At 40.7% G+C, this 288,358-nt stretch overlaps 7 protein-coding genes and 1 long non-coding RNA gene across 9 annotated transcripts in view; 7 read left to right on the top strand and 1 right to left on the bottom strand.

The window, feature by feature from the left end:
- The first annotated feature begins 40,389 nt into the window (after positions 1-40,389).
- Positions 40,390-42,502, top strand: foxd3 (forkhead box D3). Its single transcript, XM_018696569.2, has one exon. The coding sequence runs from the start codon at positions 40,849-40,851 to the stop codon at positions 42,043-42,045; it is 1,197 nt and encodes a 398-aa protein (XP_018552085.1). The 5' UTR covers positions 40,390-40,848; the 3' UTR covers positions 42,046-42,502.
- A 6,082-nt stretch (positions 42,503-48,584) lies between these two features.
- Positions 48,585-64,893, top strand: alg6 (ALG6 alpha-1,3-glucosyltransferase). Its single transcript, XM_018696558.2, is given in 15 exon segments — positions 48,585-48,781; positions 49,048-49,132; positions 49,557-49,646; positions 49,918-50,006; positions 50,098-50,180; positions 50,709-50,773; positions 51,385-51,570; positions 52,378-52,459; positions 52,461-52,514; positions 56,121-56,206; positions 57,810-57,894; positions 58,194-58,264; positions 59,522-59,590; positions 61,159-61,351; positions 63,626-64,893. Coding segments are annotated over 15 exon segments (1,518 nt in total). The 5' UTR covers positions 48,585-48,699; the 3' UTR covers positions 63,824-64,893.
- Positions 64,894-65,117: 224 nt separating this feature from the next.
- Positions 65,118-75,003, bottom strand: itgb3bp (integrin subunit beta 3 binding protein). The gene is made up of 9 exons (XM_051077503.1): positions 74,929-75,003; positions 74,515-74,551; positions 74,225-74,297; positions 73,333-73,393; positions 72,199-72,277; positions 71,827-71,914; positions 71,531-71,587; positions 67,545-67,598; positions 65,118-67,299 (listed from the first exon to the last, which is right to left on the bottom strand). Exons 1-8 carry the CDS (start codon positions 74,931-74,933, stop codon positions 67,546-67,548), a joined length of 453 nt encoding a protein of 150 aa, XP_050933460.1. The 5' UTR covers positions 74,934-75,003; the 3' UTR covers positions 65,118-67,299; position 67,545.
- A 248-nt stretch (positions 75,004-75,251) lies between these two features.
- Positions 75,252-86,230, top strand: efcab7 (EF-hand calcium binding domain 7). The gene is made up of 13 exons (XM_018696546.2): positions 75,252-75,615; positions 76,144-76,355; positions 76,625-76,711; positions 77,009-77,219; positions 79,177-79,298; positions 81,751-81,892; positions 82,629-82,738; positions 82,904-83,067; positions 83,407-83,540; positions 83,665-83,813; positions 83,943-84,152; positions 84,976-85,083; positions 85,277-86,230. The coding sequence occupies exons 1-13, from the start codon at positions 75,486-75,488 to the stop codon at positions 85,352-85,354; spliced, it is 1,857 nt and encodes a 618-aa protein (XP_018552062.1). The 5' UTR covers positions 75,252-75,485; the 3' UTR covers positions 85,355-86,230.
- A 2,453-nt stretch (positions 86,231-88,683) lies between these two features.
- Positions 88,684-97,052, top strand: pgm1 (phosphoglucomutase 1). The gene is made up of 11 exons (XM_018696533.2): positions 88,684-89,033; positions 91,000-91,162; positions 91,348-91,491; positions 91,765-91,890; positions 92,037-92,227; positions 92,820-92,974; positions 93,101-93,216; positions 93,326-93,461; positions 94,100-94,283; positions 94,677-94,811; positions 96,314-97,052. The coding sequence occupies exons 1-11, from the start codon at positions 88,788-88,790 to the stop codon at positions 96,401-96,403; spliced, it is 1,686 nt and encodes a 561-aa protein (XP_018552049.1). The 5' UTR covers positions 88,684-88,787; the 3' UTR covers positions 96,404-97,052.
- Positions 97,053-105,356: 8,304 nt separating this feature from the next.
- On the top strand, positions 105,357-228,988 carry ror1 (receptor tyrosine kinase-like orphan receptor 1). Of its 2 annotated transcripts, XM_018696510.1 has the most exons (12): positions 105,357-105,766; positions 186,819-186,881; positions 193,850-194,140; positions 194,442-194,475; positions 216,153-216,280; positions 217,490-217,807; positions 218,657-218,902; positions 219,040-219,254; positions 222,808-222,987; positions 223,550-223,777; positions 223,890-224,254; positions 225,389-228,988. In XM_018696510.1, the coding sequence occupies exons 1-12, from the start codon at positions 105,661-105,663 to the stop codon at positions 226,095-226,097; spliced, it is 2,883 nt and encodes a 960-aa protein (XP_018552026.1). In that variant the 5' UTR covers positions 105,357-105,660; the 3' UTR covers positions 226,098-228,988. The 2 variants fall into 2 exon arrangements, with proteins under 2 accessions (XP_018552026.1, XP_018552033.1); XM_018696517.1 differs by lacking the exon at positions 186,819-186,881.
- A 1,468-nt stretch (positions 228,989-230,456) lies between these two features.
- On the top strand, positions 230,457-243,506 carry LOC108897083 (uncharacterized). Its single transcript, XR_001963236.2, has 4 exons — positions 230,457-230,828; positions 234,357-234,482; positions 234,559-234,606; positions 235,916-243,506. It is a non-coding gene; the product is annotated as an uncharacterized LOC108897083 (long non-coding RNA).
- Positions 243,507-247,828: 4,322 nt separating this feature from the next.
- cachd1 (cache domain containing 1) overlaps positions 247,829-288,358 on the top strand; it is a 79,822-nt gene continuing 39,292 nt past the window's right edge. The window contains exons 1-3 of the mRNA XM_018696467.2: positions 247,829-248,394; positions 277,370-277,432; positions 282,878-283,026. Of these exons, the coding sequence (XP_018551983.1) occupies positions 248,146-248,394; positions 277,370-277,432; positions 282,878-283,026 (461 nt within the window). The 5' untranslated portion in view covers positions 247,829-248,145. The remainder of the gene's footprint in view (positions 248,395-277,369; positions 277,433-282,877; positions 283,027-288,358) is intronic.

The following is a 288,358-nucleotide window of genomic DNA, read 5'->3' as shown; positions in this document are numbered from 1 at the left end:
TCAATCAGAAAACACCTTAGGGTCTTTTTCTGAACTTTGGCCACACAGCTGGATGGGTAGGGGCTGACACAGAGGGGGCCAAAAAGAGATGGCTGTCAAGAAAACAGTTGAGCTGCATTTTGTGCAAATCTTACTCTCTCTGTTATCTTTTTTCTTGTTGTTCTCTCTGACTTGGTATGGCACACTTTAGTTGTGTTGCCGGTGTGCCAAGCTGGTTTACATTCCCTCTCTGACTTGAGGGAGTTCAGCAGATTGAAACCACAATCTTCAAGGATTTGTGTCAACTATTCTGTGTCTTAGCAGAATTATTAAAACATAAAGTGAATCAACGTTATGTCATCGAAAAGCAACTATTTGATGGTGAAAGATGGATTTCCATTCAATATTCAGCTTTGACAAAACATTTACTGTGACCCAAACAGATGAAGACAACATTTTTCCATCTCATTACCAAAGAAATCATCTGGATAATCTCACCCAGGGAAACACAGTCAGTTTGCCTGGTTCTTGTCACTGTATCTACATATAAAGTGTAAAAACATGCTCTCTCAACATTTATATACACTACTAATGGAAAAAAATATGATTGGTTTCCTCTTGTTGCATCTGTTGTGTAACAATACTAGTGCTGCACTTCATCACTTTGAGTAAATATTAAATTACAGATAAAGTTACCTGATTGGTCCATGACATTTTCTGCTTCATACCAACAACTTGTGACACCAGATGCTCTGTCAAAAAGTTGTGTATTGTGGCTTAAAGCTCTTAAGATATACAAACATGAAAGGCAAATTTGTCTTTGTGGTTCTATTACTGCTCTGAGCACATCAGCGCTGAAATTTTGCGACACAATTGAGGCTTTTCTCTCTCGGATTTCTAAGCACTAATTTAATCTTGGAGTTATTAGATTATTTAAGTTGATTCATATACTTTGCGGGACATGTGACAAGCCCACAAGGGATACCAGACTCAGCTTAAATCAGCCCTATGTTTCTTTCAGCACCGTAGACAAGGCGAGCACTAATCCAATTGACTATCATTATGAAACTGTTCAGCCCCATGTGGTTGAATTTAACACAAGTTCAAATCCAATATATGTGGTATTTTCTCAAGAAATAAGTCTGTTCAAAGCGAAATCACATCTTTAAGAGCCACCACGCTGCAGCCCTATGTAGGGCCAATTCCAGCTGAGGAGGAGCCATTGTGCTCCTTGCAGGTTTTTGTCTGCTGCCTGTCACTGAAGGAAGAAAAAAAGCAGAATATCCTGTCACTGGAATTTTAATATGAAACATCCTGATTTCGAAATAAGTTAATTTGCTCCAAGCACCACAACATGTAAAAAGGTTGCATTCATAATTATCATCAAAAGCAACTGTTGTTGTAGCCCAATCTGTAGCATCCTTTCAGCGGACATTCAAACACACAATTCCAACACAGAAATAAACTATTTTAATCTAATGAGAGACCCGAGGGGTGAACAAACATTACTGCAGGGGTGTCACTAGATTGCGTAAACAGACAGACTGGGGATTTCTGGCATTTGTATTGCACATTTTAGCACAACAAACAGGAGAAAACAAGAGATTGATTGTGTAGTTTCCCGTGTGGACCAGAATGACCAGGTTTTTTTTGGCTTTGGATGATCCGATTATAATGCCGTGGGTGTGCAGTTATATTTATCTTTGTATTCTCAACATCATAACAATGTTCAGATGACTAAAATTTCAGAAAACTCAGATGAGTTCTGGATGAATGCTGGGTTCACCTGGACTGACCTGGGTGACTGAATGTCCTCAAATGATCTATGTAATCCAAATAAATTCCTTGACAGTACGAACCTCTGCAATTTTTTTTTTCTGTCATTAAAGTAATCAAGTCCAGAGTCAATAATCATCAGTCGATACATCACTGCCTTCATTCACAAAAAGAGAGCCTGCTTCAAAGAGAGCCAGCAGCAACAACAGCAGAATACTCTGTCAACATAAATATAAGTCACAAGAATAGTAATGCATTGCACTTCATCCAAAACATTATGCCAAAGTACAGAAAATCATATAGTCTAACGTAATAATAAGTCAGCTGAAATGGAAGACGAAATATTTGAGGGCATCTGATAAAAGCCATGTGCTTCTCATCTGCAAGTATTCTGATAGTTGGGAAGTGATTCTAAAATGAAGTCAGTGTATATATTTTGTGGGTTATTCAGATACACACACTGCTATGGTATGTTATCACCCTGAAGAGGAATAGTATAAACTCATCCTCTTCTGGAGGCACAAGTCACCAGACCACACACAACCTTATTTCACACTTAAGGCAGAATTCAGTTATAATCTGAGTGTCTTAGTTCAAACCTACACTCACATTAAGTCTCATGTCTTTCGAATTATCACACTGCGAGAGCCAAAGTACCAAAGCCAAACTCAGTGAGGTTTTTTTGCCAAGTGTGTGTGTGTGTGTGTGTGTGTGTGTGCATATGTGGGACTGATGCGACTCAGCTGTGCATGAACAGACGCACTTCCAGCCAAGGCTCTTGACAGTCATTCTATCTGCTAAAAACAGCTGAGCCTTTGTTGGTAGATTAACACCACTGCCTAAATGCCTTATTTAAACAGTCCTTTGGATAACGAATCACCAAGGTGCATAGGAGCTATACATTAATTTGTGACTTGGGCCCGTGCCAGAGAGGTTTGACAGAGTAACTAAACATTTCACTGTGGTTGAGAGCTACTAAATGCATTGTGACAGCCAGTAGTGTGTTTTGTTTCTTACAAGACACAGCGCGCACACAGAGGACGACTGAGAAACACACGCTCAAGATGCATGCTGTATACAGTGACACGTGCATAGACACCTGTGGTCCACCGACAGACACACACACCTGCCCCACACTCCTCTTTCTCTTTGTCTGTGGAGAAATTAGAGAGAAGACAATGAAAAATGTTAGGTGTTCAGAGTAATATTAGATTAAGCTAATCGAATTTGAGGAAAAATTGTTGCAGAACATCATGGGAAAACATATCTATTATGGAGACATATTAGCAGTTCCATTTGTCTGAGGTTTTAGTCATTGCTTTTCTTTCTTTCTTTCTTTCTTCTTGAACGAGCCTGTTTGAAACTATTAAAAGTGCTTTCCTCTGTACCACAGTAACTAGACTCACTGCACATTTAATATCCAAAACTTGACGGTCAAAATATCTCAAAGGTCACAGACTCGGCAAGGTTTCAAATGTTACATATCTCTGCATTCTTTGTGCAAAATAGATTTTTTATAACTCAATAAACTTGTTTTGAGGTAACAGGCCTTTATGGTAATTGAATAACTAAACAGGATGCTTCAGTGCTACTGCAACAATCTCCACCCAGCCGAGGGCAAAAGGCTCATTTTGATTGGCAGCAAGGATACTCCCTATCTATTAGTACATTCAAGACAACCAGAAAATGGAAAGTTTTTGACCTGCAAGCAATAACTATCAACACAGAGGGGACAGTGTTGTAAAGAGTAGTTGTACAGGAAGTGGGAAATTTGCACTGAGCTGCACTTCTGCCTCCCATGACCTTGACCTTTTTTCAGGTCAGAAACTTCTCACGTCCCAGCTGCAAGGAGGAAATCTGAAAGTGTATGACATGGGAACACATGTTGGGGTTTTCAGAGGTAGAGACTAGGTCTCAGGAACAGATGAGGTACAAATGTGCTGTCTGTTATGGAACTAGAAAGGGCCAGACCTAAATTTCCACAGCAACAGTCTGGGGAAGGCCCTTTTCTGTTTCAGTATGACAACATTCCTGTACACAAAGCCAGGCCCATTTAAAAAAAAAAAAAGATTTTTGGAGTGGAAGAAACTGACTGGCCTGCACAAAGCCTGAAACCAGAAGAGGATGAGATCAAAAATCACATATGTATTCATGTAGTGGAAATCAAATGCTGAAGGTTTGAACTGATCTCACAGCAGGAGTGATGTTGCTTCTTTTCACTTTTTCTCATTACTAAACATTATCCTAACTCATTCAGGAGAAATACTAACAAGGGGGAAATGTGAATTACATTTTTTGCTTTTTGTTTTTTTTTTTCCTGCTCACTTACAGTGACACTGAACAGTTCATACAGGCGTCACAGGCGTCTGATCCCTCTCTTAACACATGACTAAGAGAATCAAAACTGCAATGTTCTTTTAACTACCTTGAAGGCAACGTGGTAATACTGATTTATCTTCACTCTATTGCTAACAGGCCTCATTCATTCACAGTTTGCCTGTGTGCAGTTTACTAAGATAAACAGCCTTGGTGTCAGAAGACTGTTTCAAGAAAAAAAAATTCCCACACAGACAAGGCCTGCATTTCAAGAAAAGGCTTGATTAACACATAAGTGGGCTTAACATTTGCAATAACACTGCTAATCTATGCAAACTTTCTTTAGCCTTGTTGCAACGTTGAATGCCTGACCGGCCGTGCAAAGGCGTATGGTAAAATATACTCTGTAAAAATCTGACAAAGACTGACTTCTCTTCCGGCCTACAAAGGATTCCAAGTTTCGCCATCCTGCCCAGCTGCCTAGAATAGACAACACAGCCTCTTTTGTCAGGGTGAGTCAATCTGTGTGGGTGTGAATGCATTAGCCCTTCACAACAGAATTATGCCCCTAGACTCCCCCGCCTTGCTTTCAAATATTCGGTGATAGGTTCCCGCGGTCATGTTTAGATCACTTCCGGGCGATGATTTGCCATAGGAGAAGATGAATGGTGGCCTTTGAGATGCTGAATAATTATACTTTGGACCTGCGAGTTGGGGAACACATAACCCTCAGAGGGCAACATGACAAACATGTTTTTCGGGGCCTGGTGACAAAGAGCATGTTTTGATGTGACTGGGCATATTCCCTGAATTGAGTCATTCGGCAGGGTTATCACTGTGGTGCGTGGGCCTTCAGACGCTCTGTTTGTCCATCGCTGCACTTTGCTTTTCACTGTCTGACTAATGGATTTATGTGTGTGCGCCTCTGTGCAAGCGTGTATATGTATGTGGGGGTATTAATACTTGGCATGCATATGCTCATGTGTGGCGGTATAGAGCGTGCATGTGTTTGTGTGTGTCACCGCAGCTCTAGGAAAGGAATGGACCACAGCGGCTGCAGAAGACTCACACAGTGACAGACCTCTCTGAAGTCATCGTTTCCAACTGCAAGCAGACCACTGGTCATTATCACGCACATGCAGCATCTGTGCAAATGTGAGTTCTCATGAGGGTCCATTGAGTACCAAACACAATTAATTCGTTCAGACTGGCCAGAACAGCAGGACCTAATGATCTGTTCTTTTGTCCAACACAGCCCAGAGTCCCTTGGAATTACACTCATATCAAATGAATGTGGGCAGCACGATTTATGTTGATTTACACAGTTTAAAGGGAGATTCTGGTATTGGTCAACCTGAGTATTATTATCATGTTTTAGTCCAACAGCACAACCTCTGTGTAGATTTGGGACATGTGGACTCCTGCAAAGATTACTGTACAGTTTTCCAAAAAGCTTCAGTGCAACAGAGATTATCTCAAACTCTTGTCTTTGCGTCTCACCAAAAGTAAACATAAAAAGAGATGCCATTATCCATATAGCTGCACTCCTGTACCAAACTGCATATCATAGCTGTAGTGGTGCACAAGCCCATAGCATCTAACTTTGATGCCATGCCATCTCTGTTCATATTTACTCTCTTAAAGTATACGAATAAAATTCATAGGCAGCCCTTGGAAATTGAATACATTTCCAAACCACCCACACTCCACCTCTCTCACACACACACATATAAACATGCAGGCCCTGGCCCTCTATATTAATATACACACACACACACACACACACACATTTCACATGCATACATAGCACACTCACAGCTTGGCCCATTAGCGGTGACATGTGATGTTTCGACGGGGCAAATGAAGCTCAACAATTGATGTCAGAGCCTTACAAATTAAACAAATGGGGGACCGCCATGGTGTATTAGGCACCCCAAACCCCCTGATGAACACAGCCGAGGCACACGCCAACACGACAACATTGTCTCGCTCTCCTTTCCTTTCCTCTAAACAAGGCTTTGAGAATGAGGGGGTCAGTCAATGAGCAAAATGAAACTAACCGTGCATTGATTGCCAATTGAGCCCTTTGACAAGCAGATAAACAGCTGCGTTTCTGGGATCAATATGATTGATATGTCATTCTGTCGTTGATGCTGCATCTTGCTATAGTGCATGTATACAGACTGTAAAAGCACAGTAGGTCAAAGAATGGATGTCAATGAGTGAGTATTGCCAGCAGGTGAAGTGTTCAGCCGTGTATGTCATGAGGCTCTTCTGAAAGCCACTTGTATTTATATTTTTAAACAAACCCCAAGTAATTCTACGAAACTTGGAGACACTTCAGTAGCATGATTTCAGTTTTAATTAAGATTATAAATAGGATTCATAAGACCCATGATATGTGTGTTTAAAAAGTGATTTAGAAAGTTATGTTGCTTGGAAAAATAACAGAGGCATGACTGCAGTAGTTGAGTTTTGGGTGTCGATAAAATTAAATTAGCTAATTTGCATGACTGGGCAATACTCATTTTTGGCCAATGGATAAAAACCACAGAGAGGCTATTTTGGATGAAATATGTAGGCTCTCAAAACTGGAGGAAAATAAAGTTTTTCATACCTATTTTTAAAAAACATGTTATATATCAATAATTAAGCAATATCACGCTGCAATTGCTGATGAAGATCATGTGATACAAAAAAAGCTATAGAACAGCTACTAAATGGACCTGGTGGTGAGATTATTCTCTCACCTTCTGTTTCCAAGGTTAATATTGCACTTTTAATCTTGACTTTTATGTAAATATGGACAAGAACCTTCAAAATGTGTAGAAAAAAACCCAGAAATTTTAACATCTATAATTCTGTGACAACTTAGAAAACTCCTTTTTGTGAGGAAGATCACATAATATCAGCAAAAGCTCCTACTTGTACCTTGGTGAGACTCAGTATTTCAAAATTGCAGGTATCTCTATTCTCAAAAACGGTTTTGTACATAGAGATTTTAATCTTTATTTCACTGATGTTGTTGAATCTCTGTGTCTTGAACTTCATACACTGGCTCAGACGTGCACACTAACACACTTACATAGTCACGTAAGTGTATAGGCAGCATCATATGTGCTTATACACACACACCGTGGAGCTCTTTGTTTGTACCTCACGTGTATGTGTATGTGTGATTGTGTCTGAGCATTTGTTAATCCATATGCAAACACATTGTCTATCGACAGACCTTCTGAGGGGTGAAACGTCCTGGGAACAGAGAGGAGGAGCGGGGATGAGTCACGATTAGGATCTCTACGATTCACAGCACCTGCACACACTACATGCCAGACACAATCACATCAAATCAAACTCAATGCACGCATGCACATACACACACACACACACTTAACAAAATATAAAGAGGGCAGTGAATGTGCACAGAAAAGTACAATAAGACCCTCCAGACACAATAAGTCTCATAAAACACACCTGCAAAGAACACAACACATTAACTGAGCCACACGCGCACACAGTGAGTGAACATCCTCAGCTGGCACATACAGTCACACATGTGCACAGGTGTGGCAGGTCCATTTTGTTTTCACTAACCCCCACAGCCCTTTGCACAATCCCCAGCAAATAGGACTGATGTTAAAGGGCAGATATAGGTGTACAATTTCTTGTTTGGCTTTGTGAAAACATGGTGTGATGGCATTGAGAAATTGTATTGGGAATAAATGCATCACCCCTGTTTGGGAGGGATGCCTCATCATAAGCCATCAACCTGTATATGTGTTTGTGTGTGTGTGTGTGTGTGTGTGTGTGTGTGTGTGTGTGTGAGTGTGTGTGTGGAGAGAGGAGGAGATGAGAGAGATGGAATATCTAAAAGGGGTTAAGTGCCAGGGTTACCCATCCAAGGAGCATTAAATGAAGGCTCTCACTTTGATGGACACCGGCACCGGGATCCCTGATGTCCCAAAATATTAGGTTTCTCTTCTAATAATGTTGGAAATATTGCCTACTGTCATGATTAATCTGGCTGGCTGCTGGGCCTGATTGCAGGTGACGCGGTCACAGCACAGTGCCTGTGTTAGTTTCCACACACCGTCAGCTTCGCTCCACACAGAGCCGCAGCCAGGAGCAGGGCTGATAGCAGCCATCGCAGCTGCCACTAATGTAATGTGACAGCAGAGAAGGAAACCTTTATTTTAATTCAAACAACAAAAGCCAAACAGCCAAACTTATCTGCGTGCCCAACATTTTCCCTCCAACATGATGAGTTCTTTTCTTCTTCCCTCCACCAAAGTCCTTTTGCTCTTTTCCATTTCCTCCCCTCCTGTCTTCATTGGGCAAGGTAAATCTTGTGTAAACCAGTTCATACTGGAACGGTATCTGGCAAGGCAGGAGAGAAAAAGAGAGATGAAGAGCGGGTGCAGTAAAGTGGAGGTATTTGCAGATGTGGAGGAAGGCACAAAAACATTTGTCAAATCAAAGGCTTGAATTATTGCACATAGTCGGGTCAGTTTCACATGCCACTTAGAGGTCCCATTGTCCTGACGTTGAACAAGACCCTCTTTATGTGATAGGCTTGAAAAACAACGTTGGCCCTCCTCATAATCAAATCTGTAGATCCCAACAGGCCAGCAGGCCCTGCCACTAGGAATTCTTTGCATTGGCCATGGTCAGGACGTGCTGTTTGGCCTCAACAATGGCAACATTGATTTTAGCGCCATGAGAATTTTGGTTGAGCTGTAAAAACTGGGACCGGGGGGGAAACACCGATCTTTGCCTTTCCCAGGAGGGTGTGTGTGTGTGTGTGTGTGCGTGGAGCCGCGGGGGGAAGGTGAGTCACTCGTAGGCTCCGAGGCTCTGACCCACTGGACCTCTAGCCTAATTCAATCAGACCAAGCACCATTAGCCTACCATTATCAGACATTATCTCCCAGGCTACGCAGGACAGTTGCACCGTGCCAGCGCTGAGGGGGAAAAAAAGAACGATACACACACACACACACACACACACACACACACACACACACACTTCCTGTCCTCACTTTGCTTCCTTTTGCACGCCTATGCACCACAATTGGAGGCTAATTGCCTCGCCACAATCAGGCCTTGTTTACACGCATCATTTTGAGAGAGTACAAGCCGGTGTTTTGGGAGAACTGATGTTACATTGATGTCTTGTTGCTATGGGGCTGGGGCTAAGGCCACGGCATAAAGGCATGACCTTCCTGTTTGGCTGCATAGTAACTTACTGAGTTGATACAAATTACCCTGCTTTTCGATCTACCAATTTAGCCGCTACTTACTGGGCAGGGGTCAAACCGAGCTCTTTCATGTGGGGCGTCTTTTGAAGTGGCTGCAGACTACTGTGAGACTTTAGCACCAAGCTTCTTGATGCAGGGGGTGGGGGGTAGAAAAGGGAGGAGAGCGCTGAACAATAGGCCCCCCTTAGAAAAGCCTCTAAATCTTAGTGGCGAACTTCAAAAGAGCCCCCGGTGTCAAAGCCTGTGTTGTGGCTGGAGCTGGACACGCTGTTTTGCTGGATATAAATGTTTTATTAGAGGGCACACCTCCTCAGGCTCACCCTGTCACTGTCAGAGGTAGGAGGAACAAGGGGACACTGTGTGCCCCTGAGAGCGACATCAAACATAATGGGCTTTGCATGCATGTACACAGCCAACAAAAAGTTATTCATCAAACACTATAATATGTTGACTTTTTTTTTTTTACAACGTTTCTCCTGAACTGCTTCTACCCTACAAAGGGGAACCTTATACTAAATACTAAATCAGTATTTTTCCAAATATCAAAAACTGCAGCTAACAAATAAAATGCCTTAAAATGGTCATTTGCCACATGCTCACGCTGATGATTTGGGTATGTCATATACAGCATCACGTTGCCAGACAAATATCACAATTTGCTAAAAGTATACATAATTCATCACCAATCAGTCTTGCCTCCCCATGCTGACTCCCATGTTATCCCACAGAAGATAGATGTGGGAGCAGAGCCCTTTGAGATCCAGATGGTACATTCCCAACAATAAGGTTTAGGCTTCCATTGGAAAATGATCCTTTTCCTGCGTGCAACACCAATGTATCATCGTCAGCCATTAATGAGACGACGCCACAGAATGAAAATCTCAAAAAATACATCTTCTCTCTGTCTCTAGTGTTTCTTTATCTTGGTTCAAATTAAAAGCAAATGCCTCACCTTTGCTGGCCTGTGAATCATGTAACAATGCACATTAATGCATATCTTTAAAGAATATGACAGGAAATCAAGTTATAGCACAAACTTATGGGATATTTGTGTGCCATGTGACGTTTACAATAACATTATTTTTCACCGTACAAATATAATAAGCGGGGAAAGAATGTGAAGCATTTGATTATGATTTTTATCAGCTTATGTCCCATTAAAAACTGTGTTGTCCTTTCTGTTTGCTGCATTATTGGCTGGTTGACCCTGTTTTCCTTTTCCCCAAGCTTTGATACTGTTGATCAGAAACTAACTTGGCTTCTTTTCTGTGTCTAATTTTTCCTTTTATCGAATTATATCACATGATGATATAGCCATTCCAAAAATCTCTCTACATACTGCATCTACAGCCAGTAAATTTCAGCAGCTCTTTAAGTCAGCAGAAGTGTTTGGAAATTTCAAATCTTGCTCTCTTTTCAGAGGGCCTCCTTTGACCCCTATTATGCATTCTGGACTTAACGTCAAAGAGCGGGGAAGAGATTTAATTTGTTGACGATTGCCACCGATCTGCTTTAAACGGCTTTTAATTGATAATGGCAAGGGAGAGCGGTGAACTTTAAATAGACATTCTAATTATCGGCTTTAAGAAGCAGGGGCTTTTTGGGAAATGTTATGGCATTTGGAATGGGATTAATGGGCGAGTGAGGCGCTGGCCACCCCGCAGCTAAATGACATTAAAGAGGGAGATGAGTGGTGCTGCTGAAGGGAGCAAACCCACTAGTCACAGGAGCCAGGGCGCCCACTGCCTTGGGCACACACACCGTGGGGTAATGTGAGGGGGAGGGGGAGGAGGAAGAGGAGGAGGAGGGGATATTACATTATCTAGCCCTCCTAGACTTCACCCCTCATGGATACAGACTCTGATACAGTTAGGGCCATTCTTCACATATGCAGATGAACAAAACCCATTTATGACTACTCTCTGACTTGAAACTGGCTAGATACTTGTAGATATTGTTGCATAAAGAGTCATCCAACCTAAAATAGGCAAAATATGTTGTTTGCCTCCCAAAACAACCCATTTAAGTGTTTTCTGATCAGATGCCCTGATCAGCAGGACAACACTGTCAATGCCAAAATTGTAACAAATCACCATGACCAAAACAGTTCATATGACCATATTTTCATCCAGTATCATGAGGTTGGTTGGTTTGGTGAGCGTCAGGAAAAGATTATGGAGTGGGGTTAAATAACGTCTTTATGACGAAGGTTAGGGAGCCGTCCATTATACAGCGTAGTTTACGGTTCAGGTTAAGGTTCAGGGTTCAGTATATAGGTAGTCAGACTGACAAAGCCTGGACAAACACACAGAGCGACGTGAGGAAACAATGGCTGGAACGCAAGAGAAACAATGGTACTAAGACGAACAGGCTCAGAATTGAAAGAGCACAGAGACTAGAGGAGAGGAAACAGTTAGACACAGGTGAAACACATTAAAGAAGAGCAGGTGATCACACTGATGTTGAACATATGAGGGCAGGAAGTGAAGTATCTGAAACAAGACAAGAGGGGAGTATAACAAAATAATACAGGAAACGATGAAGGAAACACAAGGAGCAGACACGGCAGAACGGCATGTGGCACCTTCATAATTGTGGTTAAAAGAAACCACGTCAGAGTCTGCCTTCTGATCATTTGTTAAAGCTGCCATAAAATAATTTTAAATTTAAACAAATGTATTTTTTTGGTAAAATGACATGAGAAAGGGAATGACAGGGAATAACCAGGGGCCCTTCAAAGTCAGTTAGACACAACTCATGTTGTCATATGCTCACTCCTTGTTATGCTCCTTTATATGTGCCTCTTTTGGGGTTATGTATGTATGCATGTTTGAACTGCATGTTTACTATGTATTTCACAGTAAATCTACAGTACTCCCTCTCTAGTTTTCAGTTAAGTTAACTCTATCAACTTGAAATTATTTTTGACATTTCTTAATTGTATTTGATATTTTGATATAATACACAGACAGCACAGGCTTTATTATCAGTAGTCCAACCGGCTAAGAGCAGAAGCTAAAAAATGTGTTACTTAACAAGTCTGACTCAATAAGGTCTTAATACACATCTCAAGCACCATAATAGCCCTAACTAATTCAGCCTGGCTGGCCCTCAGTGGGTCTCAGCGGTCTTGCTGGGTGTTCCAGACAGAGATCCCAGTCCCCTGTGGTCTCAGACTAGAGGCCCTGGGTCTGCAGAGGCTGGAGGCCGACTGACAGCGCTGATGGATCAGCTGCAGGCCAACTATAGGGGATTGAGTCTGGGCCTCAGGGTTAAGAATGAGGCATTCTGGTGGGATTGACAGTAGACCATGCTGAAAGACTCAGGTGAGATGGAATCATATGTATATATGAATATATGCAGCTCCAGAGACAGTACAACACATACATTTCACAAGTAAAGACAGAAAAAGAAACACATATGGGCAGTAGGGAGTGTGAGTGTCACGTGATCTCAGCCAATATGATCAGGATTCATAAGGATAGATTAGTGTCTCTGAACTTGACGCCCTCTTGTTATTCCAGTCAGTTCCTCTTGAGTGCCTAAAGATTTTGACTTTTTTAATGTCAGGAAACATAAATTACATTTCTTTTGATTCAAAATGATTCGATAGAAAGGTTAACAAAAAAGGTAGAAAAAAGGGAGGATGTGCACATCCACAGTTCTTTTCAGGATGATAGACTGAGGGCACAAAATGTACCAAGAAAAAAGTAAAGAATAGGTGAGATTGAAAATTCATTTTTTCATCTTTTTTTGAAGATATGTAATGTTTATTTTTGTAGGGACAAGTATAGCTATGGCAAGAACCAATGTGCATACCATAACATTTATAGCCTAAGCTAGTTTGTCGATACATGGACCATTAAAATAAACAAAACTCTTTGATTGTGAAAACCACACCTTTTAACCAGAGGTAATCCTATCATACCACATACTGAAATAGAACCAACAGGGGTCATTTGAAGAAGGCCCAAACTGTGTTAAGAACCTGATTTGGCCTGTGGACTTCACTTTGGTTGGCCCTAGGCTAGAGGATGAGACCTGGGGAGAGTTGAGATGAGGCTGTCACACTTCCCATAGATCAGTCATTATCACTAATCCAGTCACAGCACTGGGATCACCAACAGGCCCATTCATCTAGAACCGTCATTAAAGAGCTAAATGAGAGCTGCCTCTGCTAATGAGGTAATGAGAATTTCTGTGCAAGTGTGTGTGTGTGTGTGTATGTGTGTATGTGTGTGAAAGAGAGAGAGAGAGAGAGAGAGAGTGCAGACAGAGGGGGAAAGACGGGAGGGAAGAAGCTGAAAGGACAGAGACACATTTAAAATCAGCTAAGAAACTATAAGCTGGTGCATTAGAACAGAGACAGATGGACATAGACTGGCAGGTAAAGAGACAGACAACAAGACAGACAGATGACAGACACACACACACACACACACACACACACCCATCTGAACCATCTTGGCATGTGTGCGAATCAATTTGCAGCTCTCCCATCAGAGGAGCCATATCACTCACCCGTCTCACCCAGTTCTGTTTACTGCTCTCCCTCGCCACACGTAAACAAAAGCCAGAGTTGTACTTGTTCACAATCGCTCTTTAATTTGATGCAGCCTCGGATGCATGTATGCAGCTGTTTTCTTCTGTTAATTGCAATACCACCAGGGTAAACATTATTGTCCTCTCAGTTATACTCCAGCCCAAAACAAAGCACGGCTGAGGCTGTGTGAAGTGGGGATGTCGTGCTTCGCTGTGTGACATAAATCAATTATTTATCCCTATGAAGCTTCAAAATATTTATCTTGCCTCATGGTATACAAGGCCAAGGCCTCAGAAAACAAATAGACATTTGTATCAAAGGCGCACGGGTCTAAACAGCAAAGAGGAAAGGCAATGTATGACCACCCGTTCAGTGAGAGAAGTTTGGGAAAAGCCTGTCATTGATTGGCAAATGCACATCAGACATATTACAGGCCCATATACAGTCTGTGGCACTGACATCACACAGAGGCAAGATAAAGCAAAACAGAGACCCTGCATGATCGACTTCTCATGTTACATCAGGGGTCCTTATTTTTATGATCCAGTTCTAATTAGATTCTTCTTCTGCTTCTTAAAGCCAATTAGCACAATAACACATCAGTTCAAAGTGTACTGGAAGATATGATCAGCCGAAACACGACCAGGGGTGGTCGGAGACACATGTGGTCACATTAAGACCAAAAGACAGATGAGATGCCATATGGATCAACTATGTAAACAGTAATAACGTATTGTAAATATCCAGTTAGGAGACACATACACACAAATCAAACTGTTTGCAAGCTGCTCAAACTGTAACACTCATGTCAAAATTGATTCAAAACACATCATGGAGGGAAAATGAGTGTGTCTCTCATCCTTTATGTTGATTATTGTTTGCAAAAAAGTTGCACTCATTAGTTTTTGTTTTTTTTGTTTTTTTTTTTTTTTTGGAAACAGTTCAGCTCCACTTTCCTGGTCACGAACATATGATTAAGGTGTGGTTGAGGTTAGGCAGCTGGGCTATTTGGTTGATTTACAGTTAGGGAAAGGCTGTTTACTGTGTAAGGAATATGAAAGTCACACGTCTTCTTAACATTAAACTGCAGATTAACATATCTGGTTGAAGACAGAGCTGCAGGTGAGCAGATTTAGTTTTCAGTTAATCCTGTACTAACTCACTGTTCCTCTCCATGGCAGCACAATGCAGAACTTTCACTATAAAAGGCTGCGTGAATATGAACATAGCATGCATTTGCAAACAGATTAGACTCTCATCATTTTGCTCATTGGGCTCTTGTCATAAAAATAATTCAGATATGATGAGTGGTGAGAAGTCACTATGTACATTTACTCAAGTATAATATTTTAGTAGATATTTGATGTACTTGAACCTTACTCGAATAATACTGTCGACATGAACACACAGAAACACACACTGTGGCTCTCTTTGGGCTGAAGGACTTCTCAGTATGTCACACATGATGCTCTGGGGAATACAAACACGGGCTGCAGCTGGACTGCTGTAGCTATCCTGCCGTGTTGAAGAGAGTTGTTTAAGACAAGGGGAGAGTAAACAGCCTGTTGAGAGTGTAATGACAATGAACTTCTCTCAGTCTGTCCCACTAATCCAGGGATCAAACCCACACAGCATAATGAACTCATCTCTCCCTCTCTCTCTCTCTCTGTGAAGCATTGATAACTAATTTGTTTGCAGAGACACACATATGCAAACATACACTGTATAGCCGACCAAGCACTTTCATTTCCCAGAGAACAAACTTGGAATCACTGCCTGAGCTACCAGTTCCACCTACTAAACAAATTCTCCAAGTGGATAAATTGATTTCTGCAGGAGAGTTGCTGCACAATTGACATTAAAACAATGGAAACAAAGGGTCTAAGGACAGATTGTGCCATATGCATATTTGTTCCCTGCACCTCCCGACCTTGCTTATTGTACTGCTTACTATATTTGTACACTGAAGAATTCTAGGGTTACTGCAGCTTATACTAACTTGGTTGCTGAGGAATATATAAACACACTGAGCATCAGTGACCATGCACCTCCATCCCTTCATCTGCCTCCTGTCATCTCACATATAAGTCTTAGCCCATACGAGGGGTGGAGGGGTGTGACCTGGTGCCTCATTACAATGCTAAGTGTTTACAAATTGTTTTGGTCCTCTGCTTGTGGGGGTTGTAGCACGCGGTCCGGACGGGCTGCCATGTCAAGGCTGTTGATCTCCGCATGACACGCCGCCCTTATGGTGTTGCACATGGCCGTCCATTAATAAACAAATGAAGGGCTCACCCTGGAGGTCAGGGGAGCTCAGCTGGCCCATTTGCCACGGCGATCTCTCGACTCACGGGGATCCAAAATGGCCACCCGCCGCGTCTGCCTGTCAGACGGCTTCTAACCTTGTCTTTGGTGATGGGCAGGAGGGCAAGAGAGGGGAAAGATAGAGAGGGAGAGTGGGGGGTGTTAGGGTGGGGACACACAAAGCAAGTTGCCCTCCCTCCCTCCCCGTCGCTGATTAGTGTGAGTGACAAAGTGGAGCAGAGAGTCCACTCAGGCCTTCATAATAAATCTATCAGGGAGTAATAGAATTCCATCAATCCTCACTCCTCAGTCTCCCTGCCCTCCCTCCTGCTCCCCACCCCTCGGGGGGTCACCGTGTCGGGGTGTGTGTCTGTGTGGTGCTGGTGGTGGGAATGTGGGGAGGTAGTGCAAGGGGGGGGGGGGTTCCAATCCTTTGGGATTGTACAACTGTTATTATTCAATTACGCTCCCTTTTCTTCTCAGTTAAAAGACCATGATATCATTATCACTTAATGAATATATATAATTGGATCTTGGCTGCCGCTTCCCCCTGGTCTGATGAATACCACTCACTATTCATTCGGCCCCTGCTCATCCTCCTCTACATCGCATCCATTACAGCAGACTGTGGAGCTGGAGATGATGATGATGATGATGATAATGATGATGATGATGTTGTCAATAGAAGGAATTTGAAATGATCTCTGTATTCGCTCAATGTTTAGTTAAATGAAAAGCACGTTAAACATGAAAGTTGGGAGTTTTCTTTTTTTAACCAAGTTGCGCAGTAATTTTTTTAAACAACCTAAGAGAGAGGACAATCAAAAAAAGAAGAAAAGAAACATAAAGAGCGAGAACCGGAGAGAGATCAGATGCTAAAATGACTTTTCAAGTGGATCAATAAAAATGAGAAAGAGACTGGATTCAGGTTTCTTTGCTCTCCATGCATCACCAAACTAATTTTATCTTAATGAACAAAGATTTTATTGCTCAAACAACACCTGCATTCTACATGCAAGTATTGCAATTTCCATGTTTTGTTTAATAACCCCATGATAATTTACTGTGCAATCGTTTGCAGAAACTCATTAAATCCACAGATAGGATCTAGATTTCATCTCCCTCTCCATGATGGTTGCGCATGAAGAAATTGTTTGGGAAAATCCTGCAGCATTAATGCAGAATAGATGGAGGATGGAGAGATTTCTACAACATCATGGATTGGTCCCATTTAAATGTGTCTCCTGGTTGGCGTGAGTGTGGACAAACTCCCAGAGGACATTAAGAGAAGGAGGGGGGGGCTTGATAGCCACACTCGTGACAGTCATGGCCATCAATACCCTTTCAATCTGCCAGGAAACAATGAGAGAGGGGAATAAAGACGGTGATGAGCAACACTAAAAACATTGATTCAGCATTTGTCCACTTCATTTGAAGTGAGACAAGGGGGCAACAGGGAAGGGAGGGTTGGGGGTCTTTGAAGAGGCAAAATCGGGGAGTGTTTAGCCTCCTCCCATTCAGATGTCGCCCTCTTGTTGGAAACCAAAAGCAACCGTCCCTCCCCTCCGCATTGTTGGGGGTAAATGTGGCATGGCAGGGGCCGAGCATGTCTATGTAAATCAGACACGGAGAGAGTGTGCAAGGCGGGTGGGAGTGTGTGCATGTGTGTGGGGCCACGTTCGTCTGTAGGAGAGATCCACACGTACGTGGAGGGGTACGGGGCGTACATCGTCATTAATCCTGCTTAAAGAAGACAGTGTTGGCAGAGTGGCAGCGCCCCAATCCAGCTGCTCCCCCCACAGAGACACTTCAGACACCCTATCTGACTCTCCCGTCACCCCCCCAACACACACACACACACACACCACCTTCTCACCCTTTCATCCCCATCGACTCAACCATCTCTACCTTCGCCCCCCCCACCAGTTTCCCATCACTTTCCCCCCTCTTCACCGCCCAAAACCCAGAACCCCACTCTCACTCACTCACCCATCCCTGCCATACATCACTCCAAATTAAATTTACATTAGGCCCTCCTCTATCAAAGAAGCCAAAAGAGGGGCAGAGAGGGAATGAGATCGAGGGGCTGACATCATTACCCGGCAGCAGAGCACATGACCGTCATCTATTAAACCCTTTTATACACATGTCTCAGGATTTTACCAAAGTTCATGCATACCTAAGTGCAAGTTTGTGTTAAAAATTAAAAGCTCTTTTAGGAGGACAAAGGAGTTTCTGAACTGTTGACTTTGAGAGGGGCTTTATTACCCCCAACCATGGATGTCTGGCATCGCTGTGGACAGCCCCCCGTCCCTTCCTCTCTCCTCTCAGTTTTTTTTCTCTTCCTCCTACCTCCGGCTCCTGCTGCCTCTTCTCCCATTATTTGGCAGTGTTGGGTCGACTGTCTGAATATTAGTAAGAACATCCCTGCTACAGTAAAATACTGGATCTGAGCTAAAGCACAACAGTAGCTCTGTAGGCTTGTGTCTGTTTATGATGGGACATTGTGGGTTTGAATCAGGCCCCTGTCAACCACTGCGTGTAATCCTCCTTGCATGCATGTTTTACAAAACCCCTCAATCCATGTGACTGAGACAAGGGTATTTACATAAGATGTAAATATATAAAAATCGAAGCTACAAAATATTGAACAAAGTTGTATTTTTATATTTGCAGAAATCTGTGTTTCATGTTATTCCAGTCTTAAAAGTGATGTGTTTAGCTGTGCTGTGCCCAACAGAATTACTATTGACTCCTGTTTGAGAAACAGCTACTGTGCTCAGCTGTGTCAGGAAATTACTTTTCCTTTTCTAAAAATTAAACTCAGCACTTGGGACCCTTTTCTAAGCTTGTACCATGCATCTTCAAGCAGGAACCGACAGGCTTGGGACTAAGGGCCTCAAGCTTGAGATGTTGTAAAGTATTCATAGGGTGGACTAACATGTTTTGGTCTTTCATGGGATTTATTGATTGTAAGAAAAATAGAGTGTCACCAGCCTTATCCTTTAACAAGCCTAAACCTTCAAAAGCTACGTGAGGTTTAAATAAAAGCAGTCCCTCGAGAACTATAAACAATCAGATACATATGTTGAGATTTGATACCCAGAGTATTCTGTCATTTCATCATGTTTTTATGTTGCTGCATTTTAGTGTTGTGTTGCCATTATGACAATTGTTGCATTGTGTTGTGTTATTGATGTAACATATGGTGCCTGTGCAGTACCCTCATGTATTGTGTTGTGTTGTTTTATCCTGTGCCATATTGTATTCTGCTACGTCACATTGTCTTGTCGTGTCCTGTTGTGTCAGATTGGGTTGTACAATGTCATGTTGCATTATACTGCAGCGTGTCGTGTTGTGCTCTCTCCTCTCAGCCTGTATCAGTGATGTATTAGGACAGAGTGTTACCTCCCCTCACCGTTGGGGATATATTTGCATTGGAGCGTCTGAAAGCAGCTGGAGTGAACCAGCTCAGTAAAGGCACCTGAGTGCTCAGCGCTTACTCTTTAATTGCTTCATTATCGTCTGTGCTAATCCCTCTCCAATTTCGACACTCTCATTTTCCACACTAATTTGTCCTGGTCCCTCTCCGGCTCTCTCCTCTCACAGTCCGCAGCGCTATGGCACCTATTTGCTTTCCAAGGCAATGATAACAATTAATGCAGCAGTCGGCGGCGCTTGTTTCATATAAACCTGTTTTAGCCGACTAAACAAGGGGCTGCTGATAAACAGACTCCGGAGCCAAGGCGCAGAGCTTCACAGCACCATTTGTCTCTCTAATTATGCTTTAATTACAACTGTGTATGCTAATACACTAAACATTTGCATAGAACATTCCCACAACTTTCTGCTTTCTCTTTAGGAGTGCTGCAGAAGGAGGGGAGAACAATAGCACTGGTGCTTATTGAAAGAGGCCTTCACTGTGTTAAATTACATATGGGAATTGTTTAGAATTAAAAACAATGCCACAGTGCTCTCTGACAAACTGTTTATTTTATATTGTTAGGTAACAGCAAACAAAGTCGGAGTGATTATAGAATTAGGTGGAAATTCATTTCTTAAATGCAAAACACTGAATTACTTTTTTACAATAACTTCAATGATTAAAAATGATCTTGACAAAGGTGCATGGGGATGTTTACTCAAAATATCCTCTTGAATATCCTCTGTGTTTTATTCACTGTAGGTGTCATGAGAGTATGCTATCTGGACATCTAACACGTATGTAGGAAGATGTACTTTCTGAAAAAGGCAATAAGGTGGACGATGTGGCCAGGTGTGAAAATAACTCACTGTTGAATAATAATACAATAATTCACACAATAATAATGACCTTGGTCACTTTTTGTCTGTATAACCAAGGACAACACCATGGAGTTGCCTTTAAAAAGTGACTGTCAAGATATCAAGCTTTTATCCTAATTCAAGCCTACAAAGACAAGCGAAAGATGCACCATGAAGTTGTTGGAGAAAGATCAGGGAGGTAGCTCACCATATATACAGACATGTTTGCCTCATGAGATAGCAACCAGTGAGCTAATGTTGCTCTTGACATTTCATTTACCAGGCAATTTGCACCTGAAAGACTTAAACCATCAATAGAATCCATCTGCTGAGGAAGATCATGTGATATGATCAGAAGCTTCAGAGCAGCTACTAAATGGACCTTGGGTTGAGACTGTTTTTTATTTGTGGTTTGTACACTTTGTGGTCTTAGTTTTATAGTATGTAGTCTTCCCTCTTTCATTCTGTTCTGTTCCTTTGACTTCATTGTTCTCCACACTTTGCTCTGGTGAGGCGTTCAGCCACACACCTAACTTAACTACATGTCATTGAGTCATTAACATACAAATGACCTGCAGTTATCCTGTGATCGGGGGCCCCAAATGCCACCAAATGCTAAGGAACCACCATTTACAGAAAAACCCAGCTAGCTCTGGTAAGTAATTCCTCACCAAGTCATTTTGGCTAAAATTAAAACCTTTAATTGGCCATTAGGAGATTTCCCTAGGACAGTTAAGGTTAGTGGTAGAGGTGATGATAATGATAGTGGTGGCAGAGGGGGCATCTGAGAGAGGAAACAGACACATATTCACTTTCAGTGGTGGTAAATATAACACATAGCTCACTCTATTGTAAATGAGATGGTGAACTTTCTCTATAGGATGATCTCATAGCCACCGACTGACTCAGTCCACCCTCAACGACACTGTCACATGACTGTTTCTGTCACTGTTTCTGGGAAGACTGTACTATATGTACATGACAGTCATGTAGCTCACAACTTACAGGAAATGAAGTGATGATTTAATTCAAAATAATTCTCCTTTTTTAATTCAGAAGATTTAAAAAATAGCATTCATGACAGAAATTATTAGCTGCTTTTATGGATTGACAAAACAAACTCATCCCAGGGTCCATTTAGTAGCTATTCCAGGGCTTTCAATCAGTTAACATAACCTTCTTCAGAAAATGAAATTTTCCCATTTACCAATATCACAATGAAATGATTGTCAGTTATTTGAATATTTAGAAACTCAGTACATTTTCACTGTTGCACACAATGCAGACCTGTCCAAGCTGTGTGGTTCATTAGCACCGAAATTCATGCAGTTTTAATAAATATAAATGTGTGAGTCTGAGTCAGCCCCGCCTGCTATTGACACCAAAATCGATTGCTATCAGAAAAATCAAAAACAAATCTTTCCTTCACATTCTGCCTCATGCACTGTCTTTTATTACATTTTTGGCAACCGTTCCTCACACACACAACACTCAATGGGACATTGTGTGTGACAGCTGGATCAATATATATTTGGTGACCTAACCCCTCTGTCTGTCCAAGCAGGAAATCTAACAGCGATGAAGTATTTCATCTGGACCGAGCCATAACCTCTGACCCCGACTGCAGAAAAGGCCTCTTCTCTCTACAGGGCACAAAGCTCTACAGCAGTAAACACTGACTGGAAGTTGTTGCACATTTTTCACAATGTTGACGGCAACTGACGCCTACTTCTTGCTCTCTTGGTCTTTGGCTTTTGTACTGTCAGAAACCTACTGCGCATATCATTCATTGCCCTAATACAGAGATTCAGGTTCAAATTTATGTTTGTCAGAGGTTTTCAGCAGGATTAAATGTAATACAACTGCAGCAGACTGACAGTTTGATAATCGTCATTTTAAAAAACACTACCTTGGTTTTTGGTCCATTATACAGTTTGGATGTGTCAGTATTGTAGCCTGAAGTCTATCAGATTTGTAGTTATGGATCTGTAAAGTTATGGAAAGAAGCAGAGCACACAATATTGAGAAATGGAGAGGTGTGAAAGTTGTGCAGCTAGCTGTTCAAACTCAAGGAGGAATGGTATAATCATTGATAATAAGTGGAACTGTAAATAATTGCTGTTAGGTGTGGAGTTGCAGCTAGCAAAAGTTAAAGTAGGTCTTCTACTTTGGCTTCATCTCTCGATTCTGTCATCCAAATTGAGACAGCAGGACCGAGGAGGACAAGACAAAATCAACAGTGAAAACAGAACAAATAATATTTCCCTCGCACATCATCTATCTGACAGAAGGCAGCAAAAGGAAAGGAGAAAAGGGAGAGAAAACAGGAAAAATCTTGTCCTGCCCGCCAATCTTTCATTTGCTCTGTGCTCATCCATCCTGGGTGCACCTCTTAATTTGGTCCTGCCACAGACTGGGCAACAGAGACCTTCAGCCATTGGAAACAAATGATCTGGCCAGGGAGGGGCAACAACTCATGGCCAGCGTTGCAACACTACTCAGCTGCTGGCGTTTACTTTGTATTGTAGGAGTGGGTTTGAAACCTCTGGGTTTCCTTGTTTTCAAGAGAATTTCTCCTATGTTTCAAGATGGGTTTTCTATGACATGTTCTTGTTTTGTTGTCTAACGTTACTTACGACATAGTATCATGGAGGACTGTTTGTTTGTTTGTTTGCTTGTTTGTTTGTTTCGAATACAATCTGTAACCCCACAAATTGTAGTTACATAATAAAATTATATTGGACTTGGAGAAACGCCTGAAGCTAGTTAGCCGAGCATGCTAACGTTAGTGGATTAAGAAAGACTCTTCTGTTCACTCATGGACTCGCCTCTTTGGTCAAGATGTTTTGCCACTTTTGCATCATATTGTTTGAAATGTAACTACGAGCAGCAGACTTGTGTCGACGTCAGAATTTCAGGCAATAAGAATATTTCTAACTTCATTAGTGGTTACCTTGGCGAAAACCACCAAGTCACAACATCAGGTGTTTTTCCTGTTCTTCCAACATTGTCTGACAACAGAATTTGTCTGAACTTCTAGGGTTTATGGGAAAGCTTATATGAAGCAAAATATATAACATACTGTTTAGGAAGACTATATCTATATCCATGAAAAAAAAGTTATGTAATTGTGCAATCAAGTACTGAGAGTTGACAGTACTGTGTGACAGATTAGGCGTCCTAGATTCAGGTGAGATTTTTTACAAAGGTGCATGGGCACAGCATCAGAAATATTTGACTGACAGCCAGAGCTATCAATGACACTTAACCTAAATCATTCAAATTTATGATGAAAAATGACTGATTTAATTGTGGTAAATCCCATGTGTTTTGGCTGATATCACAGTCTGACAGAAACAAAGAAGAGAAGAGAAAGGCCCTACTCAAGACATTTACAGTAAGTTCTGTGTATTGTAGTGAAGTGCAGGGTGGCCACATGGTGACATTTGTGACTCTATCGATGTCAACCTAATTTTACAGTGAAACCAGAAGCCTTGTGTCATCCTCATGTGAGAGTTGAGTAAGAGGCCTAGAATACACTGGGGAGATGATACCACACTCATATGTGCACACACACACAGAAACACACACTAACACAGGCACACACACTGAAAAAAAGGAAAATCAAAACACAGATGCTTGCATGGTGTTAAGGTACAAATCTGACAGTTTTACACAAGGTGCAGAAGAACTACATGGTGCACACAAACACATACGGATATTTGGTGGCGGATATTTCTCCTGGGATTACAGTGGTGCAGATCATGACACACACCAGACGGACACGACTGATCTGTGAACTTTGTGACACTGAGGGATCATGGGACAGATGCCAACTGAATGGACCACGTCAGTGCAACCACTGTGAGGACATATGAGTCCCCAGTGGACTTCTTCTTTAAGTGAACAGGACATTAGTGATGTTACAAGGAGGCAGATAGCTCCTCGGCCTTACATCTATTCTATAGTAGTGCTGCTCAGCTAATTCCTGTTTTGAATGACACAGCAGTGTGGCAAAGGGACAGCAAAAAACTGGTTGTTCGCCGGTCCACCGCTTGGTCCAGGCTGAAACAACAACTACTTAAAGTCATGATCACCAGAACATAAACCCCAGTAAATATGATTATCATCTCACTTTTCCTGTTGACGTGAATACCTCAATAACTACTTGAGGGATTATCATAAACTTTCATACACACACACACAAACCTAGGTGATCCTTAAGCATTATCATCAGACTCTGCTGCACTTTGTTTGGTGCTAATTAGCTAATGTTAGCATGCTAACATTAGTTAATGTTAGCAGGATGATGATGAACACATTAAACATTATACCTCCTGAAAATCAGCACGTTAGCATTGCCATTGTGCTGATGTTAGCGTTTAGCTCAAAGGACTGTTGTGCCTAAGTAAGGCCTCGTGAAGTTTTAATTTCAACTTGAAATTACATTTAGTGTTATGTGAATTGAGTTACATAACTGTTTTTGTCAAAAAAGGCTGTAAACACAGAATAGAGAAATAAAACTGTCCTCTGAAACTTTGGTGTTTTTGTAGCCTTTAGCAGCTGGTATTTGATTCCTCTAAACTTAGCCTCAGTCAGTATAATGACATTTACTTTACTGCTTGGCCAGTGATAAATAAGTTGGGTCCTAAATTTAATACATTATTGTAAAATGCCACTGATCTGCAAACACAACTGGCTGCCCATCATGTGAGATGATAATGGTCAGCCACAGCCGCTCACCTCTCAGATGCTACGTTGCCACTGCAAAGATAATTAGATTGTATTAGAGTTGTGTTTGGACTGCTGCAGCAGCAGCAGTGGCAGCATATAGAGGAATTCCTGTCAGATGACTTCTGTTTCAGACAAATACAATTTAAGGTAACTGGAGGCATCTTTCAAATAAATCAAATGTTTACAGAGTGATTAATGAGCTAAATTGAGGGGAATCTCGGGACAATAACCAGGGGTCATGGACGTTTACGCACAATGGGTCCACTGTACACAACGCTGTGAAGGTTTGGGAAGTAGCCTGTGGATGTTTGATGTAGGTCAACAACAATTTACAGAAGTGAAGGACATTTTTTTCTGGCTAAATACAGTAAATGAACAGAATTAAACTCTTGCTTTGACTCTGAAATACTTAGTGCTCTTATATAGGCTGAGTACAGCATGGTCATTTTTTTTTGTGATGGACTCAACACTGTGTGATTTTGTGTAATTGATTATCTGAGCACTGATTTTACTGCGAACACATTTTCAAGATGGAGTGACCCCAAAAGCTCAGCACACTGTGACTGAAAAAAAAGACAAACTCAATAGCTCACTTAGTGAAGAGCAGTAAAGTGAGATTTTGGAAGCTTAGTTATCATCATCATTTTGCATCATCACTGTGTTATGGTAATTTGCAATGACAATTATTTACTCTGTGACTTCACATAATACGGGCTATGTTGGCCTGTGCATGATCTTCACAATGCAATAACATCTGAATCAAGCAATTGAGAATTTTTTATTAAAATACACTTAAATCATTAGCTTAGTAGTCAACTTCAGCACATTTCTGAATTTGGTTGTGTTGTTTGGATTTGCAGTGTGTTTCTTATGCCGCACTTGTGTTATTAAATTGACAGTTGTGTTTCTCAGTTTGCCTGTGTTTTATGTCTTTATCTTGTGTTAAAAACTGCTAGAGCTGTAGGCCCACAAAACCATACAATATCAATTCATTACATATCAAGTGACAACAGATCTTATGCTGTATCTTGATGGTATCACGGGTTTGTTTGTTGGCAGCGTTTCCCCCCCACAGTTCCCCTACTTTTATGTTTGGTAAAATCCTTTTTGCATGACTAATAAATCTATACTCTTGTGATTAAAGTAAAGGCAAGCAGAATATCATAAATCATTAACATGGTTATAATGTGATAAGCTAAACCATGGTGTGCTGGTGCAGAGATGAAGTTGTAGATATGGAATAAAAAACGTATTCATTGAGCAAACAAGAGATAAACTCATGTACGATTCCAATACAGCACTGATGAATTATCCACAGGACCACTGGTTGGCTTGAATCAGATTTTTTCTCTTTATTATTCATTGTTAATTGTTTGCTGTGGATAGAGAGCTCTCTTAGCTTCCCTCTCTTTCTATTCAGTTGACATTCCTGATGGGGAAAATCCAGAATTCCTAATGAAGTGCAAAACATTACATGTGCAGGGAGAAATTTTGGATCGCTCGCAGCTAAAGTCTCGCAGTGTTCCCGCTGCATGAATCTGCACCGATAACTCTAATGCCAAAAGAGCATGAAACAGAAATGACATTTGCTGCGAAACTTGAAATGTATGTAACTTCCTCAATATTATCCTTGACAGGCTTGCTTTGTTTCAAATGTGTGTCCAAACCATGTACACAGATGAATGACCCAGCAAAGGAATTCCTGCTGCAGCTCAATGAAATGGCTTATGCAGGGCAAATTTAATATGTAGTTTTGCCGAGACAATACGGGGGTTTGAGCAGATCTGCTGTGCCCTGGGGCTGGATGATGAAGAAGAGCAACACAGAGGAGAATGGGGCCTTTGTGAGCTCCTAGAAAGTTTGAAGGCCCCTCGCAGGATGCAGCAAAACCTGACCCAGGAGGGCCAGTCCCTGTAGAGGAAACAAGCTGGCTAATCATTATACCATTGCAACAAATACCAAAAAACTGAGCAACAGAAGTGCATGTTGAAAAATCAGCATCACTGATCTCACACAGTGATTCTACAAGCAATCAGAAAATTAGTTGAAAATCCTTTGGCTGCATTCAATTCTGTTTCAATTCTCAGCTAGAGAAATGAATGAGACTGGGCCAGAGTTGGGCACAAGAAAAGATTACATGAAGGATTTTATACACCCCCGTTTTACTGTTCATCAGAATAAAACACTAACTTGAAAATGAACATATTCAACAGTTAACTGAGCAAAGAAATGCAGCTCTCTTAGCTTCCTATAAACGGACATCCCAGTCAGAACTGTAGATAGTTTCCCTGTTAATCCACATTAGGTTACTCTAAACAGAATACATGTTGAATAACACACACTAATTTATAGGAAGGTTTTGGGCTCCCCCACGAATCCTGACATGTAAGTTGTATGTAACCAGTTGCCTCCATCTCTGGTCTGGGGAAGAATAACTTGACACGTGCACCAGAGAGTCATGTGACTGTGCCTTTGGCAGAGACAAGGTGCCGTACATGTGTTTTCAAAACTGCATGCTCATGCACATCATGATTATTATTTCATGCCCATGATAATAAAGGTCATTTATCATTTCTGCTGGCTGCAGAATAAAGTCAAAGACACTGCTGCAGAGACTCCACTTTAGTGAAATGAAATTAAAAAAGATGCTCCAAAGTCTTCAAATAAATCCAACATCTGTGTTCTTCAGTCAGTTTCACAAATCATTTGAATTCAAATGGTCACTACAGAATCACATCAGTTCATCCTGCACAGTAAAACAGGAATTTAGTGGAATCAACTAATTTTTTCTTATGAACTTAATATAAATATGTGAATGTTAATGTGAATTAACTCTTCAAACTGAGTTGCAAAGGAAGTTTGAAATTTAAATCCAATAAACAAGACAATGATTTACATAACATTCAATTTCAGTTAAGCAGAACTAGACTAGAGGAGCAACTTGCACTTTTTGACTTGACCTAAAAATGTAAGGCAGCCCCTTTGAGTCATATTTTCAGTTGGAACAACAAGTTCTACTTTACAGTGTGATGGCCGAGGGGTTTAATTGGTTGACCATGTAATTGCAATGTCCCCATTTCAAGTCTGGCTGGGGAATTTCTCTGCATCTCCGTTCCTGTCCTTTTTTCCCTTAATTTCAGGCCACATTTCTACTGTCAAATGAAAACTGTAAGAAAATTGAATCATCTCACATATTCAGTTGTTACAGACCCATAAAAATTAAGAATAGGATTAATATTCTAATGTTTGCATCTCTTATACTGGATTTGGTCAAACACCCCTTGAGTCTACGCTTGTTACCCATAATGCATCACCAAACCACCCCTAGGGAATGCTGCTCAGTGCTCATGCTGGCGCAGAATAACCAGTAGATTCTCTGATTGCATTTTAGCACATTAAGCTCTTTTGTAAACATTTGATAACATTCAAAGAAGGCGTAAGGTTGTTCCAAACGACATTAGCTCCACTAACAGGAGTCATCTGACAGGAATACGTCTAATTTCTAGTATAGATTGTTTTCATGCAGAATTCTAACATGATAATTGAATTTGCTGTTCTGAGCTGCTTTCTCAAGTCCAGTCACATGGCCCCATTAGCTGTTTAGCTTCCCCTTTGATTCTTGAGTTGTGACATTACAGGCCAAGTAGGAGCCGGCCAAATAACTATTAACTGCAGCACTTTGATGATTTTGTAACATGTTTAAATGATACAGTTGGCTCTAGTCTCCCTGAGTTCCTCCGGGGGAACAAGAAGCTTCTGGCTGGCTATTTTTGTTCACAACCAAAAGTAAAATTCAAAACTTTTTCTTCAGCTTATTTGACTGTGATAATTTACATAAACATGTGTTGCAGGGTGACATGAGTCTGCAGCTTCTGCAGCTTTGTTTCTCATCTTGAAGCTTTTGAAGGACAAGCTGTGTGGAGTTAACCTACAACTAATCCCAGCAGTGTTTGACAATATGGGATGTTATTGAAGCATACGTCCTGTGTATGTGCACACAATTGTTTTCATTACTTGTTCTAGTCAATAGATGGCACAAAACTTGGCCCTCAGCAGGACTGGAGCAGATTTCAGGACAGTGATACATACGACCCTTAAGAAAGAGAAACGATATTCCAGAGGCACAACAAGCATGGTGTTTAAAAACTAAACTGCCAATCATGATCAGAGATGAATATGTTTGAAGACACACATTTCAAGTGGGATGTTTTTGAATTTTTTTTTTTTTTTTTGCAGTTTTTTACAAAACTGGTGTATCACATTGTTTAGTTCTACAGTGAATGGTTTTGAATGGGATATCACACTTCCCTGTAATGAGGTGTATCTGTCCACAACAGAGAAGCCTCTAGAACAGTAACATTACTAATTAATAGATATAGTAGTACTCTCGGACGTGATGTTTATTTTGAGGGTAATATGTAAAAAGAACATTGACATTCCTACTATCGTAAAATTCATATAAGCTTTTTGAAATGCATCATTTGGATCATGAAAATGTACTGCACCACACACACATTTGAATCTGCCAGTTACATTACATGTAGACATGACTGACTGTGTGCAGTGCATTCAGCCAAAATCAGCTTTTCATAGAAAAATTGTCCACGCAGTAACAAAAAAAAGAGGAGACAGAAGTTCCAAAAAGAATCAATTCATTCCACATGCAAATCACAGCTTCCAGACCATGTCATTCTGTGGACAAACAGGCTAATGGCGGCAATGACGATGACGCAGGCAGTTTCTCTATGAGAATTTTGCCTGCTGTCGCTAATTTATGTTCATATTCTAGCTCACTGGTATTAGCAACGGAGGACCGGTGCTCGTCCAGTTCATCAAAACAAAACTTCATCCATATGCAAGTGAAAAACCCAGCTCTTCCTCCATCTTTCTCTTTGGCTTCCATTTACAGCATCAGGGGTGTCAGAGATGTTATGAAAGAGATAAGCGATACACACATGCACGTGTTGAACCTGCACTGCGGGGGGAAATCAGTCTAAGGTTACCAGTTAGCACATGTTAACACCTTTTTAAAGGGGATATCCACTCTAAATTAACTACCGCCTGCAGCACTGGATGTCTCTGGATGTGCATGCAGTGTGCCAATGTTGAGTTGACCAAGTGACCAGCAGAATGATATTCAATGTGAACCCGGTGCCAGGTGTCATTACATTTCCCCCCTCCAGCAGAGAAAAGCAGTTGCATATGCCACCATCTGTTTCCAGGATGCACCTCAGCCAGCTCAGCGCAGTGTCCTTTTTACTTTAGTTTGTCATCATAAATGAAGCTCTACAGTATTAGTGGCAAAAATCTGGTCTTCTTTACCATCCTTTAAACAAATATCTGTGTGCTAATCTTAGCAACAGTGCAACACAGTGTGAGTGGGCTGAGATATGAGAGGTTTATTTCTACAGAAGCTTGTCATTTTCAGAACAAAAATGGGGAAGAATGACAAAACTGAGAAGCTTACAAAAAGGCCAAATAACAGATGCAGATGCTCACATTTAGTCTAATGCATTCAGAAGTATAAAAAGGCTTCAGTTGAATTTATCAGGGCACAATAGCACACAGTTGTGCATGCAGAGGGCTGACGGTACATTTTGACACCAATTCATATGCAAAGAACGGATGGATTTTATTTTAACATCCCATAACACTCTGGGCATTGTGGTCACTGCGAAACATATTCCAAACAACCGCCTCCGTCACTTTTCATGCCAGCTCTGAGTCATCCTGACTTAGACATCCAAGCAACAAGAATCCCCCCTCCTCCTCCACACCTCCCCACACACACCACCGCCACCCCCGTTTCCTCTGACAACAGTATCTGCTTATGATCTGTCCAGTGGACAAGCACACAGTCCTCAAACAGTCACAGAGCGGGGATGGTGAAACCCCACCATTGTGCAGAACTGAGTTGGACCGGGTGTCCTCTCAGTCAAATCAAAGGCGCCTCCTCCTCCGACAGTGTGGCAGAGCACGCTGCCTCTGGAGATACTCATTATTACATGCGAGGGGGGACTTGTGATCTTTTTAATTATTCTGCACTTCATTTCTATCCCACCATTCAAAACGCAACATGAGAATTGATTGCTTCAAAGATCCATCTTTATAATCTTCCCCAGGCCCATAAATTACCCAACTTTGGGGCAGGGGTGGACGAGCTGTGCAGGCACAAGCAGATCCCTTTCACAGCAGAGCAGAGCCACATCACTGCAGTGTGCTGAGGGAGGGGGGGAGCAAAGCTGAATGGGGCTGCTCTTTTGCTCGCTGGAAACGGGAGGGGGAAAAAAAAGTACACTTGTTATCTTGTGAACCCTCAAACATGTAAGATAGGAATCTCTTGAATGTCAGCGACAGAAATGGAATTAACAAGAGATCTTTTTATTGTCACAGAAGGTCATTAGGCTGCCAATCGGGGTAATTATGGAAATGATCTCCCCAGCTCTTTGGAATGTTTTCCTGCTTCCATAAGGACTTGAAAGTGTTCAATCAGCCTCTCTCGTGGGAAAGTTCAGCCATAACTGCAAGTGTACCAGCAAAATCAAATTAAGCAAAGAGATTTCATTAGTATTTATAGCCCCGAGGCATTTGTAAAAGTATGGAGCAGCGGAGTAATGTGGGACTGTGGAGGGGAGAATTATTGCTTAATGACAAAGGCCATACCTAGAAGACATACACATGGATAATGAATAGAAGGCATTGATTGCATCTTTAAAGAGGATTCTTGAGGGAATGTAAAATATTGATGCTTGTGTGTGGCTGGCTGTGGACCTCCAGCGTGGGTGTGAGGGTGGTAACTTTGTTTGGGTGTTAACACTGTTTTGACTGTTAAGTTTATTATTCAGACACGTTTAATCCTGTAGTTAAAAGCATAAGTAAACACTGTGATGTGAGCAAAATTAACAAAATAATACACACTAAAAATAAATCAGCAGATTAATCCATAATGAAAATTGCCATTAGTTGTAGGACTATTATATTTATAATGTTTATAAAGATTAGCTGTGCCTCACTTACAACAGTGAAATGCTGCTTACACATTAATCCATGAAGATCCAATGACATTACATTTAGAAGGACCTTTTTTTCTGCACTGAGTACTTATGCTTTACATTTTCCTGACTACAGTGGCTTCAGAAAGTATTCAGACCCTGTCAATTTTGCACAATTTGTTTTGTTGTAGATTTAATATTAAATTAATAAAAATTTGGTGTGGTACTCTGAACTGTGGTCAGGTGCATCCTGTTTGCTTTGATTAGGACATGTCTAGAACTTTAGTCCACCTTTGGCAAAATAAATTGATTAGGTATACACTGAGGCGCACACCTGTGTATATGAGGTCCCACAATTCACACTGCATGTCAGAAAAAAAACAATAGATCGATCAGTGCAAGGGTATGAAACCATTTCTAAAGCTTTGAGTTTCCCCAGGAGCACAGTGGCTTAAATATAGGAGAAATTTGGAACCCCTAGGACTCTCCTTAGAGTAAAACTGAATAACCAGGTAAGAAGGTTCTTGGTCAGGGAGGTGACCATGAACCCAACAGTCACTCTAAGAGAGCTTCAGAGGTCTTCTGCAGGGATGCAAGAACCTGTCAGAAGGACAACCATCACAAAAGAACTCCATCAATCAGGCCTTTACGGTACAGTGGCTAAATTAAAACCAGTTTGAGTAAAATGCCTATGACAGCCTGCTTGGAGTTTGCCAAATGACATTTAAAGGACTGGTGTAGGAGGAAAAATATTCTCTGGTCTGATGAGATGAAATTTAAAAACCCAAACTGAACCCTTCAGGCAGGACTTCAAACACTGTGTGTGGTGAAAACCAGGCAGGGGCCACATGGGCAAAAGTGAAGGGGTCTGAATACTTTCTGAAGCCACTGCCATTTTCCACAGTAATGATGTGTCTTCACTGGTAATGGAGTAAAAACACTATGCTGTACAACAGACAAACTGCACTTAGACATTATTATAACAGCCAGTAACAAATAGTTTAACAGTTTAAATGTAAAACTTTTTTCTAACAGTGGGTCAAAATAATCTTTTTTTGTTTAGGTAAATGTGTCAATAGTAACATTTAAAACTCACACTAAGGCTGGATTGAAACACCCTCTTGTTTAAGTTGACCCATTATTGTGTTGACTTAATCTGAGGCCATTCTGACACAGCAAGTTTTAGTGTTTAACAGAACTGAAAATAACAAAGACCACAGAAGTCAATCAAGATATTATGTTTATGTGTAGTGTAAATATTTAAAATAATATTTTTAAAAAATCTGGTTATTTAGTAAAGAACCATGGATTTGGTGTGACCCAATACAAAGCCATATTTGCTTTGTGTCATAAAAATGTACTTCATTGTCTGCCCAAGCCAAAATGAAATGAAGTCAGAAAGCTATGCTCAGTAAATTGTAACACCTGATTTGAATCACTGGGTCTATTCAGTCCACTTAACCTCAGAGTAATTGACAATTTAAAGGTGCAGTCCTTAATTTCAAGAGACAGCACAACGACTTTGATTAGGATGTGGGATATGCGCTTCCCGGCTGGAATAACAAGCCAAGGACACTTTTTATAAAACAAATAAGGGACGGAGTGGAAGGTATAGGCCTACATTAGGGGAGAAATATTATGGTTTTTAGATGAACTGAATGATTTCCCTTAAGGTAATAACACAGGCCAACAGTACTGCCACTGAAATATTGACTCTTCTTATTTTTTAACCAATCATAAAGCTTTTTCTCACATCATCATCTTCTTCTACTACTACTACAATTCCTATAATTGGGTTCGAGAAGAGGTAAAGTGTCTCTGTGAAGAACTTGACAGATTATGTGAAGGAATATTATTATGGGCAGGGCAGGCGGGATGTAGGAGGTAATTTACTGTGATGTTACATATATGTATGCATCAATAGGCAGGAGGATATTGAGTTCAGGGGTCGCGCTGGATGAGAGTTCCCATTTTGATGTGAATTAGAAGAAAGAAACAGGCGCGCGGGGACACACAACATGATTTTTTTATTTTATTTATTTAATTTTTTTTTTACATCGGATATGTCGTTTTGTGTGTGAGGATTTCTTTATTGTTTCACCGCCTGTGTTTGTTTTTGTGCATAAATGATCATTTTTCTGTTGGATGAAGCGTCAGTTCACTGTTAAATATGTGTCATCAGTTCCTAATTTGCCACCGAATAATCCAAAAATCAATTACACTTCTGAAGACAAGTGATAATAACTTATAACCAGCAATTTATTATTAATGTTTCAGTTATACTGGCTCGAAAATGGCCTATTTAAGCGCACAGTTTTTGCTGACATGCAATATTTCATGGATTTTTAATGGATTTCTGGCGACTTTTGTTTCCTCTATTTATTATACTCGAATCACAACAACTGCTCGACACCCTCGAGTGTATTAGCACATTGTTTACCGTCGTTTTATGCGGACAATTATTTGGCGCAAAGCCAGGCCGCATGTGTTTTGACACGGTGTTAAATGCCCGCTATAGGCCCCCAATTTGCACCGTTTACAGCCTGAATCGCCGCGGTGATACAGTGATGTGCAACTTTTCAGCCTTTAATCTGAATGACAAAAAAAGCCTACAAACTGGGTGACATTGCACGTACTTAACAAGTACACATTGGCATGGTAATCCAGCTGCATTTAGCGGAAGGTGTCACTTTCCCACCAGCAGCCCGCGAGTTTCACGCAGCCTCCTCCCCCCGGGGGTTTCCCACTGACTGACAGCCGGGGGAATGGAGGGGATTGACGGGTGGAGGAGGCTGCGTAGAGACGCTGGCTGCAGTGAGGTCTCACAAGTTTGCAGAATGACACATAAAACATTATGATTTATCAACACAAATCCAGATAAATAAATGACCAGGCAGGAGGAACAGTTTTCCTGTTGTCCTGCACATTATTTAACTGCACCGCAGATGAGATAAAAACGAATTATGTGCAACTTAACTGGAAAACAGCAGCTTTATAATCAAAGATGGGAATGAAAGACGTTTTGAGACGTTAACAACCATGTTGGAGCAGCAACTGTGGTCACAAGACAGAGATTCGTTAAGGTTATTGGACTAATATTTTACACTGACAGAAAAAACGACTTTTAAATTGTTTACATAGGCTTCGAATTATATTTTTAGTTATTTTTAGCTTAAAAATAACCATACCGAAATAGACGGGATAATTCATAGTACTTCCTGTGTTTGTTTTTTTTAATGTTTCTCCTTACACCTAAAAAATAAGATGTTGTGTTTATACACATAGCCTACATCTTATTCACCCCATACCGAGGAAACTATATGAATTTCTTGAAAAAAAAACAAAAAACAAAAAACGTGGTGATGTCTAAAAACCAGAGAGAGGGTACAGACTGATATTTACATACAGGAAATGTACCACCAACGTAAATACCCTGATTTATTCTGCAGGGTCAAAAACCTCAGTTTCTGAATGTTAATTTATACTTTTTGCTCTAACTTCAACAACGCCACCTGCCTATACTTATTTGAGGAAACAATAAATAAGAAGAAGAATACAGGTAAAGTGGTAAATCAACCGGGAACGCTGGGATTTTATCATGTACTAATGTTAATGTGAACCATCATAATCATAATATGATTTATCTCAGCCCTCAAAAATGTGGACGAAATATAGGAGAGAAGCTGCAGTGAGTAAAGATGTGAGTTGAGTCCTTCTGCTGTAACTGTGCAGCCTGATCTACAGGACTGTGTCTTCATACAGACGTGTCAAATAGGTGAGACAAACATAAACACGCACAGACACAGACACAGCACACACACACACACACACACACACACACACAACACACGTGCATCCATGTCTCCTGTTTTGGGCCCTTTGTGCTTTGTTGTGACGGAGAGATCTGGCTCGGGCTGATCCTGCAGGAGGGAGGGTTAAAAAATGAGCTCCATCATATTGTTTGACAGAAACTCGCAGGTTGATAGAGTGGATTCTTTGAGAAGGGCTGAAAATGGTGATTTCCAAAAAGAAGAGGGAAGATGGGGGGAAAAAAACAGCTGAGAGCTCACACGCCTGCCTTTCAGGGCTCTGTAGCCTTCACAGTGTCGACAGTGAAGAATCCAAAAATATATTTCAATAATTTATTCTTCAACTATGTTGTGTGGCACACACAGCTTTGTGGTTGTGGTGAGTCTTTCCCCTCTTATTATTATTATTATTATTGATTTTTTATTTTTTTTTATTTTTTTTATTATTATATCTTGTTTTTATTAAATATGACATGCAGAAGATTTGGCTACTGGTGTAAAATAATTAACATAATGGTCGTAATTACAGGCACGCTAACAATGCCATTAATTTATCATACCGCTGTAGTAGCTGCTGCCCCCCAACTGCTCCTTCACCTAATTAATTAAATGAGTTGCCTTTCAAAAATCTGCTTTTACAAACAGCTGATTTGGAGGCAAGAATGTGAGTCAGGTATTAGTTGCAGGTTGTTTTTCGATCCGTCCACAGTATAGTGTGTTTGTATTTTGACTTTTTATCACATGGACAGATATGAACGACGCAGCAAAAACGAATATTTTCACCTCAATTAAGATTTGAATAATTAATTAAAATCGACGTGAATTTTAAGTTTTTATTTGGAGCGTGTTTGACACACTGAACCAAATTAGTACTTGAATGATCTTTGCCACATATTTTCAAACAGGTTTCTAAGAAATCAGAGAAGGAGGAATCAGTATTGATTAAGTGGTCAAACACGTCAAAAAAATCAGCATCCACCTCTGCGCCTAAAATAGCTTACATTTTCGCTCCAAACAATAAACCCTGTCTCTAACTGCCCCCAAATATTAAGTTTTTGCGTGTACATATGTGAACATCATTAGGTGTGCGCCTTGCTCGGAAAGCTCCACATATTTTCCTACTGAAAGTCTTTGACCTTTACCTCTTACACCAATACAAACTACAATCAAAAATGACTTCAGATGTTCACAAGTAAATATTCGTATTTTTTCCAAATTTAGTCTCCTGACCTTTAAAAACACTTACAAATTCACAATTTTTACATTTTATTAAAAATAAATTATATGGTAATAATTTAGGTTAAATAATTATCACTATATTCTAATTATGAATCACAAAAATCACTCATTTGCATCAACTAATGTCAAAGGGAGGGAATTTTCGAAATTGTCTGACAGTCTATTGATGATTTGTCCCATCATGTAATGAATTAAGAATATTTTTGCATCTCTCTGTCACCTCTGACAGTAGAAATCATTCAAATCCCGAGCACCCACCCTGCTTAAAGGGCCCTGAGAAAGCACCTACATCCTGTCATCTTCTGCAGGTGACCCTGACCTCTGACCCCGGTGTGTGTGTGTGTGTGTGTGTGGGGGGGGGGGAGTAGTACACAGGGGATGTGAGAGAATAAATAAATAAATAAATCTCCCTCTCAGGAATCACTAGAGCGTCACATTATTATGATCACAATTATTTGTTCGGTGACCTTGCTGGTAGTTTGCAGTGATCACATGTGGTGACTGTTTCCTCTCCATCACCTGTGCTGCTGCTGCTGCTGCTGCTCTGTCTTTTCCTGTCTGCCCCAACCACCACCACCACCACCACCACCACCCTCCTCCTCCTCCTCCCACTAATGGTTTCATGCCGGAGCGAGTTGGCTTATTATACTAAAAGGTTTTGTCGCGCTAAGCCGTGCATGTGTGCTTAAAACGTACATTTCATTAACAAACTGCGGAGGTATAAAAGCGGATTTATGAGGCTTCAAAAGATCACAGGAAGGACGGGTTTGAAACCCCCTCTCGGTGCTGTTGCAGTCAGGTTATATCAGCAGTTACGCCGCCTTTCACACAACACTGCAACTCGGGGAATTTTTTTAAAGGAGGCTGGCTGCACCTGTCTCTCCTGCACACAAAACCACACACACACAACACTGACACACGCTCAAAGGGAGAGAGAGGTTGGTTAAGACAGTGGCTCCTGATTCCTTCAAAAAATCCTTAAAAATTTTTTTTTAAAAAAGATGGCGAATACAAACCGAACATGTGTCATCAAGCTCTTTTATTTATCTGGTGTAAAAAACATTTCAGGTTGTATTTTTAAAATGCACTAAAATAGATCTGGTTTAGGTCATGACTGAAGTAACAAAGAGAAAGAATGACCTCTTTAATGTCAAAAAGATGCCACTTGACTTTTTGTTGCCATGAAGAAATGAACGAATGTCAAATCAGCAGAGCAAAGGAGCAAAAGAAAAAGTTCAATGATCAGTTTTCGATTAAAAAACATCCCTAACAAGAAACCTTTTTTTTAAAAAAAAAGGTTAATTTCTAATTTATGGCCCGAGAAAAGCAGAAACTAAACACACTTAAACACACACGCCGTGCGGATAAGTGAGATAAAAGTTGATGCAGACTCCGGTTTCATCTGCTAAGTAAGTCCGTATCGACGGGCCTCCAGATCACACAGGTCACCGAGAGATTAACACCAGGCGAGTCTAATCGGAAGCCACGTTTCCCTCCTTTGACCCCGCACCGCGCATTATTAATGATAGCGTTTGATTAATCCCACTTTTATCCCGAGAGCATGAGACGTCGGAGGTGGCGCAGGAGCAGCACCTCTGTGCACCGCCCAAGACAAATTAACGGATCAAACTGACTGTGTGATACAGAAATAACAGTGATGGGCTTTTAAAGCGAGGTTAAGTTTAAAATGGTTGCATGGAAATGTGCTTTTTGTTCAGATGCATTCTGTTTTATCATGTAATTAATGGTAATTATGTAATTAATGTGATAACATTTGTCATTTTTGTAATAATATTAATAATAGAGATAATATTACATTCTAAATGAAAATGTTTTCTGGTTCGTACTGTGTTTTTAATTGAGACAAAATAGGTGCATGTTGAGAAATAATCATTAATTGCGTAATATCTCCATTTGCAATGTATGTTTTCATTTGTTTAAATTAAGTTTTTGTCCCATAAAAACCCACTGGTATTGGTGTGATTATAGATATTTTCATTAACCTCCTAAAAAGATTTTTTTTTTAAAATAAAAATAAAAAATCAATTGTGCGTTTAAATCGCTTGTGGCTCATCGAAAAATCTTTCTCTCATCATTAACCTCTCATTTTCCTCTAAAAGATACAAACAGCAGATGTTCTCTTTGAACGTTATCTGAAATACAAAGCCCGTTCTTTCACCGGTCTCCTTAAATTTTCTCACAGGGCGCAGGAAACCCTCTGTATTGGATGTGACATCCTCTCCCTGAGCCCAGCCTACACCGCTCACCTTCATGCTTGTGAATAAACCCTCTCTTTGCATTCACCCGCTGCCCGCATTTCCTACTTTTTTCAAATGTAAAATCATGCAATGATCGGGGGTCGTTAGCACCTCTTCCAAACTCTTAAGGAAATTCTTTATTCTCCCTCTCCCTCCATTCATTGTGGCTAGCGCTGCTGCTGCTGCCGCCGCCGCCGCTGCTGCCGCTGCTGCTGTGGCTGCTGCTGCTCAATATTCTTCCCACCTTCGGCTAATCCTGCGGGAATAAATAGACTTGAATTCATGCTTTGCATTCGCAGCTTGGATTTACACGACGGGCTGTAAAGCTGGAAATATCGAGGCATGCGTTCCAGCTCCAAATAAACAAAGTAACAATGTTTAATCCTCAAGCACTGACAATGAAGTCTCCATGCAGAGTCACATTCACGGAAACTGGTTTATATTAAACTGTAGAAAAATCCATGCATGCACAATCTCACAGATATGAAATAAAGTAAACACAGAGGCTGAAACAACTCAAAGGAAGATTCCGATAACTTAGCTGTCGTCGTTTTCATTCTGCAGCTTTCAGCAGAGTTTGTGTTTGCAAAGTTAAAGCTCTGGGCTTGTTTTTTACGCAGCCACGTTAATGCGCATCAGATCTTTCAATCACGCAGGCCAATTTTCTCCCCCCACCCCCCCTCCTCCTCCCTCTGCCACCGTTAAATGGTCTATGACGGACGAACACAGAAATCAGCGGAAAGCAGCATTGCTGATGTCCCATTGTTGACAAATCCATGAAACAACTCCAGTTTGCATGGTTTAACAGAGGAGGAGAAGGAGGGAGGGGAGGGAGAGGCAGAGGGGGCGTCTGTCGTCACCAAACCACGTGTCCTGCGCTGATAGTATATCTTATACTGGGAAAAGTAATCTATCAGACAGCCCTTTTAAAAGCTCCGGCCTTTAAAAGCAGCATGTGTCATCTCGACTCGGTTCTCCAAATATCACTCCTATAGGAAATATACGCGCCGAGAAAAAAAAGGGACGCCGGAGCGCAAAAGTCGCCACATACTCCAAACAACTTCGAGAGCAAGACGCGCCGCTTTACACAGGCCTGCTCACTTACCGAGTGGAGAAATATTTGTAGAAGTTGAAGTTTCTCTTTGGCTTGACTGGCTGGCTGCCGGATCAACCGCATTTAGATTTTGGGAGACATCCGATCTCTTTGACAGGGGGGCGAGCAGAGAGTCCAGCAGACCCCGCTGTGTGTGCGCACTGACCGCGCTTGGTCTCACCTACCCATCACACCCGGCTGCTCGGTTGTTTTGGGCTCCGGAAGACTTTGTTTGAAAAAAAAAAGTGTAAGTCAGCCGTGAGATGACCCTGTCTGGAGGCAGCGAAAGAGCCAGCGACATGTCCGGCCAAACTGTGCTCACAGCGGAGGACGTGGATATCGACGTGGTGGGCGAGGGAGACGAGGAGGGCATGGAGAGGGTGGACAGCGACTGCGACAGCCCGGGGGGAGGCATCCTGCACGACCTCCGCGGGGAAGCGGGAGACGACGAGGTGGAGGATGAGATCGAGGTGGAGAAGGAGGAGATGAGGTCCGGCGGAGGGAGTCCGTGCTGCGAGAGCTCCGGAGAGGGAGAGGCGGGCACCGGTAAGGGAGAGGGTCACGACGGGAGCGCGGCATCGGGAGGTGCGATCCAGAAGCCCAAGAGCAGCCTGGTGAAGCCGCCTTACTCCTACATCGCTCTCATCACCATGGCCATCCTCCAGAGCCCACAGAAAAAGCTCACCCTCAGCGGGATCTGCGAGTTCATCAGCAACCGGTTCCCCTATTACCGGGAGAAGTTCCCGGCGTGGCAAAACTCCATCCGCCACAACTTGTCCCTGAACGACTGCTTCGTGAAAATCCCGCGGGAACCCGGCAACCCCGGCAAGGGCAACTACTGGACCCTGGACCCCGCTTCAGAGGACATGTTCGACAACGGCAGCTTCCTCAGGAGGAGGAAAAGATTCAAGAGAGTTCAGCCGGACATGCTCAGGGACCAGACTGCGCTCATGATGCAAAGTTTCGGTGCGTACAGCCTCGGGGGGCCCTACGGGAGGCACTACGGGATCCACCCGGCCGCGTATTCCCATCCGGCGGCTTTGCAATACCCCTACATCCCCCCCGTAGGTCCCATGCTGCCCCCGGGCGTCCCTCTCCTGCCCTCGGCGGAGCTGAACAGAAAGGCGTTCAACTCCCAGCTCAGCCCGAGCCTTCAACTTCAGCTCAACAGCCTGAGCACTGCGTCCATGATCAAATCGGAGCCGTCCAACAGACCGTCCTTCAGTATAGAGAACATCATCGGGGTCTCCAGCGCCTCCTCGTCCTCGCCGGGCGCCGCTCAGGCTTTCCTGCGGCCTCCGGTGACCGTTCAGTCGGCCCTGCTGAGCGCGCAGTCCCTCTCTCTGACCCGGACCTCAGCCGCTATCGCTCCCATCCTCAGCGTACCGTCAAATATCATCTCTGGACATGTTTTACCCTCAGCGACGGCGGCGGCAGTGTCCAAATGGCCTTCACAGTGACTTCAAAACGAGAAACAAAACTAACTCTTATTTTTATATAGAGACATTATAACTGGGGGAAGTGTGAAGAGCACAAATCAATAGGCAGCACTGGACTCTGTAGCCATGTAAAGACTGTTGAAACACAGAGAAAAAAAAGAAAAAGGAGATATTTCTGTACAGGTAATATTTGTAAATATTTGTAAAAAAGAATGATTTTACCTGTTTGACTTTTACCTGTTTTTTTTCTTTTGTTCCTGTTTAAGATCTGTGATAATTAATTTTACATTTTCTTTTTTGTATTGGAAGCTCAAGTGGACCCATTTTTTGGCTTCCTTTTCATACAAGACACAAAAAAGCTCTGAAAAAACAGACTGTTTATAATAAAAAAAATCAAATATATGTAATTCTATGTAGCTATATTGTGTTGTAAACTGAATTTATTTGTAAATAAATCTAAGAAAGAATTCAAATCAAATTTTCATTATTAACATTTTTACTTTTATTGTTTGATCTCAGATTTAATGAGAATCATGTTATATCAGATTTCTCACGATATGTGGGTATTTAAAAAAAACATAGATGAAGAATCAGGATTTTGACAACCAAACATACAAGTGGTAACTATCAAAGAAAAATCAAAGTTGTCTTATCGTGTGAATATTATCTGCTTACATTTCATGCTTCATGATTATTTATGTCATCCAATTTTCACCATGTTAAAAATCTATATTTTTAAATGTTCCTTCTTATCTTTCATTTTAATTTGGAATAATACTATTCTAATTATATTTGTGGAGTTACAAGAGGAAATTCAATTATATTATTACAGCTAAAGTCAACCATATTAACCCTTTTCAGTTAAAGAGTTTTAAAAACCTGATTTGTAACTTTATTGTGAGACCCCAAAGGGATATTTTTGAAGGTACTTTTTAAAATAAATGAGACGTGTTGGTATAGGTATAAATACAATAATTAGAAATTATGAAAAATAGCAAAGCTATATTTACACAATTTAAAGAATAGGTGAAAAAGGTTATTATGTAAAATGTTTTATCTTGAGATTTAGTGCAGACAAACCTAAAAATGTAGTTTTCCAAACTGGTTATTTGCGGAATGCTTTGCAGTTTTTTAGTGACATAAATCTGAACGACATCTTAAAACAAGCCGGTGTAAAATACACGAACATAGAGTGGGAAATAATAAACTAGTCTAATTGTTTTTTAAACTATATTTATGGTTGTTCTCCTGACAATGATCTCTGACTACAGAGGTCACAGTTAAGACACCTTTTAATTCACCATTACATCACTGCTCGTATCGTTTTACAGGATATTCTGCGGCTTGGCTACTATAAAGGTAACAGTTTCGCAGTTGTGTCTGGCTAATCACTTTTACACAAACAGCAAATGGTGTGTGTGAGTGTGTGTAAGCGTGTGTGAGAGAGAGAGAGCGAGAGAAAGGGGGGGCTATAGGCGCTATATTTATCTGATCCCCATGGGAAAGAGAAAGGAGCCTCTCTCTCTGCCTCAATTCACTTTCAGACACCGAAGAAGGTGCTGATGATGCAAAAGGCTTCTCCAATGTCACCCTGGCATTTCTACTCCACACATTCATTATTATTATTATTGGGCTAGCATTGTTATTATTATTATTATTATTATTAGCCTATGATAATCTGTATTAATAGTAGCCTAGTATTAAGGTTATATGTGATATTATTGTATAATTTTATTGCCAAAATAACAATGTTTGTCACATCAGCGCCGTGGATAATTCCTATAATCGAAACACATAGGCGAAGAACAAAAAATAAAAACGAAACAGAAATATAGAAATTTGGGGTTCTTGATAATTAATGTCATTGCATTTTTTTCTCTCCTATTTTAACTCTCAGCTTATGATTTAAAGAGGTATTTAATGTTTACGCACTCACTCTAAAAAGACAGTTTTAAAGTGGTTGTGACAGAAACATCCGGGCACCTCCACAGGTCAGTTTTAGTATAATTTTAATCAAATGTATACAGTTACACGGAATAATTTTGATTAAAGGTGTGGGTTGAGAAGCAAAATAGGATGCTGTCAGATGCAGCTGTATGAGTGTCTGTTTGAGGTAAAGAAAAATTCCCATAGTCAAATCACATGTCTGGAAAAAGCAGACCTGCACGTAGTTAGCTGTGATATCAGTTATTTTCATTTCCGTTACAGCATGTGTGAGTTCACCCTCTACAGAGCAGGGTCCGTCAGCCACACGCATGTCTCACAGGATAACAGTGCTTCCAGTATAAATGCACAGGCAGTCAGTGATGTGTGTGTGTGTGTGTGTGTGTGTGTGGTGTCGCACCGGGTGATGCTGCAGGCTGGCAACACTTTGGACTAGACTCAGGCCGCTAGGGGGCGTTAACTGACACCTCTGGCTCTGCATTAAGAGATATCAAAAATAAAAAAGAAAAATGTATGAAGACATCACAACCTGGACTGATGGAGGATAAACTATCTCACACCAGCTTAATCATTTTTTCTACATTTTAGGGATAAATAAATCTTTAGAATTAACAGCTGTAAGTGAATATACAGAATTTACTTTAAGGAGGGGACAGTGGAGTGAACGATTATCCAGTCTAATCGTTAATTTTCATTGGCAGTAGTTTGCTTTATAATGATGTGGGACAGGGAAGGTAAATATGTTGATCCACATATGATCATAATATGTCAACAGACTCATAACATACAGGGGTATATAAAGCCTGCTGTTTTAAAGGGAGGTAGGCCTAATATTTATCTTGGAGTCAAATTACTGATATGAATTAGTTTCTAATTTCAGGTTTCAGTGGCAGATGATGGAAAAATACAACGCTGAAATAAAGCAGATCCCCCCTGACTTTCACTGGAAAACAATGTAAAGTTTGAAGCTGAAACTGTGTCGAAAATATTATAAAATCAAAGAGAGAGGTTAAAATAAATATTTTACGGTGTGATAGAGATTTACAGTGACATTTCCATCTCTGCAGACCGTTTAAATGTGTTAAAGCAACCAACTGTATATTCTGTTAACCCGTTATATTGTTGAATCAAAGCACAAGCACAATTTTTGGCTTTTCCTGTTATCTCCTAAACAATAGGCTGCATTTGGCTGATTAGACACATCTACTAAAAGAGCTAACAGTCCAACTCGCACGCACCCACTCAGCAATGACCCTATGCAGCTGCACGTGCCTGTGCACAGGTGGAGGAAAGCTGTGGTTCCCACAGACAGTCTGTATTAGTCTCACAAGACAGTCAATAAAATTATAAATAAAGTCCACACTGTGTGTTTGATTGTTGAATTGTTTCACCGGCAAGTGAACTCAGGAGCAGACAGAGCTTGTGTGTGTAAATTAGCCAAAAAGAATTAATATTACAGTCAGTTCAAGCTATTCTCTTTATACTCTCATGGAGCTGCTTGAGCTTTTTGACAAGATACAACAACAAATACAGTTTTTGTTGATAATCTGTGAGTTTCGATTGTTTTGCACACCTATTAATATCTATGTGTGGGGGAAGAAGGTTATCAATCTTCTAAAAGCCTCCTACATTACCAAGATATGATTGTTAATGTGCATCATATCAGTGCAATTAGCATTTATGATGGAGAGGTCATATTTTATGTATCTGCCTTCAAACAGGCCTATACACAAGGGCTCTACATTTCAGGTCAATAAGACCCAAAAGTTGTTGCAGAACACATACTCCACTTTTCAAACAAGTACCACTGTTTGTGGCATCATTGGGTTTCTCAGGAAAATATACCTGGTGATAGGAAACTAGGGGGGAAAATGTTTGACATCAGTAATTCTAAGAGCCACAGAAACTAGGATACAGTAGTTTGCTGTAAACTGATTTGGTTAGGTACTCCAAAGCACAGAAGACTAGGATGAACAGAGATTATCATTTTGTGGTGAAGACCAACATTTTCTCAGTTGTAATTTTGAGATTTTCAAGGTTTGACTGAAAAAAATGTTCACAAAAAACTAAGCAACCATATATTATTAAAGATACTGTATGTGATGGACATGCTGTGATGTTTTCTTGACCCTGAAGCCCTCAGTTTCCTAGGTAGGTGTATATCCGAGTAGGAAAACACATGTGTGTCTCACCTGAAGGCTCTCATTAGATTATTTGCTCAACATAGATCAATATCAAAGTATTAGGAGCTTATGTGCTTTAGTGTGATGTATGCATAGCATTAGATTGATAGTGCTCCTGTATCTGGCCTTTTACAGTATGATTATCAGACCACAAGTCTGTGAATCATACCCATGCAATAAATAGGAAGTGTCACATTATCACTCTGAACATTGCTGGTTTGGGAAAGACAAATAACGATGTTTGAGACACATCTTGTCTTAGTCCATATTCCAAATCATAATCAAACACGTTTATTCAAAGCCCACAGCCTCCTGCAGTGTAATTTGTCAGAGTGAGTGCAGTCCAGTAATATCCAGGTGTTAAATATCTGTATTTTCTTGATCCCTGAGAGAAAAAATGCTTCATGATGTTACATCACATAAGGATGGATGCACCAGCTTTTATGTAGCAGAGAAGTTCCAGTTGACCTTGGTCCATGCAGGATTTTAAACATGTGGTTGATGACATTTTTTGATGAGAAGAAGTCAATGTGTTACCTATGACCTTTGAATCAGAGAGGGCATGTTGAGTGCCACTGAAAAAGACTGAACCAGAATCAAACAAATCTGGATTTTCAAAGCCTCAAACAGATGAATATTTCACCATTCACAACCTCAAAGTACAAATGAATACTGCAGTATTTTCGAAATGATTCACTAACAATGCACTTAAAAGCATATCTGCAGTGAAAAACTTCACTCTAAAGAGTAAATGCACACTGTAGTTTTAAATAATTACAAGATAATATACTTTATAGGTCTTTATTTGTCTTCATGATGACTGTCAAACACGTGACAAAAAAAGCAGGAAAGATCAACTATGACATGCCGTAGCAAACTTGACTTTAGCTGTGATAGACAACAATGGCATTGGCAAGCAAGGCCCATGCCTCCATAATAACTAGGTCATCCTCCACCACAAGCTATAGCCTTCTCCTAGGCGGGGATCACAGACAGTAAATGTAGGTACAGCAGTTACTGAATATTTAAAAAGGCATAGAGATGAAGCAATAAATGACAAAGTAAAGCTGGCGTGGCCAGGCATTAATAACTAATGGGTACCAGTGAGTTATAGGCTGCTGCCGTTGTAATGAAAGTGTCATTGCAAATCAGCAGTTGTCCGAGGTTATTATTATTTATGCATAATTGATGCCGGAACCACAAGGAACACGTCTCACCCAACAAATCCCAACACCTTGGGAACAAAGACGATGGTGTCAACAGAAGAAAAGGTCACAGAGGAGAAAATACCCCTAGGCTGAGATTTACATTGTGAGGGGGAGGGCGAGGGGAGGCTGTTATAACCACACATGTATCTGTATACAGAGGGTTACAACAAACTAGTTACACACGAGACAACTGATCCTGTACTGCTCCATACATGTGGTGGATGTTTGCTGCAGCATGGTTAGCTGCTGCAAAACAGATGAATATGTGACACACATGTAGCTACACTGGGAACTGTGTGTTCCTGACATGTTTCTGGAACTTAAAAATAAATTTATATTAGATTATAGCTTAGGTTTCAGAACTCATTAGTACATTTCATGTAAGGAACTTTACTTCTTTCATTCAATCACCCAATTATTAGTTTCACTATAAGTGCCAGACATTACACTATACCTCTATTAGCTGCCTCTAATTGCCAAAAAAGTTAAAAGTTTTGGAACCCACAAAATTTTATTGTTATTATGTTGATAGTTAATATTAAGTAAACATATTTTTAATAATGCTAGATAACATCTTTGAGTTTTGAATAAATTGTTATAAATGTAGCATTTGCATTAGAGTCAAAGCAGTTAGTTTTACTGACAGATATGGGCTAGTTTTATGGTATTGATGTAATAATTGAGGGAACACGAAACTGGAAAAAAATGACTAGTAATAATGAAAGTTCGGAATTTTTATGCCATTGGATCCATTAATCCATTTTGTTCCACGTTCTGTTTTTAGAATAATATTATTAAGCTTTTTCTACAATAGTAATTTGTTACCAAGCGAAGACAATTTCGTAACCTCTTATATGAACACGAAAATGCGATAATACTGAGGAAAATGATCTTTAATGATGCATGATATCCATCAATTTGTCATAAATCGAATCTCAACGGATGATGCATTGCCAGTACCTGGGGAATTTAGCATTTCCCGATTCGAGGTGTAACCATAAACAAAAACTTACGATATAACCACACCTTTGATTAAAGGCTGGTGGTACTTCTAATTCTATCGCTATATCAGTGTTAAAGCTGGTTTGACAGCATTATTCTCGCCCCGTCGACAGAGCGATTGTTTGATGAAGGAGAAATTTCATTTTCTTCCAAATGTTCTCAAACGCCTCTCAACGCTCGCGCTTACGTCAGCGTGCAGTGTCGAATGAGAAGGTGAGACGAAGCCTTGATGGGTGACGTATACAGGAAATGTAAACAGTCCAAAACTGACTGGATGAGCAGATTTTTTTTTATCGTTTATTTCTCATCCAGGAGCTAATTTTTTAACGTTCATAGTTATGCAAACGTGGAGTCTCGTATCCATTTGTGTGTTGCTGGGCGTTGTTGTGAGATGGGGAGTTTCGTTAAATTCTTATTCAGGTAGGAAGTTTGTGGAGCTTAACGTTCACATGCTACAACACTACGGTTTATTTCAAAGTAACTTTGTTCATTTTATATAAACTACTGACTGAAAGTGGTTTTCCTCTTATCAGAGTGTTACTGTTAGCGGTTAGCACGCAGTCACAGGCTTAAATAGCTGTCTTTGGCGGTCTGCTGTGTGTGTATGCGGCTTTGCTTTCTCTGTCATTCACTGATGCAGTTTCTCATTCATGAGACTAACAGCTGAATGATTTTTTTTTGTCCAGGGGCGGGGAAGCCTCCCATGTTTGGCGACTATGAAGCCCAAAGGCACTGGCAAGAAGTGACCTACAACCTCCCTGTCCAGGAATGGTCAGTCTCAAGCTTCATTTGTTAACTCAGAGGAGCAGGTTTAAGAAATCCTCAGGGTTCTGACAATGACTGGATGTTTCCAAAGGCATGTGATAAAATAGAGAAGTATTATAATGACTGGTCTAAAACATGCTAATATACACCCAGATGGCAGTTTATTAGGTACAGCTCAAGCTCACAGTAATGCAGTCTAATACAGCAACCCTGCAATAATTCCCCCTTCGTGACAGTTATAATGTTCAGTTTGTGTTGAAGCTGTTTCAGAGAAGTGATGATGTGGAGGATCTAGTCTCTGATGATGTTGAATTGCATTTGTATATGTCATATCTACCCTTATAGAACTAGCAAACAGCCCCTCTTTAATGAGGACATGTCTGACACCACAGTTTGAGAATAAATATGTGTAACATTTGTTCTCTTCCAGGTACTTCAACACCACTGACAATGACTTGAACTACTGGGGTCTCGACTACCCTCCTCTCACTGCCTACCACAGCTGGATCTGTGCCTATATGTAAGTCATTTTTACTGCACTGGATAAATGTTCACTGAAGACGAATACAGACCTACGTATGTCCCAAGTTAATATGAGTATTACATACTTTTGTATTGTATGTACAATGTATTTACTATGTAATCTATTCTGTCTACCCTGTGTGTGTGTTAGTATTTCAGGAGGAGCATACCACACCTGCATTTTAATGTTCTTCATTAGTATAAATACAAACAACAGTTAAAAACAGAAAAGACAAATCAAAATTTAACTCATTAGTGTTTTCCTGCAGAGCCAAGATGATAAACCCTGAATGGATGGAGCTCCACAAATCCAGAGGTTATGAAAGCCCAGCACACAAGTTATTCATGAGAGCTACAGGTACAGTAATCATAGAGAAACTTCCATGATTCATGTCTATGCAAGCCGATAGAATAGCTATGGTATCATATGTTTCCTTTTTCTGTTTCAGTTCTGGTGGCAGATTTATTGATATACATCCCTGCTGTGGTTTTATACTGTTTATACCTGACTGATGGATCCTCCAAGAAAAAGGTAAAACACTTGCCTCTTATGACATCTAATAGTTTTTTCAACTAACGACCCAAATGAGCCACATTTTCCCCTTAGTCTGGGAACCCACCCTGATTAAAACAGATTACAGCACTGGCCCACCAAATTGGAGAATTATGAAGTCATTATTGCAATATAATATGATAATATGAAGTTATTACATTTCCAAGAAGTTACTGAATTTCAGTGGGTCTTTGTACATTTACAGTGCAGTCCGTTTAGAGGGATGATTCCTAATGTTTTGACAGTGTCTTACATTATCTAACAGTTATTACAAGATCAGTAGTTAAAAGAGACTATTACCAACTTTGTCTGAAAAAACAGCAGATTTTGAACAGGTTGTCCCAGCATGCATTGCCTTTTGTTCAGTGCATGGGCAGAACAGACTCCTGGTAAGTCTCTTTCAGCCATGAACCTTTGATGCATTTATTGATCACTGACCAGCAGTTATAGTAATAATAGTTATGTTTGCCTTCCATCAGCTTATAAATGCTCTTTCTTTTCCTCCAGGTTTCCACTCTGTTCTGCTTCCTGCTCTACCCAGGACTGATTCTCATTGACTATGGCCATTTCCAGTATCCTTTATGTACAGGTGCATTTCTACTATTTATTAAGTGTGATATCATTATTGTAATATACATTGGTGACATTCTGTGAAATACTGATGTTCAAAGCTGAAGCCATCTAAATTAAAGGATAGGATCTTAATAGACATTATACAAAATATATATATTATACTCATCACTCTAATCTTAAACAACTTTTCTCATAATTTGTGAAAAGCTAATATTTGGACATTTGGCCTAGCAGTAGCATTATATAGGATTGTTTACATTTGTCATGGAAATGCTCTTTTATTAGAGTTTAAATAGAAGGAAACAGTAACTGACTTGAGACATAGTTACTTATTTCATTCACGTAGCATCTTGTCACTTTGTCATAACAACTAGATGCAATTTATGAAAGTGATGGGAATATAAACCAGAAAAATTATGGTTCTTTGTGCTCGTGTTTCAGGCTGTCGCTGTTCAGACATGAAATAAATAAAATAATGAAAGAGTTCAGCATGTCTAAGCAGAACTGACCCTGGACCAGCTAATGTTTTTTAAGGTGCTTGTCCCCTAACAGCACACAACTTGCTCACAGGTTTTTACATTGAGTCCAGTACTGACCTTAATGATATCAGGTATAATGGAGTGAGCCTGGGCTTTGCTCTGTGGGGGGTTCTGGCTCTGGGTCTGGGCTGGGATGTGTCGGGCTCCATGGCCTTCTCCCTGGCTCTCAACTACAAACAGATGGAGCTGTACCACGCTCTGCCCTTCTTCTTCTACCTGCTGGGAAAGTGTGTCAAACTGGGTCTGATGGGGAGAGGGTGAGTCTATTTATTGTTATTCACTTCTTTTGTTTATACTTTCTTTCTTTTTCTATTTTCAATCTTTCTGGTAAATACTTCTGGCAAACTCTGTCACTCCAGGTTGTGATTTAAAAAAGTCTCAGTCTAGGATCCCACTAGGAAACTGTAAAAAGAAACAAGTTTGTACTCATTGCTTATATTGTTTTGTCACACTGGATAGAAGTGTCAACTGAGCGCTCAAAGCAGAAATGTAATGTCAGCCTATAAGAGAGCAGTGTCCTCAGGAGAGCCACAGAATGACTGAGGTAATCAGATTGGATGTTGTTACTAGTGTGTCCAGTGTCTGTTTATCTAGTAACAATGTACCAAGGGCATTTAGTAGCAAATGGAGAGCTGGATTAGAAGGGCCGGGGGGAAGATATGTCCAGATGACACTCTCGCCATGCCCAAACTCCTCAGCTATGCCCGTGTGTGCAACTTAACCAGCAGCTTCACAGTTACAGCTGACAAGATATCCTGACCTACACTGAAGACTTTCAGCTGATGCATGGCTTTCACGGCATTCCTCCACACAAGGGTCAAACCCCAAATTTAGGACTTGCAGACAGTGTGCACTAATTGTTTGAGGAATCCCAGCAGACACAGACATACTTAAACAACATGCTACTGTCAACATATGTATTTTTGGGAATTACAGTGACAGAAAAATCAAAATATTGTTTTTAAAGTGTAAAAATACAACTTATGTTTTCATCATCTATGTTACATCTGAACCTTCTTCTCTTGGATGTAATGCATGTGTCTGTGTGACCCCTTTTCACGTAGGCTTTTCCTGTTGGCGAGAATTGCTGTAACAGTGTTGGTGACTTTTGCCCTGTGCTGGCTACCCTTCCTGTCTGACCCCAGGCCAGACCTTGCAGGTGGTCAGGAGGATCTTTCCCGTGGCTCGTGGTCTGTTTGAGGTACAGCAGAGTTTCTTGAATCCAAACTCAACACATCAAAATATTTATACTCTTCCTGTGCAGGCATCTAAGAAAAGTAGCTCTCTACTCAAAATCCCAATATGTCATTTAAAGAAACATGTGGAAGAAGATATAAAGACTAATGCCAATGTTAGACTAGTATGGCCTGTAGATTAGAGGAGTCATACTGGTCATATGTACATTTCCTATCTCCACTGAAGCCTTCTGGTTGAACTTTTAAGAACAAAAAGGAAAAAAATATGAATAAATGTGACCTTAATTATAGAAATCAAATATAATGAAAATCCTAATACTATCAGCAGCATTTTGACCTAATAAGTCTGAGGAATTTTTGTATGGCTTCCAAGATAAAATATCTATAATGCCATCTTTTGTTTTGTCATGAGCAAAGAGAAATGTGGCTCTCTCTCTAGTGCTGTTGGGGTATCAGTAACTTCAGATCTTCCAGTTGGTGGTTTGTGGCTGCATACGGGACATTTTCTAAGAAAATTTAATAAACAACTGGAACCTAGAAGTAAGCATTTTACTCATCCATCAAAGTTAGGCACAATATGGGACTAATAACATTATTAGAGGTGAGGGAGGTCAGAAAAGAGGAAGGGATTTTTTTCTTTGCTGAAGAGGGGGGTAGATTGACTTTTTTGGGAGAGCAGGGGGGGATCCTGTGTTTTCCTGCATTGAAAATTTTACGTAAGTAAAGGTACAGAAGTATTAGCATAAAAATATACTTAAAGTAACAAAAGTAAGAGTACTCATTATATACGGTTTACTGTATTATTGGATTATAATAATTGATGCATTAAATGTACAGCTTGAATTAAATGCCCATTAAATTGTATCTTTATTATCCTTAATTTGATGCAATTTCTGTTGAAAAGGGATGTTGTTCAGAGACACAATGCACTGAGGAATCAATAATTTTAATCCAGTTAAAGAAGAAAAAGGCTGTTTGATATTATGGGATTTCTTGGTGATGGTTTTATTGGTACTGTAGGGATTTTTCTTTAGCCCTGTTTGTGCAGGATCAATCAAAATGCACCGTTTACAAGGAAGTGACATATTTCCAAGAAGCTAAACCCTAATTTCATGGGTTCCAGCACGAGGCTGTGACTACTTCATTTTTGAAAGTCAGGCACAACCTGTGTAGCACTCCCCTGTGCCTGACACGTTGTTCCAGACTCTAAGCATGGTGAACACCCTCCAGTGCTTAGCCGGTCGGAAATGGATACCCTGCAGGATCAAAGAAAACAGTGGAATAAAATGGTGAAAGGTCAGGAGATCAGTTTCGCTCTATCTTTGGGAGGTGTTGGGGTTCGGGATGTACAGTAGGATGATATAGATAAATCTAACTAATTTATGGCCTGGGTGTTTTCAGCACTTCATAGCACAGCCATGTTCTGGCCGTATGGACTGATGAGTTTGGCTAACTCTACACTTAGAGGCGTTATCAGAGCAGATCTGACAACTGTTTCCTGCCACTGACTACTTCTTTGGAAAGCATGTAAATGTTAGGCTGCTTTATAGCAAGCACACAGGATTCGTATGCTGTGGTCACTCAGTCATAGACTCTGGGAGAAAAGGAGGGACAGGAATATGATATTCATTAAAAGAAAGGCATTAGTGAACAGTGAGGAAGAGACCTGACACACGTCCCACAGTCGGCAGTGTTAAAAGCTGTCATGGAAGAAGCAGAGGTAAAGTAATCTTGTGTGTTTCTGTGCTTGAATGTGTGACTGACAGCTCAGAGGCCAAGGTCTGCAGTTCTCATCTCTGAAACCCTCTAACCCCCCTCCTCTTGTCCCGGTCCCCGAGGTGGTACCCTCCACAAGGTGTCATGGATGTGAGAAGTAATTGAAAATTCTACCAGGGGAACGGATGGCAGCGTGCACCACGGCAGTATTTGTTCAACGAAATGATGCAAACATAATACACAGGGTGTGAGAGACTCTATACTCCCCCTGTGACGACAGCATGAGAGGCGGCTGGGGCGAGTCGTCCTGAACTAATTGTGAAATTGTGCACGTAAGCAGAAGCTTTGGACAAGGGGACAGGGGTGAGAAGGGGTGGTGGGGAAGAAGAGGGCTTGTGACTGGTGGTCCCGGCGGCTTCTGGGAGGGAGCAGTTGTAAGTTTACCCACTGAGCTGCATTCTGGCGTCTCACGTTGCGGCCTGCTCACAAAAATGGCACCAAATGCTTCTCCCTGTGAAATTCCATGCTAGCTTATAGGTGAAGGAGCCGCACTGCTCTTGCATTTGCCAACGGGACCCCCCTCCCTTTCGTTCATGTGTTGCCTTCAGGCGGCGTCCAGGAAAAAATTCCCGTAGCGGTTATTTGGAGAGAGGAGGCAAAGAGGAAAGAGAGAGGGAAGGGGCTGAGACAACACAAACACTGGACAACCCAGTGCTGCTGACTAGGCTGCCATTAAGATCCACACAGCTGTGCTGTGAGCAGCTGTAGCACGGAGGAGAGAGAGGAGGCCAGAAATAGGCTTTCTAGACAGGGCCACACTGAGAAACCATCTACAGTGGAATCATAAAGCTGATCTAGGCAGGCTGTCTCTATGTTGTGTGATATAATGGTGCACGGTGGCGGCTTGGGCCTCAATATCATCTGATCCCTGCACAACTGCTTAAGCACTTAAATCAACTGAGTCGCACAGCAACGCACTCATCTGATCTCACCACTTATAAACTGCAAGTACTTTTGGGCTGACGTTAACATTGTAACATACCTTCTATGTAATTCACAAACCCTAAAGATCAGATTTTCCAGATTATTCATAAAAACAATACGAACGGAGACAGTTTTACACCACAGAGAAAGTTATGATGTTTTCATTAGAGCTGAAATGATTACAGAAAGTTGATCTGGGACTATTTTGATAACAGACTGATGTTTTAGTCAACTACACAAAATGCCAAACATTCTGATTTTTATCTCCCAAAAAGGAGAAATTGCTGCTTTTCTTTGTTTTATATCTGACTCTTCATCAGACAGAACCAACCAAGTAATTTGAAAGACATCAATTTGTGCTCTGGGGAAATTATTATTCACTATTTTTTAGCATTTTACATACAAAGCAATTCAGTTTTTAATCAAGTAAATATTTGGCAGATTATTCAATACTGAAAATGATTGTTAGTTGTGGCCTTAGCTCTCATTAAATATAATTTAAATAATTCATTTTTTTTTTTTTTTTGGGCTTAAAAACTTTAATTATTATAATTATATACAGAATTATTCAACATATTGGCATTGTGTATTTTTTTTTTTAAGCAGTGCTCTGTGGTTGGTCTTTATATGCTGGTTGTGCAGAAACTACTCTGGTTTGACACTTGACCTTGTGTCCCCAAGTTTACAAATAAGTCCCATGCTTTTTCTGACAAGGTAGTAAATTTATGATGGAGGGTTACGTACAAATGTCCCCCTGGAATGCCCAGAGGAATTTTTATTGCACTTTCAGTGGGGAAATAATTACTCAAAGCAATGCCAATTATTTGCTCTCTTCAAAATGGATTTTTGATTTGATAGTCACTGTGACATACTTTCTCATTTAACCAAGTGGTTTTTGTGTGTGTGTACAGGATAAAGTGGCTAACATATGGTGCAGCTTGAACACCCTGATAAAGATCAGATCCATTCTGTCCAGTGAATCTCAGCTCTACCTCAGGTAATCCCTCTGTCTATCCAGTAAGCTCTCACTTCTTTCTACCCTATCTTTCACTGATTTGTTCTTTATTTTGCTGCGTCATCTGTCATTTTTATCTCGACTCCATCCCTCCCGTCTCCTGTTTTCACTCCTTTCATTTCCTGGGAAAGCAGAGCTTGCCCAAGGGAAAAAAAGACTGTGATCCAGCGGAGTGGAAATAAGATCATCCCTTGAGGAAACATCTTGTGAGGAACTTCTGAACATGAAGTCACAGCTGTTTTTGGAAATGTGGTGACAAGAGGTTGAATTGCCCAAGGAACTACTAAAGCATGAGTCACATACAGAGATAGAAGCAGAGTAAATTAAACCGATGACAGGATTTTCTTTTCAAAAATGTTATGATGGATTATGTGTTTTATTATGTTATATTATAAAGCAAGTGAGAGAAGGAGGGAGACAAGTTAATGTTGCTATCAGGGGAGCAAGCAAGAAGCATTCAGCTCTGAGTATCTCTACCTGCTACCCCACAGTACATCCCAGGAACTCTTTGGATGTGATATTTTGACCAAAAGCTGAAGACCTGCGCAATCACAACGAGGGAAATAGTCAATGCAGCAGTTGTGTCATGGAGGAGCCTGCTTAAATAACGCAGCTGGCTAAATTTAGGACTTCTATGTTCACAGCATGGACACGTTTCTGCCAGACTGCTAAGTCCAGGGATCAAGTTGGACTTCTTTGACTGTTGTGCATTTCAAACAAATGAAAAACACTCTTGTCTTTTTGGCGCAGACACCAGATTGCTAAATGCTCTGGTGTGGGTGTACTGTGTACATAGAATGAATCAGCTGTGAAAAGTGATCCATGTCCTTCCGGACCGCAAAACCCTGCCCTACACATAACGCACGCATAACACACCTGCTTTCATACGCACTAAATACCCGCTGACTGGGCTTTACTCACTACTATCTATCTTTCTGTCTCTTTATCTGGCTATTTCTATCTGTTACTGTTCACATAATGCTCTCTAGCACTTCTACAAATGGTGGCACAAACACATTGTTGCCCTCACACCTTGAACAATCTCACCACCCGACCTCTCGGCACATTTGTACACGTTCACACCGACACATAGTCAGTCTCTTCCGGTGCCTCTGCCCCCAGCAGGTGACAATTGAAGGGTTAAACTAATGCCTGGTAACCCTAAGACAGGGCCAGTATTTGGTCATTTCCTACATAGCTGGGGTCTTAGTTGCACAGCAGGCGTTATCTAGAAAAGAATAAGATGGTTGAACGATTGATCCTGGTCCAAGACATTTACTGTTTGCATCTGACATCAAAATTAGATCAACAAGTGCTAATGACTGAAAATGAATTTGTTACTAAAATAGTAGACTACTTTTCTTATGGGAGCATGATCAGCTATGTCAACACAACAGAAAGATGTACACGTGAGACTGGAAATATGGGCAAATATAATTAATTATATTACTCCAAATGTTTTTTAAGTTTTTTTTTCTACCATATTACCACTTCCTCTCCCACTGGAAGCTTACAGAATTGTTATGCACTTGACAGTTCTTGCGGAAGTCAGATAATCTCAATGTCCATTTGTTTTCTTTTACAGTTTTGCCTGCACTGTCCTGGCAATCCTACCTTCCTGTATCAGACTTCTGACAAAGCCAACCTTCTGGCAGTTTAAACTGGCCTTGGTGAGTGTTTTGTTTTTTGTTTTTTTTTTGCATGGATTACCCTAACCTTTTAAAACAATAGCAGCTAAAAGCACTGAACCTCCCCTCCCTATTTGTTTTATCAACTAATAACTTTTTGCATTTTACTATCTTTTCTAATACAGTATCTGATATACAAGTTATTATTATAACGTGATGATTATTGATGCCTGTGCTCATACACAAGTTTTTTCCTTTTTGCTTTTATTATGATGTATTCTATCAAGTATTATTGTTCAATAAATATTGTTCAGTATTGATTATCTTTTTGCCACTTTTAGGCCAATTCATCTCTGGCATTTTTCCTATTCTCGTATCAAGTCCATGAGAAGTCCATCCTCTTGGCTGCCTTGTAAGTACAGAGAAAATAACTCTAATTTGTTGAGGTTTCATCACACTGGATGACATGTAACAGCAGGGATGGTTAACGAATGTAAATGGTACTTTCTCCGTCTCGCAGTGATATCTCAAATATTCATGAGTATAGATTTAATTTCTACTCACAAAGGAGCCATTCGCCTCATCCCTGCTCACAAATCTCAAGTTATGTCTCGCAGATTGATAATGAGTTGAGTACATGTGCGCTTTATTAAAGTGACGTCATTCTCCCGCTTTACTCCCAGAGTAGCAGAGGGACGATCTATTTAAGTTCAGACTTGCTAACTGAGAGGTTATTCAGCTCCGTCATCACACTCTGTGCCGCACACACACAAAAGCAGCCGTCCCGGCTTCCATTGTCTTATGTGCTTCTGTTGTGTGTGTGCGTCAAAGTTGGATCATATTTAACAGACTAAATACATTACTTGTGCATGTCAGTGTAAGATGTGCATGTGTGTGGTTCATTACCATTTACCTCCATATGTATAAAGCTGTGGTGGCTGTAGGTGGAGAACGAAGGATGGGGATAGATTTGACAGCGAGGGATTTGGTTCCTAGATCTGGGCTCATCTATTAATCTAGATTAGGGTAGATTGTTGCTTTATTAACTATTGAGTTATATCTCCCACCTGTCCCTCGGAATCAATCAGTAATGCATGTCCAGGGATTAGGAAAGAATGGCAGGCGGCAGCTCGGGGCGTTGTTTGCGCAGGATCAATTATTGGGCTGTAACAGGATCGCCAAAGAGCACTGGCTGTAATTATGGGATCAGGGACCGGTGGAAAGTGCCCCCCTCGGAGCAGAGTGTACAGCTAGCAGTGAAAGAGACAACCAGGTTCAGTTAACCACACGCCATTCAATAATGCATTTATTGCAGTTAACATTTGGAGATCTTAATTTTGAAACTGAATACTTAGGTGGAATAAAAGTTGGATTTTTAGCCACAGTTTCTAGAGGTTTTACGCCACCAAACATGCCAGTGCAGTTAAGGTAAAAAGGCATACACTGATGTAAAATAATGTGCCACAACAAATGCTGACTGCCTTGTGAGCAACCGTCAATAATCGATTCATGTGGATGTAACATTAATATTATGCACAGATGATATCGCTTCACATCCAGCTTCGACCTAACATGGCCTCACTTCCCGTGTTACTGTAAAATCATATTTGATGATATTTACTGTAGAGCGTTTTCAATAATGAGTGTATATAATTGTGATCTATTCTAGGCCTGTCTGCCTCCTGCTGAACGACCTGCCCCTGATGGCTGTTTGGTTCCTGCAGGCCTCAACATTCAGGTGAGTCCGTGCGGAGGAAAGACCACTGTCAGATTCAAACTGTAGACCAAAAAGTAAAGATCGATGGTAGATGAATAGAGGCTGGATACATGTTTTGATTGTTGTTTATATCAGAGGTACAATAGCTTTTTGGTGAAGAAACTAAACTAAACTTATGTTTGGGATCCATGCTCATTAAAACATTTTGTGCTGTTGCCACCCCATCCTCAACCCCAACCTTTAGTTTTTTATATAATTTATATGTTTTCTTCTAAAGCAATAAATGGGTCTTAATGCAAGAGTATTGTAAAACAAAAAGGTGGCACATTAATACTGGCTGGAGATTATTTCTGTGCTCTGCTATTGAAAAATTTTGATTGGTTTGTTATGTCACACCTTCCTTGGTTGATAGTGCCAATAATGTCTTTTTAAAACTTAACTAGGACTTTTAGTTTTGTGATGGTTGTTTCAATTAAACAGCAGCACCAGGATTTCAGCACCTTGTCTTTATAGATGGTCAAACTGTGCAAAAAGCCTGATGGAAGATATGCCTTGTAGTATCATTCAGACAAGATCAAGACAAGCAGAACTTGACTCAAAATTTGAAGTTAAGATAGAAATGGAGGGGTTAAGTTGCCACATAACGCCACAGAAATAATCCTAAAAACTAAATGGATCTGCGATGTGGGGTTGAGCTGAGGACCACGAATGGAAAAGACAAGTAGTGCTGCAAATGCTCCATCTAACTTTCACCAGCTGTTGTTAAATTCTTCCGGCAGCACTAATTGTTGTGCGTGTGGTTTAGTATAAGGATATCTGGGGATTACATGGCATAGTCTGCATGCCTGCCGTCTAAGTGTGCGTTGTGTAGGGACAGGAGGTCATTCTGTAGCAGTTTCCCAGTACAGTCTGACTTGGACACATTATCTGCGTCTTCTACAGACTCTGCCACTTAAAAAAAAAATACATCTTTTGTTAGCATAATTTGCTGAATGGGTGCTCAATTTTAAGAGGACATAATGCAGGCAGTCTGTTTAAATTGAAGAAGTATGTATTTCTAAAATGTTAAACATTTATCTACTGAATGGACCGTTATTGTTGGAGTAAAAATCAGAATGAGTGGTTTGTTGAGAACGGATAGGTTTTTATAAAGGTGGGGTGATGTGCGATTTACTATGAGTCAACTGTTGTTCTTGTCCATGCCGCCTCTGCTAAACTAAGATAAGCTTGGCATGAATGTCAGAGCCATCTCTCCCCAGGGGACATAAAGCTTGTGCAGGCCTGTTGGATAAAAGCGATGTGGTTTACTGTTGCCCTTCTCTCTCTCTCATTACACTGGACTTAATGACGTACTGTTAGATTTATATGAAAATATCTGTCAATCAAATATGGAATATAATTGTGCTATGAATAATGCTGTTGTACAAGTGTGTATCAAAGCTCCAGCTACAATTTGCATTCAAAATGTGGTAAAGATTTCTGCAGTGGCTTCAGCTTTTGGGCAGTTTTACAGACAAAGATATCAGCCAACACACCCAAAATCTGAACTGTAAATGCACCATTGTTCTCATCCTTGTCCCTCTGTGCAGCATGTTGCCTCTGTTTCTGAAGGACGGTCTGCTGGTGCCCTATGCTGTGACCTCTCTGGCCTTCCTCTTCCTCAGTATCTATCTACTGTCTGCACTGGACCGCAGTTCAGAGGAAGAGCTGAGACTAGGAGCCTACCATAAGATGTTTTTCTTCCTACCCAAAATGGACCTGGCCCGTATAGTGAGATGGAAGGTCAGTATTTAAGCCCTGGTACAGTGACTAACAATACAATACTCAGCACATGGTCTCGGTGTCAGAATCTTTACACCCCTAATAACCATTATTACCCTTCAAAAGGGGCAAAGAGTACATTAAATAATGTGGTATTGTGGTTTATGTCAGCTACATCTTGTAGTTCAAAAGGTAGAGGCTGCAATTGCAGTTGTAATAAGCTGCTAATAAAAGTTGGTAAAGGTCATGCAAATTATTCAATACCTTTAAAACAGGTAGGGATTGCAGTACTGCATGTTTTCATTATCAAACAGATGGAACAGATATAAATACTTTAAAGTAAGCTATGTGTAGATTTTTTCAGCATTTTTCAAATAATTGTAACGACTGTAGAAAGTGAGACAATCCCAGTGTAAATAGGTGTGATCTATGTGTTCCTTTTAGCCCATTAATCTCAGTGTTCCTGGCATGCATCGTTGTCTGTTTGATACAACCGCTAAGAGTCACCAGAATTACAGATTTTCAAATTCTGCACACTTGAGTGTGTTTTCCTATATGTTGTAGACTTGCTTCAGCTAAGACACTTGCTCAGTGACAGTGAACAAAGCAGTCATTTGCTTCTTGATAAGTTAATAGTTCACGTCTGCTCTTGTACACTGGAGGACGACAATGTACAGCTGATGCACTTGTAATAAGAAGGGTGGTGATTTCAGGATCCCAGGTGGCCTGTACTTTGAAAGTGGCACTGGACCTAAATTGCAACTGTGTGAGAAGATATACCCAACTGTATAAATAAAGATCATGTGCCGCTGTAAGCTGTGTAAGCTGTCCGGGGATGAAAGCTGCTGCCAGCCAAAGAATTATTTATCACTTATTTAAGTTTCCACAGCGTCTGAAGTGGCTGCACCGCCAGCCCCTTAGCGACAGGGGCACCGGTAGGGTGTCAGAGATTAAGAGAAGGTGTCTTTTTATAGCGCGTGTCATTAACACAGGTTTGCCTAGATATATTTATTTACACAAGCAGCATAAATAGCGAGCCCCGATGATGGCGATAAGGTTTCATGGGTTTGGGGTGGCGATGGCGAGTGTGGGCATGAGGTGGTTCCTCCATCTTACTCATCTCGACTTATCTCCGGGTCATAAAGCCCAGACAGACACAAGAATGATCTAACTTTCACTATCACCTCTGTTTGCAACTCTGTGACAAGATAAAAAGTGGGTTTATAGGCCAAAAAATTCTAATCACCTGTTCTGTAATATGATATTTCAAGCCCCAGTCTTTCTTTTATAGCACCTCTCAAATGACCAATTTGATGTCCGTCATTCAGTGATAAATATTCAGTGTGATTGGAGAGCTCTTTTAAATGAAATCATTCATTGGTTTGATATTATGGTTTGCAATTAAAATTAAGGGAAAAGCCAACAGTTTGTTCATAGCTGCAGGTGCCCAGTCTTTTCATTGTTTCACCAGGAGAAGTTCCTGATACAGAATATAAATTCAGTCATCATTTAAATCAATTTTGTAAAGAGTTATCTATGTTAATAACTCTCATTGGCCTCTTTTGTTGTGTCCTTTGGGATTGCAGCAGCTTATCAGTCATGCTCTATCAGGTTGTTTAAAGTAGAATAACGTGATGGCACCCAGCTGTGATTTATGTCAGTAATTACCAAAAACACAAAAACTACAGAATGTACCATTACAGAGGACACACTCACTGTTTTGATCAAACACCAATATGTTACGGACCAAAACAGGTCAAAGGTCAAAATAATAGTTTGACAAAACAGTCATAACTCAAGGTCCAGTTACCAGATTTTGACAAAGCTTTCCACCACTTCTAATTGTATTTATCAGTGAATAGAGTTCTCAATTGTCATGGAGATGGCATGCTTGAGATCTGCCACCATCAGACAGTTGTACAATATTGTACACAAAAGTTTGGGCGTCCCTAGACAATACATATTTAATGTCAAATGTTAATGCACTGTCACTTCTTTTTTCTTCTTTTGCACATGCCACAATTACAGGGTTTTTCTATTTTTTAAGTTCATGAAATAAGTGTTAACTTTTGCATTAACTTTTGAAGAAAGGGTTATTTTGAATGTCTGTTCAATGCGGGGGTTGTATTTATTTCTTATCAATAAAAAACAAACAAATTGTAATTTGCCCATGAGTGCCCAGACTACATTACCTCAGCCTGAGCTTTTATGCATTTTATTGTGAACCCAGTATTTTACATGATCTTGTGGCCTTGTCCTTATTTGAATGAGATATTCTCTCTCCCTCCCCTACAGTTCTACATCAGCGTTGCAGCTATGGCTGGTTTGAGCATTGTGAGTGTAACTCTTGTTCCACCACCACGTCTACCTGACTTGTTTCCTGTGTTGGTATCCACCACTGCTTTCCTGCACTTCCTGGGGACATTTCTATATTTCAACATTGTTCAGTTCAGTGGGCCTCCCAGCAGAAAGAACCAGAAAAAGAATAACTGAATGATGCCAAATCTCAAGGGTTTGAACTAATTTTGCTTCAGAAAAGCCAGTGTTGCACTCTGGGGTATACACATCCCCTCTTAATGTGCTCGAGGCCTTTCACTAATGCCGTCATGTACCAAATACAAATAGGACAAGTGCTTATTGGAGGTGCTATATGTATGTTTTTGCTGTTGCTACATACCCACATTAGCATTAACAGCTGTTTACTTACCAGTCTAGAAGAAATGTTGCAGTTTCATTTCTTTATTCGCCAAGACCTTTCTCCTGCAGTGGAGAGCAACAGCAGTGTTAACTCTTGCAGTGCTTCTATTTTTATAATTTTTTAGCACGCTAACCAGCTAGCCCTGTAGTGTCTAGTCTGCCTTCAGTCTACCATGAGAGGGTGAAGCAGTAGCATTGCCCAGAGGGTGTAACCTCTAGTCTTGTAAACACAATGATGGCCGAAGCTCTTCGTAAGTAAACAGCTGTTAATGCTAACGTTGGCTATGTGGTGATAGCAAAAACTTACATATAGCACCTTTAAGGCATCTTGTTGGCTAGATTTGCTGTGCTGCAAAATGCCAATACAGAGGATTTTGTAAAATTATAAAATATCTACAAAGTCACTTAGTTTAGCTTTTACTCAAAGTATTTCTCCATTAATCACAAGACACTGGGTCATGTGAAATATACCTCATTTTCCCACTTGGACCATTGCTATTTCATGCTAACTAGACTATAGCTGGGATATTTAAATAATTTGGGAACATCAGAAGTAAACATACAGTAGACTTTCTAGGTACAGCCCACACATTTGATCTCAGATAGCTCAGTGCCTGTAAGCTCAAGCTGCGGGAGGTGGCCACAATAATAGGAACACCTGCTGTAATGTTTGGTTATTATTAAGACTGTGTTGGAGAGGTGTTGATTTAATTTTGTGGTAATGTACTGTGAGGTGTTTGTGTTATTTTGGCCACCCTCATTACCTCCTGGGGATTGTGATTAAACACACATCTGATGGGACTGTTCTCAGGTCTGCAAGTAACGGTTGTTGTTTTTTTTTTTTTGTTTTTTTTTTAACAGTTTTCTACTGTTTATTTTTATCCATCACAGAAGTTATTTTGTATAAAGTTAGTTTTTGTGAAAATAAATGAAATTTCTCAATGATCTAAAGTGAACATCAGTTTTATTGCCACATTGTTAAATGATTTGATTTGAAGCAGCTTCATATAAACTGTCTACATTAACCAAGTAGTCTGCTAAATCACCCCCTAACTGTCTGGCAGAGACAGAGCCAATAATTGGACAGAAATTATATCTTTCAAAGCTTTTACTCAACATCATTAAATATTAATTACAAGTCCCGGATACTACAAGGGTCCTGCACAAAAGACCTGTACATTTAAAACAAAACCAGTGACAGGAGAGGCCTTAAAAAGAGATGATGGAAGGTGACATATCTGAACATAATGCTATAAAGTTGAAATACCACAGAAAAAGGTACAAGCTATTTCTTTCTCCAATCTCTGAGCAAGTTAATGACAGGCATAAAAAAATCCATTACAACTATAAATGTTATCAGGTCAGTGAGGGTTGCCTGTGCATCTGAGGCTCTGGGCCGGCAGCCACTAATGGGCCATAGGGACAAATAGGAGCCCAAGGTCTGAGTTAACTGGTGCTACAATGGGACATGAAACACAAGGGGCCAATTAGAGGTGGCGTGAAAGGCACTGGTTTGTTCTTTTATTACACATGTTTATATAACATAATGCCAATTCATTTACAAAGATGTGAGGGAAAATGAGAATTTAACACTTCCCACCTCTGAAATGGGTAATGAAATGCAGGTAAACAACAAATAAAGCTGAAGTAAAATATTAAAAATGTACATATTAAAAAATATAATTTATTATCTTTTATTAATATCAAATAGTGCTTAAAAGATTAGTTGAATAATCTATTAAAAGAACATTTTATCACCCAACAAACAGCAACTCATCTGCTGTGATAGTGAGTATAGAGTGAGAGCTGCAGAAAAGTCACTGGATGGAACCTGTGCTGTTTTATTAATGGAAAGTTCATCGGCAACAATTTTGATAGTCGATTTATCAGCAAGTTAAATGTCCGAAGGGAGCTTGTCCCAGCTTCTCAAATGTGAGGATTTGCTGCTTTTGTGTTTCTCTCTTTTATGTCATTTTGAGAGAATATCTTTAGATTTTTGATTGTTGGTCGGACAAAACAAGCTATTAAAAGACATCAGTCTGAGCAACTGGTTAACTGAAAAAAATAATTAAATTGCTATTGCTAATAGACAGATAAACAAGGTTAATACACTGCTGTATGTGCCATCATATTCCCAGTCATTAACCGTAATAATAAAGCAACAAAACAGAATACTCATTGATGCGAACAAACGGTTTTGTCTGGCTGTGTTTACACTGTTACACTAAAACTAATTTGAGACAGACTTGGCTTGCAAATGTACATATATATATGTGTAAATATAAAAGCTACATCACACGGCTGTGATGCTCCTGGTGTTTACAAAAACTAAATAGCTAAATAATGATACACCAAAGAGTGAGTCTTTTCCATTTTCAAGCTACAGTAAAAATAAGGCCTGTCACCATTTCACTTTGGACTAGTAATCCAGGATACATATCTGCACTTCCTGTAGCTCTCTAAACCTAAAGGAGCCACAGATTCTGAATGCACATCATTACTCTTGTCAGAAGAGGAGATAACGGTTTTAGATCCCAACCTATAGCTTTGGAAGCCATTGCTATAGGTAAGATGCAGATGTGCTGTAACAGGAGTGGGAAGGGGGTATTTAAAAACACTGTGGATCCTTCTATCAACCTCCTAAGGGGCTTGTATCAAAACATTAGTTTTGTTTATGGGCGTACTGGCTTTGTCCTTCATGTGGCCTCTAAGGGTGATAAAGTGAGAGTTACACGATCCACCTTAGGCAGAAATAGGAAATGTTGCTGTGAACACCAGCTGTTGCTTAGGTCGACTCGGGCAGTGAGAGGCCTCGGCCTTCTCAGGCGCTGCCAAATAAAGAGACTACTGTGTTGTGTAAGACAGTTTGCACCCCCCCCACCACCTCCCACCTTTACTTTTCAAAGGTGTTAAGCTGCACAGGTGGGGAGGATTGCATAGTTTTAGCCATAAAGGGGATGAGGGTTGCTGTATGAAAGAACATTATTTGCACAGCGTTGCAGCATTGTGGTTAATGTAGAATCAACATTTGTCAGCTGCCAGGCAGGAGGCTCCGGAGGGTAGACGGGGTCTAACATGTCAGAGAATTTGCTCCTACCGTTTCAGACACTTCTCCCGCAAATGAATGACGGCTTCCAAGACATCTCAGCCTCACAACTGACAGCACAGATTCCACATTCATCTCCTGCCTTATCTCCATGGGATCATACGCACAAGAAGTGAAGAGCAATTCCATTAGCTGTCAACAGCCGAGATGCCTCGCCAACAAAAACCTGGGGAATATGGGAGAGGAAAACATGATTGTAACCCCACTGGCACCCGGTGATATTACACACACCGCAGTCACTGTCAAGATTGAATATTCACAAAGAAGAATTTAACAGGAGGCATATTTTCTATAAACCATGGGTATCTGTTAATAAACCAAGATGTACGGCAATGGATTTCTGTCAGTCTTCAAGCTTCATTTGCAATTTATTCAAATTTGAAAAATTTGAGTTGAAATAGATTATTTTACCTCAGCCCATAATGGACTTGAGAAACTCGCAGGAGCTGCCCATCTTCACAGGACCTAAAAAGAGAAACAAAACCTAAAGTCAAGGATGTATACATACATTAAAGTGTTATGAATTTAAAAAGACATGCATACTGCTGAGGTGGCAGGAAAATAATAAAAGGAGACATATAACCGGAGACATATAATCTTAAGAATCATGTAATTGCAAAATAAGTCACTAACTGTGAAATAAATTATGAAAAAATACTTATTTGTTGCTATGTTAATATTTCAAAAAAATCTGGAAGTATATTTTTTTGCACCCCGAGATGAAATGCAATGACATTCAGTAAATCAGAAATCATGCCTGAAAAGACTGCATACTCTGCAACCCATGGTGTCGATCGAAGGCCACCTGCTTCAGTTGGACCAGAACAGCCTAATATACAACTCCCCCCTTTAATTGTGACTGTGTGGTCAATCAGAAAGCATAAAACTCCCGGTGGGTAGGTGGCATCTGTCTGTGAGGCCCCCTGTAGGATTGATGTGCCAGAGTCTGGGAGCTGCCTGGGCCGGCAGCCTGCGACCTGCGACACAAGCCCCATCACTTTTATGACATCTTAAGGAATCTTCTTTTTAATACAGCCCATTACTGCTGACATACAAATCTTCCCCAACGTGGTCCTATCTATGGTCTGATCAATTTTTACACTGCTGAGCCGTCCCCTTTCCCCTCATTTTGTCATTTCAAAATTCATATTATATAGGATTTTCTTATGGGAAAAACTGCAATAAAAATATGTTACCATCCCGAAGATGTGCACAAGTCAGTACTTGGCTATTACTAAAAAGCTTCAGAGAAAATAAAATTTGTTTCTGTAGTAAGCAGAACTGTTTAAATGTTATTTATTTTTATGTTCCTAAGAAAATATATTGTGAAGTGCAGCATTGATTTAGAACATAACCATGTCTCGATACGGGTTGGAGGGGCTGAATTTATGAATCCTTTGCACAACTCCTTTAATTGAATTTTCCAAATCTCTCACCACACACAAATAATCAATACCTACAGCGGAGGGAAACTTGCCTCAGAATTATTAGGGCCTTTCTTTTTCAATTTTGTAGTCATCAGCACATACAGGCACTGTGGGTATTTGTAATGCCGCGACTATGCCCAGAGGATTTATGCTCGCCCCAAGCCTGATTGCTCACCAAAAGTGACTTCTTTAGACTGCTTACTGAAACTTTTGTTAACCTTAAAAGGACAGTCGTAAGCGCTTCTTAATACCGCACTCTCACTCTGAGAAAGAAGCACGTCTAACTAACACGGCATAAGACAGAAAAAGGAGATGACAAGGCAGGAAAAGGGAGAGAGAGGGAAAGAAAGCATTAGGAGGAAGAGTGGGGCTGGAAGATTGGCCTTTAAGGTTTAAATGTCCTCATGGATTTACTCAGCTGCCCTGGCAGGGTGGAGGTACTGGAGGCTTTGCTTAGCACCTAACAGAGGGGTACCCAGGGTCTGAACATACAGAAAGTGCTCTTCTTAGTGTGTAATGGCTGCCATCATACTTATACATGCAAAGTATTCAAAAAAATGCAGTATTTAAAGTCAGAATATGTAACTTTTGAAAGCCAAATAAGTTTTCCTCTTACAAAAGTTCAGTTTAGAAGTATTAAAACACATCTAAACTCAATGCAATTTACAGCACTACTTGGTCTGGTATGACCAGTAGCGTATGGTAGCTAACACCAGCTAGTTTTAGTAGACTTTAGACAGATATTGCTGTGTATAGTAACTGACCTTGTTGAATCAGTTTGCCAACTTCGTGACTCTCTTCTATTGTGCTACTGTTACACTATGTTTTACCATTATCCCATAATCGTCACTTGTGGTTACAGTGGTTGCCTCTTCAAAGACTATGCCACAGTCATGTGCTATTGTTGTCTGTTGTACTGCACGCTTGCCTCCCTAGTCCACGTGTCCCAGAGGAAATCATGCAATCATGCAAATAGCATACAGGTTCACATTTTTTTAGGGAGACAAACAGATGCCACAAATCAGTGCATGAGATATTATCTAAATTGTACTATATGTTGTGATGTGTGTCTTATCAGCGTGGCTCTGTGTTTTTGTCCAGTCACTCTGAATCATGCTGCAGCCCCAAAACATCCTTTAAAGCCTCAACTCTGTCCAGACGTCAGGGAACTAGACAGATTTGAGCCCAAACATATACAACATGACCACTCATTTTAAGTCTGAGGTCCTGCATCAAAGGGGTTTACTGTACAGTGAGGGCAGAGCAACCAATTCAAAAATTTGACTCAGGAGCCACTGCTTATTGAGTCTATGTGTGGAAAACAGTTAATTACAGTTAATTTGTATATCTATAAATCAATTGCTACTGTGTACCTCTGGTGTGGTGAGGATATTAGTCAAATCTATAGTCAGTATGTATATTAGTGCTTGAATGTAGTACATCAACATGACCCCAACTTCAGTATAATACAGTTTATAGTAGATATGCAACAACATACACATGACCTTCTTCATTATATCTCTCCTCCTTATCATTTTCATAGCGTACATATTGATATATAATATTGTATTCCCACTGACAAGCTATGAGAACGGCACATCAGCCCTATCAAAAGACTTTCTTACACTCCCGTCCCTTGTATTCAGCACATGGACCCAAAGCCTAAAGGCCATAGCAGCGAATCTAAACAAACATTTAACACTAGAGCCGAATCATGCTTCAAGATACCATCAACATCATCTGTCTGGATTTCACGCTCCCAGCAGATATAGGCCAGAACTCTTCAGCAGCTTTGAATAACAGTTTGTTTACTTAAAATGTGTGTCTCAATGCACACAGAGGGCCAATTCTCTCCCACAGCTATCTGCCTTGACATTGTGAAGTCTGTTGTTGTAAGGAGGTTTATGCAAAACTGATAAATTTCACGGATCCACCATGTGACAAAAATGTGACATTCCTGGGGTGTGGATCTACAATGCATCATGTATGTTCTGCTTCCTTACTGGAACTAATTAAAATAATTTCTAACAACCTTATCGGAAAACAAGCTAGCTTCCTGACAGTACCCTCTATTCATTTTCCACAAGTCACCATTGTATGATTGGATCACAAGAATTGCTCTGCTGCAGGCATAATATGTGCCTAAAATAATCAAATTAATTCTTTCCCTAGGAAATCTACTCATCGACTTGTTTGTGTAACCATAACAAAATGTTGTTTTTCTCCAAAGGTCGCAGAGCACACGATTGTCTCAGCAACTCAAACAAGCATCCATTGATGCTGTTAATGCTAAATAGCAAAGAAGATGCAGGAAGAAGCAAATCAAATAGTGAAGTAGTAGCACATGGGGATCTCCTTGGGAATCAAACACCCTCATGACTGCATTTGTTTTCCTTCTTATCTTGAATTGAAGCAAACAATTGGGGCAAATTTTCTTCTTCTCTCTAGTTTTCTTCTAGTCCTTTACTGACCCACAAATAAGGTCACAATCACCACAATCGCAACAGTCTACATGGAGCAATTTGGTGAAGGCTGTCACTGAAAAATAGTGCCACCAAAAACAGTCAGGTACAATGCGGGGGACAACGGCCCTCAGTCTCGAGTGGAGTAGTTTGGTCAAAAAGTATAGAGCAGGAACATTACTTAGAAAACTATAAAATTCCCAAAGCACATACAACATACAAGTCGTCAAAAAGGCCAAAAATGAATGTAGCCTATGAGAAAAATAGCTGCTGAACTTCTGCACTTATCTTCAAACATGTGTGGCAGCTGTAAATCTTGTGATATTGTTCAACCCTCAGATCCACTTAGCACGTGGCCATAAAGCCTCTGTGATCAGTGTGATAAAATCCAGTAAAATGAATAGGTGAGTTTATCTAGATGGTATAAAAGCATAATAGCACATGAATGTTAAACAATAAAGACTGTTTACTCTTACACTGTGTTTGGTTTTATTATTAGATAAATTACCTTGATGGTGATTGTTGGGGTCTTTATTTCCTTTTAAAGATGACTCTACTCTGGATGCTGAAAAAGACAGAAACATCAACATACAATGAAAAGAGAGAACAAATATGGAGCCTGACACAAAATTAGTGTCTTTTTGATGCCAAAAATAACTGCAAACAGAATATAAATCTGTGGTTTAATCTATTTTCTCTCCAGTTGTGTCAGTAGAAAATGCATCAAATTCCATGCAACCTCAGTTTTAACCTGACTTTCTGACACATTCATATTTACCAATGGAAGTCACTTTGCGTACTTACTCAGCTCTCTGTGTCTCTGTAGCTCAGTCTTCAGGTCAGCTGAAGATCCAGTGAGGGAATGTCCTTGTTCGCTGCTGCCCTCTGCTGACTAATTAAAATACAGGAGAAAGAAGATAATAAGGAAAACTCAAAAACCACAGCAATATACAGGAAATAAAGAAAAAAGGATAAAGGTAGCATAGTGTCTTGGAAATGAGTGAACAAAGAAAAAACACACGGCCCTGCAAGCAGCTATTCTGAAAGGAAAAGTCATGTCAGAAGTGAATATTCAGTACGTGATAAAGCCTATCATCTCTCAGTCTGAAGATATGATGGAGACAAAGACATTTCCGCCTGTTCTAAAGATTTAAGACCAAAGGAAAAGCCTCTTACGAATATCTCCTCCAGCTCTTTCCTGGCCCTGATGAATGCATCTGCTGATTGTTCCAGTTTCGATCGCAAGGCGTCCAATCTGGTCAAAGCAAAAGAGAGAGGGGTGACAATGATACCATCACATGTTCAGAGGTCTACAGACAGTGAACTGAGTAAATGTCTGGCTATAACATTAAAATCTAAAAAGACCATTCATAACTACTAATACTGACTAATTACGTATTGGCTATTTTTATATTGATCGGTAGCATTAAGTGTGGCAAATAAATGAATATTCTAAAGAGACTTAAACTACAAAGAAAGGCAAGTACAGTAATTAAAATACACACAAGACAAGTATACAATTACAAATATTTTCAAGTATAAACCATATTTGTGCTACCTTTATTTCAAAACAACAACTTTATCTGGTCTAAAATGCTGTGTATAACAAAAAGATTATCTGAACTACCTGTGCTGTAAACCGTATTTTATGTATTTATCTATTCAGTTATGTATGTATTTGTTTATTTGTTTATGTGTTTTTCTTCTGCCTTATAGTACTTTTTGTATTTTATTGGTTTTGCTATGTGTGTGTATTTACTCTGATCATTTGAGGTTCCTTTTCCCCCAAAATACAATTAAATCTATGGTAAAATCTACAATAAATCAAAACACTGCTGTGCCCCAAGTGACCCTAATATGACATAACCAAGTGAGTGTTATGAATGTACTGTAAACCGAGCTAATGTAACGTATTAGTGACAGCACTATAAAATTAAAAACTAATGCTTGTCTCGATGAATGGGCCAGACACCAAATGTCTGCCTGGGCTAAGGAAATGGTTCTTGTGTTAAGTGACTCTTATACAACTATTTTTAGTGCTATCTAAATCACTGATAATTTGGCCAGTGATGGATCCCCGTCATTCCGTGTCTCCTGTCATTAAATTCTGATATGTCATTATGACCATCAGGAAAGTGTGGCAATTGAAATACAGCAACTCATAAAAGGGAGTTCACTGTAACCCTCTAACTCTGTGTTCTACACAGAGTTTGGCTCTTTTTTGATAGTTTAAAACCCCCATCAACAAATAACTGGTTGATTTAAATAAACAGTATGAAATAAAATAAATGCAAAAACTTAACTACTCACCTTTCCAGTTCTGTCTGTGGGACCTCTTCTTCATGTGCAGTGACTTTGGTCTTGCCTGTTGCTGAAGCACCAAATCCTTAATAACACAATCTAGAGTATACTAGATTGCAATTATTCTTCTTTATATTCATTAGGTATTAGTTACCTCAGAAGGATTACATTATACACTATAACTTAAATTAAATAGTCATAGCTCAAATAATCCTAAAGAACGTCCTTTTTATGAAGGACAACATCCTTAGCTCTGTACTCTGAAATGCAGCTGCAGAATTTGCACAGATGTGTCATTTCCGAGGATAGATAGAGAATGGAGCTGGTGGATTTAGGTTATTCATCTGGCAGATGGCAGTACATTATTGCAGTCATCTTTATAGTTCTTCAGGAAGTTCTTGGAAGGAAGTATAGGAAGTTCTTGAGAGAAACTATAGGAGATGATCACATATTTAAATATTAAGTCTATGGGTTTTTAAATCATCATTCACTGTATGCAGAATGAAGTCTTTGAGGTACAAATGTACTTTTTCAGTAATGCTCTGCCTCACAGTCACACATTAACTGTTCCAAGGCTGTGGGTCCTCAAGAGTTCAGTCATCCCCCCCCCAGGTTATAAACTCCAAGTTCAAGGAAATGAACAGTTGCCTTTCTAGCAAAATGCCCATTTCTTTAACTTTTAGGCCTCAGCTGCCTCGTAGTTGTTGAGACAGTTCTTAAGGAAGTTGTTTTGGAGAGGACCAAGCACATTTACAGTCTGACATGTGTAGCATGCTTTAGGGTTTTAGGTTGTCCTACGTGTTGCCCATGTTTCTGTGGGTTTGAGGTTTTATGTTTGTTTGTTTTGCATGGTACACACTGACATCTCTTCAGAGATCGGTAAGGACATTTGTAAACACACCTGCTTGAGAAGCTGCAGTCCGAGTCAGAGTTGCATGGTTTCTTGCAGGAACTGGTATTTTGGAAGCTGGACGCTATGCAGGATAACGAAAAGACAAAATCAACTAAAACATGTGATGACAAAATAAACACATTATTTAAGCATTTTAAACAGAGACAGCTAAAAGCTTGCATTTAAACCATTCTTTTACACAGAGACGAGAAAGCCAGAAAGCAGTATGCTGCCTCTGGGTGATCAGTAAATTGATTACACTCTACTATACCTGATACAAGGACTGCTTATGTACTTACATGATGGGCATTGTCCATGTGCAGGGATCTTCTCACACTGTAAAAAAATAGGTTACGCGTAAATGAATTTCTGCATTCAATTAGAATTATCTAAGACAGCTATGTTGTTGGTTATCTGAATTAACGCCATGCAGCAAAAGGCCCTTTCACCAGCTTCAGTCTGTGTACTTCATGTATTATCATGTATCTCCCTTCAATTTTAAGGGGCTAATCATGGGATATTATCACGAGAGATTAAAAACCACCAAATTTAGTCCATATGAGAGTAGAACAGCGTCAGTGAGGTCGGACACAAATTACACAACAGTCTACTGTCATTGTAAAACGTTAGCAGTCAGTGCAGTTAATGAACTAGTCTGTTAGTCTCTGTTGCAAATGAGAACAGATTAAAAAGATATAGCGATCGATACTCACGGCATTTTCGAGTTTCAGACTCTCAGCAAAAGTTTGTTCCAAATTTATGAAACTGGCGCCTTTGCTACACTCAAACCATTCGTGTAAAACATGACCTCCCGTATATATAGTTCTGTAGCCCCTTATTTAGAAAATACCCGGGAAACCCACGAATTATGCTAAATCCCAAAAGTTAAATCTAAATAAATAATTTAAAACAAATAATTTGATTTCTGCGCATTGTGTTTATATTTATGAGCCGCAAAATGACGAAAGGTATTATATTACGTTTTTAACACCAACGGGAACACTTAATGTTTGTTTCGTCAGTGCCGACTTTTGGTGAACACCGATGAGTTTTGTTTACGTAGCAACAGGCAGCGCATAGCAACGGTGTTATAAAAATGGCACTGTTACTGCGGATTTGGTTTAATCAGATGTATATTGAATGCTTCCAGATGGTTATTACAGTGTGATAACGGATTAAAAGTAATAGCGTGTAGCCTAAGTCAGCTGCCATATCTGGAAACCCGGAGAGAGCTAGCTAACGGTGACCAGGGCGATCTCTTCTCTTAAAGATGTCTTTTCGAGAGTCACCGCGTCCTTCTGATGAAGAGGAGGCTTTCTACCTGCAGTGCAGAGCTGCGTACCTCGCTGTGTTCAGATCTAGTTTGACAAATATCGCTTCCAAGCAGCAGTTATGTCGTGGTAAGCTATCATAAATACGTAGCTTGCTCATTAAAGAACTGTTAGCGTGATATATATGCCAGTGCTAAGGAAAAATACATATTTGATAGATGTGATTGTCGTGCTAATTCAGTGTTTATGAACCACTCTATGAAATGTATCAGCTGATAACATCAAGCGTTGAAATTCCTTTTTAAACTCTTAAACCCGCACTGACCTGCTGGTGGATCATTCATTACAAACCCATGCTGTGCAGCAAAACATTAATCAATTCCACAGAGCATTTAGTGGTGATCCCACTTACCAAAATACCACAAATTAATGAACTTTGGGGAAATGTGCACAAGTGGATTCTCAGTAGTTACTTTTTTGTTGTGATTAGTGGTTCAGATGTTACACTGTGCAAAAAATCATCTCATCTTTTTGATTTTTGAATAATGTACATTTAAAAAGTCTGTCAGAAAACAGGTCAAGAAGAAACTATTGTTGTTTGCTATCTGCTTGCTACTTCTATAGTCAGTGTTTTGTTACCACATTTATTCCCTTCAGTTCTCCAGCAAGCAGGAAGAAATCCATCCCATGCCACTCTCAATAAATACTGGACCCCGAGAACGTCTAAACTGAACTTTGACGACTTCTGTGAGATTCTCAAGTGTGAGAAAAAAACTGAAGAAACAGAACTGATGAGAGCTTTCAAAAAGATGGATGTGAACGGTGATGGCTACATCACACACAGTGAACTGGAGAAGGCCCTCACCACTGTGAGTTATTTGAAACATTTTGTATTTGACAGATATTATTGTTATTGTTCTGGATTAATGTTTTGGTTTTGGCTACAGTTGTTAATTTTGAGTGAACTGAGTGAGTTACGCAACCAGGCCAACTGAGTTACACAGCAACTGGGAACCCAGTATTACAGATGTAGACTGCATAAACATAAAATGATTAAAATCACTGATTGGCTCATGCTTAAACAAAATAGAATAGATAGGTGTTTTTACTCTTAAAGAAGATATGTTGAATCTTCCAGAGAGGAGAGAAAATGACGGCTGAAGAGGTGAATGCCATTTTCTTATTAGCTGACATCAACAAGGACGGCAAACTGGACTACGCAGAGGTAAGTTTGGACAAGTATCAAGTGACTTCTATTCTGCTAGTACTTCAGGTTATTCCTTAAAGTTCAACTGAATTTGCATGAAATACAGAAGAATAAATGACTCAAAGCAGCACAGAAAATTCAAAAGTGCAAAAGAATCAAACAGTTTTAGCCCTCCCATGATTTCCTCCAAACTTGTCTTTACTTAGTGTGATATTCTCACCTCCACCCAAGACAAAAGTGTTTCTGACCCTCTCCATTACCTCAAAACTGCGCTCATGTATCATCTTCTGACTTACGGTTTCTTGTTGCTGTCAGTTCTGCAGATTGCTTGTGTCTACAGTAGAACAGTGTCAGATGGCTGCTATGGAGAGGCTCGAGGCAGACGCCAAGCTGAAGAGACAGAACTTTGGCAGTCAGTCGTACAGCCCTCCGAAGAGCTCCGTGTCGTCAGCGTCAGCAGCAGCAGCGCAAGTGGCAGCGACTCAGCCTCAGCCTCCAGAAGCATCAGACGTGACACTCAAGAAAGGTACAACATGTGGCTTCCCAGAACATTCTCTAACATAAAGTATACTGCCTCTGAATTTGTGTTTGTTTTTATGTTTTAAAAAATGATCAGTTTGTGTCAACAAGCATTTACTGCTGTGCTCAGTGACAGGAGATCAATACATTGGTGTATGACTCCAGAGCTACATGTCCAAAGCAGCAGCCTATCATAGATACACAGCAGGTATACTCAACTCTTTCCAAAGATGCACACCGATTGCCCCAATACGCCTCACCGATTAGTTTTGATGAATAAATAATAGCTCTGTTATTGATCGATTTTTCACTCCCCCTATGACAAATCACCTCATTAAGACAGTCCATACATCATAATAGCAACACAATTACAACGGCTTGTTTGGAGGGAGGAGACTCTCAAACGTTGTGATTTGGGTAATCACTTCTGTCATTAAGAGATTGACAAAAGCTCTATCTACACTGATGAAAAATGTTGCCTTTCAGCTGTGGCTGTGGAGTAGGGACTTGCCAAAAATATATGTTTTTGTAGCCTAAACAAGCAAGCAAGGACTGGGTTCAAGTCCAGCTGCAGCATTCTGCTACCAGAGATAATGAACCAGCGTTTTTTCTGTAAAAGACAGTTGAAGATGGGTGTAAAAATCTACTTTTTGCACTTAAAAACCAGTATTTTCAGGAAAGACGAGAACAGAGATCCTGGATGAGCGAGCCAGGGACAGGCCCACAGTGGGAAGATAGATGGGGTTGATTTAAGTGGTCAGTCCATGTTCATGCTATTGATCTGGAGGATTCCACCACTTCTCACTGGGGAGATGATGAGGGATTAGACGGCGGTAGAGAGGAGGGCCCAGTCGACCAACACTGCAAAAACAAATGAGCTCCCACATAGTAGTCAGGATTATCACATTATTGTGCCTCTCCCAGGTATTGATTTATACCCGTTACATTTTAACAAGGCTCTGACACGAGAAGCTACGTGATCACACATGTTGAATGGGTTATTCTTGGAGCTCAAAAACAGTTTTGACTGCTCATTTGGTCTTACATTTGTCAGTATAAACCACTTCCCTGAGAAATACAGAATAACTGTATGTGACATGGTTAATTCTGGCTGATTTTTCACAAATAATTGATGATATTAAATTATGTATCAGGTGTTTTGTGTCTAGCAGTTAGACCAATTGATGAGCTGTCATGGTGCCTCTCTGATAATTGGTCTATTTAGTTCAATTCCTGCAGTTTTCTAGCACCAAGGAACCACCAGTGCTGAAACAATGCTCCAACATTCAATATAAACTCACACTGAAGCTTTTGTTGGGCCACGTTTCAGTGCATCTTTGTCCACATTCATGAAACAGCCACAATTTGGTCCTCTAGATTAAAATACTCTCATCAATACAAAATGGATCCATGACAAATACCATGACAGTGGGTCTATTTATTTCTCTGCTACGGTAATTTGCTTGTAAGCCCATCACATTACTTCGCATCTTGATTCCCCGGGCTTGGAAACAATCAGACCCCTCATTAGTGAATTGATATTTTCTGGCTTCAATTAGTGTTCAAGGAAAAAAAGTTGTGCAAGATAATGGATTTGAGAGGCTGCTGTTATGCCATTTGTGATTTAAAATGCCTCCATAATTAATTAAAATGGGGTTGAACTTGAGATCACACTTTCTCAGAACCCAAATGCATAGCAGCCATCTTCACTTGAACTTGGGAATGGACTCCCGGGAAGACGGATTACAGTGTCAATTATGTTGTGCACCTCATCTCTCTTTTGAAAAGTGTGTTTACTGTTTGGAGAGGGGGAGGGCTACTCTTAATCTGTCAGTCAGTCAGCTGAGCTCTGTGCTTTGTTTTAGCAGCATTATGTATTGATAATAATTTTGTACGTGTATTTTGAGCATGTGTAGCTGTCTTTATAATTTCTCATCTTGGCGTCTGACGTGTGTTTATTTCAGACAGCAGATCGTCCTCTCGTCCTTCCTCTGCTCGCAGCAGGCGGTCGTCTCTGTCGAACTCAATCATTATGACTTCCAGCAGCACTAAGGCCAGCAAAATACCAGAGCCTTCAGGCTTACAGGTAAACCATAGGAGTAATGTTGATGTTTCATAATGCATCAGTATAGATATTAGCCACTTTGAAATCCTTGAAGACCTAATTTTAAAACCACTGTCCTATTTATTTAATGTTTATTTCATATTTGTTTTGTTATGCACAATTTTATAATTCGGTTCACTGCCTCATACACAGTGTTTATAGCCTAGATTGCAGTGCCTGTCCCTGGATGGGCCTTAATACAAATATGAAACTCAAACAGCTCAAAACAAAAACAATAATACAATAAAATTACCATAAAACTCAATGACAAGCATCAGATCATTTATGACTACATGACTGATCGCTCTTTAAAAGCTGTTTCAGCTAGAGTGTAAAATGATCCCATTCATGACCCATTAGACAAATCACAATTAATAAGAAAAAAAACACAGTTATAAACTCATGAGTCACTTAAATGGCATTTGATGACAGAAAATCAAATTTAATACAGTAATTTATAGTAATATAATTTACATTATTTACAGTGTATTTTTATTGTCTTCTAGCGGCAAAATGCTATATTATGAAGCTTAAAGATTCAAAGGAAATCTTTGCACATGAGCCCCTGTGAAAGACCCCATGATAACAAGGACCCTGCAGCCCCACAGCTCTCTCAGTATCACTGTCACCCAGTGTTTCTGATGGGCGAATTTAGCCCTGGGTGGATAGATATACACTGTATTGATCCCTTGCCTTTGTTTTCACTCTTTTTGGCTTAACCTCGCCTGGTTTGCTTTACAGCAAGGGGGGTGAAGAAAAAAGTAAATAAATAAATAAATAAAAATAACTGCCCCCCATTCCATCTCTCAGGTCCAAGCATCGTGTTGAGATTGGAAAGGGCCAGACATCATCGAGGTAAAAGAATGTGTGTCCAGAGATTACCTCTGAGGGAAGTTCTGCTCGCTATATTGGCTGCTATATTGCCACAGGCTGATAATTGGGAGGCGGTGGGTGGAGGGTGGGCAGTGTTTTTGTAGTGGTGTGAGTGTGTGTTTGTGTATCTATGTGTGTGCCATGTGGGATGCAAATGTGTGTGAATAAATAGAAAGCTGGACAGTAAGGATTATTCTTGCTTATTCTCAGTATTTATGCATAGGTTAGAATATAATTCAAGGCAAAATGTGTGTGTGTGTGTGTGTGTGTGTGTGTGTGTGTGTGTGTGTGTGTGTTTGTGTGTGTGTGTGTGTGTTTGTGGCTGGTTTGGTGTCCTGCGACCCTTTGCGTTGCAGTAAATCAGACCTGTGGCCAGAGCAGGTGACAGCGTCTGTATTAGTCTGCAGGCTGACCCTCTCTCTATGGGGGCATTAATTCTGATGTCTTTAAGCAGTAGACGGGTGCCCATGGCAATTTCCCTCATTTAATATTGTCTGGACAAACCACTGAAGTGTTATGGTTTGATCTTTTATGCCTCTCACAGCCCAAGATAAATACTTTGAGAAAATGGCTTTTCTCTAAAGGAGTGACATGCTCCGTCTTTATGGTACTTTCTTTGTTTAACTTGGTGATTTATTTGTCCACTAAAAGAATTTATAGCCTATTCCAGACTTGCTTGGCCCTCAATGTCCTCTTACTGTGTGTCCACACCAACTGTGTTTTCATTTAATGTGTCTCCAATGAGTGGAAGGAAAACTTCCTTGTTTTGATGTTCCTGTTCAATTTCAAATTAATATCTCATTTCGGTTGTGCTGCCAGACAAAGGAACAACAGGATTTCACAATGAGAGAAATATTAGGATTCATAAATATTGCCAAAGTAGCCTCTTGATAGTTTTGAATGACCGCTGGCCCAAGATTGAAAAGGCTGTATTTATCAAAGTTAAATGGACTCCAATTTGCCATATCAGGTACTAGAGGGAGATTTACTTCGGCCTGCAGCAGGAGCACAGTGTAACACGTCTGCCCTCCTCTGGATCAGCAGGAGAATAACAAGTGTTTACACGCTGCTGAGCCGACATAAACTGTGAAATAATGAATATGGCCCCTGAAGGTTGGAGTGGTAATTATCACAACGCCAGTTTCTGTTAATCAAATGAGCAACCTCTACTGTTATGATTGACTGCTTAATTCACTTTTTCATGCCAAAATATACTTCCCCCTGTCGCAAGATCAATCCCTCTTTTAATAGGAACTGCAAATTAGTTTTGGTTTCCGTTGAATGAATAAATGCATTTTGTTGTCACGCAGCAAAACAGTTTGTTGGAATTGTGTCAGGATCTAAACAGAGACCACACATCATCAAATATATTAGGATACACATAACATGAAATACCAAATTAGATATTTCAAAGAGCTTAAAACTGTAAACAACTGGGTCTATGACTAATAAAGTTTAGGAATCATTATTTTTCTGCTTTATTAGTCGTAACTTATAAATGAAAGTTTATATGAATGTGGTGGGTCTGTCAGTTAAGTAGAAATATTATCCTTTGTTCCAGGAGTGGCATCACAGTTCTGTGAAAGGATGTTTCTTCCTGGAGGATGATGGGAGTATCAGCTCTCTGCAGTACCAGCTCCACGTCCCCCAGACAACCAACGTCTACCTGACTATCCAACCGCTCAGCCTCAGCCACAGACCTGGTACTTAGACTGTTTTATATCCACACCACAGTTTTAGTGGGATACAGTGTAGTGGCACAGTTTTAAAGAGGCTTTTTGTGACATTGTAACATAAATGTAGTATCGCCCCAGTAATTTTCAGATTATGAATCATAAACAAAAAGACCACACAGAACGACTTTGTTTATTGGCCTCTGCATTGTATTTCACATCTTGTGGCAGCGGGTCAGATTTTGTAGGAAGTGTGCTAGATTGTGTTCCGGCTCAGTGGACGATAATTTATGACAAACAATAAGAAGAGGATGTAGTTTGGTTTATAAAAATTGGAGGAAAGGTAATCCTCCTGTTTATGCCTGTTTATGTGCTGGTATAGCCAAAGTGAAAATTTGTTATCAAAGACTCAGCATACTCTTAGTGACAGGAGATCACATGCATCAATTCTGCTAAGCTTCTCAGTTAATATATTATATCATATGTTTTGGATATGGTAGTTTTATGAAAAATAATAGAAGTATGTGGTACACGTAAACAATCACTTAAACAAATTGTGCTGTAATGTTGGAAGTATAAAATACACAAGTACTTGTTTGTTCCTTTAACTCAACCACTCCTTTTTTGCTCCTTGCACATATTTATATTTTGATAATCAAATGAAGTAAAATAATTATATCGTAACCCACAAAAAGCCCTTGAACAGCAGTTGTTAGGTCAAAATCTGATTTACTTTATATACCCGTTGTCCTGTGTTACTTTTCAGACAAGTGTTCATCATGGATGACAGTGGATACAGCTCTTTTTATTATGTCTGCTGGTGAAACCAAAGAAGACTCAACTCTACTGCATTTCACTGAGTCGAAAGACAAAGAAGTATGTTTGTGTTTGTTGAGAGATGTGCATTCATTGCCATTTCTAATCCTTCCCAATGATACTTATTTTAGGAGCTTGCGTTTTATTTACTCCTAAATGCCAGATGAAAATTACAGGATATGCTGAGTGTTTTTAACCTCCTTTACCATTCTTATATTCCTACAGAAGTATGTTTGGAAAGGAGAACTGAATGCTGGGACCTACTACCTGCTCCCCTTCACCAGCGGCTGCAGACTAAAGAAAAGGAGCAAAAAGAACCTTTCTAATAAACCTGTGGAGCTTGTCTACAGGACTGACACTGGAGAACTAGACCTCACCAGAGAGCTCAGGTTTGTGTGTGTCTGCTCTTGATTTACACATTCGATCTTTTTTCACTTTCACCTGTTGTCACCAGTTTTGAATAATGAAAACTAAAATTGTACTGATTTTTTTTAAAGGCACTAATGAGCAGATATAAAATACATACCTACAACATAGACAACATCAAAAAAATAACAGTGCTTTAGCATGAAAAAGAAACACTGTAGTGTAATCTGGGCTTTGATGCAAAGTTATTGACTGCTTTGCTTACTGTGTTGCTACTGTAACAGTAACAGAGGAATTCATTGAAGCAGTCTAAATTTAAGTCCTGCATGCAATTTCTCTGTGTTGCTTCCTTTGTGCCACAGGGAGGCGCTGTCTGACATCTTTGAGGTTATAGACCTGGATGGAAATGGTTTGCTCAGTCTGGAGGAATACAATTTCTTTGAGCTGAGGACCAGCGGAGAGAAATGTGACAAGGATGCCTGGGCTGTCTGTAAAGGTAAGAATTTTCATTATGGCACTAATATGTAGGAATGCCAGTTATACACATTTAAACAGCGCAAGGGGCCAACCAATGATTAGTATTAATCATATTTCTTATTACTGTTTTTTGTGGGGGCCAGAAAACTTTGATATGAGAAAGAACCAGCTGACACGGCAGGGCTTCATGGAGTTGAACCTGATGGAGGCCACAGAGAAAGATGGAGACCCTGCAGACCTGTGGGTCACCCTGGAAGCCATGGGCTACAACCGCATGCTGGAGCTAGTAGAGGTAAGTTTCACTCCTACACCTCAATGAGTTACTCTACACTACATTACATATTGTATTGAATCTACATTCTTGTCTCTCCCACTTGGTTTCCATTAATTGAATGAACACCTCTTCCTCCCACTCCGCTAGGCCTGTCCATTCCAGATAGATATACACAGTGAAGGCACTCAGCTGTCCATTCAGCCACTCAGCATGGACTCAGGACCAAAGCTTCTGAACCAGGCTCTCCAAAAATCCATCACATCCAGAACAGGGGCCAAAGCGCTGAGGGGACAAGACAATGTTTTCATCTACACCTACAGAGGAGAGCACAGGATCTCCTCCCTCATAGCCAACAAGGTAGGATACAAAGTTTGTGTAGGAGTGATTATCTGACTCTGTAGGCAGAGTTTTACACTGAAATTAAGACATCCAAAAGGGGAAACAAGGGCATACATGACCATTGATGTGATGGTGTTCACAGTTAAGCAGTATTGTAAATAGATTAATCAAAGTCTCTGGTTCACTGTGATCATTCAGTTGCCATGCACCTTGATGGCCACTAGGGGGACAATAGTCCAACTTTGAATGAGAGAATTAATGAACACTACATTATCATTCACGGAACGTGGTATTGATCAGAGCACAGAGCATCAGAGTGTTTGATTATTGTATAATGACTATTCATAGGCTTGAATTAGACGCTCTGTCTTAGTAGAGTCTACTGCTACAGTCTGTGGTTGCAACAGACTATTCACCCCATTTGTAATTGATATGCAGCAGTGTTATCCATTCTCATAGCAACAGGAGCTACTCTAAAAGAATGACCCGGTGATACAAAAGAACTACTGAGCAATGGAAACAATTAACCTGGTTATCATGAGACTGTTTCTTTATTTTGTTTCATATCTACCCATTGCCTTAAAATTAAACAACAGTAATTGGTCTTGGATGTAGTGCTGTCTTATGAACAGTATGTATCCAAATTACTACATCCAAATGGTAACTGGTACATAAAGATGTAGCTTTCCTGAGATTAGCACAACACAGATTACCTTGTTTTTATGAGTAAAGAGAAAAGAGGCCATTGTTTTATGTCTTTTTTCTTATTTATTTACCGCTCAGATTTCTTGATGTTAATTAATTTCAAGAAGGAAGCTGACCAATACCCTTTGTGTTGCAGGCCAACCAGAAAGTGACTGTGCACGTAAACAATGAGCAGAGCAGGAACTGCAGCAGCAGTAGAGGCATGAGTGTGTTTGCTGTAGAGGTGCCAGCCCGAACTAAGATGGTATGAAGTTTTTCCTGGTGATCTTTGACAATCTGAGAAATGTCTTGGATATGATTATGACATTAGATGCTCATCCTGGAAACATAATGGTTTCCACTCTACTACATTCAAATTTCCAACATTATTTATTCTGAATAAGAAAAATACTTTTATGATTTTATGTTTTAGATGCTAATGCAAACATGTCTTCTAGGTGTGCCAACATGTGCTGCCCATCAATGACAAACAGGACTGGACCTACAACTGTGTGGAGACCATACTACCCTTCTAATAATGGTGTGCTCCTATGAAAGATTCAAAGCTCTTTACTTTTCCTTTTCCTGTATCTTTACTAAAGATCTTTCTGATCTCTCCTGTATCTTTACTAAAGAACTTTTAGAAACCCTGTGTTCAAAATATAGCTATGCTTTTTGTAAAGCCTTCTCTGTCAGACCATAACACCAGGAGCTGAGCCTCTGTGCTTTGTGCAGTTGAGGTGTTCAGATTGATGGCAGAGGTGGTCACAGCACTCATAAGATACCGATGCTGATGGTTATTACTGCTTTTGTTGTGCCTTTGTATGTGTGACACATTTGGTTAATGTACAGTTTTGTGTTAAAACTCCCTTAGCATTAATAAACATTTTATCTACACAGGTAGAGATCAAAGGTTAAAGGTTTTATTTAATTTTAAATGATAAATTCATATACTTTATCATTTAAAATAAAGACTTATTGTCATGATGAACTTAATCAATTTCAAGAAAAAACTTCTCTTAAGTCTTCTCATGTGTCTGGTGCTGTGTTGTTACTTTATTATGTACTGCTCTGATTATTTATCATGATTATATTTTAAATTTAAATTGGCCATGTCAGAGATTTTCCAGGCAGTTTTAGATTTGTTTTGACATCACAACTTTGTTAAAGGCTCTTTAACAATTCTTTAACAACAACCTAAAATCACAATTAAATGAAACATTATGAATTTAATTTTTTTTATCAACTTTTTCATGTCACAGTTGTCATGTAATCATAAAGGCCAAAACAAATGTGCTAACTTTTTTTCTTGTGTTTTCCTATATTTTACTTTGAAAGACATTTCATTGTTTTATCACTTTTATGTAAACAAAACTAGATGTAAATAAAAAATCCAACCAATATTCCTGTCACAGGTTTCTTTGACTGATATCTCTTTGTTTTGCACTTTTGAAAGGCATTACTCCATTATCTTCTACATCAGTGTCTTGTCTTTACAGGAAATGCGTAAAATAATAGTGGATGCTCTCCAAAATGCAGTGTTACTATGACCTTAAGCCCTTGTAATCAGGCATGTTCTCACTGTTTAATTTACAGCTTGAGTCACAACAGCAGGTTTGCATCCACTGGATCATGGGAAATTTTGAATCTGGATTTCTTTCAGCTCTCTTGAAAATGCAGCAAAATTTTCTGATAACATTAAAAAAAGAGGTGAATTTATGCAGCAGATAATATTTTAGTGCTGTCCTGGACATTTGAGGAAGAGCCCAAAGCTGCTCCTAACACCATAGCATTGATCACTGTGTATTCTATTCATTTATTAAATGAATGGTTGTACTTTAGTTCTCCTACTTAAAGTGTGTTTCAGCCATGCATGAAATCTGTATTTACTCTGTTGCTGTTAGTCACCACTGTCCATACTCTTAATAAAGTATGGGGCTGTGAGGATTTGGCGTTGGCACTGAAATGCATTCCTGCATTGCGCTCAGGTCTAAACTTTATTTGCCCTTGGCCTTTTGAGCTGAAAACAGTCTTGACCTCCTATTTATATCCCTCTGGTCATTATTTGCCCTTTGACTTTCTCTACTGAAACAGTAGAGCCAGCTAACTAAATGTCACATGGCATGTGAGATGTATTTAATGTCCCAAGCCCCTGTCTGCTCTTCCTTTCCCAAGACAGAGGTTTAGTAACACTCGACTGCTCAGGGTAGCTGGGGCTCAGGAGTTGTGAGCCAAGTTGAACATCTGCTTTGTGGGGACTGTTGTTCTGCTTTGTAATTTAAAATACATATGCTTGTTTTAAGAAAAGAAAAAAAAACAAGTCCTTCACTTGCAAATAAGATGTAAGTTTAACTAATGTTATAGATGAGATTAGTTAAACCTACTATAACTGAATTAGTAGAACAGAGTGTGAGTTTACTCTGCTCTTGGCATGTATTAGGTATTTTCCTTCCCTTAAAAGCTACTGAGAGGTAAAATGATATACATATACATACTGGTTGAACAACAGCCTCATACTCATGTCCCATTGTTGTGATGGCAGGTCTGACGTTAAACTTTGTTCTGCTTATGATGATCAAACACACTGTGGCGCAACAGGCAAACAGCAGTGGCCTGAAGTTGACTATTTCATAACATTCTCCCTGTGAAACGTACCCTTTCAATCAAATAGTCACACTGCAATAACTTTCTCTCTCAGTAGCTGTCAGAGTAATTGATACTGAGTGAATTGCATTGATTTATTGGGGATAAAATTATTAAATTCATCTAATGTCCTGATTTTTGTATGTGACATAAAGGTTTGAGCCACAGACCTTGCAGTCAATGACCCCTCTGTGCATGTTACTTGACCTTTAAGGTACAAAGTTCTGCTGAGGCATGAATTAAAAGTCAGGCTTCACAAAGCTTGAAGCTGTGTCCATTTGGGGGATGTTATTTTGCACCATCAGAGCCAGAGCTATCACTAAGGAAACTTTCCTATCCTATGTATTTTTATTTCTCTGTATGAATTTGGAGTTAAGCAAAATGAGAGGACTTTACGTTCAACAGTTTAAAACAAACACTTTGCAGTTACTTTTGAGAGCTTATGCAGTACTGTCAGATTCAGTGCATTGAATTTCACAGCTTCAGGCCTGCAAAACTATAAATGCATAAAGTAAGGTCAGCATTTCTCCCTTGAATTCTATATCTTTTTCTTATTGTAAATCCAAAAAATAATGATAAAAAGATTAAGATGAAGGTGGTCATTGCTTCTCATACAATGGGATGGGTGGCAGAGGTGGGAAAGATTCCCATCTTTTGTCAGTGTGCAGCACATCGTACATCTCAAAACAATTAAATGATTACAGAGCCAGTCTTGTGAAGCTTACAACATAACATACTGTCCTTTACCTTTGGGTTTAATAACACTGAATGACAGACTTGGGCCAACATGGGCGTCCCTATAAATGATTTTTATATTCTCCTATATTATGAAATGTCACGTAAGATATACATGCTTTAAGAAAAGTCAGAGTTCCCCCCTACTATTTACATCACAATAAAGTGTGTTTAATGCCTTTGTTACATGTTCACTTTGTACTTTTTAAATTCATGTGAAGGTTGTGGTGGGCTGTTGAGGGGATTTGAAACCCTCTCTAAAATCTAGGTTATGACCCTGAGGAGCACTTGGTCACCAGTGAGCCATATTGTGATTTATTTATCCATTTTTGGTTGTTTATATCATTTCAAAGAAGAGAGTAAAAGTTATGAGAATTTATAATGATCTATCCAACACCCATGTTGTTGATGGGTGTGAGGAAATCCTACATGGTCCCTACTTGCCCTTTAAACCGAGAAGGCGGATCCACGAGGGGGGAGTTGTCCGGTGTGTACGTGTGGCTCCTCTGCCACTGCAGTCGCCTCCTCGGTCGGACCTGGACTGCGGATCACACGGGGTGACTGATAATAGGTGCTCACTGGGGGTCAAAAATGGTGAAAATAACGACAGTGAAGACCAAGCCGTACACGGACCAGAAGCCCGGCACGAGCGGTCTGAGGAAGAGGGTGACCGTGTTTCAGCAGAACCAGCACTATGCGGAAAACTTCATCCAGAGCATTATCTCTGTCATCGAGCCCGCTGAGCGCCAGGCGGCCACTCTGGTGGTGGGAGGAGATGGGAGGTTTTTCATGAAAGACGCGATTCAGCTGATCGTTCAGATCGCAGCCGCCAACGGGGTCAGTAGGAGAAAGAAAACACTGTTCACCTCTGCTGTTCCCCGTTTGTGTGTAGCTAGCTAAGTTAGCTAAAACAACCCCTGTCCAACAGACTCCTGTTGAGTAACTGTCAGTTAGCAAGTCAAGCTAGCTGTCAAATTGTACTCGTGCTGAACTCAATATCATATTTTATTGTTTATTTAGCTTATCAGGTTGTATTAAATACCCGGAGATGTCGAGTAGCAGTGACTAGTTAATGCTAACTAATAACAGTTCAATTTGTGGGGAAAAGCATTGCTAATAAGTCTCTAATAGCGTAGCTAACATTATCGTAACATCACTGATACTGAAGTGTGGTTCACGTTAGCCTCGTTCAGAGTTTTTCTGGGCTTTCAAACGTATTCAGCCCAATATTTCACAATGTCACACTATGTGATGCAACACTCTCAAATGAATGACTTTCAGTTAGCTTACTAATATTAATAAACGCTGCATGCTCCTACAAGCTTCCCTCATTCCTGCAGTAAAACAAAGAAATACTGTTAGAGCAAGCATGTCACTCCTGCCTCTACTTGTGCTTTGATATGATTTCATTAAGATTGTGTTTGTGCAACTGTTCTCAAGAGCATTTGAACCGCTTATGTTATGTTTAAGGCTGGTCTGAGTTTTCCTGTATGGTCTCCGGTGGCAGGTTGACCGCGGTGATCTTTTAGATAAAGTGCACTCGGAGGTCACTTGCATATCAAACCGTTACCTTTGACATTTATACACACTGACAGGACGACATCTTTGCTGCAGCGTAAAAGACCGAACACTTTTTTTCTGGATGTCAAAACAGTCTCAGATCTTGATCTTGATCTTGCACAATTGTGCAAATGGGCAAAAACAGATTTTAGTGTTGTTATAGGAAGCATGATGAGCAGTCGTCGTGTTGTTTCATAATATCTGCGGTGGGATGCCACTGGCTGCCTTCACTCTGATGTTACTGAAACGGTTTTAGGCGAGCAGGGGAAGGGGCGTGACGAGCAACGTGCAGCCAGTCACGTTGCTCTGCATATGTCTGTAGCATAGATGGGGAACTGCACGGTCAAGTGCAGAGATGAATGAATGAATAGTACATAGAGTACGTTTGCGTTTCATTTGACACATTTTTAGCGTTTAATCATCCAATGTTCTTATCCCAAATGCAGCACTCACTACTGCAAGCAAAAAGGAGCCTCATCACTTTGGGACAGGACAGTATGGCTGCTGCCTAGACTGAATCTGTGACCTTCTCTCTCATGAGGTGGCCATTCTGTCTCTGGTGTAGTTACTGCAAAGCAACCTGTGGTAAATGCAGGTTTTGTGGTTCAGGTTGCAAAAAGCTGTCTCATATTTTATTTGCAGTTTCTCCACAAGTGGCTGTTGTTAGGAAATGAAGCAGTGAGGAAACTGTATGGTTGCCAAAGGTACTCAGACAGAGGCACTGCTGTTCATATGTTTACACAAAGCGGACCATTCAGTGTTTAAATAGACTATTACATAAACAGAGTTGTTGGGCTGAGATAGAGATGTGAAGATACATATTATGTAACCTGTTCTGCACCTCAGAAAGGTATAAGTAAGATATAGTCATACAAAGTGCAATTAATCAAAAAGTCCAAATCAGATCAATATTTGGTGTGATTGATACTTCTTGTTGCTGCTGAAAATGCTCCTTGAAAATGACTCTGACTGTATGTTTAGAGTCATTATCATGCTGCAGATTTAATTTTGGACCAATCAGGTGCCTGCCTGATGGTATTGTGTGATGGATAAGAATCTAAACATTTAAACTCCTAAAGCATTTGTACAGTGCTATATGTGTTGAGAATAATTACAGTCCATGTACATTTAGCTTTAGTTAGTGTTTTTGGATTAACCTTTTCTAATAAGTAGTTCTATTTCTCCTTTTATCTGTGAGTCTGTGCACTAATCCATGCATCTACATATGTGTTCCTGCCTGCAGATTAATCACCTGGTGATTGGTCAGAATGGCATCATGTCCACCCCTGCAGTCTCCTGTGTGATCCGCAAGATAAAGGCAGTTGGTGGCATCATCCTCACAGCCAGCCACAACCCAGGGGGCCCCAACGGAGATTTTGGCATCAAGTACAACATCTCCAGTGGAGGTGAGTGGAGGCTAATGCTCACAGACCTTCCTGTATCCACTATGGTGCACTGCAAGCAGTGAAGAGAAATGTGCATGGTTTCGTTTTAAGAATGTTATTTGACTTGACTTGACTGCACACTATCTGTGTTTGCTACAGTGTAAGGATATAATGACTAACCATCCTCTCCGCTTTTTTGTCCCCAGGACCTGCTCCAGAAGGCATCACAAACAAAATATTTGAGATCAGCAAAGGCTTGCAGGAGTATCACATCTGCCCAGAGCTGAAAGTGGATCTGTCCAAGATTGGCAAGCAGACCTTTGAAGTGGACACTTTCAAGCCTTTCACAGGTACATGGGCATCAAGAGCAGAATCCTACCTTCAAATGAAAGATAAACAGCTCATTAATTCTTTTGTTCAGGGTCGGAAATTAATACCAGTGACTATAGTAGCAAATTTTGTTTTTAATCATCTGAAATAATGAGTGAATGCTACTGAGGACCTGTGAAACCCATTAGCTAGTGTGACCAGTGTGTGATGAAAGTTAGTTTGCTAAAGAAAGTTCTGATCTTATGAGCTTCTGCTGTCTTAACTGGGTTCTGTTTCCTCTTTGTTTATCTCAGTGGAGATTGTGGACTCTGTGGAGGCCTATGCTGAGATGCTCAGGGGCATATTTGACTTTGTTGCACTGAAAGAGCTGCTCTCCGGAGCCAGTCACATTAATGTTCGACTGGATGCTATGCATGGAGGTATGAAACTGCAAAGCACAGGCATTTCTGACTTTCAGAGCATCACAGTGTAAACATGAGTTTTATAGTCTATAAAAGTGTGCACTTCATTTACATCTCTAGCAAGGTGTGATGTCTGCTTTTAACAACACACTCTCGCCCTCTAGTGGTTGGTCCTTACGTGAAGAAGATAGTCTGTGAAGAGCTGGGTTCTCCTGCCAACTCAGCCGTCAACTGTGTCCCCCAGGAGGACTTTGGGGGCCACCACCCTGACCCCAACCTGACGTACGCTGCTGACCTGGTCAACACCATGAAAGGAGGAGAGTATGACTTTGGAGCCGCCTTTGATGGTGATGGTGTAAGTCAACTTTTCTTCCAGGGCTGATTTTTATAGCTGTTATAGCTGTCAATCTATGATGTCAGCTCACATAAAGGGAATTTAATAAACTCTGGTCTATTAAGTTTTTAATTTTAATAGACCAGAGTCCGTAAGCAAAATAATGGGCCTAGGTCCAGGGGTGAGGCTGAATTGAACTCATTTTAACGTTGGAACAGCCTGTAATGAGGACAGTGAATGTTTTTAGTTAGCATTTTTTTCTCGAGCTTTCCTCCCAACCCTTTTCTCATATTTTGTGGAAGGTGCAGACCCAATTTCAATATATAACAGTATTGCTAATATGATAAGAAATATGCTCAATTCGTCATCCTCATGCTACCTTTAGAATTCATGCGATGTTTTTATTTACATAAACAATTCACATGTAGTTCAACATCTGTCAGGAATCTTTTGCAAGAAAACTCCAGAAGGACCGACATCAATTAACCTACTGAACATTTAACACAGCTCTGGAAACTAATTCCTGTAAATTAAACAAAACTACATCATGTCTTTGATTTGTGATTTTTGATCTTGATCTGTCTGTGCCTCTTGTTTTGCCCCCCCACTTCAGGACCGTAACATGGTGCTGGGTAAACACGGCTTCTTTGTGAACCCCTCAGACTCAGTGGCTGTCATCGCTGCCAACATTACCAGCATCCCTTACTTCCAGAAGACTGGTGTCAAAGGACTGGCCCGCAGTATGCCCACCAGTGGAGCCCTGGACAAGTAAATACCATGTGACATAACAGTAATGTTTTCCCTCCTGGGTAAACTGAAAAAAACACTGATCTCCCATTATTTACAGATTAATTTTGTCTTACGTGGTTTATCGTGTGTGTAAATCTGTTCCAGTGTGGCTAAGACTCTTCAGATGCAGCTGTATGAGACTCCTACTGGCTGGAAGTTCTTTGGGAACCTGATGGACGCTGGCAAACTCTCATTGTGTGGAGAGGAGAGCTTCGGCACTGGTGAGAAAAATTCATCAGATTTGTGTAGCTTCAAGTAAGAGAAAGTAGTGCCCCCCACCTGCTCACTCACTCACTCACCCCCTCTCCTGTCCCTCTGCTAACCAACCAGGCTCAGATCATATCCGTGAGAAGGACGGCCTGTGGGCGGTGCTTGCATGGTTGTCAATCTTAGCAACCAGGAAACAGAGCGTGGAAGAGATCATGAAGGATCACTGGCAGAAGTTTGGCAGAAACTTCTTCACCAGGTCAGCACTGATCCATGTAGAGTAGTTTATGAAATGTGGGCTTGAACCCCAAAATAGAAGTATTCCAGGCTGCCAGCCTTAAGAATATTTTTAATATTTGCTTGTTCAAGGATTTGGGATGATACAGGGATGTAGGCTGGTCATATGGTACTCTGCCACCATCTAGTGGCAAATGAGAGAACTGCAGCCAGTTGCCAGTTTTTTCAGTATGTACTAGGTATGTGGTGTTGAATTGTATTGTGTTATACAGACAGATATTTCTCTTACTGTGCTCACACCATTTCTAAATAACAGAAACCTCTCTGTGTAATGCAATACATTTCAAGTGCACCACAAACAACACCTTCCCAAATGATCATGAAGTTTCAATAAAAAATGAACATCAGCACCTTCATTGAGGCAGGATTTACTGCATTGCTGTTGCATTAGACTACATTAGTTTTTAGCTAGGTGTACCTAATAAGCTGACAACTGAATGTAGCTGTTTAAGACCTAAGACTTTGAAGTTTTTTCATCATTACCTACTATGGAAAATTATCACTTTTATGATTTTGTTCTGACCAAAAATCTGTAATTTTCTGATGCCAGTTTGTTACCAGACCATATTTTTTCAACCTAAATGTAACATTTTACCGCAGGTACGACTATGAAGAGGTCGACTCAGATGCTGCCAACAAGATGATCAAGGATCTGGAGACAGCGATGTTCGACCCATCCTTCGTGGGGAAGAAGTTCTCATCAGGTGATAAGACTTACGAGGTGGCTGTCGCTGACAACTTCGCCTACACAGACCCTGTGGACGGAAGCGTGTCCAAAAACCAGGTAAGGGGCCGAGAAAGCAGATCTCATTAAAATTTTATGCCGTGCTCCCACAGTTTTCCATCCATCATTAGATGTACTCTGTTTCTTGAAAATCTATCAATGTTTTATACTGTCCACTCTCAGTTCAGCTAATGAATGCATTCATACTGTAGTCAGCCCTTGATATTCTGAACTGATCTTATCTTAAACACTGTAAATGGTTGACTTAATGTTAGAATTGACTGATTACATAAAGAAGTCATATCCCTGTTATAGATAATGACCAATGAATAACTATCAGCATTGAACTGCGTAACTTATTGCACCTCATATGTTCTACCTCCACATGTTTTCCTGTTACTGGACATTTTCATTTATCATCATCTCTCCTCTGTCCTTCTCTCACTCTCTCAGGGCCTCAGGATCATCTTCTCTGATGGATCTAGGATTATTTTCCGTCTCAGCGGTACAGGCAGTGCGGGAGCAACCATCAGGCTCTACATAGACAGTTATGAGAAGGACCCCCAGAAGATTTACCAGGACCCACAGGTCAGGACAATGAGGTGTAATTCCAGCCAGCTAGATCCAGTGAGAGAAAGACTAGAGAATGAAGTCATCAGATGGGAAAATAAACATCCATGGGAGCAGCAACAGTCTCTTGAATATTTTCATATGTAAAAAAAATTACAGAAAAAGAAAAGACAGGATAGCCACCTAGGCAACAGCTTCTACAGAACTGGTCAAAGGTCATCTTACTATATTATTGCCTTTATCACATCCTAACTGGAGGCCCATGCCTCAAAGCCCTCAAAGCTCAAACCCTTCATACTCTGTGGAATAATCTGTAACATGCGAGACAGCCAGCTCACATCGGGTGGAGCTCTCCAAAAACGAGTTCCAGAGCTTGTATTCAACATGGGAGATGATGGAGATGTTTGGCCAAGTCTTGACTTATGGCAGCTTATCAGGGCCAGCATGAAAAGAGGGAAACCTAGCACAAGGGAAAAATAAAGAGTGCAAGTTCCAACTAGACACTTCATAAAGTCATTTTGACTGGTGTAGACAGGGAGGTGATGTAGAACAAGAAAGTGAGACAAGCCCCCCAAAAAAGTGAATAAAAGTTCTGATCAAGGCCTTTCATCCTCTTCGGTGCTTACACATCATGAATGAACAGATAAGCAGAAACATACTGCTTCAGAATCTTAACTTGACAGATAAATAGCCAGGGGGTTAATGGTTCAGTTGGCTGACTTTGGGTTAGTTTGATTTACACACCCAGAGGGTTGCATTTTGATAAGCATAGGCTTGGAGAAAAAAAGGAAAACCTTCATAGTTCAGCCAAAAGAAGTTATTTTCAGAATTCATTGTTTTGCTCATCTCTGGCTTACATAGTGGTTGAAAATCACTACCAGAAAATGATTTAATTCTGGCAGATCTCTCTCTCAAGGATAGTTTATGTTACTGCTCATAGCTTTGAAACTCAGATTAGCTTTCATCTCAAGGGAAATGCATCACCAGTTCCTTCACAAGATCAGTAAAAAAAGTGAAAAATGCAGACTGCAGTTTCCCTGAACCCAAGGTGATGTCTTCATCAGATGTCTTGTTATTTCTGACAAACAGTCTTAAAATCCCAAAATATTACAGTGATGTAAAAAAACAGAAAGGCAGTAAATACTCACGTTGGAAAGACTGGAACCAGAGAATGATTTAAGTTTTTGCTTTTAAAAATGACTCAGTGATGAAATGATTATCAAAAGAGCTGCAGAATTTTCTGTTCATCAACAAATCAAATAATTATTACAGCTAGAATAGTGATGAAAGCTGTATTCCCAAGTCTAGTATAGAGTCCTAAAATCATTTTTCAATCATTTTTTGAATCAGTTGACACCTCCATATTGTGTGTTTGGCAAAACTTTGTCATTTGTTGAGGTAATGACAAACAGACTTCTCAAATCAAGTTAAAAAGATGTTTTTATACTTGGTGTGTGAGAAAGGCATGACCTGAACAGGAAGTCATATGTTCTGTGTGTTTGTGTCATCTCATTGGCCAGGTCATGCTAGCTCCACTGGTTGACATCGCCCTGAAGGTCTCTCAGCTTCATGAGAGGACTGGACGCACCGGCCCTACTGTGATCACATGATTCCTCTGCCACACTGCCTCCACTCACCCTCAGCAACAGGATACCTCCGCTCTCTCGGGGGTGAAGCTGCCCCTTGAATGCTGTCTTGGCTTCGGTTCCCTGGCCCTCTTAAAAAACAGAGCTGGATGAAAAACTGAAACTTGACATCCAGGTTGAATACCAGAAAATACATGAGGAGGTCTCCATTTACCTTAGAGTGAAAGTTAACCAATGCCATCTTCTAGTGTTAGACTAGACCTAGTGCTTAAAACACTGGAGAAAATCTGCCTTAGGGGTCAGATCATGTATATTGATACTTTTATGTCTGAAAAAAACATTTGGCATTAGTAACAAGTAAACGTTTGTCACATGTTAATGAGATTTAAGGAAAGCAAAATTTAAAATCTCTAAAGACAGCTGAAACACTTAAATTGAGTGTGCCTCATGTAATTTCTGTTCAAAGTTGCCAAACTGACCATAAATCAGCAATTTGGGGCAACCTCACTCCTCTCCCACCACTTTTCCCCTTACTGACCTGGTGCCTTCCCTCTCCCTCTGTTCTCCAGAACCACCAAAACAGCCTCTTAACGTGAACCATGAACCACAGCTAAAGCCTTGAGAACTAACACATCCACCATCAATAAAAAAAAAAGCTTACACAAAAGAAGAACCATGGTCATGTTTTAAATCTGTTTTTGTCCTGTTGCACAGTATTTAAAGCAACAAAATATAACTTTGCTAAGTAAGAGTGCCCTTTGCTAGTCCAAGTCCGAGCAGTTAAGCTTTATTTATGTACTGAAGACAAATCCTATCAATTGCTTGACTGCAGCTCTCACTGCCTAGTCCCACTCACTGAAGTGAAACACAGCTGAATGGTGTATATTCCCAGTGTATGATCCCTGGCTTCTGGAAACACGTCAAACTCCATTTATAATTCTTGATATTGAGTTATTGAGTTTCTTCACTGGATATCAGAGATGAACACTTTTAAGTCCTTTTAAATGAGTACATGAGTACAGTTCAGCATTACTGTTGAACTTGCTGGTCCTGATCTGGATTCAGCCACTGAGAGGCGTTCAGGGCACCGAGTGGGAATGACAGAGGCACCATTCTCCCTTTTACAGTCAATGCATTGTCAAAATGCTTCTGAAGCTGTTATTTATGGTAAAATAGTTACATAATGTAGCTGTAATACATTTAATAAATATGCAGGCATCTGTCATAAACACACAAATGCACAATACTCTCAAGTATTTATAGATACTGTACCTTTCCTTCAAGAAACCAGCTGGTTCCTGACTAAGTGTTGGGGCTGGCTGTAATTGCTTTAGCAGACCTGGGTTTAGAAAACTGAGCATTCACAAGAGAGACTGAAACAAGAGTGTGTGGGGTGGTATTAATAATAGCTTCTTTTCAGTTGGGGAAATTATTCTAGATAAATGCAAAGATCCTGTCCTGCAGTGAGTGAGCCAAGTCGTGGGACAAGCCTCCAAGAGAATAAAGTGCTTCGAAAAAGTCAAAGCCTCTCCAAAGACATTCCTCAGGGAAGCAGAGAGGCATAAACTGATGACTTCTCTCACTCCCTCACATGTTGTCTCATGTAATGAGATAGTCAATGTAATCTTGATTAACGATTAGCGTTATAAAGTGTCAAGAGGTCAGGGGATCCCACAGGCTACATTTGAAGACAAACAGGCTTTGAGATGTAGTTTTCCACAAGGGGAATGAGTGAGCAATGTTAGAGGCAGCTTGGACTATTTCACACTCTACAGGTACTGGATCGGTGTCAATTTTTCCCTCACACAATTCTCATATCTGGAATTAAATTGGCTACAATTTAGTTAATAGGAGCGAGGGTGGGAAATCAGGTGCACGCTTCTTTTTTCTCCCTGAACTTAAAGGGAAAATTGGCCTCAATCACAGATGGCACATTTTCCACCAATTTCTGTCAGGTACGTCAATGTCATTCATTCTGACCTGTGCGATCGCTTCTACCTGTTTGCAGTAACACCCCCCCCCCCCCCCAAAAAAAAAAAAAAAAAAAAAAAAAAAACACATGGTAAATAGTTAAAGTTCCTGAGCTGGAACTAATTGGCCAATCAAGTTGTATTTTCTCGTGGATATCTAATGAGTTTGACGTATGACGACATTATGTTGCAGCTGACTATTACTGCTATTTTACATTTCCTGTGATTTACTGACACAAGCTTTGAGACACACATTTCAAATGGCATCGTCGACCATTAACAGCTAGATCTGAATAAATGTTTCCAAACCTTTTGTCTGTGTTTATGTTAAGATTGTGGATAGGGCTTTTAAGGCCTGCTGCCGGCCTTCAAAGGTACAGTCGGCAGTATTTGGGATGTATAACTGCCCTAAACAGTTCCTCTCTATTCCCTTAGGGGTCACACTTAACAGGGTGGAAACTTTTTCATGCTGCATTGTTCAGACCCTGTCAGGTTAACATAGTGCAATGCATAATGTGTTCCTCTTGTTCGGCTCGTAATGGCTCACAGGCTGTATTTGGATTGGCTGTCATTACATCAGGTAATCACAATAAGGCTTACATTAAGCTGGCCTGGTCCACAGCTATTAGATGTCCAAATGGCTTTCTCTGGAGCTGGCATGGAGCCGCCGTGTGTTTTTTAGAGCAGCCTGTTCATTGCTCGCTCGCAAGATGAGGGCAACGTGGCAGACAAAGACATCATTCTCTAAGTGCTCAAAAAAAGGACTTAGGAAAAGCACAGGCTGTGACTCTGCACCATGCAAGTGGGTTTCAATCCTCTGGTTCTCTCTGTGAGCTTTTCCCTTTTGCTTAGGCACAATTTTCTGCGTCAAGTCATACAGTGTTCGAAGAAATGAAAAGTGAAGCTTCCATAACACCTGACTACATTAAATAATTTTATCCCACTCTCCTCCACAGTTATAAATTAAGTTCCCTTTTAATGTCATCACTCAGAAACTTAAATGGCCATCATATTTGATACTGTTTCATCGCCAGGGCTAAGCCATGAGGATAGTGCACTATGTTAGCAGGTAAGCAACTTCGTTCTCATGCTGAGCACCCCCATTCCTCCCTCAGAGTATTAAATGACTTCAAGTTTCCTGTGTGGAAATCTGATTAACCACAAATTTATTTAGGTATATGTACAATATATCTACTGAAATAATGAAGGTCATAATGAACTGACATAGGAGCTGTCTTCAAGACTCTTCAAGCAGGACCTACCTGAGAGTCATGTCAAGTGGATCTTTTGTTTCAGGTAGCCATCAATAAATTGCTAGTGAACCTGGGGTGACAGGCTCACAGTCACTTCCTCCTATTTACAGCAAGTGTTAAAGTAACTTTTAAGTTCAATTCTCAGATGATGTGATCACCTGAGAATTGATTGATCACGTTTGCTCAAAGAAAGAATCTCTTTGAATCTGTTGTAGGCCGACTGTAATGTATAAATATATATTTAGCTTAGTTATGCTTAGACAGTGATTGCAAATTAAATTGATATAAATTGATATTTGTTTAACCAATGTTCAAAATCAAATGATAGACTAAAACTACTCTATTCTTAATTATATCTCAGCTAATGTATTATTGTCATTTCTATTATTATTATATGGCAGAGGTGTGCTGTCTCTAGTTTCTGTATTGTAACCATTAAAGTCTACTCTTACCCAACTTAGGAGACCTTTGAAGTCCCTTAAATTCAAAAGTAGCAGTCAAAATAAGTTTGATAAATTGTTTTCATTATTAGGTTTGTGAGTAGGAGTGAAAGTGGAGATTTTTTACTGATATTTTTCCACCTCAGTCCAAAATCTTTCTTTACGCAGTTCAATAAATAGAGCTACCTACTGACCATCAGGTTGCCATTGCCCTGGCAACCACACTAAAGTGAGTGAGGTTGCCGAAGTGTCTGCACAAAACCAAGGTGATTCCTGAATTTACCCAAGCCCAGCCAGCTAAGAAGATATGACCTGTAAACAAGACAAACTTTGATTTACCAGAAGGCATGTTCCTCCTTTTTAGGCAGAAGCTAGCCTAGCAGCCTCCCCGGTTCCAACTCCAGCCCTTGTACCAAGCTAACACATCCTGGACCATGCTAACTCTTGCTAGCCCAGCTCCTGGTAAGACAACAAACAAGCTAATCATTGGTATTAGTCAGTGGAAGTAGTAGAGTTTGTTAACATTAAATGAATGGTTGCTAACAGACTACCGCCTTCCCATTAAAAGTTCAATTTTCTGCACAATAATTTGTTTTACATGCTGTTTGTTTTGTTTTGTTTTGTGTTTCTGCATGCCCATGTCTCCTTTGTTTTTTGTTGATTTGTTTAGTGTTATGTAGGTTGTTTGATGACAGAATAAAACCAAACTAAATCATTCTCAGTCTTCCCACTGGGCATATTACACAAAAAATCTGAAATCACTCAATTTGAAATTACACAATCTGCTGGTTTTTGGACTTTCCGTGTGCTATTTGTGAACTTGAATGATGTCACTGTAAAGCTAAAAAGCAGGGAACCTAACCTAGTCTGTCTTGTTAAAACAAGGTATCACCTCTAGCTCATCCGCTAGATGTGAACAAGCTTTGACAGGTTGTGTGAGGTTAACAAAGTCTCAGACAATCCCGAGGACCCTGGCATTAATAGATGTAGAGGCTCCACATGAGTCATCGCCATCTTTACACTCTCAATTTTCTTGGTCTCGGGCCGAAGTGTATAAGATGATGTGTGAGGCCATAAAAAACTGTTCAGTTATGGGACAAGATGAGTTGGAACATTTCTGACCACACAGTTGAACCGAGCAGAGTGGAATAGAGGCTGGATAGCATCCAGAGGCTCACAGTGAATGAGAACACAAATACACCAGGAGACTCCACACTTACAGTACATTACCCATTGTCCTCTTTAAGTGTATGTTTGATAGAGAGACCAGGATTTCAGATGAAAGAAGAATGAATGTTGAAGCTTTATACTGTACCAGAAATTCTCCACGTTAAAATCTACTGTATACTGCAAGCAGGCAACAGTGCAGTATGATTTTGTCCTTTTTTAGCCTGACAACAAAAAAGCCATTCTGTCGACGCCCCAATTATCTTCACTCCATATGTGCTGGACTAAAAATAGTAAACAAAAGAAGGAAAGCATTGTACACAATCAAACTCAGTGATTTATTGTGTGGTGCATGTGTTCAACTGCAAGCGATTACTGTTCTGTTGCCTGAAACAGCACATATTGGGAGGCCTTTTAGAGACAAATGGGAGAATATAAAGCTGGCTTGGCATCTGTGTATAAATTTACCTCTTTTCTTGAAACCGTTTCTGGAATTTCAGGAAATTAGATGCTTTTGCAGTGCCCTAATGTTTGCTCTGTAATATCTGTATCACATGGCTGTTGCCTGCTCACAGTATTTCCCTTTCTTTTAATGCAGGGAGACTACAATATTGGTGTGGAAAGGTTCCCTCTGTCTTGCATTTGTTTTATATTACTGCTGACTGCAGTTTGTTCTAAAAGACACCTCGCAGGAACCATGGCATTTGAAAGGTAAGCCCATGCAAATGCAATATGTGGTAAATCTGATTTTCACAGAGTTGGACAGGAGTGAGTGGGGGGATGCATGGATGCAGTGAGGCCAGCATTGTCTGTCAGTCATTTAATGATGTCTGAACTGGGACGGAAACTGTCTTGAGTTATCCACTGATTGAAGAATGCGTAAAGTGCTAGCACATTTTCAGAGGGATGCAAAGAAAATCAGTTTGAGGCACAAACTTAGAGTCATCTGAGGATGTGATGGAAAAAAGACAGAAAAAGTGAAACATGAAAAATACTGAGAAGACGTGGCAGATATTTTTTGAAAGGCAATCGTCGCCCTCATCCTTTCATTCTCTTTTACTGACTGAGACATCATTGCCAACTGTGTTACAAAGAAACCCCCTGTCCATGTGCTGTGGCCAGTGCAGAAAGCCTCTGGGATCTTCAAAGAGACCTTCAGAACCCTAATCCACTCCACCATGAAAGTTAGATGACTTTCACCATGCATGGTTGCAATTTTAATAATCATATCCTACTTTAGGCAAAATGAAGTCGATAGACATCAAGGAGGAAAAAATGAGCCAATGTCAGAAGTAATCTTGCTACTTGATCGGCCCAGTTCTGAGGTCTTCCCCCTCCGAAACCTCCTTGGCTCCTCCTCGGTTCCATATTACAGAGAAAACCACGTAAACACAGCTTAGGTTAAATTCATTTGGCTGCTTAAACAGAAAATTTAAAAGGGCGCCTCAGAAGGGAGCTGTTGTAGAGAGATGTACATCACCTCACACGTTTCTCCAAAGTGTAATCAGTCACGCCCAATTTCTCCTGGTTTGACAGTTATTTAGAGTTATTTTGTTTGAATTTGCTCTCCATGTGATATCGCTGGAGCATAAAAGCCCTTTGTTGTGTTAATTGAAATGTTATGTGAAATCATACACATGCTCACATCTGCACAGTATACAAACACACACTTTTGGTGTGCCACTTTCTCTCTGCAGTCCAAAAAGGAGCTCAGATCCACCAGAAGACGGCACTAAAACCACCTGAAGTTCTTGAACTTGCAGAATGCAGTTTGAAAGACATTACAGCTAAGAGTGTACATATTTCAAAGTTCGGCCCATTTCACTTACAATTCAATTAAGTCAAAAAGAATTACATTCTTAAAAATTCCACTTTTTCAAAATCACAGCCTCTGGCATGAAAGAATTATGTCCAACCTATTAAAGTGAGACTGAACGCTCAATCATCATTAGCGAATGAACTGCAGTCTCTATTTACATGTTGAATTGCTTGAATTGACCGCAGCCCTGGTTTTGATCAGAGTTCCTGGCAGCTATTGCAGCCTGCTGCTTTGTATCCCTCAACCGTCATAATCACCGTATTCTTAATTTCCTCAACCACTCAAGTAACAGTGGACTGGGGACACTGCAAGGATGTGTTGACGTACAGTATATAGTAGTGCAGGAATTCAGCACAAAAGACCATTGAATGAAAATTTAAACATTTATTTTCCCAACACGCACTTGGACACACCCTTATGCTATCTTGAGGTTCACAGGAAGCTTGGGCAGCGTTATCTCTTGACTGTGGTTAGCAGCATCTCTCCAGGGGATGATTCTGAGTGTGTTCAGAGGAAAGGAAGGGAAGGAAGGTTTTGATTAGGAGCTCTCAGGAGGTAGCCACAGACCAGGTCTAGGATCCCTGGGCCTGATGAGATATCAGAAGTGAAGCCCTGACACTTGTGAGCAACCCAGTGCACCGTCTCTCAGATCTTTAATCAAAAATAATCCGGTCTGAAGCATTATTCATTCATACTATTCCTTTACTCTGTGACAGTTAAATCAAAACATACTTCAGAGAGGATGATATTTCCCTCTAATGAGCAGGGGTAGGTCACAATATGGGAGAACCGGAGATGCAAAATTGCTACCATTCTTTTCCTCCCCCCCAAAATGCCGGTATTAGTCTTTCAAAGCCCTCTGTGTGTGCAGACGCACATGCAGAGACAAAGTATGTGTCAAAAGCCAGAAGTGAGGAGAGTAAAATGAAACAAGGTGTGGAGTTATAGAGGAGAAGGTGAGGTGGGTTAATAATACTGTAAGGCTCTGGAATTAATACTTGTGTATGGTTGTGTGTGTGTGTAGTTGTGTTTAACATGTTATACTTACCTCTTACCACTTATACTTTCCTCCATTCATCTGTCTTTGTCTTTATACGTAATGCATGGATGGAAATCAAATGAAATTCGCTGAGTTAAACATTTGGATGTTGTTTTAAGGCAGTGGGTAATTCATCTAGTTATTATAATGAGTTGGATCTACTTGCTTAAGTCACCACCACCACATGTGATCATTTTATTAACTCCAGATGGATCATTATCAGATAATCCAGATAGATAAATCCAGCTCCATTAACAAATGCTCACATCACTTTGGACTGTAATTTAGTCAAATGGAGAATGCATGTAGTTGAAGGCAGCCCTGTTTTCATAATATTGAGTCATAATGCCATAGTTAGCAGTAAAATGGCACAACCCACTGACATGACACTACAATTAATTATGTGGTCAGTCCCACACAGTTATAGCAGAAATGTAAGCCTGCATAGTAATATTATCAGAAATGCTAAAAGAGCAATCAAGAAAAATGCCATGCTGAATTTACTATTCACATTCCCTGATTCCCTTATTTTTATATTTTAGTGATTTTTTTCCTCATTCCCCCATTGTAAATATTGTATGTTGTAACTTGTGTACCAGATATAGACGGAGGCATAAATGAACAGTGACTGCTCACTCTGCAGGGGCCTGAGGAGCTTTCTTTAGGTTCCTATAGTCACGTTTTTATAGCTTAATTATTTAAGTATACACTCCCTGATTTTTGTTCAGCATCCCCAAATCCCACATTACAAATTTCAGAATTCGAACCAGTAAAGTTTTTGAGTGGAATGGGAGCTATATAACAAAACATTATTGAGCTAAAGGTTTGTTATTTTTTTCTTTTTTTTTGTCTTAATGCCATTGCTCTGCAATTTGTAGTTAACAAGTTTAAGTTAACAGATTTTTTAAAATTTTCATAATTTGCATATATTTTCTACTGTGCACTGTTTGCTGCGTGGAGCACCCACTATTTCGTTGTACCCTACTGTACAATAACAATAAAGCCTCTTCTGTTCTCTCTTCTCTATGTTGGCTCTGAAGAAATAGTGCAGTAGATGTCAAAATAATGTAACACTAAGATCTATTTACTAGCTGTTCTGGAGCTTTTGAAAAAATCTTTCCTGTTGCTCCCAGAAGGCTCTTGAGAGATTTGTGGGTCCTGGACATTTTCAGTTCATGCATTTCTTAAGGAATGCCCCCCCCCCCCCGAACAGTTCCTGTAATGAACACGTGGTGGCGACACATGGTTAATCAGAGCCATGTGGCTCCTGTGGGCACAAGTCTCCTTAGTGAATTTGTAGGAAGGATTGCGCTCAGTTGGAGCGAGAGACAGAGGGGGAAAGTGAGCTGGGTTTCCAGAGAGGAGGGAAGAGACAGAAACCAGGACAGACGGAGACAACTTTCTTCTAGACTCTCACATTTTTTTTTCACGAAGAGAGATTTTGTGCGCTTTGAGAGAGCGGCGGAAACAGCGCACAAGTTATCAAGTCACTGTGATCTGAGTCGCAGGATTTTTTTTGGAGGTGCTCGAAATTAAATTGTGAGTGCAGTGGATGTGAAAAACGGGCGAAGGTTTTAACACAGAGCCGGAGGAATGTATCCAACTCGGGCAGCGGCGTGCCAGCGTCTCTGGAGATGTCCAGCCTGCGCTCTCTGGATCGCCCTGCTCCTACAAAGTGTCCTGGACCTGAGCGCGTCTGGTGAGTCTCAAAAGTTTTTTTTTTTCCTACCTCGGAAACCATTCCCGTCTTTCCCCGTGCTTCTCTGCTGGTTTCACCCACTTTGCGGTTCATCTCAGCACGCGTGAATTCAACGATGTAATCTGTCAGCCTTGTCAAAAAGTCACCGTGTAGACGTCTAGCATGTACCTGAAGTGCTCAGCAGTGGCTTTATAGTGACTTTATCCCACCTTAAAGACATTTTAAGTCATCAATCAACATGTTCTTACAGGGTTGTATATTTTTAAGACCACTCTTATTTGTTTTTCGTTCCTGAAAGCATCTCATATATGTCCTCAAACTGTTGTCCCATCGACATAAAGCAGAACTGTTTGCCATCATTCAGACTCCTCTCTCATGTAAATGATCTTTGGTTTTTAGATTATCGTCCTATTGTCATTGTGAAACCTCTGCACGGGAAAATACTTGACTCCATTGACAGACAATAGGGGGGCTCTTAACTAGTCAGCTGGATGGCTATTGTGCTCCTATCCACAACCTCCAATGTTATAGGTCAATTTAAAGATAAGGGATACATACCGTTGTCTTGAAAAGGTAAGCAGCTGTTGCATTTAACATTTAGGTTTGGTTGATGTGAATAGGGCAGTGCCTGTTCTTTAGGCAATAAGATGAGGATTAAAGAAGAAATACTGGACTGTGGCCTCTAAGAAATAATACTACAGTGTGTCTTAATTGCCTTTTTGAAAATTCTGTACATCCTCACTTTATTTGTCTGTGCACCATGCAGAGTTTTAGTCTCTCTCTCTCTCTCTCTTCTTTTTTTTTTGCTCATTCAACAGTCTTATTAACTATATTTCGTTGGCCTCTTACATATCTGAGTGTGTGGTATTCACATCTTAAGGAAAGAGTGGCCCTATGTTATATGTAACTGGCTGTTGGTTGACTAATATAAGTATGATTGAATTCAGTTTGAATTCAATTTGAATTGTTTATGAAGTCGCTCGTTAGAAGTTTTCATTTTTGGTCCTCTGGCTTTTGAGTGTATAGTAAGTAAAAAACAATCCTCCCGTCCCAGATGGGTAGTGATGAATTATCTGCGGAAGGTTTTTTGGGGGTTTGTTTGGATTATCTCTGTCCTCCCCACATGCTTTCGGCTGTTATTTACAATGGAGGTGTACACTATATGCTGCACTGAATGTGAAGTACAATTTGCTATGGCCCTTTCTTTGTCATCTCTTTCCTCTTACTCTCTTTTGGCCTCTATTTCTTGCTCTGGAGCAGGGAGGAATGTTAATCCACATTACTTAACTGGATGAGTCGGCTATAACCTCTTCAAATGGAGTTTCATGATCGAATATGGAGCGGAGGAGAGCAAAGCCCACAGCCTCTGCAGTTACAGTAGTTCATATCTGGAAATAGACATATGGAAATGACTGCATCCTTTTCCATGTTAAGCATGGCTTATAGGCAAAATCTACCCTGAAAATTACATTTAATATGCTAATACTGTTTATGAAGCAAAACTGATTTGCTTTGCACTCCCTTCCCCTGCTGAAACGATAAAATTACTGAAAACCCTTGGTCTCTGTCTCTCAGAGATAATTTGCAGAGGTTTCTTACGATGATTTCGATATTGACTTTTTCTCTGCAAATAATTGTAGCTTCACTGTAGTCGTAACAGTTATGAACAAGAAGATGACACACATTAAGATGCTTTGTTCTTTAATTGCATCCACAAACTTGACCTCCGATTCACTGCAAATGATGCAGCTCCAAGACCAGTTTGTAGAAGATAACACTGGGAGTCTTGTCTCTCTTCTGGCTCGCTGTAGTGGAAATGGTCACAGAGGAACAACAGTGTGGTTCAACTGTAATCAAATGTGAGGAGAAGAGTGCAACACCCTGTGATCAGTGGCCAGTGGGTATAATATGGCTGTATAGTGGAGGCAACTGAGCAAACGTGACAGGGAAGAAACTGAAAGGCGCGGCTGTCTGTCTTTATATACTGCTGTCTGGTTTACTGGTCAGTTTGTGAGCTATCAGTTAGAGGTCAGAGGTCACTGGACTGTCGCTGTGGTTCAAATGCCAGCATTTCTAGGAACACTCAGGGCTTCCCCTGGCCACAGCGAGGGAATTTTGTTAACGTGGCAGATTTGAGGTGTAGACCTACAATAAAAGCATATATGCTTGCATTGTTTATGTCTTTTAAGGAACTGAATGTACCCATAGCTACTTAACCCCTGCAACTGTTTGATCGTCTCACTAAATGCAGTCCAAATCACCTATGCTGCTTAAAACTTTTTAAGCCTGATACATATTTATACAAACTTATGAATAAAGTAAATGACCAGGCTTTGGCAAAAAAAAAAAAAAATGGGTTTGTACTTGTGTTCCCCTGCCAAAAACAGTTCAGACATCACTATCAGCCTTCTAGGTGCTGAGCTGAACAGGGATGGAATCGTGTAAAACAGATCATGTGATTTTGTTCTCATAAATCACAACTGTCCTTTTCCAGAGGTCTTTTCCAGGCATTTATGCACGATTTTAAAAAATGGCATGGCATAGTATTATTTCCCTCCAGGAATCTAACTATGTCAGTTTGATTTATTCGTAATCAGTTAAGGTTTTGCCACATGGAAATCAGATTTTTGCTGAAAGTGGGGACACTTTTTATTTAAACATAATGTACTATATGTGCAGCATATTTTCAAAACAGTTATTGTCATTCCATCTATCAACCTCTGCTCTTGAGCTCCCAAGTAATAGTCTGTGACATGTCCATAAAAATAATTTGACAGCAATGTTTTCCAACTATATAAACTGCATAAATGTTTCTGAATGTGGGACATTCACCCCTGAACATAAAAGGTCCTCTGCAGGGCAGTGACTATGTGAAATCTGTTTAGAGTTGCATTTAGCCTTTTAATAACACTCAGGAAGGCTATAAATCATGCTGGGGTGGAACTGCCTCAGTACAGTTTTCAGCAGGACACAGTGTTGACACTAAAGGCACTTCACCCCTGGAAAAAAATTCCTCCGACCTACAGGCTGAGTGTGTAGGAGCTTGTCCTTCTCTCCCTGCTACTGAGATGTCTATCTGTACTGTTACATGTCTTCTGGCATTTTCTTAGACTCATATTAAGGGAGCAATTTACAAGGAGGTGAAGGAGATGTCAAAGTTTATGGTAGCATAACACCCTTTCTGTATGCATCCTTGTTAAGTTTATACATATCAGCCACTCCCTGTAGTGATTTTGTTTGCTCAGTACATTTCATCATTGCAATATTGCTGTAATTTCTCCTTTATGTATGACTATATTCAGTTTATTGATATTTTATCCAGATGGTCTGGGAAATGTTGGGCCTCATCATGGTCTGAGTGGTACATCTCTTTCAGATAGATGAGTCTGCTGTGTTTAAAACTCAACTCCCACTCTGCACGGTCCACACTACACCAACTCAGGCGTCAAGTGGTGTGCATCCCTAAAAGCTTTTGGCAGACACAGAAGAATGTGGCAGGAACTGTATGTGTGAAACAGATGTATGGTCTTTTTGTAGGAGGAGGGGGTTGATTTTTTTTTTTTTTTTTTTTTTTTTTTTTTGAGACAGTTCGACTCCATTTTGAGCATGTGAAATGGGAAGAAAGTCATAGACATTAATTTAATCAGCACATAGCCATAAATCATGTGCCTCGACTCTGTTTTATGTCACTGATTTAAAACATTGGTGTGTAAACCATGTTGTGCTCTGGCAATTACCTACTTCCCACTCGTTATTAAGCACATGTGTTTGCCAAGGCTCAGTGTACCTCAGCGTTGCCATAGGGCAAACTGTTTGGCAAATATTGTGTGCTAATTGTTTAACTGATGTAGAGCCAGCAGGCAATTTGCTTTACAATATAACTAAAAGTATCAAAATATCAAATAACTGTCTTTTCCTTCTTGACTTCTGTAGAATTTTTTTGTTCTCTTGTGGTTGCTGTTTCACAACCGGGGCTACTTCATTGATGACTGCAGAATTCACAGAATATGAAGTTTCCTTATGATGTGAGATGCCAGTGAATGGTACAGTTGTTTTCCATTGAGTTGCTGGCTGGAATGTCCTGATAATATGTTGTCAATGCTTGGTCAACAGAGGAATTTTGGAAGGAGCCTGATTTAGGTTTTCCTTCTTTGTAGATCTACTCTGCCAAGTCAGGCAAAAAGCTTTTCTGTGAATGGTAAGAAGTGTAAATTTCCTGCATTTGCGTAATATTGGCAGAAAAATGCTCTTATTTCCACAAATCAGACTCTCAGGAGCACGCTTGTTTTCTAGTGGTCAGAGTTCCACAGAGAGGCGGCGTTTAATCAAAAGCTAAACACAGTTCACTCAGATCCTCGTTGGAGACGTTTGATAAAGTTTCTGCCACTACAAACTGTAGCCAAGCGTGAAAACCTTTTCCTGCAATTTACTGTCTGGACAGGAGGCCAGTCTGTGTGAGAGAGAAAACCCTCTATAGGGTTCAGGGAAATGTGGCCCTGGATTATAGGAAGGAACAAAAGACAGTGATGCAGGTTTTAGGGATGTGGTAGGGAAGACTGTGTGTAGGTGACAATGTGGCACTTCAGTGATTAACGGAGAGAGTCTGGACTGTGTGAGGAAATAAGCTGCGGCAAGGTAGCATACATATTTTGTTAACAAGTGTATGGTACGTTAATAGACTAAAATTACACTTGCCCTTTTCCATTGATTGACCTGTACTGTATATGTCCATCTACAAATTAAACAGCTTTCTATACCCTCTCTTCAATAGTTTCTGTGTCGATGTCTTTCGACTGCTGTCTGGAAGACAAATTACGCCTGCCACATAAAAAATGTTCTCTGCTGTACTTTATACACAAAATACAATGAGTCCTTTGCTGCAGTTGTAAGGCAAGCTGTAAGTGCAAGAGTGTGCTGATGACAAAGTGACACTTTAATGAGTCTAATGGAATAAGCCACACATACTGCATATCAATTTCCCATATGGACTTGGCACAGTTTAATGTTGAGGACTGCAGGGAATAGCACTGGCTTAAAGAGCTCTAAATTTCATTGAGACCGCTCTTCATTACAGTTTTATCAAATTACTGCTTTGCTAGCGTCCTCCGCGGCTAGCTTTGCTTCGACTTAATATGTGGAGATCATGCTACATTTCATTTAATAGAGGGTAGGATGAAACATGACTTTTTCAATTCCTGCATATGTGTCAGAGTAAATCTTTTTAAGCCCTGTTTGCATAGCATTAAGGACTTCAGAAACCCCCACTGCAAGCAGACGTGCAGATCTCCGTCCACCCACAATTAGGTCTTTGTACAACACCACACTCCCTCCGAGGTATTAAATACCTCAAACTTTATGGGCCTTTCTGCCAAAAATATTAGTATTTATTTTCCAAAAAATATGTGTAGTGTATCAGTCAGTGTAGGAATTTTTTATCACTTTATCAGCTTTGTTGTTCAAAGATGTACCACTGTTAAAATTCTGCTTGTATGAAATCAGTGTTTCGAATTTTTTATGTTTGCAGCATGTTCATCGTTTTCACAGCATTCCTTTAGTAGTTAGTTGAACTTCTGAGTCTGAGGAGGTAAAGTGTAATTCATGTGTATTATTGTTAAAAGTGTCACTCAACTTTGAAAAGTCAAAAGTTAATGAAAGGTCAAAAGCATTTGTAAAGTTCATGTTGTTTGTGGATACAAATTATCTGCACTTTTAAGAAAAGTTGTGCATATTCGTCCCCTAGAGGATGTTTTCAGTAGTATGCACAGACCTACTTTCTTCTTGCTAGAGATCGGAAAAAAAAGTCAACCCCTCCGTCACCCCACCGCCATCAGCATGACATCAAAACTCCTTGGCACTCCTCTTATCTGGCTGGCACAAGACGAATGCTGGCACTCTCTGTTTTCTTCTTCTTTTTTTTGCTCTCTTTCTCACTTTCTTGGCCATGCTCTCTCTCTCTCTCTCACACACTCACACTCACACACACATTGTGCCTTTCGCTCTCTGTCTCTACAGTTCTTTTTGGCCGTTGAGTGGCTCCTCCACTTTGCCCTTCTTGCCTGGCTGACTGACATGCTGCTCTTGGCTACACTGTGTGTGTTTACTCAACAATAACTGAGAGCGGGGTGGCTCCACACCAGCTCCTGCCCTCTTAAGAGACACAATCATAATGACTTACACTGGTCTTTGATTTTTTGTATTTAGCATCTTCAGTTTGAGCAAGATGCATTTTTTGTGCATGTAGAAACACTTACTTCATACTTTTAGTTCATTCATTACACTCGTGATGATTATGAGATGTATGTTAGGGGAAGTTTAATCAAAGTTTGGCTTTCTCAGTATCAGCTCTGATACGTCTTTGCGGCTCCACGTCTGCTTTTCACCCACACGATACTGTGGTTACGCTGTGAAACCATTGGACCATCAGCTCCACTGAGACATTTATATAAACTTATCACTCTGTTGTTATTAATAGAACATCACCACATGTATTTTTTTCACAGTTGTGTGTGTCCAAAATGATTCTTGGCAACTTCATCATTCAGATCTTTATTTTTCTTTTTCTCTGTCTTTCTGTTTTCATGCTTTCAACACACACAAATGATGTAAATAGCACATTTCCCCTGTTGTACTGTGTGATGTGGAAAGTGCGGAGAGTACAAACTTCACTCTTCTTGTGGAATTATTAACCAGAGATGTGCGAACTGCAGGAAATTTAATTTTACGGGGTATCTAATGATTTGTGTTCACTGCGAATTGACTCAGTACTTTCCATTAAGTGCGTGTATGTCATTCATTCAGTCAAGTTTTTACGCTTGTGTAACGTACAGAGGGAAGTGTGTTTGGCTGTTTTTGGTCTTTTATTGCTTTGCAATTACAATCAGTAGTTATAGAAATTATGATCCTGTTGTAGCCTGAAGTTGAGGAATTCTGTCTTTTGAAGATTAGTTCCTCTAAATGGGTTTTATTTTTAAGCTGCCAGTTTAACAAGTCTGCTTTGGCCACCAAACAGATTTGTGGATCAGCTGAAGTAATAACAACAAGATTGGGAATGTCTAAGCCTTTTTCCGTTTCGTTGTTTTCAGTGGGGGGACTTGAAGTCGAGATGTTTCACGAGCTATTTTTGAACCTACAGACTGAACTATTTTGACTGAAGGCAGATTTGATAATCACCTCAGCAAAAATATTTTTTCAATAAACTCTATATAGATAATTCATTTATGAATAAAACAAAAAGGTTGTTTGATTCCTAAGTGATCCAGCTCTTGAATGTCTGCTCTCAGTGCTGCAACAGATCTTGAATTTATTGTTGCCTGCGCATTTATTTTTGTCCTCCATCAGAGGAACTGGTTTGCTGTGGGCACTGATTGCATGTTGTGCAATGTGTTTTCTTACTCCATTGAAAAAGTTTGGCAGACTTGTGTGTTATGTGTGTTAAGTGCTGTTTTACTGTTAAATAGGATTTATAGTAATGGTCTTCGTTTGCCCTTGACTTTCTCTTTCTCCTCTGTCTTCTTTTACTTCCCATTTTCTCTTTAATTTCTCCATATGTTTTTTTGAATTACTTCTAAATCCAAAGAAAAAGTCCCAGGGTATCAGAACTTTAAACTGAAATTTATCATTGTAATGTTTGCATTGGGTGGTACTAGAATGAAAAGATATAACCATCAAATGACTATGTTTTGCATTTAGAGATAAACATGGATATAGATAGATTAAGTATACTGAAGGAAAGTTGCCAGAAATGGAGGGAAAATTGTGCCCTTTTTTTGTATAGACATGGTCTTTAACTGTTTTTAAATTTATTGGTGTGAGAGTGTACATGGACTTAACATGTTTGTTTAACCAAAGGCTTTGTTGCATTGTTCTCTAAGCAACCCACCCCATTAACCAGTAGCTAGCCTTTAACCAGCCACTTGATTCACACACAAAAGACTCTAGAGAGGCTGCTTGAACTGGTGGCTCAGTCCTGTTGTCCAGGGGATCTCAAACTTTCACATTAAACAGCGCTGCCTTTTATCCCACAGATGGCCAACATAGGAGCTGTGTTGGTGCAATTTGCCAGGAAAACAAGGTCTATTTGAACGTCCACCGTGCCAGCCAATTGTGATGATAATGTTCAGAGACAAACAATATGACAGGAAACAGAAACCTTAAATAAAACAGTGACTTTGCATGAATAGAAAACAGCAACAAAGACCATAAGACATTTTACTTAAATGGAAATTCCCTTTCTATCCATTCTAATCCTGTGTTGACCACACTGACCGAGGAATCTGGAGCTAAAGGTCTCGCTGGCTGTAATTCTGAAGTACCGTTAGTTAAATGCCCATCTTGAAAACCACTGCTGGCCAGCCATCTGTCTAATTCAGCACCAACCGGGAAATCATTGGCCATGTGGCATTAGAAGTGGTCGGGTATTGTCTCATGAATCAGAGTTGGTGATAGGACATAAGGAAAAATCTCCAATGATCAGGTTAGTGCTTTGGTCAAAGTTGGCACAACATGCTTCTTCCATTTGTATTTTTTTAAATTCTAGATGAACTTTTGCAGCTTTGTTCCAGAAACTATAGCTGGAAGTATAAGAGTGTGCAGATTATGGCATCCTCAACTCTAAGAGTTTTGGCAAACCCTCAAAGCTTTCTTCACAGTCTTGCGGAAAAGCTGTTACTATACCCACACAGTCTTAAGTAGCCTCTTAAATCCATTTTGGCTTGATGGCGTTGCCATACGGCAGCTTCTTTCAAGGCAAAGTTATTGACTTCTTTGTAGCCCGACTATCCAGATTGTGGGTCTGTTTTAAACGGAAACAAGTGAGTGAAAAGAATAGCAGGATGGAAGGACACAGTCAGTTGCTTTGCACCACTGATTTGTCCAGATGCTTTAACCAGAGGCTTGTAGAATCACTGAGGGAGTCCTATATTTGATGTCTGACCGGCTGTGGGGTTTTGTGGTGAAATCTGCAGGAATGGTATGGAATATTCATAGCGCAGGAATCTGTTTTTGTGTTACTGTGACAGAGGTTGTGCTATCTTCTCTACCCCACTGTCTCCTTCTCATTCAGTCAGAGAGTTTAGCTCATGTATTGGGAACTTTGTGTTTAACCCAGGGCGGGCAGGAAGGAATCTCATCAACTTGGATGCTCTCAACCAGGAATTCATACATTTATCCTGTGGGATGCCGAGCACTGCTCTTGCCCTCTGCAAAATCTCTCTGTCTGAGGCGTATTTTTAAAAAAAAAAAGCAATGGGGAGTGTTGAGGGGAAAATTGATTTCACCTGTTTAAGCAGCCCCCCTGTTTTTTTCTTCATATTTCCACTTTAAACAGCCATTTAATTTCCAGGTAGATGTTTATCAAGGCTGACACTAACTTGGAACAACCCAAGTTTAGGTTTACTCACTGGTGTGGTTGTGTTCTGCATGCCAGCAGTCTCCTCACACCTCACTCTTGTTTTCCTGTCTCTCTGTATGTCTGTCTCTGTCTTTCCCTGACACACTCCTTCTCTCAGAGAGCATTGATTTCAGCAGGGCAGGAAATGAAACTGCATTGCCCTGCGACTCCCAGCAGGAGAGGGGGACCTGGGGAGGGAAAGAGGAAGAGGTTTCACAGAGTAAAAGAAGTCCAATACTATTTTTTGTTAAAGAAAGGGATGAAAAGATTGATAGTGTGAGGATGTGAGTGAGGATTGGGATGGGCCTGGCTCAGCACTGAGAAAGCTGAGAGGTTTAGGAACGATATTGAGACGAGAAAATATTTTCATAATGGCGCTTGACTGACAGCAGGCTTAAATGAGCTAGTCGTATCAATCAAAAAGCTGAAACATCTGACTCATTAAAAAAACACATGATAGAGATGTAGACAGAAATAAACAGCCACAGAGTGAGAGTGAAGAAAGGGGGCTCTCACTAGTCGAGGACTGGTGGCCCCTTTATCTTTGACAGCTCCTGACCTTCATCCCTCTATCAGAAGTCAATGATCTTCTCCTCAGAGGGGCCAGAATAAGAGGCTTAGACCCGCGTGATCCCACTGCCTGTTTGTTTAACCTCTGCGTGGCTGCTTTAGCAGTGCTAAGCTTCGCCCACAAGAGCTCATTACCTCTTAGCCCCTCCATCTCTCTTACGGTTTCATCCAGCCATCGTATGTGGGTTTAAGAGCCTCGGAGTCAGTACACTGTTAAAATATAAGTTAAACTCACATCAACACTTGTGCTTGCAAATAGCAACATTTTCAGGATTAAATTTGGAAATGTTGAGCAATGCTCACAGGCAACATTATTTCCTAACAGAAGAAAACAGATTCCCAGCATTTCTCTGTCCCGCAGTAATCTTTAATGGAACATAAAACCTGTCATGTCATTGCAACCATAATTGAAGCAAAGGAGAGATGGCACAGCTTCAGCATCTTTCCAGACGTTTAACCACGGTTTCACTGCACTTAAATAGAATATTTATTGAGCTTTTCATTGAGATGTACAACTGTTTATACTGTTGCATGCATTGTGTAATCATGTTTTGCAACAAGGCTGGGGCCCTTTCCTGTAGATGTATGTAGCCTGAAGGGTCCTGCTGCAGTGAAACTAAGGAAAAAAAATCCCGGCTATGGGCATCGTGGCTTATTATTCCTGACATGCTCTGTTGAAGCGCTGATTCGAAATAGGCCGGTGCTGATAATTCGGAGCGAGACAGATCGCTGTGGCTGCGATTCATGACTGTTTGAGAGGGAGTTCAAACAATAGTGGAGTCGGTCCGAAGTTTCCCCTCCTGGTACTGTTCAACAATTTGGACTACTGTCAGATCACGGCAGGGACTTGTGGTAGGGTTTGGCAGGGCGAGAGTTTGTTTGAGCTTTGCTTCTTTTTACGCTTTCTCCCCCCTTTTTCTGTCTTTGAGCTCTCGTCCTCTATCTTCTCATCCTCTCAAAGTTTGTCCAAAGCAGAGGGTTTGTTATGAAAAGTGTTTGTATACCAGTTATTTCAGTCATGTCCTGGAGCATGTTCTGTCCAGGCTCACTGCTATTGTTACTTTAGTTTACAGCAGTGACCCATCGTCCCCCTTTGCCCTCGCTTTGCACCCCAGGCTTTGTTAGTCCATTTACTCTTTAATTTAAATTTGATTTAACTCCAGCCAGCTGGCTAGCTTAACCTCCACCCATGATGGCCCTGAGCAGGAGTGGACATTGTCTTCTATCTTGACATTTGCTTTGTGTGAATGTGTGTACTCGGACGTGACCCTCCCAAACATTTCTTGCTCACCAACATTAACAAATTTCCAAGTAACCGTCTGCTTTTTATAGTCTCTAAAAATAGCAGATACAAACAATTCACACTTTCCATTCACTTGTCATGCAAAGGCAATAAAATCAAACATGCACCTTGTTCAGAACACAAAACCAGTCTCTTATCGCCTCCAGATATTGCCTTCCTTTTGATGATTTGTCCTGTCTTTGTTTCTATCTTTAGATTGGTAGTTGGTCTTGTTTAAAACCTTATCAAATGAACAGGTTTTATGTACATGCAATAAACAGGGTGCACTTAGACACAGAATGAGAGAAAAATGCCATCACTACCATTAGGTGATATTTTTTGAAAGTGCCCCCATGTTAGCTGTAGACCTGTGTGCTTATTTAAGGAAATCACAATTTTCTTGCCCACTTCCCTCTGTGTTTAATTTACACAAATTACCCATTGCAAAGGAGTGTACTGTAAGCTTGTAAATGTGTTTTGGAAGTCACACAAGCACTCTGCTGCTTGCTGAATGAGTTACATCATTTGGTTGTGTGCACAAAGTGCCTCCAGAAATGTGTAGTGAGGTTTCCTTACTCCTAATGTGACAACCATGGTTTTTTTTTTACATAGGTAAGACAGACTTTCCTGGCCATACAGTAATAAATCCTAAAACAAAGAAGTAGTTAAGATGGTCCCAGACAATAGCAGAGACGTGGTACTGCTGGTTACACAGCAGATAGCAGCGTATGTGTTTGCCCTTGGCCTGTGCTTACACAAGTAATACAGCCAGAGTGCGATTGGTGGTATGCATTTGCAAAATGTGCACGCCCCATGTCCCAGTGTTGGTGGTCTTGGAAAGCCACCAAGATCACTCGGCTGCTCTGTAATGTGAAAGCAATTAGCAGCCAGCGGTTTTACGCAGTGCCGATATGTGTGGAATAACAAAGGGGAATGTAGGTCAGCCATGAGCCATAGGTACATGGTGTGGCCATTGCATTCTTTCAGGCCATGTGTAGTTATTTCAAACTATTAGGACAATGATGAAGTTATTTGTTTAGCTACACATTTGAAGCTAATTTAGCTCTTTCCTGACAGTCTTTGTATGCTGCAACATGACTTATTGGCCCATAACAATTAGCAATAAAATCCTTTAAGAGATAAAATAGCTCACGTAACAAAATACTAAATAGGAACTACACAGCTACAGAAATCTAACAAATGGGTGTATTTCAATCTTGTCAGAATCCAAGGAAAGTGATTTTAGGATTCTTGGTAGGGTTCATTGTCAAATTCCTGATGTAAATGGGTTTGTGGCGAGTTTAAACCCAGATTTATTCAGCTCCCCACAGACCTCTTTGATGTCTTCACCCTCCGTTTACTTCATCTGACATTCATTTTAATGAGACGGACATTCTCCCCGATAGAGATCTGCCTCTGACTTATGCTGGAATACAGTAAATCAGTGCCACACACATATTTGCATTGGATTAGATTGAGTTCCCTGTGTGTGTGAGTTTTTTGTTTTGTGTGTGTGTGTGTGTTTACAGTGTGTGAGCAGGGTGCGTGCCCTCTGTCACATCTGGCAGCTTGTGGTTTTTTTCATGAACTGCTAAATGAGGGGAAAAATACTCCCAGCTGCCCTCAGGAAAACTCACCTGGTGTAGAGATGTCTAAGTTCCTTGTTTTCTCCCTCACACTTTCTGTTGCCCAGACCTCTCCCTGTTTCACATTGTCCTCCACAAAACATGCAGATATACACACACACCCTCACACAAACATTTTAAGTAGCCTGCTGTGTTTGCATTTTTCTTCGTTTCCAACCCGTATCAGAATATGCCTGCCTTTTTTTAAACCCAGCTAAGGGTGCACAAGCATGAAAACATGCATGTGTAAAATATTCTGTACTTTTGTCCTAGCATAACCTCAGAAGTCAGATTAAGACAAGACAAGAAGGACAGTTTGGCAGGGCTACATGCATAGCAGGAGCAACCACAGCCTCTTCACATGGTAAAGTCATTTTCACCTCGGCCGCTGTGGGAAGAGGAGGCCAGGAGCAACATCCACCCCTCCCACCCCTCACCTCAAACCTCCAGCCGGCATATTTCGGCTATCTGAAGGGAGCAGAGCTGGGAGATATCAGCCCTGAGAGCTGAAAAGCAGCTTTTGTCTCAAGCGACCCTCCGAGACCTCTCCCTGGCTGCTCTATCTGCAAAACATAAACTATACGGCACAACTATAAAGACAGAAGCATACATGGAGAGGGAAAAAGACAAGGGGAAAAAAAGGGAGAGAAAAATAAACGCAATAAAAGAGTTGAAATGCAAAGTAAACGAAGGAGAATTGTTGCCCGCTATAGATCAAACACTAGCCGTCGTTTAAATTTGTGTACTTTTTGCATTGTAGATTATTATAACCTTGGGTGATGAGACAGGTCGTCAGGGGATTGGCTGCATCTACAGTGTGTCAGAGAGAGAGAAAAGGGAAGAATAAGAGAGAAGGTTACAAGTTGTTTTAATATTATCTCATGTTGAATTTAACATTTCTAAACTGTTTGTCAGTCAACTATGTTGAGCAGTTTATATACTGAATGTAGATGTCAGAAGTGCCTCTACTTGTATTCTCACAAAAATAGCCACGATATGCTATCAGTTTTCTGTCTTCAGTCTGGATCATACCATTTAGCACTGACATCCAGAGATGGGAGGCTCCATCAGCAGCTATCTGCACCCCTCAGTCTTTCTGCCTGCAGTCTTTAGTGGTTGCTGTAGGCATTCCTCTCTCTTTTCCACTATTTACATTGTTCAATCTGCAATTTTTTCATACTTTCACGACACAAACTTGAATTCCTTCTCTATTTAATGTCTATTTCATTTCCTCCACTCACTGGATTATCTGTTTGGCATAACTTTTTTGTCACTTCCTTCCTCATCCTCTTCTACTCTTGCCCAGACAGGAAGAAAGCTGCCTTACTCGGGGAGTAATTTTAGGCACCATGTTTATCAAAGCAAGGCTCACAGCTGAGATTTAGTAGGCTTACCGCCTTTCACTCTTAACCTGTCATTTCAGGATTTCCAGGTTTCACACCAGTTGGGTACTGGATAAACAAGGAAACAGTGCTGCAGCCGACAGGCTATAGTTACTGTGACACGGAGAGTTAGACGAGATGTAGACAACAGTGTAATCCCACTGAGTCTATTTACATGTACACCAATATCTTACTTACATTACGTTTGTAAAACTCATGTATTCAAGGCAACACATACGTCAGACGTTAACTATAATCTCAATATCAGTCCCAAACAAGAGCGAGGATTTACTGACACCTTATTGCACTTACTTTACTGTTTGCAAGTCAGTTTATTCAAGAGCAAAATAATATTTGTGTGATATGAGAATTGCATCCTGAAAAGGAATATAATGATGATCTGAAGTACAGTTTACTCTTGAATATTGTGGACTTGAACATATAAATCATTCTTGTAATTAAAATTCTTGTTGAGTCCATTTCATTAGTCATAGCTGAGTTTACCTTCTGCAGTCTGTTTGTTTGAACTGTGTTATTGTATACTAATACAGTTCTTCCTCGGTTACAAAAAGTGATCTGTTATAGTTTGTTTAGCCATTCTACATGTCCTCAAAGTTTGACCCTCATCCCAGCTTTGTCCTGATGATATTCTGCCCTTTACACAATTTTTGCAAATCTGCCAAGTGCATAGTTTCGCCTTTGCATTGCCTGTTAGGAGTTTAAATTGAATCATCTACAAGTAGCATAAATCATAAGTTATCCGGGTGGTGCACTGTAGTAAGTAGGAAAGCCCCTGTTTAACCACAGGGCCTGAGTTCAAGAGCCAGTGTTTAGTGAACACCCACGCCCTTCAAGTGTCTCTAAACAAGACAGTGAACGCCTACTGGCCCTTGGAGAGCTCTTCATTAACTGACCCTGCACTATGACATCCCTGTAGAGTGGGGAAAATGAAAAGAAAATGTCTCTACTGGGATCTATAAAGTAGCCCATGCAAATCCGTACACTTCCTCACAATCTGACTCAGCCTAGTCCCATCAGTGCCACTGGACCACCAAGCCTTCAGTGTGACCTGCTCTTTGACTAGCCTCCATAAACAAGAGCAGTGCAGAAGCAGTGGCTCTGGAGTAGAAACCCAGAGACCAGGCATTACCCAACTAGCTCTGGTCTCCTCAGCTAAGTGCTAAATGCAGTTATAGGATAAACTACTTAAAGCTATACATTCATTTTAACCTCTGTCCTCACACATATTTTTTAATTTCAGCAGGGCATATATACTGGGCTTATGCCACACTTTTATTTTTGTTGTATTCTCTAAACATATTCATGTTTAAAGCTTAAAAAAAAAAACAACAACTTTGACCTAAGTTTCACCTGTTTTGGTAAATACGATGGGATTTAATTAACTTGTTACCTCAATTTGTCTTTCAACAATAAAGTTGTGCAGGGAGGTTAACTGTGGCTATTTCAAGAGAGGTCAAAAGTCCGAGAAACACAATCAACTATTGTGTTAATTAAAAAAAAACAAAAACACAATAACCAAAAACCAACTCTTGTCTGAAATGTCTATCTGCATTATCCTGTTTGGTGTACCTGTCTCTAATGACCTGACAGTTTGACTGCAGTTAGACCTCCTGATTCACTGGTTTTATAAATAGATTTGGTTTAACTTGACTTTATGTTTGAACAGTTATTTTAGTACTTTATCCCACTAATTCTTGCCTGCATGGCTGCTGTTTTGTCTGTGTTTTTGTAAATTTGGTGTTTTAAGGGGAAGAAGTGAGAGATTCACAGAACATTAAACGCTGCTGGAGCGTCAGTCAGGCAATGATGCATTTAAACAGCGAAAGTGAGACTCACTGCATCTTTGTGCCACTTTTTTGAATGCTGTGTTGAATTAAACACCTTTGGGAGAGCTACTGTATAACACACTGTTAAGGGCCAATGACCCATCCAGCTCATGTTGTGTTTATGTATACGTATGTGAGAGTGTCTTGTAGAGGCTCATCTAGAGCACATCCACTATATCGCAGTTAATGTAAACAGAAACAGTGGGATAGGGCTTGCAGACTAGCTCTACAGATACAGGGCTAATGGTGGTGTTTCCAGCTCTATCTTTAGTTACCATCCATGAATGGAAAGAAAAGAGGAGAGGCCAGCAGAGGATAAAAGGGGGGGCAAGTGGAAAAGGGGAAGCAGCCAGACAAGAAGAACGGAAAAGAGAGAGGGAGAGATGGTTATTGGTAATCATTTAAATGCCGTATTGTATGTCTGATTGTGTTGATATGCTGCTTGTGACTGTAAATCGCACTGAACCCTAGCAGATGGGGGAAGGAGGGCCTACGAGAGGTAGTGAGTTGAAGAGAGTGAGTGAGAGGAAAAGAATGAGTGAATGAAGGAGGGAGAATGAACAAACAAGAGAGTGAAAGAGAGAAAGGAGAGTAAGTGGGGAGGCGAGGGGCAAATCTTTTATGAGGCATGGAAAACAGGGTGAAAAGAGGAGAGGGGGAGTTGAAAGTATGCGGTGGGTCTGAATAGAGGGACCCCATGTCCTCTTTAATGTGAAATGAATAACTCCTGACCTAACACAGGCCTTTAATTGGTATAACCACCAGTTGGATGGAGTGCTATATGGGCTGTATTGTGTGAAACTGAGAAAATACACACATTCTGTCCTCACTGTAAAATTAAGAGTTTAAGTGTTGGCGAATGTGTATATCATCTACTTATTTATCCAGAAACACACAGAAATTAATCCACAACAATTTAGATTTTTCTATCTTTAAATTTCCAGCTTCTCTAATGTGAGTACTTGCTGTTTTTGAGTATCCTATGATAGTAAACTGAATATCTTTTGGGGTTTGGACAAAACAGGCACCTTAAATATGTGAACTGGATCCTTGGGTATTTCATAAACTAGTGAAATCCAGTATTTGCTCTGGTTTTAGTCCTGATTATATTCACCAACTCCTCAGAAAAACACTGGTATCTCCTTGATAGCCAGATATTCTACTTTTTTCTTTTTTTTTCTTCAGCTCTTTGTCACTTTATATGGCAATGGTTGATCTTATCTGAGCTTGTGCCCACTGGGAGAAAACCATACAGACCATTGAGCCGAAACAGTGACTTTAAAGCTGCTAAATGCAGCAAAAAGCCACAGACTTAGGTATTGATCCTCAGTTTGGTATTAACTGCAACTCTCTCTCACTACAAGAGGTTGATTGATTTAGTGTTAATATCAATATTATTGCTACTGGAGCTGTAAGAAAAGCTCTGCTCACTGGCTTCTGGGTGGCTGGCTATAGAGACCCCCAGCTCAGCCTATGGGGCCCTCCCATGTTTGGGAAAAGAAGAAGTCTTGGGCCCGTGAGCCCGTAGGATACTCTGCGCATGAATGCTGGAGCAGAAGGGGGGTGGTGGAGAGGAGATGGCTGAAAGAGGCAGCTCAAGCAGAAAGAGAGCGAGAGGGGTTAAGTGGAGGCAGGTGTTCCATGACAAACCTTACAACCCCCCACCTTTCCTTTACTCTAGTTCCCTCCACCAGCACTGGTCCACTGAGAGTACTGCAAACCAGCCCAGGAACAGACACTTGTTAGTCATTTCCCTCTTTCTCTGTTACCTTCTTTTGTTATCCTTTATCCGATCACCTTATCCTTCTGATCTAATCTAGCCTACCAAATTGGGCCCTTTTTCCTTTCATCCCAGGTTCCTTTCCACAGCCTCCCCATTGCTGCAGGACCACCTGGCTTTGTGGTTTGAATCTTATAAAACTCCTGTTGCTTTAAACAGACGGACAGCTTTCCCACTGCTTCACTTTGCCTGACCCAGCTGCCAAATTAATTTAGATTAGACTGACGTAAAAATCGTGCTCTCTCATCGTGTTCCAGCTCAGGACTAGAGCAGAATAGTACACAAATCCAGTTTTTGCTGGAAAAAACAGGGAGCGCCTGATTGATGTCATTTTGTAATTTTGTTAAATGAAATCAAATCAGAGTGTGATTAAACATTTTGCCCTTTTAAATGTAATGCAGTTAGCGTCTCTTCCAGTGGCTTTCATTTTTGGCATGTCACTATCACATTTTCATAGGTTAATATGCAGAGTCTCCATAGTTATTGTTGATTAAGATGGCCTTTTCTGGTTTTCTAAGGCAGCCTTACTCAGAATGTCATATATAATATCTCAGACTTCACTGATTGGATTTTGAGGAAATTTTGATTTGTGCCAGTACTTCTTTTCTGGCAGTTACAAAATTATGCTGATTGGTCTAAGGGGCCTCTAGAAAGTTTGGTTAATTCTCTTTATGGCAGGCAGTAACTCATGCATTGCTGGAAACCTAAAAGAGTTTTTTTTTATTGTTCCCCTTTTATTTTATTGTAAGTGCATAGTTGATGCATAATTCAATGTAATCATTTAATGACTTAGTCAGTAGAAGCAGAAGATCTTACTTATGTGGAGGTCTATGACATGGAAATTTTTGGGTACACTAAGTATACTCATACCATGTCCACTGTAAGAACTGTGGTATTGTTGCTGTAAAGACAAATGACTCAAGAGGAATTCTTTATAGCAGACAGCTTAGCTTTCATTTGACCCCTCTATTCCTAATGATTCACAGAGCCTCTATTGTGTGAATGGTGTATGTGCCTATTTAGGATGACTGGAAAGCTTAGAAGTCATTATGACTGACAAGTATGTATCTTCTGGTCTGCCAAAACATAAAGCAAGTGTCTGTCTGTGTGGACGGAGAGGACGGCGGTTTGGTCTTTGAAATATTGTTGGTTCTACTCGCGCAGTGACTGCTTCGTCTTGTTGTGTCCTTGAACAACTTCAGACATCCGTCAGCTTTAGTAAAACATCTGGAAGAAAGACATGCGGCTGTTTTTTTTTTTTGGTCTGAATCACCACTTATCATCCCACGCACACACATTCTGTGCATGCACACGCTCACACTTAGATCATCAAGCACCAACAGCAAGCCATACCCACAACCACTTCTGGTATGCTTTCACTTGCTACATTCAAGAGTTGCTCTGTCTGCTTTTCTGTCTCACCTCTTTGTCCTTCCCTCTGCCTCTTATAATCTCTCACCCTGCTGTAAGTTGATGCACAATGCATTTCAGTGCCACCTGCCCTCTCTTTCCACATATATTTCTGAACTCTTTTCCCCCAGCAATACACATACAGTTAAACACACACTGAGTGAAGCAAGTGGTCCAGTCAATGAGCGGCTACTCAATGGTTGTCACAGGCTCCAGAAGAGAGCAGCACTGATAAACACAGACCCAGAATAGAAACAACCACAACAACTCACTACACTAGTCCTGATTAAAGACTTAAAAAGAACACAAAGTTTCCCACTAGTCAGCAAGCCCTGTCTACTGTTGGCACATGTTGTTATTGTATTAAAGTTATTGTGCCAACATCTTGAAGACAATTCCAGTGGTTAAGTGTCATTAGTATCTGCTAGTCTTATATTGATTACTGTTTACTTCCTGCCCTAATCTTTACCAGAAACAAGTTAATGTCACAATTATCATTGTCTCTATAATTCTGAAATAATTCCTGCTATAATAATTGAACTTTATTGAACATTTTCTGTCTTGTATCAGACAGGTAAAGCTCTCCAGGATGCAGTGTATTTTGGCTGGTCTTTATTTTTCTCTCTCTGTCTCACACACACACACACACACACACACAGACTCAAGCCAAAACATCTACCTATCTAAACTCAAATAAGACAGTGATAACGAGGTCGCCACTTCATGGCTGCTCCACTACCTTAACTGGTGTCCATTTGTGATAATGAGCCAGACCTTATCTGTGTTATCAACCACAGGAAGAGAGGCAACATGCCAGACAGCAGTAGTTAGAGAAGGGGAGGGAGGGAGAAGGAGACTGTATTTACAAATCCCTGTATGCATTAGACATGGCCAACAATAATTCAGTCTATAGTCTATATTACCCTTAGTGCCATGAAGGTTATTTTCCTCATACAGCTCCCTTCAGTTTGAGTAAAGATACCCATTTTGTTTTTAGCTGAGCAATCTTGTAAGAGCAGCATAATTACAGTAAGAGCTAGGTTATTTACCAATATCCAGGCCCAAGACTAAGAACTAAATCCACCTAATTCCCCTGAGCTCAAGACACCTTTGTCTGGCCAGATGCCAAGGTGTTTTAAACTGTTTAACCAAATTTGGGCAATATATATGAATAGTATGTATCATAGTTTAAAAAGTGACTAGATATCTAATAAGATTTTAGTTGTTACAGTGTTCCCTGCACTTACAGTAAAGGCAAGTTAAGTTATCTGCAAGTTGAGTAGAGTGAACAGTGGATTCCTCTGGGTTTCACATCTGCATGTCAGGTTATATCAATACATAGTGACACTGAAGAATTTGGTTAAAAAAAATGTTTGTATATAAATTATTTTGACAGTATCACTGAGCCCCCATTTCCCGTCTGACTCATGGTGGTATACAAAGATATGGAAGCAATGGAGAAAAGAGAAAAAGAGCAGCAGATGGAGATATAGAGGCCGATGGTGACCCCTCACCCTCCAACATGCATTAGTACATGCTGTGAACTTGATAAGAGGTTGTGATGAAAAATGAGGCAGTTTTTGGACATTCCTTCCAGAGTGTGTGAGATTCGAAACCTTGACACAAGGTGAGGAGGATGACGATGTGTGGTGTATTTTTAGGAGAGTATGTGACCATGCATGTAATTTTGTAAGATTGCATACTTGACATGTATACATGAGCGTGTCTTATTTCTGTACATTTGTCTAAATTTGACAGAGTGGTCATGTGGGTTACTCGGTAAGCCATTACAATGTTACATGAAGCAGGGGCACAGGGAGAATGAGACATAGAGGGAAAGTTAAAATGGAGTGAAAGAATGAGACATGAGAGCAAAAGCTAGCACCTGAGGTGATTGTGACACGCAGTTGGAGGGAGAGAAAAGGAGCAGGAGGGCAGGAGGTTATTGGATTGCTCCGGTCAGCTCCAGAAATGACTTTTCCATGACTCCAGGTATGTGATCCCGGCTGAGCCCGGGGATATCCTCTGTTTATGCTCAGGCAAAGACCTGCAGATTAGGCGGCCTGGTATTCACCTGATTAAAATGACCTTCTTGTGTAAACTAAGCTTGAGAGCAGTGCACACACACACTCACGCACACATACACAGGACCTTTTGGGATCTGGACGGCGTATGCACAATTCTGTCTATGTAATTAACACACACACACACACACACACACACACCGACACATGGAGAGCAATGTGTGTTCATACTGCGGTGAGGCCAAATCACCATGGAGATTAAGAAGTAAAGCCTTATGGAAGAATCAGTGGTACTAATAAAACTATTAGCCACTCTAGTTTTCAACACAAAGCAAAGAGAGCAGTGTGCCTTTGTCTGGAGCACCAGTGCACCAGTTCTTTGTCTGCAGTATAGATCTTTGTGTGTGTGCGCGTGTGTGCACAGTTGTTAAGGCCAGGTGAAAGGATTAAACAGTGATAGGTCAAGGCTCAGGGCCAGTACACTCATTTCTTTTGGGATACTCCATCAATCATGTGTCTCCTCCTCATCTCTGCTTGTTCTCAGGTTGCCTTTTGTCTTCACCATACTCCAACATTCCTATTTTGCTACAGTATGTCTGTCTTTTACTTTCTATCACATCTCCCCCTGTTGCTGTTTTTTCTCTCTTCCCTCTCCCCGTTGTCCTCTTTATGACTGTTTTTATGTGCTGAGGTCAAGTAGCGTGAATACACAAATTTCAGCCACGATTAGAATATAAAACTAAAATTCACCATCTGCCTGCTTTCAACTGTAACGTGCTTTTCAGGTTCGTGTGTGTGTGTGTGTGTGTGTGTGTGTGTGTATGCAGAACTGAACTGTATCCTGTGGTTGGTATATCATCGCTGACAGCTGTAATGTTATAATGCAGCTTCTTCCATGAGAGCAGCTGGTACTTGTACCTGTGGTCTCCCTTATCCCCCTTGTGGTTGTAAATCCTTGCTAGTTGGAACTTCACTAGCTGTTAGTATCTACTTGTAGCAGGATATTTGTTGTACAGATACAGTCATGGCATGAATGAATATAGTTCTGACAATTTCATGAATTATTCCAACCTCAAACTTACATTTAAGTGTTTTCACCATCTTGCTCCACCCATTTCCAGTACTTTAATAACTAGACTTGAAATAGTTTATAACAGCCCACGTTTAGATCATGAGTCAAGAAAGTGTAGCTAATAGTTACAGTAGCTCCATCATACAAAAATCCTCTGGAAAATATCACCATACTATACATGGGGGGAAAAGACAGATGGCCCCGATAAACAGTTTTCTTGGTCTCATATCTGTCTCTGACTTGAAAGACTTTAAACATTACACAGTTTGGCTAAATCAGACAGGCCTTTCGCCAAGGGAAGAAAGAAAACATTTGATAATTAGACTTGCAGCCAAAATGCAGAGAGGTCTAGAAGTAAGATGGAAATATGCAGCAATTAAATATTTTACTCCACATTGATCTCTTCTGGCACTTGTTGGAATGGATGTTTTTTTAAAAGGTTATCAGTGGTTAGCTCAGAGGTTAGAGGGGGATATTTTCTGGATCATAAAACTTATTCCATTCACTTTGTTGACTTTGTTTAAACATACATACAATCTTACTGGAACTCTAAAAATAGGTTGAACTTTCCCCGTGCTGATCTGACTCTTGTTGATAGTAACACAGCTTTAAAAAATACTACATTTGGTTCATGGTTTTTAAAGGTCAGCATAGCCTAAACTTTGATTCCAAGTTAAACACAAACACCAAAATTGGAGTAATAGGATTAGCACATGACTGCAACAATATACAGGCTTTCCCTGGTGGGGCACACCAGTATGGAGTACAGCTCCCCTCCATTTGTGACTGTGTATCAGTTATCTTACCCTCATACAAAACCTCACAACAGGTAGTCGGGAGTGCAAAACTGACTCCACATCAAAGTCGCTGCAAGGACACCCCCAACCTTGAGTCTGAATTGAGCAGGTCTGCAGGTCTGTAAGCATGACCCTGTGTAAATGTTGGTAGTATAGATCCACCAGCCACTTTGACCAATAATCCACTGCTGTTTTATGTTTTTTTTTTTAATAGAATTAATGTGATATTTAATTCTGGAATTATATCAGAGATAAAATTGGTTACATTTGAGGGGAAAAAAAGAAAAGGAGAAAACCTGTTGCCAGTTTATGGAACAGTTGGTTCTCTTGGTCAGACGCTGTGCTGCAGAGTGGGAATGTCAAGACAAAGACTACCAGTAGAGAAGGAATGCTGGTGTCCTGCTGAGCTAATCCTGGCTGGAAGAAAGGAGAAATGTGGAAAGCAAGGGAGAGAGGGAGGAGACGAAAAGATGGCAAAGGAAGGTCTCAGGGTCTGGGCAGAAATGGAAAGGCTTGCTTGAGAAAAAATCCTCTTCCCATTCATTTCTTTCTCTCTAACTTTCACCTGCTTTCTCTCCATGGCTCTAGGGTGTTCTCTTTTTCGCTGGTGGTCCAACTGGTCTCTGTTCAGTTATCGAGGCATTTGGAGTTAATGAGACAGCTGTACTGTTTGAGAGGTGAAGTCCTTTAGATCAGCTTTTTTCAGTCTGCATGGCCCAGCGCTCTCTTGTCTTTTTAGTCCTAAGGGGAGTGAGTAATGCCATTTTCACCCTCAAGGGCCATTTATACTGAAACAAACACCTACCTCAGCCTGCTTTGTTTGTGTCTGGATGGGTGATTTTAGATTACATTGGACATTTTCAGCAAATTAAATCGGTAAGAATTCCCTGTTCAGATTGTGCCGAGAATCTTAAATCATGTCCATATCTCAGAGGCATTCATGATTTTTTTTTTTATTTCTGGGTTGAAGCATCTATTCCTTCTCTGGAAATCTTTACATGCCCATGTGTAAAAAAGTCAAACATGTAAGGATTGTATGAATCTGTTTGTAAGACAGTTGCGCTGCTTGGTTAGCGAGCGTGCGTGAGCAGTTATGTTTTCAATCCAGGCATGAGAAGAGACAGAGAGAGTCTGAGCCTTTTGATTTAAAGCAGATCTTCAAAGCCTCTGTATGAATGCTAGAGGAGGGCTGCAACATCAGATTGACCCCCCAGATAGGAACCAGACCACGGAGTGCTAAGGGAACATGGACTTAAGATAACCCAGAAAACAATGGCAAGCAAAAACTGAACATGTTCAAAAGGTGATGCAAATAGAGGATCTGATAAGACCTAGAAAAAGAGAAATATTAGTGTCTGTCTGTTGTCTGTTCATGTTTACCCCATAATAAATATATTGAAACCCAATGAGCACCATCTTACAGATATTGTGTTCTTACACATCTACCCACTCCACTTTCTAGGAGAAGCCAGCATGTTGCCTCACTGGCTGAATCCAAACCATTTCCTGTCCCAACTTCCTGCACCAGGCCTCCTGGTTTTGTCCTGTCTGGTCCAAGCTTGAAGCAATTACAAGCGGCTCGGGGGAAATCACCTCCCTCCGCTATATGCTCTGGCTCATTTTTCACAACACCGCCAACTCTTTTAAAGTGTTGACAGAGACATTAAACACAAAGGCCTCTGTCACTGACGCAAGGTTTAAGGATGAAGGCAAGTTCATATTGGCTTAAAAAACTTTTTAAAGAGAAGATGGAGATATTCAATTTAGGGGAAAGTGACATCAACAAGAACTTAGGCATCTTTTAACCATCTTTTAAAAGGGAGAACAAGAAAATAAATGGTAATGTTGAGACCAGAAATGTTGTTTTTGGCCACTGTTTATCATCATAAAAACATATTTTAACAATAATGGCATCAAATACTTGTTGGGATAAGCTCTCAGCATCCTTTTGGACAACATTTTTACTGCATGTTTTGTTGTGAAATACATATAGTTTATTCCTGTGTGCCAAAACAATAAAGACAGTAACTATCTGCTGATTTATCGCTCACTTTTGACTGCAAGTACAGGAGTTTAAAAGGATAAACTGAGAGGAGAAAGTAGAAAAATGTGATTCATGGACATTCGAATGTTTGTTGTGGTGACTGGTCCAGACGGAAATCCACAGCGGATGGAAACTGAAGACAGGATTTTTATGATCCTGCCACTTTTCACTCCTCACAACCCATCTCACACAAAACAGAGGTCAGCATTTCCTTATACCCACTGTCTCTGCTTTTCTTCCTTCTCTTTTCGGCCTGTCTTTTTTGATTTCTGCCTTTCTTACCATTTCTCCCTCTGCCTTTTGGCTCAGGAAATTGATCTTACTCAAATCCAGAAGGGCAGATGATTTAAAGCCCTCTCACCACTTCAGGCCAAAACCTTGTTTAATGTCTTGTTCTCGCTTATCTGTAGGCAGGAGTGAGGTAGAGTGTATTGTTCATTATTTCCATGATTTGAAAAGGAAGTGCAGTTAGTCATCGCAACATCTTGCTATGGTTTTGTCTTTGAGTGTGACATTAGTGCAGCTCTAGATGTATAAGAATTGGATGGATCTCTTGATGAAGCACAAATCACAACAGGAGAAAATATAATATCAGGAAAAAGAGGTGAAGAGAAGAAGGAGGACGGGGGCTGTTAGGGGTTGGGGAAAAGCTAGTGAGACACGGATTTCATTAGAGGTCCCTGTGTGAACGGTCCTCCTCCAGGAGAGAGGCCATTGTTCTGCTCTCTGCCCCCAGCTCAGAGCTCCTGCCATAGGCAAGACTTGTTAGGGAGACAGCCTCCTGTAGAGGAGGCTGGACAAGGGTTATCAAAGGACAAAGGAGCCTTTTGGTGTGCTGACAAGCAGACAAGTCAGACGCTGCTGTGTGTGCGTCTGTGTGTGTGTGTGTGCGAGAGAGTGAGAGGGGGGTTTCTGTAGTATGTGGTCATGTGTGTGTTTGTGCTCGAGCACAGAAATCCTTCTTTTTCATGTTTTTATGTGTTTGTTCACAGCAGTTGGGTCAGTGTGAATAGAGGACTGTTGATGGACAGTGGGGTTGATCAGCTCCCAGGAGACAGACATCCTGTGTGTGTGTGCATGAGAGAGAGAGAAAGAGAGAGAGACATGTGATGGAGCATTGATCATAGCTGGGGTGTGAGAAGAAATTACACAGCAAATACGCTTTGTAGGAAATATGATTGTGACTTGATTATGTTTTCTCTAAATATAATGAGGATACACTGTTTTTAATGCAATTAATGTATTGGTAAGTTGCAAATATACTGATACTGAACATGAGTTGCAGACAATATTTTTGTTTTCTGTCAAAATATTTGATCTTTCAGTACAATATCAACATTGTATTAAACCCAACCACAGACAGGACTGTGGATGTAAACTCCAGTCTCTGGTGTGACATCCACCCCAGCCACCATCTTGTGAATCTACGACCGTTAATAAATGTGCTGCATTAAAAGAGTTGCCTCTGAACATAATCCAGCCAGCAATCATGTTTCTTACAAAATGTATTTGCTGTTGCAGTTAAGTTGTATATAAATGTAATATCTAGGAGACAGGGTTGGATCAGGATAACAGAAGGAAATGTTAGAGCAGACCTTTGTTTATTCCACTAGCAGCCTGAATAAACCGACTGATCTTCCAAACAGCAACAATAAGTTAAAATCCCACATCTGCTGACATGTTTATTGTAGGATTTTACTCTGTACACAGTTGCCTAACTTTTTTCCTTTTGCAGTGAGAACAGAGGCACAGATGTAACCTGTCAATGTCAATATGACCTGTTGTGACAAAAGATGATTGTAATGAACAGAATTTTTGCTGGACCAGTATGAGACTCTTTGGGGTGGTTGGACTTTTAAAACCACCTTAAGGATACTGTAGTGGCTTATCATCAGATGGATTTCGTGGTAAATGTACAGTAGATACCAAAATAAACTTGACTGTTTAAGTTACTTTGAATTATTTATATTTGTATTTTTATGAAAGATTAATGAATTTTTGTCTTATTGTCTTATGTCTTACATGTGAGGTGAAATTTAGGTCCCAATGGAAAGTCTTATCAATTGAAGAACCACTGTAGTAGTGTACAGAGTCCTTATCACCATCTTCATCTCTCTGCCGCCGGGTGTTTCGAGGAGCTCGGCTTGTCAAATAAAGGCTTCAGTCTTGGGAGATTAGTTATTAAAACCAACAGGGAGCATTCCCAATTCACAGGCTTCTCTTACTCCTTGTACCCCCCTCCTCTGCACACACAGATACACACCACAGATACACCTACCCCAAATCTTTCTCAGCATTAACTTTCCTGTATTTTGTCTAAATTTTATTCCTGCCTCACCTCTGTTCAGACATTTTTTCTCTTTTTGCATTTCTGTAACAAAGACACATATTCATATTTCGCTTGCCAGAACCGAGACTCAGCAGGGTAACATGAATGCCGTCTTCCAAATACTTGCTCATCCTCTTCCTCTTCCTCCCATATTCCTCATCCCACTGCTATTTGGATCCCACCGCTCTGCAGATCTATGTCCAGTGGCCTGACCGAGCCAAACTCGAGCACATTCCAGGAAGTGAACTGACTCTTAGTAATCTCATTTGTTTTTAATTACATGAGAGCAATATTCTTTTAATTGATTTGTGGGTTATGTAAACACTGAGAACATTTTTTCCTGCCTGTGTGCAGCTCATTTTAGAGCGTGCTCTTTGCCTGCTGCTGTGTGGTGTGGTATGTGCTTCCAAATACAAAATGGAGTTAAGTGTTTGTGTATGTTCTAGCATTTATGTAAAGTTTGCAGCATTTTTGGGAAAGGACAGCACAGATTACGTAACTAGACAGTCCAAGTTATTGGCACATAATTGTCTGCTGTGTTTTGTCTGTGATATGTATTTCAGTGTGTTCTACATTCATGTTGCCTCACTGTCCCTTTGATTTACTTTTGAATGTTGCACAATGGAGTTTTGTGGCCTTTGATGCTGTTGTAAAACAGTATTGTTTGGTATTTCCAAGCAGAACAAATTATTACACACACTAAAGCATTCCTGTGTCATTTTGTGTTTGTAACATAAAAGATAAGATAAGATCTTGGCTCTTAAAATTTTCCATGTTTTCCCCTTTTAAAGGTTTATTTATCAGAAAGTCTGGTATTTGTACTAAACATCTGCATTAAAGAGTATGTGACAGTAATGGGATTATATATGATAATCACTGGTCAAACCCATAATATGACTGGCACACAATATGTGCCCTAATCCACAAAGCCTTCATTTGCTCTGGTGTCGTTTATTAAAGCCTCAGTGCCTCCAGCCGTGGCAGCCTTCAGTACTGGATGCTGGGGCACCTTGATGGATTTGGTATGTTATTGGGGGAGACATGGGGTGTTAACCAACCCCCCACCCCCCGCCATTGCGTGTGTGTACGTCCACATGTGTATATGCATTAAAGGCTGTGAGTTCACCCTGCCATATTTCACACTCAGTGCTGTGAAATGGAGCCATTTCTTGGTGACTGTCCAGAAAGACCCGACTGCTTTCAGGAAGCATTTGTTCCCATAATCGATTTAGTTTGTTTCCGTACTTATCATGATGAACACTTACATTTTAATGTCACCATCAGGTCCCATATGCCTTCTCTAATCCATTATAGACCACTTCAATGTGTGACTCAACATAACTATTTTTCATCATGAGCACAATGTTTTATTCTTGTCCTCATCCTTCTTTCACCAGGTTTTTCTTCCACATTATTGTATTATAGTTTGTGTTGTGTTGTTTGTGTTTGTTAGTGATGAATTTAGTCAATGAATAACCACAGAGGAAATAACTTGCTCATTTGATGAAGATTAACATTGCAGAGGAACAAAAGTAGTATAAAAAGTGGATAATCTTAAGTGCTGGGGCACCTTGATGGAAAATCTGTCAGCCCACCCGGACCTCTAGGGACATCTGGTATTGGAGTCACTGGTGCTGTGAGGGTCAGTTACCAGCATGGTGGACTACCCACAATGCAGCAAGTCTTGGCATTAAATCTGATGCCCTATCAGCTGCATCAGCAGTGATTCTGATTAAGCATGGTACTGACATGTGGGTGGGCAACATGGCTGCTGTTTGGCTCCTCAGTTTTTTTTCAGTAGTAGAATGAAAAAAATAAAAAAATCAAAGCCAGCCATGAGAGTATTTGGAGGTTGCGGGTTTGGTTAAGAGCGCTGTATGTTTGCAGATGTTCAGTTCGAGGGTGAACGCCTGTCATGATGCGTGCTGAACTTGAAGCAGAGGTTAAAATCCTTCCTCTAGTGAATTTACTAGATATCATTCTCCCAACCTTCAGGAAGTAATGCAGTCATCCACAGAGGCATATGCACTTATTTAAATATACAAATAACATGTCTTCCCTTGAAAGAACATCAATAATGTCACTGAATACTAATATGCTCCTCTTTAACAGAAAATATACATAATCCTCTAGTGACAGTTTGATGGCTGTAATGTCGTATTATATTCCTCATGGGACAAAAGGCACAGAGAGAAACTTTTTTTCTGAGAGTGAATGAAACAAAAAGGACCACCCATAGTCTTCAAATAAACACACACTCTGTCTGTCTCAGCTACTCATATGGGACCATGCAAAGGATTTTCTCTTTTGGCATGAATGTACACACACACTCACACTGTGGCACTGATTTAGACAAGCATACACACACTGATAAGGGAGGTGATGTCTGGGTGTGTACACACAGACACATGCATTATGTCGGTTCACACATACACGATACTTGACACCTAAATACAACATTATGCACTCAAACATGCAACCCCATATACATATTGTTCTGTATTTGCCAATCAGCTGACTGCTGATTCACAGTGACTGCTTTGCTCACCTACTGTTGGCAGACAGTAAGTGCCAAGCGCACACTGCTGCGGCATGACCGTACATGCAGACATTTGACGTGTTGTTTGCAGTGCATTTCAGCTGCGAAGCATTCAACCATTACTAAATTTAACTTGGATCTATAAAACAACAAGCTGTTTTGCTCGAGGGTGGGCCACAATTGGCTAGTCGCATCGCTGCAAAGCAACACAAAAAAAGAAGGAGAAAAAAAATAGTATGTGTCAGAGCTTCATAAAGCAATGCTCCATGATAAATGTGCATATGTGTACTTAATGGGAATCAACAAAGTTAGATTTTTATAGTATTATTTTTATAGAGTAGTGCTGCAACCAGTGATTATTGTCATCAGTTAATTAACGATTATTTTTTAGATCAGTTGAGTAGAGGTTTTTCTGTAAAATACCAGAAAATAATGAAATATGTCTGTAATCATTTATCAGAGCCCAAAGTTACATGCTCACATGGCTTTTTTTGTTCAAACAAAAAATCCAAATCAATTTAGTTTGCTATCATAAATGATCAAGAAATACAACAAATCCTTACACTGGAGAATCTGAAACCACTGAATGATTGACATTTTAAATGAGAATGAAATTGAATAAGGGCTGGACTGCTGAGACTGGACTTTATTTACAAGAACACTTGTAATGCCAGAGAGGCTTCTCTCCTCTGCTCTGCTCACTGATATCCCTTCTGTCTCCTTCATTTTTTTTTGTTCTGCTTTATTTTCTCTGTCTCCTCCTGTTTCTGTGGCCTCAGCCATTAGAGATTTGCGTTTTAGCAGTTCAAGTGGAGCTGTCACATCATGCTGAGGGGCAAGCAAACACAATACAGGAACATGTGGACTGCACATGAATATCAAGTCATAATACCTTATTATGTTTCTTCTTGCCTTCAGATTTCTCTCTCACTGTCTCCCTCTCACCCACTTGCCCTCTTCTTCGTCTTTGTTCCAGGGCCCTTTGAGGGTGTTTTTCAAAACAGGCATTATTGACATCGAAGCTCTAATCAAATGCAGGCATTTCTGGCTAACTGAAACCATGAAAGGGGGGGGGTTGGCCTCAGTATTAAAAGGCATAACAAGATTTTCAACACAAGTTGGTCAAGTGTATTCCAAAGCCGTCACTGTTTTCAATTGTCGAGGCGTCATATTTGTGTTTTAGAAGGAAGTTATTCTCTCCATCATGCTGAGACGTGCAGTGAGAGAAATGACAAATGCACAGTAAGACAGGGTAGCAAATTTATTTTTAAATTACCGAAACTTTCTTACTTTGCAGGTGTTTCATATGATTTTTTTTTTTATCATAAAGAAATAACACTGACCTCATACTGTGATTTCAGTCCCTGGCCTACATTTTTCCGGTCTTTTCTACATACCTTTACCCTTTTGGGAACTTGTTCAAAGTGTTGGTTTTAAGCAGCATTCAAAATGTTGCACCAGTCTCATTTATCCTCATCTGAAGTGAACAATGCAACCTTTTCTATATCAGATCCACTCCTCCAAATATTTTGCTGTTTTGTCCTCTGTATAAGTGTCCATTGCATTGCACAGTGTGTTATAGTAGCTTACAGAAAAGTTTTGGGACTGAGCTTTGCATTTAGTGGGCAGTATATTATAAAATGGCAATAAATTTGGCTAAATATACTCAGACCATTGGCTGAATAGTGTTTCTTTCTGCAGGGAGTGTGTCTGAAGGTGGTCAGCCATTTAGAGATGAGTCAAGTCACATTTAAATTGGATATGGGTATGTATTATATAGGCATATGGATACGTCTACCTGAATGCTGCTCATTTTTATCAAGCTTTTCTCTTTAATTAAAGACCAAATAAAGTTGGACTTCCTCTCTGTGTCAGCTTTCTTTCTCACAAACGGCAAGTGTCAGCTAGAAAGTGAGTGGGTGAACTTTGATTTATGTGTCGGGTGAGACTGAGAGAGACATGCTTGAACCAAAACATACATGAAGTATGTGTTTTCACAAATAAACTGCAACATGTAATGTGTGTCTCCTCATCCTACTGTTCTGGCGTCCAAGTGTTAGACTACAGCGTAGCCATAAGATGTAATAGGCGGTGTTTGGATTGGGTCATGACACTTTGAAGAAGCCCAGTCCTGAGACATTGGGTGGTAGACTCACCAAACTGTAGATTCAATCTTAGCTCTCTCTGTTTGGTTTCGCATCGTCTCACAGTTTATTGACATTGCTGTGCATGCCTTACACAGTGCAGTGTACAGCTGCACAGACACACACTCACACACACACTGCTGTTTTTGTTGGACTCTGGAGTCTGAGACCTGCGGTGTGTCACTGCAACCATGGGGAGAGAGAGAGAGAGACCAGGTGCATTGTGTCCCTGTATGTTTGTGTGGGAGCGAGAGAGAGATAGGCCCAACCTTGTGTATGTGTGTGTGATTTTCCCATATTCCCAGTCCTGTCTCAGTCAGAGAGCATACTGAGGTCTCCCATACAGACCAATCATTCTTTAACCTGCTCATTGGGCAGAGGTGTAGAAAATTAGACCAGTGTTAATTTGCCATCACAATATTCTGTTTTATGTCGCTCTCAACTTAGTCACAGAGGCACACACACATTTTCTCATGCACAGCAATCTTGGCTCTGTGTGGGGCAAAGGATTCTGCTGGACATTAGTCAGCGAGGAGGTGTGTTTTTATTGTTTCATCAGACTGAGTATGATGGAGAATAACAGATGGGAGGGAGGAATGTGATACAGGTCATGAGCTGGATTTGAAATCAGCATAGCATGAACACATGGGGAGCACCTTTGTCTGCTCGATTTAAACGAAGCCTCAACCTTTGCAGGAGAAAAGCAGCCTCGTTCACATAAACCACACATGACCACATTTACAAGCCACTTCAAAACGGTTCACATTCTCTGCGAATTAGACTCGTGCTTTTTACTGGTCTTACAAAGAAGTTGTTTTTAAACGGTGTGTTTTTTTTGTCCCTCCTTTTGGTTAAGAACTGCCCCCCAGCATTGAGATTATTATTGTGAGGGTATGTAATGGAAGTGAAAGTATGTTTTAGAAACCACACGTACACAAATTCCACGAGTACGTTCCCAAGCTGTGATTAAAAAACACAGCCCCTGTCCAAAAATGCACTTTTACTTTTCAGGCTTTGGGAAAGAAAGTAATGAGTGTGAGTGAGTTGTAGCTGTGCAGCGAGCTAAATGACAGGGTGGCAGTGCAGGATGACAGTGGGACGTTTGATAAATGGGATGTTAATGAGAGGAGAGCAGGACTAACGCTGGGGAACGAACCTCTAATACCATACTCACATGAGACCAGAGCTTCAAGAGAACTCCCCTGCCTATGGGAACTACAGCACAACACAACACAGCAGCAACAGAATAGCACAATTTACACATTTCATAAGGGAGGCAATTTTTTATTTGGACTAAATATACATATTTTTAAGGGCTTTTACACCTGTTATCCTTTATTGATTTCCCTTATCAAGTCTATTATTATGCCTTAAGATGAAGATTGCAAAAGGACACAGCAAAATAATATTTCATACATTCAATAGGGCTGTAACGATTCTGAAACTGAGACCATAACTGACTGATTAAACGTATGACATGGATTGTGTCAGAGCAAGTACAGGGTGTACTGTAAATAAAATTATTGGGCACAATAAAGCTACAAAAACACATCCTCAGGCCAGGATTTGTTGATTGAACAGGATAAGAAAGGCCACTAGAAGAAGGTGATGTGTTCACATTTGTGGCATTACCTTGACGTTGACTGTAGTTAAATGGTATTTTATGATACATAGAACATTGAGGCATCCTGGTGGCATTTAAGACTCTGACCATGTAATCGCAACATCCCTTTGTTGTTGGGCCTCTGCTGCATGTTATCCCCACTCTCTCCCCTTGATGTTTTTGTCATCTCACTACTCTAAACTATCCAAAGTCAGAAAATGCCATAAACACTGGACTTGGAGAAAAAGCCTCTGTCTAGCCTTTTATTCTAAATACAAGCAAGAATTGTCTCAGTAAATTTGGTAATATCAAACAGTACGTGCCTCTGTAGACTGCCCCTTTGATTTTATAAGCTCTCTTTTTAAAAGCGTATAGATGAATGATTGTATTAAATGTTGTTTCTGAAACTATTGGTTTGGGAGCCACACTTGGCCACAGGCCTACCTGTTTTTGGGTCCCCTTTCTCACATGACAAGCACAGAAATATGCTTTCAGGGTTCTGGATCGAAGGCAAGAGACTAAGTGTCTCCTCTTGGTCTCAGGCTGAAAAAAATTTAACAGCCCTCATATTAAAGGATAAAAACTGTTTTTCAGTATGGTGAGAACCTGGCTGGGACTCAACAGTACTAACCACATTTTGATAGAACTGCTCATTCTCTCTCTCTCTCTCTCTTAAATACTGTTTAAGGACTAATTTGGAGGGTACTATTTCTATTAAGACAGAAGCTATGTTTATGATTTGAATAAAAGATGCATACCTTTGCTGTGCTCTGCTTTTCAAGTTAAAGCTTAATAATATATTCAATTCTGATTGTGTTTTGAATCTGATTTCAAGATCAGTCTCTGAAAAACATCAATTTTATGAGACAGTGTGTTGTTGATTTCACCACCACACCGCTAAAGATTTTTTAAAATCTTATTTCTGTAGTTTTTGCAGAGTTTGTCAGCATATTTCTTAATCTTAAATTCATTCCAGAGATCCTTTACTCCATTAAAAGTGGATTTATATTATAAAAGTCTCATTCTGTGTTACCTGCACCATCTACCTATTCTCCTGTGTGTCTTATGTAACCACAGAGGCCCCTGTAGTGGACTGTAGGTCACCCTCACAATCCACCAGTTCACCCCTCCTCTCATTTTTCCAGTTCCCCAATAAATAGCATAAATAAAGACCTTTGGCGATAGTTTCTGGAACCAGTTCATCTCGTTATAATATATGAAATCGTAAACTGTAGGCCCGTGATCAGTTTTGTGTATTCGTCTGTGCAATGGAAAATAACACAGTCCCAAAATACAGTCTCAAAGGCCTTAATAGGTTCCATATCTCTGTTTTTATGGGAGTTGCTCCGCGTGGCACAGAACAGCACAGATGTTCAGCGCAGAACAGAAGGGAGGCCTGTAGAAGCGCAGGATGGTCGTCTGTATGTTTTCATGCTGTTTGCGGTGGCAGCGTTGACAGGGGTGTCATCTGTCCTCACACCCCTCGGAGGCCTCCTGCCTGTTGGTCACAAACGTGTTCGATGTCCAACAGAAGCCCCATAAAGAGCTCACAACCGCTATCTGTCAGCAAAAATGTCTATTAAAAGCCAGTCTAAATTGTTACTGTGCCGCAGAAATCTTGTAAGTTGGAAAAATCTGTGATTAAACTGCAGAAATGGCTGTGTGTTCGATTTATCATTTCCTGGAAAGAATTCATGGAAATATGGAATGGAGGAGTCCAAAAAGTGAAAAGTAAAAACATGGTTGCGCTAGTATCAATATTAGAGCCCATTAATGACATCCTAGACTCAATATTAAAACACATTAAGATCTAATCCTGCTTTATACCCTCTTTTTTAAATGCACCACATCAACCACTGCATAGATCAAGAGTGGTGTTTTACCTGCCTGCTGACACCTCCTGTGATAGATTTAAGGAACAGGATAAACTTGCATTGACAGACAGCTAAAGTAGGGGCAAGGCAAACGGACGATATTTGTCCTCTCATTTTGTGGCCTGGACCTTGTATTTGCATGTCATTACTGACCCTACACTCCACAAAGTGTTCATTCATGCCCGCTGTCTCTCTCTGCACTGCACTGTTACTTCCCTACACCGCTACCTTCCTTTAAGCCCTGACTCCAAAAACCACCAGGCCCAAAGGCAATTAGCTTTTTAACTTATCCACTTGTTTTCCATGGGAATAGATTATGACAATTTCCTGGCATAAATCACTGGAGACAAGTTATTATATTGGATTTTTTAGAAAATCTAGAAGGGTATTTTAAATGGGTCAAGGGCAGGAGAAGCAGCCACCGGACAGGATTGATATTCAAAACACTTGTGGATCTGTACACTGTTGGCAGATGATGGATTGAGTTGGACGGGTCCTGGGTTTCTTGTCTAATTGCTTTGCCAGCCCCAGAGACAGTTAGTCCCCAAAGCCCAGAAGCCTCTCAAACCACGGCCTCCACCCATGCATCCATTTATTCACTCTCTTATCAAGTCTCCCCCTCTTTCTCCAACCAAGTTTGTGTCCTTCATTGACTCTTGTCTCCCTCTCTCCCTCCCTGTGTTAATGGTGTATGTGACAGCTGTCATTAATGAGTCTAAATCTGGCATTGGGGCTGGGCCTTCTCAACAACTGGCTGTTGGTGGGGAGAGTGAAAGTAAGAGTATCTAGTTAGTATGTCAGATTGAAAGTGCTGAAAACAGGCTGGCTCAGAAATAGTGCCCTGTATGAAACTCCAACCACTTCATACAAATACAAATAGGCTGAATACACACTCACACACGCCTATCAAGTGGTCGACAGCACTTGTGGATTGAGTTTGTTTGTGGGTTGGTGAAAAGACAGTGTTAAATGTGTGTGTGTGTGTGGTGTGTGTGCTCAGGCTTGCATGCTGACTTGCATCATGTGTGACCCACATTCCTCAATGGTTGGCTCATTCACACGCATTGCCATTTAGCAGAGTTAAAGGTTAGAACACATGCAATACTTCACCACTTCATGATGCATGAGTCAAACTAGCATCTCGAGAACTAAACATATAAGTAGTATACTAAGATACCAGCGGATTTTGATATATTTGGCCCTGCTTTCATAATTGCATGCTCTTTGTTGAGGGCCCACCCATGAGAAGCCAAATACACTCAGAGATATTATAAAGCCTCAGTACTTGAGCCAAAGAAGCTGCGTTGGAGATGAAGTCAGAAGTTGTGACATCAGACGTTTAATGCATTTAATCATTATCTGTTATATTAACTACTCCTGCTCTCAAATGGTAAACAGGGGACTATGTCTGTATTGTGTCAATGGTCATGCAGAAGGTGGGCCCTGAGGCAAGAAATATGGGAATAAGTAGCCTTGTTGTTCAGCATGACGTCAGCGAGTTAGCGTGGCCTCTGGGCGCTGAATGATGAGTGGGAGAAGACATGAAAGAGAAAAATTAGCTTTTGATGTCATCATGTTGAAGTAAATAGCTCAATTTATATTCATGTAATTGTCCTTTTTTTGCTTTTCTTTTGCCATATTCAGTAGAATCATAAGAAATTTGATGCTTGGATACAAAGTTGCACAACATTGCCATACACATTGGTGCTTTCACAAAACCAAACAGACTGAAATGCAGTAATATTCAGCACATACACTGGAATGAATAATGTTTTCAGTTTGTTGGTCTTGCATCCAATTCCCCTAACCATGCCTCTGTATTTCCTATCATCAATAGCTCAAAAATCATACAGGCAGGCAGCCGCTGCTTGGCCCCTCACAGGTCACGGACCAGTAGTGCTCAGGGACTAATGAGCTTTCAGTTACCCACCCCAGGGTCAGTACAGCAATCAATTGGAGTTCTCAACAAGCCAATCTGAGCTGGTGCCGGCCAATTAGAGAGCCTCATACATACACAGCTGCACACATGGAACATTCCACAGGCAGGTGGCAGGAGGAGGACTGTGTGCTGAACACGCCGTGTCTCGGTCAAGGCCAGCTGGGGCGGGTGGGTGGATGTGTCGGGGCTCGGCCTCGGGAGGAGTGGATAAAAGGCCGCAGTGTCTCACCTCCGCTCGGACCTTTTGCCCCTCGGCTACAGTGTGCTTTAAGCTCTGTGGCCGTGTCAGCTTTTTCCAAAACTGTGGCCGTAGAGTTCTTTAGTAGCTGTTACAGACCCCAGTGTGTGAAATGTACCAGGCTAAAATAGGCCAGCATGAGTTGTGTGCTATTTTAGCTTGCCCAGGTAAAGCTGCAATGTCTTCTTGTGTTTAAGTATTTTTACAGTTACCATTTCTAACCAAACCAAACCAGACTTTCTACCTTTTTTCCCCCTTTTACTTACAGTATGACTCGCTAAAACTGACTGGTTTTTGATCTTCTGGTTAGAGGTAATCAGCTGCTGCAGTTTATAACCTGGTTCCAGTTAGGTGTTAGGAGTACAGTCATCTCTAGGAGGAGCTAGTTGAGATTTATGTACATGCTCACTTGTTTTTGCCAGTTCCTTCTGTGATTTATAAATGTGTAAATATAAAGCTCAAAATGTCACAGATATTACAATGCGACAGCCCTGAACTCTCAGACGCATACCACGTCAGGACCAGGAGACATTATTATTGAATTAATCATGTTATCATCTGGTAACCTATGTTTTTTTTTTTTAAAATGCCAAGCTTTATATAATTCAACTGTATTTATTTATTGCTCTGCTGGAAAGTCAGTTGTGACTGTTAAAAATGTCTTTATTGAAGGTGCAGCTGTACACTTTTTCCAAGTCCATATCTTTGAAACATGAGCTATAGGCGGGTCGTAAATGTTTATTAAAGATGTGGGATCGTGTAATATCGGCAGTGTGATGTAATGCAACGTAAAACTGAAACCAGTCGGTCCAAAGTGGAGCCAACAGAGAAAATCACAATAGCGAGAGGTCCAGGTTGATTATTTAGCCACATTCAAAGGAAGACGTCTGGAAAAATAGACAGTAATTGTGGAATGAGTAGAATCACAGGAGAGACAAATGAAGTGAAACCTGCTAAATCACACATATCCTAAACACCCCCCATCCCCATTCCTCCCCCAGGTACAGTACATCCAGGCCTGCACTGTCATCCAAGAACTATCCATGACAGGCAGGCAGGTTTGAGTCAGGCACTCTACACCTCCCTTGGCATCTTTTTACCTGCTTATCTTGATGTGATGTCAAATCACCATTCGTCAACATGAACTCAAGACAGCGCTAGGCAGAACGCAGCCCACACATCATCTGGAGGGCGGAGGGGAACGGGGTGGATTATGGGTAATCAGAGCAGGCCTCAAGACGGAGACTGAGGATGAGCGGGAAAGGAATGTGGGAAGGAGGGAGGGAGGGAGAGATGAAAGGGAAAAAAAGAGAAAGGGCTGTCAGGGATAATGGAGTAGCAGCATTTATCAGTCTCTGCATCTACATGTGGGAAGAAGGGACAGAGAGGGAGGGAGGCATGGACTGAGAGATGGATTTAGGGAGAGAGGGGAGGGCACCTAATATGATGGGTGAGTGAACAAGGCAACACAGAGGTCAGGGTTCGCTCTGGTGAGGTTTTTCTCAGCTTTAACAAGCCAAAAAAACTGTGCACTCACATTATAGATTCGCTGCATCTCCTCTAGATGTGTTTGTTAAGGTGCTGTCAATGTTGAGGCTTGAGGGAAGGATTATTGTCATTATTAATGAACCAGTTGTTTTTTTTAAATTAATAGTTCGGTCTATTATGTTTGGCCCAACATATTGTACTCAGATTGCTTCTTTTTTCCCATTAAAAGTCCAAAAACCAAAGATATTCATTTCTGTCACATAAGAAAAACAGTAAGAAGTTGGAAACAGTGAATGTTTGACTGAAATGATTAATCAATGATCAGAATAGTTGCAGATTCCAGTGTAAGACCAAGTACACTTTCTATTATTTAACCGATTAATCAACTATCGACTAATTGACTAATTATCTTACCATTTCAGCTCTTATTTCCATGATTCATTGATTCATTTATCAGTTATTCTTTAATTCAAAATTACATGAAAAATGATGATCATAATTTTACAGAATCCGTGAGATGACATTGCTTGTTTTGTCCAACAAATAAAAATATTATTATTTACAAAGATATAAAATAAAGTAAAGCTGCAAATTATTACATTTGAGAAGCTGGAACAAGCAAATATTCACATTCCAGGATCAGTTTCCATAGATTTTGTTTCTCTCAATTTGATGCTTATATTGTGTTACCCAGGCAGTCACACCAACAGAGCAGATATGGCAGATGATGAATATTCATTGTATACACATCTTAAGTCCACCTGGAAGCATTCAATCTAAATGACCATAAAGGAAACACTAATATGGCTTCTGGCATCGCAAAACAAAGGGAGTGAGCGCAGGATGAGTACAGTAAAAGTTTGGGAGCAGAGGGATGAGATGATGATAGATCCCGGTGCTTTGAGAAAAGAGAGCCAGACACGCTGAGAGACGGTGAAGGAATGTGGATAAGCGAATGAGCAAAGGGAGTGAGGGATGCTGAGTGTGCCGGGGTGTGTTTTCCCAGACCTCTCGGTGTCCCCTCTGTTTGACCCTGTTTTATGACTCTTTTATAGCCCTTACTGTAGCCGTCCAGATTCTTCTTCTCCTGGGCTCTGCTCCCCTCGTCAACCCCAGCTCGGAGCCTCAGGCAGGGTCAGCTGGCCTTTAACACTGTGCTTCTCCCCCTCCTGATTCTGATTCACAGCAGATCAGATATGAACCCCCCCCTCTTTTCCTCCATTGTTTTAAGCAAGCACCTGAATGACACACACTTTCTCACACACTCATTCATCAAGGCTCGGGCCAGTAAATGTCAGTAAAAAGAGAGCAGGTGTTTCTCATATTTTGTGCATTAGTATAAATGAATTGTTCAGTTTGGACTTTTGTAATTAAAGACATTTTATAGTTAGCCTTTTTTGTGCAGTTGAATTTACCTCCTCATCCATTATCTGAAATGTTTTTGGCTTACAGAGTTGCAGCAGTGGAAAGCATTTAAATACACTCAAATACTCATTCAAGTACTGTACTTAAATCCAAATGTGAACCTCAATATTTTTACTACTTTTTACATTTCAGGGGGAAATATTGGTCTTTTCGGTCCACTACACTTTTTTGAGAGTGGTAGTTACCTGCAAAACATACATACAAAAATTATAAAATGTGATGCACAGTTAGACAACTTTTACTTGTAATAGACCACCTCGTGACTTGTTTCACATCTTTTCTACATTTACAATGAAAAAGCTACAGTTTGGGATGTATTTTGGGACATTATGTCTATATCAAACAATTGTCTTTCTCTACAAGGAGCGACATTTCATATACCAGTAATGAAGTTCCCCCACACTAAAGATAATTTATGAGCTTTTTCTTATACAGAAAACTCCTCAGCTCACAGTTAGACTAAGCGGACCTGGATCTGGAACAGTCAATGAACATACACCTCGCAGAGTTTTCTGCATTGATAAATTTAGGCACTCAAAGCCTTAATTTGATCCAATACAGACTGATGGACAGTCCAGCCCTGTATGTGTGTGTGTATGTGTCAGACTTTGAAAAGGCTCCACTCATATTTATCCCTGCCATTTTTCAGACTGTACAGAGAATTCCCAGCGCTCCAGACTAAGTTATAGCCCGCTCATTTTAGCCTCCTGGAGTCTGCTATAGTTACCAATCCAGGAACAGTCGCATTCCCAGGAGAGGATTACTAAAGTGCAATGACCTTACTGCGCCTGAAACTTACTCATTTTAGCAAGTTTGAAACAAGGTCCAGATATAGGAGGGTGTTCTCTCTAAGAAATCTTTGTGCACTGTACAGGAAAAGCTGTAAGCAGCAGCAAATAACCTCCACCACTGATACTGTATATAATTTTTTTTCCTCACAAGTCTATAACCTCTCCCCAGCGACCTTCATTGTGCAGAAACACCCAAAGCCAGGCAGTGCTGCTCTCAGATTTAACAAGGTGAAAAGTGGCGAGGAGGAAAAACCTTTTTCTCTCTAAAATTAGTTTCTGGAAAATATGGAGAGCGCATGTAGTAAATTATACTAACAAGGGGACGCCATCCTCTTATCCTGCCTTAAATCACTGCAGGCTGTGTGAGTACATCCTTAGTCCCGCTCTGTGAGCTGCGTGCAGACTTTCACCTCCGACAAACAGGAACTCTGGGAACGAACCAGCAAATAAATACATCTCAGCAGGGAGATAACTCACAGCAAACCAAACCAGTGAGAGGGAGGGGTGGGGGGGGGTGGGGGGCGCACAAGGACCTCCTCAGCCACACAAGTAAGTAGATGTGTGTGTGTACAGGAGTACATGTGGTTTACAGCAGTTCTGACATACTGGATATACTGTGGCATTCAGTGGCTCTTTACAATGTTTGATAGCCTGCTTTGAAACACAGCTCATTTTACACATACATGCAGCCTCTCCTCTAAGACTGTGTAATGTTACTACTACAGATTTTCATCATTGCAAATCACATTCAGCTTTTAATGGGTGCACAAATGCCACACTTTGATGCAGAAATTTGCAGTAATTGAAATAATGCAGTTGGGAAGTAAATTAACAAGTGAACAGGGGAGGCAGTGATGCACAAGACTTCAAAGGGATCGCTATGCTCAAGATTTAGGTCTACTTATTTCATTCATTTTGTGTAATTGGACTTCTTTAAAGTCTAACATGCTCCTTGTCCTGACACGTTAATTCTGTTATTTTCTGTATTTATCGTTTCTCTTTGCCGCTCTCTGACGCACTCAACCCCTAATCCTCTCTACCTCTCTATCTCTGAAGTCCTCCCCTCTGCCTCCATCTCTTCTACCCAGTGAACTGCCGCTGACCTCCGGGCTCATGTCAGTGATTAATGTCCCCCTCCTGTACAACTCCTCATCCCATTCAGAAAAAAGCAGAGTCTTAATGGAGATGGGGATGAGATGAGATTTAACAGCCAGTTTGCTGCACTTTAAAATCAACTTGAAATCATCCCATTCTGACCAGATATTGCAATGATGTTAAATCATCATTTGTTTTATTGAGTGACCTATTTAGAAGTTGGGATTCTGCATTATTCTGTATGAGTAATCACTTAAAAGATCCTTTTTTCCTGACCCGGAAAACTTGGTTTGAAATCTGAGGTGTTTCCCTATAACCTAGTCTAAGTGTCAGTCCTTAGACCTTAGAGGAGGGCATTCTTTTTCTCCTACCATAAAGAATACCAGACCACCTGTTGGCTAGACTTCACACACAGAGACAGATAGACTGCCTGTATGTAGACATGCATATACACATTAACACAGACAGACAGATACAGCAACAGTGTGTCTATCACGATTCTATTACCTCAAAATCTAAGAACATTGAATAAAGATTCACTTCAGCATCTGTGTCTAAGAAGAGACTAATGCAGTTTTGTTTAATGAAAGTCTGCACAATGAACCACAAGTGACCATCATTTCCACTCCTAAAGCACAATTTACTCCTCTTTACATGACATTTATGTACAATAAATAAATGCATGAAGTATTTTTTTAAAGCAATATCATTGGTTTGAATCAACTAGGCATTTCTTTTAATAGAAGGGCCACCATTAGATACAAAAAGTGCACTCTGTTTCTGTCTGAAACACAGCATCTACATTAAACAGGATGTCTCTAGACATGATGCTGATCTCTCCAATGGTAGTAATCACTAATGACAATAATTGCCTCGACCAGATGTTTGGCTGTTCATTTTGCTAATTTCCTACCCGCACTCCTACTCCCTGATCAATACAATTACAGTTACAATATTTTACATATTACATGGAAGGTGACAGAAAATTTTGTGTATTAATCTCAAAATGATTTATTTTGACAGCTGTCACCTGTACTACTTTCCAAGCCAAGGTCTATGAAAGTGTGCAAAAACCCTTTTGCTTTGCTGTAATTCTTTTGGCCCCGCTAATATCCCTAGCTCTCACTGGTGGGACAAGATGCTTCAGGCCCCCCACAGCAGACACTCTACGAGGAAGTTTTTGACAATTTGTCCCCCTGACCCCGGCTAACCTGCAGTGACAGGCTTTACAAGGCTGGAGGGCTCTGATCTTTCACTTTGGTCAGACTGTTGCATCCACCCCCCCCCCCAGGCTCCAGGTCACAGCAAGTGAAGAGCAGGTTGCTGAGTTTGTGAACAAGGCTTCCAGGCCTGAGGGGAGACGGTCTGGCTGTTGGGACTGACATCTCCTGAGGGAGAAGACGAAGATAAAGACAAAATAGATGAGAGCAGATTTAGAGGAGATGTGGGAAGCAGAGGGGTCACCTTAAAGGTGATAACAGACAATAATGAACAGTAAATGAAGCTCTTTGTTATTGTGCAGGGACCCGGTCCATATAGAATTTCAGGCACTGTCTTCTAAAAAAACATGCCCATAGGTTGTCTGTGCAAGTAGCTTATTATTAGATCTAGTTACATTTTATTGTTAGGTAACCTCTAGTGGCCATAGTAATTATGACGAGAGCAAAGCAAGAAGTCAGGTGACTCATACAGAGCAGACTTTGACACAGGATATTACCGTTTGTTCCCCGCTTGAGACCAATAATCATTATTACGTCTTTTGACTGTGACTGTTACATAAGATTAACCACGTGTTTATGAGTGTAACCATGACAACAAAGGTATAGTGGGCCTGCTGCCATAGGGGTGCAATTTAAGAGGACACAGAGGTTAGGGACAAACTATATACTGTATATGGTTGCTGCGGTTGGAGGACTTATTTTAATGTTTTAAGGGAGGTTGTATGCAAGGTGGTAGTGCTGAAACAATCCAACAAGCCAGGGAATCATTGAGTTTAACAGAAGTGTTGTTCTCCTCCTGTATCACACTGCAACATCACAAGTGTTAATATTATTTATTTTTTGCAATTTTATGTCTTTATAAACTTGATTTAATTAAGTTGATGATGGGAAATTGTCAGAATTTTTCAGATGATAAATTAATCAGTCAATCTATCAAATAACAGATTAATTCAACATCTACAGTTAAATCTACAGTTTCAGCTGCCTTGAACTGTTCTCCTCATCATTCCACCTACTGCACTGTACATGCGTGTGTGCCAGAAAAAAAAGATAAACCCAGCTGTCTTGGAGATGCATCTAAATGTAATAGCCATGTCAGTTCAGCCATGATTTCCCCAGGTGCACTGGACAAAAACCACTTAATCAGCTTATGGCCACAAGTGATTTAAATTGAGTATTTGTGCAGCTGCTCAACTTGAAGTTTAACCAGAAGGTTTTACAGTGCAGAGTGAGCGTACATGGGGTTTTACAGTGTAATGGAGGCAGAGCAGGACTCTGAAGGTGAACAAGACTAATTTGCTCTCAGAGGGAGGGGGTTGTCAAATCATGCATGCACACACACACACGCACACACTGTATCGACATGCAGTAGGCACACGGTGACAAATTAGCATTATTGTAAGCATGTGGACTCTCACGCACATACAACCACACTTGCACACATCGCCTCCACCTCCATCCCTCACTCCCTCCATCTTTCTGTGTCTGTCACCACCAGAGGATTATACAGCGGGATACCTTACACCGCTGTAGCAAAAAAATGTAGCCTGGAAAAGCTCTGCTCTAAGCGAAAATGCAACCATTCATCTCCCTCCATCTCTCTGCTCCCTTGTTACTCCCTCACTCTTTCTTTTCCACCTTCTTTTTGTTTCTCCACACTTTTCCCCGTCTCAGGTTTTCTCAGGAGCGCCACAGATGGAGTAGCACTGCAGCAGAAAACTCTATCCCTTTGTTGTGCTTTCCTATTCAGTTACGTGGGCTTTTGGGAATTCTGAAGTTTAGATTAGCGCGGTTTCACTGCAATAATTATGTCAATGTTGGGCTGTGGTTAAGTGATAATGCAAGAGGGGATTATACTAAAAAAGGAGCATAATTATTGTCCTTTTCACAAGATGATTTTGTTTACTGTAAACCATGGCGGTCAGCTTCTTGGAGCAGCAGGAAACACACATTGCCAACACACAGTATTGTTAGAAAAGTGTAAACAGTGAACTTCAAGCATAATGTAGCCCTGGGCTTTTTGTAATAATCATTGGGGGAGAGAAATAGGGAAAGCCACTTTGGAATCTATTACCTGACTTCATATTTTGCTTGAAAATTGATACTGAATGACAAAGTTACCTTTTTTATTATTGTGCAAATACATTTTATAATATATCAGCACAAAAATAATATATAACTAAGTTTGTTGGAGAAATCTTAAATTAAAATGTGGGTGATTATGTTTCCTCTGAGCAGTTAATACCTTTTCTCCAAATGTAAAGTGTTACTATTTACTCAGATTACTTTTTGTAAAGTAATCTGAGTACTAGTACACTAGAGGTGAGTGTGTTCTGTTAAGCCCAGAGGAAATTTTTCCTTTCTGACTTCCCAAGAAACATCTGCAACATCTAAAATCTCAAACACCCTGCATGATAACTGGCATGCGTTCCTCGCCCAAGGCGACAAAAGAGCTTCCAGTTTCCTTATGTTTTGTTATGAGTGCTGTGACGTGGTCTTCACCTCCCACTCACTGAACTCAGCCTATTTAAAACCTGGGGGGTGGATTTGTATATTGCCTAGATAATCTGTGAAATCTGTCTCAGAGCAGTAAATCAGAGGTGTGTGTGTGTGTGTGTGTGTGTGTGTGTGTGTGTGTGTGTGTGTGTGTGTGTGTTAGTGCGAAATCATATCCGACCCTGAGGTGCCATCTGAGAGGCATAACAGACAAGTCCCTGCATATATCCCTCCCCTGGCTTTCACACAAACATAAACACACACAGAAAGCGTTCCTCTACATCTTCCTCTTCTTCATAGTGCTGGACACACACAGCTGGGAGCAGGACAGTGGCAAAATAAATGCTTAGAGAAACACAGTGGAAGAAACACTGATTGATTGGTTTCCAGCATACAGTGTGTGTGTGTGTGTGTGTGTGTGTGTGTGTCTTTGCATCTTGAACATGAGAAGTGTGTTTTTTCTTCTTCTTTTCTGACTGAAACTTCTCTTTATCTTATAAAAGTATTCAAATTATTAGTCAAGTAACTGATTAATCAGTCGATCAAAAAACTACCAAGCATACCAAATGCCAAACATTTGTTATTTCCAGCCAGTCTTCTACTCCTAACCAACACACACACACACAGACAAACACTACATGTTCACAGAGGAATCCCAGGTATGCTGTGCCCATGCAGGCCAGTGAAGAAGAGCTCTGTGCATGTGAATGAAGCTGTCCTGCTGCTCTGGGCTGTGATGTGATGAGCAGATAACAGCACTGCGAGATGAAAGCTTGGAAATGTCTTTATCTCTTTTGCTTGTTCTTTGCCTACATGCCTTTGTTCTTGCCTTCCACTCCACCGGTGTGATGAAAAAGGCTGTGTCATGACATTGATGTACATGTCATGATGATCATTTTTTCTGTCTTTCCATAATTTTTCAGATACAATTAGCATTTTGCTTCTGTTTGTTGCACTACTGATCTTTTGCATCATTATCAGTCAGCTTTGCAGTTATGGCACTATTGGAGACATTTTTTTCCCACTCCAAGTCCCTCTAGATTACATCCTATATATATATATATATATATTATCAAGGTTATCGAGGCTGTGTATTGGCAAGAACCTGGCAATGCAATTCATCTCATGATACCACGGTTAGGATTCAATATATTGCAGTGCTGTAAGCAAGGTGATATTTTATGTATCCGATTTTTAAAAATAAAATTTTAGGAAAACTTATAGTACACACACAGGCACAGACATAGACATAATCATATCCAGGCTTATTCATACTCTGGCACATTCCAGGTATATGTTTGAAGCATAAAGTCAAGATTAATAAAATGTATGTGTTTTATAGGTCACAGGAAAACCCATGGATGAATGAAGTCTAGTTTAACTTAAAAAGTCATTCTTGCATACATTTTATCTTCAATAATATGATGTTTCAAATGTAACAAAGTAAGGAGAAACATCATCTGCTGATAAGAGGCTTAAGCAACAACTTAAGTATAATTTCTCTCTTCACAAGATCTTTAAAGGAAACATTTGACCTCTGCTTTAAACCCATGACCCAGACTGAAGCGAGCTGACACGAGAGAGAAGCTCTGTCATGGCTGTTAGCTGTGGACTTATATGGAAACTCAGACATACATCGTTAGAAACTTTAGACTGAACTGAACAGTATGGTTTTAATGGCAGCTTTCCACAGTGAAGATCTGAAGAGGGAACCACCTTATCCTCTCCCTCCCCTCCTTTTACCACTTCACTTTCCTCTTGGAGCTAACCCACATCCTCCTGCTTTTCCTCAACCTTCACAGATTGGCCAGAGAGAGATCCGGCGGTGATTAACCTTTAATTAATTGAACGTCATTGCTGCGTTCAAGTGCTCTGAGGGCATGTTTTTCTGCCTGCTTGCAACCAGATGGTTGTTGACCATAGCCAGCAACAGAGAAAAGACCTCATTGCCACATGCACATGCTAAAGCTTTGTCTGACCAAATGATGCAGTAAATGGCCTGTCTTTGAACACATGACATGCTTTAATTGATCGTTACATTATGCGTTCGTGCATGCATTCTCTTAGCTAGTTGACAGTGCTGGAAATAGCTAATTTAATAATGTTGATGTTGTATTTTGGCATCCATTGGACATATTAGTGGGGACTTTTTGTTTACTGCTACAGTCACTCAAAGGCTGTTAATTGGATTTTCCTCCATGTGCTCTTTATGTTCTTTGTGAGCACAGTGCTTTAGGTTCAGAGAGTTGAAATCTACAAGATGAGGCTTGGCTTTGGCCACTTTACACAGTTTTTATGTTGACTCAGTACAGTGCATCTACATAACATTTCTTCAGGGAGGGCCTCTGGCAGAAAGTGTCTCAAAATGCATGGGCATGGAGGACTGATAACACATACTCATACCACATTTGCATACATGCACACCTACACAGTGACACATCTGACCCTGTGTGGACTGGTCAAGCTGGGGAGGCAACAGCTGGGATTAAAGCACAGGTGATAATCTGTATAGATATCTACAGTTTACAATGACCCTGCAGATAAGACATTGTATATGGCCCCGCTGAAATTATGCATCTCTAGTCAGGTCCTTTTATAATGGGGAAGCTGATAAGGAGAAATATTTTAATGGTTCTGCAAAGGATCGAAATCTTTAACTGGATACCATATGCATTGAAGTTACAGTAGTATACAGGAACTAGTGAGCTAGTGTTCTCCATAACATAACATAATTCAAGAAGTGAAAGTTTACTTGTTTAATATGTACACAGGCACAGGCAGGTTAGTAAGAGGTGACCTCTAAAGTGTTTTGTATACATGCAGTTAAGCTTGGGAGATATGACAGTATAGACCTTGAGACGATAGAAACCCTCCGATTTTGCTGCACCATTATTCAACTAACTGTCCCTTTAATCTCTCTGACTGTTGGGCTGTTGCAGAGAAGTGGGAGCACAGCTGCATAGGATTAGGATGAATGTAAATGAATATAGCCTCAGTTTTTTCACTTAGCAAAATTTATCAAGTATGTATCGCTCTATTTGTGTTGTCTGGCTTTATCTTAGAGAACTTAGAGAACTTCTATCAAAATGAGAGGCAGTTCCCTTTGGAAATAGTGCAGTTGCCAAACACACTCTGTCTTGTCATTCTATTCATCTTCCTCTCACTCTTCCTTCCCTCTTTCCTCCTTCCATTGTCTACTTCAACCTCACATCTGCCCAGTTTCTGTGGATGTGTAATTCGCAGCTCTCTTCACTCACAGCCAAATGCTTCACCTAAAGCAAGTCTTGCTATGAACTCCCCCCTGCTTCCATCAGAACATCATTCATTCATGCTCCACTGAGATGAAGAGGGGAAATGGGAGGAAATGGTGAGGTGGAGGGTACCCTGTGGTGTGGCAAGCCAAAGCAAATAACATGTATCATGTGTGTTTGGATTTGGCCTTTGACCCATGTTGTATGATAACCTCACTTTTCCACCTGTTCTGTGTTTCTCTGTTCAGTCTTTCTGAGCTACACTATATGTAAGTTGAGGCACTGTGAGGTTCATGGGTGCTTTTAAGCACAAAAATAGATGTTTCCTATAGCATCTTTTCCTGGAAGAATGTTTTTAAAAAAAGTTATTATAGAATTTCTTCCCTGACATATGTAAAAGAAATGACATGCCATGCTATGGAAGTTATGCATGTCTTAAGGTAGAGGGAGATGAAGCACTCTGGGTTTCTCCTTGCAGCAAAATATGTGATTCTTGGATCAAAGAAACGTCTATTCTCATTTTGCAAAGAAAGTCCAGGCGTAGTCCACGAAAGGATCACATGAACATTCGTGCAGATTTAATAGATATATATCTCCTGTCAGAACTTGGCAGTGGGAATGTGGATGAGCACAACACATCCTCTTCAAGCGTGCTATACTGTACATAAAGCTGTGTATGTGTGTGCATGTGAGTTTGTGTTCACTGATCCCAAATCTGGAAGTAATTTAATGCTGTGGAACAGGAGCAGTCCTGAAAAAGATGGTAAAACCAGCATGGCGCAAAATTACCCACCTACCACACACATACCGCTCATATTCACACACACACACACACACCCCTCACTCTCATGCTTCTTCTACTCAAAGTCTTACAGTGCGACACAGGCATCAGGGTGGTGCACAACCCTATAGACTGCTGCTCATCCTTTCATCATTATTGTTCCATTACTATGTTTTTTCCATAACAATTAGAGGTGACTGTGGTCTCCTTAATGAGGTGTGCATATGTATACTGCTTCCTCTCCCTTAAATAACCTTTAATATCAACGTATCAGCAGTGTAATGCTTGTTTAGCTTCTCTGGGAATAACACACGCAAACACCACCCTCTCTGTCCGTGCCCATCTGTCCAAGGTTGACCTATTAGGTGTGACCTTTCGACTGGCTGGATGCATGGATGCAGTCGGCTGTTTTATTAGAACATATCAATGTCACAATCTCACACAAACAGCCCCGCAAGCAGCTATCAAATGTCCAGCTTCATGAAGACTTTGGACCAGGCTGTGTGCTCTCTCTTTCAGTCTGCTCCAGCTTGCCTTTATTATGAAGGGCTGTTACCGCACTGCATTCAATAGGCCCTTTGTCTTGTGTGTGTATGTGTGAGCGTATGCATTAGTGTGTTTGATTGAATGAGACATTGTCATCGACACTGCCATATGTTCATGACCCTGGAGATACAGTCTTTGGCTCTCTTAATGATATGTGATATAAATATGATTTAACAGCGCTGTGGGTGAAAACAGAAGACTCATGTAACACTTGATAATGTTTTGAAATTGAAAAGTTGGTTCTTTTATGTGCTGGGCTAATTAAAGGCCAGTTGCCAGTTCTTTCCATTCCAATCTCTTTCCAAAGATTTCATTTAATTTTAGCTGCTGCCTGCTGTTGACGTGTCTGAATTTGTAACATCAGTAAATTTGTTAAACTGGAGCACACAGGAGGTGCAAGGGTCCAAGTCATCGCCCACCACTGCAGAGACTCAGGGTGTGTCATGTGTTCAAAAGTTGCAGCCAGTGATTATTTTCATTATTGATTAGTTAGCCAATTACAGTACTGATTTAGTGTTTTGCCCATAAAAATGTCAGAAGAAGTGAAAATGTCCAGTGCAATTTTCCAGAGCCTAAGGCGACGGTTTCAAATGGCTTATTTTGGCCAACCAATGGTCCAAAACCCAAAGATTATTGATTGTTTTACCATTATATTCAACAAAGGAAAGCATAAAATGTTCTCATTTTAGAAGCTGGATCCAGCAAATGTTTGGCATTTTTTCTTGAGAGTAATTCAAATGATTGATCACTTATCAAAAGTTTGGCAGAATATTTATCTGTCTATAGACCAATGAGTTATTCAGGTAGTTATAGTATATTATATAGTTTCCACTCATGTTTAAGGATACTGTGCTCCAAGATGGCTCACCATTCGGTCTGCTGAAAGTTCCTCAGCAGACACAGGTTCTTAAGACTTGCACAGTTTTGGGCCAATAACATATGTATAGGCTAAGCTGCCTGACTCTACAGAAACGTGAATGGCAAGAAAATAATATATTGATGTGTGACCTGCAGTTCTGACTGTAGCAGATAGGCCAAAATCACTTCACTGCTGGGAACTGTTTCTGGGCCTGTTTCAGGTTTAGTCTAATATTACTCGCTTTGTTTATATTTGTTTGTGGGTTGTTGTCATTGTCATTGCACAAGTGACTCTTATTAGTGGTAAAAAAAAAAGAAAAAAAAAGAAGCAGTGTTTAAGGAATTTGGTGAAAACAGCAGTATTTTTGCTGTGGTTTTGCTACTTTTAGTTTTAGTTGATTTTAAGTATTTAAATGCTTCCTCCATCAGTGTTTAATGCAAACAGGAGACACATTAGGGACAGATGGCGATGCAGACACTAAAGGACTGATTGTTCTGAGACACTGAGTGAGACTATAGGCTGGGGTGCTTGGAATCTGATGATTCATTAGCTGGACATCAGCTTAATTTAATTAGATTGGAGTTGACGTCACATAAAGTGGATTTGTAATCTTTGGGCTGCATTCAGCATCAGTCTCAGCCCTGCTGTCACCAGTCTCAGTGTATGTGCTGCTAAAGAAGGCTCATTGTTCTCTTCCATCATGAAATACACTCTACCTCCCAGATGTGAAACACCATCTTGTTTTTGTACATTCTTCCTATGTCTAGAAGAAACAGAAAACCATGATCGCCAATTAATAATAAGTTGCTTTGCCAAGAAAAAGATGGGAGAGGAATAAACACACAGATAATGCAAGGATGTGTAATTTCTCTTGAATTTATACCCTGAATGTTTATGTGTGCATGTGCATGCAAGACAGTGACAGGGTTAAAATGACAGGGAGGCAGCTGGATACTGAACTATTAGCAGAAAAAAGGTTGTAAAACAAGCAGGAATGTTGCTGCTGGGTCTTGTGAGGTTTTCATCAGGGTGAGATGTGTAATGACAGTGACAAGGGTTCCCCCAGAGGATGGGGACGGAGGAGGAGAGAGGGGTGATATGGAGAGGAGAACAATGGCTTGATTGATAGAAAATGTGCAGAATTAAGACATAACAGCTACTGGGCAAATTCCACATATATTACCACATGGTCACAGGTTTGAATCTTCGCATAAGAAGACAGGTTCACTAACCGTTAATAGGTCACCTTAGGATCTTCCTTGATCTAAACCTCGTAGAAAGAGGCAAGGTACAGCCAGACTTCAAAAAAAAAAAAAGAGTGGAAGAACTCGGAGACGCAGCTTGCCCTTTGTTTTGTAAAGAGGTTGAGATGAACAGAGATAGTGAAGATAAAAGAGGAATCCTGTGATATGTCCTTTACATTGCAGGGAGTGGTTAGGAAAAGTCCAGAAAAGCAGTAAATAACTGTCTGATTGGCTTTTGTCTGTCAGGCTCTTTAGACACTAAAAGGTGGCTGGAGATGTCTAGACCATGTTGGATGAGAGGGGATTTTTAAAAAAAGGGGGGGGGGAAAGGCTTATTGAAAGATTGACAGATTTTTAAAACTTAATTATGGGTGTTAATTAGGTTTCATCATGCACAAGTCAAATAAAACTGGTCATGACCAACATTTTTGGGGTCTTGTGTAATCCTAGTGATTGGATTGGATTTAGTGCTCACAGGGGTTTGGAGCACAAACAACACATGGAGGTAATGGAGATGTCCAAAATGAACTCATGTAGAAGAGGTAATTATCTTGTTAATCATGTCTGACCTGCCTGAACACACGCTCAGGAAAAAAGTCTTTCTTTGCATGGATTTTCAACTGGAGACTGGTGAAAATAGAAGGGTGCCAACACTATAAAACTCAATTAATTTGGATTAAGAGAAAATGTGCACCGACCTGGTCCAGAAGTTGCTTGCAACAAGGAACTGTGATAGTAGAATAAAAACCACACGCAGAAAACTACACACATGTGCATCATGCGCACCCTGAAAAGCAGACAGACGGCAGAGCTTAGCCAAATTAGCCACATGCCAACCAGAACAACTGCCCTGAGGGGACGAAGGTGAGAAAGAGAGAGCGTGCAGGAGGCGGAGGTAAAGTGAACTTTCCAGCTGTTACCGTATCAAGTTTGACATGAGTGTCTTATCCTCCACCCACCAAAGAGCCCTCAGATTGACACACACCACCAGCAGACTCACACAAAGATTTATTAGCCCTGGATTGCCTCAAGGCTTGTTTCTTAAAGTGGCTTTTATCTCGTGCACACAATAAGCTAGTCATACACAACTACATGCTGCAATGCACAAACAGTCCCATCATGAGCTTCTTTTCTCCCTCACATACACACTCAACTTTCATCTAATAATGTTACGCCTTCCTTGTTCTCAATTTAAGAGCGTGAAATTACAGGTTTGTCAGGAGAGAGGACTCCTGAGTCAGCATTAAAAAAAAAAAAAAAACAGAATATCACCTAAACACAACACAACCATTCTCTAGGCACATTTCTGAATACAAATGCACTTCTCTTTTCTCTCTCACACACACACCTGAAAACACATCAAGTCACACTGCCAAACCCTAATCAGCTCACACACACACACACACAGACACACACACCCTCCTTTCCACACAACTCAACACCAACCCCTCGCAAAATATAGTTACCTCGACACGCCTCCCAAAACATACACACACACGCAGCTACAAGCATCAGCACACTCAGCCCACAGATGCCTGCTTATTGTAAGAGCGTGTCTCGTTGGTAGATAAGGGCAGATTATATGGAGCATTAAGAGATCAGTAAAATTTTCACGCACGCCCCTGCAGTTGTTGTTCTTGACACGAGCTTGTGCGTTGACACGCTGTCGTCAAATACCCTCTCTCAGACGTGTTAAAAATGACACATGCTTTTTTTACGCAGTGCTGCTCTTGGATCGTTTCTGCTCAGGAATGGACCTGCCCCACCTGCAATCTCGTTATAGCCCGAGCAGGGTCGTGCGCTGCAGTGTGATGTGGGCGCCTGGGGCCCTCGCTCCTGCCTCGTTTACTCACCCGCTTCCCTGCTCTGCCACAGCAGCTTGTAAAAGTCACGGCGAGTGTGAAAATTAAAGAGATGCATGCTGCTTTTATGAGCTTTCTTTGACTTTTTCCCTCTCTGTCTTGGGTCTGGTCCCCCCTCCCCTCTGTCCTCCTCCACCATCTCCCACTGTGGAGGTGAAAGTACTTTGTGACACATACAGGAGTTTGGCTTCATTAGTCATTACAGTCTTTTCTTTGCTCAATCCTTGTGTCTTTCTTTTACTTGCTACTCTCCCCATCCTTGTACCCCTCCTGATCTCCACAGATATGGTTTACAGTTTAGAGACCTCTCTGTCTCAGTTCTTGGATGCCATTTTCAGCAGGCCATTAAACCAAGATGATTCACTCTGCAGTGCTGAAACTGGACTAAAATTGACCTTGTGAGAAGCTGCTCTAAATGACGTGCAAAGCTCTCATCAAAGAGCCATGCAAAGCTTGATTTTACCCCAGAGAATGAGAACGATAAAGACAGCCAACGTGTTGATCAGGTAGAAAAATACAGTCATAAATACAGATATACAATCGCCCTCAGATGGCACAAACTGTCAACCACCATTCATAAATCAAGGAAGGAATGACCAGCCGTTGTCAGTTATTCCTGCTTATTATTTGCAGTTATTCTAGGGCACTGCATTTCTCAAGGTCTCTGGGGATAATGACAATGTTGCAACATGCATAAACCCTGCAATCGGATCTGGCTCCACGCTACCCAACATTGCCAGTCTGTACGTCTGAGCAGACAGGATGGAGAGCGATGCCAAATCTGTTTGACAGCGGCATGGAAGATGGTTCTTTTCTATGAGCTAGGCGACTCAGACTGGCGATTATGCCTCTGCTTTTTATAGCAACTGGAGTGACACATTTTCAATCATTACTGCCACTCAGCAGGGGCTCAAGTGTAAAGGAGCTTCTAGTGCTGTGGCATCCAAGCCAATATGTATTACAGTCACTCTAGTAGGTGCCACACAAGCCTGGTTTCACTTAGTGCTTAGTTGTAGGTAGTTTTTCATGACATTATGAAAGAAAACTTATACGTACAGCAAGTATCAGTTCTCTGTGCTGGGTCAGTTATTATCATCAAGTTTATCCTGTATAACTGTCAGTTGCCAGGGGGAAATAATATCTGCTCGCTACCGTCAACTGGAGTAACAAGGATATTTTGTAAATGGCACATGGATAGTTTTAGGTCTACCTGTGAAATTATACCATATATTCTTGGATGTTTTTGCCAAACTCAACACTAACACGATGACAGATAACAGCTATAACAGTTATAATGGCATGTTGTTGAGTTGTGGTTTGCCAAAACAAGTGGGTATTACTTCCATCCCATGTGAGATACATAAGTGACGGTTAATGTTACGGTATGAAAGGCTTGGAGGCACATAGTTAATATTAACTGTATGAATGAAGATAGAAATCCCAGAAAATATTGAAATACTCTTTATGATTTTGAGTTTTAAACTTCTTTTTCAGTTTTTTTTTTTTTTTTTTAATCCAGATGCTTTTTTTCAGCAACGTCCTTCTCCAGTCTACAATTGTTGTGGTGGTCTACTATGTGCTTTGCACAAAAGCACCAGAATGGTGTCAATAGGAGGGCTGCTGCTTGAACAGTTTGATCCTATGCAACCTAAGCTACTGCCGAAACTGTCACACAGCAATGATATAAGTCTGACTGTGACTATTTGGGCTGCTAGTGGAAGCCAGGCTGTTGTCAGCCTGTAAAAATTTAGGAGACCTCTCTTTATGGGACTGCACTGAGAACTGGGACTGTCTTGTTGGAACCAGCAGTCGGAGCTTGTCGCTGTCACACCTCTCGACTTGGAATAAAAAGGAAAACAAGAAAGTTCCAGAACTGGGAGCAACTTTATGGTGTTTATATACACACATAGCAATGAATGTGGTGTGTTTTCAGATAAAACAGAAGACATACATACATGCACGTACAGAGACAAATGTGTATGAATTGTAATATGTCTGCCAGCAGCACCAGAAAATATCCAGGGCACACTCAGGAGGGAGTGAAAGGGTAGAAAGGTCCTTTGAGGAACATTAACAGCCCTCAGTATGCTCTACAGGCCCAGACTCTGGAAGCGTTTGGACTATTTTTATGGCCTAACTACCTGTGTTTGCCCGCCACAAATCCATATTACCCAACATCATACACGTAGCCGAAGCATTTTTTAGGACCTTGTAACATCTGGCACTGGCAAAGATACATAAATAGTGAGATCAGGGCTTAGCTTTTAAATGGTCCAGGTCTTCTAATGTTACTAGATGAAGAGTTATGGGCGGGTGAGCGATTGGGTGTAGATTACAGCAGCACCCTCATTATGTGTAACTATAGTTTCTGCTGCCCACAACACTGAACATACAGAAGACATAGTCTGGGTCTTTTCTCTGAAGTCTTGAACTTGTCTCACTCTTGTGACCTGGTCTAGTCTTGGTCTCAGCCATAACTGAGTATTCAATGATGTTCCAGCCTCTGGATGTTTTCAGTGATATTTTTCAGGTAGCCAAAAAGACAAAATTCTTTGGTTACACATTCTTTGATTGGCTTTTTCTCATTTGGAAAAGATTCTTAATCTGTTTACTGCCTCGTTTGATTTTAAGTGGATATTAAATTACACTGGTCTTAGTCTCGACTTGACCGTTTAAGTGTGATTAATGTGGATTTTGTCCGTTGAGAGGGTCAGAGGCCAAGGTTGACTACTTTCTAATAACACTGGCTGAGCTCCACAATGACAAGTTTGCTTTATTGGCCACAACATTATTTTGCACTTGATGAGGGTTAATGGTGCGAGTCCAACACTGTTTGTATTATGGCTGGTGTTCTCATCGCTGGTTAGTGGCCTAGTTTGGCCTCTGGGTGGGTACAATTGGGGTATTTCTGGGTTTCAGAGAATCTGAGGTAGCTAATATTGCAAGAATAGTGAGTTCTCCATGGGGATTGAAGGCTGTAGACTCAAACAAACATAAGGCTTAGGAAGATCAGGGCAAACATGAGGAATGCAATGCCAGTTCACAAGCCCTCGTGAAAATCCCTTATCACATGAAATGGGCATGTCAGATTTTCCTATTGGGGTCAGAGAAGAGTGTTTGTCTTTGGCTGACTTGTACTTTTATTGGCAGGGAAACATATCAAACATCTCTTGTATCAACTCGATGTTAAAGGAGTAGACACAGCCATTTTATTCATTCAGAAATAGGACCATAAAGTGAAATAGCAGTCATATCCCCTGATTGTTACATGATGTTATGATACTTAATAATCCTTGTTGTTGATAAATATGACATAGCTTGCCGTCAGTTTGCATTAAGCTATTTTTGAGCTCAAATTAACGTGAAGGTTTGAACAGTTTAGAAATGTTACTGGTAGTTTTAAATCAAGAGTCGACTTTATAAGCAGAATTTTGGCTTGTGTTGCTCAACATAAACATTTGGTTTAAAATGAAATAAAAGCTGTAGTATAAACTGAATTGTAGGAGGATTGTCTTTCAAGACACTGGATTAGCGTTATGCTGCGCAGCCAAAAGAACAACACAGAGCTGGATTTGGCAGCGCAGATAGCCATCAAAGATAATGAAAAGTAATAAAGTGTGTGTGTGTGTAGTGGAAAAGCTGGGGCTGAATGTTTGAGATATTTTATGTGTCTGCGTGTGTGGAGAAGATGAAATTCATTTTCTGTGCCTCAGCTGTTGTGTTTAGTCTTTTCACATTCCCCAGAATTCAGAGCCATGGCTCCTGTCTTTATGTTGGACTGCCACTGTAAATTACAGTTTTGCTTCTCTTGAATTTCGAGTAAGGCGACGATTTGTGCAAGTGTCGAGTGAAATGTCTGATGTAATGAGGGAATAACAATAAAAAAGAGGGGAGATTTCTCCCTAAGTGGATTATTGCATTTAGACGGGAGGAAACACAGCAGACACACAAATAAAATATAAAATGAAATGTGAATGGTGTTCGGGGAATCCTGGAAGACAATATAGTTATAACTCAGTCTAACAGCTGATCTTTTGGCCTTGGACTGCAGTATTTCAAACTCATTTTACAGTGCAAGAGTGCTGGTTTTTCTCACTTGTTTTCCTTTTTTAGAAATATACTTTACATGCGCGGTGTTTTAACCACCATGTGTTGGCAGTAGCAGTTGTTTCCTGTTTGCAAATTCACATAAAATCTGTGTTACAGTTTGCCTTTGGGAAATCAAAAAGCTGAACTGATCTGAGCTGCATTAATATGAACTTTTCGCCCTTTCTGCAACTGCAGAGAAGGCAGATTTACCTCACTAACACAAAATAAACATTACGTGTCTATTTAGATATTTCAAGTCAAATTAATTCACAAATGACATTACTTACTTCACCACTTTGTAATGACATATGAAAACATCTACAAAGAGAAAACTTGGCTTTAGACTCTCACATTTTAAGTAAACATGTTGAAAGATTTTGCATTACCACGAAACAAAACAGCCCACAAGCACAACAAGATCATCAGAGTTTAAATATGTGATGAAATGAGTTTAAACTTTGAAAAATGAATCTGATAAGCACGGCAATGTTTCTGGATTGCAATACTTGTTGTTTTTTGCTATGTTATCCTTGGGATAGATACGAGTGGAGCGAGCCAAGCAAGAATATAAAGCCGTAGTTTTTTGTCGTGGCAGGAAAGAGAGGGATGAGATCTCCTGGAGTGAATTGGATTTATAGTCCGACTGTGTTTAACCCGAGCATGAGGATTGTTATCAGTTTTAATGTGCAGAAGTTTATTATTTAAAGGAGTGCACGACGGAGAATTGAGTTTCAGGATCATGTAACATTTTCACCTGTTGATTGCACTGTATTATAAGGACAGTGTTGGAATATGATAAGTCCTTGTAAGATGCAGCATGTCAAGAGGTTTCATGGTCAAGATGATGGTCATGTGATTTTACCATTGACCTGTAGAGATACAATGTCTTAGGAGTTCCTGTTCAAAGATACACTTAGTCCAGGGAACATATGTCTTAGTAGATAAAGCTGATCTCACCTCCTGTTTTCATCAGTTCATCATGTTGTTTGTTCTCATTGTCTATGTGGACACTGCTTTCCTTATTTGCTCCTTTTTATTGTCTGTTCTTGCCGTGGTTGTCTTCTCCGTCTTCCCCAACCATTGGAAAGCTTCAAAGACAGGGAGGGCATCAAAGGCTTTTGGCCCCGAGTGGCCTCCTCCTCCTCCTCTCATCCCCGTGCTTCCCTTCTTCTCTGTCTTTTAGTCTCCACTGCTCCAGCTTTGTTGTTCCTCCCCTCATGTGCAAGTGATTAGACGACAGGGCCGAAGGAAAACACAAGCTTTGTTTTCGAGGCAGTGGGCACACTCGGAATTCCAGTGGATTTACAGCAGTGAGGATCCCTCAGATCCCAACTGGTTAAATGGGACTCTGGAGAACCTTCCTGCTATCTGCTAACACCATCCAGGTCACTCCTTTCCCTCTGTTCTCCTTCCTACTTGTCTACAGTTTTCCTTTCTCCTTTCATCTCCTCCTGTCTAGTTTTTCCTTCTTCATTTTTTTCCACTTGCGTCTTCTTTCCTTTCCTTTCCTTTTCTTTCCCTTCCTTTCCTCTCCTCTGCCCCCTTACAGAAGAGATGATACAAAGATCTATTCATAACCTGAGTGACTGCTCATTTTCTCCTCTCGGCCCAGTTGTCTTGCCTGACTGTCACCCTGCCTCTAATGAAAGGTCATACACTCATGGATGGTACAGTTGCTGCTATTGTGCCTTTATAGGGAACAGTTATGTCTGCTGTTTTGTCATCTGCCCTGAAAGCTAAAACAGAGCACAGGGGGTCTCAATATATAATGATTTGTCCTTGCAGTGACCTTGGCAAATATTGGATTCTTAGTCCAGCTGAGCAGCTCAAAGGTTGTTGCAGGGGCCTTATGGGGGCCATCAACTAAATGAGGAGGAGTTGAATATTCTTATTTGACATGCACAATATTACTACAAGTGAGAAGTTGTATGCTTTGCTCTCTATTCTGCTCCAAATTAGATAAAAATCTGATAACATTCTGCTAACACGCACACAGCAATAATGCAAACATGCTGATGTTTAGTTAGCATGGTGTTTTTTGGTTTATCATGTTGGGCATGCTGACATTGCAAATATCTGCACCCTAATGACAGTGTTAATTTGCCAAAGTATTGGATAAATGTAATAATTGCTGAAACATTTTACTCATAAGATTAAATATGAACTTCTTGTTGGTCTCATTGCCTAGGTATCATGAATGTCTGTGAAATCATTTTATGCCAATCCAAGCAGTAGATGCAGAGATATGTCACAGGATGAGTTAAAACACTGAGCTTCTAGTAGTGCTAGTCTGAAGACTCAGTCTGGACCAGATTAAAATATCAGACTGACATTCCCACCCCTAAAACCACTCCACCAAAGTGTGGCTAAAAGTGCAGAAAATGCCACATCTCCAAATATCAGCTTGTCACGTGCAGCCGTGAAAGAAAGTCTTTTATGTTAATAAGCCCAAGGATTATGGAAATCTGTAACCTTTGGAGAGGCATGGAATCCCTCAATTTGGTTTAAAATACAAAAATCACAAATATCAGAGGAGCTTTTCATCAGGCATCAGTGATATGTTTTGCAGCAGACCACCATGTACACAGACTATCCCATTTAGCAGACCCCGGGCGTGCTACACCATTAGGAGAGTGCCAGCCAGAATAGCAATTTCTACCAAAAACAATCAAAGTAAGTGAAGTGTGGATCATAGAGTCCCTCTGGCAGGCCTGTGTGTTGACTGGAGAGTAATGAAAGAATGTAAAAGGGCCCGAGCTCAAATCACGCTCCAGTCAAACAAAGGAGGAGTAATAAGGCATTTGGAGAGCAGGAAAACCCTGAGCCTGCAAGTGATTTAAATCAGTGGGGCTGACAATACAGTGTGTGCGTGTTAGCATGCATGTGTTGGTGCTCATACGTAGATTGTGTATGTGGTTGCATCCTGTACAAGAGGATAAATAAAGGATCTGTTATCCAGAGGAAATTTGTGTGACCGAGCTCGTGTGTGCGTGTTTGTATCTCTGCATGTGCTCGTTTCACAGTCATTTCACTGCATTATATGGTTTCATGGACCTGCATGGTTAGCTGTGTGCAAATACACACTCACGCAAAAAAATAAATAAATGAACACACGCATACAGTACACATGCTGCCCTCCAACTATCTGTGTAAAATTGCAGCTGGAGCAGTCGGCTGGTGAAATTTGACTAGCAAACTCTTTTCAGATTTCAGTTTAATTCCGTTCAGCTTCATCCCTTCACATTTGGAAATAATACAGTGAACTACCGGCTTATTCCAAACATCTTATTTTGTAAAAAGGGGCCTTATGTATTGTGCTTGCACTGACTAACTTCACTTGCAGTCCTTATCCTACTGATTTCACTGTCGTCATTTTAGGGTATACATTACAAGGACTCTTTTTGTGAGAGATAGAAATAATAGAAAGTGACAGTTCAGTTTTCTTTGTGCTTTCTCTGCAGGTTTGATTTATGAAACTACAGTAATGTCAGTTACAGTGTCTTTATGTGAAATAAGCTATAACAAACATTTGAGATTTAGTAACTGTTGTATTCCTCTCTCCTTATTACATGATTTCCCAGATGTAACTCATCTGCCAACAGCAAAATTTAGTTTCCATTTCAGCCAATTTCTTATTACTTCATCCCTATTTATACATCATAAATATACTAGATTGTTGTTAATTTCCCAAGTTAATTATTACACAGAGTTCACTCATTATTCAGGAAAACGGTTAAAAAGTTGTTTTTTTTTTAAAGTAAATTATAAAACACCACCACCACTGAATAAACAGTGAGGATTTTTTTTTTAAAGATTGTACAATCTGGCAAAAGTAGGGTCAGCTCATATCTCTGATTCTTCCTCTGTGCATACATGTGATCTGTCTTGTGATCACTTGAGAGTTAAAAATCACTTTTCACTTTGCTGTAAGTAGGAGGAAGTCACTTGCCAAGTCCACAGCCAAGAACTTTTTGACTCTCAAGTTGGTACTTCAGAGCATTCTCAAGTATAATTCTTAGGAGTTTAATAAATACTGGCCCAGGTTAGTGTGTGTGCGTATGTAACTGTTTGGCTGTACAAAGCTTTAGTCTGGATTGTAAAGGATGTGTCAACTGTTTATTTGGCTCACGCTCTGACTTTGAACTGTGTCCAATAACAAAGCATGAGAGAGCTACAGAAGCTAAACCAGGAGTTGTGTTTCTAACTCTGCCTTTTTACATGTCACATTTTGTAGTTTCTGTTGGAACAGAAACTACATTCAGTTCAGTTTCTTTGGAAAATCATTTTAATTAGCCCGAGATATGACCTTGAATGTTTGTAGATTTCTTGCCTCATGTTACTTAGCTCCATCTATAGCTGAACTCCTAGTGTTTCTTACTGCCAATGAGGCGTTTCTGTGTAATACTTTATATCAAAATCACACCTCCTACAACCAGTCAATAACAGTAATCATCTTTACACATCTTAATTAAGTTACAAAGTGCTTTAGAGTCAGTAAAGATAAAAAACAAGTCATTAGAGCCCTGAATTATAATGCATGTATTGTTTTTTAAACAAAGCAGCTATTTAGAGATTGACTGTGATTTTCTAATATGTATTTATTGTATTTTATTCTCTCAGTATTAACATGAGAAAGATTTGGATGAGAAAGTGAACTGGTCACATAACAACTCACTCTCAAACGTGGCTACAGGATTTCATCAGCACTTTCTACTGTATTTCACATTGCCACTCCTGATAAACATGTGAAGACACACTCACACACACACACACGCGCACACACACACACACACACACACACACACACACACATATGTGCAGGAGAGACCTTTTAGTAAATTTCTTGGTGGTTGTGTCGTTCTTAGTGTGTTACAGTCACACAGACAGGCTTGGAGGGGCTGTAAATGCCATCAGTACCAGTTTGACTCTCCAGTCGTTTCTCTACTCAGCTGTGTGTGTGTGTGTGTCTGTGTCTGTGTGTGTGTGTGTGTGCTCAGCTCATCAGGAGGATGTCACCACACTTGAGTTGACGAGCCTTGACCCTGGCAAACCTCAAGTCTGAGACGGAGTTTATAGCACTTTAAAGTTTCACTGAGATATCAAAGAAATGTATGTTGTTTAGTGAACTGTTCAGCCAGACAGAAACCAGCTATCGATATTTATACCGGTTCCTTGGCTCTATATACAATCCAAATAACATTATCATTAATTCAATTTAATTGTCAGTTACATAACAGTACTGAGATTCATGTCAGATTGGTCCTAGGCGGAGGGATTCACACCCCTAAGCTTCACTGTAGGAGCCACACACCTAAATATTTTCATGTTTAGAGGATCTCTAAGTGTGGTTTGGAACAACAGATCGTGAACTTAACCTCTCAAATCCTTGGCGAGTACTAGAAACAAGTCTTTTAAGTGTTACTAGTGTGCCTCATATTTCTAGCAAGTCTTTGTCTGCACTGTCACAGGGGACTGCTGAAAAAGCTGGACTGACTCATAGCAGAAACAGCAGGAAGAGCAGAACGCCTCCATAATTTTCAACATGCTGCCAGCCAGTGAAAACCACCCAGTAACACCGCATTTAGTTTCCCATTGTGAAAGACTTATGAAGGTCTTATGTATATCAAAATGTGTTGAAGCACATCATCAATATATCAGGGCCATTCCATACAAAGTGATGACAGGTGCACATTAAGAAATAGCTGTTAGGTCCAGCTGGTCTGCAGGTTTTTGTGAAGCAACACACTGACTTTCTCCTCGCCTGTGAAAGACACTTCACTCTTCAGTAACAACTTTTTTCCCCCTTTGGATTTGAAGAATAATTAACTCCTCGTTTTTTTCCCTCTCACCACCACCTCCCTTTCTAAAATCAGGAAACTGTGGATTGTCTTAAACAGCACAATATGTTCTTCCTGAAATGAGAAGCTGCTCCTGCAACACTTCTGTCTGCCCTTGTCCGTCCACCTGGCTGTCAACATTTTCTGAGTTTGAAGGGAAATGAACATACTGTACTGTCTCTTTACAGCACAAAAACACTTAGTGAGAAATAACTGCGCCCAACCCTTTTTAAAATCAGTGACTGACCTGGTGTGTTGGAGTCTGGTGATTGTCAGCAGTGGCTGCTCAGTTCAAAGGCTTCATACTATATAATAATATGCAGACAGACAGAGCTAACAGAGCCCATCCACCAGATGTGGAGGCCTGACACACTCCAGTGTCTGTGCTGTCTGTCTGCAGTCTGCAGCTATACAATACAGACACTGACAAGCAGGCAATATACATACACATACAGACATGAAACTTGGAGAATTAATAGTCTATCTTTCCACTTCATCACTGGGAGCTTAAAGCTTTATTGCTCATCTTTCTCTGCCTCCATTTCTATGTCTTTTTCTCTCTCTCACTTTGCTCCAAACGACCCTGCAAATATCTATCAACCTAATATACAGGACTTGGGTTCAGTTTATCCCCTAAATGGTTTCCTCCATCTCAGACATGCGTTTCACACCTTTCATAAAAACAGCTCACAAACCTGTGAAATCATTCTGACATTGCCTAGCTGTGTGCGTCATTAGATTCCAACTGTATCATCAAAGACTTGGACAGAACTGGGGGGAAAATTCTCCTCCATCTTTGTCCTGAACTCATGATGAATTGTTTTGTGCTCTCACAAACTGCGCAGCTGCTTTGATCCAAATCTATTTCTGTGTCCACATTTGTCACTGTGGATCTCAAATGAGTGGACTCTCAGTAGCCTAGCAGCCCATTTCTCAGCCTCCGCTTCTCCCTGCCTTTTGAAGTGGACGGAGGATTGTTTATGTTAGCGTGAACCAGACCTGAGCACATCATGGCTTTTATTGCTTTTAAAAGGACACAGTGTAATGTGTATAGAGAGGGAGAGAGAGAGACTGTATACAGAATAAGCTGGGAGGTCAGACTTGGAGAGAATAGGGAGGTTCCTGTAAAGGTAATGAAGTAAAACTATGCATTGGAAAGTTTCTCCTGCACAAGGGAGAAGTGACAAGGTGGGGAGGAAAGGATAGATCATACTGCAATTAGATGAGAAGTTCTGATCCACCAAATGTAGCCCCATGATAACATCAGGGCCCACTGATATTATTGTAAACATGTTCCATATGCTCTAACTGTCACCACCTCTGTCCTCTTCTTTTCTCCTCCCTGCCTGTCTCAGCCCATCTCTTTTGATTTCCTTTCTTTCTCCTCTTCTTGCTCCTTTTCGCTCTTTCCCCCCTTCTCTCCTGCCCGCTTGTTGTTATATTGAGGAATGCTCCACTGAGGAGAGCATTTGATCTTACTGCTGCTTTGACCTAAAGATGGAGGGAGGGAGCGACGGAGGGAGGGAGGAGGGGTTTTAGGCTGCATGTGTCCCCAATTACGCCGCCGAGATGGCAGCGCAATTTCACTGCTTCACTCAGCGACTGGTGGACGGGAAAGAGACGCCTAATCAAGGCCAGAGTACCCCGAGCTGCTGCCAATTCTAACACATACATGGACACTGCACATGCATGGACACACACACACACACACATACACGTAGCTCATGACAGGGGCCTTCACACAGCTCACCACATTTGAAGGCTTATATTGCACACATTTTCTCACCCCACCCTTTCTTTTTGACTTTCCTCCACAGCAGTCTCATAAAAATCGATATTAAATGATAGACCAGTAAAGATATTTTTTATTCCTAAAACGGTGACGCTGGTGATATTTTAGGTAAACTGGCTCACGTAACCTTCAGCATCAGCAGGAAAAACCATTCAGGCTTTTCCCCTCTTACCTACATCATGCTCTGTGCATGTGTTTTCTAACTACAGTCAGCAAGTGATAACATACTAGAGATACACTCAATGCTTTACAATTACAGATATTTATAACCTGAAATCCCTTCTTTTCTGTCATAAATTAGCAAAGCCATTTCTTTCAATTAATCTGTTCAGGTGTAAATTAAAATTTGTAATTTCAGTTTAGATTATTTTGTGTGTACAAAACTAATCCACTTGATTGTTGTCCACATACCCATGGTTACAGTTCAAACATAAACTGTAGCTAATGCTTTACTTTTCGTAGTGCAGATTCTATGGCTATGGCCCCATAAAAGTCAATGAGTCAATGCATCCTTTGAGAGGACCCCGAGGTGACTCACAAAATGTCAGTCGACTCATTACTTTGTTTTTAGCTACCTCACAGAGCAGCTCAGAAGCAACAGTATGGCAGACTGTAAACTCTACAACTCGAGTCTTGTCTTAAAATGACCGAACTGCAAGACTAACTGTGATGGAAGTAGAAGACAGTGATGGAAATGAAGGGCACAATGAGACGGACTGAGGTAGGGCAGTGCAAAGCATCTCTGTTTGCTGCTCTGATTCGCCTGACTCTGTTGTCTGACTGACGGCTCTGTGAGCAAGCAGGAAGGAGACACTCTGTAGTGAAGTAGGATTTTATAACTGATTTATGACCAAGATGTCGACTGTGGAAATGTGATGTTTTCAGTGAAGACATGCAAATCATCACTGTAACTCTGGCCAAAGGATTTTCTGATTGTTAGATGAATCTTTGTATCGATCAACCAAATCTGAATCTGAGTCAGTACGACCCTAATAGACTCACAGCTTCAGGGTAAAAAAAAAAAAGGGGGCAACATCAGTCACTCTATGTGTCATCTGTTAGCATGATGACAGTGTAGTGCTAAATCACAGAGAATATGCAGGGTCACTTTTTTTGGACATGCAAGCAAAAAGCCCATGCTCTAGAAGATCTGCTGACATATATAATGCAAATAATGCCATTTCTGTGCAGCCTAACTTGAAGTGTGTGTTGGAGAGAACAGGGTTTATGTATATATGGTGAACTGTAACAACTATGCTGTTAAGTCTGTGAAAAAGAGGACCAAAAAAAAAACAAGCAGAAACAGTCAAAGGTTCAAAGGTCTGGTAAACTGATGAGACGTGCAGAGCAGAAATAACATATGAAGGTCTGTAGCGGGCAGAGGAATCCTGCGCTCAGAGGGATCTACCCGACTTCATCACTGCAACCTGGGAGATTCCGAACAGGAAATGAGGTAATACAATAGAAATCTTTGTGCCTGTAGTACTCCTTTAACACCTCTTACTTCTCCATGCTGCCATCTGCCTATCCTCCTTTCCATCGTCTGGGGTGGAGGTGGATCAGCTATGAAGTGTGTGTTGGAGAGAACGGGGTTTATGGGAGGTGAGGTGAGACTGTGTTTGGAGAAGCAAGCTGGGATGCTTTACAAGGTGTGCTTAGTCAGCCCCCGCACCAGTCGTCTGGTGAAATGAGATGGAAATGACAACAAGCTCTGGAAATGTGAGAACAACTTTGATTGTCTTTGTCTTTTGTGGCAGATTTTGTCTCTCTCTCTCTTTCTCTCTATCCCTCTCTCTTTCTCTGGCACTCTTATTTTTGCTCTCCTCTCTGTATTTTGCCCACTCTAATAAAATCCAGGCTTTCTAAATCCCTCAGACATCCGCACCCCCCCTACTTTTTAAAACTTCTCTGTGTTCAATCCAGAAAGATGTCTTTGGGTGGAAGTGTTTTCATAATCAGCACACAGTTGCAGCCAATGGAAAACTACGTCAAATAAAGGGAGATTAGGCATGATGTTCCACCCAGTGAGCTTGTTTGTTTTGAACTGCGCTGCCTTATGGATCATAGATTATCATCGTAATAAATCGGTGTAAATTACAAATGATGAGACTTTAATATTGGAAGAGAAACAGCAGTAGAAAAACTTACTACAAAGCTTTATTTTATCATCAGAGGAAGTAAACATTAACATAACTTTAATCATAGATCTAAAACAACATTTTTCAAGTGTGGGTTTTAGTAGAAATCTGCAAAATGGATGTATGTGATGTATCCACTTTTATGGCTTTTAAAGGGGTGTGTAGGCTAAACCAAGGACTCCCACATATCCTAGGAACGTGAAACCAGATTCACTTAGTTTTAACCAAATATTTTTCTCCCTTGTTATTTTCTCCTTCAGGTTGGCATTCAGCTCGTCTGGTGTCTTTTTCCATGCTGGGTTTTCCATCGTTCATCCTTTCGTCTTTTCGTCACTCCGTAACTTTACAAATCCGTCTACCCTTTTCCTCCTTTGCTACTTTTCAATATTTTTTTCTTCTTCACATGTTGTTATTCCTTTTCCTCCTCACACTCTGATGATTCCCAACCCACAGTTTAAAGATCCAGTCCAGTGTGTTTCCATTCGGTGGGTTTCCCACATTGTTGCGTTTACCTTATATCATCTCTGCCGTTTTCATCACTTAACATCTGCCTGACATTTCTCTCTCTTTTTTTGTCTTTTATATGTCTTTCACATCTTGTTCCCGCTGTTTTTCCCCCCAGTCTAAGGCAGATCCGGAGCAGGTGTCCCCCCTCCTGACTCCCCTTCCCTCTTTTTGACATCAGGGATGGGTCGAAGGTGAATCAGAAACAGGGATTCTAGCTCTCAAACACGCACATAGTGTATACATGCATAAACACACCACATCTGGTTCTTCGCTTATTTGGGCAGATGGGTAAATTTCATTATAACAGAATCCCTTTTGACAAAACCTTCCCATTATAGGAGTCTTATTGTCCTTGAATCACCTGAATCCTCCCTCATATGCACAGTATAAAAAGCAGTACTTGAGTGTAATTTACAACTTAAATGTCATCAGAAAGTAAGTATTTGAGGACTGTAGAGAAAAATTCAAACAAGCTGTTCCCTGCATGTATTAGCTAAAAAGGACTGATTGACAGAACTGGACTCTGGCTCTTGACAGTCAAAATTATACTGTTCACACTTTTGCCAAATATATTTGTAGCAAATTTGCAGAAAGTGGAAACACATTGTCTAAGTTTTTTTTTTCTTTTTTTTTTCTGGTGGCGGTAATATTCCAATAGCTGTTAAATATATATGTTATAAGCTCAGTGTCGAGTCAAAATTTTGGTATTTTGCCAACATTGTAATCGCTCTTGTAGGACACAGGTCATTAAAACAGTGTAGATCTATAATTAGTCTTGCATGAAGCTTTTGTATGAGGACTGGAAAATACCATTTGAGCTACAGCCTGCCTTTTGTTTTTTATTGGCCTGTATTATTTTTACTTGATTGCATCAGTTTTTGTATGTGCCAGTGTAGGATGTAGTTACTGTGCCTTTTTACTGTCCAACTGGACAGAATTGACAGGATAGGACAGTTTAAGGTTTTTGTGTGAGCAGTTGATTAAGATTTGTATCCATGATTTTTTTATAATACAAGGTAGATCAGTGGTGCTGTAGTTGGCATTGCTGTGTTATTACATTTCCTTTATTTTTCAGTGAGACCAGCTGACCAACAGTTTCACTACTGAATGAGGTCACTTTATGTTTTTCACACACAGTGGTGAGTGAGTCATCCTGTGATGATGACCCACATGACAGATGAATTGCAAACTTTGGGACAAAATTTGAGGAGACTTTGATTTGTCACTTTGTAGTAGTAGTAACTCTACTATTGTCAATATATTATCCACTTTTCATCCTTTTCAGCACTGCCAAAAATCTTGGCTAGAGGGTTATTTTTGCATGTTTCTGTTTCATGTTTATTTCTCAGTTCTTCAGAAAATCTATTGAATTATCTTGGATTATGGGACAGCAGGGTCGGATCCATCACTGCACAACATCACAGGACAAAAGTGACTCATTTAAAAAAGCATCTGTCAACCCTTAATTCCATTGCGACTTCAAAATAATTTATGACCTGAAATACGTCTCATCTTGAATAAATACCATCAACATGTGTGTCATTCATTAGTGTTTGTATATTCTGAATCTGTATCTCTCAGCACTTTTCTGAGATGTATGTGAAATCTGTTTTTGTGGTATACAATGTGGAAATGCTCTGGTCCAGTTCCCCAGCTCTAAATAATTTTTTCTGCAGTAGCGGAAAGTGTTTTGGACGCTGACAGTGTGGGTTTGTCTCCCTGGCTTGTTTTCAGCTCTCTCTTTGGGGACACAAAGCTCTCACTTCTCTTTCCCACAACTCATCTTTCTTATATTCTGTCCTTTTTCTCTCTCTTCCATCCTCCTGTCTCCCTCATTAGTCGGCTAACTTTCCCTCCAAACAAGTGGAGGAATGCTGGTGCTTATTTTCTTAACCTGGGATGAGGAGAGGTTTCCCGTAGAGCATCGGCGTGATTGACAGGGAAACGTGCTGGAAACGCTCAGAGGTTCTCTGTTTGCCTCAGACTCTCGCTGTTGGCAGTCCAGACTCGGTCTCTGATACAGGGCTGGAAAACCAAAGACAGGACGTTTTTACTGGAATGAGTATTTCTTGCACTCTTTTCCTCTCACTTTCATCTCTCCATGTCTCAATCTCTACATTATACCTCCCTGTCTCTCATCTCTCCCACTCCTTGCTCTGTTTGTCTCTCAGTTTCTCTCCCTGTCCCTGTCACACTTTTACTTTGGCAGGGAGTCGGATTTCTTGTGGCGGAGTCCATCTCTGCAGCGACAGCTATGACTAAGAGTCATGAGCTGATGGAGACACGATGTCTCACACCCAGTCTCCCAGAAGCATCTTAGAATTATTCAGCATAGTTTATCTGTGCAGTCAGTCAGGCCCGTCAGGTCAATCAGGAAGAGAAAATTTGCAAACCAGGCTGGTTAAATGAATGGAGTCTTTCAGTCCAAGTGATGTCACAATTTATCAGACTTTTTCATATGTCCGTATGTGCAGTAATACTCTCTGAGAACTGAACAGACTGATGTGTAAAATAAGTGAAACTCCTCTCATGACCACGGGGATGTATTTTATTATCATTAATGACAAAAAATTCTTCATTGTATGTGGAAATATAAACATAGGAATATAAAGATCTGTACTGAATTGTATTAGTTGATATATATGCATTGTGTTTCTGTGTGTGTTTGAATTCATTCATACTTTGATGGAAGACAGACCAGCAGCATTTTGGCTAATAATGCTAAAGTTTTCCAAATTATACGGTCACTGTGTTTGACATGTCATTAAATCAAACATCTCTAGCTTGAAATGGTCACGCTCTGTGTTACATTAACAGCCTCTGGCCTAAATACTCTTCACTAATTTAAGTCAACCTGCCAATGCTTTTTCAGTCATTATACATCCTGCGGACAAGGGGAGATCCAGCCTGGCAAGTGAGGAAATACAGACAGACGTAAAGAATGGTTTTGGTATGGCGCCCAGCTCAGCTGTAGTCACATGATGTCTAAATCCGAGTCACGTTTGAAATCCAGCAGCATTTATCCTGCCGTTCCCAGATTCCATCTGCTAGGGCCCCTCCTTGTGAATTTGTCATCCTTGAGGAATCTGGGAATGCCAACAGCAAGCTTATGCAGTGCGTACGTGTCCCTGGCTGCACCTGAGCTGGTTTTTGTCCTGCACGCAAGCAAGCATGCAATATGGTATCTGTCTTATTCACACTGTTGGCACACATGATACACTATTTACAGAAAAGTCACGGACGAAAAGTCAAGCGAGATGACTGTATTCATGTCCCACAGACAGCCTGGCTGACTTTGGCTTTAGGTCTTAAATCTTACATTCCACACCTGACCCATGACACGCAGACCTCAACACAGACATAAAACATAAAGGTGCACCTTATTCACATCATTACATGCTATGTTCTTGCTGCACAGTGCACTAAGTTGCACATCCTCTGCAATAAAGTAACTAACACACAGGTGCGATGACTCTATTCACAATCTGCAGACAGATGAACAGACAGACGGCTACCTCTGCAGATTACGTCAAGGTCTCAGGGCTTGGTCTATCTGCTCCAAAGCGATCAGGTTTTCCAGAAAGCTGAGCGTGCACACACGCACACTTGTACCAGACCTGTCAGGTGAAAACAGATGAGCTGCACAGTAGGTGGCAACATGCTTGTACAGATTCCTCACTAGTGTGCTTACAGCACTTGTAACGTGAGCCGAAAGGAGCCTCGCCCAAAATGGACTAACCAGGCCTTACACATCAGCGTTGGTCTCCACTGCAGAAGCTCACAGGGATAGCAGGGGCTTGTTCATCAGCCCGTTTAACTTATGAGGTCTAGCAGCGTCCAATAGGGCCGAGCAGTTAGAGTCAGAGCCATCAACACAGCATGAAGTTACTCCAAGAGCAAAGATTATTTCATGATGAAACAGACAAATGTATTAGATGGACTGTGCCTTAGTAAAATTCACAGCACATAGCTAATCTTTCCATGCCGAGGGAGAGGTGTGAAATTGCTTTCACTGTACATAAATCCAGACAAACCCACTAAGAGCTAAGTTTATACTCAAACTCCAGCCCATGCTGTGTGTTTGTGTGGCTGTGCGTTTGTGTGGGTTTCCTTAGCACTCTCAGGTTTCCTCCCATATTTCAAAGACGTGCAAGTAGGTCTGGTGGACCAGAAATTATTAATTTGCCACTGGTATGAATGTGCATGTGGACCTGGCTAGTTGAAAGACTAGTACTTATTGAGGTGTCTGCTAGGGCTGGACAATATTGCTGACATAAATATCTCAGAGTTAATCCAAATATTTTTTGATAAGATTATGTATCTCACAAATGTATGCAAAAGTTCCACACAAAAAGATCAAACTGGTCATGTTATGGACAAAGATCTTTACATGCTTAAAACAAGAATCTCAAAAACTCATTTTGATAATAACTTCTTAAATTACAACCATCTTAGCTACAAAATTTTGTAAAGCATCATCATTATATCCTAAGACCATTCCACTGAAAGTCAAGAAACAATAATATTGAATTATCACTGAGCCCAAAGTGTCAGCCAACTGAGATCCTACAAGCAGTCCAAACCCCCATGTATTCTCTTCCTGTTTTCTTTTTTTCCTGATTTTTATGTCCCATCCACTAGAAAAAATGATCATCTGCAAAATTTTAGAAAGCTGCCAGCACTGCATGTAGCCTCTGTGCTGTTAAGGACTTCATGATGTTCTCATTTTCAGTATATGTCTTGGCATTGCTGCGCTACCCAATTTGGCCCTGTTGTGGGAGAGATGCTACTATAGGGTTTCAGTGGAATAGTGGGGGCCCACTGTTAGTGTTGTGTGTGGTTAGGCAGAGTGGTGCTGGAGACTGTGAGGTGACATTAAACTAATGTTTTAGACAAGATAATCCCCACTGATGTCTCTATGGAAATTCTTGTTTTGTTTGTTATCTTCAGGGAGGTCAGAGGTCAGGATCAGCTGCAGACCTGCGTCCCAGCAGGTTGCATGGATCTAGTGTCTTCTGTGAGGACATTGCTCTGCCATGTTCAACAGCCTGGACAGAGGAATGCTGGGTAGTGACAGTTGTCGATGTTAGCCTGACGCTGTGAGATAATTTGTGAAGTGACAAGTTGCTGCTTACAGGGATCTTCTCTGCACTCATTGGTCAGTGTCAGTTTTAGCTCGGTGTACTCAAGTTTCCTGTGAAGTAGCTCTGCGGCCTCTGAGGTGGTTGGGAGTCAGGATTTGATGTTTGACAGGTTTATGCTACCGTACAGTTACATACAATTCAAATCAGTGCTGATCACTGTTTACTGTACACAGATATTTTAAAGACATCAATCTCCTTAATATTAAAGAAAATAAAAACATAAGGTGCATGTAGCATGTTTTGCTCAAAGAAAGAGACAAAGTTTGCTTCAAATATTCAACAAGAATTTGAGGTCAAGCCAAACTATAATTTCAAATGCAGCACAGCTTTGCAAAACATGTCGTAAAAGTTGCATAAAACATCCTCCCTGCTTAGCTCTGTGTGATTCTTGGAGGGGAAGCAACAGTTTTTACTTATTTTAACTGTGTTTTTTTTCATGTCAGAGCAAATGTCTCTTGCAACATGAGCCCTTTCTTTCTCTTGTTGTCTATTGTTCTGACCCAAAAAGGGCCTTGTTCCGCAGCCTCCTGTCATCTACCCTGCTCACATACACACCCACCCCCATCAGCCCTCCTGCCTCTCTCCTTCTCCCTCACCCCCCTCTGCAGTCTTATAAGGTTACAGAGCAGAACTTTGAGGCGATGCAGTAATGTGTGTGTGTGTGTGTGTGTGTGTGTGTGTGTGTGTGTGTGTGAGTGAGACTTGGTGATTCCTGTGTTCTTTGGTCCATGATGTCCTCAGGTGAACACTCAGTCCCTGAACTGGGCCTGCTTTTATTCCTCTGTACGCTCCAATTGAGCCTGGGAACTAACACCTGCACACACAGGTGCAGCTAAAGCGCGCGCGCGCACACACACACACACACACACACAGAGTATACATTATTATCCTTTTTCTAGCTCCATTATCTCCTTGTCTCGTCTTGGGTTTATTACAATTTTAGTTGTGGCGTTGTACATACCAAATAGAGAAAAAAAAAGAAATCAGACTGGACAAGACAGTCAAACAGATTTCAAACCATCCTTCAAATTTAGTTTAAATTAAAAACAAAGTAAATTATTACTTAAATTGTCACCAGCACGTTCAATGTAATTAGATTAGATTCAAAATATTTTATTTGTTCCTCAAGGGGTAATTTAAGGCAAGTGAGTTTGCTTGCAAAAATACACACAGACAACTCACCCAGAAATATAAAGACAATAGACAGAGTTGAAATACAGGAGGATTAATGGCAGTGGTCAGTCCACAGCAGTCCACCGCAAAAGCACATACCATGTTAAATAGCAGAGGTCGAAAAAACAAGTGTATTTATTAGTATATCAACCACAGTTTCCAGACCTATTTCCAAGTCCAGTTTTTATCTGCTTTACTTTCTACATTTGTGTATGCACAGCATTTGCCTCTGCAGTGAGGAATTTTTTGTGATATTGAGAGCGTGCTCACCTTCTAGCGATTGTCAAGCAGTGATATGGTGCAGTGATGCTGAGTGAATACTTTGGTGAGTAGTGTTACTATAACCGATAATAATGAGAAGCAAAACAACAAAAGTAAGAGCCCAGTTGTAATAAACCCTAACCTCATTTGAGTGACTGCAGAATCTATATCTGATGTATATTTTCTGTCATTTCTGTCTCCTACTTTGACTCTGTGAGACCCATGTATGACCACTCAAACAGTAATTCACGTCTGACACAATGACAGTGAATGAAATCTCCAGCCAACACAAATCTGTACTCTGCTCGGTGGGACAGAAGCCCACTTCTTAAAAAGCAGATTTTACGAGGATTTATGGATTTATTGTGAAATTTCTTTTTTCTTTTTTCATTTTCTCTCTTGCTGTATTTTTCTGCACTCTCACATTTTCCAAGTCTTCTTCCCTCCATTTATCTCCAATTCCTCTACTCTCATTCACAGCCCTCCCAGACTTTTCTTCTCTCGCTTGGTCTCCGCCACTCTTCTCCTTCTCTTCCTCTTGGCCTGAAAAATCTTAATTCTCTCAGATCGCTGTCCTTTCGCCAAGACTGTAACTCTCTGCTCATCTTCCAATCTTGAATCTAATTGTGCTAAAAAGTCATTAAGGCAGCTTGAGCCATATATGGTACTTAGTCTGGTTCTGGATGCACACAACATTAGAACATTAACTGCCTGATTCACTCTTCTTGTCGTCTGTGATGGAACATGTGGGTATATGAAGGGAGTGCATGCTCACTTTAAAGTCTGAATCACTTCCTTCAGGTGAGCGTGCAGCGGGGAAGTGAGAGTTTAAAAGTAAGCAAGTGAGCACACAGTAGAAAAGAGGTCAAAACTTGGACGGAAAGAGATGTCCAAACAAGACAAGTTGGAAAAAGAAATTTTTATCATTCCTGAATTTTCCTCATCTATCTCTCACCTTTTTAAGGCAGAAATATGACATAGCTGCATTGTGAAAATAGCGGGTTTGCTGTTCTTCCAGATAACCTCTGAGTTAGGTCAGTTTTCCAGCTAATAGGGATGGAAGAGGACCTTGGGAGAGGCCCTAATAACAGAGCGGGAGAGCTCATACATCAGTCTCACTCACCACACCAACCACCCTGGCTCCAAACACAGCCCCCCAGACCATATAACAGCATATTAGTTGCTATGCATAACCGCTCAGATTGAATATTTCTGATTTTGTTCTGCTTTTGCCCTCTGGGCACTTTACTTTTCTTTGCTTCATTCCTTCCCCTCATTCCCATGCTTTTGAGCTTGAAGTTCTGCGCTAATTCCCATATGCTGCTGTCACAGTAAAGTCACACCAAATTCTCAGAGCTTTATAGGGGTTAAGCTCATGTCCCTGCGTGATTTTTATCATCATAAGCCAAATACAGCTGGATGGGGATCAGAGGCTGCTCTCATGGAACTTTCTGTGTGGAGATTTGCTGTCTGGACTTCTCTAAGGAACCTTCATGTTAACCATTTACTGTATTTTTTGCCACTAGGATGGCAATTGACTGTCACCCAGTTGCAAATGAAAGAAGAGGTTCCAAAACTTTCAGTTGTATGAAATAAGCCATATCAGCCAAAAGTGGAAAATGATACTATAATAAAAGCTGTCAGACATACCAAAATGTTCTGAAGTTAACATATCACTACCGACATTCTATGGAAATATGTGCGTGGCTTTATGTTCCAGGTTATATTGGTTTTCTTTGAAGGTACTCAAAGGGAAATTGCTGTAAAATTAGGGTTTTTAACAGTTGGGGTAATCGTTACTCTAATAAAAACCAATGGACAGAGATCGTATCAGCGTGCAAATAGTTCTGGGAAGCGAACTTGTGCCTGTAAAAATGGAAGCGATGTGAAACGATAGACAACCAGGTAAAAGGTAGCTTGGCTCTTGGTTGGAGAGACAGCACGAAACAGACTCTGTCCAATGCTGATAAATTCGAAATGGGGTTTTAGGAGGGACTGCAGGTGTGAAACACACACTGTCCCTGTGATGACATGGAAGCTGACCTCTGGTTTGATGGTGATATATGCTTTTGACAGCAAAAAAATGTATTTACAACTAAAACAATGCACTGGGATTGGCTATCCGAGGCCTAACAGTGTTTTAGATTAGTTAAAACCCTAAGGAAATTTACAGTAATAGTTTCTTCCATTTGTCTACGATCATGAAAACCAGGGCCTTTGATCCCTCACTGATTCATACTGTCAGACAGGGATCTTTATAATACACAGATCCAGTTTACATATGGAGAACCATCAGAATCTGGATCATGATCCAATCAGGGCCCACAACCACAAGCGCAAGAACGGCTGATCTAAACTGACACGGGCACAGTGAAGGTGCCTATTTTTAGTCCCTCATTAACAAATGGGCCTAATGCAATCGCTTCCCTCCACTGCTGAAAAACATTAGAAAGCTAATCTCAAAATTACTCTGCAATTCATCCCAGATATTCCAGATGATAGTCTCAATGAAAGAGGACTAACAGATGTGACCCAAATAGAGAAGAAATAAAATGGAGGAGAAATGGAGAGATGAGTGAATAACCTCTTGTCTATTTGGACAGCTGTCTTATCTGAAACAGTCATGTCAATAAAATCACATGCTGTTGTTTATTCCTTAAAAAAAGAATGGACAGATCCAACTCTGTTCCTGAAAACACGACACTTTCTTCTCAAAAATACTCAGCTCTGTCTCCTACATATCGATTTTATAAACTTTGGCTTGGTGCAGTTCTCAGACCTCTCTCCCCCTCCTTCTCCTCTATTCCTATGTCCAGCCCCCTCTATTGAACTCTCACCTGGCTGCGCTTGTCTAGCTTTGGGTTAGTGAAGCTAGTGAGCTGCGTCGTCCCCTCTCATCTGTCTTTTCCTTTCACAGAGCTCTGTGCTTCTTACAGTCTGTCAACCCAGAGCACACAGAAAATTTAGACCCACCTTGGGGCCAAGACTCACTGTAATTCTCTGTCATGTTAGGAGCCCTCAGGAACAAAATTCATTTTGGATCCCACACTGTAGTGCAACTTGTGAGAGCCTGGAGATTGTGAAATAAGCAAAGAGATAAAGATACATGAGGATAACGACATAGCCAGCAGATATTATGAGTTATTGTGTCAATACAAAATAAATAACAGCTTAATAAAGAGACAGAGTAATGAACACTCGCCTATCTTTATGGTATATCACCCCACAGTTGCTGGTTGCTACATATCTGTAGTAATCTTATCCATAACTCATAAAGCTGCCAGCGTCTTGTTATGAGGCTGTTGCCAAGCCTCCAGACTCCCTCACTAACAGGTGCAGAGGCCCAAAGCACTGCTCATTAACACAGCTCATTTCACAAGCACTACCACATAGTCTTTACCATCACAGCACGTGTAAAACAACACATTATCACCCAATTAGCATGACCCTGTGTCAGGCGGCTGGTCCTGTTTGACTGCAGACTTTCTCTCCTCGCGCACCCCGACTGTCACCCAGCATGCCACACACGAAAACAAGAATGTTTTCAAGTTGTTCATTCGAGAATGTGAACTGTTCTAAACGTATATTGAGTTGTTTTGCTGTTGAAATATATTTGAGGACAGTTTAGGTGTGCAGATATATCTGTACACATACACTTGTGTCATTGCACATGCTTGTGTTTTTTTGCCCATGCTTGTGACTAGGGTGCATGTCCTTAGTTGGCAGGCAGCCATTTACTCATTCATCATGTTAAACTATCCCAGCCTGCCCCAAAACACACACACACACTGGATTGGCTTAAGAAGCAGAACTCACTTGTGTATTGTAGCTGATTGTAACCGTGGGATAATGTATGTGTGTTTGTCAGTTGTCAGATGCCCTGAGAATCAGCAAAGATGAAACTGATTCAGGTTCCATCCTTGTCAGTCCTGCGTGTTTCAAGTCGTGCACGGGCTTTTTCATTTGTCGGGAATCACCCTATGACCTGTGGCGGTGCACACTGAAGCTCATTTTCTGTCTCTTCTCTGCTGTAATGAAAAGCAGAGGGCTGTTCTGTCGTCAGCTGGTAATAACGCAGCATTAGGCCCACATGGCTCACTGATAGGCTCCCTGTTATACATTCAAACCTTTGATCTACACTAGCAAATGTACAAAGCTCTCATCAGAACTGTTTAACATTTCACAATGGGGAACTCGTGTGTTTGTCTCTGTATGCAGTCTTTTATCTAGATAAGTTGCTGCAGCATTGTAGCTGTTTATGTATCAAGTAATACAATTAAAACAGCATTAGCCGCTGACCAAATGTTTATCTTGTTATTTGACTTGGTTTGATTTCAGTAGAGCAGCTTTTCTGTTACTGCTGCTGCTGTTGTGGTTGTAAATTTAGGGGTATCCCATTGGTCCAGAAGGTCTGGCTGAGAGCAATGTGTCTGCTGTTGCTGTTTGAAGTGACCCCATGTTCACACATACAGACTGAATGAATGAAGCTTGAGGGTGTGTATAGCACTGAGTTTGTACAGTAACTTACAGTAAATTTTCAGCTCAGACGGGCACTCGCCATTCAAGTCCTAGTAGTATGTTTAAGTTATGTCATATAGAATTGGGAAGTCATTGACTGTGACAAGTAGCATTGCCTTCATTTAGTTTAAAGTACTTTTATGCAGTTGAGTGGAGTCAAAAACAGCTTTGTATTTCCCAAGGCAATCAAAAGATTGAACCTTTTTCAACTTCTTTCAACTTTCTTTGAGCAGCAGTAGACAGCACCGGCATGTTTGAATCAAGGGCGATTGGATACTTGAAGATGTTTCACCTCTCATTTTCACTTCTTCAATTCTGAAGAGGAGTTGAAATGTCTTCAAGTATCTACAACCAAGACCAGTTGCCCTGGATTCAAACCTTCTTGGACTGGGGAATCTTCATAATTCATTCACCATGATCAGTGTCCTGTCATGTTTCCACATTTTGAGTTCATATATGAGAACAGGGCTAAACTTTACAGCTTGAACTGTAACACAGAAACACTCTAAAAATTAAATGACAAGGTTCATGATCCATCAAGTGAGATGACAATGGAAAGCCCATCCTGCTAACACTGCCTTTTATATGTATTTTATGAGGGACGGTCAGAAACATGCTAATAGTTGTGTCCATTTCCTCTTTTTACAGGGTCTGAGTTTCCCCAAGACCCCAGTGTGCTAGCTACCACTTCATGGAACACCTCTAGTGATGGTAAATGCACACACATAAACACACACTCACAAAAATGCAGGGTTCCGTTTCAACAAAACATCTGTTACAAGCAATACAATGACGATATGTTCACAGTACAATTAACGCATGCTGCGTTGAACTGTAACCCCCTCATTTGTTGTCTGAAATTATGTTCAATGATGTGTTAAAAATTACACGTCCACTGTGAATAGTCACCCTCAGCAACCCAGACAACACCCACTGTCCCAGCAAGGGCCACTGTAGAGGATAATTGATGGAACGAATTACACGTTGATCTACTCAACATGTGGGAATCGAGCCACAGGTGCACTGCATTTCACTAATTTCCACTGACCTACTTTTAGTTCTCTCTTAAGCAAACACTTCAATGTGCTGGCGCTTCTAGTTCATCTTCTTACACTTTGCTCTATATATTCAACAGAAGTATCTGTCTGCAGATGTCTCTGACAACCCTTTTCATTTTATCAACTCATTCAGTTTGACTCCTGCTCAACCAGGAATCTAAATACAGGCTGTGTGTTCAGGTGAAGGTAAAGACCCAGAGTTGTTTGCGTATGTGCTGCAGGTCAAATGACAGCACTTGTAACAGAGCTGTGATAGCAGATTAAGATACGGCACATCACTTCAGTTCAACATCTTGTCTTCTGTTTCAGGAGGAAATCTCTGTCATTTCCGAGAATGCCCTCTGAAAGAGCTTAAAGAACTTGTTTTGATGTGTTTTGCTGTTCCATCTCTAAAACTACAACTCCTCATCCTTATCAAGCTGCAACACAAGAGGCAGTGATCACATACCTGTGTCCTTTTTCAGATGTATATCTCCTGAGCTGCAGATCAGGGCCAAAATTACTCTTGGTCAACACAAGAATGGGGCTGACAATCAGACTGAATTATCATTTTGTTTCACTTCATTCATTCAGTCCGACTTTTTTACAGCAAGTGAGAAATTGTGTCAGTTTAGTCATTTTTAAGTCTACTTTCAACCTGTACAAATGTATTGATTCATCCACCTAAAAAAATTCGGATTGGTAGAGAAACAGGCATCAAAGAACATATTATGAAACTGTCTGGGTTTACTCATGTTGATGTTAAGATTATGGCAGACACAGTGGTTTTCTCTTGATATCTTATGGAATCATTGACGACTGTTTTGTGTGTTTCTGTTTCTAGCATCTTGCAGACACCAAGCATAAATGTCTGAGAATGCCCATAACCAACATTCATCAGTCTTACCGAGTTGGTATTTGCACATGCTGAGAGCTGATCACTTGCAGAAGATACTGTACCAATGTTCTCCTGAAGTTTCACAGTCTAGCCTCTACATTTGGCAGGCTTGTTTAGAACAAACCTGTCAACAAGTCACATTGTCCCATGCTTCCCACCTGACCTAAATCCCCCAAAATTGACTGCAGGATGCAATATGGAAATGAAAATATCTTAAAGTCTCCTTGGTTCTCCCTCAGACTTGTTCAGCTTATTCCTTCCCTTCCGTGATCAATAAGGATTCTTTCCACTTCATTAGAATTATTTTTTTGTGGTGAGTATGGTCACATCTCCTGGAGCTTGCCGGGTTCAGATCGGCAGATCCTGACAGTGAGAGCATTTAAAACTGCTGTTCTCCTGTCAGCACTGCGGGAACAACTGAGTCAGATCCATAAAGTTTTCTGGATATTTTCTCAACACTGTTGCCCAGAGTTATCAGTCAAATCTTGCCCCCTCTCTCCTCAGTTTCCCCCTGGGCTTGGAGAGCCAACATCCGTCTAATCCCCCACGAAGACACCCTGACTTGGAAGATCTTCAACATAACATTTATTGATCTTGACCTTTATTATTGTCTGGTTTGCTTAATTCATCTCTCGCAAAGCCAGCTCTCCCACAACATCCGCCCCACAGCAGATTCTGTGTGTACACAAAAACACACATTGTTAAACACACAGGCAAGAATGAAGACAGTAGTTTCTGGACATGATTGAGCAGTTTAGTCAAGATAATGATTATGGTGACCAATCAAGAATGTTTAAAAAGTCATAAATACAATGAGGAGTAGTTCCAAACAAATCATAGAGACAGCTTTATTTTTCCAAAACAACATGAAATATGAAAACCTACAAAGGCTGCACATGTGCGTGCGCGTAACCATGTGTTCAGGGTAGTGTATCTGTGTGTGTGTGTCATTTTAAGCTCAGCCCCATGACTAACATCTGTTTCTTATCTGATGGATGGATGGTGATTGCACCACTTGTTTTGTCTGCAGGCAGGGAATGGTTTTGATTGACCAAGCAGACAGCATTCAGGTAGCGTGGCTCTATCAGTATGCATCAGTAGCAGGAAGTTATCATGGTGAAAGAGGCTCATTACTGGGCTAAAATCAGGGGTGATGATAGTTTACTGAACTCATTTTCCCTCAGGCTTTCCTTCGTTCTTCCTTTCTTTTACAGTTTCATTCTGTACAGTTTTTTTTATCTTGTCCCCCCCCCATCCCTCTCTCTTTCTTTCATTCTCTGTTGGAGAGTGACCCAGCTTTAATGAAATTCACCTTTAACCATAGCTGGCAGTGCTACAGTCCCAGCTCCTCGGTGTATCTGCTGAGTATGTTTAGTTAGCTGTGCAGCCACTCAGGTTTCTGAGCCTGCGTCTTGCTGTGAGCAGCCTGCCTAGCACAGCTTTACTCTTCTGTGTGTTATTGAATATAGACATATAGTCATATATAACTTTGCTGGTGAAATGAAAAGGTATTGTGTAACTTGTCTCATTTTGAGGCACGAATAATTTCTGTGTGTTGTGGTCGTGTGGGTGTGCGTGTGTTTACATTTGTGTGCTTGCGTGTGAGTGTTTGATTGTACAAAGCCACTGCGAGAAAATGCAGGCTGATGACAGGGCATCATTTAGTCGCCTGCCACATTAAAGGGACAGTCCGCAGAAAGGGCTTGAGTTTCACAGTACCCCCAGTGCCAAATACCACAACACTCACCACGAGACAATTACATACGGAGTGGCTTTGTTACACAGACATTGGCAGGACATCTTTGCAGCTAAATCACTCATTGCTCTCTTTCTCCTCCTCACTTCCCTTCTCATCATCTCCTCTTGTCTCTTCTTTCCCTCTTTCTGCTCCCCACTGCTTTATTGTCAGTTATTATAACAGCTAATGAAGTGTGCAGGCACACAAGTCCAAAAACCATTTTCTTTTCCATCAACTCAACTAATGAGACGGTGATAAAGTGACTCAGTTTGTGTGACCTTCTTGCCATTGGCAAAACACACGTGTCTTTTAAGAGCCCGGCCTGTTCTCATTTAATATATGAAGTAGTTTTTAGATTATAAAGTCTGACTCAACAGGCACATTAAGGTAGTGAAGTGTTGCGTCAGCATGTAAGAAGGATTCAGTCCACTTCTGTCATAACAGAGTATAGGCACAGATTCCCAGCAGACCTCCATGACTTTGTGTTGACAGTTAAAATCATAATTAAAACATACACCCACACACAGAAGTAAGCATGGGCAGACAAACTGTCATGTGCCCTCAGAATGATAAATGTATCACCCAGTAGGAATGACCTGAAGTTCTACCACTGTGTGTGTTTGTACAACTCTGGGCTTGGTGTCAGCATGTGCATGTTGAGTGTGGATGTTTTAGTGTGGGTACTGGTTGTGAGAGGTAATGATCTGTGACTGTAGGGAGTGTTGCAACATTATTCCTATCAGAGTTTATCTGATCTGAGTCAGATGTTGCACACACCTAAAACTGATCTAAAACCCTGTACCTCCAAGTTTGTTTGTTTTTTTTAAGAGAATGAGGGAATACAACAACAGAAGCACAACTAAATTAAGATTTCCTGAAAATAGAGTCTAGACTTACAAATCATTTTTACTGAAGAGTAACAATTACTGTTTCACACTTCGGATGTAAAACTGAAGATGTTAAATTTTAATTGTGTAAGGAGTTGAGTTGAGTTGTTTAATATTACAAGTTCAGATTAGGCAACACAACAGAAATGAGAAAACATTGTTACGTTATGTCTGTGAAACTGACCTAATAGTCACAGTCATGTCCTTCATCTCAAAACTCTTTCTCTGTGGTCTCATGACATTTAAAGTGATTACAAATGGTAACATAATCAGACTCAACAGATTGAATTGAAAAGTAAAGCAAAACACAAAGTAGCAAAACAGCTGAGTAAACAAGTTATGAAAAGAAACAAGTGACACAAATTAAATGCAGAAACTGCTGCACTCAATATTTCCTTTCTTTCAGTATCTTGGCGCACACATTGAACATTTTATTTCTGCTTCTGCACTCCCTTCTGTCAATGCATTCTTCTTCATTTATGATCATATCACGTGATTATCAGTTATGTACAGCCCTTCTATTACACCACCTATTGCATTTTATTATCAAATTTTGCCTTGATAAACCAGTTACAAGACTTTTTAAAGCAGATACCAGAAAACACAGGGATGTATGTCTGTGCATTACAGCTGCTTGAAAGTGTTGGGTGTTGGGGGGGCCCTCAGACATGGGGGGCTTTTACATGCTGTCTATATATAAGATGTAATGTAAGAGCTTCTCTCCTCCACATACACCTAAGTGTTTTTTATGTCTGAAATTGGGAGTGGAGGAGTAAGTAGATATGGAGAGACAGGAAGGAGTAAAAGAGGGGAATGTAAGTGGGGGAGATGGGATGGATTACTCTCTGTGGCAGTAAAGTATCTCATTATTAGTAATAAAATAAGCATTATTTATATGAATGTTGTCCCAATGTTTCTAAAAATTGTCACAATTGCTGGAGGTTTTGTTCTGTCCGCAGTGCAGCAATGTGGAGAAATATGACTGTAGAAAGAGAGGGAGGCTGTTGTGTATGTAGAAGAAGGAGGACAGATAAAGTGTGTGAGAATGGGGAGAAATGGTCGATGGTGGGAGTCTCCTCACATTGCCACACACTTGTTAGTACCACATTGCTGTGTTAAGCCTGGGGCTATAGGGAGGACAGTGTACACACACACACACATGCATGCACACACAGGCTGTACGCCAAGACAAACATGCCCACTTCTGTTTTTAGCAGACACGTTGTGGGCACTCATTCTACACACTTCATGGCAGTATGTTCGCTGCTAGCGTCAGATGAGCTGTACATACAACCACAAGTGTTGCCATGGTGACAGAGAGTACCAAGTAAGGGCACCAGCCTGCTCCATAACAAACTGTTGGTAAAACTAAAATCTGAAACCCTCTCCCTCCACACTTGTCCTACATCAGGGCTGTAACTTTGTTAAACTGACAAACTGACATTCACACTCATGCCACACAGCAATTTGTCAATAACTTAATAATCCCTCTAGAAATTTGTGATCTTGTAATGACAAGAGTTAATGCAATTTTAGCCGAAGTTGTGAGAACTGCTAAGTTTGTCCTTTCGCCACAATCATCATAATTACTTCCCTTGTAAAAGATCACATTTACAGTCACTGCTAGGAGACCAGTTCAAATTAAATCAGACTTTAACCCAAACACTTCAGCTGTCTTGCATGTGTATGGTCAAGGGTCTTTCTCAGCCCCAAATCTGGTTTCGGACCAGTATGTCAGCACTTACTACTATAGTCTAATAAGTGCCTGACAGGCTGAATTCAGGGAAGAAATACAGCTTCATACCACTGATTACAGGGATTGATTTAAATAAAATTTAGCTTCTTACCAAAATTATCATGAAATTAGTTTTTCTGTGTTACTATACTTAAGTTTACTGTATGTGCACTCCATATATTAGGAGAGAGCAAGACAGAGAGCAGCTTTGGAGAAGACAGCAATGCCCTTGTAGGGAGAGCTGTGGTTGGGAAGGAAGACCTGGTTACTGTTGAGTGTTTTGGTAGTTATGTGTTAATCGTCCATCAACCCCTCTACCTCTAAAACCACATTCCTGACAACTGTCCTGGTCAACAGGGAGCAGCAATCAAGCCTTTTGAAAGTTATGTTGTTCGGTGTAGAGACGGCCAAACTAATTAATTTGCAAAGCAGAGTAAAGATTTAAATGTGTGGGCGGACTTGCATATGTAAGTGTGTGCCTCTATTTTTACTCCTCAGCCTCTCTATTCACACATACTGAAGTTCATCTGACTAGTATTTGAGATTCCCCTGTATGTGCTTTTCCTCCTTTATTTGTTTTGGCCAGTTTGTGTGACCAGGAGCATTTCTGCATACCTAAGATGGGTTTTGGGGTTGAAGGAACTTTCCAGAGGTTTTTCTTAACATTAACACTAATGTTTTTCCTGCACATTAAACTCTTAGGTGGCCCTCCAGATTGTTTTTTTCCTGACCACCTCGCGGAAAAATGTAGTCCTGTAGATAATCATGCAGAAATGTTTTGCTTTGTCTTTCCCAACAAGCTCCGAACTCATCAGTGTCACACTGAAATATTACAATGGGCTCTGTTAAGCTTTATATTCTCTCCTTAAGGTTGTTTAGTCTTTTCCTCTTCAAAGTCTTCACCCGCTACACAGGTGGTGTTGCCTCATACAATAGTACACAAGCTTGGGAAAACCCTCTGGCATTATATAGCCATGATGAAATGTGAAATTAGGTGTCACCACAGTGGCAACCACAAAATAACTTGCAAAACCAGGCATTGAAGATGTGTGTCTGAAAACACTGAGTTGTTTTACCACTATTTTTTCATATAGCAGCATGTGTTTTTTTATATATCTGGCTCTGATGTAATACAGTAAGTGTAGTTTGATTTATGTCTTAGTTCTTGGCCTTGTGTTACACAATGTCTTCCCTCTCTTGTTGTCTTTTTCTCTCTCAATCATCTCACTCCTGACGTTTCTTCTCACTTGGCAACTCTTTTATATTTTTTTCCCCCTCTAACTCTCTTCTCCTGTTCTATGCCTTTATCTGCCCCACTTCTCTTCTCCTTTTATCTCACTCGTATTCTTCCATTTAATCTCCTCTATGCCTCTGTGTTTTCCAGGGCCCTACTTTATCCGTCTTGAAGCTCCCTTGAACAACATCACAACGTCTCTGGGCCACACAGCCGAGCTCTTTTGTCGTGTGTCTGGCAACCCGCCACCCACCGTGCGCTGGCTGAAGAACGACGCCCCGGTTGTGCAGGAGCCACGCCGTGTCTCCTATCGGTCCACGCCTTACGGATCACGCCTCCGCATCCGCAACCTGGACACCACCGATACGGGCTACTTCCAGTGCGTGGCCACTAACGTGCAGGGGACCGTGTCCACTACAGGCGTGCTGTTTGTCAAATTCGGTAAGAAGAGTTAGAGAGATGAGAGTCGCATTTGATCTGTAGCTGCCAGCCAAGCTTTTAAAGACTGGTCTGCAGATGTCACAATAAAGTGCCTTCATGATGAGTATTTTATGTGCTTTCTGTGACAAAACAATGACCTTTTTTTTTCTCTATCCATCTTTTCCCGCTAGAGATCTGGCTCCTTTTAGCAAAACTCATCTCAACTGATTCTTGCTTGTAGCTGGCAGCTTGCACAGAGAGAAATCTGGGAGCAATATTGTTTATCCTGTTGTAAAAAAAATCCCCCTGTCTTCTTTTCCAGATCCACTCCCTACACTTCTGACACGAAAGCCAACGTAAGTTTCTCTTCCTCTATCCATTTTTCTCACTGTCAGTCTGTTCATGCTGGACTTACCAGAATGCAGTGCAGGGGACTGTTTCACAAAGGTGATTTGTAAGCAGTGCTCAGACGTGGATCGGAAATGGATTATCTTCAATCATCTCAGAAATTATTGTTGCTTAAGAATTGCAGATGGCGTTGTGTGTTGCATGAAGTATGTCATCTGCTTTGATTAGTGAAACACCAAAATCACAGCTTGCTGCTTGAAGATTTGGTGAAATGAGGCCCTGGATCACACAAAGAAGGAGAAAGATGATAAAATAATCCAGATTTGCTATCTCTACTGATAATCATTTGTGGGTCTGTTTACATTGTGACCATAATAAGAACAAATTTCATAACAGAAAATGCAAATGCCATGAAATAAGTAGATTGAAGAGCCCTTAACATTTCCAACATATTCTTTGTGGTCAGGAAACTGGAAAATGTAGCATTGCTCTGTATCTTATACTTACTCATAGTAATTCATAGCCTGCTTGCAAAGTCCTATACAGTATATTCATTGAATAATCACTCACATTATAACAAGGCCAGGCCTGTAATTTTCCATTTTATTGGTAGAGGTCTCAATGTGGCTGAATGAATATTTGATATGAGCCTTTAAATCCTCATTGCTCTGATGTTCTACGCTGCTGTTTCTGCCCAACCATCACTGCTCACATGGTTCACATTTGAATACGGACTGTGTACAGTTGGAATGTGGACCATGTGGACTGTTGGGCTCTGTTCGCTGATCACAAATCTGGGGCCTAAAGCAGATGTTGACTTCTAGGTATAACACACAATATGCCACATTTAACACACTGAACCTCGTAGTATTGGTGAAATTGGGTTAATTTACTCTCAACCAGCTCTACTCAGAAAACAGGACATGACTCAAAATGCTAACAAATTCAAAACCTGTGCCAGTCATTTGATTTTAGGGCGGCAGTAATGAGGCATTAATCTGATTTCAGGCATATAATGAAGTTATTATAATTAAGAGTGAAGGCCTTGTGTCTGTTTTGGAGTTTAGTTGATTAACGGAGGTTTTACCTAAAATATTGCCACCTAAAATGATCAGTATGGAACAACGCCCCACATCTGTCTGTGCGGTTGCTGTTATATAACGTTTTATAGTCACCCAATTAGCTGCCAGCTGTCTGAATGTACAGCAAAACCAACCACAGTCCTGGTCTCTTAACAGGAACATGTATATCAGATTAAGGGGGGTCTTGAGAGCAGCACATAAAACCAAACGCTACAAAATGTTGTAAGAAAGCATAAAAAAAATGACATTCCACTAAAAGATTTCCATGGTCTAGGGCAGTAGTAATACTGCTGCCCAAATCAAAATTTTGTTTGAGTCTGGCGAGCTTCCTTTACTTTGTATTGACGTTTCCCCAGTGTTATGGGATAAAACTCTATGAACTTTCTCAGCTCGTTTGATTCTCTCAGGATCAAAGGAGTTAAGCTGGATGATTTTCCCCAATGACATTATGGCAAGGCTTACTGCCATGTTCCATGCAGCGTACTGTGAATCAAAACTGCTGGCACGAAGTGGACATCAGACACTTACTAAATCCACTCACACACTGAGACGTGTGCATGCACAGTCGCACACATACGCACACGTTTGGGCCGTGTATGACTGCTCCCACTCAGACATCTGTTTCTGCCATTCCTTTGTTTACATGTTTTTGATTTTTCCTGTGTGACTAAATTACAGCTCGTTTCAAAAAATGAGACAAGTTGGCTCAAAAAGAAATCACAATGCAGTATCTCGAGGGGAATTATCAATAAAAGAAATGTAAGAGCCTTTGGCTTCACAATACAGTCATGCAGATATTAGAAATAAACGAATGGAAAATTGCATGAGAATTAGAATAGGAAGATAAAAATTTTGGCTTCAAGTTACATGTTGACATAAGAGATAATCAGGATGATATTGTGAGGCTGGTACTTATTATGATGTTAGTGTAAGAGGTTTTTAACCCAATTTCTCATATCTAGAGGAAGATATTGCAGCAAAATAGATACTCTAGACTATCTGAACAATTTGAAGTCTTTATTACATACAGTACATGCACTCATATAAAATTTTGTGTGAATTCTGTCTTTTCAGGAGTAAAAAAGTTGTTTTTGCTCTAGCTTCAAGAACATGATTCATTTTTGATTTTTGGTCATTTGTGAGCCTATTTTTGAAACTATAGAGACTTATAATGGGCTTCAAGGACTCAACTGGTGATGAAATAACTTTTTTCCATAAAAGTAATTTGTAGTCAGTACCATGAAAATCACTGTGATATAGGCATGGGCCAGCACTGTCAGGTAGAAAATATCTATCATATGGGCATGGGCCAGTATGAGATTCTGATTGTATGACAACCTTAAACAAAAATATCACAGTTTCTCTAACTCTAATAACTCTCTAGTAACTCTAAAATTAGTTATTTTGACATGCCTGGTAAGAAAACTTTTTTTCCTGACAAATCGATTTTTTTAAACAACACAGAATGTTTGGAACATTAGTAAAGTTGTATGTTAAGTAAAAAATAATAAAATAATAGCAGCTCAACAAGCTCAGAACATGCAACATGCAAGTCAAATACTTTGGCTAAGTTGATTAAATCCAAGAGAAGCTTCTTGCCTCATTTTTAGGACAGCTTTAATGTAACCATGTCTAATTCAAACTCATTGACGTATGGCTTTTACACTACATGACACTTTTCAAGTTCAAGTATATTAACATCTTCATGTGTTATTTTCTTTCCCTGCCAACTTGTAAAGGAAAGTGTTGCAGTCAAGCAAAGACCAGCATGCAATCCTGAGTCTCATTACAGTCATTACAGACTTCATTTAAATAGACAGGGGCCTCCTTTGACAGCGGTGGGGCTGCGGGGGTGGTGGGCAGATCGTCACTGCTGCTCATCATTAGTGTCACGGCCAACTTATTAGCTGTAAAGTTAGGGTGGCAGCCGTCAAGAAGACAAGGTCACCTAATGATGACACATGATGACCTGCATCTGCTTACCTCATGACGCAGCTGTTCAAACGTCAAAACTTCTGCTTCTTGACTGAAAGTTTTTTGGAGAGACATCTGGTGCAGAAGCTTGTCAGTTTAAATGAAATATTCATTTGAATTCCACTACTACTTTTTTTTTTTACCTCTCTCTCCTGAGTTTGCAAGCACAGTGACATCCGTTTTCTTGGGATAAATTACCCACAAATATTACTCACAAATTTGGGGAAAGATTTCTTGCCACCCACCTTGTTGAACCTGAATATAACATGAACTTCATATCCTCTGTGTTGTCTTTGCTTCGGTCTGTGCTCTGATTTCCATCCCCTCCACGTTGGCCTTAAGTATACACTCTGTGGTGTGCGGGACATTACAGTATGTGTGTGTTCGTATATATCCTCAGGGTTGGGTTTTTGAGAGTAGCCACAGGCAAACTCAAAGCTGACAGCCCTCGAGGTTTCAACTACAATCCAGGAAGCCCGTGTCCAATATAGCTATCTAAGACCAGAGCAGGGAACTACAGCAGATCTGAAATACAGTGAGGAGGAGATATGAGGATGATTGAGATGGACAGAGAAAGAGGGTAGAGGTGGTGGAAAGTTTGAAACATGAACTTTTCCTCAGGCACAGACATTTTTAGATCCCTAAGTCTTCCTTCCAGAGCTGTCTCTTAAAGCGCATCCATTTGAAGTTTCAAGGCAAGTTTACAAGTCAGGTTCAAGTCTGTCGGAGCAAGTCTCAAGTCCTTGAAGGCAAGTCTGAGTCATGTTACAAGTTTGCGTAAGCATATTGTAAAATGAATGTCTGTCAGGTCCCTGGACCAGCAGAATTTTCATTTCAAAGCTGTGATTATAGTGTTTTATGTAGTTGACACCATGAGCCTTCAATCTAGAGGCCTAATGGCTAAATGTTGTGCAAGGTCTATCTGTTGCTGTCTTTTTTATTGGATGTTGCCAGGTCACAACTTGAAGACTTCAAACTTAAAAGCAAAAATTTCTCAGTCAAGTATAGGAATAGTTTGACATTTTGGGAAATAAGTTTATTCACATTCTTGCTAAGATTCACGAGATCGATGCCACTCTCATGTCTGAATGGTAGATATGTACGTAGTTAGAGCCAGCAGCCGACAACTTAGCAGGAAGACTGGAGACAGGGAGAAACAGCTAGCCTGGCTCTGTTTAATGGCAACAAAATCCATCTACCAGCACCTCTAAAGCTCACCAATTAATGCATTGTAGCTTGTTTGTTTAGTCTGTACAAAAAACGTGTAAAAGTAACATATTATGGTTTTATGGGGTGTTGTGTGCTGGAAGCATTTCGTAAAATGTTGAAGTATTCTTTAAGTCAAGTTTCCAATCCCTTTTTTGTCACTTAAGTTTGACTCACATTCAAGTCTAGGGCTTCACATCAACTCGGATGCAAATTAATTTCTACTATGTCAGCAGTTGTTATCAAATAAGAAAGATTAGTTCATCTCCACTAAATAGTGCCCATGCTGCTCCTCTACATTCTCCTCCCTCCCTCCATCCTCCTCCACCCCCCCGCCACCTCCTCTCTTTGGAGATGTTTTCATAGAGCCAGAACAAACACAGGGTGAGGGAAAAAGTCTGGCCTGCCAAAATTAGACCCCCAACTTTCTCCGTCTCTCTCTCTCTCTCTCTCTCTCTCTCTCTGTCTCTGTCTCTCTCTGTGTGCTGCCACACTTCCTTCATTTTCAGAAAAAAAAAGAGCGCGATGGAGACGGCGGGAGGGTGCAGGGAGTGAAAGAAAAACAGTGTTAGCGGAGTAGGAGGAGGATGGTACCATTAACACTCTGGGTTGCATGTTGTTCTTTGATTCCCGGGTTCTGCGGGGTCGGCAGCGTTCAGGTGTGATTGGCTGTGTGAGCCGACGGGAGGTTTAGCTGTGAGCTCAGATCAGTGGCAGTTAATAACTCCTAACTGAGGCCTGCGTGCAAACTGCCTACACTCTGACAGAGCTAAAAGTGTTCTCAATGCAAATATATGTTCTTTTCTTTCTTTCTGTATTTTTTCTCTGCCCTTTTTTCCAATCAAATTAATCAGTTGAATTAAGTAGATTTGTTTTAGACAGGTGAGGTTGAAACTGAGCTGTAATTGATTTTTCTTCTTCCTTTTTTCATTTCTATCTTGATTAGAGCCATTTGAATGAGCTATTTAGCTGATTTTCTTTTAAAGAACTTTTAGATATAGTTTAACGTTTGGAGTTTTTCCTTGGGAGCTGGTGGAGACCAAAAACAGAGCTAAAAGAGAGAAGAAAAAAAAACAGGACTTCCATTCACCAGGTGCCCAGAAACACAACCCCAAATGAGTACTGATATCAGTTGGTGTCTGCTGGATGTGTAAATAAACAACACCAACTTAAAAGGTGACGAAATGGACAATGTTGTCAATTGTTATGTTATGTTATTGTTGCTCCCAAGTGACCAAAAGATCAGTTATCTCTGTTTCATAATTTCTTATATGATTTCCAAAAACAGCTGCTTTTACATTTCAAAAAACGTTGACTCTCTGGTGTTTAATCTGACAGCAGCGCTAAACAGACTTTATGCAACATGGCCGCTGATCCCAGAGTTTCTGTCTGTGTTTATAATAGAGGGGTTTTCTCCCTGTTTGAAAAGATTAATACCACTACACCCTGGCTGTCAAGGCTGTTTAAATTTCTCAAAACTTTCCCTACCACTTTTCTCTCAACGCTGGCAAAAAAAAGCAATTACAAAAATAGCTGTTTTTTTTCCCCTTCCGCTGTGCCTCTCGTCTCTCTCTTCTGTCCATTCTGTACTGAATAAAGGAGAGACAGGTTTAACAAAGAACAGATTCTCTCTGTCCTGTTTTTTCTGCCTTCTTTTTTTGTCTACACTCTAACCTTTTTGCTCCTTGCTTATCTTCAATCTTCCTGTCATTTGCTTCAACATGTTCGCCTTTTTGAAAAATAGATGTTCGATCGTATTTTTTGGAAGATGCGGTCTGCTGATCCTTATATTTTCTTTCAAACACCAACAGAGCTGGTCTAGACAGTATTTTACTCTCATGTGTCAGTTGAAATCATCTTTGACAGTGGATCCAGCATTCACCAGTGCCTTAAAGTGATGGTTTGTAATTGATTAGATTTTTATCTGCATATGCACATGTGAATGTGGACATGTGCAGTTACATCTTTGTAATACAGTAAGGTCTTTATTTACATTTTGTAAGTTTGTAATTCATTTGTCAGTTGAGATCTTGTTTGGGTGTAACTTGACGACACAGAATGATTACTCTAATTAGGCGTGTTTAACTGTAACACAGTATAAACACACATACACTGTAACCTCCTCCTGAAATGTTCCTATATATCAGTGTGTGTGTGTGTGTGTGTGTGTGTGTGTGGCACGAAACCAACCAACACACTGCAGATGGCTCTGTAATTAGCCAGCTGTCAACACACCGGATTAAATTGACCTCGGAGCTGACGTGACAAGGACCGTGAGGCCTGTGCTGCCATCAGCCCGTTGGCAATCCAATTATACAGCTGAAGCATCAAAGAGTTAAAAAACGCAAGAGAAATCTGACTTTGTGTAGACAGGACTGTAGCGTGTGTATATATGCCACAGCAGCGCAGGGGTTGATTGACAAATTAGTTTATAGGAAGCAGTTTCCAAAATGTGTAATGACTTGAAGATGTCACACTAAGTTGATCTTGAAGCTTGCTCAAACCCGCTCAAAAGTATTAGGCGCTAAAATAAGTGTGTACTGTAATCATGATAGATTGATTGATACCCTGAAACCTCTTTTCTTTTCTCCTCTCTGTTCTACAGCAGCTGTTGTGAAAGGCTTGTACTTACAATGTCTCTGTAATTAACATATGATTTATTAAGACGGCAGGCATTTACACAATCAGTGCCAGGATCTGCTTTTTTGTTGTGTTCTGCAGGTGAAGGAGGATCAAAAGATGCCGTCGAGGGGTTTTATCTGTTTAAGATCAGCAAAGCTTTCAGGAATCCTAATTAATAAAATAACAACATGTCACAGCATTTACTTAAGCCACAATTAAGCTTTTAAATTAAATAATTATTTAGGGAATCTATTACAAATATTTTGCTCTCGGCTATAGCTTGCATCATCCCTCCCAAGATCTACTGACAGACAAACCAGTGAACTGACTGATCAACCAGCTGATGTTGGAATCTTCATGCCTCTGTGGCAAAAGTTGATACAAAGAAAATGTCCTCGCAATATAGTGCATTTTCCACAGTGCATCAGCTGCACAATAAACATTACTTATGAGTTGAGCACACAGACACAACTCCCTGCTGCTGCTTGATGTTATCACAATTTCAGCAGATACTGAATTCATGTTTTTTTTTTTTGGCTTTTTTCCCTATTTATCGCAGCCTCTCTGCAGTCTTCTTTGTGTGTGTCTTTTTTTCTTCTATCTCTCTTTAAAACACAAGATCATTTTAGCTTCCCAACCACAACCTCCTTAACATACCTGCACTTCTTAATCACTTGCTTTCATAGATTTTCTACACAAAACTGACTCTTTAAAGTTGAATTCACCTTAGTAAATCCACAGGAATATGCAATTTCCTATGTATTTCCTCCTATGTTCCCACTATCCCTCTTTATAGGATAAAATGTGATATTTTGGAAAATACTTTCACTTTTCACTTGACATGAGAAGATCAGTACTCTAATGTCTCAAGGGAAAATATAAACCCACAGCCAGCAAGGTCAGGTTAGCATAGCACAAAGACTGGAAGCGGGGGGGGTTATTATGGTGTTTTATCTTATGTTTTATGTTTAAATACAAAAAAAGACAACACGACAAGAAAACACTTTGTTTTTTGCAATGGGGATATAATGTATTAGTTTGTGATTTTTTTAGAGGTGCTGGTGGATTGTGATACCTTTGCAGCTCTATATTTAACATCCAGACATAAGTGTATCAATATTCTTATCTGATTCTCAGCAAGAAAGCAAATTATCATATTTCCCAAAATGTTAAACTACAGCTTTAAATGCATATACATAAAGGAGAACGATCTACACACTTATAACATGTTGACAAACTGGTGGTGCTGGTGTGACTGTTTGATAAATAACACACCCCTCCCTAGGTGAAATGAGGCACAGAAGTTAAATGTGGTCTTGAGTGTCCTGCTCAAGGACAGTTGAGCCACATAAGCTGGTTTGAACCCAAGTCCACTGTTTAAAAACCAGGCTACCCTCTCACCCCACCTTCCCGCTGCCCGCAGCATAGAGTGAGTGCTGTTTTTGGTCACAATAGCCTCTTAACTCAGACTGTGAACGTGTGTGTGCTGCATTGAGAAACTCAGGATTTTGGTTTCACTTCTCCTCACCTCAGTGCCAGTGTCAACACTGCTGTGGTTCTCAGATGCCGGCCAGGATTGATGATGATTTGCTCCACACCACAAGCATCGCACCCATTCAGACTGAGGGGATGACAGGCCCACTCATTTTTTGGATGCACTACTCCTCTGCCACATACTGATCCACTTCAGCACTCCACATCAGACTAACGCGGGGGGTTCTGCTAAACTTATTTCAATTTTGAGATCTGGTTAAAAAAATATCTCTTTCACCCTGAAACCCATTGAGACTGTGTTTGGACCTGCCAACAACAGGCTCTGTACCAGCAGAGTTTTCTCAACCCCTACTTTAACCAAGAGTGAGAGCAAAAGCTGTTGCAGTATCCCCAAATTGCTTAGTAGCCCTGTTAGCTGCCAAACATGGAAAACAGATTAAACTCTCTTGGCAAAAGGTTAAAGAAAAAGGTATTCTGTCCATGTTTGTATTCGTTTTGGGATGGGGTTTCAATTGTTTAGTGTGTAGCTAAACCGATACACAAGGAAAAACAAAGACAGCCCACTGAGACTTTTTTCACCTCTGTCCTCCACTCTGCACGTCCGGAGTAGACTTTTTTCCCCCCCTTCTGTCTCATAAGGCTTTTACCCACACACACTCACACTTCTACATAAAACACAGAGTCAAAGAACTGCACACACACTGTTACTCTTACAAACCCTATCTCTCACACATGTTTAGCTAAGTCCTCGACGGGGCTTAATTGCTGCCTTGTTGTGGATTCTTTTTAGCGCAGTGCTGATTGATTGGGGATCAGGGCCCTAATATGGCTCATCGGGGACAGGCCCTTTGACATGGCCTGGTCCCAGGGCACCGGCAATGTTTGAAACCAGAGATCCCGCTGCAGCCCCCTCCCACAAGCCTGGATGCCTCTCTGCTAAATGCTGCCCAGGTCAGGGGGTCTCACACACACATACACACACAGACCAACACATGCGAACACACGCACACGTGGGGACTGTCATGATTTGTAGCCTGCTTTAACCATTAAAGCAATTTACATTATTAGGCGTTAGCGAGGGCGCAAGTATGTCTTTACACTTTTTTACCACACACAGTGAGTTTCATACAGAACTCATTATGAACAGGGCTTTCACACTTAGCTCGGACAGGGCCCACTTCCTGTTTCCTGTTTCCCAGAATCCCCTGTGTCTGCCTGTTGGTGATCCTGTTGGCAGGTCTGGTCAAGGTCAGGTCTGGTAAAGTCTGTGGTTTAAGAAAGTGTGTGTGTGTGTGTGTGTGTGTTGGTGTGTGTGTTGGTTTCTCCCTGAGGGTTACAAGGCCTAGATGGGGTATGTGGGGTTTCCCTGAACTCTGCCCTAAACCTCCCATGAACACACACATACTCTCGCACAGAAAAAAACACACATACATGCAGGAAAGTATGCACAGAGAGTGTTCTTTCTTTGCCCTGAGAGGTGGTGGTGGCTGAGTGTGCGATCGAAACAGAGAAAGGCACAGTGTACCTTTAGTATTTCTACATATAAATAGAGGCTTTTGTTTTTTATCCTGCTAGCCTGAGCCAGGGGATGTTTAGTAATTTGTAGGGCTTAATAGGATCAATGTAGTTTGATGTAGACTCTGATGTTGATAAAAGATGCCCTTTCTCTCTATCAGTTCATGTCAGTTTATCAATCAATTTTGTAGTTATTGGTCCTGGCGCCTAGCAAATTGCATGCAGATGACTAGAGGACATCTTGGGTTTTGATAAAGCAGAAAGTCGGTGCTCTATATTTAGCTCCCACCTCTGCTTCAGAGAAAGATTTATTAGGAAGACATTTGGATGTTAAGTTCAGACAACAGTGGCCTGATTCAAATGAAAACTAATGTGGTGGTTGATGTTGGAGATTAACATGAAAAGAAAGAGACACAATAAAAATGGGATAAATCTGAATATTACATAGAGAGAGACAGCAAAAATAGAAAAAAAGAAGCTCTTAAGGATTAAACTAAACAGAATGAATTGAGTTTTATCATTTAAATTAATTAAATCAATTTAGTCAATTAGTGTCATCATCACTGAAGCAGGATTTATACTCCTTCTTAAATGATCGGTCGGATATCTTATTTGTTATTCAACCTATTTGTGACACATGAACAACCAAGTGCATCACTGTGAACATCTTCCAGTTTGAAAATATGCACTATTATCCCAGTTTTCCCCCTTTCCATGACCGGCTTTTCACTCTACTTTCCGGTGCAGCCATTCAGAATAACCTTAATCGCCTTTGATTTCCAATGTCTTCAGACAGCATGAGTTCTGAGAGACCATAAACTGGCCCTTGCCACTCTTTAATACTGTATATATCTATGCGGTATGTTTGTCAGTAGCACTCCTAATCTTGTACCAGTTTTGAATCCCATAGTAACAGACAAACCTCAGATAATATGGTTCAGAGGTATTCTGGGGACTCAGTGACCACACCATGTACTATACTTATAATGTCATTAGTGTCGACGGGCTCATGACCGTTGTTACTTGTTGTTTCCCTTTGAGACAATCTAATAGGATCAGTGGAATAATCCCAAACAAATCTTACCACAGGCCGAAAGCGAACCCTGTGGAGTTTTTTTAAAATACGAAAGCTGCATTAGGTGTGTTTTGCTGCACATGTTTAGAAGTCTAGATCACAAACCACTGGTATTTACTCAAAATTCATTTGTGTGCTTTATTGCCAAAATAAAGTGACAAACTGAGCTCTGAATACACCATTCCCATCTATTGATATTAGCATCAGACCTGTTACTGACCTTATTTAGCAGATCTGGTATCAGCTGTGACCCGACTGTTCCACAATAAAAGCCGTTTGTTTGTCAGTGTCATTATAAAATTCAGTGTTTGCAATAATTCAGTCATGGCAGGCCACCGACTTCATTATTAGTTCCACATCAGTACCTGGTCTCATGTTACCTTACACAGAAATTACTCCAATGAATTCAGTGTGATGAAGTGTACAGATTTTAAATTTTGGAGAAAAAATGAAGCCCTTATATCAGATCAGTACTCAGTACCAGCAGGCAGTCTGAGCTAAGGTACAAAAATCTGTGTTGGAAGAGAAAGAGCTGGACTTTTTACTTTTTTAAACAAAACATTACAAAAAAAAAAAAAAAAAATTAGCTACTAATTAAATAAGAGATAATTTTATAACAAAAGAAAGAACAAAAATGTAAACATGGAGAGAGTTTAGTAGATTTCCCCAATGAGGAATGTGTCGTCTTCTTTTTCTTTCTTTTTTTTAAACTTTGAGATGACTAGCAGCAAGCAGCAAGTTTGTATGAACACACAGAACAGCACACATGACATAAACACATACATGTTGTAAATATGGGTGACAACTCTGAGAGTGTGTGTCTGGCCCTTGTACTAGCTGAATAATGTGCTATTTACTTGTGTTTGTTTTTAAGAGTGCAGGAGCCTGTAAATTATCTTTTATTGGGAGATTCAGGAGCCATATCCTGTCCAGACTGTTTTAAAAAGGCTTTGGCAAAGATATTCAGTGCGTCTGCATGTACATGTCAGTTTTTGTTATTTTATCCATTGAACTGTCAGAGTGTGTGTCGTTAGTCCTTCCTGTGATTTTTTTTTAGATACCACTTATTGCAGACAAACTGTCTTTCAGTGAAGGATTAACTTCACTAATCTGATTGTCTGTGATATTTAGTGTGCTCCAGGAGTGTTTTTCTCTCGAGGTGTTATGATTTATCTTTCTGTTGTGCCCACATTCCTTCAGTGTGTCTTCATAAGTGATATCCTTATTATTTTTCCAGAATGCCTTTGAAAATTCAGATGACATGCTTCAGTTCACAGAATGTCTGATGTGGTTTTTATGTGCAGGCAGAGAAAGCACTCTGCCTACACTCAGACTTGTGTATAAGTCATAAGTAGTCATCAGCAAGTCACCAGTCTTGCAGCTGCGCTGGGTTCTGGGACAATAAAATAACAAAGGCATCGAAAATCAGAAATTTTCCTCTGCTGATTTGTACCTGAAGACATTGCAGAAAATTGATCGATTGGACAAAGTCATATAAAGCATATTGTCAACAGTTTATTAGCAGCTTTGTTAGACTGTGTGGATATATTAAGATGTATATCCTTTAACTTAACTTAAAGCCCTCTCTGTTTGTTTTCTGTGTCCTACAGACACCTTTGACTGCATAGTGTGTAAAGAGGGATTATTTATGGCCTCCACAGTGTGACAGTGTTTTCCTTCCCTACAATACAGGCCTTTAGTGACTCTTAATCGCTCTCATCAGGGATTATTCCACTTTCCTCAGGAAACTACGCTTGCGTTCAGACGTGTGTATTCTTGTTCCTTAAGCACAGTCAGTAGCCAGTCAGCCAAAACATGTGTCCTCCTGTCTGTTTTAAGTATCTGCCTTTGTGTGTTGATAGTGGGATCTGTGATCAGGGCAATAAGCTGTCGTAAATCGTGTGTGTGTATGAGTGGGGGTGTGTGTGTGTGAATGGGGGTGGGGGGTTACATGCTCTCTAAATCACAGAAGTGGCTTTGCTCTCGGCTATCTCTTTCCCCTTCTAATTCTTTTGTGCTCTCTTTGCTTTTCCTGTTATCATTATTTCCACACGGACGTTTGGAGGCAGCCTGGAGTCAGTTCAAGGAATGCTAGTAAAGACAAGAATTTTTACTGCAGAACAAATGGAAAACATGAAGGAAGTTTATAATATCGCTCCAGGTGAAAATACATTTATAAAAATAGATTATGATCTGCTATATTTATAACTTTAACACTGCTGTCAGTGCTAAAAATCAATATCCCTAATTTTGTAGTATTGAAGTCCTGATTTTAATTATTTTCAGACAGTGTTGGCTCCTTGTTACTGGCAGGGCTCTAGTTATGCTGAGCTCATTCAGACCATAAAGAAGGGTGGACCACACAGTAACAACTGATTAAGCAAGTGCTTAATTTAAGATAATCAAATAAGCAAAGCATGACACGTGAAATAAGAAGTCAGTGGTGAAGCGTGGGTGTGGGGTACAACAAAGCTGTAGGTGTTAATCTAATACTACATGTGGCATAAACAAAGGATAAATTAAACATGGCTAAAAAAAAAAAAAAAAAAAAAAAACACTCATTGAAGAGGGAGAGGGAGAACCAGCTTGGAAGCAAACTGGCTAATATACATGCAGTCCCTCAATGAGGTGATAGGGGCCAAAGAAAAGGAAGTAGGGTCAGGCCAAAACAACCGATACCGTCATGTGACCCAGGCCGCGCCACCAAAGTTGTGAGGTAGTAGTGGCAGCAGAAGCAAGGATCACATAGGATGGTAGTTCATCTTTTTTCAGTGTGTGATTGTACTGGAGTTCCTTGAATAATTTCTTGAGAAGAAACAGATTAATGAAGAGGTATTGGAGCAACATCGGCTTCAAAGTTCAAAGATTCTTTTGTCTGGGACACCAGCCAGCAAAACGTCTTGTATTAATTGTCACATTACTGACCAGTGTACCCCACCTCTCGCCCACTGTCAGGGATTGGCTCCATCCCCCTTAAGGATAATCAGTATAGATAATAAATGGATGGATATTACTGACCATTCCATTTATTTTAAACAACCTCTACTTTAGCAATGTGTTGAGATTACATGGCTAGCGGCAGCCTGTGGTGTACAGGCTGGTAGGATTGTAGGAAGCCGGGAGCCGCCACTGATTCAAAATATGGAACACGGAAGAGGCTGCAACCACTTGCTGTCTTAGTGGCATTCTATCACCTGTAAATTATAATAGAAGTATAGTATATATACTATATACTATATAGTAGAAAAAAATAGGAAATTCTTTTAGCATGATGTAGTCTGAGGTCTCATACACACACACGTACACTACATTGTTCAGCAGTAGTTGGACTCATTGACTAGAGCCCCTAACTGTTTCCAGTCCTCAGTCTTCCTTTTTTTCCTCAATTATCTCTGTTTCTATATCTTCCAGTTTTTTCTCTGACTTATTTTTTCTCTCCCAATTCTCTGTTGCATTTTTTACGCTTCTGTCCTTGCTTTTTGATGCCTTCCTAAACTCTCTGTATTCTCTATCTATGTCATTAGTTTTCAGGGATCTCTACACCCAGTGGGTCAGTGATTAGTTGAGCAAAATCATCTCACCCTCCTCCTCCTCTTCCTCTAATTCACCTCTGCAGTAATGGATTCTACTGTGTGACCCCGTGTTCCATTTGTTTGTGTATGTACGTGTCTGTCTAAACACCACTGGGTTTATGTTAAGTTTTAGGACACTGTGCTAATTGACAGGCTGATTGACATCCTCACTTCCTGAGCCCTCCCCCGACTGGACCTCTGATACCCTGCAGTCCTCCGGGGAAGTGATGTCACCAGGTTAGGAGCTTTGTGAGGACTGACAGGGTTGATGTAGGGTCTTTCCTTGTATGTCAAATCACCAAGTATGTGTCAGCCCTGTTATTAAAAGTCTTTAGCTTCATCCACAATCGTGACTTCCAGCCTGTGTAGGCAAAGACTGGGCCCTAAAACAAATTCTTGTGCAGAGCGCAGTCTAACACTTCAAACGCCAGCATCTATATCTGGGAGTCATTCTGTGCACTATTTTAGATCAGACTGGTATCCAACTTAGATTCAGTGAAATGTTTACATAAATAAATGTTTAGAATTTACTCAACCGTGAGCAGTTTCATAAAAGCTTTAGCATTTGCTGTTTGAACCCGCCAGGGCCTGCTATAGGAAAAATTTGTCTGGCTCACTGGAGTGATGAATTTACATTTCTGGCAATAGAAACAGTTGCTTGTTTGAAATAAATAAGAACTGTACACAGCATTTAGAATGAGCAGAGATAGCCACCGTGACTAAAGCCATATTCAGGCCAACATTAGCCCTTCATGTAAAACTGCAACCCCTTCATTCATTTGAATGGAACCACTAAATTGATACAGGATGGGTGCAGATGCCTCTGGCAAAAAAAAGCTTGAGTTGAGCTGAATCTGAGCAGTCAAGTTTGTGCAAGTGCACATTTTCTAATGTGAAGAACGTGTTCTGCTGTGTACCCAGCAATCATTGCAATAACTCTCCCAAGCAGTTAAATCCTTCCTTTTGGTATCTGATAAAAATTCAAACTCATGATAGTATAACTCAAACTGGACTTCCTAAATTACATTTGTCTTCTCATCAGTACCTGAAGCAGCACACCCCCACCAAGGCAGCCCCTTGCATTTTTTTTTTAGCACATGACTGTTTTTGGTCTGAACGCCTACTAAAAGCTGCGTTCAGACCAAGTATAGCACTGTGTCAAATGTAGCCTCCTCATTAGTTTGCCACAACACCATATGGCATTAGTAATGCAGTTTATTGGGCAATCAAATATTGTACAGTGCTCTTTACAGATAGATTACTGTGCACTTAATTCTCCAGAGAATAAAATAATATTTTTTTTCTGATGCCCTGTCCTGTACTACTTCTTGCTTCCCTCTTCTTTCAGTACACTTTAAATTTTTCCAACCTTCTTTCTCACAGAAGCCTCTATTGTTGCAGTCAGTGAGCAGTAGTAACACGAGGACCCAGGAGGGCCCTCTCTTTCTCCATTGTATCCTAATGCAGCGCCTCAGTTGCCCTCGCTTGCTGTTCATTCCCAGTGCGGTCATGGGCCACTGGAAGCCACAGACCCCAGTCAACCTCAGCCTCTGGTGGCCATTTTGGCTCCCTGTCAGTGAGAGATCATTACATACTGCAACCACACATGTGTTCTCCAATTCTCCTCTGATAATTGAATTACAAAGTCTATGAGTTGACACAAAGTGTGAGAGCACCCAACAGATGAATCACTGCCCTGCAGTCATTGTTGGCTGTTGCAAAATATCAGTTTATATTTCACCAACATTGTACAGATAAACTTAAAAAAGTGAGACTTTGGCAACATCCTGAATTTATGCTTTAGCTGAGCACTAATTCTATGGTACCTTTCATAATTGTTAACAGACATAATCCTGAACAGATTGTGTTTTCTCATTTTCTTTTTTGTTTGTCTCTGTCAGACCTGCTTCTAGGGAAACACAATCTTTTGAGGACAGTGACCACACGATTGTCTATTGTTTTCTTCCTCTCATCCTCTTTGCAAATCCATTCCTTTCCAGACCCACAAGTGTCTTTAATTTGTTGTTGGACACCTTCCCTTTAATACACGCACACCATCTCATACATATACATGTTCACAAACTCAGAGGAGGTAAATTGTAATATGGGTTAGATGTCATTTCTCCAGTACATCACCTTATTTTACCTGAGGTAGCAAGACTTCACTACAAAATAACACACAATTGTTAGCAGGACGCTTGAAACTTGCTTTAGTTCATGAATCTCTTGAAGACTCATCTCATCTGAGAGCATACATGACTTATTTTATTTATTTAAAGACTTTATTTGTCAGGCAGAATGCTCATTTATCATCAGAAGAAAGTAAGAGTTTGCTTAAGAAGATCATTTTCATCTGTTGTCCATGGCCAGATTGTAAAAAGGCATCCTGAAAATAGAATAAAACCATATATCTCATAACATTAATACATATACAACATAGTAAGTATCATGGACAAAATAGTACAAAACATATTCAGCTATGATTTTTTAGTTTAGGAGCTAAAATTGCAAAAACACCTGCATGGTCCTTTAAAAACACACTTCCTGATTTCATTCAAGTGTTGAACTGTGCCAACAAATCTCCACTCTTCTCCTAGATTGCTGTTAAGTCACCACCAACAAGGAGCTGAGAAGAAATTTTCTCTCAGTATATTTATATAGCAAAAGCTGAAGGGCATCCCCAATCAGGATGTGCTGTGACCTGACGCAGCTCATCTCCTCTTCACTCAGCACCCACAGCAGCTCCTAGAAATGAAACCCTGAAATTTAAAATGTCATTGGGATCCGCCCCTCGCCTCCTCACCCTCAAATCCTATCCTTTCTATATCCCCTCCAACAAAGAGTGTTCAGTTTCACATCCTCTTTACCCCAAAACTCAACACAAACCCGTCATCCCAACCCACAGCTTGTTGACGAGAAATGCCCCAGTTTACATGCTCAAGGCCTAAAGAGTTCTTCCATAATCAAAACAGAAACCAAAGAAGAGAACCACATAAGACACTCAAAGCGAGGAGTGGTTTTCTTATTCTGGAATAAACAGAGTGTGTGCTACAGTAGTAATGTCACACACTCTATAAGGTGTTTTTGAAGGTATTTTAAGGAATATTTTCATGCTCAGAAGTCTTTAACACAATTCAACTCTCGCTTACCTTGAAATTTCACAATAATGCAGGAAACATATAGATTCTCTAGCAGCAGGGATAGATTACACAGACTAACCATAAAACTAAGTGGAGGCTTTAGCTCTTACATATCACTAGCTTTGCCAAAAAAAGATGATGTTTTGGCATTGTTTGGTTAGTTAGAAAACCAAGAAGGACCAACAGGAACTGGAACTTCCTCCATCTTCTTAATTGATGTAATTTGCCATTTATTTCTATTAGCATTTTATCTGACAGTTGTCGGTACTGTGCTGTGTGACAGTCTGTGGAAAGATGGAAGCAGATGAAACTGAAGAAGACTCATCCTTGTAGCCTCGCACTCAGAGGTGGGGCAGTGGTTGTTGGCGGGTGCTGTGGAGATAGTGAGAAAAGGGAGAGTCGACATTTTGATAGATTATGAGTTTTAAAAGAATCCAGTTGTTTTGCCTTTGATGCCAAATTGAGCTCCTTTTGGGGGATGATTAAGTGTGGAGTCTGCTCTGAATGAATCATCCATTTTTGTGGGCTGAATTTTCAACCATCTCCACTTGAAAAACTTTCTCTTTCCTGTTAATGGTTCATTCGTCAACAGTCATCCCACACATAACCCTTGTGTCTGGGGTCAGAGAAGTGTGTCTGTTATTGTGCCTGTGTGTATATATTAAATATACATTTATTTTATACTGTTGGTGCCTTACAGATATATATATATATGTGTGTGTGTGTGTGTGTGTGTTAAAAGTTTTGTGATCCTCTGGTAAATCCGGATCTGTTACATACTATTCTCTATCAGCACCCTCATGACTCAAAGGAAAACTGTCTAGATCATCTATGTACTTGCATATATACACAGATGTAGGATGGATGTTGCCAGTTTACACTCGTTTTTCTTTCTCACTTTCTTTGAAGTAATCAAATCAGGAAGACTTGAGGTTAAAGTTTCACATTAAATTATTTATATTTGACTTTTCCCCCTTGTGTGTTTTCTCATATCTCTTTCCAGATTTGCAAAAATACATTGCAACTCCACATATGCGCACAGCTCATAGAAAACATATTGGGAACTCACAACCCATCAAGATGTAGTCTATTAGAAAGTTTAGCAAATGAGCACTGGAGCTGCAGTCTGGGTCTTTCTGGCACCACCCAGGTGTAAATGTATGTAGCCATATGGATGTGAATCAGGGTGGTGCTGGAAAAAGGAGCATGGCTGCTTAGTAAGCGCTTCTCTGAATAAATAATGAGGTTAGAAAAAATGTAATTGGACAATGAATCAATGTCCTGAATACCTTGTTTAGGTTCTGTGGTAGGGCTCGCCTTACTGTTTAGATCTGGATTATAGATCGGGTCTTGGAGGGAAAAGCCTCTCCTTGTAATTAACTATTATAAAACATTACACAGAGGGCCCGTGGCGTTGGTGTGTAAAATAAAAGGCCTGAACAGCCATCCACTGTTTACACAAATAGCAACCGCACTTGGCTCTCTCTGCCTGGGATAGCTTACACAGGCACACAGAAATAAATGGATACTAGAGAAAGATTTTCAAAAAACCTCAGATGTCTCACAGTGATTAGGTTTTTGTAGATGTGTATTTCCTTCCCATTTCTTTCTTTAAACCTGTTATAAGTCATTTATGCTGTACTGGACAGGATACAGACACTTTAATATGCCTCTTAGACACGGCTTTCAATCTGAGTCGACTTGAAGAGGGGTGAAAGAAATTAAAAGCATTGAGGGGCGACTTGTGATTTGGACTGAGCTGATTCGGTTGAGGCCGTTTGCACTGGCCTGAGTTGTAATTTGCCTGCGGGGATCTGGCTGCATTGTGGTGGATCGTCTGCTCTCCCTTGTCATTTACTTGTCTGTGTGTGGCTTGATGTTAGTGTGGATGTGTGTGTGTCCACCATCTTCAGTGACGCACAACCAAGCTAACCTCTCGGCTGCCTGGACGAACTCCAGCCCTCACTCTTCATCCTCTGTGTGTGTTTTCTCATGCTCCAGCTCCATTTTCATATTCTGGTCCATAGCATTCAGACTGGTAGCAGCTCAATCAATCAGCAGCACCTCAAATCACTCAAGTACTTTCTCACAGTGGTAGCTTTTTTACGGGGAGACTCTCCTCTTACGGATTTAATGCCAGACATGATTTTCACCTAAAGAGAGAGACACTCTTCGCCAAAGGAAAAATATCTGAAGATGTAGCAGTTTGTGGTTTGATGAAGGGGTGCTAAGCCTTCTGCAGGCACACCACAACATGAACTCATTATTACTCATATCCACATTTTAGTAGGAAATTACATATTCCACGGATAAAATCTGGTTAAACCTGTATTAAGCTGTAAATGTAATGTTACCATATCTCTGTGGAATCGGCAGTATGCAGACCACTGCTCTATAGTGCTCTGTGTGTGTGTGTGTGTCCACGTCTGGGAAGCTCATTTAGATCTGTACAGACAGGGGTAGAGTCAGAGAGCTGACCTTGGCCATTCAGTCACTTAACACTCCTCAGAGAGAGGGAACCTAATGACCCCAGACTCATACCATGCTGACATGCCCCTTGGCATTACTAAAGTTGTGTGTGTGCGTTTTGTGTGTTTGTGCCCACATGCAAGCGCATGCATTTGTGTGTGTACGCCTACACTGCTGTCACCTTGTTTTCAGGTGCATCTTTAAAGCCATTTTATTGCTGTTTTACAGTTTGTGCAGTAATTAGTGTAATTCACACATTGTAACATCTCTTGTAAACTACCTGACAGAGGCAGCGGACATGGACTAGTGATAATAATGCGTTAAGCCACAAGAGACTATTTCACAGTTAGCCACAATGTGAAATGAATCATTGTGTTGCTGTTTGCATAAATTGGGAGCAACCGTGTGTTACAGAGTCAAAAAAGAAAATGTACTGTTTGTTAAATCAACATGAAGCTGCTTAAACAAAGTTGTACATTGCTGTGTTACTCTTAAAATTAGAGCTCTTTCAGAGTAAAAAGGCTGAAGTAAATATTTGTGTTTATTATTTATTGGAGTTTATGATATGATTTATCATCGACTTCATCTGTCCATTTTATAATTTAATCTGAGGTATTCCCAAAAATTTAAAGCACTTCTGTTTGCCATTACTCAAGCAGCAGTGTCTGAAGGATGAGGATGTACTTCCAGTCAGGCAGTAGCTACGATATGGGTCTTTTGTGTTTGGTTGTGTATGTGCGTGTGTGTGTCTATGGGCATGTGCAGTGGTATCATGCATTCCCCTATATATTGTGGTTATGCCTGGTCTTACAGTCCTCATATGGCTCAACTTAAAGCACATGACACAGTGAACTCACACTGAGCAAATAGCCTGCTAGTCAGCATGTGGTTTGTGTGTATATTCAGAATGAGAGAGGTGAGAGATCAAGGCAGAACAAGAAAGGCAGAGCAAGATGAATTGATTAAAAAAGAACAGAGCGTAGAGTAACTACATAACCCAGGAAATAAAATCAGAAAAGGGGTGTAAAATCAAGAGTCACTGCAGGAAGTAAACATTGAGCCTAGAGTTGTGAAAACATTATCATCAACCGCTTCTCTCTCTCTGTCCACATGTTTCAGATTATGGCTCATGACATCTCTGTGCCATAAACAGGAATAAAGTCAGCCAAACATAAATTCCTAATGTGGTTTACATCTACACTGTGAGCTTGTGTGTGTGTGTAGGTGTAAGGTTTAGATCTTTGCCTTTGACTTGACTTTGAGTACGATTTATCTTTAGACAAGCAAAGGGAGACCTCTTGTTATAGTGGTGCCCGCAACAAGAAACGGCTAGTCTTTCCACAGAGGTGCAACCATTTGGTTTTGTGTGATATACCAAGAGAGGCTGACATCTAGTGGTGTTTTTGTGTATTGCAGCATCTTTTAGCCTCTTCTTCTCCCACAAGTAGGAATGTTGCAGAGATGTGTAAATATTGTTCAGAGAAATTCAAACTAACTTAACATACTCAACCTCTCTCTCCTGTCTATGTTTCACAGGGAGGAATTTGAGGAAGATGGATTCTGCCAACCGTACAGAGGCATAGCCTGTGCCCGCTTCATCGGTAACCGCAGCATCTTTGTTGATTCACTGCAGATGCAGGGCGAGATCGAGACCCAGATCACAGGTGAGAAAAGAGGAAATGTATTTAACCTTACTGCAAGTCTAAGCATTGGTCCAAATCTACTTCAGCATGTACAGTAAATTACATTCATTCATAATATACTTTTTCTTCTGCAGCACATTCAGAACAGGCTCTGTATAATTTAGCTTTTTCTGACATGTTACACATATGTGTGAATTCACACAGTGCCTTTGATGATGATTCAGACAAACTACTTGTTCCCTGTCAGGAGTTTTGTGTCTGACAGGGAAAGCTGACAGTCTGCTTTCATCCAGTGAGTTCAGTAGTTCAGCCAACATTTAGCGTTTCTGACCTGACTTAAAAAACTCTGCTCACATATGTCTTCAGCAGCCACAGCTGATAGAGCACCTTTGTAAAGCTACATACATTAATTCAATGAAAATATTCTACAAATAAGGACTGTTTAGAAAGTAAACCTTAATTAATACACAGCAGGAAGTATCCAGAACCTCACTTATGGAGTTCAAAGGAAGTTCACGACTCTGTATGGAGTGCACATGGCCCACATACTGTTTCATACTGTTCTACATGTCTGTCTCTCCGCTTCTGTGTTTTTGTTTTGTGTGTTTGCATGCACATGTCCTCAGAGGTCAATTTCATGTGTATGTTACTGATTACATCCGCGCAGCTGTCAGCTTCCCCCCCGAACAGTTCAGGGACAAAGGGGCCATGAACCTAGACTCTAATCTGAAACATCAAGGACAAGTGATAATTAAGATTTATGATGCCACAGTGCTGTAATGAGCCTACTGCAGGAGTGTAAATCACTCATTACAGAGCCAGAAAATCCACATTCAGGAGCCGTTCACCATCTAAGATTTAACGTCACCTTTACTAATATTTATTATCATTTTATCTGAGCAACATGTGCTGTAGAAGCATTTGGGTAACAGCCAACTTTACTTCTTGTCCACCCCCCACAGATCTGCCTTACTGACAATGACAACCACAGAAAAGCATATGTTTGCAATAAATGTGGAGCATGACGATGAATCATACATTTAAAGCTGCAGCTTTCATTGTCCTCTTTGATCTCTCATGTCTAGTTTTGTTCATTCTTCTATCTCTAAAACAATAATAAAAAATGTTAATATTCATCTGGATGCTATAAATTGATCAAAGTAACACATTACCAAAATCATCAAGAGTCTTTTTCTGTTCTAATGCCATGTCTGCCTCCCCTGTTCCCAGCTGCCTTCACCATGATTGGGACATCCAACCATTTGTCGGATCGTTGCTCCCAGTTTGCCATCCCCTCCCTCTGCCACTTTGCCTTCCCGACATGCGACCGCAGCTCGGGAACCGACAAACCTCGCGACCTGTGTAAGGACGAGTGTGAGATCCTGGAGAACGACTTGTGTAAGACAGAGTACATCATCGCCCGCTCAAACCCTCTGATCCTGAAGAGACTGAAGCTGCCCAACTGTGAGGACCTGGCTGCCTCTGACAGTCCCGAGGCTGCAAACTGTCTGAGGATAGGCATCCCCATGGCTGAGCCCATCAACAAGAGTAAGACTAGTTCACCTGCTGATTAAATGACCTCCTTTATTACTGCTAATACTCATTATTATTGTATGAGGAGAGGTATCCCTGCGGCCTAGTTGTTGAAGAAGTGTTTTGAAAACTTTGGTTTTTGATAAGTCCAAGTATGCTCTGATATTAGAATTAACTTAATGGGCCAAGTATAGTTAAACCCTTATTTTATATTCTCACTTTGTTGATTAAATCAATTGAGTGAAATGTCAAAAATAGTGGGAAACATCCATCACAATGTCCCTGAGCCTGATGTGATGCCTTCAGATTGTTTATTTTGTCCAACTAAAACCCAAAGACATTTGACTTACTATAATTTTTGGCAAAGAAACACATTAAATCTGCATATCTGCTAAGCTTAAACAAGTAAACGTTTTTGCTTGAAAAATGACAATTAATTAATTATCAAAATAGTTGTCAATTATTTTTTAAATCAACTAATTCATTACTCTGCTAATCATTGCAGCTCTAGTCAAACTTAAAATGAATTTATCTTCAGTTGCTCTCAAAGTTTTCAGTGTACTACAGTATGCATATTTTTAGACATCAAAATTGACTGCAGATGATCTCTCCCATGATTTTCATTCTATCTTATTATGTCCCTCTGAATTTGATATTCCAGTTTGTAAAGGTTTTTGTCAGGTTTTTGTCAATCCACCACCAGCTCAACAAAGTCAGCTGTCAACAAAGTCAACACTAAATACACCTGGGTATCTGAGTTAAGCAGTGAGCCACTGCCATCCACTGCCAGCCAGCCAAAAGAAAGAAGGCCCATTGCTCAGCCCAGCACAAACAATTAATGCACAATCCTGTCTTGCTTTTCAGATCACAAGTGTTACAACAGCAGCGGGGCAGACTACCGCGGGACTGTCAGCATGACAAAGTCGGGGCGTCAGTGTCAGCCCTGGAACTCCCAGTATCCTCACAGCCACACCTTCTTGGCTGTCCGCTATCCGGAGCTGAATGGAGGGCACTCGTACTGCCGCAACCCAGGGAACAAACATGAGGCCCCCTGGTGCCTCACACTGGACGAGGGGGTCCGCATGGAGCTCTGTGACATACCCATCTGTGGTGAGAGACTAGAATATGTTTAAGTCAATAGTAATAGTATGGAGAATGTCAAGATTATTATTGGCCAGCGTCAATATCACATAAGTCATGCAGTAATCTGTAGATCTGAAGTAATTCCTCTCTATCCATCCCCGTAGACCATAAAGACAAGTCTGGTGGCAGCAACATGGAGATCTTGTACATCCTGGTTCCCAGTGTGGCCATCCCATTAGCCATTGCCTTGCTGTTCTTCTTCATTTGTGTGTGCCGCAACAACCAGAAGTCCTCCAGGCCTCCTGCCCCCCGCCAGCCCAAACCGGTCCGAGGACAAAACGTTGAGATGTCCATGCTGACAACTGCATACAAGCCGAAGGTAGAGAGCAGCACAGTTACAACACATGACACTTTGTGTGGGGAAAGTAAATAACGAAGGTTCTTTCTGTGTCTTACTGAGCCTACCCTCACTGACAATAAGCACTCAGTAGAGCACATACCTCCACCAAGGCCAAACAATCCTACACATCTGTGTTGTGTTTATCTGCACCAAATTACACAAACTTACTGATCTTTTTTGTGCAGTAGAGTGATAACACAACAAGTGTAGACAAGTACAGGGACACATGAACAGTCAAAATAGAACATACAAGGTAAGACAAAGACTAACAACAAAAACAAAGACAACAAAAACAGAGGCCCAGCAAAAACTGCGCTCACAGATGGTTGTGTTACTGTGTGTGGTGTGTGTGCATGTGTGTCTTGTGTGTGAATGGGAAAATGTGGGCGAGGAGCGTGTAACTAACCAACTAATAGATCTAAGTGCCATAAATATATCAGTTTTTTAAAATCAAGATCCATGCAATACATCCCTGGGCCACGCCCCATCCCTCCACCAAGGTTGGTGCAAATTGATGCTTTTTGCGTAGTCCTGCCTACAAATAAACAAACAAACCAGCAGACACAGGTGAAAACCTCCTTGGCTGTGGTAAAAAAAATTGAAAACTGAAAACACATCAGTGAACATAAAGTGGAATCAACACCTCTCTAAAGCAGTTCCAACAAAAAAGGAACATTCTAATCTTCACGAAGGTAGGATTTACTGCAGGATTGCTGAATTAGTTGCAGTTAGGTGTAACTAATAAACTGGCAACTGATACTGTATACTCACAGAGCATTTTGGACTGTCCCATGGTGACTCAAAACAAGCACAGTTTTGCTGTATTTGTCTTTTTTAGTCATAAGAGCAGACTGAGGAAGGAGTCAAAACACTGGCACGGCTCTCTGTGTGTCAACTGGGATAGATCGCAGCATGCTGGGGTTACGGGGTTTTAGTGTGTGTGTTTATAAGCGTGTGTGTGTGTGGAAAGGACCTGTCTCAGCCAAAGCTTCAGATCTCTACCGTCAGAGCTCAGCAGGTTCAGGAGTGTTCAACTGCAGCTCTTTTGCTCTCTCTTTATTTCTCTCCCACTGTCTCCTTTTTTCCACATCTCTTCCTCACACTCCTCTCACTTAATCCATCTTTTCTTGTTGGTCTTCCTCTGTCTCTCCCTCCATCCCTCCACTTCTGGAACTCTTTTTTTTTCACCCTTCACTCTCTCCTTCCTCCCCTCCCTCTTTCACAGAACCTCTTTGTAATGTAGATTATCAAGCCTCTGCTCTGCCAGCCAACACATTGCTCACACTAGGATCTGTATCATATTTCTTTCAAGGTTGCACACTCGGTCATATCATGCCTGTTTATCTTTTTCCACATAAATTTGGTGGTGGGTGGGTGGGTGGGGTGGTTATCTAGACAGCATGTCTGCTTGTGCAAACCAGAGCTGATGCTCAAGGTAATGTGTATGATATTACCATCAACAGCTGTGAGGAGAACCACAAAATGTCACAGAAGCGTCAGAAACCATTAATATCTCTGGTTTATTTTGTGTTTTTGGAATGGAACAAATGTTTCACTGACCTAATAAGGGAATCTTTCCCCGCTGTTTTTAGATGATGACCTCGTATGTGCAAAGAGTCAAGCTTACGGTACATCAAAGGGAGTTTTTCCGAGTGACAGCCATGCAGTTATGGAATTATACAGTTGATTTTAAATGGTCTTTGCGGACAACAAGGTTTTGAGATATGGTTCACACATATCAGACCTCATAACCATCCAATTTAAGACTTCAAATGCAACAAAAGCTTGTACAGAGGAGCAGTTATCTCCTTTTTTTTTTTTAGTACATGTGTATCAGTTGGTGCTTAGCTAAGACACTTTTAAATAAATGAGGATTTACATGTAATTTCTACTTTTTAAAACATTTTTGATAAGTGATAAATCCTCATATTTTACAGTAACTTATGTAGATTATTGCCAAAGTGAGTCTCCCTCCTCTTTATCCGTCTTATCTACATCTTTGTCTTGGGTTAGGTTTAGGCTGCTACCCAGCAGGCTTTGCTGCAGGGTCACCCAGGGGCCACTGCCTGTGACAATCCATTTAGACACACATAAACATACACGTGTGTTTACACACATACACACACAAACCTGCGGTGGTGTGAGGAGGATCTGAGGGTTTTGGGTGTGGGGAGGAAAGAAGGGGTGAAACAAACCCATAACTAAAAACATCTGTGTCTCTCATAACATCAGCAGGCCCCACACTCCTCTCATACACAGAATCTGATACACAATCAGTAACACACACACACACACACCACCCCCATCAGAGCTCATACAGTCCTGTGTGAGTGTGAGTGTGTGTCTCCTGCTCACTGAGGAATTTCATTATTCATCTCTGAGTTCCTGGAATCTGAAAATCTCTGCCAACCTCCACTCACCTTTTATCTGCTCCCAAGTACAGCTACACACACACACACACACACACACACACACACACATTCCCATTCCCTCTGTGTCTGAGATCACCTGGACAGCTCTTAGATGGGAGAGTTTAGCCGGAGTCATCAAGGATAAACAACCAAACCTAAAGGGACAAAGAACTCCCACCCGCTCATAAACAAACCTGCACACAGTCAAAGTGCTGGACACTAATTCTCAGATTACATATCCTCTAATTGTGCAGTTCTTTAAACAGCAATTCATCTACACTGGTTTTGGATCTGTTGTACTGGGGGTTGTTAGAAATGGCTCAGCAAAAATTATAATAACACAACACAGAAGTTGTCTTCGATCTGACTTTAAAAGCTACATCTGGTGTTGTCAGCAAAACAAAACAAATCCCACGCAAACACCAAAGCCATCAAATTGACAGTCCCTCTCTCAGTTTCTTCCAACTGTTACTGTCTGTAACACCGCCGCAAGCCCATGCATTCCTTTTGAAGATGCAAATCTGTATAATCATGTACACATATATTTTGATTTTTAAAAAGGAGCCTCCAGTCTGAGTCCTTCTCAGTGGGCATGAAAGACTAAAAAGGCAGTGCCATCCCTCACAAAGAAAGCTACAGCTCTTTCTGTCATTTCTGCAGCTGATTCTACAGTTTTACTGGCAAGAGAATTAATTGCTCAGTCTTCCTAAATGCTGCTAACCTGTCAGATAAATTACATTTTACGCTGCCAGATTTCGTAATTTTCCCACATTGCTTTCCAAAGGTTTAAAGGGAGTCATTAAGAGCTGATGTAATGGATTGAGTCTGATTATGACAATTATCAACTCTCCAGACTATACTTTTATTTTACATGCACTGACAAGCACACACAAGCTCAAACACATATTTGGTGTTATATCAGGCAGTTTGCCTGCATCGAATTAGAAGCTGCAACGTAAACTTTGTGTCAGCGTTTCACTTTTCCATACGGCGATAATGGGGAGGAAACCGTCCTGGCCTAACAAAGTAAATAATGATCAAATTTTTCTGTCACATCTCTTCTACTCGCTGATCTCATTTCTCCCTTTTCCTTTCCCCTCTTTTTTTTTTTCTCTTTGCAGAGTAAGGCCAAAGAGCTTCCCCTGTCAGCAGTGCGTTTCATGGAGGAGCTCGGAGAGTGCCCTTTAGGGAAGATCTACAAGGGTCACCTGTATCTACCTGGCATGGATCAGGCACAGCTTGTGGCCATAAAGACCCTGAAGGATATCTCCAGTGCCCAGCAGTGGGGTGACTTCCAGCAGGTACAGAATGGATCACTGCTACCAAAGCTTTTAAAGTTTACTTCTCTTAATTTTGCTTAATTTGAATGCTCAAAGCTTTGTAAACATATCCACCTTATAAGGGAGAGTATGCAACAAGAGTTACCTTAAAAAAAGAAGAAAATTATACTGTAGCAGCTCAAGTCTAAATTGTGAGTCATTGTAAAAGACATGCTTTCAACTGGCAATTGTGAAATGTAATGTGATACTAAAATACTGCTATTTTAAACTACAAGGGGGTATGTTCCCACAGGACTTGAAGCATATGTTATATTTTCACAGAAGGTAAATGTGGTGGGCAATGGGAGACTGTATATGGCTAAAAATCACTGAACAGCAGATGAATTCACTCAAAATAGTTCCAGAAATAAACTGTAACTGCTGGCAGGTTGTCCAGATAAATTTAGATGTTAAGGAGGATTGAATTGGATGACAACACACCCTAGAAGTGGCGTGAGCTCACAGTGTAGTAGCACTTGAGACTACCCCACTAATCTTTCTTTTGGCTCAAAAGTCACCATCACTTACCTGGTTTCCAACACAGGAGGCTGCCGTGCTGACAGAGCTACAACACCCAAACGTGGTGTGCCTGCTGGGTGTGGTGACCCAGGAGCAGCCCGTCTGTATGCTGTTTGAGTTTCTCCCTCAAGGTGACCTCCACGAGTTCCTCATCATGCGTTCACCACACTCTGATGTCGGCTGCAGCAGCGATGAGGACGGCACGGTGAAATCCAGCCTGGATCATGGAGACTTCCTGCATATGGCCATACAGGTGGAATAAGACAGCAGTCATGATTTCTAATTCTGCCCTCCCATAGCTCCTTTCACTGCATCACATCTAATAAATCCTTCAATATTGTTTTTTTCTAACTGATCTAATCTAGGTGGCTGCTGGGATGGAGTATTTGTCAAGTCACTTCTACATTCACAAAGACCTCGCTGCTCGGAACATTTTAGTAGGCGAACAGCTCCACGTTAAGATCTCTGACCTGGGTCTCTCCAGAGAGATCTACTCCTCAGACTACTACTGCATCCAGCCCAAAACCCTACTGCCCATCCGCTGGATGCCTCCCGAGGCCATCGCCTACGGCAAGTTCACCACAGACTCAGACATCTGGTCATTCGGAGTTGTGCTGTGGGAGATCTTCAGTTACGGCCTGCAGCCATATTACGGCTTCTCCAACCAGGAAGTGATGGAGATGGTGAGGAAGAGGCAGCTGCTGCCCTGCCCCGAGGACTGCCCGCCAAGGTGTGTTCATGTTAATATTATAGGTCAACAGAAATGGTTGAATTATGAGTAAATAAGATAAGATAACTTCAACTGCACCTTCATCTCATTTAGGACAAACAGTATACTGTAGCTTGTGTTGTATCAGTAAGACAGCACTGTTTTACCTTCAGTTTTTATGTTGTGTTGTGTTCATGTTGTGTTTCAAAGACTACAACTGCTCTTTTTCTTACTCTTAAAAACTTCTTTTCTCCTAATCAATAAAATTGAACAAAAAAAATCCTGAGATTGCAGGTTTGCAGCAGAATTTCATGCAAAGGCAGGTTTGCACATTCAAACATTAAAACGCATTCAAGACCTCGCAGTAAAGAAAGGAAAATGCTCCTCAGGCACTCAGGCAGAGAGAGGAGTAGAGATGTGTTAACAACCTTTATTTAGTCAGGAATAAAAACACTGAGCAGTCACCTCTCCCCTCAACTCCTCTAAAGTACTTGAAGAACATTTTCTTTTCTTTACTAAGATCAGTTTTTATCCTCAAGAGCACCTTAACTCCTCCTGGATTCATTGCAAGTGTGAACAGTGAACACCAGGCCTCTTCTTTTGTCTTCACATTAAATAGCTTACTGATAGGATGTCATGTACAGTTCTGAATATTGAGATGCCAACAGAATGAACTGATTTTTGAAATTTCAATAAGAGAGTTAAAATGTGGCCCAAAAATGTACTAAAGAAGAAAGAATCATTCACAAAAGCATTTTACACCATCACTACTGCCTACAGAGATTTTATTTTTCAAAATTTATTTTAAGATCTTTTTGGAGTGGCAGTCTTGCCTTTATTTAACAGTCACACAGAGTAACAGGCGAGATGAAGACAGCAAACATGGAAGGAGAAAGAGAGAGGGTTATGATATGATCAAACAAGGATGCTGAAGTATATGAAGTGTATCTTAATCAAGAGGGCACCAGTGCTTGTTATTACTCCAAATACAAACAGCATGTGTAAAGTTTTATAGAATTTAGCTGAATGTTTCACATAACCAAGTATTCATTCCAAAAAATGTGATGTAGAGTCTTCATTGAGAGAAATTAGTTTATTGAATTAAACACAGCCATACACTATTTTTAAAAAAAATTGAAATGTTTTATTCCTCAGATTCTATGGTTTGATGACTGAGTGCTGGCAGGAGGGACCAGGACGCAGACCGAGGTTCAAGGACATCCACGTCCGCCTGCGAGCCTGGGAGGGGCTGTCATCCCACGCCAGTTCCAGCACACCCTCTGGGGGCGGAGGCAACGCCACCACCCAGACCACCTCACTCAGTGCCAGCCCTGTGAGCAACCTCAGCAACCCCCGCTATGCCGCAGCCGCCGCCGCAGCAGGATACCTCTACCCAGCCCAGGCTATTCCTTCGCCCGGCCAGATGGCTCCGATTCCAGCCTGGACGCCCATGGCTGTGCCCCAAACCCACCAGCGCTTTATCCCCGTCAATGGATACCCCATCCCGCCAGGGTACGCCGCTTTTCCCGCCCACTTCCCTCCCCCGGCTCCGCCCACTAGGGTAATCCAGCACCACCTGCCGCCTCCTAAAAGCCGCTCACCCAGCAGCGCTAGCGGTTCCACCAGCACGGGTCACGTAAGCGGTGTACCCTCCACCACGGGCTCCAACCACGACGCCAACGCGCCGCTGCTTTCCCACTGCATCATGCCGGGGAGCGGCGGAGGGCCGGCTCAGGTGTATGGACAAGTTTCCCAGAAGGGGGGGATGGGGCAGCTGGAACACGCGTCACAAACGGCAGCGCTGCTCGGTGCTGATTCTGACGTACTGATGTACAACGACTCGGTCATCACCGCAGACCTGTAGATAGTTAGACGGATACTCACACTCTTTCTTCTTGGGACCTAAACATGAGAAGTTTTGCCTTTCACCCAGGGACCTGGTCTAATAAGAGACCGGACAGAAACAGGCCTGGAGGCACATCTGGGTGTGCAAGAAACACTGTCGCAGCTACACAAGTATATACACAGCTGTTTGACTTTTCAATGCCTTATTGTTTAAAGCAAGTGTACTTACTACCATGGTTTGAAAATGTTATTATTTTAACCTCTGTGTAAATACGGTACATAAGTCCTGAATGAATGAAATACAAAGATATATATTCAAAAGAACATTTTATTATGGAAAAACACTTTTAGGTGAAAAAGTAGCGAATCCATCCTGTGTCCTTACCTTACCTTGCCTTGCAGCAGTGGTGTGACTTGCTTGTGTCCGGACATTAAAATGCAAAAATGTGCTGTACAGAAAGAAAATTGCGTTTAGCAAGTGATAACCAAGCGATCAACAGTGGGAAGAGCAGCCTGAGCAAACCAGGGGTGTGGAGGCTTTTACTGAGAATACCAGCAGCGACCTGCCCACATACAACAGCAGACAAGGCGTACAGGTGATGTACCCTGCCCCGAAAAACTGGACCCTGAAGCTAAACTTTAGCATGTTAGATTGTTACATGAGCGCTTCTTTTCACACAGAATTCATTTTCACACAGAATCCTTTCAGAAATGACACCTGAATGTTTTTGTGCAGCCTCAGCTTGACTATCTGAGACTTCTGCAACATGGACACAGGACTCTTTGCCTTTTTCAAACCTCAGTATGCTGCAAGCTGTCCAGGCTGAGAAACAAGGAAGGAGGGGTTTTTAAATTTTTTATTAGAGATTGAATATTAAACTGAGCATCAGCCTTTCATCCTCCCTTCATTTCCCCATCTTCCCTACATGAATATACAGACCGTTAATGCCTCTCAGCCTTCTCCGTGCTCCCTTCAGCATTCTGTCCTCTTACCTTCCTGTCTCTAACTTCCACCCTCCCAGCAGATACAGCATTTAACTTCAAAGCTGGCTGCAGAGATCCGGATCTACAAATGAAATCATGGCAGCGTTCATATCCTCCACAGCTAAACTGGACTGCTCTCAGGGCAAACACTTGATTCACCATGTAAGGGCTAGGGTCAATTTTACTGTCAGTAATGTGAGCGGAAATTTCAACCCACACAAAAGAACATTTTTATTGTAGATTGGATGTGATATCTTAATTTCTATGGCTGAGGTTTTTTGTAATTTTGAAGGAATTTACAGATTTTATTGACAGGGCTTTGTCTTCATATCTCTGTCCTTTACTTTTCCTGTTTCACAGAGTCTGTATTGTGCAAAAATATCATAAAAGACATGGAGGAATGAAAGTGCACAAAGCAGGGAGGGTAAAAATACATAACACTCATAATACCGTAGATAGTGCTATCATTAACAAAACAGACAGAAAATAAAAATGAATTTTATGAGCTGGGGACAGATTGTAATACTGTGTGTAGAGAGATTTATGTATGTTGCTTTTATCTGGCTCTGCATCAGTAAATGGAGACGTTTTTACAACAACTGGCACCAACTGTTCTAACTTGAAGGCGATCCACAACAAGAGCAAGGTTTAAATGGAAAAATCTAAATTGCCTTCTCTGTTTGAGTCTCTCTAATAACAGCTGTATTTATATTTGAACATATCCAGTGTCCAGTAGCATGTAATCATGTATGGTTTGGATGCATTTACTCTGATAATCCTTTTGTGATATGAAGAAGTGTGTGTGTTTGGTAAACGACTAACTCTCAGTCCTGTAATCGCACGGGTGATGCCTCATCTGTCTGTTTTTGTTTCATGATTATGGTTGATTAGAAGCATGGCTAAACATGAAGCTTTTGTTATTAAGAAAAGTCGCAGAGCCAGCTGCAGTAACAGAACCGTTTATGATCTTAATTGTTATTATTGTTATGAAATTACCCCCCGCAACCCCCAGTACCTGTGTAGTAGACAATCATTAGTTTTGGTCATTCAGAAGTAAGTTTTGCACTCTGCTGTTGTTTACAGAGCAATCAGCTATATTTGTTAATCAAGCATACATTTTACATGACACAAGTGTGCTCATAAAACACTAAAAACACAGTGCATTGTTGAATATCCAAGTCTTCAATAGACAATTATTGAATGGAGGTAAACAAGACTCTATCCTGTTCACTCCAGTATTCAGTTCTTTTAGTCTTAAAGACATATAAAAATAATAAATAAATCAGATTTACATCAATCAGACTGAGCTGTAGTTTCCCCCTGAAAAAAAATTATTTAAACCAAATATTGTCAACAGAGAAGCTGATTGTCTGCCTGATGAAGGGAGAAGTTTTTGTTTCCAACTCTGGAAGAGATTTGTTTCTCATATCAAATCCAGTCCAAAATTATTTGAATTATTTGAAGTAAACTTTTCCATCAAGTTTTTATTTCATTGCTACCTTTTGTCTCCGTACTGTACTCTTTGTTGTTTCCTCTGAAGCAGAGTGAGCTACCTAGGCATCTGAGTTTGTACACGTGACCTCCAGCATGTAAAGGATGAATGTGTACTGCTATAACAGTGCAAAAACCACTTGTACAGAAGACTGTGAATCTTAATCAAGTCTAGGTATTTTTGTTTTATTTGGCAAAAACAAATCATTATTTTACCTTTTTTTGTTTTATTCTAGATCTGTTTTTTTTTTTTTTTAAGAAAAACATCATACAAATAAATTTATATTTCAGTAACAGTGTACCCATCACAAAAGGTTTACATTCTTATCCTTTTGACCAAGAGATGCCTTGTCTTTGTATTTTGTCTGAACATTTTTGCACAGATGTTTTGTATTGCAAAATCATTTATTAAATGATGTTGTTTGGTTAACTTTGCACTCGGTGATATTTCAGGCGTTCAGTTTTCTCTTCTAGTCTGTAATGACAGTGTGAAACCACTAGGCGCCACCAAATCACCTCTATCGTGAATCTTCTTGAATTTGTTTGCCTCACAATCTCAATGACCATTGTTGACCAGGTGGTGGTGCCCTTTAGCTTTCCTCTTCAGCATAGGTATCAGCTTAAAAACAGCTGGAAATAATATTAGTCCAGCTAGAATTTGGCCAAAGATGGAAAAATGACTCCAGTATAATGTTCCTCTGTGCTTGCTTGTGTGTGTTTTCACATTTCCTGCTCAAAGTCACATTGCACTTTGAATGAGCCATGAGAGGAAGAGGAGCCTCACCAGTCTGCATACATATCCAATATTTGTCTGCATAGAAACAAAATTGCTGTCTTAATCACTGCACACACCACAACAAGCATCCTTTTATTATATACACTATTAAAGTAACTTGGTTTTGGTTTACCTAAATTTCAAAAACCATTTTCCCTAACTATTAACAGTATCATTGTGCTTGCTTATGTTCACAAATTGTGATGAGCTGAATGAAACAACTCAATTTTCTTCTCTTATTTCATTCATGTAGTTTTTAAAGGCCTGGAAGGGGAATAATAAATTATACTCTATTCCTGAAGAACTAGACACCTCAAATTTATTTTTTATTTTATTTTTATTTTTTCCTCTTTTGAACTCTAGACAGACAGCTCTTTTTCGTTGTGGGTGAAAAAGCAAAATATGGAGCTCCCTCATAGTGTAAGAAATATCAGTGACTGAGTTCTTCATTGCCTCTCACCCTCCTCTGAAGACTCAGTGTGTGTGTGTTTGCAGAAAGAAGATGAAAAGACGAAAAGAGCCGCTCTGGAACAGTTTGTATTATGAACAAGCATCAGTAGCAGAGGAGTAAACTCCCATGACTTCTTCATCAGAGGCACAACACTCTGAAACTATTGGATATAATTTCCCCCAAGGCGAGAACTGAAAACCATTTGCTACGCTCGCAAGTGCAGCCAGAGAGAGCGAGTGAGGAGGAGAAAAAAGAAAGCATTTGTATAGAGTCTGGTGGAGCAAGAAACACAGTAACTGTTCTGACCTGAATACATAGAGATATGACTCATGGTTATCTTTCATTATTGATAATTATAGCTAATTGATTAGTCTACAAATGAATGAAAACAATAACATCTCCATGACATCTTCAAATTGCTTGCTTTGTCTGACCTGCAGGTCAAAATCAGTTTATTTAAAACACAAAAAAATAACAAATTTTCACATTTTTCACTCAGAATCAGCAAATGTTTGTCATTGTTTCCTGATTGTGGATTGCTGGTAAATACTCAAGGAATAATATCAAAGAAATGTTCTGCTGATCAACTAGTGGATTAACTGACAAATCATTTCAAAGGCTGGACTGTATTTAACATATAGGCTAGTTAGCCACATTCAACCCATATTTGGTTCCACTCCCAAAAGATGATGATTAATAAGTCACCAGTCAGTACCGCAGAAACGTAAGTATCACAAAAATTAAAACGATTAGGGCAAAAATGCAACCTGTTGCTTGGCAGAAATGACATGGTGGTGATGATTGACGCCACTGACGTTAGAAAACGTCTTCTAAGCAACGCTACGTCTTCCGGGCAGTCTGGACACAATCAGAAAGTGACGAGACGATGCTAGCTGGTTAGCATGCTAACTTCAGTAGAGGAAAAGAAGTGGCTGGACTACAAGCAAAACAAGCGTTAGCATTGGCGTTGCTTTCTACTGCTGGAAACAGCTTTCGGCGAATAAAAGAATGAAGTTTGAAGCTGAACTCGGAACCTTTCTTCTAGACTGGTAAGTAAACAGTTGTTAATGCTAACGTTAGCAATGTTGCAATAGCAAAATTTAAAGTAGCCTACTCACACTACCGAAAATGCCCTCTGTGTTGTACTATTGTTTACTGATGCACCAGTGTGTGAGCAGTATTTTACTGCTAAAGATGGCCAAGATGGAGCCAGTTCCCACTTTATACAGTTAGATCATTTTATCAAGTTGTTTCCAACCAAATAAGGGATCATAAGATGATTAACTGGGTAGGAAATAAGAAAAAAGCAAGAGATTCTGCACTTGTTCTGTTCTCCAAACTAAACTTTCCTGTTTCGTGATAAATTTGTTCAACAATTTTATTTCACTGGGCCTCTAACAGTTATTTAAATGAAACCATCCGAGAGTTTTGGAAGGAAAATGTCTCTTTGATCGAACATCTCATGCGCAACATGACAAGGGGCCTTAACTAGACAGTGCATACTTGTAAGAGGCCACAAGCCAATGGCAACAAAACACTGGTGTAATCTCTAATAATGCATTGTACTTTAAAAGCTGGTTTTATGTGAAGTTTTCTCTGAAATGTGGTGGAGTAGAAGTATTAAATAGCATAAAGTTGTAATACAAAAGCACCTCAGAGTTATACTTAGGCACAGATAAGTAAATGTACTTATAGTTACGCTCCACTGCTGCTAAATGGATTTAAACATCACACTCTCAGAGTCTGAATGATAGGTGTAGTGGGAATGGGTGTGTCCTGTTCTGATGCTAAAATCCCTCTGGTTCAAAGCCAGAACTTCTTGCGACCAGACCATGTAACTGAGGACGACCACTCCCTCTCCACCAATGACAGACGAGCCCTGAGGGTTCTCTCTGCTAAAGGAACCTCATTTAGCCTCTTGAGTTTAGGGTGTAATGTCCTGTAATGTGCTTTGAAAGTAAAGGAGAGGCTGGCTTAAAGCAAGAGAGATGGATGACTAAAGGGTGGAAGGAGAGGGATACAGGTAGAGTGCATTGAATGGCTGAGAGGGATTATGTGTGGCTTGAAATTACGGCATACAGTGAAGGGATCATGCAGGTTAAAGGTGTATCTCTTTTACCCTGAGGTCTTTATGGAGACAACATGTAAACAGTGAGTCAGCAGAGAGTGGTGCAATGCAGAGAGATTCAGGACCTGATTGTTTCTAGTTGTGGGGTCTGGGTTCATCTGAGCCCACCAAGAGGATCAGGAATAGAGCTGAAGGATAAGAAGTGAAGTGTTCAGAGGATTGAGGTAAAAATATAAAAGTCAGCACACGTGTGAGCTAAAGAAGGAAAGAAGGAAAGCAACAAACACATCAATAGTATAGTATGTATGTATAGTGTGGTCTTTCAAATTGTGACCACACCCAGCTGTGATGTTAGGTGTCATCAGGGTTTCGAGAGTTTTAGCTTTCAGAGACCGGTACAGCTATGCTTTTCCTCCTTTCCAAAGTCTAGTGTGGAGTTGGCCTTTATGTTTCATGACCCCAGGTTTTATGAAAACCAGTATAAGATATGTGATGGCAAGTAGAAAATTGAAGAAAAAGAGTGTTGACTAGTCAATCAACAGAAAATTTAACAGCAGTTTTGACTGTCAAGGACACACATCAATCACTGGCCTCTGTCAGCTTCTCAAAAGCTTGAATTTGCTGCTTTGAATATCATTTTGTCTTGGACTGTTGATTGGACAAAATGAGCAATTTGAGGACAACAATAATGAAAATAAGTTGCAGCGCCAGTAGATTTTAAAACATAACTCAAGGAAGCATAATGCATTAACCCTCACCCTTATCAGTGCACTGGATGAAGTGAGAGACTCCACAGAGTGTTTCACACTCATTCAGAAATGTAAAATATAGAGCTCTTATATCAACAAGATACTCCTGGCTCTGGTCTGGTCTGCAGGAACAGGGTGAGGGAGTTAGAAGCAGAGACAGGGATTCAGTTTCACCGTCATCTCACTCTGTCATGATGGTGCACGAAGCCTCTAACAAGCCCCTGATTGTTGGGGAACATGAGCTGTTTTTGTTGAGAGGCTGACAGGCGCTTGACCTCCGCTGTCCGTGCTGCTACATACTGACCTTGGAGAGGGGAAGTGAAGTGAAGCCTTTGAACGCTGTCAAGTGAACTATCAGTGCCTGGTTTAATTTCCCTGGGGGCCTTGACAGAGTTAAGACAGGTCATGTGGACTGAATAGTCATCTGCCTGGTTCTTTGGTTTCCTTATGACTGTAAACTCTTTATTTGTTTAAAGTTTATTTGCAAATTACTGACCTGAAGTATGATACAAAATAACTTGTAGCTTTTGTGCTTTGTACAAATGCCTTAAAAAACAGAAACCATAATGTAGATGTTGTCACCAAGATGTCTCAGTTGCTGTCACAGAGATTTCAAACCCAGATATATTTTTATTTTAGCAAAAGGAGTTTTCATGACTGTTTCATTTAACAGGACTAAGAGTCTACAGCTGTGCTAGCAGCTCTGTGAGGCATTACAGGCACAAATGTGCTTTAAGCTACATGCCAATGTCAGCAGGTACAAAGTTTACTGTGTTCACCAACATAGTTTGGTGTGTTAGCATGCTAACACTTGTTTAATGGACTGAACATGACAGCTGAGGCTGGTGGACAAATTGAGGCTTTGACATGATCCATCCAAAAGTCTGATGTCAACCTAACAGTGGCACAAAAGGTCAGGGGATCACTAAGGTCATGAGGATTCATCCTCTGGGGACCATGAATGTCTGTTTAAAATTTCATAGCAGTCATTTTAGTAGTTGTTGAGGTATTTTAGTCTGGATCAAACAGATGAACCAACTAACAGACTGACAAAAAAAACAATCACAAAGGCTGCATGCATAATACTGAATCCCTAAACGTCCTGTTAGTAACATTATCTGCTGAAGCGCTGAAGCACGACCTTGTGCTAGCTGTGTCTTTGACAGCTGAAACTCATTGTTCAGGTCGAAAGCATTCAGCTGTTTTAAACATTAACAGTCCCCCTCATTGTCAGACAGACACTCATATGGCTGCAGAGTCAGGGAGACGAGTGGGGAACAATAGAGTGAAAGATGGATCCACATTCCTTCTCTCTATTCATGCCTCACAGGTCTGAGATCACATGACCGCATCTCAAAAATGGCTAGTGTCCTATGATAGCATTTGCCACATCAGCTTAACTTTGAAGTAATTCTCACACAGTTTTGGTGAAGGGAAACTGTGTCAGGTGTTGAAAAACATCTGATTTCCTGCTGAATGACTCAAACATGAAGGTTCATCAATGACTTTCCCACTTTACTATTATTGAAAGTATTTGATTGTCAGCACAAGGTACTTTTTTAGCTTTGGTGTTAATGTGATTATGTCACTAACTACTACAATGGCTTGATTGGGTCTAATTATTTATTGGACTGCAGATCATCCAGTGCAGTGAATCGAGGACCTGAATTTCCCTATGAGTTTCAGAACAAAAAATCAGACCTGTTCATGCCTTCACATCATTTTGTTAAAGTTGGTACATGTATTTTCCCATTTTCCAGTGTACCCTGAATGCAGCATAAGGCCAAAGTTGCCCAGGTGCAGGCTATTTCCTGATGTCCTTACCTATTCTGCCTGTTGGTTCTTCAGAATCAGAAAGTCCAGCCAGCCACACAAGCAGCAAGCAGGTTTAGTCACCCAACTTTTCCAATACTACCACAAACAGGAAGTCAACAGACACTAAATGCTTTGTTCTCCCTGCAGGCCCTCTCCTGATGGACTGATTTTGATGGGGCACAAAATCTCTCCATGGTGAGTACTCTTCCAGCTTCATCACATTTTTTAACATGTACTGTAGATCATGTAATTAATTAGAAAACCCCTGCTGTGTCAGAAACACATTTCATCCAGGTGTTTATTCATATTTATTCCGGTAACATAATAATAATAATCATCCCTACTTGGTCTGCAGTGGCATCCAATTTGACCTTAAACTTTAAGTGTTTTGACTAAAAGTGATTTGTTTAGTGAAACCTAAATAGAGACCAGACCAGTTTTTAACAGCCTAAAGCCTAAAAACACTGTAGTACAACTTAATGAGATTTAAATGACCGGAGAGCCCGCATTGATTGTTAAATTGGGTGTGTGTAACAAACGTCTATTAGAGGTTAAGAGATGGATATCTTGAGACATGGTACATTTGATAGTAAAATGAGTGTGTGCATTTATATGTGCAGAGAGGCTGTGTATAAATAGTACTGGGACTAAGGACATAAATAGCCCACAGCGAGTACCTCACCTATAAATGGTGTATGTACACAAAGAGAGATGTGTGCATATATTTCTCTGCAATCATGCCATTTATACTCATCCTGACATTAAGTTACACTGTTTCATGACATTTTCTAGGCAAAAGAATTAATCGCAAAAAAATAATCAGTAGATTTTTCTATAGTGAAAATAATCATTAGTTGCAGCTTTAGAGGAAATCATACCCTATAAAACACGTATCCAAAGAGTATACAGTGACGTCTGTGGCTCTGTGAAGCTGTAATTTTATTGTACCAAATTTTGTGGCCATAAATCAAGTTGGGTGATCTACCAAAGTGGTGGACTGACCAAATGATTTTGCCATCGGTAAAGCCATTAGGAAAGTTAAGTTGTCATCTACAAGTAAAAACAGCTTTTGGGACATTTCTTTGTGTATTTGGAACTTTCTCAGCCATTACTTCTGATGAAGTCATAAATGGAAATGTTGGGCTTTGATTCAGCATAATGCTCTCAGTCCAACTCCTACCAACAGTAAATCCAATATGTATGTTTAGTTTTTAGAAGTGAATTTGTATTCACATACCCTCATTTCCCCTTCCCCTATTATTCCTTCCTGCCCCCTCCGCCCCCCCAATGCCTCCCTCTCTCCTCGTCTCTCAAACCACCTTCCCTTCTCTTCTTTTCTCCCTCTCCTCCCACTCCACTCAGACTCTCTATCTAATAATCCATCCATCTTTGTGCTGGAATGGAGGTCTAATGCTTTCCATCTGTGCGCGTCACTGATGGGGCTCCAAGGGCAAGGCCTGCCACTCTTTATTCACTGCCCCCCCTTGTCTTTTCTCCACTTCAGCTCCTTTCCAACAAAACCCTGAGTCTGGTTCCACTCAGCTCTAAAGTCTAAGATCTCTCTCCATGCTGGGGCCCCTCCTGGCCTGAGGCAGCAGAGGTAGGTCAGTCGGGCCCCTGGTTCCATGCACCCTGGATCCTGGAGATTCTGGGTCATGAATGATGAAATGGATGAATGAGCCAATTAATCACATATCTCCAATTTTCTAACCCAGAAGAACTTACAAGACACCAAATATTCTGAATAACTCTCTTCTATCACCCTTTCTCACGTCTGAAAGACGCCATCCAGTGACTGGACTGGGCTCCCATATTTACAATCCAGCTGTGGACAGTTCTGGGTAAATCAGTCCAATATGAAATAAAATGCTGAATAAGTTGATTAGACATGCAAGGTTTCAGTTATGGATTATAGTAGTAGTATAGTATTTCATCATTTAAATGTATTTGATTTAAGTATACCTGACCTTTGTATTAAACGTGAAACACGGAGGGTTACATTGAATCACTTTACTACTAATTTGTCCAAGATTTCTGCACAAATGTTTTCGATAAAGACAAAACAACAAAGGCAGAAGGTGACAAAAGAATGGAATAACAGAAAACATACGATCTAAAAACAACATCAAAAGCTTTCATGTGAGACTTAGAGGCACCATTTATGACCTGACTTGATTAAAATAGAGCTAGAATGTGTTCATTCTTGACAAGAAACAAATCAGTTGAGACACACTCTGTCTCGTCTGTGCCAGATCTTATTCAGACACAAATTGAACTCTGGCTATGTTGAGAGTTACACAGTATTCTGGATGTGTTTACTAAGATGGTGTGTTCTCAGTTTCAGCTGATGTTATCATTAGTTGAATTTATTAATTAATCTGGTGTTTGGCAGCATAACACGCTGAAAATTTTTAAATGTTTGGGGAGAGACACTTACTTAGAAATTCCCAAATGCAATCCTACATAGAGACTGTAATCGCATTTAAATATCATCTCAAAAAACACAACATTTCTTAACTAATACTTTTCTTTTTTTTTAAAATTCTGTGTTATGTACATGTGATAACTGTGAAACACATAAACACTTCAGGCTTTGAGTACCTTACACTGAATAAATAGTGAGCTATCTAATGCTGTTTTTACACTATATTAGCTTTTATTGCTTAAAATTGTATGAATCTGCTCATACTGTACAATAAAACTCTGTGATTATGATACAGACCACCCAGTCAGACTACATGCGGCATGTGGACTATGACAGTGATGATGATGTTTAAAAGAAAGACTAATTGTATAGAGGGCAGCCCAAACTCTGCAGGAGATTTTACAGTATAATGACATCTTGTCATGGTGGAGGAATGCACTTGTGCCATCAAAGGGAAAGTCCACCCTAAAAGTAAATGCAGCCTCATGTTGTTCCTCTGACTTTGGGGACATTTTAATCAGAGAGCATGATACAAACGTACCTGAGAGTATGAGTCAAGACCAGCAAGACTTGAGACTCTGGTGATGATGAAACTCCAACATTAGCTTCTTTTTCATTCTAAAGAAAAATATCACATGGGAATTCTTGTTTAGGGTGGAATTCTGCAGTAATTCTGCGGCAACAAAAGTCATCCATTTTAGCAAATTAATGGAAGAAATGGTTTGAGGGAGATTTTGCTTTGTATAGCTGGCAGTGAGACATTCATACAGCTCTGTGCTCTGAGAAATGCTCCGGCTTTTATCTTCCCTCTTTCATTGTGACCAATGCAATACTGCAGTCTCAACAAAACTGCCTTTGTGGAAAAGTCCTGATTTGGATTAAAATCAGGGAGTAAGTTGTTCTCCACTGTGCAGAATCACTGTTATGATCAGATGTGTGATTATGATTGCTCTCGTTTCCTGGTGATAAAGGTAAATGTAAAAAGATGTCTTTGCAGTATAAAAAGAGACTGGAAAAGGACTGTTCTCTGTATTCTAAAGGGAATACAATTTAACATTTTGAGAAATATGCTTATTTTCTCGCTCACTGAGAATTAGATGAGAAGATTGATATTGCTCTCATGTCCATACACTACATATTAAGCTACCACCAGCAGTGAGTTATTTTAGCTTAGCATAAAGACTGTCCCAAATCTACCTACTAGCACCTAGCTAGTGCTATTAAGTTTATTAACTAACATTTTATATCTTGTTTGTTTAATCCATAGAAAAACCATAGAGTACAAATGACATGTTAGTTGTTTGAGCTTAGTGTGTTGTCACCCTCAGAGCCAAGCTAGCCATTTCCTGTTGTCTCCAGTTTTAGCACTAAGCTAAGCTAACCGCCTGCTATTAAAAATGACAAACAGTGGTTTTCTTGGGGTTCATGTGCTGACAGATTTTTTTCACCTTTGGACAAAGCCAGGCTCACTATGAGTCTACTTCCAGTCTTTATGCTCAGCTAAGCTAATTGGCAAGAGGCTAGCTTCATCGTTGCCACAGACATTTGAATATGGTATTTGGGACTTTCAACACTGTGTAGATCCTAGACATTTATTTGGGTCTCAGTCTTATTCTGAAAGCAGCTTGGTGTGTACAGTAAAACAGGTTGATGTATCTGAAGCTTGCATTTCATGCCCATGTGATTAATGTAATAGATGGAACACTCCGTATTTTTGAAAATACATGTTTGTTTTCTTGGCTACATGAAAAGATTGATACCACCTCATGTCTACTGTCTGCGGTTGGGTAGTTTATCTGTGAAAAAACTAATTCAATTTGTTTTCTAATTTTATAAACTGCATGCTTTAAATAGTAGTCTGTTTTACTGTACATTGCCACACTACTTTCCAACTGAATCCGGATGCATTTAAAGGCATCATGAAGCTGAAAAATCGCAGATCTGTGGATAGAGTTTGGTGTGAGCAGTAGCCTATGTGGACGTTCTAATTAATATTTCATCTTTACCTGTGTGAGACATAAAATTGGAAACATGACACAACAGCAGTGCTCCTCTCTCTCTCTTTTCTTTACCTCCTCCCAGCTTCCTCTTTCTGTCTTTCTCCTCTTCCTCTCCTCCCCCCTCTCTTCCTTTCATCTCCTCGCCTCTTCCTCTGCTCCCGCCGTCCCTCTCTTTTCATCTCCTCCTCTCTCCCCTCCCTCTCTTTTGATATCTCTTTTTTTAAGGTCTGTGTCTGTACTTGCATGCAGCACACACTCATACACACAAATTCACTCATATTCACACACACGTAAACACATGAAACAACATTTCTCATTATCGGTCCCGTCCAGCAGGCAGCTTTGTAATCACGTCTGTTTGTTTATGTTTGTTATGCTGCAAACACACACATATACCTATCTCTTCTAGTTTTCCACACACATCGTTCATACACAAGCACACCGAGTCATATTTTTTTTCTCTCTCTCTCTCTCACACACACACACACAGATGTCAAACACAGCACTGCAACAAAGCCACAGCCCCAGTGTTGAATAGAGCCAGAAATAGCAGTGGGTTTGACTTGGAATCGGCTTAAGTCTTCAAAGAGAAAATTTTTGATGTAGCAAAGGGAGTGAGAGAGTGAGCGGGAGATGGAGGGAGAGAGAGAGAGAGAGAGAGGGAAAGAGGGAGAGAGAGGGGTGAAAGAGGGAGATAGGGGAGTATACTCAGGGGGGAGAACAGAGCAGATCTGGTTTGTTATATCCAGCTGTAAAAAAAGGGGGGGCAAAAAAACTTCAAAGATCCACGTTGCCATGGTAACTGTATGGTGCCTGCTTTATAGCCCCACCCCACCCCGCCTCCCCTCACCCTAGCCCAGACACACACATACATGTAGCAAATGTATTCATAAAAATTGATGGCAGCACTAGTGTAGTGGGTGCACACTCACTCACTAATACTTTTTTTCCTTCCATCTCTATCCCTTTTTTTTAATGGATACTGTTGCCGTCCATATCCAGCAGAGATCATATTGATGTGTGTAGCACTGCAGCTAATTAAAACCCAATAGGGTTAGCAGCCATTGCTTTAGTTTTTTCTGTTTGAAATTATTGGGTTAGCCTTATCTGGCAGCACTGGAGTTGCTTCTTCATGTTTTTCTGTATTGATGTTTGGGGCTTGTTCCTTGTAATTATGACATGCTATCACTTCATAGCCATTGGATCTAAATTCCATTTGTAATCAGATCCATCTTACAATCTGTCTTCTCCTTTTCAGTGATGGTGCAGACCCATGTGCTGCTGCTCTTTTATTGACTTTTAAATTGATTTCTAAACACCAGATAATTTGTAACAGATCAGTTCTTTTGTGTTTATTTACTTGCTAAAGTACAGTAATCTTTTTTTGGTGTAGAAGACAGTAGAGGACAAGAATGATGCAAGCGAACCTTATACTGAACCTTAACCTTAACCCGTATCATATGGTAATTGTACATTATGTTAAGAAACGAGGGCTTTGAGTGAGCTGAGATCCACACTAAAACACATTCAGTATCATAGATTTTATTTTATATTGATATAAATAGTTCATTGTCTATAATACTAGCAGCCACTAGAGATGCAAGTGTTAAGTTGTTGATTCTGTAATTTGGACAAATGTGAATAAAACTACTGAGAAAGTAAAGAAGCAAACTAGTGTGTTTATGACCAAGCCCCAGGTTTTTATGTTACACAACTGTTCAAAGGTTTGTCATAACAATTTTTATTATCATTCTTTGACAGACTATTGTTAATAATGTCGTAAAAGTTTCAAGGTCATGCAGGTCATTAAATATTATGGCCAGCTGTGTCTCCATGTTTGTCTGTGACCCCTAAACAATGTGGGCCTCTCTGCCTTTTTGATCCATTTCTCAGCTCTTTTTTTTCCTGCCTGGCTCTGTCCTTCTTTCATGGCCATGTGAAGCACAGGGGTCTGTCATGCATTAAGAAGAACTGGGTCTAGCTAGTTTGTCCCCGGAGCGTTTCCTGCCTGCAGATGGATGGCTGCCCAGAGACTCTGAAGCTGAAGCTCTGAAGCTGCCAGTGAGTTCACGTCAGCTGGGAACTGGGAGGTTGTTTACGTCTAAAATGATTTCTGTTTTTACCACGGGGTGATCATGAAGGCGCCATGGTCATCAAGAGAGAAAATCAGGTTAGTCAGTCAGGATCACTCCTCTGTACTTGTATGTTATCAGATATAATTGGTGTTTAGAGCACTTGAGATGGCAATTTTCTACATATCATGTTGGATGTTTTGTCAATGGCTCTTTTGTACTAATGTGTTTATTATGTTAGCAGCTATCTACTGGAACCATGTGTGATTATGGGTGGATAAGAACAACAAACTGCAACTTTTTGCATGAAATTGAGCTGTTTTTCATTCTACTTCCTTCATCTCTCTGATGGCCTCTCTGATTAGACATACAGAGAGAGTGAATGAGGATTTTCCTTGCCATGATGATGTTGGTAAGAGGAGTATTAGGAGCAGCTGTACCCAGAACATTTCCTCTGAGTGGTTTGAGGCTGACCCAGGACCAGCTGGGGAAAAAAGAGATGGCAAGAGCTGTGGTGAGAACACTCATGCAATGTATCATAACCAGTGTCATGCAACCTCATAATTCCGGTTAGTCAATGTACCCATAATCAATGAAAGCAGGTTGATTTCCATGTTAATGACTATATTTTATTCATTATGTTATTTTTACTTTTGGCACTTTTAGTGTGACCTGTGTTATTGATCTGTTTGAACATAAAAAGTGACCAGATTCTGCTCATCAAAGGGATATTTGTGGAGCTGTAATCAGCCGTTGCACGCAGTACATGCAACAAGAAACAGAATTACATCTGCAAGATCCACGGAGCAGTAAACAACAGTGAGTGCAGAGTAAAACTAAAATGTCATGCCAGCTGGGGTGGGCAGAAAAGTTAATCCCTGGTTTACCACAACAATATTCTACTGTGTCTGTGATGATTTAATTCTGTTTAGTTAGCTAAACTTTTCACTAGAGGACATCCAGTTGTTTTGTTAGTTTCTTGAAAGGGACAATGCTTTTCATTTAATTAACAGAAAAAATAAATTAAATTAGAGTTAGTCTTATTTTGATGTTTCCAAAAGGAAGTCTAAAAATCAGATAGATCTGCAGTCATGCTAGCAGCTCTGTGGGGCGGTGCTTGGACGCAGGGGTGGTTTGATCTAAATGCTCGTGTCAGCAGTTTAGTTTCCTCACAGTGACAATGCTACCATGCAGATGCTTGCCAGGTGTAGTGTCTACCATTTTAACCATCTTAGCTTAGTCTGTTAGCATTTTCTTATTGGGAATAAACATCAGCAACAAGTGCTGTGAGACTACGTGGTCATAAACCAAATAATTTGAAGATTAAAATTTTGAGCTGGATTAAAGGTTAAGGAATCACCAAAGTTTTCTTAGGGGGACATGACTGTGTGTGCCAAATTTCCAAACTGTTGAGACTTTTCAGTCCAAAAAAAAGTCAGTCTCAGTGGTGCTAGAGGAAAAGTTGGGGCCAAATTGCTGGTCTTGGCCGACCGAACAAACAACTGACAGCACATCTAAGAGTTTATTAAAGTGACATCTCCAATAGATACTCTGTGTCTCCTTTCTTTCCTTGTTCATTTTCATACCTTCTATGTTAAGTAAGGGCCTTGTTTACCAGGATGAGCGTTGCTGTAAAAGTCTAACAAGCCTCCACGTGTCAGTATGAGCCCCTATGTTTACTGATTATTGCAGAGGGAAGTTGTCATACTCAGTCAGTTGAATTTGCCTTTGGCTTCATTTACACAGCAGGAGAAAATCCACTCGTAGCACTATCTACTTTGTGTACACAAAGATATATACCCCAGCACAACTGTTTTTTTATATTAAGAGGTGTGTAACCTCACATAATCTGTCTTCAAACCTAGTCTGGGCTCACCACTTCCACAGGTAACAACCATTACTAGATCCTGAGCCAAATAATTTGTGTTTACATGTCAAAAGAAATCTCACTCACAGTCTTTGAAGCCAGATGTGAAATGCCAGAGTCTTGCTGTCATGCTTTGAAGAGGACCTTCCTGCATCTCAGCCCAGATCTCACTTAATATATTCACAAATCCTGAATCCTAGACTAATCAGCCTCACTTTCTCCTCTTCTCCACTTTATCTTCTCAAACCAGGTGGCTCTGTGGGTCTGTGTTGTAATTAAAATAATGCAAATGGGGTAATCCTGTAAAACAAATCCTTCTGTTTCTGTTAATGAAGACCCCCTAACCGCTTTCTTGTGTAATGACATATTTGTCTCTGAATAAACCAGCAATGCTCTTTCCACAGAGATATGCCAGTCAGGATTAGTTATTTTACAGGCAGCCACAGCTCTTTGGCTGAGCCGCAGTCTGAAAATGATCTGAGAGATAAAGTTAAAAAACAAGGAGAGCAGCTCAAACTTGTGGTTGCCATTTATAGCATAAACTTACACTCTGACATCTCATGAATAGTGTCATGTTTTACTGCTTTATGTTGGTGACACTGATTTCATCATACCTGTTGTTTTTAGAAATCAAGCATGAGCTATTTAGTGTTCTTGATAAGATAAAGACATGAAATTAACACCACAGTAATTGTAGTCAAATGAAACATGACATTTCCGTCGGTCCAATACAACGGATTTGCAATAGTTCCTTCCTTTAAGAAACTCATCGTTTTGAGGTTTTTCCAAGACCATTCCTGGAAGTCTTTAAATTAAAATGGTGGTACCTCCATCTTGATGATACTTTTCAAGTTACACAATTTGTTTGCTGGTGGGAAGCCAGTGAGGGATCATGTCCTTGTCACTTGCTAGCAACTCCTGCTGGTTGGTCTAGGTGTAGGGAGTGGGTGACTGAGTTGCACTGTTTCCCATTCACTTCTGTTGAAGCCTGTGCAACTGTGCTATGTGACACTATGTTGTTTTCAGCACAGTATACAGGTAAAATCTGTTATAATGTGACTGTACTTATAGAAATCATCTGTGTGGTTTTCATTGTTCTAAATGAAAGATCTGTGCTTCCGTCATGTCGCTGACCAAGCCCTTTAACAAACAGTCTTTCATGTTAATGGAAATCTAGAATGCAAAAGGGCCACATGTCGAGTCTTGTTCTGACCCTGACCCTTTCTTCTGAACATCTCTTTGCTAGTGCTGTGAACAGTATGCACCTGCTGTAGCACTACACACATTCATATACACACACATGACAGGTGTGCAGCAGAGAGAGCCGAGTGTGTTTTAAAAATCCTCCAAACTCATAAACACCTCTCTCACTGAGCTTTGATGAGGTCAGTTCTGCCTCTGCGGCTCAGAGGAGAGGAGAGAAATTGACCATATAATTTTAAAACGTTGAGGGGGTTTAATTTTACTTTGAGTTATTTTGGTCTGCTTTAAATTATGTTAATTTATACATTCTTTCCTATGTTTACACAAGGATTTTAAAAATTTCCTCCAGTGCAAAACTGTTATCACCCTTACAAATCAAGAATCACTGGGTTTGAACACAAATTGTAAATAAACCACAGTTTTGCTTGTTGAACTGAGAGCTGAAGGTGAAACAACGCAATTCCCAGAAAACAGGGATTTTCTAGGGGGAACTGATAATGTATGTGGTACACACACACACTAGATGTAACCACTCAACAAACATCCTTGTGTTTGTAAGTGTCTAAAAGCATCTGACGGTCGTGCAAACATCTGATGAGGTCTGCAGCCAAAGACGCAGACAAACGACCCATTCAGGAGCACGGCAAAGTCTGAAGTCAGGAACTCTTTCCCTGCAGCAGACGACAGTCTGTGAAGCTGTGTGTTCACAGACTCCATCAATCACACTTGCTTTTTACATGCAGAGCAATCCATTTGTATTAAGTCATAAGAGAACAATTGGAAACAAAAAAAGCACCACTGGTAACCTCAATATTTTTCTTTAAAATAAACTTTCAGATTAGAATATTCAATAAAATGATTTACTGTTCCATTGCGAGACCTCAAAATGTGCTTCATTGCAGCCTGTGTAACAATGGGAGTTTTTTTAGACTTGATTTTTACTTCTCTAAATACCACACACCAAAAATATTTCTTCATTTGACAGATGATATTTCAGTTAAAAGGCATAGAAGTTATTTTGGCTCTGATGTGAAATGATCATGGTGGGCAGGCTGCTCTATCCTCACTGTGATCAAAACCATGACTAAACATGGTTGACTGGCTGACTAAAACATATAAATTATATATTTATTGTATATTTATGTATGCCAACTCTTCATCAAGTGATGTATTATGAAAAGTATGAAATGAAAAATAATCATCACATGGTTAATGCTGAAAGGACTCACAGCTTACTGATGTTATAGCTGTTTCTCCGGGTCTCAGACCAAACATTGCAGAGACACATGCATTGAGACATTTACTTTGCAAAGATTTATGTAACAGTTGAGGTTGTTTTTTCTAGCAGTGGCGCCTCATAACTACATCAGTGAATCTGAATTTTTTTTCAGTAGCCTCCCACGACTGTCTGTGGTGATGATTTGATATGAGGTTATAGGTTAAAGATTCTACTGTCAATTCCTGCGTGAGTGACACATAAAGGAAGCAGTACAATGCCACCAGGGGCCTCATTACACAACTAACAGAGCTGGAAAGAAGGTGTGTTTTGATCCCATTCCATCCATCTGTTGCGTGCCCCTGCAGGCTATCTCTAAAAGTTATAGATGATAGATCTGGCAGGAAATAACTTCTGTAGTTACTTCTGGTGAAAATGTAAAATGTGAATGGGCATGACTAGACACTGAGCTGCACCATGGCATCAAGTTTTATGGCATGCCAACCCCGGCAATATCATATTCTGTAAATCATCTGTGATGTGCCACTGACAATCTCACCCCCTCTGCAAACTCTCTCATGTAGTCATTTGATTTGCGGAAAGCCACAGTTTCTAGCGAGCAAACATTTTCTAACTTGTATGTAATCTGACAGCCGTACAGCAAACGTCAGTTTAAAGATGTTAGCAAGATCCTGAGCTGGCAGCCCAGGAGTTTACATGTTGCTCCAGCAGAATTGAATCCATTCTGAAGAGTGTGTGCAATGCATGTTACCAAGCCAAAGCTGTCCTTATGAGGTGTTACACAACTGATGGTAAAGTCTCTCTTTAGTGAAATTTAATACAACATACTGGCTGAATGTTTGCAGATCATTTAAAAGTCTTAAGATGTCTTAAATCCAGATTTACAAAAGAAAATATATAAGTGACCTTTTTAAATGAGACCAAGTGACACTGAATACTAGAGTTTGTAAGTTGATGCTTTTTTGTGGTTGTGAAATTGAAAGAAACCAAATGATTTGATATTTCCCTGTTCCAACAGCAAGGGAACAGACCTTTTGTGTCTAAATACAATGTTGGTTAACCAGAAAATCTCCAAGTCATTACAAGAAGCAGTGAGATGGCTGGGAAGAGACCAGTTGTGCAGCTGCAAATCAAATACACCCCAAAGTGAAGGAGAGAGAGAGAGAGAGAGCACTGATTAGAGGTCAGCTGTTGGATGGGTTGAAGTGCTGTTATGCTTCAAAGCTTCACATCATCTGCCTTGACTACGAGATTCTCCACTGAATGAGCTATCTGTCGTAGTATTTTATTTTGCAGTCAGCAATCATAATGTGAGTTGCCCAAAGACACACAAGCCTCTGCTCCTTCTCAAAGCTGCTCAGCCACAGTCAAATTGAAGCTGCAGTGAAACCAAGAACTGGATTCTTCCATAAGTGGAGTCTCTGATGGTTACTACACCCTGGTCTGCTTTCATTCATGTTCACACAGATGTAGGCTGTTTTTTTCCCTTGTCATTTCACATCAGTTACTTTTGCAGAGAAGTGATACTGCCTAAACAAAAGGCCATGTAAGGGCTCATAAGTAATGCCACATCTGGGTTGAAAAAAACAAACATAAAGGGCACAGCCATGAATAGAATATTTTGAAAACTCATTTGGCAACCATCACAACATGGCACATGGCAAAAGAGTGTGTAATGCATACAGTTTATAGGTTAATTACTCCATCCAGTCACAAGCTAAAGTTGGGTTAACAGTTAAAGGGTCTTATATTACACAATAGGCTGAACAAAATGATAAAGACTGAAGTACCTGCGATAAAAATCAGAGGGGGCAGTCACTGATGTGGAATAAAGGACACAGAGATCATGTCCTCCGTATTTATTTTTCGGAATTTAGGGTTTATCGCAACCTGTGGGGAAAACTTAATCATGGTCTGTGCTTTATTGGCTAATTCCAGCACGTTCAGACTCAATATATTTAAATGTGAACTGCCCATGTGTTCATTCTGTGAGAGGGACCCCTCCTCTGCTGAGGTTTGTCTCTTTACCCCCCTCATTATTTTGTGAAGGTTTTCTCCTTTGAAGCATTTCTGATTTGTGATTTGGGGCTACAGGCACCCTGTAATTTCCCACCAGAACCAACTCATGTTGGAAAATAATAACGATAAAGAATCACATTAACTAACTAAACAGTTGACAAATAATTAAAATATAATGTCCAAATGCTTGGATAGAGACTATTTTCTGTGTGGGGTAAGGATTCTCTCAGGCGAGGGTGGGGGCTTTTTGTGGGGTGGAGAGGAGGGGGTGGGCTCATGACATTTCTAAAAATCAAGCTAGGGCCCTGCTGGCTGCGTATAAGTCATAAGATTGTCCATTGGTAAAGATAATAATTAATTTTATTATATTATATTATATAATAACTCCCTTGTTCTTCTCCCGACCGCTCTTTTCCCAGCAGCAGTTGAAGGCATCACGAAAGCCTGATCCATTGATCCGGAGATCCAGGCGCCGGCAGGACTCTGGCGTTTCCACGCCTCCCACTTTCACCCCCACTGTGGTGAATCTCCGCTCTCCTCTCTCTCTCTCTCTCTCTCTCTCTCTCTCTCTCTCTCTCTCTCTCTCACACACACACACACACTTTGCCAGACTTCCAGGAGTTGGAGAGACCGGCCATAGACGGAACACCGACACAAGGTTTTTTTTTTTTTTTTTTTAAAAAGGAGAAAACCATATTCTCTTTCACGCATGGATCTGTTTTCTTCTCTGGAGGGATTTCGAGGAGGTGCGATGGTTTGCGCGGCCAGAAATTCTTTTGAAGACTCGTACAGGAGAGAAAGAGCTCACGTCCTCTACGCTGCAAAGTTGTAAAAGTAGTTTCCCTTGAAGTTTTTTTTCCGCCACCAGTTCAGACTCCGTGTTTCTCCAGCCTGCGGGACCCACAGCCATCATGGCGAGGCGGACAGCGGGGAGATCCGTGGCTTTGACGCCGAATACGCGCGCCGCTTTCCGGCATAAACACCTTCGGTTTAACAGGGGCTTGTTGGCTTTTTCGTGGAGCTTCGTTTTAATCTGCTCGGCTCTTTCTTGTGGATATTGCGGAGCTGAGACGGAGTTTTCCATCCTGGAAGAAGCGCAAGTTTTGGCCGATCAAATGAAAAAACTGTCCTCTCAGGAGCTGGGAGTTTTTACTATGCAGGTAAAAGACAATGATTTTTTAAAAAATAGTCTTTAAATTTGTCTTAAACGTGAAATTGTGCGATATTCACGTGGCTCTTCGAGCTGTAGCGGGGTTTAAAAATCATTAACTGGCACAAACATGACTCATAAAAGGCCCACACATTAAAAACAATGTAATAATCACAGAGGGAAACTTTGTTGACAGAAATGTTTCAGTGTTACGAAACAATAAGCTCTTTGGTTGCCTGTGTTGCTTCGCTCAGTGTTGCAGTGCAACAACAGGCGCTTTGAAGTTAAGGACGCATTTATCTGGGACATCAGCACGCTGGAGGTTTGGTGTGCCTGGATGGCTTGTGTTTCACCTTTATTATGCTCTAATCTGTTCAAATTGACGATATTCTGACACATTTAATGTGTGTGTGTTTGCTTGTGTCTGCAAATGAAAAAAAGAGGACTAAATCAGTGAAACAGGAATAAATCCATTTTTATCTGAGCACCCTCAAATCCATTTAGAGAATCAGCTTCTGGACACAAGGAGAACTGATACTGATTATGAATAAATGCAGGTTATCATTCTGTCAGTGCAGCATGTGAATAGACACTCTCCATCATCTGTAGTTGGATCAGATTGATTGCAACTAACGCTGCTGCAGCTAATGCTTCAGTTAGTTAATCGTTTAGTTAGTAAAATGTCAAAAAAAAGAGACACATGTTCCCAGAGCTCAAAGATCATAAGGAGACATCTTCAGATTCCTTGTTATGTCCATCCAACAATCCAAAATATACAGTTTACAGTTATATAAAGGCGTAAAAAGTAAATTTGAGAAGATTTAGCAGTGACATTTCTGTGTGTGTTGACATTTCTTGCTTGATATATGTCTTAAACATATTTTCTGTCAAACCATAGGTTGATTATTTCAGCTATAACTAACATGTTTTTTTTTTTTATTTGAAGTGACCTGGTTCATGGTTATGTGTCATTTTTCTTCCTTGTTGGAGACATAACACTCATCTCTCACAATCCGAACCTCCACTGTTTTACAAAGCATATAGCGATTGATTGATTATTGTATTTTGAGCTGTAGACATGTAGTTTTTTAAACTGATTTGTTGATCCACAAAAAATGTCAGCAGAAATTAAGCAAATATGCCAAAAAATGCTCTCTTTATAGCTTTAAAAATATGGATATTTTCTATATATGCTACGAAAATGCAGCAGAGACACGTCCTTGCCGTGGTCATCCCTGCAGAGCTGCACTGAGTTGCCAAATGGCAGGAGGTGCAGGGTGCAGCAGTGCTGGGTGTGATGGGGGGAGTTGTTTAGCACTTCAGAGGCAGAGAAGCTCACAGGCCCTGAACACAGAGACGAGGCAGCAGGGGGGGGGCAGCCCCAAATGGTGTTTCATCTTCTCTGCTTCCACACAGAGCTGCCTTCATCCCAGCTCTGGGAGTCGGCTTTGAGGGCTTCCTCTGATCCCCCTGGATCCGCCTTTGTCACCACTCATCCCTACCTGAGCTCCAGTTTGTGCTCAGTTTCTGTCTTATTCCTTCCCTTCCCATTATTTTGCGGGTGTATATACTCAAATTGAATCAGCTCCCTTTTAATTTCTGACTTCTTATCTTTTCTTATCTCTGCCATTTTTCTCTCATCAGAGTAAAATCGTTCTATCAGCTGCAAAAATGCAATAAATCCATAATAATTTAGGCTTTTGTCACTCTCACTTTATGTTTCATGACTCATTTCAGTTTCATGTATCCCTGTCAAATCATCATAAAAATATGCATTCAGCATAGTTCCCCTGTACCGTGGGAAAACAGTTCTGAGGCGATCATGTTGTTGTACAAGCTGTGAAAATCTGACTTGGCACGGAGGTAATGTGAGTTTGATTGAAGCGGTACATTTCATGGATTTGTGAGGGCGGTTTTCCACGAATCTAAGAGATGTGCATCCAGCAAAAACAGTCCGCATCTGCCCGTGAAAACAACTGCAGGAATCCGTCGGCCATGCCGGCTGCATGGACACCTGCTCTGGTGGTGAGATGTGGCCTGACTCTCGGTCTGCAGGTGTGTCAGTTGAACTGGATTTCACTTTATCTTTGTCTCTCTTTGGCATTTCTCATTTCTGTCTGCGCAGTGCAGGAGGCAGTGATTTTTTCCCATGGTGTGATATTTGTTTTTTTTCCCACATATTTCTGTCCAAACAGAATTATTGACTTTGACTGGAGTCACAGCTGACATTCATTATCTCTAAGAGACATTTTTTCATGTTTTCTTTTTGGGCACAGAGACTTCAACACGCAAAGTTAATGCTGTACTATTTCAGAGGAGATCTGAGGGGTTTGTTATCACATCCCAGCATCCCCATTTAAAATGTAATTCTAACCCTCTCCACTCCACCCCTTATTCTCTGGCAGATGTGTAATTTGACGCTCGCCTCGTCAGTGCTTCAGTGAGTCACTGGGTCAACCTTGTTCAATCTGTCATTGAGTTACTTAATTATCAGGGGACGTGACGGTGTACAGTTGACAGTTGATATGTCAACTTTTCAGAGCTGTTTTTACAGCATAGTATGAGCTCTCTCAGGTTTTGTTTTCTTTAAGATACAATGCTGCTGCAGTTCCTTTCAATCCGATTATTGATTAACTGGAAATTGTACAAGTTCATAACAATCAGCCCTCACACAGCATTCCATATTTCAGAGTGGATTAGTCAGCATAAAAGTAATTGGCAACCATTTTGTTTTTTGATTTGAGTAATTTTCAAGCAAAGATTACAAACGTTTGCCTGTTCCAGCTTCTAAAATATGAGGACTTGGTGCTTTTCTTTGTGTTATATGATAGTAGACCTAATATCTTTGGGTTGTGTGCTGCTGGACAAAACAAAACAAAGATTTATCAAAAAATGACGGTTAGTTACCATTTATTTTTTCTTGATGTAGCTTATGTGGCCTCTAACACCATCAGTCCAGCTGTTGCTATTACCATAGCAATGTGCATTCTGTTTCCATTATTCCATCATGGTGAAATTGTGTTATGTTCACATTATTTACACATCAAGTTGTCCTTGTGTTTAATGTTCTTTACTTAAAAAGGACTTGGTGTGGCTCCTGTTGAGCTGCTGCTAATTCACACTGTTGATCTCTGATTCGTTGCTGTCTGGCTTTTTCTCTCAGACCTCGCAGTTTGATAGTGTATAAACAAGAAAGTTACATGTGATCTCCCACTCCAAGAAGAAACTATTTCTTATCTTTCAGAAACATTTATGACACTGATTTCCCCTGTGCGACTCTCGATGGTTGGTGTGAAGGAAGGCAGTCTTCTCTGATATGTAACTAATGAGCATTTCATGTCAGATTTTCTGTGGCTTAAAGCAGAAGGCTTTACATGACAGTCTGGATTTAGGCTTGGATTTAAATAGGAAATTTAACCTCCTTTCCCTTTGCTGTGTTTTTAAAACAAAACTTGTGTCATGTGGACGCCTGCCAGAGCCAGGACAGCGGTGCATGTTACCACCAACAGCTATAGAAACATGGTCTTGATCACTGTTGGAAATATAGGGAACCTTTAATGTAAAGGCATGCATGGATTGTGAAGCCAAAAAGAGATCACTCATCGGTATGCTACCAGTCCAAGACCCAGTCTCTTTTACTGAGAGGGTATTTGCGCCCAATTGGTTGATTATTTATGAAGGAAACTTCACTGTGTTAGTTTTAAGGGTCATAATCCACAGAGAAGTGTGGTTTGTTATTGAGGCTGGCACGTCCAGTCTCCCCGGCCCCCTAATTGAATATTGATAGTAATTTGAGGGCAGTGGAGGTTTGTGCAGGAAAAGAGAAAATTGGGGGTAGCTCTGGCACTGTCATTAGGCTGTGATTTTCTGGTTTGGGTTTGGTCCAAGGGCAACAGAGCCCAGAATCCTGCTTTGTTGTTTTCTTTCACTTGGACTTTACTTTTAGATTAGACTTGATTAGGTTTGTTTTAACACATATTAATCTCTACCTGCCTTTATTCTAATCTTCTTATTCCCACTTCTCTACTTTCTCTTTTGTCTGTCTCTGGGCTGCTCACGCTGTGTTTCTTCTCTTTTCCTTACTTTATCTTGAATGCGTTGCAGAGACAGGCAGATAGGGAGGAGGAGGGTTTGAGGATATACAGCGGGACATCAGAATTCCTGGTAGGTTCTCTGCAGTACAGCTTCAAAGCCCTCTTGCCTCTTACTGCATTGCCAAACAGTCAAGGTTACTATGAGCCTTGAAAGCCCTGTGCTCCATGAGGGACTATTACTATCTCTCTCATTCCCTCTTCTGACTTTGCATCTGTATTTCTTCTTGTTTTGCTGTGCATAATTGCAAATGTCCATGCAATTTATTAAGCTGACTGTACATCTAGTCTACTGTGTCATAGCACTCCATTCAGAGACTCAATTGAAAATGTTATGGTATGTATAGACCAGGCTCTGTGAGAGGAGAGGACATGTATAACATTTTTCTTTACAGTAGCACTCATCCAAAGGGCAAATGAACACATATGTGTCAAATATATCTCTAAGCACATTCCTGAACTTGACTTGTTGGGGACATAATGGGGCTCTTTTTGTTCCTCTTCCTTCAGGGCACAGAGGTTATGTAACATAACCAACTATTCCCAGTTAGTGCTGTGTTGCAAATGACAGAATATGGGAATTTTGAATCTGGGCCTTGTTTTCCCACATTTTTGGGTGTACATGATTGAAAGGGATAAAACTCTGTGCAATTGATTTATTAACATCTCAGGAACATTTTACCTGGAAACCATGAAACAGTGCTGCTGTGTTTTGTTGACTCATCCATCCACCCCAACCCTAAATGCCTCACATGCAGACTGCTGTTAGGTGCTACAATTTACCAATGTTCCCTAAATCCTTCACATGCAGTAGAAGATAGAGAAGCCTCAAGGCACAAATTAGTTAGTTTGAAAAGAGCAAAATATGGCGTTCTAAGATGAGTTGAAAACAAGTGATTTATCTACCTGGGTGGGTCTTAATGTACCTTGGTGAGAAATGCTGACAGCTGCTAGAATTCACCTAACACTAAAACGCAAGTATGTGTCCTAATAAGCTGCTTGCACAGATGACCTATGGGCTCATTTTTCACTGGACAGTCTCAGTGTTCAGGTTGACTGAGCTACAGGTGCTTTGCATTAGTCAGCTCCTTGTTTTTAGTCCCGCCATAAATTGTGATGTGCCTCAGTGGTTTAGGAGCCCTTTGAGGCTGTGCTGAACTATCTGCACCTCTGTTCTTTTTTTTTCCATTTTAACTGTTGCTTTTTTCCCCAAACTGTTATTGCAGGGAGATTTTTTTTTTAAACACACTTCCTTGCTTTCACACTCAGTTATTGGATTCTTGGTCTCGAGTTGCTGCTGATATATGAAGAATTTATAACTCCACTTTATGCTGTTCTGTTTGTGTGTGTGTGCTCCAGTGTTCTATCTTTCAATTTTAAACGAATATGGTAACTGGTATAATAAGTTGTTGTCTATTTGTGACCTTATTTTCAAAAAGCTTTTCTGTAAAAGTCTTGCACAGTTGCATTGAAATTAAGGATTATATATATATGTATATATATATGTTATGAAAAATAGGGCTTACTGCCAACAGCTGCAAAGTCCCACAGCAACGTCTGCAGAGTTTTAAAACTTGGCATGATTTCTGTATCAGTCTTCTGAATTCTTGGCCTGTCCAAAACGCAGAGAAACAGCCCGGTTCTGTGGACTGTTACCTTTATCTTCCCGTCACAATGCAGGAGAGAAGAGAGCAAAGGGCCACATTTTCATTAAATGTAGGGCTGCTTGTATGTTTTGGCCTGAGTCCAGATACCGAGAGGCTCTGGCGCCCCTTCTGTCCGAGCGTCTCGCACCGCAGTGTCTCCAGCGTCCAAACCGAACACACACCAGACACGGTGAAGTCCCCAGGCTTGTTGGGCGAAACGGGGAATTAAGTGCTGCTGTCAGACGGAAACCTTGTTGCTGCTGGATTTAATAAAAACAACCGTATTTCCAAATTGTCAGTCTAAAGTTTTTGAATTCTTGCACAGGGTCACTGGTTGGTTTCATGATCTTTGCTGTTATAAAGGGCAGTCATGGTTGAAAAGACAATGCCCTCTTATCCTCTGTCTGTTTATCACAGTTTTATTACAGTTATTATCCACACAAGCGTCAAGGCTCAAGGCCAGTCGCTTGCTCACCCACTTTGTCCCAGACTCAAATATCTAACCAATTACTGGATGGATTGCTGTGAAATTTTGTACAGACATCCGTGATGCCTAGAAGATGAATCCTACTGACTTTGGTGATCCCCTGAATGAAATGGGTTTTTCACTTATCCTGCCTCTCAGCATCCATGTGATCCTTGTCTTATTGCAGCCCAAGTAGGTCAAGTTATACACTGGGATGACCCAGTTGACCCAGCTCTGCTCTTCAGAAGTCCAGTCAAAACGTGGGCCAGTGTTGGTTTGGAACTGGTCTTCAGGAGCCCAGATAAGGTTTTTCCACAACATAGTTGATAAGTTAAGGTTTAAAAGGTTTTAAAGGTAAAATTATATCTACTCCTTATCTGAATCTATGATTGTGCGTATATTTTCCATTTCAAATCTTGGCCATATCCATTTTTAACATTTGCCAAATTGCCTCCACAGAGACCTTAACAGACATCATGTATAATTTTGTGTCATCTCTCTTTGAATCTACCTGCAGCCTACTCCTTAAGTTAACTTTGTGCTAGAAGCCTGTTGGAAGAAAGATATGGGGAGAGAAACATTTTCAGGGATATGTGATTTTTTTTTTTTCTGCCGACCTCTTGGACGACATGACTCCCATTCATTTCATTCACATCCCTTTAATTTTTTTGCCAGTGTAAGTACAGCCTAGTGCACTGTCTCTTGGCTCCTTCTGGACTGCGGTCGGGATGGAGCATGAAACTGATGTTCTTCCCCTTCTGCACCAGCTGTTGTGGTTTAAATCTGTCTGTACTGTCGTGGCCAGATCATTTATCTGACTGCTTTTTGATCTGTTTCCCACATTTCTCAGTTGAAGGAGGCCTCTCTCTGTTTGGCCTTGACTGAAATCGGTTTTGCAGTGTTTTTGCAGCTTCCTCAGCCTTCGCCTTTTTTGTCTGCTTTTCCCAGCGCCCTATCTTTCCCGCACTTGTGGCTCGTACTGACCCGCCCTGAAATACCAAGATACTGTTAAGAATCTGCACTGAACGTTGCTATCTGAGTGCAGTGTGGTTAAACATGGTCTGATTAGGGAAAATAGATATTTTTTTACTCGCTGCAAACATCCTGTTGTTATCAGTTTTACCTGAGAGGCACTTTAGGATGATACTTGCATGTGTGCATACATGCCTCTGTGTACTGTATCATAGTCATATGTAGAGCTGAATGATTTGTTGAGTAATTGATTAGTCAATTGACTAAATTAATCTGAAATTGTTTTGATGATTAATCATTGCAACCATTATTCAAGTTAAATTACCTTTATTTGTTTGTCATTGACATGTTATCTGTTCCATAGCCAGTTTACTCTCAGTTCAGGCAAGTTTTTTTTGTTAGTCCACCTCACATTTCTTTAATTTAAAATTTTCATCCATTTGCTCCCTCCCCCATTATTTTATGTAGCCATGGAGCTAATGATTATTATCATTACAGATTAATTACAGGCTTCATTTATCTGTTTTGTGCTGTAAATGTCACAAAATAATCGAACATACCGTCACACATTGAGATAGATATTCATTAAGATATTCACTTAAAAACTGTTTCATCTTTTCAGCACTAATATTCTGTGTATTGAACTGAGCCCTGTTTATCTTCATACAGCCAAGCCCTCCAGGTTTTCAGTGAAAGTAGCTAACTCCGTCCTCTGCGTATTAAAGAGGAGAACTAATTAACTGGCTGTGTTTAATCAGCTCATTCTCACTTTTTAAAATGATTCTCTCTTTCTCTATTACCTCCCTCACTCTTTATCTCCCTTTCACTATCACCCACTCTGCCTTGTCTTTCTTCACACAGCCTCACTCTCTCTCCTCTCTCTCTCTCACACACACACACCCTCAACATACACACACACAAAGCGATAACAAATGCACTCAATGAGAGAGAGAAAAGGATCTTTATTAGTGATCCAGGCTTTGTGTTCTTTTTCTTTTTTTTCCTTCAGATTCCTGCCAGTGTTAGTTAGTTAGCTCCAACAGGGCTGACCTGGCAGTGTGAGCCAAGGGACCCCAGGCCACCCCTTAGCAAGTCAGTCCCTTCACTTGCCACAATGGGCAAGACTCAAAATGAACTTTCCCTGAAAGAGAGAGAGAGCCGGGGAGAGGAAAAGGGCGGGGGCTCGCGGTGTAGGCAAAGGGGCCAGTGAGCAAAATACCCGTTTGGGAGGGCAAGGAGAGTTAGAGGGACCAGCTCCCTCCCCCAGACACTATGCATTTGTAAGGCCCCCATCCCCCTCAGTATGCACACACACTCCTGCAGAAGAGGCTTTGCATTCTCGATGAGGAGAGAGTTGGAGCTCCTACTGTGGAGAAGCAGATCAGACTGTTTTTCATGCTTCTTTTCTCTTTTCTTTCCCTCTGTTTATGCCTCTCTCCCAGAGTACTGTGTTGCATACATAAACTCGTGGTAAACCCAAACTTCAGTCGTTGAGAGACACTGCCTCAAAAGTTGTCTCGAATTTCCATCCATGTTTTTTTTGCCTATTTGCAGTATTTTTGTATTTGGATAGGTGCATTTTTTTGGGTGAAGACCTGACTGTGCATATGTAGCAGCAGGCTTTAGGGTTCTTCCTTTGAGGCAGAGGTTGGTTAGGAGTGCAAGGAAAAATGCTAAATTAGGTGCAGGGGGGAGGAATGAAAGAGAGAGTGGGGGGGGACTGTGGTGGAAGCCAGGAAATGGCAGGTTCTCAAACTGTGGAGTCTCATATACACAAACACAAAGCACAGCCACTGTCACAGCAGTTTGTGTCTTTGTCTCTGATGGTGAGGAATTATATGACACTTCTCACACACTGGGGTCACAGGGTTGTGAAGGTCAGCTCAGTTAGTCTAACTTCTCTCCTCACAGCAGTTCATAATCATGAGCTACTGCAACACAGAAACTCTATCTCCAGAAAATTAAAGGTCTAATCGGAAATAGCTGCACAAAACTTTCAGTTATTCTGCTGTTTCCTCAATGGCTACTGAGATTTCAAGCTTTCTCAAAAGGTAGTCACGTCTGGCTCTTAGTATTTACTGGGAAATACCCCCAGGAACCTCTCTAGTTCTTTTTACTTTGTGTGTGCTCGGAATTGTAGATTGGTTTCTCAAAAAACCAGAGCGAGCATCTGTGCACCAGTTTAAAGGCACAGAGCTCTGAAAGCTTGAATAGTTATGAATGAGTCGGTGTGTTTGTGGGCAGGTAAATAACCTATGATGTAGCTAACATTAGCCACATAAGCTATAAAATGTAGGTTTGGAAATGTTTGCTTTCAACCATGTGCTGTTGGGGCTATTTAACTTAAGGGAAGTTAAAGAGAATGTTGGGTGAAGAGCTTAAAGGAACAGTTCGCCAAAGGATTAGATTAAAAAAATGATACTACAATGACTTTTATTTTTTGCTGGCTAAGTATGGAGCTGAATCAGACTGGGAGCTAGCTTAGCATAGCTTAGCATAGCTTAGCAATGACTGCAGGCAGAGGCAAATAGCTACCCCAGCTTTGTTCAAAGCTCAAAATCCTGAATACACCTCTGAAGTTAATTACTGATGAACACATTGTATTTTATCAGTTTAACACAAACCAAAAACATTTAACAGTCTGTGGTTTGATAGAGTGTTTCTTACTTTAATTATTTCCTCTGTTTCTGCCACTAAGCTAAGCTAAGCTAATTGCCTCCCTCCTCCAGCTTGATTCATTAACACACAGACATGGGTGGTGGTGTCAGTCTTTTCACCTAACTCTCAGCAAGAATATGCTGTTATTTCCTAAAATGTCAAAGCTTAAACATTTTGGTTACAGTCGTGTTCCTGTCACAGCTGTAGCTATTTTACTCTCCTGGTCTGATTTAGCTTTAACATATGGTTTTTGTTGGATTCAACACTGGTGGAAAAGTTGAATTCAGAAAAGAAAATCTGCATACAGTGGAGTTTGCAATTCCTGTGGTTCATATGCTTACACACTGAGATGATCTGAGGGTAGATAAATGCCACAAAAAAGTGTCATAATCTGTTTTTTTCAGTTTTGTTTCTCCCTCATGCCTTGAGGTCTTTTCAGCAGTCTGACAACATACTGTCTGCACTTTTTTTGTTCCTAGTTTCTCCTTTGTCTATCTTCTCTACCATTGTCATCTTCTCATCTTCTCTGCTACCCATTCCTATTACTCAGTGTAATTGTGTCTGTGGGTGGTGGGATGTGAAACTGTGTCCTGTGCCTTTTGTCTTCTGCTGGTTCGCTGCCTTTGAAGATGAGTCAGGAAGTGACTGGGGCTAATGAGTTGAACTTTGGACTTTCTGCCTCGATCTCTGTAAGACAAGGCTTGGTCGGAAGATGAAAAGAGACGCGGTGTCTTTATTCTCACAGGGAAAATGGCAAGGGGGAAAAATGTGATACAGCTTGCTAATTAGGAGCCAAGGAGGAGTGTCAGGGCTTAGAGTGTGAGATGAAAAATGGGACGGCACTGTAACGTCATTTTCAGTGTTCCAAACACATGTAAACACCTAAAGTCACACTCTTACACTATCTCTGCCTCTGCCTATACACACACGCATACCTCACATAAACACTGACGCATATAAAGCTGCATGCATGGAGCGATCGCAGCTGTGTTTAGCTATCAGTGTCTCTGAGCTCAGTGATATCTCTGCCAAATGAGTGGCTTATTTGATCTGGACTGACTCACAAGTAATGGAAGACGAGCATTAGGAAAACCAAACAGGCTTTGTGTTTAACATGGAGACGGACAGTTTCTCCTGCTGGCATGTCAACATTAACCCAGATCACCAAAGAATACAGAGAAAATCTGCTCTCAAGAAGTCCAGCCTGCTTTTTTTTTGACACAATTATTTCAATGCAGAGATTCACTTGCACTTTAAGTGTGTCGGCATGGTGTTTTTTCTCCTTCGCACCTGGCACTATAGTGGAGATTTCCTCTCCATTGTGATGCAAAGAACAGAGCTCATTTAGGTTAGGCACAATAAACGAGCCCTTAGGTTTTTAACTTACTCAGTTCAATGCCCAAATGATAACCATAATGTCTCACGCTGGGTCCCAGACTCATAAAAGCATATTGCTCTTGTTGCACAGGGACCATCTTGAAATCATCTTGCAGCACATTTTATGTCTTGGCCACTCGTTTTAGACACTTGCCAGTTTTCCTCTAATTTTTCTTTCTGTCTGGCTCTGTCTGTGTGCGCAGGTTCTCTTTGTGGAGTCGCCAGTTTGATTTCACTGCTAAGTTCCAAAAAAACAGTTGGTTGTTTGGTGACCTAGGCAGATATGATCATCTGGTCTGTGTGGAATACCCTGCTGATTCACTGACTGAGCTCTTTTCTTTTTCTAAAAACAGTCGTTGTTAACATTTATTGATGCAGAAGGTGGTTTTGCTTGCATCCCATGTCCACTTAAAAGCAGATTTTCAGGGGAAAACCTTAAGCAACAAGGACGTTATGTGTTTCAGGATCAGTTTGATTTGAACAATAAGACAAGTGGGGAGTGAGCATTTAGTGTTAAGACAGTCATCTGGTTGAAACGGCTAAAAGAAGAAAGCGCCACCTTAAAAAAAACTTAATGAACAGACAACTGAATGGAAAATATACAGGACAAACTGTTTTCTCTTTGGTATGTCTCATATCTTGTAGACCTGCAGTGAACCCTTGTCAACAGACTATTCCTGACCCTTTTAGACTGACTCCCTGACACAAGTTCAAATTGCAGTCTCTCTCAGAAATGAAATGTTTGATTTGCTGGCAATGCAGAAACACCACAGCAATGACTGTTCAGGGCCAAAAAATATGGAAAACCATTTTAAACAATTTAATTGGTTTTGGTGAGGATGGCTTTCTTGTTGACCTGATGTTGAACATCACCAGATCCTTCCTGAGTGGTTTTTCTCCTGCAGAGTCAGTATGGAAAGCAGTATTTCATGGAGGAACTGTTGAGAAGAAACCCCTGTGTCAGTGTGTGTCTTTGTATTTGTGTGCATTCAAATTGACATCAGTGTTTACAGGCGAGTGGCGAAGGTCTAATGTTGAGTCAATTGTATGGCAAGCTGGTCTGTTTCACTACATTTTCAGTTTATCTAGTCTTATCCAGTCCTCTCCTATCCTTCCAAATGTACTATCTCCCTGACTTTTTTTCCTCTCCAGAAGGCCTGGTCGTTGCCAGGTTTGGCTGGCTGATGCCATGCCAGCTTTTCTCAGTCTGTCTAGCCCAGGCGTTGGCACCATCAGCCAGACAGGGTTTCTGCTGGCATCTCTTGGCAGCCTGTCAGGAGACAAACCACATCATTCGGCCTTATCTGTGCATTTTATGGAACTTACTTTTTGAAGAGGTGATATTTAAGTGAACGTTACAGTCAGATCTGCAGAAAATGAGCTTTGGTGATGCACCGCATCAAGACTTTGAGTAAATTTTCCAGTGAGCATCCTGACTAACGTAAAAAAACTTACAGTGTAACCGTTTTGATACATGGAAGCTCCTGTTTCAGATTGTTGTGTTAACATTTTAGGAGCCATTTGCAGGCATTTTTGAGCATTTTGCCACACTCAGTATCATCAAACATATATCCCCCGTGGAAATCTAACAAATTTTATTATTATTTGTGAGTTTAGTGTGGTCCTGAGGGAAGAAGTTACACTATTATCTCTGTCTCTTGTTCACATAATTACAGGAAAAAAATTTGGATTAAGCTGGTTTTGTTACAGAGTCATTAATAATTAATCATAGTCATAAATAATTAATAACAATCACAAAAGCGCTAAGCATTAATCACTTGGCAGAGAGCAACTAAAACTGAAACAATGGCAAAATAGCACTTTAAGAGCTTCCAGGTTTCCAAAAATTTCATCATAAAGGTGGAACTGTGTTTGGATGCAGGACTCTTAAATCTGATGGTATTTCACGCTGTGTCACATTCTGAACAGTCTGTGAAGTGAAGCATGCAGCCGCTTTAAACCTGCTCTGTTTCTAAGACTGCCAGTCGGTTGGGGTGCAGCTGGTGATCGTGTGAACGAGGCAGATCTCTTACCTTTTTCCGGACATGTTAATCCGTCAGTGTTACCCGGTCTATGTGTGAAAGGGCTCTCAGACTGATACTGAGCTCTGTGGGAACGGGAACCTGTGTGAATGTGTTCATTTTTTGTGCTGCGTGCGCCTGTGTGTGTGCTTATTCCCATTTGTGTACAGGTAATACTGTGTTGGTTTTCATTCCTTCGCCTGTGTGTGAGCTGAGCGATATCATGATATACTGGATATTATAAAACCACAGAATTTCATTGACCAGTATTGATTTTGTCATGTCATTAAAGAGAGCTCCCTTAAATATCTCTGGTTGGATTTGTCAGAAATAATATCAAGACTTGATGGTAATGCTGGTGCCTTAATGTACCTGCTATTTAACTGACTGAATTCAACTCTAGAAAAGTTATTCTCATTGTATTAATAATTAATTTTTTATTTGCATTTTCAATCAAAATCATCAAAAACTATTATAATGGGTGAAAAATAGAAAAATAAGAAAACCAACATTAAGAACTTTTATAATCAAATCTGCAGACCTTATGGTTTACTACAAGTCTTATAAATCACTGGCAAAACATTAACTACATACTACTGGAAAAGTAAGAGTAAATATTAGTTAACAAGATAAATAATCTAAGCTTATTTTCCATGATTTGCAGACAGTGTAAGCAAAGTAAAAGACATCAAACACATCATTTTTAATTAGTGTATACTGTGGAATATTTCAGGGTTTCGTTGAGCCACTTCATGGAAAATGAACCGTCTCAAATTATCATATTTTGTAAAGTAAAAAAGAAAATAGGACTTTTTAATGATATTAATATATGTACCAATATATAATTGACATGCTGTCATATCAGCAAACTTCGGAATGTGAATATGTGAATATTATTTTGGTGTCTAATGAGGTCCCAAACCAGAGATTGTGATTGACCGTCAAATGTCGGATTCTTCTTTGAGCAGAGCTGTCATATGTCTCCTGCATACATCATAACAGAAACACCGCTCTCCCTCTCCTCACAGTCACAACAGCAAAGCCACTCATCATTTACATACTAGAAAGTTGTGAATGTCCTTGGGGAACGCTCTCTCTCTCTCCATCTCCCTCTCTCCTTTCTCTCCCTCTGTTGCGCTCTCTCTCTTTTGAAAGCACTCACACTTCAGCTTCTGCACACAGCAATGATCGACTCATGAATCTGAATAGGAGAGGTTTCCGATGTTTAGACAGCATAGGAAAAAAATACTGATGCATACTCAGCTGACATCCCACATAGGCCTGCCTGCTGTCTAAGAGCTCGACTTGACACATCTGTGAAACACAAACTGTGTGTGTGTGTGTGTGTGTGTGTTAAGAGTGAGTGTGTGTGGTTTGCTTTATGTTAATGAATGTACACTATTTATTTTAGTCATATATTTATGCATATATGAGATATCTGCAAATTAAATAATGGCTTAGATTCACTTTTTGATAAATACTTTTACTCAAAAGCTTGTCCTAGTACTGGGAGTTCTTCGATGACTTCATGCTTGATTATGTGAAAAAAGCCATGCTTGATGCTGTGGTGCTTAATGAATGAAGGAGAACTTATAAGTAAGGAAATTCAAATTGAGCCTCTCTGCTGTTGGACTTTAGTGCAGCCCTGTAGTTCCAGTACTGTTGACACTGAGATTAATACTCCTGCCAATTTGATGTGTGCAGGCTGTATATGCACCCACCACAAATTATCTGACGTTGCCATTCATGTTTCTTTAATTGTCATGAAAACACATCTTTTGGGGGTACAGTGGGAAAACTTGTGGCTCCATAGCTCTGACAGAAACAGGACCTCAGTTTCTCTTCATTCACACGATCCAGGTTGGAGTATTTTTTTTTTTTCGCAGGATAGTAGGGGTGGCTGTTTTCCTTCTGAGTGCAGTAGCCCTTGCAGGCAGTTATGCTCGCTCACATGGCTCCATCCACCCTCTAGGGATTTATTTTAACATGTCACTTCCTAGTGTTACTTTGAATTAAAGAGACCTGAAATGTGCTTATGTATTTAAAACATTACTTCTGCCAGGCCTGTGCATCCAGGACTATGGCTGCCCATAAGAGCTACACAAGGGAGAAAACTAAATTAAACAACCTTGTTAATATCACTGTAATGAGGGCTTCCCTGCCACTGTCAGCATGGACTTTATTCCCTTCACAGTGAAGTCTTACACACACAGTTTATGATCAAAAAGCTCTATGTAAAAACTGTCATACATTAGAAAACAACATATTGTAGAGGACTTCAGACAAACATAGGACATTCTGTTGTACTGCACAATACCTGCATCCTGTTGCTACATCGTCAGCTAAGTTGCGAACAGCAAATAATCAGTAGCTGATCGAATTTAGCAGAGATGTTAGCTAGCTTACCTACTAATTAGCTTCTACCTACCTAGGCTAGATTTGAAATATAACTAAAGAAACATATAAATGCCTAGAGCCTAAATTTACCTTGACATGCTTGTATTTCCTCTGGCCCAGTTAACAGTTGGTTCCGTAGCGCCGAGTCTGGCCCACATACAGCATAATTGTCAGATGCTACTTCCACATCTGGGCCAATTCTGGCACATATACAAAAAATCAGGAAGTTGGGCAACACCTGAGGACAACAGCTGGAAATAGGAGCGGATCATATTTGAGAGCCTGAAAGCCCCTTCATCCATACTCTTCTCATTGGTTGTTGAAGTACTGACTGTGCCTCACCTGAGCCAAAACCAACAGATTTGCATACAGATACTGATCTCTCTTTGTTTTCACTTCTTTTTTTCTCCTGTGTCTTTCTTCCTCCCTGCCTTTTATCTGTCTAGAGTGTGTCACCCCCCCCGAAGCTCCATCTCTTTCTACTTTGCTCAAACGTGCCTCCAAATCTATCTGTTCCAGAAGTTTTGGCTTAGGTAGTTTATGAAAAGGTCATCAACACTGATTTCTTGATAGGTAAATATTTCTGTCTTTGCAGGATTTTTCGTCAGTCATTCCCTCTCCTGCTTGAATCAGTATCCTCTTGTCTTTCACTCTTTATTCACTTTCCCACTTTTTTTGTCTGTTAGTCACCTCTCCCCTCTCTGAGGCACTTCTGCTGACTTCTGAGACAGTTTTCTGACACAGACTGTATTGTGAGTTTCTCAGCTGTATCTGCAGGATAGCACAGAGAAGAAGATTTGTGTTTGTGCATGGATTTTATGTGTATACTTTGGCATTGTGGTTTCCTGCCGCAAGTGAGGGTCACAACTCATAAACTGTCCTCCTTTTAGTTCACTCGTGTTAGAAAGAGAGAGTGCGTGTGATGTTGACAGGACAGGTGTCACATTAGAGTGAAAAAAATGTTTCCAGTGTGCGATGTTTCAAGCTGTGTTATTTGACTTTGGATGTATGATGCAGCTTGTGTGAATGCGTCATTTTTAAGTGCAAGTCTATATGACTGTGCATGAATGTGCTTGTATATATATTTCTGTAATTTGGCAAAGCATGAACTGATGTTTTCCTCCCTCACCACAACTCCCAGGTTGCCTCCCTCAGCAGGGCTGACTAGCCAACACAAATCCTGCATCCCGTTAATCATCTCATGTCATAAAGATTAATGCTTTACAGTACTGTGCTGTGTTACGCTATGGCACACATTACTCCACTCAGTAATGACACTTTATATTAGCAGTAGTCACAAGTGTATTTTGAGAATTTATTTTGCCATGCTGTCATGGTATATACTGTTTGCCCTGATCATATGTCTGGTTGTGTTTATGAGTTTCTATGCATTCCTGTATTTCTGTCATCAGGCCTTGAATCTTTGGGAGAAATCATCCCAATGAAAGTCTTTGATGGTGAGGTCTATAGATTATCTTCTGGATTCAGTTCACTCCAGTGTATGGAGGTGGTATCACCAAATGGTGTATATGCATGTTTTGCTTGTTGTGTGTCTTTTCACACCATGTCGGTTCATTACTTTACTACCCCAACCTGAACTAAAAACACTATTAAATCAAAACGCTTAAAATGTGTAGACATGACACGCGAAATGTCCTTGAGAGTAGTGGGCTATTAATACGCCATTGCATGATTTCATGTAGTAGAAAGCATGTTTTTGTGATTGGTGAGTTCTGCCCAGAAGGGACAGATCATGCTGGATGCACAAAATCAGCTATTTTCATCACTTAACTAGCCTACCTAAAGGCATTAATTAACACTGTCAGCCAGTTAAGAAGACAACTTTCTTTTTCCATCTTTTTAAAGAAAAGATGAAATGAATCACTGAGACAGTTCTACAGAAACTGAATGTAAAGGTGAAGATAGAATTTACTGCAGGACTGTTGTATTACACTGCATTATACAATTTTCCAGACTGCGGTTACAGGTTGATTTCTGGTTATTGGTGTAAACACAAGATATAACAATAGTGTTCACTGCTGTATTTACTCTACATGGGTGTGGGTTAATGTGTTGCATACAGTATTTGTCCTTGAAAAGTTACTCCAATCTAATCTTATTCACATGTCCCTGAGATATGTTTTTGTGTGTGTGTGCCATCAAGCCAACAAGGGTCAGTGGGACCAGGCTGTGCTAGGTTTAACTTGGCAAAGGGAAAACCAGTATCATATGTAGCTTAAGCCTCTGCGCAGAGCGACCCATGCCTCTATTAATCAGTGCGTGTAACTGGTCTAAGAGTACATGAAGTAGAACAAAGCGCCCTGTCTATAGAGAGACCCTATAACAGTGGCCAGACATGATCTCACATCGTGCTCAGAAACCTGAGAGGGAGACCACCCCGGGAACATTTTTTTCCCTCTTGTCCTATGTCCCTTCTCTTCTTTATCTCTTTCCCCATCTCTCCGATCTGTTCGTCTGTCTGTGTTTTTTTTTTTTTTCCTGCTTCTCCCTCACATCTACCCGTCTGTGATATACACATGTACGACTTTGGTGTTCTAGCCATTTCTACTGTCTTGATGTTTTTCCTCTGTATCCCTCTGCATTATTTTTTTTATGAACATGGCTCTTCAGAAAAATTTTTCCTTATTTTCTTTTTAGTACAATGACAGCATTTGTACCAAGTTATCTGTAGCGTGGCTCTTGTATACATATATAGTGATGCCTGTAAACTGCAAGTAAAAGCCTTACAGATGAGTCCACGGCATAGGAATGTGAAGATAATCCAGGATAGTTTGTGCAGACAGAGCAGGCGCCCCATCTGAACATCTTTTAACTTGGCTAAGAGAGGGGCTGTCTTGGCAGGAAGCGTATATCAAAGTTTTAAATTTATTGGCACCGGGCGACAAGCCCTTTGCGCTGTGTGTCTCTTCCTCTGCCTTTTCTTTGACCCGGACTTACAGTTTATCAGTCTCACTTCTTTCACACAGTCTTTCTAATCCTTTTGACATCTATAAGTCCAGTTAAAATAAGCCTGTATATAGAAGTATGGAGTTTTTGCGTCGGCAGGGTGTACCACTAGGGTGTGACTGGGACTTGTGGTGCCAGACGCTGCTGCCAGACTGGCATTGCGCCCTGAGGTGGCTGAAGGTTAAGTGTTTTGGAGAATTTTGCTTGGTTTCCACTGCTGCGCTGCCTGTTTGCTTCAGTCGTGCCATTTGTCACTCTGCTCTAAGCGTTTGGTCCTGAAAGGGGTAATCCTGGGGAGTTTATTTTTATTTAGTGATAAACTCCAGCTGTAAAACAAAATACTGAGCGGACGTTATCCCAGCGCGTTTTGAGATTAAGTATTTTTCCCATCTCTCAGTTCTGTCATTAAAATTTTATAAGAGTCAGTCCCTGCTTTCTTTGGGTAAGAAGTAGCAAACATAAAGTACTGTGTTTCAAAATTCGAAAAGCAAAGTATCGTCAGTGTCCGTGCCTATGGTGTCCACAGTAACAGGCCTGTGACCCAACTATAGGTCTCAACTAATAGTTGAAGGAATGTATAGCAAAGATTAACCAACCAAGAGGCTCTTTTTTATTTTTTTATGAACTCCTTCAACCCAGTCCCCACAGTAATTTACTGGCGTTTTTGTCATGAAGTTAGTCATATGAAAGGAGCACAGTACTCGGATCCCAGCTAATTGCCTTAGTCCCCAGTTATTTACAAGATTTATGCATCATCAGTGACGTTTTGTGCACGCCTGCATGGTGCTCTGTGGTTTAACTATGATCATTCTTTGGCCAGTCTCAGTCATGTAACGCGAAACACAAACACCATCATTTATGGGCCTTTTTGATATGGAGAAACATTCAAAGCCCCTATAAAAACACTGCATTTTCTCATTATCCTGCATTCTCTCGTTGAACTAATTTGACCGCAGTGTGTGAGGTTTTGTTTTCGTCCTCTTTTCACTCCCAGATTTTATCAGCTTAATGGAGGTGCTCAGGTATGCGGCTTTGATCTGTATGTGGAACGTTTTCACATTGGCTCCACTTTAACAGCAAGTTGCTATTCCCGTAATGCACCGCTGGCGGGGTGGTGCTGCCGCTGCGTACTGTATTTGTATTTGCTGTATTTGTTGCTGCTTTGAGACTAAAACCTCATCCAAGAAGTCGAGAAAATCAGTCTGATTTCCTATTCAGTGAGTCCTTAAGATCATGAGTTTTTCAAAAGGCTTATAAGAGGTGTAATCTATTACTGAAACAACACAAATGCCACCATTAAGAATGAGATTTTCAAGTCCAAGTTTTAGTATGTCTAATTAGTCAAGTATGATTAGAGCAAGTTACTGCAGCCTGAGGCCTTGTTTTAATGACTCAACTGCTTTAACATTAAAGGGCTTGGTTTGGAGAGGTAATAACTTGGGCCCAGTGCCTCTTACCACATTAACTTGACATATGTTCTGACAGGGACACACCTCATAGTTCACTAAGAGGAGGAACCTGGATAATCAGAGAAGCTATATCCACACCAATACATTTTAATTTTAAAGTGCATTACTGTGGCTATGTTTATGTCTGGCGTCCATACTACTCTGGAGTTTCAAGCCCCTAAACTCCTGGTTTGTTTTTTAGTTAGGATGGAGAGAAATTTGATCATTTCCTCTGCACAGAGGTTGTTTCGTGGTGTGATCTTTGAGTCATGTGTGCTAGTATATTATAATGTCATACCTCTTAACTGAGCTGATAAAGAACTGAAGATATTTTAGGGCACATTGTCTTGGCTGTTTCTCTGTTTGCCTGTTCCCCACCATCGTTTGATGCTGAGTGCACATAACACTTATGTCATTGTTTCTTGACACTCGGAGAGAGAGGGAGAGAGAGAGAGGCAGAAACCTCATTTACTCTCACTAAGCTGATAGATTATGTCTCTCATTTGAGTCACAATGCATCAGATGGTTTATTACCATTCCTTTGTCCCAGCATGAGGGCTAAATTGTGTAATACTCAACATGTTAAAGTATGTTTGATATCACAGAGAAAAGAAGATAAAATGTGTTTTCTCTTGCCTTTACTTCAAACTTTTAAATCACCAATCTGTGTGTAGAGTTGGCTGCAGAACAGCAGTTTGAACTTAGAAAAAGGAAAAAAGGTGAAAACAAAAGTACAGAACAATCTCTTTTCATGGAGCAAAGCCATAGAATTAATTAAATGTGTGCTAGTCTCAGTCACAATTAATCTTTTGTGCCTCTGATGTCCTTTGCTAAAATACCAGTTAGATATTCAAATTTGATAACTTTATTGACTGTCATAGCTTCAAATAAACATGAAGCCTAGCCGTGCTGTGGAGAAGTTACTATCAAACCACGGTTCTGCTATCTTTCTCTTCTCTTTACTGCTCTCGTCTGACCCCACCCCACTTTTCCACAGTTCTCTCGTTTCCCCCACTTTGCTCCCGTCTTCTCTTCCCCACCCTCCATTCCCTCCCCTTTTTTTCTCACATGTGGAAAGCATTATATCCTGTCTGGTGGAGAGGGAGAGCAAACAGCCCAGGCCGAGACTGAGAGCCTCTCGGGTAGGTGTAGGGGGCGGTGGGATCTGTGTGGTGGTGGCTCTCTCTCTCTGTCCCTCTCTCTCTCTCTCTCACTCTCACTTGGCCCTGATGCTGTTTGGACAAAAGGGGGTCTTGTTATTTCACAACCACAAGCACCCAATAGTTGACAGGCTTCACTCTCCCACTGCACTGGACTGGAGGAGACCTTGGTTGAAATGAGAGAGAGGGAGATGAAGAGAGGTCAGTTAGAGTTCTGTACACACTGGTACATTTTGAGTGAATGATATCTACAGTATAACAGCTGGAAATGTGAATGTAATACACTCTTTGTGTAGGCAGGATTATCCATGCACATTGCTTAAGACACAGATCAATTTATCTCGCTCTTAACTAACTCCTGTTAAGCACTAAATCAACAAGTTACTGCTCTTTTCTATACGGTATTCTTCATTAATAATATGTTGAACCACTTCAGGAGCTAACTGACCATGAGAACTGGATGCAGGGACTCTGATGGAAAATGTTTGAAAACCATTGTTTTTTGATGCTTTTTTTATGAGTTGCTCCACATTGAAAAGCTATTATATGTGGTCAGTGTGATACATTTGTCCGGCTTCTTGGACTTGTCAGATGTTGAACAGGTTCCCAGTCATCGCTTTATGTCCCGAATCTGGATGCCCTGACAGCAGGCTGTAACCACCACCGCCACCACCACACCCTTACTGCTTGGATCAAGACCCACTGAACTGCTCCTCCATATTTTTTGCCTCTTTTTAAAATGCACATAAACATCCACAAGCAGGCAAATACATGCATAGAAGATGCAGCACAGTGAACCGGAGCTAACTATGGTTTTTCAGTCTTTTAACTAGCAGGCTGTGCACAAACACACACTCCCTACACTGACACAGTGTGTGGGCTGAGGCTTTGGAGCCATCGCCTCAGGTTGTCCGTTAGTTAGATTCAAGCAAATTAAATTGACCCCCAGCACTCTCTAAATGCAGCAGCGAGCAGTTGGCAGACACTGACGGCCAGTCATTTAATTAGCCAACCTGCTCCACTGGGTTGAAACAGAGACGCACTTAATTAGCAAGGGTTTGGCTTCTCTATGGCCATTATAGTGACATTTAGAGATTCCAATTTGACATGCCTCTTCCTGCTCAGCCTCTCCTTGTTTTTTTCCTTCTTTTTTCTGGAGCTGTGGTCAAAGCTGTGATGAGTTTTGATTCATTCCACAGAGCTAACGCATGCCTTGGAAATCTGGGCAGAATTTGCCATGTGTTGTGCATTAATCATCTATCAAGTTTTGTTGAGATTTTTAGAATGAATAGAAGGGCTAGCTATTGATTTGCTATTTTCAGTAAAATCAATGGTTAAAAATGAAGATATGTCTGTTTTTTAAATAATCATACCCAAGTTGCTCCTTGTGAACTTTGCCTGAATGTTTTTCTGTGTGTTGGCAGTGTTGTGGTAACACAAATACCTTCTAATGAGAATAGTGGGCATTCAGAGCATTAAAACCAAAGAACTAAACCAAAATCAAAGCCTGCAGATGAAAAACAAGATGCTGACCAGCACCTCTCTCTTGGCTGTTGTTTGATTTTGCTAAAGTTCACCAACTTCAATGATAGTTTCAGTTTTGAGAAACTTAAACTTGCAGTAATGCAGTAATTTTCGGCCATATGGGGCTAGCATAGCAACTTTCAAACACAACTTTTTTGAAAAAAAGCCAAATATTTAGAAGTTAGAAGATTTGCTGCTTTTGTTTGTCCGATATTGTGAACTGAATATTTTGGGGGTTTGAGGCTTTTGGACTTTTGGCTGAGAAAAAAACAAAAACAAGAAGACATCTGAAGACATGAAGTGAATAGAACAGCTGTCTGGAAGCCCAGAGAAAAGAGTAGAATTACATCTGTTACCTGGTTTATAACTGAGCTGGGGTTGTACTGTTATAATTGATAGGAAACACAGTGAATCTTTTTAAAGTGCCTCTGAGGTTTTTAGGTTAGTGCACCAGGTTTATTCCCATAGAAAAATGAATGAATACAAATGCTCTTTTCTTCTGTTCTTCTGGCCTGTGTGTTGTGCAGCTCTAAACTGCAGGTGCAATTATTTCAGACTTTTTTTGTTGTATTAAGAAGATTCGGAAACCGGACTGTCTCTCTCCCTCTTGCTTTTCCACTCCCAGGTGTCTGTTTCCTGACTTTGCTTTGTAGCGTTCAGAAAAAAAATTGAGACGGGAGGGTAAGGTTGGGGATGGAGGTATGGCAAAGGGTCTAGGAAAAAAAACACACACACACACACACACACACACATACATCAGAGGCGAAGCTCTGATGCCGTATCCTCAGCTCCAACCCTTTGTAGTGCAATGAGCGGAGAGTTGGCTGGGAGCAGGGAGGGAGTGAGGGAGAGAGGAAAAAGCAATGGGGGGGTGAGGGAGGGGGTGAAATACTGAAGGAAGGAGAGAGGCTGAGCTGTATACCAGCAGCACGGAGGAAGCAGCAGTTACTGTCCCTTGGGCTTTAGGCTTTTATCTGTCAGTTGTATTGAAACCAATCTCAGCCCCTACAGCTCCAAAACATCTACACTGTAGCCTAATGCGTGGATGTGAAATGTGTATGTGTGTATGTGTGTGAGAGAGACGTTCACATCCATCGTAATTTCCTACAATGAGATGAGCAGAGCATGAGCTACACACACACACATTCGCAATAGGCCTGTGCATGTTTCCTTATACATAGCCCGCATATTTATTTGATTGACAGTTGGCACGTAGTCACCTTGACTTACATAAACACACACACACACACACACACACACTTTCAGCATGTGCCCCACCCAAGTGATGCTCCTGTCTTGCCCTCCAGTGTGTTCACAGATAAAACCTTGGACCACTGATCAACAAGCCCTGAAGACAGGATTAATGGGTGGGGGTGGGTGGGTGGGTGTGGGTGTCTACATGCACTCCAGTCCAATTCCAAGTTAGTGTGTTTCACGGCTCCACTCTGGCCTTTGATGATGGGTGAATTACTAATAGGTTTACTCCCAATTCAGCCCTCCCACTGCAGTTGGCCTCCACTTCCTCTCTCCTCTTTTCCTTCCTTTTTTCTTTCCCTTCTCACTCTTGCTTCTTGTTTCCTGTCTTTCCTTGCTGTGCATTTCTTTTCCATGCTCAGTGATCTCTCATTTCTCCATGTCTTTCCCCTCAAAACCTACACGGGTGACTCTCAGTGTCCCTGTCCTTCGACTGGTATTGTCGGTTATCCGTCTGGATTTTATTCAGTGCTCCGCTGAGAACAAAAGAGTCACTTAAAAGAAGAGCCTCTTGGGGTGGTTTATGGCATCCTCAAGAGAGCCTGACAGAGGAGCTGAAGAGGCTGGGCCAATTAAACAGATGCCGTATACATAGCAAGTTCCCATGGAGTAACCATTATTATAAGCTGCTATAACAGGGCGCGAAGAGGATAGAGGAGCCAAGAAAGACACACAAAATTATAAAGGGTTAGAGTCACTTTGTATGGGACTCATGCATCAGCAGTGCAAACTGAAAGCATGCACTAAAGCTCACAGTGTGCTCAGAAACTGACAAGGTTGCAAAAGTTCTTCTTTGATGGTTAAATCTGCTCAATCATCCACTTTTCCTACAGTTGAGAGGAGGTTAGCTTATGGGTCTAGTTAAAACTGGAGAAGAGTTTAAATGATAAAGCAGTTCTAATATTTGCAGCTCACAACCTTGTGTCATTACAACAGACGAACTAGAGGATTTAAAAACCACAGGTTCCGGTAGTTATCTTTGTAACTTGCAGTTTGAGCCTCCACTGAGGTTTAGCCATTCCTGTGAACCACTCGTCTGTGGTTGGGATTAACCCCAAGGTGGATGGATTTAAAAACTGGCCTAATGAGACAAAGGCTGATGCTCTGTGATCACTGGACAGGAGTTTGAATGCAGTTCTTTGTGAGCTTTGCGGCCTCAAATATACATTTTATGGTGTTTCCTTAGACATGGCATCAGAATTGTGGATATTATTAAAGAGCTGCCATTAGTCATCCAGAAGGATTGTGACTGTATGTGCACTCCACATGCTATTGCTGCAAAATGATTTCACTCCACAGCTTGATAAATGCGGCCAAGGGTTCGTAAAGTTGCTGTTTAAGATGGAGTGGCTGTGTTTCAGGAAAATAGAGTGTTTCCGGCTGCTTTTATGAGTTAGACATCTTTATGTTGATTATCCACCATTTTAATGTTTTTGTGAGAATCCTATTTATAGTTTTTATTTTTGAATGAGTTAACCTTAAAACGTGTTTATAAAGCTAGATTTCTCTGGTAAAAAAAAAAGTTCCCATTTGTGTGCTGGTCATCAGCTGACCAATTGAAATGTTTATTTTTTATCGTCTTTAAGTGTTTATGATATTTATTTTTTTCCATACTGTTCAGCCTTATCCAGAGGAGATAGCAGTAAGATGTCTAGGGACATTTAACTGTGTTTCTGACACTGTGTAACTGTCTGTATGGCCTCTGCACTGGTGTGTGTTTCTGTGTACGTTTCACTGTTTGATTATGGGTCAGGGGAGGCCACAAGCCCACGGTGGCCCAGGCAGCCTCAGGCTTCTCAGGTTTCAGAGTCGAGCATTCCTCCCTGGCTGCTCCATAGCTGTGAAAACCGCAAAGCAGCTCCAACAACAAACACTCGAGGCACTGGGGGAAAGACAGCTAACCTGTGGCTAATCAACAACAGCAGTTTTCTCTCTCTTCAGAATTTGTTCCCAGTTTTTTTTTTTTCAGAATTGCTGGATTAATGGAGACAGACAATTTCTCCGTTCCTATTTCTCCCCCCTCCCACTTCCCCTCCCTTTTGTTAGTGTAGTGTTTTGAGAGCACATGATTCCTGCTAAGTAGTGGCAGCTCTGTTTATGTGTGCTTGTTCATGTTTATTTGACAGCTCCACATCTTGGACCTGCTGTTTTTCCACTAAGAAGGGTGTGGAACAGTAGACTGTCTAGGCTTGGTTTTGCACTTTGCAAATAACTCAGTAGTGAAATATGCAGCTCTGTGTGTGTGTGTGTGTGTGTGTGTGTGTGTGCAATAATAACATCATGAAACTGTTTGTATAGCACTCCACTGTTACTCAACTGTCACATAGTCTGTAAAATGAAAGCAATACACACAAAAACAACCATAAAAAGGACTGTGGACTCCACATAGACAGTCAGGATTAAAAGTGAACACTTAAAGTTCTGTTGGAGACAGATTGACAATTAGCACTATGTTTATAGGCCATATTAGACATAATCACATTTTTAGTAATTACATTTGATACTCAAGTGTGAGCTGAATGGCCTAATTATGACCCAGAAGAGGGAATTGTAAAGAGATTTCTGTGAGCAGTTGCATCTGTTTGACGCATCTGTCGCTGCCTGATGTTGGATTAATTATTTAAGACAATTTTCAGGCAAAAGTGGCAAATATTTTCTGGTTTTGGCTTCTCAGATGTCAGAATTCACCCCTTCTCTGACTCTGTAGTAATCTAAATGTATAGAGACTGTTGGTCAGAAACAAGGATACACATTTTCCACTGGTGAGTTATGGACCAAAAGAATGATCAATTAATCAGGAAAATAATCCTATCTTGCAGACCCACTCAATGCAATGCCAGTACGCTACATTTCTCTGCAAGAGTTGGTATAGAACTAAGGCATCTTGGAGTAACTTAGGCTCTTCTGATGTTTAGGAAGCTACAGCATCTTGAAAGACCGGCTCATGTTGACCTTTGAGTGTGTGAAACTGATGAGACTTTGCTTTGTTTTGTCATGCTTTGTAGAGATCCGTTGAGAGGTTGGAAAGGTGTACCTGTGAGCAGGCAATAACAGTCTGAGGTGAATTGGCTCCAGGTTAAGTTGGATGTGGTGCATTCTGGGTAATTGCTGTTCTCTGGAATGTGTCTGACAAAAGGTGCAGACAGGCAGCAGGAAGTGGGTGCAGTGTGGAACCAGGCAATTTAAGGCTTTGTGTGCAGTGGGGCAGCTTACAGTGAACCACCTGCCTACCTGCTGCCTCAACACAAACATTAGTTTTACTGTGTTTGTAGCTGCCACATAGTACTGCTGCCTGTGTTTCGGGAAATGTGTGTGTGTATGTAAGAGAAAGAATATTTAGCTGATAGGACCCAAGAGACCACTGAATAAATGCCTGTGTGTTAGTGTGTGTGTATGTCAGAGCAGGTCCATATTCAAGGAGCTCTTAAAATGTTTTTTTTCTGCTGCTCTCTGAGCGCTGAGGTCACACCAGGACTCACTTTCTCCATGCCTTAATGTACTGCTCTGCTTCCTACTCACTTAACAATATAAATCAGGGACTATTAAAATGCTTCGGGCCTGGAAGGTAAATGGGGAAATTTAGCATCACCTTGTGATTCGGGCTCATGAAAACCACCATTTTGCGTTACGGCCAATCTCCAGACAGGTGACGCATTTTCCTCCCCAGCCTAGAAACTGATGGAAACGACAGGACCATACTGTCTGGGTCTATGGGTTGGGTTGTTATGGAAGACAAACAATTTTATCTTCCTCTCAGGACCAGTAATAAAAAAATGGCTCTGCACCTGTCTGCGCAGATAAATGCACCAGCGCTAACGCTAATGTTGGCCTTAACTCACATATCTAGAATAATGACGGTACCTTAGATTCAGTGAAGTCAGTTTGGTTAATATTAATTTCCTGTGCTCACACTCTATTTTTCTAGGCACTGTTATAATACAACACCACCCACAACACCAGGAACCTCCAGATACAACACCAAACAATTAGTCATTAACTTTATATCCTGTGTATTATGCTATTATGTCGATGGATTAATTAATTTTTTCCCCTACATTGTGACTTGTCGTAGCAGGAGAAGCACAGGTATGACTAATAAATATAATGTGTAACTAATGCGTTTGACATGTTATGATGTGCCAATAAGCCAGTGAGCCAAAAAACACAATGCCAGAGCCTTAACAGATGAACACCTGCATGGAATGTAGCTGTTTTAGCTACATGTTTGCTTGACAAATAAAAATATCTGGCATTGTGAAGGTTTATTAACATGGTTGTTAGTGTTTTGAGTTTAGTTACACTTTCCCAAATGATGTAATAGAAAGGTTTGGTGACTTGTTTGAGCTCTTGACTTTCTCTGCAGTATAATGTAGATTGTTTTGTAAAACCTCTAGATTAAAAGTTTAACAGTTTACATTCAGAAAATTCATAACTTTGCTAACTACTGTGCAGCAAGACAGGCTATAGACGGTTTCAGATGCTGATTTTTGTTTAAGACTTGATGAGTATGCACATGTTATGACACAGAATAACACATGTTCTTTTATCAGATTGTTCAAGATTCATTCAGTGCCGACCTTGTGGCTTTTTTTTCAGTTCTAACTGCTATGGACAAAATTTGGTCAGTAATCAAAGTCTGGTACCCAGCCACAGTAGCAGCTTCATTATTGCCATCAGGCTTAATTAGCACAAATAGTACGCGGCTGCAAAAAGGTCATGGTTTGACTGGATTCTTTACAAATGTGAGGAAGTTGGAAAAAAAGGTGTGAATGGTTGGACTATTAGTAGACAGGTAACAATAATGCAATAGTTTGTAAATCCCCGCAGTGATGGTGCTTTTACAGTCATGCTCTTCTCACCATTTCATTACATTTCTAAACATTTTTGTGGATGATATTTCAGCATGTTAATAACAAAGCTCTCAGTTATTGAATCAGAATCTTCAGCATTCTTCTTCATCTAACCTCACTGTCTCTGCTCCACTCCCTCTCTGTCTCTCTACAGAGGATTTTCAACTCGTTTGTGTACACCGAGAAGACATCAAACGGAGAGACAGAAGTGCAGCAGGTGAGTAACAAAGGCTTCTACTTTCCTCTGAGTGTGTGTGTGTGTGTGTGTGTATGTGTGTGTCTGAGTGTACCTGCCTGGTTGTGCATGCATGTGCCATGGATGGTGTCTGTTTGTGGCCTTGTGTAGGTTTCAATTCAGTAGCAATGAACACACACACACACATACACTTGCCATCAGAGGAAAGAGAGAGTTTATTAAAATTCTGCGGCTGCTGTCTCATTGGCTTTGAAGTTCTGTTTTTCCATTCGTCTGTGCTCTGTCTCTCTTCCTCCCTTCGCTCACAATATGAGTGCAGAGCTGCTGTCAGGCAGCACAAGAAGGCTTGAAGAGAAGAGTGGTATCTTTTTGGAAACAAACATAGCGGCGGCAGAATTGGGAGATTTGTTTTAAATGACCCTGAATCCACAAGTCAGAATTTGTGTGTGCCATTTTGGTCCCAGATTGGAAAACTATGCACAGAATTTCTGGCGTCTGGTTGCAAGTCAATCATGATTGCATGTAGGCATGGCGTGTGTGTGTGTGTGTGTGTGTGTGTGTGTGTGTTTGTGCTCGCACATCAGGGATATTGGAAGAGTGACAGTAAAACAACAGACTGGTAAACAGCCACCAGCAAGAACAGACAGGTTGATGTTTGTTTGCATGTCTCCTGTGACTGTGTGCGCCAGTGTATCCATCTGTGTCAGTGCATCTGTGTGTGTGTGTGTGTGTGTGTGTGTGTGTGTGAAGCACATATGGTATCTCTCACCTTTCAGCTTTTTACTATTCCAGAGGCAGCTCAAATTGGCCTTGAAGCATTACTGTTTCTTTTTCTTCATTTCACAGAAACCTCAGCTACAATACTAAGTGTTAAGATTTTGAATTGCAGTCACATGGATCTGGTGTATTTTAATAAGCCCCAGTCCCAGGGCAGCACTGACTTCATTCATTCTGAGTCCTTGTTGGAGGAGTTTAACTATTTTATTTCCATGGGCAGCTCATAGAGTGCCCATACATTCTGCCCATAACCCTTCTGAGGCAGGTGCCAAGTAATTCAGATGACAGCTCTGGCATAGTTGGCTTGCTTGTTCTCTCTGGGCAGAGGGGCTGTGTCCCTGAGCCAAGGCGAGGCTCAATTAGGAGTATATCTGCAGAGGAAGAGAGGGCAGGGAGAGAGAGAGAGGAGCCGCTGGCTTCTCGGACAAGCTTCTCCTCTGGAAATTCATTATTCAGACAGACACACAGACATCTCTCCCTATCTAATGACTCGAGCCCTCCCTCTCTCTGTCTGTCTTTGAGTCTGTTCTTGTCTGTTTTATGAATGCGTTCTGCTTGTTTCACTCACTGACATGTGCTGTCAGAGTGGATATCATGAATTAAGACTCTTGGCTGCATTCATGCTTTCATGCTGGTTCATGGTTCACATGTGCACAACGCTGTGATAACAAGAGGTTCCATTGTTTGTAAGAGTGCAATGAGGTCTTTTTATAATTTCCCTGTGCGTGGGGCACCATGGAGTGAAATTATAAATAGACTTTTTAATTGATCAGGCTTAATATGGTCAATACAAATAGTTAAAAATATCATGGTTGGGCTCCAGTACTGATGAAGCAGATTGATTCTACCATTGAGTTATTATTATATAACATTTGACTGCTCACCTAAATATAGTGTCTGTAAGATAATGTAAATTTTAAAAAAAATATACTGCAGGACATTAGCTTCAACAGTTGATATTCTGCAATCTATATATGATCCTTATTTGCATTCTTAATAAGGGCTTTAAGATTTCAACAAATTGTAGAGAAACAATACTTAAAACACATCCAGTTACTCAAAGTATATAGAATAAAAATGGCCCATGGAAGGTTTTAGAATTTGCAGTAGTATTGCGGTTCAGTATACCACTCTAGTTTTGTGTGTGAGATGGTGTTAAAGCTGCCACAGCTCAAGTTGATGCATCCTTCAGAAGGTGACATTTAAGAAATGGAAGGAAAAGGACAACCAGAAATGGTTCTATTCAACTCAAAAATGAGATTTTGATTTTTTCCCCCATGTTTTCAAGTCTGTGCTGTCGGCATGTTGTGTTCACTGTTTTATTGGCTTACTGAATTTACCCCTATGTTGAGGACATCAATTGGAGATGATAACTTTGCTGATATTTGAAACAGGCAATTTAAACAGGAGGTGTTTCTATTTTTGTGTTGAAAGACATTTCTCTACTTTATCAAATCATGCAGAATATGTTACATCACCATCTGTAGAGCAAACAAAGTCTGCAGTGTAAAAGCTTAACAAACTTTTTGACCATCATTGGAAGCAACATGTCCATCTTTTCAGACCAGTGGAAATGCACTAATTCAATAATAAAATCAGTTCACCCAAGGAGAAGCAAGACATGAACAGTCAAGTTTCTACCATGCCAGAATTTCTCAAGTCTGCAGAACAGACCGGCGTCCATCCCATAATCATTCCTGTATTAACTACCACCCTGCAATCCAAAGTAAGATTTACCATAAACACCACTGCCAGTGACTGTGGCTGAAGACTGTCTGGTGAAAACTTTAAACTCCAGCACAAGAGTTCAGGTTCAACCTATTCCATCTGCTCCAGGTCTGCGGCCGAACCAACCCCTCTGGGTGTTGCAAACCCTACAAGCTGCTTGGATGGATCAGAGAGTGGAGAGAGGAGTCTGTGTTGGAGAATGTGGTTAATCTGCAGAGCACAGGTTGGCTTTGGCTACACTGTGGCAGACTGTAACCTAAGCTTTAACTTGCATGGCCTGAAGTTTCTGGTTTCTCTTAAGTCACTCTGTGAAAAGTTTGAGTCTTACTCAAGTTATGGAAACACTCCTCAGCTGAACACTGGCCCATTTTCCTCTTTTTAATACAAAGTCCGCTGCAGCTAATTGCCGTGCTGCCGTGCATGGACAGTACTGTGTGTAGGAGTGTACAATGTTCGTGTGTTTTAAGTTTAAGTCTGTGTGTGAGAGCATGCATGTTAATGTCTTGGTGTGTGTGTGTTCCTTGTGGTGAAGTAGCAGTAATTGTGGGGTGTGCCTCAGGCCCCTGTTAAACCCCTAATAGGAATAGCGGGCGGCTGATTAGGTGTACAAGCGGTCAGTGGGTCGCGGTACATTTCCCTGTTCCTGGCTTGAATCGCAGCCCCTTTTACAGACACCGGTAATTATGGGATGTGAACAAAGGGAGTCCAGTTACTGTGGAAATAAGCCCTTTTCTGCATTCGACAAGGCTGAGTAGGGAATTCGAAATGGCTTTGGAAAGTATTCAGTCCGCTGACATTTTCTACATTTTTTGTCTTATGATGAGAAATTTCTTGCCGTTTTTGTTATTTTTTTAATAGGAAAAATTATTTACATGTGTTAAAACAGTTTGATGTAACACTTGGCTCAGGTGCATCCATTTTAATTATACTGGAGTTCTCTAGAGGTTGAGTGGACCCCAAACATTTTGATTTACCTACAAAGATTAAAAAAAAAAAAAAAAAAAAAAAGAATCTCAATTTAGCAGGTAGGATGTTTTCTGCTTCAGGTGCAGTAGCACTGAGAGCTCTGTCTCCAGATTTTGGTTGCACTCTGGGAATTTGGAGTAAACTGCTTTTCTGTGGCCTGAGACATCTGCTGGGTTGATAAACTGGGAGCACATATGGGTCAGACATATAATCTTGAGCCAGGCCATTCAAGTGCTCTGTCCAGACCAAGAGCAAAGCTTAAAGTCAGTCCTGGTCATACGGTCAAACTTTTTGATCCTAGACAACTCAGCAAGCAGACACAAGGAGGGAAATTATGCTAAAACACTGTAACTGTGTAACTTGATTTTTCTGACTGAGACTTCTGAAGCCCCATATTATCTTTAGCTGAACTTTAGAATTCATTTTCATTGTGCAGATTTTGTCTCCACTACATTGAAGGGGGCATCTTATTGGCCTGTGTTAACAGGAGGAATAATTACAACAAACCAAACCTGTTCCAGTTTTATATGAACATATGGGCAAATGACTATTGTTTTAGGACAGACTTGGAAAAATTGTGACTCTATCCAAAATCCAAAAGTAACTGCAAGTGATTAGTTCTTTAACAGATCTTGAGTAAAACAGTGGATCACGTGACAGCCTTGAAGTTAAGAGGATAATCTGTAACAGATTACATACATGTGATGCCTTAGATTGAGTGGGGGTAAATTCCTCACAAATCCTCATAACATCCTTTTAAGGTGTTTTGGTAAACAAAAAGCAAGAACAGACTGGCTCTGCTGTGAAGAGCCGCTGGTGCGCTGGTTATTAATGTCCCAGGAGGCTGGTACAGGCTGGTTATTAGTTCCCCCAAAGAGGTTGGAACCCCATTTTGAAAGAGTACTGTGAGGTGTGTGCTCAACCAGAACCGAGTCCTTCAGAGGAAGAAAGACAAAGCATAATGTATGCAGGTTCAGGGGCTTGCATTAAGGGCCTCAGTAAACACAACTGAATTAGCTGTTCTACCTTTGTTTAAAAACTCCTTTTTCTCCTTCCTTTATCCTGGTTTCTGTGCATTTTATAGGTAAATTACACCCTAAAACAGAATTTCTAACCCACTGGAGACTTCTGGGAACCTTATATTTGATTAACTTGGAGAAAACATTGCTGATGAACAAGATGAATAGTCAGTGTGTTGTGTAAGATAAGCATCAAACTAATGCAAACAAGTGCACTGCATAAGAGAGAAAAAGGTAGAATCCAGTACACCCATATCAGAGCTGTGTGATGCTGCTGTTCTTTTCCACAAATATTTACAATGCTCCAGCTTCACTTTAGGCTGCTGCTGTGTTGTATTATTCGGGTGGATTTTCTTATTAAACGATAAAGAGTTTGCTGCGTGGAGGTGGAGAGCAGTTAATGTTCTTCAGCCTCAGACATCCATCATTCTGCTCTGCTTTTAACAGTGATGGATTTCACACTTAGTGCAGCCTGAGGTCTGGGTGTCTTTGATCTTGTTTAGTGTCATTTTTGAATATTAACTTGTGTGTGTGAGAACAAATGTATGCAAGCTCTACAATGATTTCAGGTTCAGTTACATGTTTGACATTGACATATGTCTGTATAACAACGTGCAGTCATGCAGTGAATTGGAAAACAGCCATGGTTAAAAAATGGTCATGTGAGTTAAATTCTGGCAGTTCTGTTAGTATCTGATGAGAAATGTTAATGTCTGTCTGAACGCCTGTGTGTGTGTGCATACTTGTGCATATCCGTCATGTGAACTTCCGGCTACTTTAAGTTTTAGTTTAGCAGCTTTTAGGCAGACTGTGGGTTAGATAATCTCCTATATAGCCTGGACAGAAAGTTTTCTTGGTCACCCTTGAAGATGTAAAACTATTAATAAGGTCAAGCTGAATGTAAGTAAATAGAGATCAGTATGGGTTTCACCACTTACCACTGTCTAATTAACATGTCTGTGTTTGCTTTGTGCAGTTGGCCAAGAAGATTCGGGAGAAGTTTAACCGCTACCTGGATGTGGTGAACAGGAACAAACAGGTGGTGGAAGCCTCATACACTGCCCACCTCACCTCTCCACTCACTGCGATACAGGACTGTTGCTCCATACCAGCATCCATGATGGAGTGAGTAACCCTCTCTTTAACAAACACACACTCTCACACAAAGACATACTTTTCTGTCTTTCTCTTTCATACACTTTATTTTCTTTGACTTGCACAAAAATCTCTGCAGGAGGTTCATTCTCTGTGTGTAAACCCACCTCCCACTGCTAGCACCTGCACTCCACTCTCTATACATTGCTTTATACTACAACCACACGCACACACACGAACCCCCGTCACTCCCTTGTTTAAACATGCTTTGATCACCCTTGGATTAGTTATAGCTGTGTTTAAATCACATCATTTACTGCCTTGAGCAGTTCTAGCGTTATCTAATACTTGGCAGCATTTTTCAAATTTCTCTATTCAAAAAGCACACAGTTGTGCCAGTTCTTGCTCTGCTGCAATATAAGTCTACAATAACATGTTTTATAGGAGTTGGAGCCCAGCAAGGCAGAGAGATACTGGGTTTTCATTGGTAATAAGTTTTTTTTGAAAGCCTGGGGATTTGATGGCTGTGTTGGCATCAACTTGTATTATCTAGATTTTTAAATTCCATCATAAAATTGAAAAACTTTGAAACCTTTCGCAACACAAATTTTAAAGTTATTAATGGCAAAACAACCCAAAATTCAATTTCAGTATGTTATTTTCATTGTGTTTCTTGCAAACACAGTTTTGGAACCAAATCAAGGCATTGTGCTTCGTGAAGAGGGTGCCGACATGACAAGACTATTAGTCTATTTTTATTAAACTGGGTGTGAGATTGAATGTGTCAAATTCAAATCCTGTGCTGAGAGATTTAAAAATTGCCCCAGTCTACAGTGTAGACCCAGCTTTTCAGCCAATCACCAACTCCAGCAGGCAAAAAAACACAGTTCAAAGCTGAGCTCAGAGAGAGAGAGAGAGAGAGAGAGAGGGAGAGAGAGAGAGAGAGAGGGGGGGGGGGCTTTTACTTCTAATCTACAGAGCAGCAGCTGTCTCTACCCCTCATCCCCTCTCTCCATTTCTGTCTATCTCCCTCCCCTTTATCAGCCGATGTAACCAGTTATTGCTCTCTGAAGTTTTTGCGCTGCAGACTTCACAGGCTGCAAGGTCACCTGTCTTTCCTTCACTCTTGCAAAGGTGGGGGAGGCTGCCTGGCTGAGGGCCACTGGCCACCTGTAGCTGAATCAAGCCCATGATATACTGCACATGTATTCAACACTTGTTCACAGGTAGACATGCTGCATTTATGTATATACATGTGCAGTCTAAAACCAAGCCTAAAACTGTGGATTTGACAGACAGTTTGAGGCAGAAATTGCAGAAGAAGAAGATTATATAAGTTCAGGGTAGGAGGGATGGAATGATGCAGAGAGAGTCACATGGGTGGTGGTGGTGGGGTTGGACATACCAAACTGAAGCTGTGCCTGATAGATCCCTGAACTTCAAAGAATCCTCCTCAAGGGAGTAAAAAAGCGCAGAGCTATCTCGCTTTCATTTTTTGGGGTTTATGTAGGATTGTGAGATACTTTCAGGAGCTGTATGTAGAATAACTTAGCTCTCCCTCGTGCACTCTGCATGAGGGAAGCTATCTAAAGCGGTTTTCTACATTTGTAGAGTGTTGCAAGGTTACTATACTACTATACAAAAAAGCGGATAACTTGCCAACTGTATAACTAAAACTATTTTGAACATAAACAAAATTGTTGTTCATCCAGTTGATCATACTGGTCATACTTTGATTTTGAGTAGATGGGAAGATCGATACCTGTCTTCATGCGTAAATATGTTGCTGGAGTCAGCAGCTGGTTATCTTAGCTTAGCATAAAGACTGGAAACACGACCGTCTAGCTCTGCCCAAAGACAACAAATTCACCCACCAGTACCCTTAATGATCAAGGAATTTTATCTTGTTTTTTCAAAATATATATATTAAAACTGAAGTGTAAAAAATCAATCAAAAGTCAAAACAATTGGGTGGTCAGGCTTTGTCTTGCTTGAGACCAGTAACTTCCTGCAGTCTGATCAAAAAAATGTTCCAGCACACATGTCCCAGTAAAACTTAAAACTTCAGGGTCTTTTACAGATTAAACAAATGGAACAGACAGATGTAAGAGTGGTATCAGTCTTGAGTAAGCATATTTCCCCAATACCTATTACTTTAATGGTATTGAGCTGGAGCCAGAAGGCAATTAGTTTAGCATAAAGATTGCAAGCAGGGAGCGCCAGCTAGCTTGGCTCTTTCCAGCTGACTAATGAACATATTACTTCTTGGCGAACAGCAGCTGATAGCACTGACTTGCTGGGGTTTTGCTGTCACCATAAAGTTGCCAGACGTCTAGGAGAGAGTCCAGAAAGTAACCGCAACCTCACAAAGTTTCAGAGTTGCTGGTGGTTGTATTTTAGACCTTTGGAAAGAATGAGGCTAGCTGTTTCCTCCTGTTTCTCCCTGATTCAGATCTTTATGCTAAGCTAATTGTCTCCTCCTGCTTAGCCTTTATGGACTTTATTCCTCTGTAGTCCACCTCAGAGTGTCCTTCATTAGTCTCAGGCATCAGCTGCTTCTAGGGGTCTCAGTCAGGTCAGCCAGTTTAGAGGCGATCAGGTGATTCACAGGGTGTTCATGTCTGTTAGCCCATCAAGCTAGCAGGCTATCATTTCGCGGAGAGGCCACCGAGGGCAGTGCTTAGCGCCCAGTGGTATGCTTTAATCACTGCTTGGTCTCAACAACAGGCTGTACCTGAAAATAGCAAAAGTATGTAACTCATAGAGTTGGTGTGCGTGCATGTGTGTCTGTATGTTTATATTTTTAACATGCAATTTCAAGGTGCTCATTTCAACAGTTCCACTGATATGCAGTTGTGAAAGTGAGAAGTGTGCTTGGGAGCAGCCCAGATGGCACTTAATGATCTCATTTCACCAGTAGTCTCTAAAGATGGTTGGGCCATTCTAGCTGCCTGCAGGCCTGCCCACATCACAGTGTTAACCAGCAGTATGTTAATCCTCAGTTCAAAGCCTGGTGCATTACCCATCCATGACTTATCCTCAATAGAATCTGTATTCTTGACTTGCTGGTATTTTGTCATAAACCAAAGTACTGAATAAAAATACAAATTTTGAGGTGAGGAAAAGTGAAGGCATCAAAGTTTCCAGTTTTTCATGGCAATTCATACACTTGTTGTTGAGATATTTCACTTAAAACTACCCTCATGGTAAGACTTCTCGTTAAGTCTGTGCCTTTATTACATCCATTGTAGTGTCTACAACAATTTCAAGAAATACATTTTTGCAACCTTGCTCTGATCTGTGACACATATTGATCCATCCTCATGAATCAGGATTTTACTTTCCAATATCATAGACATAAAATATGTAACTTCTGTGTTTGGGAATTTGGGATTTTTCTTTTAATGGGAGAGTCTAAAAAATAGTTGGATTTGAATCACCTTGTCCAGTCTCTCCCAACTGCTTATGACTTATCAAAAATGTGTTCTTTTAATGTGGTTTTAGAAAGATTTTATAGCTTTGAGATGTGTGTGAGACTGTACAATGACAATGGCTTCAACTCATGTCATCACCATATTTTTCAGTGTATTTCACAAACGGAAGAAGTGTTTGGATGTTTTGACCTTTTTCATTGCTGATTATTTTATCCGGCAGCGTTTCGTTTTTTAGTGCTAACGGCTGTAGTTCTGGGAAGGTTCATAGAATTTTCAATCCATGAAATTCAGGTTGATTCACTAAAGGTGTTATGGCTTACACATATTCAGCTGCAGCCTTGCTCTTGCTGTGTTCCCACATGACAAAATCAATGTTTCTTCTCATGAATCTGAGTTACTGAACACCAAGTGCCTTGCTTAACTCCAGTAATCTCAGCATTCCTATATAATATGTAGTAGGGATGAAATTGCACCAAGAATTTGCAGTACCTTCACTCATAGATTAAACAGAGAGATTTAAGACACCATAGTGCTAATATCTAGCTCCTGTTTCTTAAGAAGAATTCTCACTATCTGACCTGCTGGCAGATTTACAGTCTAGATCAAGAGTATATGTAGCAGCAATGAGCCCAGTGCTTCAGATCAAACTGATCTTCTGGTAGAGCTATCATCATCGTCAGCATGATGATGATACCTCTGTTTGCATATTAGAGAAGGAGATGGCAGCATACCAGGCAGGTTGGGAGGAGGGGTTTGTTTAAGTGACCTTAACAGGTGTAAATGCTGTGCCACTATCAGAACTTTTTTTTCCTCTCTCCACATGCCTGTGTTAATGTCAACCTCTTCCTCTTTCACTCTCCTCTTCTTTGTTTCACTATTTTTGCCTCCCTTAAACTTTTCCCTTCCTTCCATGCTTCATTCCAGTGTCTGTTTTCCATTCTTGATATATTCCCTTCCTCTCCCATGTCTTGCCATCCCTTTTTATTTACTTCCTCCGTGGTTGATATTCAGCGACAGATTAAGAGGTTAGGACTCTGGAACTCCACTATCTGGCCTGTTGACACCACCTTTTTTTACCCATTCAATCTTGAATCTGAAGAATCTTGGTTGTCATTTAACATCCCGACCAAAAACATAAACTATTGACTATGATAAATAACAGAAATGTCTTTTTTCCTTACACTTTTTCTCCATCATCATGTTTTGCCTTCTGCCCAACACATTAAAAGTTATGTCCAAACACTAAATACATCTTTAGTCATGGATTACTTGGTTTAACCTAATAGATAAACTATACTATATCTCTAGTGTAATTGCTCCTCAGCATGTCACTGCAGAAATACAGTAAGACCTCTTGTGCTTATTAAAGACCAAATCATAAATGTGAATATGTGTGTTCGCTAGGTGTGATATCGATTTGAGTGATGAATGATCCATCAACTAATAGCTACTTCTCTTTAAAATAAAAGAGCATAAAAACCGATAATGGACTTTAAGTTTGCTGGTGCCCTACAGACTGATAAGTGTAGAAGCAGACTAAAAGTAGGCAGCCCTACTATGAACCGAGCCCCATCACGGTTATATGTACATATATGTAGTCGGCAACACATGAAAGTAAGTGTTAACAATCCACATTCGTTCATACCTAAAATCTTCAAAAATATGTCGGAATTGGTAGAAAAGTGTCCTGTCCACTGTCCAGCGAAGTTTCTTGCCTCTACACAGTTCTCTAATTTCTTGAACATACATTTAGATTTGAGATACCTATGGGCCCCTGATCTTCATTGGCAGCACCTTCAGGTCAGTTAGGGCTGAGGGTCTCATGGTCAGAAGCCTTTGGGCACTGTTCCTACTGGCTAAGTCTTTAATCCATCCTTGATGATAGCCACAGCCCAATCCTAGTTGATCCTCTCTTACTCTCCTCAGTA

Source organism: Lates calcarifer, linkage group LG17 (assembly GCF_001640805.2).
Source record: "Lates calcarifer isolate ASB-BC8 linkage group LG17, TLL_Latcal_v3, whole genome shotgun sequence".
NCBI classification, from domain to species: Eukaryota; Metazoa; Chordata; class Actinopteri; family Centropomidae; genus Lates; species Lates calcarifer.
Note: the sequence above shows the minus strand (reverse complement) of the source record. Positions and strands in the feature narration are given on the sequence as shown.

Coding starts and splice junctions, on each gene's coding strand:
- foxd3 (XM_018696569.2), top strand. CDS start 40,849: ATGACCCTGTCTGGAGGCAGCGAAAGAGCCAGCGACATGTCCGGCCAA.
- itgb3bp (XM_051077503.1), bottom strand. Junction 73,394..74,224: donor GACTGCAGCTTCTCAAGCAG/GTGTGTTTACAA, acceptor TTGGTGCTTCAG/CAACAGGCAAGACCAAAGTC. Junction 72,278..73,332: donor CCACAGACAGAACTGGAAAG/GTGAGTAGTTAA, acceptor TGCTTTGACCAG/ATTGGACGCCTTGCGATCGA.
- efcab7 (XM_018696546.2), top strand. CDS start 75,486: ATGTCTTTTCGAGAGTCACCGCGTCCTTCTGATGAAGAGGAGGCTTTC. Junction 76,356..76,624: donor TGGAGAAGGCCCTCACCACT/GTGAGTTATTTG, acceptor TGAATCTTCCAG/AGAGGAGAGAAAATGACGGC. Junction 81,893..82,628: donor CAGCCTCAGCCACAGACCTG/GTACTTAGACTG, acceptor GTTACTTTTCAG/ACAAGTGTTCATCATGGATG.
- pgm1 (XM_018696533.2), top strand. CDS start 88,788: ATGGTGAAAATAACGACAGTGAAGACCAAGCCGTACACGGACCAGAAG. Junction 92,228..92,819: donor CCGCCTTTGATGGTGATGGT/GTAAGTCAACTT, acceptor CCCCCACTTCAG/GACCGTAACATGGTGCTGGG. Junction 94,812..96,313: donor AGATTTACCAGGACCCACAG/GTCAGGACAATG, acceptor CTCATTGGCCAG/GTCATGCTAGCTCCACTGGT.
- ror1 (XM_018696510.1), top strand. CDS start 105,661: ATGTATCCAACTCGGGCAGCGGCGTGCCAGCGTCTCTGGAGATGTCCA. Junction 186,882..193,849: donor ATGGAACACCTCTAGTGATG/GTAAATGCACAC, acceptor TGTGTTTTCCAG/GGCCCTACTTTATCCGTCTT. Junction 218,903..219,039: donor CTGTGACATACCCATCTGTG/GTGAGAGACTAG, acceptor CCATCCCCGTAG/ACCATAAAGACAAGTCTGGT.